The 237510-nt window shown below is 39.9% G+C and overlaps 12 protein-coding genes across 23 annotated transcripts; 9 read left to right on the plus strand and 3 right to left on the minus strand.

Moving 5' to 3' along the window:
* The first annotated feature begins 8927 nt into the window (after positions 1-8927).
* On the plus strand, positions 8928-50395 carry usp43b (ubiquitin specific peptidase 43b). The gene is made up of 15 exons (XM_057014356.1): positions 8928-9758; positions 12849-12992; positions 20619-20722; positions 35154-35246; positions 35729-35864; positions 38221-38365; positions 40830-40992; positions 41932-42043; positions 43306-43409; positions 44400-44477; positions 44576-44702; positions 45317-45656; positions 45811-45969; positions 46915-47085; positions 47680-50395. Exons 1-15 carry the CDS (start codon positions 9174-9176, stop codon positions 48771-48773), a joined length of 3555 nt encoding a protein of 1184 aa, XP_056870336.1. The 5' UTR covers positions 8928-9173; the 3' UTR covers positions 48774-50395.
* Positions 50396-55547: 5152 nt separating this feature from the next.
* grb2b (growth factor receptor-bound protein 2b) lies at positions 55548-68126 on the plus strand. 2 transcript variants are annotated; one of them, XM_057014367.1, is made up of 6 exons: positions 55548-55767; positions 57212-57457; positions 61980-62077; positions 62519-62641; positions 63132-63300; positions 65467-68126. In XM_057014367.1, exons 2-6 carry the CDS (start codon positions 57380-57382, stop codon positions 65659-65661), a joined length of 663 nt encoding a protein of 220 aa, XP_056870347.1. In that variant the 5' UTR covers positions 55548-55767; positions 57212-57379; the 3' UTR covers positions 65662-68126. The 2 variants fall into 2 exon arrangements, with proteins under 2 accessions (XP_056870347.1, XP_056870348.1); XM_057014368.1 differs by having other exon boundaries at positions 55762-55966.
* A 3466-nt stretch (positions 68127-71592) lies between these two features.
* Positions 71593-100466, plus strand: LOC130514652 (nucleosome-remodeling factor subunit BPTF-like). Of its 6 annotated transcripts, none has more exons than XM_057014349.1 (31): positions 71593-72308; positions 73214-74036; positions 74819-75039; positions 75493-75672; positions 76106-76276; positions 78679-78858; positions 79241-79323; positions 79902-80254; positions 80666-80797; positions 80927-81056; positions 81135-81270; positions 81361-81648; positions 82953-84321; positions 88574-88698; positions 88908-89036; positions 89113-89263; positions 89345-89468; positions 89570-89825; positions 90061-90194; positions 90358-90466; positions 90554-90786; positions 92180-93143; positions 93838-95120; positions 95348-95430; positions 95549-95774; positions 96686-97140; positions 97495-97671; positions 98052-98244; positions 98531-98615; positions 98686-98872; positions 99772-100466. In XM_057014349.1, the coding sequence occupies exons 1-31, from the start codon at positions 71810-71812 to the stop codon at positions 99809-99811; spliced, it is 9519 nt and encodes a 3172-aa protein (XP_056870329.1). In that variant the 5' UTR covers positions 71593-71809; the 3' UTR covers positions 99812-100466. The 6 variants fall into 6 exon arrangements, with proteins under 6 accessions (XP_056870329.1, XP_056870331.1, XP_056870330.1 ...); XM_057014351.1 differs by having other exon boundaries at positions 89570-89816; XM_057014350.1 differs by having other exon boundaries at positions 81364-81648.
* Positions 100467-101274: 808 nt separating this feature from the next.
* Positions 101275-104766, plus strand: kpna2 (karyopherin alpha 2 (RAG cohort 1, importin alpha 1)). 2 transcript variants are annotated; one of them, XM_057014365.1, is made up of 11 exons: positions 101275-101335; positions 101566-101663; positions 101753-101893; positions 101988-102064; positions 102300-102568; positions 102639-102733; positions 102819-103082; positions 103275-103508; positions 103582-103764; positions 104347-104496; positions 104567-104766. In XM_057014365.1, exons 2-11 carry the CDS (start codon positions 101607-101609, stop codon positions 104648-104650), a joined length of 1554 nt encoding a protein of 517 aa, XP_056870345.1. In that variant the 5' UTR covers positions 101275-101335; positions 101566-101606; the 3' UTR covers positions 104651-104766. The 2 variants fall into 2 exon arrangements, with proteins under 2 accessions (XP_056870345.1, XP_056870344.1); XM_057014364.1 differs by having other exon boundaries at positions 101276-101335; positions 101976-102064.
* A 2618-nt stretch (positions 104767-107384) lies between these two features.
* smurf2 (SMAD specific E3 ubiquitin protein ligase 2) lies at positions 107385-133179 on the plus strand. Of its 2 annotated transcripts, XM_057014357.1 has the most exons (19): positions 107387-107900; positions 114881-114919; positions 115484-115592; positions 117411-117544; positions 118894-118959; positions 120685-120769; positions 120906-120989; positions 121318-121532; positions 122817-122901; positions 123995-124153; positions 124232-124279; positions 124467-124668; positions 124808-124911; positions 126293-126407; positions 126972-127150; positions 128750-129008; positions 129114-129315; positions 130804-130879; positions 131044-133179. In XM_057014357.1, the coding sequence occupies exons 1-19, from the start codon at positions 107849-107851 to the stop codon at positions 131141-131143; spliced, it is 2313 nt and encodes a 770-aa protein (XP_056870337.1). In that variant the 5' UTR covers positions 107387-107848; the 3' UTR covers positions 131144-133179. The 2 variants fall into 2 exon arrangements, with proteins under 2 accessions (XP_056870338.1, XP_056870337.1); XM_057014358.1 differs by lacking the exon at positions 114881-114919 and having other exon boundaries at positions 107385-107900.
* A 1318-nt stretch (positions 133180-134497) lies between these two features.
* Positions 134498-139588, plus strand: ddx5 (DEAD (Asp-Glu-Ala-Asp) box helicase 5). The gene is made up of 13 exons (XM_057014359.1): positions 134498-134717; positions 135320-135491; positions 135597-135693; positions 135772-135905; positions 135995-136060; positions 136139-136280; positions 136355-136515; positions 136604-136776; positions 136908-137018; positions 137085-137146; positions 137213-137272; positions 138465-138683; positions 138879-139588. Exons 1-13 carry the CDS (start codon positions 134671-134673, stop codon positions 139265-139267), a joined length of 1833 nt encoding a protein of 610 aa, XP_056870339.1. The 5' UTR covers positions 134498-134670; the 3' UTR covers positions 139268-139588.
* Positions 139589-141916: 2328 nt separating this feature from the next.
* On the plus strand, positions 141917-154729 carry evplb (envoplakin b). The gene is made up of 22 exons (XM_057015071.1): positions 141917-142069; positions 143471-143570; positions 143943-144097; positions 144204-144327; positions 144424-144555; positions 144831-144872; positions 144968-145129; positions 145506-145616; positions 145712-145807; positions 145892-146002; positions 146676-146822; positions 146903-147057; positions 148117-148214; positions 148320-148492; positions 148576-148754; positions 148925-149063; positions 149467-149660; positions 149754-149904; positions 150044-150127; positions 150206-150349; positions 150608-150700; positions 150826-154729. Exons 1-22 carry the CDS (start codon positions 142035-142037, stop codon positions 154309-154311), a joined length of 6111 nt encoding a protein of 2036 aa, XP_056871051.1. The 5' UTR covers positions 141917-142034; the 3' UTR covers positions 154312-154729.
* Positions 154730-157621: 2892 nt separating this feature from the next.
* Positions 157622-160625, minus strand: LOC130515355 (serotonin N-acetyltransferase-like). Its single transcript, XM_057015520.1, has 4 exons — positions 160548-160625; positions 159972-160206; positions 159160-159314; positions 157622-159082 (listed from the first exon to the last, which is right to left on the minus strand). The coding sequence occupies exons 1-4, from the start codon at positions 160608-160610 to the stop codon at positions 158714-158716; spliced, it is 822 nt and encodes a 273-aa protein (XP_056871500.1). The 5' UTR covers positions 160611-160625; the 3' UTR covers positions 157622-158713.
* Positions 160626-161411: 786 nt separating this feature from the next.
* On the minus strand, positions 161412-205737 carry LOC130515585 (myosin-10). 2 transcript variants are annotated; one of them, XM_057015928.1, is made up of 42 exons: positions 205383-205737; positions 203256-203634; positions 195354-195510; positions 184949-184976; positions 184048-184150; positions 182662-182754; positions 181017-181080; positions 180245-180343; positions 179897-180040; positions 179085-179180; positions 178788-178906; positions 178098-178250; positions 177808-177981; positions 177475-177648; positions 175138-175252; positions 174139-174201; positions 173025-173218; positions 172166-172287; positions 172020-172089; positions 171269-171429; positions 171049-171157; positions 170839-170970; positions 170549-170755; positions 170329-170466; positions 170021-170144; positions 169763-169934; positions 168733-168945; positions 168326-168470; positions 167522-167728; positions 167122-167226; positions 166893-167045; positions 166555-166803; positions 165887-166099; positions 165589-165801; positions 165353-165514; positions 164978-165106; positions 164563-164651; positions 164252-164375; positions 163956-164164; positions 163706-163814; positions 163200-163372; positions 161412-162934 (listed from the first exon to the last, which is right to left on the minus strand). In XM_057015928.1, exons 2-42 carry the CDS (start codon positions 203598-203600, stop codon positions 162781-162783), a joined length of 6003 nt encoding a protein of 2000 aa, XP_056871908.1. In that variant the 5' UTR covers positions 203601-203634; positions 205383-205737; the 3' UTR covers positions 161412-162780. The 2 variants fall into 2 exon arrangements, with proteins under 2 accessions (XP_056871908.1, XP_056871909.1); XM_057015929.1 differs by lacking the exon at positions 174139-174201.
* A 164-nt stretch (positions 205738-205901) lies between these two features.
* On the minus strand, positions 205902-216525 carry LOC130515240 (WW domain-binding protein 11-like). The gene is made up of 24 exons (XM_057015394.1): positions 216331-216525; positions 215811-215896; positions 215662-215693; positions 215495-215588; positions 214960-215156; positions 214741-214874; positions 213560-213726; positions 213202-213426; positions 212903-213028; positions 212543-212818; positions 212135-212320; positions 211238-211901; positions 210193-210322; positions 209918-210011; positions 209359-209547; positions 209211-209282; positions 208851-208969; positions 207853-207924; positions 207658-207774; positions 207415-207561; positions 207002-207139; positions 206842-206912; positions 206630-206759; positions 205902-206349 (listed from the first exon to the last, which is right to left on the minus strand). Exons 2-24 carry the CDS (start codon positions 215872-215874, stop codon positions 206179-206181), a joined length of 3615 nt encoding a protein of 1204 aa, XP_056871374.1. The 5' UTR covers positions 215875-215896; positions 216331-216525; the 3' UTR covers positions 205902-206178.
* Positions 216526-218010: 1485 nt separating this feature from the next.
* On the plus strand, positions 218011-223800 carry zgc:86896 (uncharacterized protein LOC415190 homolog). Of its 2 annotated transcripts, none has more exons than XM_057015933.1 (10): positions 218011-218126; positions 218640-218742; positions 219139-219243; positions 219682-219904; positions 220012-220119; positions 220401-220607; positions 220691-220766; positions 221351-221541; positions 221793-221883; positions 223667-223800. In XM_057015933.1, exons 2-10 carry the CDS (start codon positions 218679-218681, stop codon positions 223670-223672), a joined length of 1071 nt encoding a protein of 356 aa, XP_056871913.1. In that variant the 5' UTR covers positions 218011-218126; positions 218640-218678; the 3' UTR covers positions 223673-223800. The 2 variants fall into 2 exon arrangements, with proteins under 2 accessions (XP_056871913.1, XP_056871914.1); XM_057015934.1 differs by having other exon boundaries at positions 218044-218126; positions 218606-218742.
* A 1210-nt stretch (positions 223801-225010) lies between these two features.
* wipi1 (WD repeat domain, phosphoinositide interacting 1) lies at positions 225011-237140 on the plus strand. 2 transcript variants are annotated; one of them, XM_057015931.1, is made up of 13 exons: positions 225011-225376; positions 227269-227351; positions 229264-229430; positions 229962-230058; positions 230820-230917; positions 231203-231295; positions 231867-231937; positions 232119-232226; positions 232975-233139; positions 233365-233472; positions 233779-233918; positions 234956-235056; positions 236488-237140. In XM_057015931.1, exons 1-13 carry the CDS (start codon positions 225288-225290, stop codon positions 236536-236538), a joined length of 1371 nt encoding a protein of 456 aa, XP_056871911.1. In that variant the 5' UTR covers positions 225011-225287; the 3' UTR covers positions 236539-237140. The 2 variants fall into 2 exon arrangements, with proteins under 2 accessions (XP_056871911.1, XP_056871910.1); XM_057015930.1 differs by having other exon boundaries at positions 225012-225376; positions 229261-229430.
* The last annotated feature ends 370 nt before the right edge of the window (positions 237141-237510 follow it).

Raw genomic sequence — 237510 nt, forward strand, 5'->3', positions numbered from 1 at the left:
ACACACAGTTAAAATGTATAAAAGGTGTTGGATGGATAGTCCAAAGAAAGAGGACAAAATGTTAATTTCTGCATAGAAATCAAGAAAAAAGTGTATATCCTTGCTTTGACTTAAAGCAACAGGTTACTTAAAATATAAAGAAATCAATAAAAATCTTTTTTACACTGTGACTTTAAATAGGGGAGAATTACAAGAATAAAAATATTTCCAAATGATCTCTGAGTCTGGTGGCACCAGATTACATCAGAGCATCAAACCAGGTTTATAGACCCTTGGAGATTCAGTCCTGTTATCATGATGTCCAAATAATTCTTTAAGAGGCCTTTCACTGATCCAAATGCTGCAGCTAGTATTCTGACAGGAAATAGTCAACGGAATCACATGACTTCTGCTATGGTTTCGCGTCATTGGCAGCTCATAAAATCCAGAATAGATTTAAATATACTTCTGGCCAACAAGGTCCTTAGAGGTCTACAGCTTGGCCTATCTCCATCTCCTATCCTAGCTAACTGCTGAAGTAATAGTAATATAAATATTTAAGTTACATATACTGTATAAAATTAATATCTTATATGATCCAGTATCTAATCTTCAACAATTTTTAAAACCCATATAGAGCGTTTAAGTTCTGGGTTTCTCTAAAATACCTTGACTGTAATAGACACTAAATCAATCAATGATCACAGTCTCTTAGATACCAACTAAAGAAATACTTATTCAATGCATTTAAAACTACTGAAATAATCCAATCTTTGTCAGAAGTTGTAGTACGGTATCTAAGCATTGTGCTGGTATGGTCATCTGCGATTAAATGTGGCAGTGATGGTTCTAACCGGTTCCTATACTGGCTTTGTATTATGATGACTAAAAATCTCAAGCACACTCTAGTTTTTGAGAAAGCCATAGAGCTAAATTACAAAAATGTGCTCTGGAAAAGTAAGGAGGATTAGATATAAGTTAACGTAGCACGCCTGCCCTGTTGCCTGGTACCACTCTCACTTCCTGAGTTATTTAAGTGATTATCAAATTCAATATATAGGGCAGAAGTGTGTAGCAGTAGTTATCTCAGTCATCTCATGGGAGACCATAGAAAGTTCCTGTCTGGTTTGGGTCTTTTTGTGCAGAGCCTAAATTCCTATTTTTTTCACCCATAAGTTGTTTAGTTCACATACCAAAAACATGCACGTTACATTGATTGGACATTCCAAATGTCTCCCATTGACCAGTGGGATCTACAGTAAGATGATTAATAATATATGACAAAGTGTTTTTGTTTTGTTTTGTTTTGTTAACTGAAATGTTAGCAAATATGACACAACTTGGATACAGTATACACACACGTGTGTGTGTTTTTGTGTGTGTGTGTGTGGTGTGTGTGTGTGTGTGTGTGTGTATAGCTTTTTTAATTGAATAAAAACATATATGTTTTTATAAAAAGTGGAAAATAAATCAACTAAAAGCGTAATCCCTTACAAGTAGCATAACAGAGAGACAGCATTTTTCTTTCATTTCAACACAAATCATATTTAAGTGTCCATCTTGGACATTTTAGTGGCGGAATCTCAGTTCACACAAAACACATTTTCAAGGAAAAAGGTTGCCACCCAATGTGAGAATACTTTGGAAAGGATATCCTCTGTAGCTGTTCAGGATCAGAGCCAAGAACAATAGTGAGACAGACCCAGAACACGAGTTCCTAGTGGTTCTATTACAACAAGAAGTTTTCTATCCTATGAAAGCCAGGTCATACTGTACAGAATAGGTTCAAGCAGGGTTACCAAAAAGAATTAGTTCACGATCTTTCTTATCAGTTTTATACATTATTTGTCTAATCGCTATTGCTCCCACACAGACACGCAAGTGAACACACACACATATAATATTAAAACATGTTTTGCGGAAGAAGCAATATTTTTCTACCTATGCTTGTGGATTTTTCTGTCCCTTTGTATTTTTAAGTGATAATAGCGCAAAAGGGTGCAATTTTAAAAAACACATTATTGTGTAGTTTGCAGAAAAATATGTCAGGTATAAATCTCAATATTCAACACAAACGTATACGCTGTATCCATCAAGATTTCTTACGGACAATATTCAGCGCATGTAAGTGTGTTCAGAAATAAAATCGCTTAAAGTACCAAATCAAGGAACACATACATGAAAATAGATATTAGAAACACAATATTAATTTGAAGCATTTACAAAACTAAAACACAAAAAATTAAACAATGCACAAGAAGGTGCTGATACTGGATTGCAACATTTACTCCTGCATTATATTAATTTTTTTGTTATTGGTAATATTAGCAGTAGTAAAAGTAGTAGTATTTAGTGAGATACCTCATTTTGGGATGTGGTGACTTTAAATTCACATATTTTGTAGTTTTGTAGAGAGAAATGGAGAAGAAAAATCATTAAGTATCATCAACTTTTGTTTTTCCCAAGGCTGTTTTCACTTTACCACCAATTCTTTTGGAATTTAATTTTAAGTTAAGAGAAATTAATAAAAGAATGGTAATTACTGCTTCACGAGATGGCATATTTTGTTGCTTTCAGTATTTAAGTTGTAAAGATATGCTGTGGTAGTTTCCTTGTATGACAAATATAGATGTTGTACAGAGAAATGACACCTGCCAGTCTATAAATCTTTGTGCAGAATGAGAGGACCATTGTGCTGCACTGACTCTGAAATACCAGTGCCACAATGGAATTTGCCTGATGTCATTCACAGATAGGACATTAGCATTGCCCCCAACATGGTGAATGTGGGCCACCCCTGACGTTTTCACTCATAGTTCCATTGAGTTCTTTTTTCAGAGGGAACCTTCCATGGGTATAAATGTTCCATGATCATTCTTAATGGTGATGCAGTAGACACACTGTTCTTCATCTTAAAGTGTATCTTAAAACAAATTTGTGTTGATTAATCTTTCCACTTGAAGTAAATGAACGGCAATACTCAATACAATACATTACGTATTACAGAAAAAGTATTATGTATGATGCTTTTGTGCAGCGTAAATGTGCCCAGTGAGTCAACTCACGAACAAATAATATAACATAAAATTGCAGTTATTGCATTCATTTATTTTGTTTTAGTATTTGTAGTATTTTGAATTCACGTCATCTGTCAAGTACACAATTTTGAAATCAGCTCATAATAATCACAAAATAATTTGAATTAGATTCTGCTTGAAATGCTTTATTGAATTAAAGTTTGAAGTCAGTGTTTCTTTCAAGTGACGCTGGCAATAGAGTGAAAATTTGCCAAACACTGTCAGGTGTTGCCCCCTAATGGTTAAAAAAAAAGTCTTCTGGAGGGTTACAAGTTCAGCATTGTAAAATGATCAAATGACTTTTTTATATACATTTGTATCTTCTTACATAATTCATCCTGTACGCACGCAGACCAGAGGTCAGCTGGACGCCAGACTATTTCCCTGATGGTGTTACAAAAGATTCTTGTCAAAGTGAATTATGAGCACTTTTTTTTTTTAAATTCTCGTACGAATGCTTCCACTAATAAAACTGGGTGGTCCAAGAAGCCAAATTTGACCCCTCACACCTATAAAAGTCTTTTTGACAAGACACTGAATAGCATGAACCATAGAATATTCAGTTCTTTACATTATAATGTAAAGAAACACTGATTCACATAATATGTTAATTTCAAAGGATAAGAAAGATCATGTTTGCTACTGACCAATTGTAATCAATTTTATATTGAATAAAGTGAGAGTTTACCAGCAGAGGCAGACTTTACATTATTTGTGTAGTTCCTGCTGTGATCGTCAGTCTATTCAATCTGATTAGATTCTATTCTGCAAATCAGATCACCTAATTTGGTTTTTACTACCCTCAAACTAAAGATATAGTCTGCAGGTAAAGAACTTGGGGCTTGTTTCAGTTCAAATCTATTGTCAATCAATCAATCAATCAATCAATCAATCAATCAATCAATCAATCAATCAATCTTTTTTCATTCAATCATATTCATTCTTTATTAATCTTTATTACAATTCAATTTCCCCACGGGGATGAATAAAGTTCATCTTAATCTTAATCTTAATCTTATTTATATAGCGTCTGTTACAGTCAAAATTGTTTCAAGGCGCTTTCCAGAATCCCAGGGCCTGACCCCCAACAAGCAACAGTGGCAAGGAAAAACTCCCCTTTAACAGGAAGAAACCTTGAGCAGGACCAGGCTCATGTAGGGGGACCCTCCTGCTGATGGCCGGCTGGGTAAAGAGAGAGGAGAGGAGAGGAGAGGAGAGGAGAGGAGAGGAGAGGAGAGGAGGAGGAGAGGGGGAGAGAGAGGAGAAACTGTCGGCTTGCCTGCCTGTCCGTCCGTCTGTGTGTCTCTGTCTGTCAGATTAATGCAGCAGTCCATATAGTATTCTATACTTGCATATGAGGATATAAAGCAGAGTTTTTGCTACATCTTCCAGAATGGCATCCAGCATTCTCTTTTATTTGTGTTACAGCTTTATACACATCGATTTTCTAGAGGAAGATTTCTCAGTGTCTGTCTTCTGTTCAAGTGAATCAAATGTATCCTATTTACACAGCCAGTTATGATGGTACTAAGAGACCACAACAGACATTGGAGAACTACATTTTGGAAAAGATATATCAAAATATATTCTGCGCTCCTCCAATCATTCCAAAACCATTTTGGTTTTTGTGTCATGGTACCTTGTGCTGTTGAGAGAAGCCCCAACCATTATGAAAGATTGTCTCCATGTCAGGACCAGTAAGTGTCTGTTTCTTACAGGTTTTTGGCCCTGTCTTCACCACATTCTTTCTGTCAAGTTTCCCGCCTGTGTGACTGGATTGCCTGCTGTGATGTATCCTACCTGTTTGTTGTTGGTTCCCTCCACCTCATGAATAAAAGTTCTGTGGCAAATTTTCTTAACGGTGAGTGTTGCAGCATTTCCCCTCAACTACTGTCAAGTATTTGACTGAAATTCTGTTTTTCTGACCTTAATTTTGTATCTCTGCCCAATTTTGCAAATTTGTGACTGAATGAAAAGACTCAAAGGTTTTATTCGAATCCTGACTCTGAGTCCTTGTTGTCCAAGCTTACCGGTACTGAGCCTGATAAGGGTGTAGATTATCTGCAGCAATGTTTGGGGCAGTTGATATGTGTCACATAGCATCCACGTGGATGACCCCAGGTTTACCATCAGAATTTCGCCCAAAGTATCATCATACATGTCATGTGTACCCATAGTAAATGACACTAGCACCATGCACCTGATGTGGAAGAAAATGGGATTCATTAGAATAGGCCACCTTTTCCCTTCCTTTAGAGCTCATCACAGCACAGAAACAGCACTTCTTAAAGTTACTAACGATCTTCTCATAGCTTCAGATCATGGACTGGTTTCTATGCTGGTTCTGCTGGACCTCAGTGCTGCTTTTGATACAGTTGATCACAGCATCCTGTTACATAGACTGGAACATGTGATTGGGATTAAAGGGACAGCACTAGACTGGTTTAGATCATATTTATCTGATAGATACCAGTTTGCTCATGTCCATGGTGTTCCCTCCTCATACAGTAGGGTTAGCCATGGAGTTCCACAAGGTTCTGTACTTGGACCAATCCTCTTCACCTTGTACATGCTTCCCTTAGGGAACATTATTCGGCAGCATGGGATAAATTTTCATTGTTATGCTGATGACACTCAGCTTTATTTATCCATGAAACCAGAGGAGACAGAGAAGTTAGTGAAGCTCCAGACCTGTCTTAAAGACATAAAGTCCTGGATGTCTTCAAATTTCCTCCTCCTTAACCCAGGAAAAACTGAGGTCATGGTGTTTGGTCCTGAACCTCTCATGGATAGATTAGATCACAGGATCACTCTAGATGGTATCTCATTAACATCTAGTCTTTCTGTGAGGAATCTAGGAGTAACTTTTGATCAAAATCTCTCCTTCAACTCACACATTAAATTAGTCTCTAGAAGTGCCTTTTTTCACTTGAGGAACATCACAAAGATCAGGAAACTGCTGACGCGGCATGATGCTGAAAAGTTAGTCCATGCATTTGTTACTTCCAGGCTGGACTACTGTAACTCTTTATTATCAGGGTGTCCAAACTCCTCTTTAAGAAGCCTCCAGTTGATCCAAAATGCTGCAGCCAGAGTTCTGACAGGTATTGACAAAAGAGATCACATTACTCCTGTACTGGCATTGCTTCATTGGCTGCCCGTTGAATTTAGAATAATTTTTAAAACCCTTCTTTTGACCTACAAGGTCCTCAGAGGCCTAGCTCCATCCTACCTGGAGGAGCTAGTGATACCTTATCAGCCCAATAGACCGCTCCGCTCTCAGATTGCTGGTCTACTTGTGGTTCCCAGAGTCTCTAGGAGTAGAATGGGGGGCCGAGCATTTAGCTATCAGGCCCCCCTGCTATGGAACCAGCTCCCTGTCCAGGTACGGGAGGCTGACTCCATCGCCACTTTTAAGATTAGGCTTAAAAAATTATCATACTTAGGGGGTTGTCTAATCATTAGGTTAACATCTTAGCTATGCTGTTATAGGCCAAGGCTGCCGGGGTCCAGAAACATGATCACCTGACAGGCTTCTGTCACCCCACTGGGTCATGGTTTCCTCTCCTCTCCTCTCCTCTCTCTCCTCTCCTCTCTCCTCTCCTCTCCTCTCCTCTCCTCTCCTCTCCTCTCCTCTCCTCTCCTCTCCTCTCTCTCTACCCAGCCGGCCATCAGCAGGAGGGTCCCCCTACATGAGCCTGGTCCTGCTCAAGGTTTCTTCCTGTTAAAGGGGAGTTTTTCCTTGCCACTGTTGCTTGTCTGGGGTCAGGCCCTGGGATTCTGGAAAGCACCTTGAAACAATTTTGATTGTATAAGACGCTATATAAATAAAGATTGATTTGATTTGATTTGACTTCCCTCATTGGTCCACTTCTGATGCTAATATGCTGATTGTTGGTGCTTTTAGCAGTGGACAGAGGATGGCACAGACACAGTGGCTGGTCTGTAGTTACACAGCTGAATATGCAACAAACCTGTCAGTTGTCATAATGTTCCAGTTGGTCAGTGTATGTTGAGATTAAGAAACTTCTGTGAAGTCGCATACACTAAATGTAGACCTATGACATATTAGAAAATATTGCCTATGTGTACTAATCATTTGAATAATACATTATTATTGTGGATTTGTTAAAAATAACGAAGTTACAATCACATAACAATAGCAGTTCAATTCAAAACAAAACAGCTGCTTGAGCTGTAACGTAATGGGCCAAATGCTGTGAAGTTCTTTCACAAGCGGTAGGGGGCGCACTCTTCTTTGAAGAGCTAATGTTCTCCTGAAGCGCTTTCTGTTTCACAGCAGTGCACACACACACACACTCACACACACTCACACACACACACAGAGGAATATTTCAGAGGATTTTTTTATTATCAGGATATAATTCTGTAAATTCATAACTGCCACCTGACACAAAATGTAATAGAATTTAAAAAAAAATAAAAAAAATAGCACCAGTGGGTAGAGCCTGAGTAAAGGTTTGCTCAGAGTTTGGCCTTATGGAGGACCGTTAAAGTTTTTTAACCCCACTCTCTTGAATCTGAATGTTCTTAGACTTACTAAGACAGTGCTGCATATCTATTGTGAAAAGAAGAGACACGTTTTACTGCTTCTCCTACAACTTAGAGTCAAGGAATGATATTAATAACTTCAGAACACTGAAATCTGTGATAAATGTACACCTCAGCTAATGAAAGTGTGTTTCTTCTTTCATTCATATAGCTCATACTGTAAATCCAAATCTCTTCCATTCTAACTGTCTTCATCCCTTCGGTGTACAGGCTGTTTCTCCTTCACTATTGGTGTAATCTTCATACTGAGTTTTGTGTATGATTCTTTACATTGTGGATTGACTGTTGTGTTCTGACCTTTAAACTTGAACAATTGTGCAAATCTACTCAGAAAATGTGAAAACAATTACTGTCTTTAGCAGCATCAGCCATCTTTTCAATGGTGTATATTTGTGAGCAATGTGATAAAATTAGAACAAAGAAAATCTCTGAATTGAGAACATTTCTTCCTCCACCATTAGTGAAGAGAAACAGAGGCTTTAGAGCTCATAAAATCAGAATCAGGAACAGGTTTGGCGCAATAGCACTGGCCTCCATCATTCCCCTATAGACTGAGTCAAATGTCCAAATGCAATAAACAGTCTATAAATATTGAGATATTGACCCAGTTCTCATCGTTTTGGCTCTATCCACCACCACAATGGATTTGAAATAAAATAAACAGGATGTCCTTTAACTGCAGACTGTCAGCTTTAAATTGAGGGTATTTACACATCACCATCACCAAATCAGGTGAGCTAATGGGAATAACAAAAGTTTCTTGGTCAGAAGTGGACTATTCCCTCATTATTTCAGCATCAATTAAGTGGGTAAAAGGCATTTATATTTGGAAGTTGTTGCTCTCAGCTGTCAATGAGAGCCAAAGAGATGTCACTATCAGTTCCTGTACAGTATGTATTGTGCAATCTCATTTTGTGCAATATATGGAATGGAATGTTTCATTGTTACTATATACAATGTACAGTTATATTAAAAGCCATGTCCCGTTTTTCTTAATCAGTGAATCTGTAATCGACCTTGTGGACTAGTTACATAAAACTGTGTCCACAACGTTTTCTCAGGCTTGACTTGGGACAGATATCCTTTGTCCTGGCGTTGCCTTGGTGAAACCAGTCATCCAGGGAGCGTTCAGAGAGAAATGTCCAGTCCTCTCTGATTTTAACGTATCCGTGGCCATTTTTCGGACTTCTGAAATGCCTCTTTAGTTTCTGCTGTGCAAATACAGTTTGACACTTTTCCCTCATCTTCCTCATGTGCTGGAAAAGTGGGCGGGATCAGTCCCACAATCACGAGCCTTTCTCCAAGTGTGAGACGTAGGAGGGAAGAGCTCAGTGCTGGAGCTGCTCTCTGAAGCCATGTGCACTATAATAAAGAAGGCGTTCAGTAAGTGCCAGCAATGGATAACGAAGGTTCCTCTGGTAGATTAACAGTGCTTCGTTGTGCCCCTTGGCACCGCGATGTTGTCACCTCCCTGAGCAAGAGGGACACGCATGTGTCAGAATTCCACATCATCAGCAGGCTGGGAGCACTCAAACCAGGGCTGCCATGGAGAAGCAGAGCGGGGAAATAATGCAGAAGGAGGAGAAGCGCAGAGAGAAAAAGCCAAAACCGGGGAATCTTTTGCGAAAGAAGTCGCTGAAGACCGTGGGGAGCTTTATGAACAGAATCGTCAAAACTTTAGTCACTTTAACCCAATTTGTGACGCGTGAGCGTGACGGGGAGGAGGACGATGGGGGCTTTGGGAAGGTCGCTGCTTGCAGCCAGAGTGCTGAGCCGGCAATCAGCCGAGAGGAGGCGAAAGACCTTCTGACATGCTCCCCCCTATGCGCCGGAAGAGACAGGCTGCTTTATCAATACGGAGACCAAGTTCCGGGTGTCATGGGACTCAAAAACCATGGCAACACCTGTTTCATGAACGCCGTGGTCCAGTGCTTGAGCAACACCAACGTCCTGGCAGAGTACCTGGGTTTAAAGCGGTACAAACACGACCTGGTTCAAACCGGACTAAACGGTGTTCTAAGAAGCGATGGGACGCGCCATGTAAAGGGGGAGGTGACGGAACAGCTTGCGACTTTAGTCCGGGCTCTGTGGACTCTGGAGTACACCCCACAGCTGTCGGTGGACTTCAAGGTACCCTGAACTCAGCTACATCCAGTAGACTCAGAAAAGGGACGTTTAAAATGCATCAGGAGCTGGATAAATGAACGGTTCATTCTTTTGCTTGGTCAACCGACTCACGTTATCATGTTTTTAAATGGTCAGATCTCCAATCCGACCTCAGAGTATAATTATCTAGTGCTACAGGCTACCGGATCACAGCAGTATATCATTGTCTCCTGACAGTCTCCTGATTGGATGTAATCTTTTTTTGTGTTTACCCTTGTTTATATCCACATATCTCACAGAACAGTAAACGGTTTACGACAGACAGACAGACCGACCACTTGACACTTTCTCTCTTGCACTTCATGTGTTGAGATTCTTTGTGTGTTCATGCACACAAACTCTCTCTCTCTCTCTCTCTCTCTCCTCTCTCTCTCTCTCTCTCTCTCTCTCTCTCTCTCTCACACACACACACACACACACCACACACACACACACACACACACACACAGAGTGTGTAACACATTGTGGTTAGTGATGATGAGAGGTTCACAGTTCATAGTTTATACCATCAAAAATTGCCTGTTGAGTAATACCACAGCTGCTTGCACTCTAAGGTTGTTTTTTGACAGACAGAAATTACCTCTTTAACACAACCAAAAAGGACACTTGACTTTTTATTTGGAAAGAGCATTCAATTATTGATGCCTGTGAGATGAACAAGAAATACTTCAACAGAGGACCCATTCCATCACCAACTGATATAAAGAAAGAGCTAAGGATGTGAGAAGAGGAGAAAAGATTTAGTGTCCACTGAGTTTAATGAGATTACACAGATATCACAGTAGAACAATGTGACTGCCTAAAACCTTTGTGCAGATGTGTGCTTTTGATCTGGATAGTTCTTGTTTCTTTCATCCCTCCTGGTTGGGCAGCATGTTTATACTGTGAGGCCTAGGCAGGGTCAGAGTCCGAAACTCAAACAGTCAGGTTGATGGTTTCTCCAACACAGAGCCTTGAGAAACAGAGAAAAGTTGTGTGTAGACTTGAGCAAACAGGAATGACATCCTTTCTACTGGTTTGATAGGACTAAATATCTGGTTTAATGGATAAGACCTACTCAGATATGGGTCTTGAAATCTTCTAGTTTCTGTTGCTGCTGCAATGATTCAGACATCTTACTTAAGGTTTACTGTAAATCAGACATTTCTAAATAGGGCTGAGTTAAAGTAACTGATACCACACAGGAAGTTAAAAGTGGAGATTTTAGTATTTTGACCCTGACCAAACTGCAACACTAAGGCTTTAAATTAAAATGAAAGTCCTAATCTTTTTTTTCCACCTGACCTGAATTTTCATAAGCATATATCCTCATAGGCCACAAGATACCACAATTATGACCATTACTTAGCAATACAGATGAGAACAGATAAAAGCATCACATTTGACACTATACCACTCAAAATAATGCAAAGAAACATTGTGGTGGCTGTTTCCAGCATTTTATGTAACCGGAGGTTATTATGATTACGTTTATAAACAAAATGTATTTTTACTATAATTTTTGTCCCCTTACCTGGTGTAGTTAGGCACTGCACCTGAGGTGGAACTTACTTTTTTCCATGTACCCCTACGTTCTCAGATATGCCCCCACCTCTGTGGGAGAAGTAAGAGTTTTTTTGGCTTTTCTTGTTCCACTGTCTTCTATATTTAGCAGGGTTACACTTAATGTAAATTCATATAAACACATTAATTTGATGATATTTTTTGTAAGGGTTCGGATGTAGTTGAAGATGATTGTACATTTACACTTTTCTATGCTAATCAGGATCCTTGAAATAAAAATGAATGGGAAAACAGTGGTGTGACCTTTTTTAGGAAACACAACATGAAAGAATTACATTGTACAAATGTTTTTCTCAAATGTAATTGACTACCTCATTCTTATCAAACCAGTAATGTGTCAAATACTTTACACATTAAAAGTCTCATTTTGATAGCAAAAACATTCATCCTATTTGTCTCACTGTTGAACAACCTTGCAAATAAAGTAAATCTTATCTTAAATAACTGGGCAGAATCATTTTTGGGAAGGGCTTCAATACTATTTTTTGTGGCATCTCCTTTCTGCAGTGGATGGTGTTATCCATTTTTATTTATGACAGCTGTATAGCTAAAGTCAAATCTGTCTAATATTTAAGTCTCAATTGATACTATCAACTTGAATAAGCTGAAAATGAAATGTTTGAAACATTTTTTTTTAGGTATGTGATGCAGATGTAAATAGGAGGGTAGTTTTTTCTTTCTTAGATTTAGATGATTATACACTTTACAGAGTGGCAATTATGCCATAGAGAACAATAAAACCAAAACAACATTTTCTGCAACCTCAATTATATTACCGAGACAATTACCACCTTTAAGCAGTTTAAGATAATTACTGTTATTACTGAACTGCCCAACAGCTGTAGGCCAGTGTGTGCCCATGGTTCCCATGGTTAATGTTACACCACTCTGTATTGCAAAGAATGATTTGTAGTGCCACACACTATTTACACACATCAAAAAGTTGCACTAATGGTCGGGCAAGACAAATTTAAATTTAACACTATAATGATACATATAATATAAATGTAGCACTATAAATCAGTGTATTTGAACAGATTGAATTGCAATTAAATTTGTTAGTTTCTATGGCTGTTTGTTCATTTTTTTTAAACATATCTCAATTGTTAAATTTGCTTTTTTTTTTCTCGCATCCACATGGTCAGTAGTAAAATAGAACTGAGTTTTAAGATTGAATGTGTATCAGGGTTACTTGGTGAATTGCAGCATTGCCTCTTGCCAGTCCTTTCTAAATTTTACCACGCAGCAGATCACAAGCATTTAGCCATTCTTAACATTCAGAAAAGGGAAACGTAATTAGGGGTTTCATCGTGAACTCACAACTCACAATGTTTCAAGGTGTAATAACCTACAAATTCAAATATTTCAGTACAATTTGTTGTTACACTATTGAACCATTCCTTGATCCTGATGCCTACTTAGTACAGTAGTAATTTAGTACAACAGTTGAACTAATTTATTTAATACAATTTATGTTTTTATTCCCTCCAGCTCATTGTATCAAAATATGGATCACAGTTTCGTGGTAACTCTCAACATGATGCACTTGAGTTCCTTTTGTGGTTGCTGGACCGTGTTCACGAAGATGTTAACCCGGCTACCCAGAATAACAACACAATGAACGTTTTTGGAGAGGTAAGATGGCAGGTGGCTTTATATTATTGATGTCTATGGCAGTTTTGTATGATTGGATGATGATGATGATGATTATTGTTGGAATTGTTTCTGCTGCACATCACATCCGATATACTGATCTACTGTATGGTGTTTTGAACTTTGAACCTTTGAACTTTGCTACCATTCATTTTTGGTCACTTTTAAAGTAAATATACTTTATTTTTGTAGCTTTACAGGTTCAATAAATTATAGTGGCATTATTTATGATTATTTTTATTGGCAATAGGCTTCAATTCTTTGGAAACTAATGTCTGCAGAACAGGAGAGCCAAGGTCAGTTAGAACGATGTGTCTCCTCTTGCAATCTTGGTTGACCTGTCTTTTATTTTTTCTAAATAATTTTTAAAGGCAATTCCACAGTAGTTAGACCTTTTCCCTGACAAACTGGACAAACAGATGGATAAGTAAGCAAATGTCTTTTTATACCTGTCAATTTTTAGTTTTAAGGCACTGATGAAAGCAGTTATGCTTTAGGCAGCATGAGAACACATTGCAACAGTGCTTAAAAAGGAATGGTTTAAATACAGTAGTACATAGCTTTTTTATATAATGACTGTACACCCAAAGCAATGGCACTGAACAGAGATTCAGTTGAGAATGTGGCAACACACAACAAACATTTGGTTCATCAGTTATACCGCCAAATTTAACTTGGCAAAAGTAAAATTCTTTCTGTCTATGTAAAAGAGCTTTGTATAAGAAAATATTTCTAAATCAAATTCTTTAAATTAAGTGTCAGTATTCTGACGTTAAGTTTCCTGTGTTGTGTTTACACCAAAGCGTCAGGAACTCAAAAGCAACATGTGTTATTGTTGGTTTTTAAGTTCATTAATGATTTACTGTAGCTGATTATTTTCTCTGCTAGCACCTAGGCATAGCCGATTTATTCAGGATCACAGAGAAGACTTAATCCAAACCATTTTATTACCGTAGTCTGTGCATGTCCTCACCACACAGCGCTTGAGTTGGGCAGCTTATCCTCTGCTCCCTGAAGGGAGTAAATTTCATTGTTCAGTGCTTTGGTAGTTGGTAGTTGATGAGTTATGAATGCATGGTGCAAATGTGAAGCCTTCTCACTCTCTGTCTGGTTATTCAATGTGGCCCATTGTGAGGTGAGGCAGCGAAAAAAGAAGCACTTGTGCTGCTACTGAGAGAGGAGTTAAAGCTCTCTGCAGATATGTAGTGAACGATCAGTCATATATTTGCCTGATAAGATCAAAGTTTTTATATTTACAAATATGTATAATTAATTAAAATATTGCTAAAATGTAATACACTCACTATATCGCCTTTCAAGGACTCAAGGACATTTATTGTCCTACCAGTATGCATTTACACACGAGATGGTATGAAATTTGCACTCAGGTTAAATGGTATGAAATTTGCACCCAGTTATACTCCACTTAAAGGGCTTATTAGAAGGATAAAGGTTAATAAGATAGTTAAGATATATTATAAATAAAAGCATTTTTTAAATATAAACTGTATTTATTGACAGTGTCATATTGGTAGGTAAGTCATCTAATGCTGCATTTCTTTTGCTTGGTTATATAAATTATGTTTAGGAACCACAGCCAAAGATATTGCCATGTTTTACCATGATTATATTTAGTTCAGAGCAGCCCAAATTCACAGAGTGAACAAATCATTAAAGGAAGCCAATTTATAATCCAAACATTATAGGCCACTAAGAAAATAGGAAATAGTAAAATAAAAACAAAAAAAAAACATTAATGTTAGAACTTTTTAACAATAATTCACATGTTGCAGATACAGAGTATAAATAGAATTATGAGAGGTCAAACACACTTTACTCAGAGACTTTCTTTTTAATGAATAAAGTGGAATGAAGATCATTTACTGGTGATCCCTCATCACTGATACAATTAAACTAATTAATCAGTAACCATTAAAATTATTGGGTGTTTAATCCATACATTAGAGTTCAGTTGCAGTTATTTTCTTACCAGACAGTGACTTCTTTAATAGAACATTGAATTTATAATCAGTAAGCGGTAGTAGCTAATTTTATGAGAGATGAGGAGGGTTTAAACAGTTGATCCTTAGATTAAGTCAGTGCACAGCTGTACGTGTTATTCCACCCAGAAAGATCCAGGCATAGACTGCTGAAAGGTTGGAGAGAAACCTCCATAGCCATTATCTTGGGGGATATTTGTTGACAGGGACCATCATTAAGGAACATGCACGTTATTCATCAATGCCCTGTGTCAGTGTGTACTATTTTCAGTTGTTCCATTACTCAGTAGCACCATTTCTGTGTGTGTGTGTGTGTGTGGTACAACCATGGGGATTGGAGATTCAGGCTTGCTGGGTCTGGTATTCAGACCATCATAGTGCTTTCTCCAGCACCATAACTCAATATTTTGTGTATTTCTAAGGCCTTTTTAAATTATTCATATCAACTCTACTGGGAATAACCCTGAACTTTTCTTTACAATCCTTCCGCTGTCCCATCCCATAACCCATCATTATTAGGCAAGTCTATTAAGGAGATTTTAAATTTATATTTCTAAAATTCCCTTTATAATTGAGAAATAGATCACTCTACTAACATGTCTGGAAAAGTCTGGGAAGTAGTGCAAGGTTTGTGATATTGAAACCTGCTCATATAAACATTGTCAAGTTATCTGCCTTATTTCAACACCTGCCCAACTTGAAATGGCCTGGTTCCATAAAACCCCAAAGGACGCTAGATCAACTCTTCCGTTTCTTCAATCTTTATTTTATTTTCAAGATTGTTTGGCTTGCATTGGCATTATATCAGACTTAGGATTAAGAGTAGGTTGAAAACCTTTAAAACAAAAAGAAACAATTTAGCAAACAATTCAAACAAAAACAAATATCTCCATCAAATCAAAGTTTCTTTCATACCAATGACGTCTTTGGGAGGAACCCTGTGTTGAAATCGTCTTCTCTTTGTCAATTGTCTTCTCTTTTGTTCCTCAGTGATCTTCTTTCCCAGAATGAGTACCTTTTAGTGCGGAATGAGGCCCTAAGTGCTGCCTCCAGTGCAGCTTTCAGGTGTCCCCACTTTGTGATTAAGATTAAGATTAAGATTAAGATGAACTTTATTCATCCCCGTGGGGAAATTGAATTCTAGTAGCAGCGTATGCAGAGTAAAGAGACAGAAAAAAAAATAAAAAATACAGATAAGATTAGAATGTTATAAGCATATATATATAATATATGGAAAGGAAGTGGCATTCTTGTAAAATAGACAGCTACCATGTAGCCTGGAAAGACTGTCTATTAGTTTACAAAAAGGCCCTTCGCAAGGCTAGAACATCTTATTTTTCTTCTTTGATTGAGGAAAATAAGAGCAACCCCAGGTTTCTTTTCAGCACTGTGGCCAAATTAACTAAGAGTCACAGTGTTTTAGATCCACGTATCCCTTCTTCCCTGAGTGGTGAAGACTTCATGAGCTTCTTCACTGATAAAGTTCTAGCTATCAGAGAGAAAACTAACCAGGCCATCCCAACAACTGGACCATCACCAGATGTGCCGACTGTGGGAACATACAGGGTCTCCAACGAGCCCTTAAGCTCCTTCAGCCCTATATATTTTTCTGAGGCGTCATCGCTAATTCAGAAATCCAAGACCACCACGTGTCTTTTAGATCCCATCCCAACACACCTGTTGAAGGATGTTTTACCATTGATAGGCAGTTCTATCCTGGACCAGATCAATGGTTCTTTAGTGTCAGGTTATGTACAGGTTATGTCCTACAAGGTGGCAGTGATTAGGCCGTTGCTTAAAAAAACCATCACTGGATCCTGATGTTTTAGCAAATTATAGGCCAATATCCAACCTTCCTTTTATCTCTAAAGTTCTAGAGAAGGTTGTGGTGACTCAGTTACTGGAGCACCTGCAGCCAGTTTGAGATGTTTCAGTCAGGCTTTAGAGCTCATCGCAGCACAGAAACAGCACTTCTTAAAGTCACTAATGATCTTCTCATAGCTTCCGATCATGGACTGGTCTCTATGCTGGTTCTGCTGGACCTCAGTGCTGCTTTTGATACAGTTGATCACAGCATCCTGTTACAGAGACTGGAACATGTGATTGGGATTAAAGGGACAGCACTAGACTGGTTTAGATCATACTTATCTGATAGATACCAGTTTGCCCATGTCCATGGTGTTCCCTCCTCATACAGTAGGGTTAGCCATGGAGTTCCTCAAGGTTCTGTACTCGGACCAATCCTCTTCACATTGTACATGCTTCCCTTAGGGAACATTATTCGGCAGCATGGGATAAATTTTCATTGTTATGCTGATGACACTCAGCTCTATTTATCCATGAAACCCGAAGAGACAGAGAAGTTAGTGAAGCTCCAGACCTGTCTTAAAGACATAAAGTCCTGGATGTCTTCAAATTTCCTCCTCCTTAACCCAGGAAAAACTGAGGTCATGGTGTTTGGTCCTGAACCTCTCAGGGATAGATTAGATCACAGGATCACTCTAGATGGTATCTCATTAACATCTAGTCTCTCTGTGAGGAATCTAGGAGTAACTTTTGATCAAAATCTCTCCTTCAACTCACACATTAAATTAGTCTCTAGAAGTGCCTTTTTTCACTTGAGGAACATCACAAAGATCAGGAAACTGCTGACGTGGCATGATGCTGAAAAGTTAGTCCATGCATTTGTTACTTCCAGGCTGGACTACTGTAACTCTTTATTATCAGGGTGTCCAAACTCCTCTTTAAGAAGCCTCCAGTTGATCCAAAATGCTGCAGCCAGAGTTCTGACAGGTATTGACAAAAGAGATCACATTACTCCTGTACTGGCATTGCTTCATTGGCTGCCCGTTAAATTTAGAATAATTTTTAAAACCCTTCTTTTGACCTACAAGGTCCTCAGAGGCCTAGCTCCATCCTACCTGGAGGAGCTAGTGATACCTTATCAGCCCAATAGACCGCTCCGCTCTCAGATTGCTGGTCTACTTGTGGTTCCCAGAGTCTCTAGGAGTAGAATGGGGGGCCGAGCATTTAGCTATCAGGCCCCCCTGCTATGGAACCAGCTCCCTGTCCAGGTACGGGAGGCTGACTCCATCGCCACTTTTAAGATTAGGCTTAAAAAATTATCATACTTAGGGGGTCGTCTAATCATTAGGTTAACATCTTAGCTATGCTGTTATAGGCCAAGGCTGCCGGGGTCCAGAAACATGATCACCTGACAGGCTTCTGTCACCCCACTGGGTCATGGTTTCCTCTCCTCTCCTCTCCTCTCTCCTCTCCTCTCCTCTCTCCTCTCCTCTCCTCTCCTCTCCTCTCCTCTCTCTCCTCTCCTCTCCTCTCCTCTCCTCTCCTCTCCTCTCCTCTCTCTCTACCCAGCCGGCCATCAGCAGGAGGGTCCCCCTACATGAGCCTGGTCCTGCTCAAGGTTTCTTCCTGTTAAAGGGGAGTTTTTCCTTGCCACTGTTGCTTGTCTGGGGTCAGGCCCTGGGATTCTGGAAAGCGCCTTGAAACAATTTTGATTGTATAAGACGCTATATAAATAAAGATTGATTGATTGATTGATATATACATAATATAATATATACATATTATAGGCATTATAAGCATATATACATAAATATAGAATAAATTAGAAATAAAATTACAACACGAACATTACACAGTTATTGTTATTGGCTGGGTTTGGATGAGTTATATAGTCTGATGGCAGACGGCAGGAATGACTTCCTGTACCGTTCCTTAGAGCAGCGAGGCTGCAGGAGTCTGTTGCTGAAGCTGCTCCTCAGTTTGTCCACTGTGTTATGGAGGGGGTGGGAGGAACTGTCCATGATTGTCCGCAGTTTCAACACCATCCTGTCCCTCACCACCTCGTCCAAGTTATCAAGTCTACAGCCAACAACAGACCCTGCCTTTTTGATGAGTTTGTTAAGTCTGTTGGCATCCTTTGCTTTAATGCCTGTACCCCATTAGCGCCTGCTCTGCTCAATAATGCCTTCTGGGATTTGTAGTTGGGGTGTGAAGAACTCCAGGATAAATGTCTGAGATTTATCTCAACAAACATGCATAGATGCTGCACAAAAACAAAGAAAAAGAAACATTTTCTAGAGAAGTATCACTCACTCCTAACTCCAGTCACCATTAGGATTTGCTCTATGAAGCAAAGTAATTAAGATAAAGAATAGACTGTAAGTGTTTTTATAGTGCTAATTATCGGTGGGTGTAAAAATACTGTTTAGACTGTTAAATTATTTTTTTGTGATATAAAAACACATACTGTTTGTCTGTACTTTCACAGACCAAATGAATTCTTGCCTTAAAGCTTACTTTGGTTTAAACCATATGTTTAGAAGTTATCAATCAATCAATCAATCTTTATTTATATAGCATCTGTTACAATCAAAATTGTTTCTAGGTGCTTTCCAGAATCCCAAGGCCTGGCCCCCAACAAGCAACAGTGGCAAGGAAAAACTCCCCTTTAACAGGAAGAAACCTTGAGCAGGACCAGGCTCATGTAGCCTCCTGCTGATGGCCGGCTGGGTAGAGAGGGAGGAGAAGGGGGAGGACAGGTAGAAGAGTGAATAGGTAGAGAGCATAGAAATAAATTGTATTATTTAAAATAAGCTGCAGGTTATGGACATTATTATTCACCATCTCAATAAATCCATTTCATGTCTGCCGTGGCTGCTGTACTTCATCAGGGTTTTATTTATTCATTTAATGGAATCATGTCATTTCATGTTAACTTTCTGAAATACTACCTAAACTATAACTCTTTTTGATGTTCAAATTGGATATAGTGATTAAAATCAGTTGTCTCTCTTAGTAAGAAATAACTCTGAAAAGCATGATCTATCAGAAGTATGTATTAAATGCTATTCCAGTTAAACTCCAGCAGTATTCTCTGCTCTCAGTTAGCAGTAGCCAGCTACTTATCATGCACAGCTCTATGCATTGCTTTGGCACTCTGCTCTAGTTATCTACTGTTGGCCCAGATCTCACAGTCTGTGTTGTTTGGTCTCCTGTTGACACTGCCAATCCACTGCTCAGTTCTCCACCCACCAACAACACAGTTGAGTGCCGTATCATTCTTTACTCTCCTTAGTTCATGTGCATTGGCACATACCTCTGTACTGTCAACAGGCTTGTGGATTAGACTTATGATGTTTGTTAGTAATCTTTGGGACGTTTGTCCATTTCTCTGTCTCACTTCAGTTTCTTGCCTTCCACTTCCTTGTGTTTAAAAATTCAAAGCTTTCTATTTAGCCTGCTATAAGCCAAAGTCATGGACATGGCCTGGGAATGGGTTAGCTAAAGGTTAATGCTGGAGAGGGAAGGAATAGTTAACAGACATTCAATAGAAAGGGAATAGTGCACTTACAGCTGCCATAGCCAACAAGGGTAAATAGTTCGATAACATACCTGCAGCCACTTAACATAGCTTTCAGGAAACTGAAATCTGAAGATGCTTTCTGTTCAATTTTATAATATTTTGGAATGATATTGAACATCCATGTAGTCAGTATAGTCACTGACAACCAGTAATGGATTTGCAAGAATTATATATTATTAATATAATTAATGTTAATGACCTTCCTTCTCTGTGTTGCAGGGTAATGATGGAAGTAAGGAAATACAATATTCTGACCAGTCTCAGCCCGAGCAAGAAGGTCTCCAGCATAGCTTTGTTAAGGAACATTTTCAGGCACAGTACAAGTAAGTCTACATTTGTGATGAGCAACAAGTCTATTATAAGTGATGAGCCTAACAATGTTATTATCCAAACTGTATGTAGCTAATACCACTTTTTTAAATGCTGTGGGTATTTTTTTGTTTTGCTTTGATTTTTTTTTTTTTTTTGGGGGGGGGGGGGGTTAATGCTCTTAACCCTGAATCTTTTCATTTAAGCTTTTCAAAAGTCTTTTCAAATTGAATTTTCAATCATTTTCCGGTGTAATCCTCCATTGGCTTATTAATTATAGTGGGTGCTTGCTTGATTATCACTGTTTTCTACTATAACTGCACTTGCTCATTTTTTAAAATCAAACACCTGGTCCATCCCAAACAGAGGTGAAACAGCAACAAACCTGATACCCTCTGGCCATCTCAATTTGGTAAATCAGGGGTGTTCACACTTTTCAGCATGCAAGCTACTTATGAAACGACCAAGTCAAAATTATCGACCCATTATATTTCTTTAGGAAAGTATTGAGGATTCTTATAATTTATGTTGATGTACGTTGCATAACCGCACATGCTGCACAACACAACATAATTAACTATGTACATTTTTTGCCATTGTGAAAAACAACTGGGACTTTAGTTTATTTCCCTTCCTCTTCCTCAGCTTGCTTTCCACAGGAATTTGGTGTCGTATTTTCCATGAACAATCCGAAAATGCCACTCCACACATTTCCCTTATTTGGTATTGCGCTGGTAGACTGGCAGATGAGGCAAACGCACTTTGAAAATGTCATCCTGAAAAAAGTCCTTCTCCCATTACGTATGAAAGTTTTATTGTTCTTTCTTGGTCCAGCTCCCCCACTCATTTTAATACCCTTTCTTAAGTTTAAGAGAAAAAAACTAAAGCGAAAAAAACGCAGTAATAAACTGACGAGCTTGTTAGCTTTGCTGCACTTATAGCTGTTGTTTGCACATGCACAGTAAGTTAAGTGTCAAAAAGTTCAGATTTCATCTGACTGACTGCCCTGTATATCAATCAAGTGACGGGACGGATGATAGGCTGACGTCTATTTTTTTATTGTCATGCGATCTACCAATAGTACCTTGGCGATCAACCTATTGAGCATCCCTGAGGTAAATGATATTCAAAATACCTCCAAAGGTTCATTGAACCTTTAAATGGACTCTCCCTGGACAAGTAGAATGAATGAATGGAAGGGAATAAAATATCGTAGACAAAGGTGCAAAAGTAACAAGGATAAGCACATGGAATACAGCTGGAGTCAGTGTTTCAGGAGCTGGCACACGCAGACTTATTGAGAAGAAAGGCTGCAACCATAGCATTCCGTTTGTCAAGCCATTCTTGAAACAACATAAGAGGGCTCCTACGTGGGCTAAGGGCAGAAAGCACTCAGATTAAAGTACATGTTTCATGTCAGTTACAAATCAAGGCCCTAGATTTTGCATAAAGAGTAGTGATGAACAGAATACAAGCAATTTATCATCTTGTGTAAAGTTTCCACTGTCAGTGATGGTTTGGTGAGCCATTTCATCTGCTGGTGTTAGTGCACTATGTTTTATCAGGTCCATGGTCAATGCAGCCGTTGACTAGGAGATTTTAGAGCATGTCATACTTCCTTCTGCTTACCAGCTTTATGGACACTGCCAAAACTACCAATACATGACCAAAACCCCACACAGACTATATTGTAAAGATGTAGATGTGTGATGCACAATTGGGCAACATTGATGATTCAACAATCATCATAGTGAAAGCCAGTTCACTATCATTACATCTTTCCCTTTTGAGAGCACACTCTTTTCTAGACTGAAGGCTAAACTACATACAATTTGCAATACAGTGTCTGATGTGATGCAACTAAGGTTGATGGAGCGAAGAATTGCGCTTGTAGTGGCCCAGTTTGTCACTGTGCACTCATCACAGCCATTAAACATGTTCAAACAATTTAAATCCAACAAACCAAACTTGGACTTTTATTAATTCATTTTACCTATCATCACATTTTATGTGTCATTATCATCTTTGTTTCATCTTCATTTACACAGAATTACACTACAGTTCTCTGGCTCAATTTTATTTATCATGGAAAAACAATTCCATGGTGCTCTGAACTCTTCCCCTCTTTATAGAGGGGATGGGGACATTCAAAAATTCTGACAATGCCATTTGGATCTGGTGAAAGTTAGTGCCAGCAATGTAGGCAATCCTGTCACAGTTCTGTAATTCTGCTCACCTCATGCAGTATTTTTCCATTCACCCCACCATTGCTCTAATCTGACTGTGAGCTACACCCATCTTATCAAGGCATCACCACTCACCTACTTTCATTCAGGCTGGCTCAGAAGGAACACTCCTGTTCTCCACACACTTTCTACCAGATTGTTTTATGAATGCAAGACTCTGCAAGACACACTCCAGGACTGATTTCCTCTTGCCAGCCATTCTTTAATCCCTGTAATTTCCTCAGCCTTCTGTCCCCCACCAAAAGTTCTGTCCTTCTCCCTTGGCCTGTTCCTGTAGCTGTGTAGAGATTACCTGCTTTGTGAAAGTAGTGTGAGTTTCTATGACCTATCCTGTTACTGCCTGTTGAACAGTGACTTTTGTATTGCCACACTGGTTTCACTATGTACGCTGTCAGGATATTCACCTGCTGGACAATTCCTTTGCATTTCCCTTTGTCTGTGGCAAACTTCATTGAAGTTACTATGTGCCTCTGTGATGATCTGCTGTGCTTAAACACACCCATTTCATATAAGGGTAAAAAAAACTATCAAAACCTGCCTGCTTCAATTGAAGAGGGTTGTCACCCTTAGGATGAAATTTAGCACGGGTGGGGGCTGTTAATTCCCACCATCCCCCAACAAATCACACCAAGCTGAACCCGGTCTTTCTCTTTGTAAGCTGGTTTAATTCTTCCTCACATGCTCAAAACATTGAGTTTAGAAACTCAGAAACTCAAAATACATAAAGAGTGAAATGGAACAGGACAGGATACAATGGGTTCATGAGAAATCCCGGTACGCAAGAGGCTAAAACAGAGAAATGCCAGTACTCCATACTCCTCCATACCAGCCCATTAAAATCTCTACTTGGGTAGCCACATGCTACACAGAGTGGGTTTGGGGCATGGAAATTACCTATGTAGTACTCTTAATATGTTATTTTTAGTGCAGCTTTCTTTAATTTGTTGCCTTCAATCCCACAGCTGTCTCAGCATGTTGTCTTCACTCCTATATAAAGAAGCATTTCAGCAGTGTTTGTTTTTTACTCACTTTGTTAGGATTGGCTTGTGCTTTTAATTATCAATAGAAAAGAGAATGAAAAGGGCAGCAGATGCTAGTGCTATAAAGAGGCACAGACAGAAGTCATTATTTAAATAAAAATATTCATGCATTCTGCTGTAGTTTTTAATCATTCTTTGTGACCTAGTATTAAACGATCAATGGCTCACTCTTATGAAAACTTTCTTTGTTTAGCAAACTATTAAGGAGGATTTTTCATTAAGATTATAAATCTGTGCACAACATGGAGTCAGCCCTTGCCCATGCCAAGATTTTTATGTGATATGATAGTGGCATCTGTGTTGTTCTTGTCCTGCTCATCTAAACCACAGCCTTTCACACTGTAGACCCGGAATGTCAACTCAGATTCATTCCAGGTTTTGTGTCCTACCAGGCAGAAACTTGGCTTAACCTTGCTCGTAAAAGGTTGGACCCATGTTTGCCTTTGGAACTGCTTTGATTCTTCATGGCTTACTCTTAACAAGTTGGAAACATTCCTCAAAGATTCTGATCCATATTGACATAATAGCATCACACAGTTGCTGCAGAGGTGTCCACCACATCCTGAAGGTGCTCTATTGGATGTAGATCTGGTGACTGTGGAGGCCATTGGAGTACAGTCAACTCATTGTCATGTTCCAGAAACCTGTTTGCAATGATATGAGCTTTTTGATATGGTGACTTATCCTGCTGAAACTATCAGAAGAAGGTACAGTGTGGTTATAGAGAGATGAGTATGGTCAGCAACAACACAGGCTGTGGCATCTAAATGATGCTCCTTGGTATTAAGAGGCCATAAGTGTCCTAAAAAACTATCCCCCACACCAATCCACAACCACCATCGGCCTGAACTGTTGATACAAGGCAGAATGTACCTATAGTTTTTTGTTATTTACCATATTCTGACACTACCATCTGAATGTCAGAGCTGAAATTGAGATTGTCAGACCACGCAACATTTCTCCAATCTTTTATTATCCAATTTTGGTGAGTCTGCATGAAATTGTAGCCTCGCTTTCCTGGAGCTGACAGGAGTGACAGGTGGTCTTCTGCTGCTGTAGCACATCTTCTTATAGTATCAACGTGTTGAGCATTTGGAAATGGTATTCTGCATTCCTTGGTTGTAACGAGTGGTTATTTAAGTGACTGTTATTACTTACTGTTACTGTTTTCTATCACCTCAAACCAGTCTGCACATTCTCATCTGACCTCTCACATCGACATTGTGTTTTCATCGACAAAACTGCCACTCACTGGAAATTTTCTCTTTTTTGCACCATATGCCGTAAACATATGAGATGGTTGATCAGCAGTTTCTGAGATACTCAGACCAGCCCATCGGTCACTGACATGCGTCAAAGTCACTTATATCCCCTTTCTTCCCTAGTCTGATGCACGGTGGCCCCATGATTGGCTGACAGCGTACAATTAAAGAAGTGGACCTAATAAAGTGGATGTTGATGTCCCCCTGAAACTTCCAAACTCTCTTGTCATAGGAATTAAACGATCTGCTGCCATTGGGTGCAGATCATTTAATTCCTTTGGTTTATTATTTTTCAGAACTGGCACTGGCATAATTTTAACTACTTTCCACACATTTGGTATTATCCCAGTGTCTAACAACCCTTGGAAAAACTTCAGAAATGCTGCCATCTGTTTTCCTCATGCCTGTCGTACCCCACAACTGATCTTGTCCAGGAGCCTTACGGGAGAGGGGTTAGCAACTGGTTCAATAAATAAAGGCCACGCTTCTCACTGATGTCGTTTATTGGTCCACTTCCCTACAGATATAAGACACCGTTTTAGACACTGTGAAAACAGAAAAGTACAGAAAACAGAAAGACCTATTGAGGCTTATTCTATTAGAATGGATGATTTTAACACTATGCACTTATACATATTAACAAAATAAATACAAGTAAAACAAATTACCGTATTTTCACGACTATAAGGCGCACCTAAAACACTGAGATTTTCTCAAAAATCGACGGTGCGCCTTATAACATGGTGCGCCTTGTATGTGGACTGAGTTCCAAAATCTGCTGTGTGCCTTTGGTGGGTGCACTATGGTAAACGCTCCGCCAATCGATTAGCGGCACACCTACGCATAAGGATCCCCTAAAATGGCGCCGGTCAAGCGAGACGCATATGAGGCTTTCTTTAAACTACAGGCCATCGAATATGCGGCTGAAAATGGCAATTGAGCAATCTTAGTGTTTTCGCTTTATGAGGAGGCGGCATCTCTCCATACGCGCAAGGACAACCTTTGCGCAGTGGCTGTCCGCGGATTACCAGGAGAGGGTGGCCATTTTCCGCACCTACTGCCGCGACAAGATAACTGCGCCCAGCCACATCACCAACATGGATGAGATCCCTCTGACTTTTGACATCCCTTCGACCCACACAGTGGAGAAAAAAAGGGGCCAGCACGGTGGCGAGACGCACAACAGGGCACAAGAACTCGTCTTTCACTGTGGTTCTCGGCTGCCACGGAAACGGACAGAGCGCTGGATGATGGAAGGCGAACACTCCTTCATAAAGACTATGAGGCAGCAGCGGGCAGGTTATGCCACCATATGTGGGTGGATTGTAGACGCATGGGCTATGATACCGCCTTCATGTATAGTAAGAGCTTTCACAAAAGCCGGCATCAACACTGAAGCGGAACCGGTTGGTGAGTCTGATTCAGATGATGAAGAAGAGGAATTCAGGATGTTGGACATTGAAATAGTGCAGCTGTTTAATTCAGATACAGCAGATGAAAACTTGATGGTTTTGTGGCGGAAGAATGAATATTTTGTTCAATAAATGTGTCGAAACTCACTGTTTTACTTCCGTTGTCATTTTTTACTGTATGTTTCAGCATGGACCTAATAATACGGTGCGCCTTATGTATGTTTTAAATACAGGTATACCACCCATAACTGAGACTGCACCTTTTAATACAGTGCACCTTATGGTCGTGAAAATACGGTACCATGTGTGCCTGTTGAACACAGTGTAGATTATCTATGCTCATGCACCATAGTCCTTCCCTCAAAAAAAATCCCCCGCTATTACACAGAATGCACATCAAACAGTTCACATGACCGTAATTTCAACATAAAATTCCAAACATAATTTTTGTTAGCTATCAAATTTACACAATGACAACTGTGGAATCTGTGGAATCTGTCTCACTGACAGTTACATTCCCACCAAATTACTATGGTTTATGATGACATTGAATAAATCTTGTTATTTCTTTACTGATAAACAATATTTATCAGAAAGAAACTAGAACTGTGAGTTACAGAAAATGTGGAGTTCCATTTGGTTGTTTTCCACTAACACGACAAGTTTGTGAATTGGCTGCTCAATAATGGAAGGATTGCTAAGCCTTTGACCTTCTTTCCCTGATTGCTTATTTCCTATTTATGTGGTAGCTTTCCGCACCAGACCATCATCAAACGTCTGTAAGACTGGCTACATCTCCAATTCTAATATTTCGTCATGGTGAATGCCATCATTGTCTTATTAATTCCTCCATCTACTCCAGAGTTGCACTGTTGTGTATTGCACTCTGCACCGTCCTTTCTTAGTGTACAGATCTGTTGCTATAAATTTTCTGTGGGGAGGTAGAAGGACAGAGGTTTTCATGGTCAGTAGATGATTGGGGGTGAGTGGATATTGACATTTTGGAGCAGTAATATAGTCCATGGAGAGTGGGCAGCTGTTTACTATGGACATGACTTCATAGAAAAATGTTCTCAAGGAAGCTTCATCCAGTCTTAATGCACTCTTTGATAGGACATAGTTCATAACACTCCTCACTATCCTGCTCTGCTGTTCCCATACTCTTCCCATATGGCTAGTATTAGATACAGTCATAATAAAATCACACTGCTTCTCTGATAGATAGCCAGCCACTCTTCTTTGATAGCCTTCATGAGTTCATTCTTAGCTCCCACAAAATTGGTCCTTTGATCTGATCTGATTTCTCTTACAGGACCTTTAATAGCTGTGAAATATCACAAGCCATTAATGAAGGCATTATTACGTGCTTTGTGGTCTGCAACAATGCCAACCATGCCATAGAAAGAGATTGGTGGTGAGGGGGTCATCAAGACTCAGAGGTCGATTGACCATTTTTGTGTATCTGTTTGCCGACGAGTCCTTCTGCATGGGACACTTTGTTTGATGAGACTTGCCACAACTTTGCTGCTAATAACAATCCAGTAGCCATTTTTTCTCAATTCATTGAGTGTCTGACCTCGGCCATGATGCTTTTCATGGCAGTAATCCAAGATCAGGTGTGTGATTACTCCATCTTTTGGTAAGATGATAGTTTAGTGTCCAAAGGTAAGGAAGCTGCTTTTCATCTCCCTCTTACCTTGAGGACAACTTCCTCCAGGACTGGGTCAAGATTGAACAAATAATTGTTATGTGTTAGTTTGTATCTTTGAAAGCATTTCTCTGAGCTATCTTCACAAGAACCAAACAAGCCATTCTTTTTTCATCAACTGTCATGAGCTCTCCTGATTTAACCGTACAGTGGGACCTCTACTTACGAACGTCTCTATATACGAATTTTTCAGGTTACAACGCGTCTCAACTGGAAAATATTTCCTCTTGTTACGAGGGAAATTTCAGGATACGAAGGTCAAAAATATGCTACCGCTGCTACTCGCAGCTCGCGGAGTTTAGCGAACATAAACTTGCTTGTAGCTGCTCTGCCATTGGCTATCACCTAGCGTTTTCCTGTCATCCCATTGGCTAGGAGGGACGTCAATATGTACAAGTCTGTGTGTATCCCAGCGTCGCCTTTGGTTCACTTTTATTTATTGTGGGTGTTCGTATGTTTGTCCATTAGATGGTGGTGTTACCACAAGTGTTAACGTTCGTTGCTAGTAATGACGGCTAATGTAAGATTAGCCTGTAATAAAGTTCATTTTGTTCCTGAAAAAGCCTTGCACTGAATTCCTACATTTATTGTGCGGTAATCTAATTGTAATATGTATTTGTTGCATTTTTATGATTTATTAAAAAAATTATGTCCGAATTTTTGGGGGCTTGGAACGGATTAGGGCATTTACATGGAAAACGCGTCTCTACTTACGTAAGATGCCTGTGTAGATTCTCAATCATCCAGGTCATTGTATCTGGGGAAGAGAAATTGTAACCTCAGTAAAAATAACTCCAGAGCTTATGGTTGGAGATCCTGAGGTAAAGACAACACAGGCACTGCAGATTAGTGTAATCAAAGATGGGAATTTCCTGGAGTGAATGACACTGCTTTATACGTAATGGTTTGTATCCTAAGGTTAACGAGTACAGTGTGACCTCTACTTATGAATTTAATTCTTTCCAGAAGTTGCTTCATAACCTGAAAACTACTGGCAGTGATTAAGCCGTTGCTTAAAAAAACATCACTAGATCCTGATGTATTAGCAAATTATAGGCCAATATCCAACCTTCCTTTTATTTCTAAAGTTCTAGAGAAGGTTGTGGTGACTCAGTTACTGGAGCACCTGCAGCCTGTTTGAGATGTTTCAGTCAGGCTTTAGAGCTCATCACAGCACAGAAACAGCACTTCTTAAAGTTACTAATGATCTTCTCATAGCTTCAGATCATGGACTGGTCTCTATGCTGGTTCTGCTGGATCTCAGTGCTGCTTTTAATACAGTTGATCACAGCATCCTGTTACATAGAGTGGAACATGTGATTGGGATTAAAGGGACAGCACTAGACTGGTTTAGATCATATTTATCTGATAGATACCAGTTTGCTCATGTCCATGGTATTCCCTCCTCATACAGTAGGGTTAGCCATGGAGTTCCTCAAGGTTCTGTACTTGGACCAATCCTCTTCACCTTGTACATGGTTCCCTTAGGGAACATTATTCGGCAGCATGGGATAATTTTCATTGTTATGCTGATGACACTCAGCTTTATTTATCCATGAAACCAGAGGAGACAGAGAAGTTAGTGAAGCTCCAGACCTGTCTTAAAGACATAAAGTCCTGGATGTCTTCAAATTTCCTCCTCCTTAACTCAGGAAAAACTGAGGTCATGGTGTTTGGTCCTGAACCTCTCAGGGATAGATTAGATCACATGATCACTCTAGATGGTATCTCATTAACATCTAGTCTCTCTGTGAGGAATCTTGGAGTAACTTTTGATCAAAATCTCTCCTTCAACTTACACATTAAATGAATCTCTAGAAGTGCCTTTTTTCACCTGAGGAACATCACAAAGATCAGGAAACTACTGACCCACCATGATGCTGAAAAGTTAATCCATGCATTTGTTACTTCCAGGCTGGATTATTGTAATTCTTTATTATCAGGGTGTCCAAACAACTCTTTAAGAAGCCTCCAGCTGATCCAAAATGCTGCAGCCAGAGTTCTGACAGGTATTGACAAAAGAGATCACATAACTCCTGTAATGGCGTCTCTTCATTGGCTGCCCGTTAAATTTAGAATAATTTTCAAAACCCTTCTTTTGACCTACAAGGTCCTCAGAGGCCTAGCTCCATCCTACCTGGAGGAGCTAGTGATACCTTACCAGCCCTATAGACCGCTCCGCTCTCAGAATGCTGGTCTACTTGTGGTTCCCAGAGTTTCTAGGAGTAGAATGGGGGGGCGAGCATTTAACTACCAGGCCCCCCTGCTATGGAACCAGCTCCCTGTCCAGGTATGGGAGGCTGACTCCATCGCTACTTTTAAGATTAGGCTTAAAACCTACCTCTTTGAAAAAGCTTATTGTTACTAATTCTGTAGTTCCAGTTACTATTATAGACAGACAAATTATCATACTTAGGGGGTTGTCTAATCATTAGGTTAACATCTTAGCTGTGCTGTTATAGACCAAGGCTGCCGGGGTCCGGAAACATGATCACCTGACAGGCCTCTGTCACCCCACTGGGTCATGGTTTCCTCTCCTCTCCTCTCCTTTCTTCCTCCTCATCAAGCAGACTAGTTATGCTGATTCTTGTGTAGTTTTTCTTCCATGAGTTTGCCGCTCAGGAGAAATCTGGGGACCTGGAGGTGTTAATCAGCCTGGCGGCTGGACAACCGTCTGCGGGAGGGACGCCGGCAGAGGGTTAGCGAACGCCCGCTGAGGAGTCTTGGCCATGCAAGCCCGAAACCCCATCGAGACTCTGCCCGAGTCAAGACCGATCCTTGGTCTCAACGGGGAAGTCCTGGCAAATGTGACACACCAGACCCAATCTTTCACCCTCATCGTCTCCAGGAACCATCAATCCACCTGTTCCTCATCCCGGTGTCCTCTTCCCCGGGGGTGTTCGGGGCTCCTTGGCTGGCGTGCTACAACCCCCAGATCGATTGGTCGACCAGGAGACTGGTGAGCTGGAGCGTACCCTGTCAAATCAACTGCCTTTGCTCTGCTCTCACCCCCACGCCTGGTGGCTCGGACCATGCCAGGAGAGTCGTTAAGGAGGTGGGGTGTTTCCCACAGTTCAGGTGCCCAAAGTCAGTGGTAGACTCTGCAGCGGGAAGAGAGCTGCTACCCCCTTCTTGCATCCTGGGGGCCGCGTCCTGGCAGGTGGAGGAGAGAGTCCTAGAGGCCCAGCGATCAGCCCCGGATCCAGGTGGACTCCCTCCAAACCGGCTGTTTGTCCCGGAGGCGGTGCGTTCTGACGTTCTGCAGTGGGCCCACACCTGCCACCCGGGAGTCAACCGCACACTACAGTTCCTCCGGCAGTGGTTTTGGTTGGCCTCCTTGACCCGAGACACCAGGGACTACATAGCGGCCTGCCCCGTGTGTGCCTGAAGAAAGTCCTCCCACCAGCCGCCTGCTGGACTCCTCCATATCCTGGAGATTCCTTGACGCCCATGGTCGCACATCGCAGTGGACTTCCTCACTGGCCTTCCTCCCTCAAGGGTCATCAGGTCATCCTGACCGTGGTCGATTGTTTTTCCAAAGCAGTCAACTTCATTCCCCTCCCAAAGCTCCCATCGGCGGCGGAGACCAGGGAGCTCCCACTTTCCCGGGATCCCGAGAGACATCGTGTCCAACCGAGGTCCACAGTTCTGCTCTTAAGTGTGGAAGGCCTTCTCTTCAGCACTGGGAGCTTCGGCCAGCCTCACGTCGGGGTACCATCCACAGGCCAACATGACAGGCGGAGAGGACCAACACAGTGGTGTGGCGCTGAGGTGTGTGGCGGCCCGGAACCCATCTGCCTGGTGCACCTACCTGCTGTGGGTGGAGTACGCCCACAACTCCTTGGTCTCGGCGTCCACTGGACTGTTCGCCTTCATTATTTCTCTGGGGTACCAGCCCCCGTTGTTCGAGGTCCAGGAGGACGAGGTGCCCTCAGTACAGGCCAACATACAGCGGTGCAGGAGGGTGTGTAGGCAGGTCCGCGCTGCACTCCTGTGGGCCTCCCGTCACTCACAACGGCAGGCCAATCGGCGCCAGACTCCAGCCCCGTCCTATCAGCCAGGTCAGAAGGTCTGGCTGTCTACAAAGGACCTCCCACTCCAGGTGGAGTCTCAGAAGCTGGCTCCGCACTTTGTTGGCCCCTGCAAGGTGGAGCAGGTGGTAAACCTCGCAGCTGTCCGCCTGAAGCTTCCCCCGGCATTCAAGGATACCCCCACGTTCCTTGTGTCCAAGGTCAAGCCAGTCGCTGAGTTGGATCTGGTCCTTCCATCCAAGCCCCCACCTCCCCCCTGTATGGTGGATGCGGGGGGGCGCGTACACAGTCCTGGACGTCCACCTACGAGGACGAGGGTATCAGTTCCTGGTCGATTGGGAGGGATACAGTCAATAGGAGTGCTCGTGGGTCCCCCGCCGTTTCATCGTGGACAACAGTCTCCTCTGCAACTTCTACCATGCCCACCCAGATAAGCCTGGTAGGGTAAATGGAGGCACCCGTTGAGGGGGAGGTAATGTTGGGGTCCAGGGTTCCGGGGCGTGTGTTGCTTGCTTTTCCCTACAGGGGGCGTTGAGGAGCCGGTAATTGGTTACAGCTGGCGCTGCAGGCGGATGCACCTGTCAGCAATCTCCATCAGCCCCGTATTTAAGGACGGCGCGCCTGTCTGCCAGCGTCAGAGAGTTATCATGCTTCCATGGTTGACCTTACTCCTGTTTATTCATGTGTGTTAGTACTCATGTAACGTTTCTCCCTGCCTGTTCAAGGTCTCCACGCCACCCTGCTGGAGGCAAGAATGCGCAGGACCAGACTCTTGTGTTTGCTCCGCGTTGGAGCTCTCTGTGCTCTCTAAATGCTCACACGCTGCCACCCTTACTTTTCCCTGAGTTCTGGTTCTTGTAAATCCCTCCAAGGTAAAGCCTTTCAAATCAACAGCTGAGTCAGTGTCCGTTGCAATGAGCTTGGTCTCGTTCAGATAGATGAAGCGGAAATGTCAGTAAACAGAAGGATAATCAATGAGCATAATCAATAGTCCTTTAATCCTCTCACCACCTTTCCTGCCATGTGTCCTTTCCTTAATTGTATTGTCTTTAATATGACACAGTCCTGTGGCAACAGGTCATGTCTTTGTTGCATGCAAACTGCGTGGGGTAAAAGCATAACATTACTCAGCGCTACTTCACAGTAGGGCAAAACGGGTTAAGCCAAAGCTGTTTGCTAGTTAATTTACCCAGAAAATTCTGGTGTCAACCAAACAAGAACACTCTGGTCCACCTAAAAATGTTGGTCTTGTTGCATTCACATAGAGCGTGAATTCAGGCGAACCAGTGAGTCAAAAAGAAGAAATGAGTGAGCTGAAGATATGATGTAGCACAGCATCAGCCCATGTAATGCTCCAAAGAATCAGACTAGCGGAGGTAGAAAAAGTTGGAAAATCCCTCAATGGGAGACGGACCCAAAAGCAGTGCACCAATTCGGTAACACTTTATAAGGAACTTTAATGGTTGACTCACGGACAACAGCACAATAGTTCATCATAGAGGGCTCACAGGATGGATGGCAGATACACCACACAGCCACAAAAAGGTATAGGACCAAACACTCATGGGCAATACTCTTAGTTGGGGATGGAAGCTGTCTTGTATACCAGAGCTGAGACAAGGATGGAAGGTCTGAGGCAGGAAGGCAGGCAGGGCCGAAACCAGTAAATCCGTGCAAAAGAAAGTGCTGGAAAGTCAGGCATGAAGCAATGAACAATCTGGCAACATGTGACTGAACTGCAGTGGGTTATATCCAGGTTTTCTAAGAGCAACAGGTGAGATGGGGTGGACACCGAGGGCCGTATCCAAGCCAGACGTTCGGTTCTACGGGTAAACACTTTCACCTGGGGTTTTTATTTACCTTGGTGAAAGCATTTCCTGCCTGGTAGGATGTAAACTTCAACCCTCGAGGAATGGATTTGACCTTCTCTGATGGGCAAGTCCAATCCATCAAGGCTGGAATCCAGCCAGGTTTTGCATCCTACCAGGGAAGCTTTCACCAAGGTCAATGGAACCCCAGATGAGAAGTATTTACCTGTAGGACAGAAAGTCTGGCTTGAATACAGCCCTCGAGGACTGGATTTGCCCACCCCTGGGTGTGGAGTAGAGGCGCAGCAGAGTGAGTGAAATTTTCCACTACAGTAGGAGAGCAGAAGAGCAGGCAGTGTGTGTGCACCATCGTCATCACCATCGAGTGTGTGCACCATCATTTGTTTTTGGCTGAAGGGGCTTGATTTCTTTTATGGTCCTGGCCAATTGATGATCCCAGTTTTCTTCTCCTTCATGCTTTTTCCCCTTTTTGTTCAGTGCAGCTTTTTTAATTGCATGAAGCAACATTACTGCATTATTTTGGTTCACTTTCAAAAGGGCAGTGTGAAAGTGAAACATTTCCACTCCATATGACATTTTTCAGCATTCTCCACCCGATTGAACAAGTCCCTGGCACTATCCTGGTGTGAAAGCACCAGCATGTCCAATAGGAAAAAGAATAGGTTTAGACTCGCTGTCTCTGACTTGTTGTTTGGGAGTTTAGTGGAGAAACATTCTTTTTACTTGCCATAGCAATCACAGTGGAAAACTAAGCTGAGGGACACCACGCTGACAGTACAATTATTTTCTTTAACTCAATTAAGCCATCACCTTTCCTATCAGTTCCTAGCAGAAACTCTTTGAAAACAATCTGTAAGCCTGTGTGAAGTCAATACAACTGATTTCTTTTTATTAACAGTATCCTTTCTGTTCCTCAGATCTTCACTGACATGCCCTCACTGTCGAAAACAGAGCAACACCTTTGACCCTTTCCTCTGCATCTCTCTTCCAATTCCACTTTGCCAGACCAGGTGAGCTTTTCTGGCTTTGGACATTCAGACAATTAGATTGAGACAATAAGATTTGATAGACTTCCTAATGTTACCTCTCTCTCTTTGAGGTGAATATGATTTTAACAAATGAAACAACCAAGCCAATCTGTTCCTGTAAAATTACATATACTGACTGTCAGGACTAGGGTCAGAACAAGGTTTCTCTTCAGTTCCTCACTCTGCTGTTCTTTAGAGAAGCCATTAATGTCCTTGCATTCTGTGTCATCTCCCTCTGGAGAGGTCATAGCCAAGAGCTCTCTGTTGTTAAAAATGCATCAGAGAGCCCATTATTTGGGCCATATAAAACTAAGTCCTAATGATCTATTATTAATGTTAAGATGTTTTGATTTATTCATGAAAGTCTTCTTTTGTCCCTTCTTGGCTTTGGAGTCAACTGCAGTCAGAAAGGGCAGTTAAATGAAAATACACACCTATCATATGTTTCTTTTCATTTGATTCAGGCTGCTGCATGTGATTCTGGTGTTTAGCAATAAAGGACAGAGGTACCTGAGGGTCAAAGTGGCTGTGCCTCTGTTTGGGTCTGTGGCTTGTCTGAGGAGGATGGTTGCTGACGAAGGGAAGCTTTCCCCGGACCAGGTAAGCAGTAATGCATACCCAGAGGAGAGTCAAGGGCATTGAATCACTGTGTGTGGGCTCTTCTGGATAGAGCTCCCCATGGAATCAGATAGAGCCTCTCACCATGTCTACACATCTGCTGTCTTAGCCACCCCCACATTTTTTCTGGGCCATGGTATTCATGGCCCATTATGGTTTATTCTTTCATTATTCCTTTTTTTTAAATCAGAAAATCCAAAGAATGGTTTGTTTCTTCTCTTTTAAAACAGGAAAAATGAAGAATTAAATGAAAAACAAAATGATATTGAACAGGAATCCCAAAAAACCGTGTAATTTGTTAAAATCAAATAACTAGTTTCTAGCATAGGTTTAAGTAAAAATAAATTTATTCAGAGAAATTTTGAAATACAAATCTCATGCTGAAAGCAGCGCTGGTCTGCGAGGTTGCAGTGTCACAATTTGTGACCTGTCAGACTTTGTGTGTCCAGGGAGGCGATGTTGCCATGGGACTTTAGAGCATAGTATGAGAGCTAGGTAGAAAAATTGAAATTTGGAATAGAGTGGTCACAACTTATAATTGGGATGCAGGATTATTTGTTTGTTTGTGCATTGGGATTGCCCATAAGGAAATATAGAGAGGTCATGCGTGATTAATGATTACAAATTGTGACCATCGTATTCCAAATGTTAATCGAACATTTAACAGAAAGTAAAGTGAATGTCTTGATAGTTTACCTTATTAATGTAAGTATTCTTCACCTCTTCTACTTGGCTCTCAAACGATCAAATGCACACATGGCAACATTGCCCCCTGGGGTCGCAGATGGGCAGAACGTTCAATTTAAACGTTCAATATCAGAATATCACAAAACATCACAAATACCATATCTCAATTTTTCTTTTCCAAAACAAAAAAAACCCATTTCTTTTACTATAATTCTGTGTTGATTCCATTTTTCTGTTTTGAGAACTAAAGCCATTTTCAAAGTTTCTGATTTGTTTTGAAACAGAATTATTGAAAGAATGAACCATGGAAAAATGGAAATGTTACATTCAGTATCAAAATATCACAAAATAAAACTAACCTGTAAACATTTTTTTCCTCAATTCGTATTTCCATAACAAAGTTTTTGGTTTGTTTTTTCTGTAATTCTGTTTTGTTACATAGTTCTCTTCTGGTTTCCAAATAGAATGTTGTGCTTTTTTTGAGTTTGTTCCAGAACAGAATAATGAAAGAACAAACCATACACGGATTCTCAGGGTAATGATTTTGGTTTGAAACAGATTCTGCTTGTGAGACCACTAAACTGCATGAAATTGCACCATCAAAGATTTGGATTCCAATGGTGTGGCTCACTGAGTTAAAGTAACCCATGTAGAGGTGGTTGATGGTTCCCTTCAAAACCAATTTCCTAAAACCACTTTTTGAAGATTGAGGTGGTTCAGGTTTATGCAGAAAAGCCAGTGCAATGAGGATTCTCCTTGGTATTTCATTTGGCCAGGTTACTTCCTGCATGCCCATGGAGCTCTTAATTGAGGCTACTAGTGTCCTGGTTTTGCATAGCTCTCCACTGTTGAATTGTGGACTTTCTCTCAGTAAACCTAGACAGTCCCCAAAAAAGGTCCTTCTGCTCATGCAGTCCCATGATTTTTTTCTGAGGTGGCTACAAGCAATTTTGGGAGCCCTATTCATGCATTAGGCCATGTCTTGCATTGATTTTCTTTTACTATTAACAAGACCAATCTAGAGGTCCTGACATGGAGCCAAAAGATCTACAAGGACTGAAGTCTATAACCCTTTAACCCTAAACTGTATGGCAGTCACAGAGGTGGCCAACTGCTACAAAAGTTTCAAGATTTCAAAGCATGATGGTACTCTAAATGTACTTAACGTAGATGCTGGTGGTTTCAGACCATACCACATTGTTTTTCAGTTTGGAATGAAAATTCCTGCCATTTGCACCGGACATTGTACTATTTTGCAAATGCTCATTTCATAAAGCTCATTCTGATTCTGATCTCTTTCTTTGATATCTGTCATCGTCATGGTTACTGATACATCTCTTTAGGCAAATAGGCAGTGCATTGAGTCACTGCCTACAGACTGCCTACAGACTGCCTACAACCAGTCTGTTTATTATATTCTGTTGTAGAGCTGTATTAAAATGTGTAAATTCTAAAATATCAAAAAATAGCACACATGTATGCTGTGTATACAATTTTTACTGTGTGGAATATCTACCACCAGACGTTGTTGACTCACATTGTATACACAGAAATTCCCCAGCTGTAATTATCCTGAGTTGTATGATATTATATTCAACTGGTTGTTATTATTTAAATAATGATGCAAAGATTTGTACTTATGTGTCTACAGGTGATTTTGACAGAAGTTTATTCCAAAGGCTTCTGTCGTTCATTTTTTGATGAAGAGGATCTGGCCAGCATTGCTGAGCATGATGTCATCTATGCTTTCCAGGCCCCAGCAATTTACATCAGAGGAGGCTCTGCAAGAATCTCTGGTGGGTAAAACTAAACAGATTTCAGAGAGAGACTAATTTTATAGAGGCTGACTTTAGAAGAGACATTGAATTTGATCATTTTGATAACTAACCAACATTATGGTCGGTCACCAGGTGATGTTTTTTTAAGCCATTACTTCGTTATTGTGAGCCAAGTCCTCACCAAGCACCTGCATGGATTTTGGACCTATTTATGTATTTCATGATGTGTTAATAATTTTGTGTGTCATTTTTAAATGTGCGTCAACACTTCTTGCATCCAGTAGCCATGGCAACATTTTTCCCATAAAGAGGCAACAAAAGTTTGTAAAGTTGTGCCATACTAAAACAGAACAACATCTGAAATGTTAGAAATCTTAACTAAAATCACATCATTAATGTGGTTGGGCATTAAAAGAGCATCTTAGAAAGTCTTACTGGCATAAAAATCAGGATATTTAAAGGACTACACAAATGATGCCAAAAAAGTCCACATAATCATGCGGACTTGTCTTGTCTGTTCCTTTCAAGAACATAATAAAATCTGCTTAGAGTGAATAAAAAAAAAAAAATCATTGTGAGATTTACATTTGAAGCCACCTGCTAAAGAAAACCTGGGATTAGATTTTGACTTGCTAATAATTCCTTTTGTTTTAAAATGACATTATCAAGGGAATAGATGCTTTTTAGCATTAAAATTAGACCAATAGAAATTGCAGAAACTGCCCAAAAAACTACAATGCATCCTGTCCCCATTTGCCATTCCAGGGGTATTCTGTGTTAAAGGCAAATGCTGAGACAGCATATTCAGAATGCACATGCCCAAGCTTAAGGTTTTGCACATCAATGGGCTAAACCATAAAAATTCCCAGAATATTAATGTACATTAACAAATATGACAAATAACAAATTTGAGGATAGTTAAAGCACAATGTAAACGCGAGTTTTAAAAAACGCTTACCGTAAAGTAGTTGCCATTTGTGAATGTTAGAACTGTGGGTTGTTTCATTGTTGGCCAAAATAATGTGTTGGAAAAAATCCATTGTCGCCATTACATTGAATAGCCTTCTCACATTACTCTGGGAATAGCATTCCAACAATTATCTGTTATGGGCTCATATTCATTTATATCTTGTCTATGTTCCAGTAGCCTCTTCTCATCAGGTTGCCACTATTACTTAACACTGTATACTGACATAGGAAAATAACAGTAATTAAAATTTATTTAGAAAGATTTTTTTTTTCAGATTCCTGGAAAACAAAGTGAACACATGTGTTGCAGACTGTAGGATAGCCTTTGGCTTGAGTTTCAGAGGGCATGCTATAACATTATTGCTGTGTTTTTCAGGAAACACTATGTAAGAGACACATTCTAAGTAGGAAGGCTTAAGAGTGGTGCTATTTGGCACCCAAACAGGAAATGATGTGCAGCTGAAACTGCATCGGATAATACCTCCTGCTGAGAGTGCAGGCAACCATTGGTCCATCTGTTCACTCCTGTGAATCACTGTTCCCCAAATAGAAAGCTGCAGCCTCACCACATTATACACAGTATCTCAGCTCTCATTTGACTTTGTTTGGAAGTTTTTTACTTACTTATCTTTTTGTGTTTCTGCATTAGGTTGTTTGAGGATTATACATAAGAATACATTTAACAGTCTGCATCAGATTTCAGTGGTCTTCAACTAAGTTGATTTATTACAAAACTGCTAATATTAAATGTATCAATTGTTTGTAATAAAAGAAATATTCTCAAGTTTTTCATAAACATTATGTCAACCCTCAACTTAAATTTCAGTACCCTCTAACTTTTAAAGCCAGTTTAGATTGACCTGTTTAAAAGGAACACATATTTTAGGTAAAAAATATACTGTATATCTCAGGACAGCAAGTTGTGCACAGACACAAAATAAAATGTTTATTTTCAAAACAGTTGGTTCACGGTGGATCATATTTCACACATCACACCTCAAAAATGTAATCAGCGAGCAGAGACAAGGTCAAAGGTTTTTTAGACGTCAATTTCAGGCAGTAATCGATTTCCTTCTAGTCCTCTGGACTTATGCAAGGTTTTGTGATTCTGTTTGTAGACACTACAACCAGGTATATTACTGAAATACTTACAGCTCTACATGTACAGTTTTCCCTAAAGAAATTTTCCCGTGTCCATATTTCTTCTTTTTTAATTCACTCATTGTTTTGTCAATGTCGAGGATGATTCAAACCAACTTCTAATCGCCATGTGTTTTTTAGAAAGCTTTACACATTTTTAGGAATATGTTACATAGAAGGTACATTTGACCTTCTTCCATAGTTACTGGATAACCAGAATTAACTGTACTATCTGTCAATTGTAACATTTCACATTCCTCCACACTGGCTCATATTTATAGAATCTTCTAAAAAGTCCTAAAATGTCCATTTTTACCATCTCTTTCCACCTTACCCCCACACATTATTTCTCCTGTCATTCCTCTCCTGCCAGGTTTCCATCATAGCCTCCCATCATCCCCATACTCCACTGGACCAATGGGTCAGAGGTTACTTCCATCTGGGACATTGTCATCTGACTTCCTCAACCAGGGTGTCTCTGTGAAGATCCTGCTATTGGTTTGCAATGCTGCAGGGGCAGGCCAACATGTTGTTAGGTAATATCATTTGACAATTTGATAGATACCCCAAAATAGACAAATCAAATAATAATACTAGTAGTGGATATTACCAGACTGGAAATGATTATTTAAAATGGTGGCATTGATCTAATGCTTAGTGGAACCATCTTTCAAAAACACAGTAATTGCCCAGATGCCTTTTCCCCCCAAAGCTGTTTAACTCAGAAACAACACACTCAGAGAATCTAGCGGTACACAGGCAACACACTCACACACTCTTCCACATGTTTGCTGTTCTTGATTTCAAAGGGTCTGTTCACACCAGCTTTGATTATATGAGGTGATATTCACCTTTATCTCTTAAGTCCTTAGGTGATATTGTTTATACAAATTTATAAGCATTACACCTCACACGTAGCATTATATTTTACTTTATGTTAAATGTTGATGCACGCATTTCATGACTGGTAGTGTGTGGGGAAAGTGGCTTACGTTGCTATGAGTATATTAGATTAATTGTAAGCATCACTATAAAGAAAACTTTCACTTCAGATTTAATCACAGCTACACAATGTTTTCTCTAAAAGCAACTAGCTAAAATGTGTGGTGTTTTTGATGCAGCTTGATATTTTTTCTGCAGGTGCTACATACAAGTGACTTACATAATTATGATCACTGCCCTCTTATTCATCATTTTTCTTTTGTCATCACTTATTGTATCTGTTTTCCTTATGAATGTTCACATGACCATACATTTATTATTTTATAGCAAGCAATGGATTATCCCAACAAATAATGTGGATACCAATACAGTATTGTTATCTGCATTTTCAGAGTTCTCACTCTTGTAAAGTTTTTTACTTTGGTCTGGTCTATGTTCCTTTATGTCAGTCTTTACAAAAATGTATTAATAAAAGGTGAATTTTGGTGCAAGGTATATGTATGGTCATGTTTTTTTTGTTCTATTTTGTAAAGGTTTGGACCTCCATTCCTAATGAGGGAGGACATGTCTATTTCCTGGGACCAGCTGCAACAGAGCATCTTGAGCAAGCTGTATTACCTGATGCTTAGTGGAACTCAGGCACAGGTTCTGGATATCTATCTGCCCATCTTTCCTTTCTCACTCTCTCTCTCTGTCTTTCTCTCTCACTGTTTTTTTCTCTCTCTTTTCTATGCATGGGCACTGGAAGTATCAATAGAGCGGTAGCCCTTTATTAAAATAAGGGGGTTAATAAAAGTTTGCAATGTGAATACCTGGATATAACCAAGATATTCTTGAAGAAGACTAATTCGAAGAGAAAATCCAGAGAATTAAAATAATAGCCCATGACTGTTTTTTTTACCTAATTTGCAACAATTACTTCACTGTGATTAGAGATTCATATGTCACTGGAAAAATGATGGCAGAATTAACTCACCACTGCACATAATTGCTAGCCCAAAATCTTAACCCAGTCTGACCATTTGCTATCATGCTGGCAAAAATTATACTTTATGGTTTTTATTGGGTCTGAAATAGGACTTGAAATTTCTTTATGGAATCATATACTTATATAATTGTTGTCAACTCATGAGTAGGAAGACAAAAATATGTTTACAACCAAATACAACAAACTCCATTTTACATTTTTGTGCCCCATCCTACTTACTGAAAATCGCTCTTCAGTTGGGCATTCCAGTGCCTGGCAAATTAAACTTTGAGTAAGTAAAATTCACTGTAATACTTTCCCTGAAAATAATGCCCGCCACTGGGACTGCAAGCTCAGAGTAGCAATATAAAGTTTGCTTTGGTACTCTCCAAGACACGAGAAGAATCTTTTCTGATGTTTGCGTACAGGTCTCTGCACTAATGTTCTTGTTTGAGCTCAGCCAGAGGCTACAGAAAACACTAAGGAGGAGAGCATTTCTCCTCTATTCGTAAACCAGATGCAATCACAGCCAGCTTCAGAGTAATATAAGAAGAAATTGTCTTCTTCCCCTCTCAACCTTCTGGTGGCATGAGAAAATAAGACTTTGTTTTTCCATGGAGTGAAACTTTGAGCGCAAACTTCATCTTTCAAAGTAGCACTTTTTTATTTAGACTGTCAGTTAAAGGCATAGAATTTCCTATTTATCCCTGGTAAATTTTATGTTGCTTAAGTAGCCCTATGTACGATTATAGCGAGTTATGAGTTCAAAAACTTGAAATTGCGATTTTAATCATGGATTTGTTTTAAAGATATTAAGATGTACATTTGTACAATTTTGTATTGCTGTTTACAGTCTTTTTAAAAAAAATGATTTGCAATAACATCACTGCTGTGTGCTTCATTGATCATGTTAATGAACCTTGTTGTGCTTCACTTTCAGAACACTGGTGTCCTGTTCAATATCCGAGTAGTGGGAGGGTTAGGGTTTTACAACTACCTGTCACCTGAGGATAAGCTGCCACTTTACCACCCAGCCGTTGAAGGGTGAGACTTGATTTTTTTTCATAGAGGCACAGACGGAAGGACAGACAGGAAGGCAGACAGACAGACAGATGAATAAGTTTAGACATCTGTGAATGTAAGCCAGTCCAGGTGGTTTACAACTATAACACAGCAGTTCCACTGAAAATCTGAAATTTAAAGTATTAGCTATAGCCATTGATGTGGGACAAGGGTTAGACTCTGGGCTAACAACATTTTTCACAAGCTTTTGAAATGAATTGTGAAGCTCACAGTATTCTAAAAACTATAATGATAAAGAACATGCTCTTCTTCATTCACTATTCCAAAATAAAATAACCATAAACTCTAAGAAAGCTAACAGTCCAGAGGGAGAGCATACAGTGTTTGCAGTGTTCATATCAGTGCAATTCTCTGTCCCCCATATACGTAGTTCACCCATGTAACTCTTCTATCCTACAAAATGTAAATAAATAGAAGCAATCTTTTTGGGGGGGATTTTTCAACTCCATAATCAACTAATGTTTTAATGTCTTAAATAGCAGTGTAATAAGTGTTTTACAAAATACTGAAGACTGTTGCTGGTTTACAATTCATCCCTATTATTCAGTACATATGGTAATTTTCCCTTCTACCAACTATTTATTGTGGAATTTGGGAACCTTGGTTTTAGGTTTTATTGGGTTAGTTGAGTTTATATATTATATATCATAATTAATCCATGCAATGTTAATAATCTACTGCATATTTCATATGTTTGTTGATTTATATTCATACTAAATTTACAGACACATACTACCGGTATGCATTTGTTAAAATGAAATCATTGATTAAAAATCAGTTCATTCCATTTACAGAGTACTTCTCTAGTAATACAAAACAACTCAAACTGCGTTTTCCTATCATCCATTGTCAGTAAAGAAACTTTGATCCAATGACCTTCATAGTACTGGAACTACTACTGTACCTCCTGAGGTATAGCCCTTTATCCTCACTTTTAACTTTGTTATTTAGGGCTCTAAAACGCTGTGGCCCTGGAGGACCTCCACATGTGAAGCTGATTATTGAGTGGGAACATAGAATCAAAGACTGGTCAGGTTTTATTTTCTTGTTCAATCCTACACATATGGTTCTTTTTTTGAGAGAATGTTTTATGTAATAACATGCCTTGGGGACTTTTGCTTTTTCAGTCTCTTTGGTAATATTCAGGAGGAGGTGGTAAAGGATGCAGAGAATGTGAGAAATCAACACCAGTACATTCATCAGTACAGCTGCACCTTGGATGAATGTTTCTATCTTTACACCAAAGAGGAGCAGGTAATGAGTCTGTTATGCTGACACTGTGGGCTTCTGTCCTATTTAAAACCATAGCCATGCTTCTCTGGGTACACCGAATAGTGAATGAGAGGGTTTAACATTGTAACATAAAGAATATATTATTTTAGGGAGAGCATTGTCAATTTACGTAAGGAAAACATTTGGTGCTGTCAACTATTACAACCATGTTTAATAAATCAGTTTTGTGCAACATCACACAATGAAGAGTTGCTAGGAGCATAGATTAAAACTGAATTGTTGTCTTGGCTAAGTTAAAAAGGAAACACCTATAGTGTACCCCCTTTATGGGTGGTGTATAGCTTCTATGTGCAGAAAAAACATGGACTCTACAGCAAGTCATTCTAAGAGTAAATGAGATTTTAAAAAATCACCTAAATAGGTAGTCAGGCATAAGTTTTGTAGATAGTCAGACATAATGTAGATGGTTAGAGATGCAAAGTCATCACTTCAGATTAGATTTGTTTTTTGACATTTCACAATTTTATTAAAAATGTACTCACAAAGATGAATTTACAGCAACACAAAGATTAGATATTGAACAATCAAACTACTGTACAAGAGATTTCTGTTCAGTCCCATTTCTTTTTTCCTAGCTTGCCCCAGATGACGCTTGGAAGTGTCCTCACTGTAAACAACTAGAGCAAGGCATGGTGAAGATGAGCTTGTGGACGCTCCCAGACATCCTCATTCTCCACCTGAAACGCTTTATGCAGGACGGCGAGCACAGGACCAAGCTTACCACGTTTGTTCATTTCCCCCTAAATGGCCTGGACATGGCGCCTCACATGGTTAACCACAACCATGGTGTCCACCCGCCACCTCTCACTTCCTGGAAGCAGTGTCAACGACGGGAGCTGATACCCCCAGAATTCCTCTATGATTTGTATGCTGTTTGCAACCACCATGGAGGAATGCACGGTGGACATTATACAGGTTGGATTAGAATAATCAATTGGATAAAGCATTACCAATTCACAAAATTCATAATTTATTTGTAACTTTTTAATACGTTTTAGGGAAGGAGTACCAGATAATGCTAGAGATTGACATTACTAACAAATCAATTAAATAGATTTCAATTGTGTAGCCTTCTGTAGGAACTCTGTGGATGGCCAGTGGTATAGCTATGACGACAGTAGTGCTGAGGCAGTTCCTGAGGCTGAAGTATGCACACGGGGAGCCTACATCCTCTTCTATCAGAGGAGGAATACCATTCCTTCCTGGTCTGCCAGCTCTTCTGTCACCGGTTAGTCCTTTAAAAGTCACTCTAACTAGAGTATCTAAGTAAATCTTTAACAGGAAGAAACCTTGAGCAGGACCAGGGGGACCCTCCTGCTGATGGCCGGCTGGGTAGAATCCAGGATACTGTGTGGACTCACAAAAACACATATATTGTGTGTGTACAATTTTTGTTTTGTTCAACAACTTATCCAAGCTTATTATCATTAATTCTGTAGTCCCAGTTACTATCACAGACAGACAAATTATCATACTTAGGGGGTCGTCTAATCATTAGGTTAACATCTTAGTTATGCTGCTATAGGCCAAGGCTGCCGGGGTCCAGAAACACGATCACCTGACAGGCCTCTGTCACCCCACTGGGTCATGGTATGGTATGGTATGGTATGGTATGGTATGGTATGGTATGGTATGGTATGGTATGGTCTCCTCTCCTCTCCTCTCCTCTCCTCTCCTCTCCTCTCCTCTCTCCTCTCCTCTCCTCTCCTCTCCCTTTACCCAGCCGGCCATCAGCAGGAGGGTCCCCCTACATGAGCCTGGTGCTGCTCATGGTTTCTTCCTGTTAAAGAAGTCTTCCTAACCCTTTTCCTGCAAATGTTGCTTGTTGGGGGCCAGGCCCTGGGATTCTGGAAAGCGCCTAGAAACAATTTTGATTGTAACAGATGCAGATATAAATAAAGATTGATTGATTGGTTGATTGGTTGGTTGATTGATTGATTGATTGATTGATTGATTGATTGATTGATTGATTGATTGATTGATTGATTGAAATGACAGAAAATCCAGTTATGAAAATAATTGGGGTCAGCGCTTGAATACAGAGATCTTTTCATGAATGAACAACAAAGTGTTTCATGCTGATATTCAGAGGAGATTGTCAGTTTTTTTCTTTTTTCTGACCCTGACAATGCAGCTGTAACTGCCTCTGGTTTGAATGTTTATAACCCTGTAGGGTCGACCAGTTCCTCCACCTCTGACCACTGGTTGGTCCGTCTGGCCGAGGGCAGTGAAAGAGGCAGTGTTGCGTTAGGAGAGCCCGATCTTGGACCACTGATTATAGAAGCCCCAGATTCTACTGAGCTTCCAGTGTTTGGAGACGAAACCCCCAAAGCAACTGCAACAAGTAGGTATCCTTGGTTTTATATTGTAGTATATTGTGCTGCCTATGGATCACTTTGATTGGCAATTTTAATTTAAATTCCATATTAGCAGCTGTCTGTACTTAAATGTTATAGATCTAGTAGTAATGACTGAAAGTGTTACACTTTGTAACTCATTAAGCAAAAGGTTTAATTCTATCATTTAAACATATCCCATCACCCCTCAGATAAGAAATTAAATCTGCATCCTCCCATGGTGGTGACTTACCTTATTTAATACTCTGTGGACATATTTGCTTCTAATAGGGCATGATGACTAAAGAAATTAGCAATAAAATTGCATTTAAGTGCAGTAAAATTGGTATTGTAGCTGCAGCGTTTCTAATTTCTCATTTTAAAAGTACCCTCTCTTTATATGCTAAAATTCAGATGGTGCCAAATTTCTGATGTTTACCATAGTTAGTGGAAGTATTGCATAATTCAACAATGTGCGCAGTTAGTTGTACAGTTATACTCCTGAGAATAATGATGTCATTCTATAATTATGTACTACAAAAAAAGTACCCGTCAGTCCTTTGATATAACTATATCACAGTAAATTACTGGTACTTTTTCAGAAATTCCAGATGACTTTGAAACCAGGCTGATTGTCCGCACCCAAGCCAGAAATATGAGATCACTGAAAAAGCCCAAGGAAGCTCTGAGCAAGGTTGCGCCACTGCGGTGGTCTTTTAGTTCCAAGAACCTGCTAAACACTCAACCTGGAGAACTTGTGAAGTATCTTGAGTCTGGGCGCCGACCACGATGTACCAAAGACCCGATCACAAAGGTGGTGGCCTCCCAACCACAAATGATGTTGCAGCTAAAAGGCCAGGAAGTGCACAACTCACAAAGCAATGGAAGACCAGTCTCTAAAACACATGCTTCACTAAAAATCCCATCTGTACAAATAAACAACAGCCTGTCCAACAGCAACCATGTTAAAGCTAAGAACGGTGATTCTTTGACGCAGAGACCATCAAAAAGAACAAAGAATCACCAAAGCAGGACCCCAGACTGTCAGCATGAGCTTCAGAGAGGAACAGTTGTGAACAACCATTATAGCCACAGTGCACCCTCAAGTAGGGATTCCACATTGAGAAATACCCAGTCAGGGAGCAGTTATATGGCACAAAAAGACATGCTACAGTTGTTCCTTCATTCTGAGGACAGGAGGCAACTGAAACGACATGGGGATTCCAACCACGCCAACATACTTCCTTTTTTCAACCCGTTTTTTATGAAGAAAGACATATTTGGATCTACTGAGGAACAATACATTCTGAAGAAATGTCAGGGACAATTAGGACAAATAGAAAATGTCAACCAAGCCAAGCAGTCACTCTCGAATGGGATGGTACCCAATGTGGTATTAGAGGACAAAAAGGTCAGTGTTGTGTCAAGATGCAACCACAATAACTGTAGAGTACAGCTTCTAATTGGGCAGGCTGGTAGCCACGAAGCTGCAGACATCAAGCGGGCATCCAGCTCCACTAATGTCCACTTCAAGTTCGATGAGACATTTAAGAAGTATGCCTCCCTTCAAAGGAACTGTGAAAGCACTCCTACCCATATCAGCCTGCTGTTGGAAAAACCCAGCTCTACCAGTTTGCAGCAGATTAGACACAGTACAACTTCCCATGGTAGGCCTGTTACCGAGTCTTCTTTCTGAGCCGAAAACAGAAACTATTTAGGTTTCTTGTAAACTATCTAAGTTACTAAGCTCTTTCACACTCAAGTTTGCACCCAGTAGTTGCAGGAATGTAGGGGGGGAGCTCTTTTTCCCTAAGATCCTTTTGTTCGGCTGCATTTACATTGTCAGACCTGTGATGCAACCAAGGCCAACTAAAAAGAAAAACACAATCTGAACACCAAAGACAGACACACACCTGCGTGACTTAATCAGGTCTTGCTTCTTTAGTGAAGGTTGGTAACCAGCAATTCACAAAATGGAAGAAATCCACATCAAGACTGAAACAGGCTGGGCGAGAAGGGCAGGATGAGGAAACAATGGATGTGGGAGAGGGAAAAGACAACAACAATAAATAACAATAAACCTTTCTATTATTAGGATTTTTTCCCCCTCATTTAAGTTGGCAAAATTGCTCATTAATTTCTTTCAATTGCACAAAAATAAAATAACACATTCAAAGACACTAACTGCTGTTTAATACCGACATTTTTTTCAATGTAGTGGCAACAGTGGTAAACTTGTATACCTGCTGTGTACCTGCAGTTCTAAAGGAACCTGATGTACAGGCTCGATTTCTTTAGAAAATTCTGTGTTTGCAAGCATTTTTGCAGTCATCTTTTATGTTTGATTTCATAGCGAAGCAGAATTAAAGAGTTTAATTGTGTCATTTCTGCACACACCACTAAATGGGAAGTTACATTAACAATCAGTAATAATGATGATTACATGGAAAATATGACAAAATGATGGTGTTACATTTGTGATTTAGAGATTGATCATATTTTTTATTGTTTATTCAGGAAAAATGGGCAAAAGATTTATGCTTAATTTAAATGTTCAATTACATATTTGTTAACTCTAATGACAAAAATTGTGTACAAGTGTACAAATCAATATAGATTAATTTATTTGCATGATTTAAAAAAATAATCACATTAATTTATTTTCTATTTATTTTATTTAACCTTTATCAATTCTACCACTTTATTAAACCCCAATTTCAGTACTGTGGCCAAAATGATATTTCAGTTGCAAAATGTTAATTGATGGTATCCTCATGTCAACTTTAACCTGTCATTTTACATACTGTAGGCTCCACATTCTGACAGACTCAGTGGATGGAGTAGAACTGCTCATGGTTTTGGTATAATTACAATAGATTTAATACAGCCTTGCACATACGTAAATGTGACACTTTGCAGCTGTCACGGGTAGGAGTGGGAGCCTCAGGCAGCCTGAATTGGTACGGCCAGTGTTATCAGTGGAGAGTAACAGCCACAGAGAGCAGTAGCCTTAAGAAAATACAGTATGTGCTGCAGTAATTAAATTCCCTTATTTACTAACTTTTAAGTTAACCTCCAGTTTTGATTTTACCATGATGAAAATCTGGTCTTTTTAATTGAGAGTATTACATTATTGTTGTTTGTTGTGCAAAACAAGCCAAAGACCTTGTCATTTTTACCACAATGATTTAGGGCAAAATAAAGGAGGCTTGTAAGGCATTTAGAAAATATATTAACCCTTTTAAAGTATAGATTTTACCTGTTGTGAAGTTGTATTTACAATTGAATTTGTATTAATATTAAAGGTATAAATTCAGATCATACTGTAAGTACTATTGAATTGGACACAGCATTCTTTTACTCATCTTGTTTTTGATATTTTAGCCTCTTACAACAAACCAACACTAATAATATATATCAGTGATTTAAATCTATATCTAATAATTGCTTTATCTATACTGTGTACAGAAGCGAAGACATTCATTGAACAACTTACCTCTAGTTTCTACCAGCTTTGAGTATTTGCTTTCTCCCATATAAATGTTTGAAGAACAGCGCCATCTGCCGGTAGCATTCCGGAAACGGCTCGCGTTGCCCGCAATGATAAGGCTGGCCTTGCTGTTCGAAGAGCAGCGTGCTATAAGTTTGTACGTGTTTCTCTTCTATCCTCTCCTAACGAGTGGTCTTCCCAATTTTTCAGACAAGATGGGTAATGATAAAGATAAGTGAAGTCGAATACGCTGCCCAGGTCTACTGGCCCCATCTGCAAGCTGTCTAACCCCCTCCCAAGTGAGGGAAACACTGGTGAGCTTCCAGATTTATGAGGGATCTCAATGGTGAGAAACAGATTAAGTGTGTTGACCAGTTGAATCTGACCGCATCGCAAAAGGTCTGTGATGACAGTGTCACTATAAGGTAACGGCAGAAAAAGGTCAGTTAAAACGCAGCCCCTCGTTGAAACAGACGGACAGCTGCATAATATAGCTGTTTATTATTTGGGGGTTATATGTCTTGAACTGCATTATTTCATAGCTGATAACCAAATATTCCAGGTTTAAATAATCAGATTTGAGGTGTGCCATGTTGAAATATCTTGAGGGAAATTTCCCATTACATTCAAATCTGCATATTAAAAGGCACAAAGGTTTCCAAAACCCAATTTGCTGTAAGTTTAAATGTAGACAGTGTGGGAAAGAAGCCTCACTGTTTTGTTAGGGTTTGGTTTTTCCAGGACCCGAAGCAGGCAAAACACAGTGGGGAATTGAGTCCAAATAAGCGTCTTTAAGTAACACAAAAGGTCCTCCTGGACCGCAGGGGAATCTCTCATCCAGTCCACCGGGGTGCACCGGGAACTCCAGCGCAGAGCCAATGCGAGAGATGGGTCCAGCAAGCGGTTTGCGTCTGCAGGTTGTGGAGACCGTGAGGAATACTTAAATTCTCCTACACTGGCAGACAGACGCTCGGTCCTTAAATGGAAGGCTGATGGAAATTGCAGGCAGGTGCGTCTGCCTGCAGGGCCAGCTGTGGATAATCATTGGCTCCTCCACGTCCCCTGCAGGAAGAAACAGGCAACGAATGACCCAGAACCCTGGACCCCAACATTACCTCTTCCTCAATGGGTGCCTCCAGATGCCCTACCAGGCTTGTCCGGGTGGGCGCGGTAGAAGTCGCGGAGGAGGCTGTCGCCAAGGATGAATCGGCGGGAAACCCACGATCTCTCCTCTGGGCCGTACCCCTCACAGTTGACCAGGAACTGGAACCTTCGTCGGCAGACGTCCAGGATGCTAGACCATGTAGGCAGGCCCCCCATCCACAATATCGGGAGGAGGGGAGGATCAAATGGAGGAACCAGATATGACTCCGCGTCTTCACCTTGGAGACGTGGAATGTAGGGTGTATCTTGAACACTGGAGGAAGCTTCAGGTGGACGGCTGCAAGGTTCACCACCTGCTCCACCTCAAAGGGGCCCACAAAGATCTCCCGCTCCAGGTCGAGTCCCAACCTGGGATCCTTCGTGGACAGTCAGACGTTCTGGCCCGGCTGATAGGAAGGGGCCGATAGGAAGGGGCTGGAGTCCGGCGCTGGTTGCCTGCCGCTGAGACACGCTGGGAGGACTGCAGGAGTGCAGCGTGGACCTGCCTCCACACCCTCTTGCAGCAACGCATGTTAGAGTGTATCAAGAGTACAGCCACCTTGTCCTCATGGACCTCGAACAATGGAGGCTGGTACCCCAGGGACGCAATGAAGGGGGACAGTTTAGTAGACGCCGAGACCAAGGAATTGTGGCCATACTCCACCCACAGCAGGTAGGTGCTCCAGGCGGACGGGTTCCGAGCTTTCACACATCTCAGGGCGTCCTCCAGACTCTGGTTGGCCCTCTCCGCCTGCCCGTTGGCCTGTGGGTGGTACCCCAATGTGAGGCTAGCTGAAGCTCCCAGTGCCGAGCAGAAGGCCTTCCACACTTGACAGAAGAACTGTGAACCTCGGTCAGACACGATGTCCCTCGAGATCCCGTGGAAGCGCACCACGCGTTGGACCAGGACCTCACCGATCTCCGCCGCCGACAGGAACTTTAGAAGGGGAATGAAATGAGCAGCCTTGGAAAACCAATCAACTACATTCAGGATGACCTGGTGGCCCTCGGAGGGAAGAAGGCCAGTGACGAAGGCCACCGCGATGTGCGACCACGAGCGCCGAGGAATCTCCAGGGGCTGGAGGAGTCCTGCAGGTGGCTGGTGGGAAGACTTTTCCCTGGCATACACGAGGCAGGCTGCAACGTAATCCCTGGTGTCTCGGGTCATGGAAGGCCACGAGAACCGCTGTCGAAGGAACTGCAGCCTGCGGTTAACACCCGGGTGGTAGGTCAGCTTAGAAGCATGAGCCCACTGCAGCACATCGGATCGCACCCCCATTGGATTGAACAGCCGGTTCAGTGGACCCCACCTGGGTCTGGAGCACATTGCTGGGCCTCCCACACTCTCTCTACCAGCCAGGATGCAGCCCCCAGGATGCAGGAAGGGGTAAGATGGGGTCCGGAGCCGCCTCCACCAGATCGGAGGCGAACTGGCAGGACAGGGCGTCCGGCTTCAGGTTCTGCTTAACTGAAACCGACCCAGGAATAGCGCCCACCGAGCCTGCCGGGAGTTGAGCCTCTTAGCATTCCAAAGGTAGGTCAGGTTCTTGTGATTGGTCCATAAGATGAACGGCTGAGCTGCACCCTCTAGCCAGTGCCTCCACTCTTGGAGCGCCAACACCACAGCCAGGAGCTCCTTGTTCCCCACGTCATAGTTTCTTTCAGCCAGGGAAAGCCGGTGACTGAAGAATGCGCACGGATGGAGCTTCTGGTCTGTTGCACTCCGTTGAGACAGGACGGCCCCAACTCCCACATCCGAGGCATCCACATCCGCCATGAACTGCCGGCTGGGATCATTGTGCACAAGGATTGGTGCCAACAAGAACAGGCCTTTCAACTGACCGAAGGCGACTTTGGCACCAGGGGTCCAGCGGTAGGTCTATAGAGTGGAGGCGAGCTTGGAGAGCGGGGCAGCCACCTTTCTGTAGTCCCAGATGAAGCGACAGTAAAGATTGGTGAAGCCCAGGAACTGCTGCAGCTGCTTACGGGAGGAGGGAGTCGACCACTCCATCACTGCCCTCACTTTGGCCGGATCCGGGGAGCATTGTCCCTGTGCCACAACGAATCGATGGCACAGTCGTAGAGATGATGGGGCGGAAGGGGGAGTGCGCGCTGTTTGCTAAATGCCGCACCCAGGTTGTGGTACTCCATCGGGACCTGGGCTCTCCTGGGCGTTTGCCGAGCCCCCCAACGTGGGGATGACCGCAGAATGAAGACAGTTGGTGTGGCAGGCCACACTCCAGCTCACCAGTCTTCTGGTTGACCAATCAATCTGGGGGTTGTGGCGAGCCAGCCAAGGAGCCCCGAGAACCCTTGGAGAAGAGGATGCCAGGATGAGGAACAGGCGAATCTGCTCCCAGAGACAACGAGAGTGATCGTCTGGGTCAAGTGCGTGATCCTAGCCGGACCTCTCCATCAAGACCCAGAATGGTCTTTGGCTCGGGCAGAGTCTCGACGGGGATGCAGGCCTCCCTGGCCAGGTCCTGGCTGGTGAAGTTGTCATCTGCGCCCGAATCCAGGAGGAAGGCCGTCAAGACGGCCTCCTGCCCCGAGAGAAGCGTGCCCGGCAGGGTTAAGCGAGTTGGGGGGAGAAGGACGAGGAACCACTCAACACTCCTGCTGGTGTTGACGAGCCTAGTCTTTTGGGCGCACCGGGCAATCGGATAGGAAGTGGCCCGCAAGGCCGCAATATAAGCACACCCTCGTAGACAGCTGGCGCTTCCGCTTAGAGTGGGTGAGTCGGGTCTGCCCCAGCTGCATCGGTTCGTCAGTGAGGGCCTCCTGAATTTGAACGAGAACTGGGATTGATGGTTCCATGGGAGCTCTGCTCTGCCTGGACACATTCCCTGAACTCCTCACCGGGCATTCTCTCACCTTCTGCCGGTGTCTCTCCCATAACCGGCTGTCCAATTGAGTCACCAGGCTGATGAGGGCCTCAAAATCCCCAGATTCCTCCCACACAGCTAACTCATCCTTGAGATCCTCAGCGAGTGCCCGGATAAACACCCCCCGAAGCACCGCGTTGTTCCAGCCGCTCTTGGCCACGAGGATGTGGTACTGAATGGAATAATCCACAGCCGAGCTGGAGCCCTGATGCAGGGACAGGATCTGGGAGGCCGCCTCGCCGCTCTTGACCAGATGGTCCGATGGTCTCCGGTTCTCCAGAACCGCCGTGGCCCATTGCACCACTCTCCCGGACAATAGATTAACCACAAACGCGATCTTCACCCTGTCGCTGGGGTAGGTGAGGGGCTGGAGGTCGAATACTAAGGAGCAATGGAGCAAAAAACTGGCACACGTGCCCACCTCACCAGAATATCGCTCCAGGATAGGCACATGGGGCTCCGGTGGTGCAGCGGTAATCGGCGGAGGGACTGCCCTTGATGCCTCCGCAGGTGGGGAAGGCAGAGTCTGCTCCGTTCGTCCCTTAGTGAGCAGGGCCGTCACGCTGGCATTGAGGATCTGGAGTGAGGCCCAAATATTCGAGAGGAGCTGGTCGTGCTGTCCCAGCAGCCTCCCCTGAGCCTCCAACACTCAATATAAAGGTAATGTCTTAATGCAGAATAGTTTTGCTGCATCACTATAAATTGTTTTCTACCTTTTGATCATATCTTCTTGTTTCTCTGGTCGCCGATTTTTGCATGTCCTTCAACAGATTACTTTCTGCTCCTTTTTCTTATGATCGTTGTACGTATTCCAATGCGTTTGGCAAAAGTAGACTGGTGGGGGCTCCATCCGCAGCGGGAGGAGGACCAATCAGCAGCGGGAGGAGGACCAACCAGCAGCGTGAGGAGGACCAACCAGCAGCGTGAGGAGGACCAACCAGCAGCGTGAGGAGGACCAACCAGCAGCGGGAGGAGGACCAGCCTAGCAGCTGGAGGAGGAAGCGGAAATCAACGCAAGTTTATTTGAGGAGCTACGTTCGCTCAGCTTCTGAGGACGGGGGACATTAGACGTACATCGTTTGTTGAATACAAAGAGGAACTAGGGAGTGGAGTTTTACATAATATCGCCTGTTCTTATACGGTGGCAGTATCTAAATAGAATATATCGAGTGGTGAGTAATTTCAATGTTGCTCGTAATGTATAGGTTGTACCTCATTTCCTTGCGCGAGGAAGAGTGCGAAAATTCAGTGAAGGGTGCTAGGCTAATCATCCAACTATGTTAGCAGCTACAGCTAATAGCGCTATTAAAAAGTGTTATCTTCCCGTTCACATATGCCATCGTGAAGCTAGCGCAGAGGCCTCTGGCGTTGGTGAGCCACCCGTGTGCTTGAAAATATGACATGTTTTTAATTGTGTCACCGGGCAGTGTTTGCTGTTGGTTTATTAACATTTTAAGCTATGATAGCCGTACTGCATTAGCGTTATTGTTCTGTGCTCGTAAGCGGTTTATGCTAGAATTTGGCGTCGTTGATCGCTGGGAAGGCTGTTGTCTTTCAGAACAGACGCGATCCGCTCAGGTTCCCTCAGAGGGTTTTGGACAATAATGTGAAATTAATGTAAAATGTCTCAAACGAAGGTATTTTTTAAAAGCTGGATTATATTATTGAAGACTGCTTCCCTCCTTGGATCCTAGCTTTCCGTTCTTTTTATGGCTTCGTCGTATTTGTGTCGATGGTGCGTTTTGTTTGCGTGATCTACAGATATATTAGCAATCGGTTAACTCGATGTTTTGGTTTTGGGTTGTTGTTTTTGTTTTGTTTTGTTTTTTTACTGCAAATGGATAATGTCGTCCAGGTCAAGAGACTTCTAGAAAGGAGTTGTAAAAGAAGTTGAGGACACAAATTATGCGATTGTATGTTGGAACGACAGCAACCAATTCTCTCTCTCTCTCTCTCTCTCTGTCTATCTATATATATATATAGATATCTATATATATATATAGATATATATATGTGTGTGTGTGTGTGTATAAAATAACAATGTCCCGTAAATAACCGCTTTATTGGCCTTCTTCTGTGTAAAGGCGTGCAGTTTCAGTGTGATCCTTACGAGCTCCTACATGTTATACCAGCTAACAGCTTAATGAGATAACATGGGTTTATCTATTCAACTCAACAACTGTGGGCTTTAGTCAGTCTCTTTATCAGGCGATGTTTAAGTGACTTATTCTGTCAATCCAGGTTAATGGCTCTCAAGCAGAGTACAGGAAGGTCTCGGTGTGTCGCGTTTACAGGTTAGGAGGCGCATTAACATGTCTGTTCTGGACATTGCAACAGCACAAGTGAATAAATCATGTGATGTCTAGACAAAATGACTTCTTCAGAATTACAGTGTTGTTAAAGGAATAAGGTTTTAAAATGAGCACGTAAAAGAGTTGCAGAGGGAAGTAGACATTTTGCATGTATATTCAATGTATTCTTTCCAATACAAATTTTAATATTATACTTTACCAAATGTATATTTTTTGTATATTTATTGCTCACATTTTTTTTTATAAATGTTTTGTTTTTGTTGTGTCAGTGTTTACCTTTGATTGTCACTCTTTCTGTTTGCAGGTACCTCACCCTAACCTTTATGTGAGGCCCAAGCACTAAAGGAACGGGTCATAGATTGGGGGCGAGACTTAGAAAGACATCTAATCACCAAAGCCTGGATTCCTTTTTTAAGATTATTATTTAGCCCTTTAAAAGCCAGCCAAGCAGTTGCTAGTGCAAAGCAGGAACATGGAGGCCGTTGCCAAGTACGATTTTAAAGCTACTGCTGATGATGAGCTAAGTTTCAAACGTGGAGATATCCTTAAGGTAACTGACAATTTTATTGTTTTTAAGATACAGCTATTGTGTTGACCATATGAAGTTGATGTAAGAGCCATTTATGGTGCGGCAATGTGCATTAGGAGAACCTCATGTACAGTATACACATTTTTACTGAAAAAGAGCAAAAATTTCATTTGTATTTGGTGTTTACATGTATATTTGATTTGTGTTTTACACTATTGTATAAGGTGACAAATTGTCACTTGCTATTTTAGTGACGCTGAATGAGCCAGAACTGGCAAAAAGTCAGATTCAAATTACAGCTTTATCATGCCACAGTGTGCTAGTTAACGTCACCTACATTTAGGCATTCAAATGAGTGGTTTGCATGGTAACTTTACTGCAAGAATATTCTGTATTTGATTCAGGTTTGAGCCTATGTATGTATACTTTGCATGTTTTTATTCGGGTTTTCTATGAGTACTGTGATTCACAACCACAGCCCAGAAACATGCACACTTGGTAAGTTTCACCCTGTGTTTGTGAGAGTGATCCTTAAGTTGTTCCTTATGGGCTCTTTCCTGAGGCCTAAAGTCTCCTAAAGTGCTTTAAAAGGTTTTTCATGAAGTACGTTGGTAGCTTAGTCATATTTACTCATTTTCTCTGACGATTATCGCCATATTGAGTGAAATGTGGAAAGGAGAGTGCAATCTTTATCTGCGATCAGAGTGACGGCAGTAAGCAACGCATTTGAGAAATCCTCAGAATAGAGTAACTGTCAGTTTCCAGATACCAGTTCTATGGTAGATGGCTGACTGCTTGGTTACGTAACATTAGGGTGACCGTTCTTAACCTGATGGTCAGTGGGTTGGCTGTGGTGAACAGCCACTTTGCTTTTCTGCAGTAGTTGATGAAAAGAAATGATGTGATATATGGAAAATTATGAAAGGATTTTTACTTTCAGGGCACATATGACGTGGACAGCTTCGTTAAGTACAGACAGGTTAGATCAGTTGTTTTTAAATTGTAGATCTAGCCATTTAACCGTTACATTTAATCCAATCAAATATTTCCCTATTTCGGTGCTTAGCACAACAATGTCTAAGTGGTTACCACACTGTTACTTTCTTGCACTGAAGTAGATTATGGGAAACGTCTGATGTTTTCAATCGCATTTTGAATGTTTTCTTCTTTCAGCCCATTGAGGTAGTCATCCCCTCTGGTGAGGCGGGCGCGTGTGCCTAGTCGGACAGAATCAGCACCTGTTGTGAATCTGCCTGGAAATGTATCTGCTCACTTCATGTCGCAGTTGTTCTCCTTTCAGACTCATTTGCACATGCACAACAGATTAGATTTAGAATGGGTGGTGTGGTAATGAGCGCCGTTACCTCACATCAAGAGGGTTATGGGTTAAAATCTCCAGGGACTTCTCTGTGTGGCGTTCACCAGGTCTTCCTCTGTCTGCAAATGGTCGGTTGTCTTTGTATTATGGACCTGCAAAGAGCTGGCTACCAGAGTATATCCTCGCCTAAAGGCAGCTGGGATGTGAGAAAGGGTCTCTCTCATTGAGATAGCACCCAGATGAACACTTTATATGTATGTAATATCTGTGGAGTTGAGACATGACTTTTGTGATACAAATGTAAGGTTTTTTTCCCAGGGAACTTTAGTCCAAATGTTGAGCAGGATAGAGATGATGTGATTCAAAATTTAATTGTCATGCACATTAATTACAGCAACAGTCACTGGAAATGAAATATTAAAGCACCCATCTAAACATATAAGTAAAATAAAAGGAAGAACAAACAAAAGATGAGGAAACGGAAGAAACCTAAAATGTTTCTAAAAATGCTCCAGTGTGCTAATGTGACTGCTACAGTTCAACAGTCTTATGGCCTAAAAGTGTCTGTAGACAGCATTTCTTTTGATGAGAAGGTTAGTATCGGTAATAATTTAATTAAATAACAATTTAATGTGGTGGATATTGTAGAACGTTTAGCTATTGAGTGGAACTTGTTGATATATTAAAGTGTTTCTCACAAGAGTGCGGTGGTGAATTCCCAGGGGAAGGGAGGAGGGCACAAGCCCAACTGGCGGCAGCAGCTCAACATGCCTCGGGTGGTTAGCTTGTTGGCTAACAATGCTAACGTTTCTGCACATTTTGAGCTTCCAAAAATGTGGAAAAACATGTTCTAGTAGTAGGGGGGTTCCTGAACACCTTCAGAGCATTGCCAGAGTACCTTTGAATAAGGTACCAAACCCGAACCTCCAAAATCCTCACCTGGGCCCTGTCATGAGCTGTCGACCCATCCACAGGAGTACCCTGCCTTCGACCATGTGTGCACCCTTCCCGTGACAACAATAGGCGAAAAGCAGTTTAGAAAATGAAAGTTGAAGTTGGGACGGCAGTAGCCAAGACTGTAGGGGACGGGGCTGAGAAGGGGTTAAGAAAAAGAATGAATGTTAAACCTGTGCTGATGAGAAGCAAAGTAAAGGCACATTAATAGACAAAGCCATTATAATGCGTGTAAGAACAAGGTAAACCTAAAATATACCATACGTTTTATTTTATTGTAAATTTAATAATTGTTTTTGTTTGAGACAATCAGTTTAAGGTTTTTTAAAATTTGACTAAAACCATATTGAATAAGGAGCAATAGTCCGAATGTGGGAGCACATTTACAATTTACATATTGTGACAGTGCGTGCGTTGAAATAGGAGGAAGTGAGACTGTGGTATGAGAGTTTTTCTTAAAATAAACAGACTTTGGGGGCCGTTCAAGAGATCTATACAGATATCTTTCTGCCTAAATATTTTCCTTTGATCCTTGCTTGTAAGAAATGGTTGTAAGTCGATGCAGTAGTGTATCTAGTCATAGATTTAAGCTATGGCACTCAGCATCTGCACTTGTTCTCATCTTTTCCTTAAATAAATAGATTCACATCCTCTCAGCTGACGGTTAGTGTTGATCAGCAAATCTTTGATCATGTAGCCTTGTCTCAAATTTGACTTTTCTTGTCACCTGTTTTGTCTACTCCTTTGTTGTGCAGTTTAAAAATATTCAAAGTTACAGGAAATTGTGTTTACTATATCTCTTAGTATAAACATGAGCTCGGTTTTATCTCTTCCAGTTTAGTCTCACTTCATCAATGCCCAGGATAACATGTTCCATTTTTAATCTCATCTAAAAAAAAAATACTTCACCGGTCTTCTTCATGTTAGCATGAGTATGGAACAGGTGTACCGATGTCAAATTAGTTTACATTTTAATTTTTGGATTTAATGGGGCATTTATGAGTAGAATTTTCTGTTGATGTGAGCTTAGTTTGTATAGTGGTGCCATAGGTCAAATGTTGATGTATTTTCTTCATTCAATGTTGTCATAGTTGTCATCTGTCAGAATGAACTGAAGTTGCCTTGTTCGCCCTGGTTCTAAACCCAGACGCACTCAGAATGCTGGTGCGTTTATAAGGCTTTATCTTGTCTATCTGGCTGAGCTATTGAAGTCAGATTAAGTTGCACTCCACAGTAATCCCTGCTCTTACATTCACTACCGTACATCTCCATGTAGCAGCTTTTTCTTTTTGTGTCCTGCCCATTTCGTTTCTGCACACTCATTATCTCAGTATTGATTGGACACTTGTGCATGAATATTTCTGTCATCCTCATCCATAGTGCAGTAACAGTTTCATGCATTTATGCATTAGTTTTATCATTTGTAAGCAATTCTAGAATCTTTAAAAATGTTTTGTAAGCATTTTTATTATGTCTCAGTAATCTTTTTAGTTCCTCATTCCAAAAAAAATCTTTTTTTTTAAAGTATCTCAGTATTGTATTAACACAGTTATGCAATTTATTGTAATACAGTGATGTTTTCTGGGTTGAGGGTAAGTGATACATGTGTTTGGTGTCATGTGATGTTAAATGCTGAATGGTTTCTCAATGGTTCAGTCGGGAAGAATCCAGTGGCAGCTGTTGACAAGATGCATCTGCTGACAAGATACAACTGTTCCTACAACTATTGAGGCTCAGTTCGATTAAAAAGAAAAGAGAGAATTCAAAAGAGAATTCATATCAGTCACCACACATACATACACGTGGCTCGGTGTTGACTGGAAACAAAGAGACGGGGCTCAGACAGTTGCAGTAGTCTTCTCTGGGAATTTAGGATCCTGTCAAACAGGCATTTTATTCCTTCATGCTTCTTCCTCATGGGTTGCAAGCATCTATAGCCATCTATCTATCATGATCCAAATTGTCATTGTCAACAGAATAATTTATCATAAAAGAATAAATAAACCAAAACTTTGTGCTGATGCAGAGTGCAGGTTGTGTTTGAGAGTTTCTGGCAGCTATGACTGCCTTTTATCAATCTGTAGAACTCATTTTGAGACTCTGGCTAAACTACTTCTGCATTTGTTTTTATGTTTTGTAAAATGGTCACTGAAAAGTTTATAGCTGTTAAATTTCCTTTAGTTACAGGTTTTTGTTCAAAGCTAAATTTAGCAGATTGACAGTGGTTTTTGAAATGATTATGTCACTAACTTGATGCTTTCCCCCCTTAAGGTATTAAATGAAGAGTATGATCAAAACTGGTACAAAGCAGAGTTAAGAGGAAAAGATGGCTTTATCCCCAAGAACTACATTGAAATGAAAGCCCATCCGTAAGTATTAACCAAACTGCAACAAAACCCACACAGTATAGCTATCGTGTTGAACTGGTCTGGATTTTCAGTTAAGATTCTTCTTGAAAAACATTTGGAATATTGATGTGGATATAAATTGCTTGAATACCTACCCAGAAAACATTTGGTCATATGGGCATGACCTTTTCTTATATCAAGGAAACGGGAAACCATTCACTTACTTAATATTGTGTATTTCGCAATCTTTTCAGTATTTCGCAATTAACAGTAAAGCAGTTTCTGATCCATGGAAGTCTAAACTTTATTCAGAGAACTAATTTTTGCAACTGTTACTACACTATGTTAAATCAATTTTAATTTCTATTTAATGTCTGCAGAAATGGCACAAAACTAGAAAGGTTGTATGGACTACAAGTGTGTCAGCCTGGTAAATGTTCCCTTGTTTTCTGCCCGCTGCAGGTGGTTCTATGGAAAGATTCCTCGTGCCAAAGCTGAAGAGATACTCAACAAACAGAGGAGGGACGGAGCATTCCTCATCAGAGAGAGCGAGAGTGCGCCAGGTGACTTCTCACTCTCTGTGAAGTAAGTAGTTTTACAATCTACCACCAATGAAGAATAAAGTGTGATTCACATTTACATTGGTTTGAGTAACTGTATTTACAGTATACACACAGTATACACACGTGTGTTTGATATGGTTCACGTCTTCATCAGTACAGCTTCAGCCAATGTCTGCCAGGTGTAGGTGGTTGATTTCATACTCAAGTGGATTAAGACAGATTTGTCTCCCATGAAAATCAATTCTATTACTTACATTTGACATTCCCAGATTTACATTGAGATTGTTACACAGATTTGAAATTCAGCTTGAATGTCCTGATTTAGGTGCCTGGTGTTGAAGTTAAATGAATTTAATATGCTAATAATCAACAGAATGGATCAATCCCATTGGTAGTCCCCAATCCCAAGATCCTCATTCCCATTTTCACCACTCCAATATCTAGCTCTCTGGCTGAGGTCTGACTGACCAAGTATTATGTTCCTCATGGGTTTCTGTCCTAACCTTATACAGGTATGGAAATGATGTCCAGCACTTCAAAGTTCTTCGTGACGGTGCTGGAAAGTATTTTCTTTGGGTGGTGAAGTTCAACTCCCTCAACGAGCTTGTAGAGTACCACCGCACCACCTCAGTCTCCCGCAATCAGCAGATCTTTCTGCGAGAAATTGAGCAAGTCACTCAGGTAACATTATGCATTTGTACATAGTGACAGAACTACAATATTGTTACATCTTGCTTGATTAAAAATAAGTTTTCCTCTGTATATCCTTCTGGCATTTTCAACAGGGTTTAAACCAGTCAAATAGATTTCTACATAACCAAAACTGTTTGGGCCAATTCTTGCCCATGATATAATATGTCACTTCCTTTTCATTGCTTCCAAAATAGAAAATGTAGCATTCTTAGCAACAGACAAAGCAAGTTTGGCTTTTGTCACATCCCATCAAAAGACCTTTGAAGCATTTAGTGTGATGATATGATTTATGGGATAAAGAAAAAGGTTCCCAGAGACGGCAACATGCTTCAAACAAAAGTATGTAGAATATATATATTAATAAGGATATGTAAGTTGTAATGATGTTTTTAAAAATACAATTTAATGAAGACATCTGGAACCTTTGTGTGATGTAACTAAATCACAGCATCAAATCTAAAAACAGTTTTTTTTTTTTACTCTAAGCAAATGTAACAAACTAATATAACCCTAATTTTGATAAAAACCTTTTACTACTGAATAAATGTTGGATTAATGATCCAAATTAAGATTCATGGTGGTACCTGATTTAATTGTGGGAATGGGTAGGGAAAGTGCCGAGCTTGTAACTTTCCACAGCTGAAATTTCTGGCAAAATGTAAATTAAGATCTCTTATTGTGGAGACCCAGAGGAATAGACTCCCTTAAATACAGGTAAACGTTGGTGTAATTAATATGAACCTGTTGTTGATATGTTCTACTTACTGAGACAGACATTTAAAGCCAAGGTGGAACAGGATTTTTCTCCAAAACAACTTAATCTGCTTTTCAAGAGCTTATCATCCAGCACTGGTGAAGGGTTTCATTAAACTTTATGGTCCAGACTCATTGCCCAGGATTTATTTAAAACTAGGATGAAGGTTTCCAGAGTGTGAAGACCTCCAAGTCCTTTGCAGGACGTAACTTCTGTTTTCAAGCGTCATTGGTTCAGAGTCTTCAGGACTACAAAGTCCCAACCCTGGAGCCTGGGGACAGCTTCATAGACTCATTATATTAATGTTAGAACCTTATCTTGAGAGTCTGTGTCATCTGTTGAACACATTGACACACACCCATTGTTGTGGAGCTGTCCAGTGCTGAACTCACAGGCCTGGTGTGTTTCAGCATACACTGAGAATGTTATTAGTCTCATTCACCCATTCACCGACAATTAAATCATCCTGAAATACTCTCTATTGGTCATTCTGATCAAACCCACGAGGGTCATAGACAGGCTGTGCTTACCAGTTAAAATCAGAACTTAAATTAAGACACGATGCAATTGTATCTTTGCTTGAATGTCTTGAACATTGAGGTTTAAGTGCCTTCACAATAAATGCGTGATGGAGATTTTTCACAAATGTCGTCAAGACCATTGTTGTATGCAATAGAACATAAAAGAAAGATGATTTAGATCTCTTCTTTAGAAAATTATAAAAATATACACTTTGCAACCTATTGTCTGTTGGAAAAGTGCGTGTCTGTCAGGGTTAAAGAGGTATTGCTTTTTTTCTCTGTTGCCCTCTTTTCTTTTAGGTACATGTTTTATGGACGCTTTAAATGATCTATTCAAAAAATTGCAAGTAAGCTAAACATGCGCAGTGCTTTGTGTGACAGTTGGCGACAATAGATTGTCCTCCATGATGATGAAGTCATGACATAGGGGAAAAATCAGCAGGCAAATTCCCGTAAAAAGTAGAATATTTTGAACTTTATTAGGGGATATGGGGAATTTTGCTTCCATTGCATATTCGCCGCAGGATTTGCACTGCCCAACTTGAATTGGCATCCTCACTCTTGTATGTATTGACTATGTAAACTGGATGTGCTAATTGTATCACTCACATAGTGTGAATACAGCTTTAGATCTTCTAAATTAAAAGACTAATGCTCTCTGTCTTACATGTTGCAGTTAGCTGTGAATGGAGTTTCATAAAAGAAGGTTTTTGCCAAAAACTGTCAAAGTTTTTAAATTGTAGAGTTTTGTAGGTCGTTTGTTGAAACAAATGAAAGTATAGAGTAATTCAGGAAGAGGGATTGGTCGTATTCACCATTTATGTTTGCACCTTTATTTCATCACACCTTCAGTGAGCCTGTTTTGTTTTCCTCCTTCAGATGCCTCAGCACCCAACATATGTGCAGGCTCTCTTTGACTTTGACCCTCAGGAGGAAGGTGAGCTCGGTTTTCGTCGCGGTGAATTCATCCAGGTCCTGGACAACTCTGACCCCAACTGGTGGAAAGGAGGCTGCAATGGCCAAACAGGCATGTTCCCGCGCAACTACGTCAAGCCCATCAGTCGGAACATGTAAATGGTCAAGACCATATACACGGCAACCAGGCAACCCCACCACCACAACAGCAACCATCACCATTTTCATCATTATTGTTCTTGATACCATCAGCTCACCCTCCCCCAGTTCTCCCCTCGCCATCCAAACTCTCTCTCCTCTAGAATCCTATCCACCCCCTCCGGTGTTCTTGGTCAAACCACACAATAAAAGGAGCAGACAGAAAGAAATGCAGGAAAAAAACAGATTGTGAGAGTTGGAGGAACAAAGGAGAAGTAGTGCAGCATTACTGTGTGGCTGGACGCTGAGTATAATGTACTTCTGGATGTATTTAGGTGGTTTATTTCCTTGGTGAATACTTTGACCAGGATTTAACCATCTGTGAAACAGAAATTAGGGCTCCAAACTTCAAGATTACCAAATGATTGTTCCTCTCCCAAGTACTTATGTTCTCCTTCACTTCTTAACATTCTGCCTTTTCTTTTTTGCAGCATGCCTTTTTAATTACCCAAATGCAGATGAATCCTGTTTTAAAAAAAATGTTGAAAAAAGTTTTTAAAAAAAAGTTTTTAAAATGTACAAACGTGAAGAGGAAAAAAAAAATGCAATCTGCGTCTGAAGTTTCCATGTTTAAGATTGGCACATTTGCATTGTATATCAGCCATCGGCTGTATAAATAAATCAACTATAGAAGAGAATCCATTTTTTAAGAATATATATTATATATTTCTATGTGTTATGTCTGTTTTACCTTTATCACAAATTGTATTTTTTTTTTCCAATTTGTAAATTATGTTCAATCTGTTAGTCTGGATGAGACCTAGTAGCTAGAATGTGTTAGATTGTCAGTCAGGTTTTTTTTTTTCCAGATGCACTGTTTATCCAGGGTCATAAATTCCATTGAATAATGTCTCTTTACTGTGAGGCAAGAAAAGTAAAATGAATTCTCTTAAAGAGACCCTTTGCAGCAAGTCGAGCCATAAATTCAGTCAAGATTACCTGTACTCAACTTTTTCAAGTCCCAGTATACAAAGGTCAACCACCTTTTCATAAACAATGTATTTATTGCAGCCGCTGTGCTTGGGCAGTGAATGTAGCTGACTTGAGTCCATAGACATTAACATGAGGGAAGCAGGATCGGAGAACTGAACTACTCAATCATGCAAGGGATCTTTATTAAAGCTATGCTGAAACATTTCTAGATAGATTGATGTATGTGGACAGGGTACAGGCATTAAGAATGCATGAGCCGCCGCCATATGCATGCATCTGCAGGCGTGCTTCTTCTTGATTTATCTCCATGTACCAGAGAAACTGAGTCCAGACAGTCCCATTATGTAACCAGCAGTGCAGATTTGCAGCTGTACCACTTCAAAGACTAACGGTTGACAAAACTGAGAAATTGTCCTTTGTGCTAAAAGTTGAGAGATCCATATTGATGTCTTTTTTTTTTCTTTTTTTGATGTATGTTTAGTCCAATGTGTCATATGGTAGAGCACTTTTGCCGTACATTTAGATCTCCAGGCCCCTGTGTTTTGTTTACAGCGTTTGTTGGACTGTTTTCGTCGTTCTCTCTGGATAGTGCCTTTCTCTCTGGTGTTTCAGTGTCTCCGACCTGCTACTTTGAGTCTGCCCACCCCACCCCTACTACTTTATGGGGTCTGCCAATCCTTGAGTGAGAAAGAGTGTACATAATCCAGACTGTCCCATCTATCCTTGCTCCTCTCCTACATCAAACTGCTTCACCTTGATTGTCTCCAACATGAAACTCTTATTTAAATGTTTCTTGCCTTGTCTTATCTAATGATACTGTTTTGTTTTTGCGCTTTTTATTTGCATTTGTTTTTGTTTTGTTTTTTTTTAATTAATAAAATGCAATTATAAAAAGAGATTTTTCTTTCTGTGTGAGACGGCTCATTATATTGTCATTGTAACACACAAATACGTGACATGTTTACATGTCTCACTGACCACTTTCAACAAGGTATGGGTTGCATTCCTCAGATTTTGGTCCGTATTGAGATGATGGCATCATGCAGTTGCTGCAGAATTGTCAGCTGCACGTGAGCAGATTTGCATCTTGAATGTGCAGCTCAAAATTCTGCAGCAATTGCATGATGCCATCATGTCAGTATGGGTCAAAGTCTGCATTGAATTGAGATCTGGTGACTGGAGGCCATTGAAGTACAGTGAGCTCATTGTCATGTTCCAGAAACCAATTTGAGATGGTATGAGCTTTGTGACATGTGTATGATCCACCACAGTGCTCATAAAAGTATGGACATGGTCAGCAACAATACTTGGTTAGGCTACGACATTTAAACAATGCTCATCGGGATGATGGTGTGCCAAGAAAATAGCAGCAGCAGTAGCATGAACTGTTGATACAAGGCAAGATGGATCAATGCTGTCAAACTGTTTATTCCACATTCTGATGCTGCCATCTAAATGTTGCAGCTCAAATAAAAACTTTTCAGACCAAGGAATATTTTTCCAATCGTCTATTGTGCAATTTTGGTGTGAATTGTAGCATCATTTTCCTGTTTGCTGACAGAAGTGGCAACTGGTGTGGTCTTTTGATCCACAGAACTGCTGCTCACTGGCTATGTTGTTTGTTGGATCCGTTTCTGTGAACTATAGCGATGGTTGGGTGACAATCCCACTAGATCAGCAGTTTCTGCAATAGACAGACCAGCCCATCTGGCACTAACAATCATGGATGTTCAATGTCACTTAAATCCCCTTTCTTCCCCGTTAAGGTGCTCGATTTGAACTTCTGCTAGTTGTCTTGACAATGTCTACATGCCTAAATGCATTGACTTTCTGCCGTGTGATTGGCTGATCAGCTATTCATGTTAAAAAGCAAATGAACAGTTGTAATAAAGTGGCTGGTGCCTATTTTATTCAGAGACAACTTTAAAGAAACAAAAACAATGAATAGAATACCAGAAGAGACGATGACCAATGAAATTATCCCAGAAGCCTGTTTTTTTTAGTGTTTGATGCAAACTGGGCATTTAACAATGTAGGCGTTTGTACATTGAAGTTGATAATTATTCTGACCCAGATCAAGGTCTTTTTGAAGACGACTTTAGTGAATCAAAAGCATCATTCTGGAACAAAACATTAAATATTTACATGGGCATAGAAAATTGTGTAAGCTGAAGGAAGACTGAGAAAACTACATTGGAAAATTGTTAAGATAATAAAGCATAAAATATAGATATAACCACAAGCCACAATCTTTGTAATGTTGCAGGTACAGCCCAAAGATTAATTTGCTGAACACTCATATTAACATTTCAGAAAGTGAAAGTTACGGACAACTTGATAGACAACAGATTTTGTAGATGCCACGAAAATCAGATGACAATAAAATTCACGTAATGACAAAGTGGCAAAGCTGAAAATTGATATTAAAACATCTTAGATGTCTTTTTTATTAGTAATAATATAAATTATTAAAACTGTTTTAAAATCAGATCAACTTCTTTTTTGGAGTTTTTTTTCCCCCTCCAAATTCATTAAGTTTCTGCAACAGAGTTGCTTAATTTTAAAGAGAATGAGGTGTTTTGTAATTCTGTTTTAGGTTTTATCAGTAGACCAGAAGCAAGATTTTATGGTTGGGCTGATTTTTAAGCTACAGCTGCGAAAGCTGCTTAAATATATTCTGGTTGAACTCACATATCAACGCCTCCTCTTGGCTTACTCTAATCCCCAATACCGTGCTGTACATATGATTCGTGACTGAGATCTTACCAGCAGGGACCAGTGTGGTATACCTTAGGCTTTATCCACTATAAATGTTATCACACTTCCTTTATTAGACACAATCAAGCTGAAGACTCCAATTAAAGGGTTTTTTCCCCTTATATGATGCCAGATGTGTGGCTGTCTAAACATGGTATGCAGTAGCCTGAAAAGATTTCTTCCCCCAGGTCATTTTTAAAAATATATTTTAAGTTGAAAAATGGAAAACAATTGCAAACAGACATAGCAGGAACACAATATAATTTATAATACCAACTGACACGTGGAATACACCATTTTTCTTGATCTCAGGACATGAGACCATAATATACCGCTAATTAGAAAAGCCCCTAAGGAGTTGATATGTGTACCTGGAGTCTCTTATTTTCAAAACTAGTTCATCTCTGCCAACATTCCTTGCTTGTATTTCCCTAAGTAGACAGCGTTACATCATTGTCGCCTTTCTGACCCTCTCATCTGGAATAGATTGACTTTGGACAGATTTTACACTGCTCGGGTGCTTCTATTCATTTTGTTGTCACTTAGTCAGCCTATGGGATGTTTGTATTATCTTCTCCACTGACTGATTGCACTGTTATATAGGTCACATTTAAAAGACTTTGGATCAAAAGTTATATAACCAAATTGTGACTTATTTTTGGAGGCATTGTGATTAGTTGTACTTTGTAGACAGAAACAATTCAATCCAGAGTACAAAAACTTTTATAGTATGCATAAATTTGATCTAATTTAAAATCAATGCAATGTTTATGTAGGTCACTATGAAAGGAAGACCTTGACATTTTTGACTCTGAAGATTTGGTGGTGATGTTCTGCTAGTAGGGGAATGGTGCCAGAACACCTTCAGAGTACTGCTGAGGTAGCCTTGACCGAGGTACCAAAACCACAAATGCTCATACAGGGCCCTGTGATGAACTGGCCACTCAACTGAACTGGTGTCTTAAAATGTCAAAGGTTTCTCATATCAGGGGAGCTCAGTCTTAAGACGAACTCCATTGACCTGTATTCCTGTCTAGCCAGCAGATATTTCAGAATGTAACTACAAATACTGGATCAAACAAATTGAGTTGCTGAACTTTAGTATATGTAGCTATATTATGTATAATACTATACTATACCATATTTATCGAACTCGTGCTGCCTAATGTCGAAATCTATTATTCATTTAGACAACGTTTAGTTCCCCCTTTATGGAATATTACTGCCACCTCCTGGCGAATGTCTTCATTTCATGAAAACTTGGCCATTTTCTTTTCCAACTTTCTTTACTTTTCAATTACTGCAATCACAGTTTAATAGAAATAATTTATCAATGGCTTATACATTATATGGGTTATTTATGCCATTCAGCAAAAATAACTAGATACATTTGTACACGTTTTTTGTAATATGGTCGTTTCACCGTGTAAATAAATATGCTTTAAAATTCGATGCAAAAACACGTTAGTATTAAAAATCAATCACGTCGGCAGGATTCAAACCCAATGGAGCTTAAATAATACAGTTTCCTTACCGCACATCTCTCAGTCAACTCCCATGTCTTCTCTCCTTTCCTGGCTTTCCAACCAGGAGAAAGGTTCAAAACTAAAATTAGTATTTATTTTAGTAATTATTTTCTTCTGTGTTTCCAAAGTTCATAACTTTTTGAGTTATTTTGCTAACAACTACAAACACCTGCTGACATATAACCTCCTATATATAGGCGGAAATTATTAACCTCTTTTGCGGAGGAAATATTGAGCAGATGACGAAATTTTCGGTGATATTCCAGAAACTTTGGTCTGTAATTTGCTTTGATGTTATGTTATATGCAAATGCATATATGTATGAATATATATACACATTCTTGTACTATGTATTAACATACGTATGTGTGCGTTTATATATAGTCGATCTGCATTGTTTTGGCCAGTCTTGTGCCTTCAAACACTCATATACAGTGCAGATTTCTAAGACGTAGGTGTCACCGCCATTTCTGTGCGTGAGCTGAAAACATCTAACTGAATGCTCACTTAAATAGAAATTTGGACACGGAAGTTAAAGTCGTGTAAATGGAAGCATTATGTGTTCTGGGTTGATAGTTGCAGTGATGGAAACGCCAACAGTCTTTCGGCTCAGCGCGTCCACCACGCTGGGAACAGTGTAACCACGTGACAGGTCCACGAGCGCAGTGTATTTGTTCGGAGGCAGAGAAGAAGAAAAATGGCGGCGCTAGGCGAATCTAAACAGGACGCCGGGCTGAGAGTCTGAGGTTCCACTCCTGAAGATTCGCAGGATTTCTCAGTCTTATTGCATCATTTCAACATTAATAGGCTCGCTAGGGTGCTGCTTTCACTCACAGGTGTGTTTTTTCAACCAACGCAAAAACGGGGTGTACACATTAAAGTTGTCGCTTATCATGAGAGGGAAAAGGGGCAGGCCGCCCAAACCGCTACAAGCCGAGGAACCTTCTCCTTCCTCGGCGCGGGGTTTGCGACCCAGAAGGAATTTGAAACCCAGGTTGAGAGACAGTGGTGATGAGGACATCGAGAGTCCTACAAGGGAAAGTCCGAAGCCGTCTAGAAAGAGGAGAAAGACCTCCACCGCGTCAAAACGGGGCAGGGGACGAGGGAGAGGTGGCGGGACCAGAAGAGGCAGAGGAGACCGTGGAGGCAGGCGCGCCTCCGCGTCAAATGCAATTGTCTACGATGACCACGAGAGCGAGGACGATGCCGTCAGTTTGAGGTCTGAGGAGGATGAATATGTTGAGGAAGACCCCCAGTCCGATGAAGATGATGTTCTGAAAGAGGATTCTGAGTGCATGGAAGATGATGGACTTGGCGACGACGAGGAGGATGATGGCAGCTTCTGTACGGAAAGTAGCTTTCGGAGTCAGAGTACACACGCCAGCGCTTCAGGTAAAGAGTCACCGTAATAGAAATCTTACCTCACCCTGCCGGTCTTAAAACAACCACGAATTCTTCTCGAATGTGCTTTATTCAGAGTTGCCAGGACCTGTGGGGTTATTGTTCAAAATGGAGAATGCATAGTGTTTGAAGCTAGGCCGCAGTCAGGAGTGCTACCACAGGTGGATTGAATCGGTAACTCCATCATCCGCTTTGTTGCAGCTCTTTTAGTGTTGTCACGTCTCACAACAACGCAGTTCAAATAGCCAACGTTTATTTTAGCAACCATTGTGAGGGACGTGACATTTGGAATATTATCTCATTTATCAGGTTAGCTGCTAGCAGGCTAGCGTTAGCAATGGCAATTAGCTCATGTTGACATCTGTCAACATAAAGTCCAAGCCGGATAGTTTGTACTCTCTGACATAGTTCTACTATGGGATGCACTCAAGACCATATTTATAACAAAAATATTAACGTCTATTTTTCAACAGTCTAGTTTGCACACTAAATGTCATTCTAATAATTTTATAAACTATCATGTAATTTGCTTCAGAATGCATTATAACTAAAATCAAAAGAAATTTAAATATTTGCGCGCTGCTGCACCGTATTACCAAAAGGATGCTTGAATCTTGCTTTTTATCTACCTGAATAAGAGAGCACCAGTTAAATTGTGCATAAGTTTAGGATAATCATGCATTTTCTAAAGTTGTTTAGTTCATAATATATCATGTTTTGAGGCTCGGTAGCTCTGGCCATCCAAAACCTCCTATGGATTATAAAGTATTAATAATGGTTGCATAACAAGCAGAACATCATTGCATTTCTACAAAATAAGTTACAGAAGAGCTGCCCTAATATCATGTAATAGGCTTTGTATTTTTTTTAAAAATGACTTTGTCTGTCACCTCCAGGAAAGAAAAAAGCCAGGGCCTCAAGACCCCGCACCCCCATTCTTGAGGAGAAAGATATTCCTCCTCTTGTGCTTCCTGACTCCTCTGAAGATCTGCTTATTCCTAAAGAGGAGCTGCTTAATTCCTCCTCTATCTATGAGGTGCTCCGAAACTTCAGCACAGTACTGCGGCTCTCACCTTTCTGCTTTGAGGACTTCTGTGCGGCACTTGTGGGCCAGGAGCAGTCTACATTAATAGCTGAGACACACATTTCTCTTCTGAAGGCTGTCCTGCGTGAGGAAGATTCCTCTAACACTACCTTTGGACCTGCTGACCTCAAAGATAGCATCAATTCCACTCTGTACTTTATTGATGGCATGACATGGCTGGAGGTGCTGCGGGCTTACTGTGAGAGTGATCAAGAGTACCATCATGTTCTGCCATATATGGACAAGGATGACTATCCCTATACTTCACTTCGGAGTAAGATAAAAGTGCTGCAGTTTTTGGTGGACCAGTTTCTTACCACTAATATTGCGCGTGAGGAGCTGATGTCTGATGGCAGTATGCAGTATGATGACCACTGCCGTGTGTGCCACCGCCTGGGTGACTTGCTGTGCTGTGAAACCTGCTCAGCAGTATACCACCTGGAATGTGTGAAACCACCGTTGGAAGAGGTTCCAGAGGATGAATGGCAGTGTGAGATTTGTGTGGCACACAAGGTGCCTGGTGTCACAGACTGTGTGACAGAGGCCCAAAAGAACAGGCCATACATCCGCCAGGAACCCATCGGGTATGACCGCCACCAAAGGAAGTACTGGTTCCTGAACCGAAGAATAATTGTGTAAGTTTGGACCTTCCTGTGAGTGTCACAAACACTTTGAATACTCTAAACTTCACCTTATTTAGGTTTATGTTCCACCATAACTCATTGGATCTTCAAGTGACATACAGTATGTGAGCTCCTGGTGTGACAACGGGATTTTTTTTTCTAAAATGATGATATCGCCTCTATACAAAGGTGAAAGGAGCTAATTTCTGAAGGCTTATGTTTTTTTTCACACCACACGTAATTTCCTGTTCTATATGTTTTAATGAAGTGGATATAAATGCTTATTTTTGACTAAGAAATACTTATTCTACTATCATCCAATGTAACCTATATGTAAAATGATAAAAGAAATGTTATTTGAAAAACAAGAAACATTTTAAATTTGGTCTATAGTTTACCCCTCAAACTTTTTCTTTAATCGAATGGGTTACATTTGCTTCATTAGACTTGCATGTACTAGGAGATGGTTTGACCAAAAGCCACATTGCTACATTCTACTTGAGTTCTTTGGCTTTGCCTTTAATTCAACAATCTATGATTCAATACTGAACAATAGTTTTTAATGTCAGTTGAATAGATTGCATCAAAGTACATTACAGAGATACCTGTGTATGCAGATTAGTTACTACAATTCACAAATTACACATTATTGTTATTGTTTTAGAGCAAACAATGTTCAAAATGGTTTTAGCCCCTGCATCAACATCATACAAATAATATAAAAAGTGTTTTGCTGATTCTTGAATATGTTTAGTTGTAGTCTTAAACAGTCTTTCTCCATCTGGACTCAACAGGGAGGAGGATGGGGAGCATGATGATATTAGGATCTGGTACTTCAGCACCAGGGTTCAGCTAGAGGAACTAATGGAATGCCTGGATAAGAAGTACTGGGAAATGGACCTATGCGCCACACTGGGGGAGATGCTGGATGAAATCCATGCTCACATGGCCATCACAGAGGACCTTACCAACAAAGCTCGCGGAAGTAGCAAAGCATACCTCACTGCTTTCAATGGTACTTTTATTCATTTTTTTGGTAATTCTTTATAAATAGAGCTGCACTTGAAGCTTCGGTGTGACTGAATGCTTCTATCTTCATTATGAAGGTGAACAAAAAGATTGTTGGCTGATTTAATCCAAGCTTTTCTTTTACTGCTTCTCTAATCATGTTCAAATAGTTGCTATGGTGACCAGTGTGACCATCTACTCTGACTGTCCTGAATTTGGACCAGAAAGCAAATATTAAGAAGAAAAAAGTTGAAAATTAACATTTATGATAAATGCTAAATTTATCATCATAAGAATTGTTCACTACTGGAAATAGAAGTGCTACTCTATGAAGTTGCTGTCATCTTATCTGAAAAATGTCCTTGTTTGTTGAAAATCTGACTTCAGTTTTTATCATCTTGACCCTTTCCATGCGTAAACCAAATGCCTTGTTTTCATTTTTCTATCTTTTGTTTTGCAGATGTGATCACTGAGAGGTTGAAGGTCAGGCGAGAGGCTCAAGAATCCAAGAGGCAAGCAGAGGAAGCCAACCAGGAAGCAGAAGTGCTCCCTGTTACAATTGCAGCTGATGGACTCATTTCACAATTAAGTGACAGAACGCTTATTGACAAAGACCCAGTCGAGGATGCTAGTTCACAAGGCAAGAGCAAATGATGGCATGTAAAATGAATTTATTTAATAACTATGATTTTGGGTATGTGTACTTCATTTTAGAATTTGAGAACAATTTTCTTGTATTTTAAACCTCCAATTTTAAATGCCTTAGTCTGAAGTATTTGTTTTGTGATATATGTTTAAGAAATCCCAAAATTAGTCCCAGAGCTAAAGTAATCCTCTTGTTGTAATGTTAAATGTTGGGTTTGATAATGAATTTTACTATTCTAGAGGCTTGCTTTTAAAACTAGGACATTTTGTTTTTAGAAATTAGTAAATGCAACTTTAGTAAGTACACATTATTTACTTACCACAATGTGTAAGATGCTGTCTTATATAACTTGTGCTTTTTGCATGCTGTATAGAGTATGTTTTGGGTATTTTTAGATGATGCTGTTTATGTGTGTTTACACCTACAGGTCCTTGTGCTGCAGAGGAGAGTTCTCCATGTGATCTTATTTCCAGTTCTATTACGAAGGAAGCTGAGCCCAAAATGCTGTCCCATGACCCAAGCAAGGAAACACAACCATGTTGCTCTTTGACCGAGGAATGTACGGAGAGCCGACTGTTGGTAAACCAGGAACGAGAAGGTAAGGCAATGATGATATTGGCTAGAGCAGGGGTGGGCAAACATTTTGATTCGTGGGCCACAATGGGTTCTAACATTTGACAAAGGGGCCGGACCAGGAGCAGATGGATGGATGGAGTGCTTTGGTAACCTCACCTCATTGGAGAAAAAATACACATCTTGGGATATGGAGAAAACATGTGCTTTAATTTCAAATGAAAAAGAAGAGAAGCATTACAACAAAATATCTGACTTTGGAATGATTCTTAAAACACTTAAAATCAAATGAATAAAATGTGCCTTTTAAAAAAAAAATAACCATTTCTATTTTAAAGCACTGAAAGTTCTGTTATCCTTCAGGATATCACCATCACTCTCCTCCTGACTGTCTTTTTTCTAGTGGGAAAACACCAGAATTGCAGTGAAAATTTAACATTAACAAGGTTTATTCATTTAATTTTTCAAGTTTGGCGGGCCGGATTAAAACGTTTAACGGGCCGCGTGTGGCCCCCGGGCCTTAGTTTGCCCATGCCTGGGCTAGAGCTACACAAAAAATGTATTGTCATTGCGATATGAATATGTGCGATAATGAAACTGCAAAATATTCCTTGAAGTCCAATTATTTGCTCAGTGCAAATCTCTACTGCTCCCTTCGGTTTTTGCATCTTTACTTTCAGGAAAACACTTTCAAACTTTCCCGAGGAAATCACTGTAATTCTGCCCGAGACAGTCATACAACCATAAATTAAAAAATATATATATACCGGTATATATAGTTTTGTAGGTATCACCCTCTACTACCTCAAAACCTTAAATTAATTAGTGTTCTTTAAAACAAGTGGATGTGCTGATGTGTTCAATCAAAATAACACCCATGTTAAAGTAAAAAAAAAAAAAAATTAAATGGAAAAAGCGTTGTTTCTTCTACATTGTTCAAGATAATCTCACAGAAATTTGCACGTATATATATTAACGTTTCCTGGTTCTATCCATCCAGGCACATTAATGTTTCTAACTGCAGAGTGGTATAAATATAGCTGGATAAGACATGGCTGTTAGGTCTGCTCAGCTCATTTCTGTGTGTGTTAGTAAAATTTAAACTTGTTCTCTAACACCATTCCACAAATCTCACGAAACTTTACAAGAAATAACAGTCTGCTGGATCTAACAAACCTGCATAACGATATTGATCATCTCTGGTTGAAATAAACCTTTGAATGGGGGTGGATTCTGTGCTAATTAATGATCAGTGTCGGGGGGATTGTTCCTACAGTGTGGGCCTATAACAAAATGAGTTTTTGTCCCCAACACTTCAACTGGATCTTTTATTTTATTGTGTTTTAATTTTGATTTCTAATTTGGCACTTTTTTAATGTAAATTTCTTCATTTTATTGCAATAAACTATTGCATCTTATAATTGGTGGCAGCAAAAAGCCACTAAACTGATGTTATTTCTTTGTCAGCTTTGTTGCTCAAGTAAGATGCAATCACCCCAATAAAACTAGCATGTTAGAATGAAATCCTTTCCTTTTTTTGGCTCAGTGTTTATTCACTATTCACCTGTAAACAAAGAAAACCTAAAACAGAAAAATGTTTAAACATTTGTTGCACAATTTGCACAATACGTCTTTGCAGTCGCAGTATGTAACTATGTTGTCGCACGTTGTAAGTTTTCCTGATATTGTACAGCCTTAATATTGACTCTTGAATATTATGACATTCGTAACATTTAAGGCATTCCATTGTACTTTGTCACTTTATTACTGACCCATTTAGAGCTTCATCTCACTTGTGCTGATTTATTCCACTGGTTTTGGTAGAATTTTTCCTGTGTGTTCTAAACACCCTCGTTTGATAACGGTGGCAATACTGACCTTGCCACCTGTATGTATTCCATACTTTCATCCCAAACTAGCCATTACCATTTCTCTAAGGAAAGAAGAGGTTTGCCAAAAAAAACACCCCCTTCTCTTTTAAGACTTGCTCCACTAAAATTGGGTTTGTTTTTATGACAAGTATGTTGGCAATGGGGCAGATTTGTTGACACTTGACGGATAGATTGAATTTCCCAGTCAGTGGCTGGTGGATCAATAAAGTTGTCCCTTTGCACTACAGATAATTGTTTTCTATTCACACCTGTGGTCAAACACTTGTGACCTTCAACAGTTGTTATATAGATTCAAATAAATGGGCATCAACTTATCTGGGGTTCTTCATGCCAAAATTTGTTTTGATTTCAGGTTATGTTGACATGTGGCTTGAATTTCAATTCATGCAAATTTCAAATATGTTATGACATTCACCTTTGGCAGAAGTATCGTCAAATTTACATTTACTCACTTATTTTCTTACTCAAAATGTGTCATGCCAGTTGTTATCTATGTTGTTACTCTGTCCTAAGAAGCTATTTATTTATATTACAGATGTTACAACAGAGAATAATTGTGAGGAACAACAACCTGATGACTGGCAACTACAAACAGAGGATAAGCAACCGGCTACTAACTCAGAGGCAGGAAGTAGCAGCAGACAACTCAAACCGGAGGATCCAGAGCTGGCTGACCGTTCATCTCAGTCTTCATTTGTCAGTGTTGATGGGACAGGTAAATATACACACTGTTAGAATTGTTTGATTTGCAGAATTCTGTTTTCAAATATAACAGTTCCAGTTATTTTATATTAGACATATTTTGAAATACATTGTCATAACTATATTACCAGTAGCCTATGAGTCAAATCCCAAATCTTCAGAAACATTTTGTAAGAGGGGTAGGACGCATCTCCTAAATAGTTTAATGCTGTGAATTCTTCTGCACAAGATGGGGACTTTATTTTGATTTCTTATTTGTTATATCATCAATGTCGGATTTAAAAAAATTAGGTGTTGGGTTTATGTTTCCTATTCTTTGTATTATTTCATACTGAATTAATTTGGTGATGAGTTTGTGGATGGACCTATGGTATCATATGCTTTCTGGGTGACAGAGAGCTACAGTGAGAGGGTCCTGAATGATAGGAGACAAGACGGACGAGAATCTAACAGCCTAACACCCAGAAGCAGCACAGAGGTATGACGGTCAACACCCCAAACACTTGCTAGTACTAATACTAAAAGAGCATATTGCAAAGTTAGACTTATAATCTGGTCTAAAAGTTGCAATTTAAAATGTTAAGTAGGCATATAAAGTGTTTTACAAGACACTTTAGAGAACAGAAAAAAATACTCTTCAAAAGGTTTAATTTTTTTTCTCAGTACTGCTTCATATTAGTTTATAATTTGAGGACTGATGGACCAGTGTGGAAAGTAGGAAGTTTGTCAGGGATGTTAATGCTTTTGTGGCAGTTGCACCAACTCATGCCTGGTTTAAACTCTCCTCTGAGCAATATTTCTCCTCCTGATCTTGTTTTGCTCTCAGGGATCATATCAGGCTCATAATTACACATTTAGAGTTTTCTCTATGCCAGAACTGGTACTGAGGTCCATTGTATTCCTATTCTTATTGTTCAAAATGACCAGACCTATTGTTCAAAATGACCAGACTCCCTCGCAATGCCTGCAAATGAGGAAGTTAAAGGCCCCCTTCTATAAAAAAAATCTTGCTAAAAATGCATCTAAGTTAAAGAAAAGTATTTCTTTATGTTTCAGTCTTCCCCTGTGTACCATGACTGTGAAATGTCACGTCTTGGATTCCAAAAAAGGGACCCGAGTGTAAATTTCAACAATATGTTCAAACTGGGCCAAGAGGGTAAATATAGGGGCTACCAAAACCAGCATAGTACCAATGTCCTGGCACTGAACAAGCATCAGCATCGCGAGGACCATGACAAGAGACGCCACCTCTCCCATAAGTTCAGCCTGACTACAGCATCAGAGTTCAAGTGGAACGGCTCAATATATGGATCACGAAGTCTCATTGTCTCCACTCTGCGCCTCACCATTGTCCAGCTGGAGACCAATATTCCGGGTCCATTCATGCATCCCAATTGGGCATCACATAGGTGATTAAATTAAATCAAGCTTTTAAAGTCATGTTGTGACTTGTACATTTGTCATGATGATTGTTTTGTAGAGATTGTTGAATTTATAGATTACATTGTATTGTACATGCATTAAATTAATTTTATAGTGCTGCCAAGTTCAGTCCCTGTGTAGGTTCCAAAGGTACCCATGAGGTTAATATGATGTTTTAAAAAACTAATTGGATTTTTAGGAAATGCTACATCTGGAGGGAGTGCAGTGTTTTTTCTTCCATTTAACAACTTCTGATGTATCAAAATTAAATGCACTCTAATCACTCTAAAATATTTTGGCGAATTTGAAATTACAGTACATTGATGTAAGTTTTTGCCTAATTTGCATGGTTTTATTTGTAAGCATAAAAATGAGTATTTTTTTTATTTATTATTTAGGTCTAACTGGAATAAGGCAGTACAGATGTGTAGCAAGGCTAGGGAGTTTGCTTTGGCCCTGGCTATTCTGGAGTGTGCAATCAAACCTGTTGTGATGCTGCCTGTGTGGAAGGAATCACTTGGACACACAAGGTGAGTAGAAAAGCTTGAGGCTTTTAATTAAGTGGGACAGTATCAATGACCAGTATTCAATGACCAGTACAATTCAGTATGCCACATTTACTAATACCGGCACACTTGTTATGTACTTCCTTTCTTCAGGCTACATCGAATGACTGCTATTGAGCGGGAAGAAAAAGAAAAGGTAAAAAAGCGAGAGAAGAAATTGGAGGATGAGGAGACATTGCAACAGGCTACTTGGGTCAAATACACCATCCCCATCAAGCACCAGGTAGATGCAAACGCTACAAGAATGATGATTAGCTAAAGATTATGTGAAAAATAACCCTTTTTGTGGTTCTCTATGAAGGTTTGGAAGCAGAAGGGTGAGGAGTATCGGGTGACAGGCTATGGTGGCTGGTGGTGGGTCAGTAAGACACGAGTCCACCGATTTGTCCCTAAGTTACCGGGGAACACAAATGTAAACTACCGCAAAGACTTGGAGGGTATATTTACAACTTTCTTAAATTGAATCAATGCCACCTCCTGCTGCTGTCATGCTTTGCTAATGTTCGGCATTTTTACCATATTTTTAGCAGCTAAAATGAGTAAAGAAAATCCAGCAGAAACTTGCACAAATGAACATAAAATATTGAAGGCCGAGCTACAGCCCGCCCAAGACGCAGTGGAGGATGGCAAACCAATGGTCATTGTCAAGACACCCCAGAGCACATCATCAGTGGAGGACTGCAAAACCCAAACCTTGAAAGAAGAAGGAAATCATCTCGATGGACCCCTGGAAACACCTGAAAAAATGAAGAAAGAAGATGAAAAAATGGAAAATGTACCATGTAAAGAAGATTCTGCTTTCAGTTCAGAGAAAGGTAAATGCTATTTATAATTTGTATTTCCCCAAGCTTTGATTTGTTGTAATTTTCATGTGTGATTCGTCAATGGACGACGGTGGCAAGAAAACCTTTTGAATCTTTTCAAATTTCATGCTTTTCCTAATTAATTTGTGATAAAATGTGATCTGATTGTCATCTACGTCAAATTTACTGACAAATATAATGTGTTTGAAATAACACATAGAAACTGTAAAAATAAGTGAACCCTAGTGATTAACTGGTTTATTTCCGTCCGACCAGGTAGGCAACTGCTTTTACCTGGGATCTCAGTTACCTTGGAGAAAGCAGTTTTCTCACTTGTAGCACACAAAACACTGATGTTTTGTAGCCTTCATAGGACTGGGTTGATCACTGTCACTGTTATATTTTTAGAGATGGGATGAACAGTATAGTGTAAGTCTCTCAGTATGGGCAAAATACATTCTTTAGAATTAAGAAAGATATACTTTGACTGCACTGTTTAGAAATAGATGGCAAATCCATTAAAACAAGTAGGTATACATTAATGAAAAACATGAATCTGTGTAGATTCTCAATGAACTAAATTCTGTTCTTCCATTTCAATGTTCAGCAGCATTCAGTTTTTAATTACATCTGGTAAATATGGATTATGATCATGATCCACTCTGGTAACATATAATGATACCATGGTTTTTCTCAAGCAATTTGAAGTTTTAATTATTTGATTAGTTTCTGTGGAAATCAGAGGATTTGACTGAGCTCGGAAATGGTTCATAATTTCAATTGTTTAATGGTTTATTCCACCCTTTAACCCTCCAAATTGAGGGAGTAATAATGTTAAACTCACAGAGTAGTTCCAATTTGTATGACACATGATGTAAATAATACAGTAACTTGCTGATTAGTTGCTATTAGCAGTTGTTGGTGACCTTTGGTTTCCTTTTAAACACAGTACTGTTATTTTTATATTCAAACATAATACTACTCTCAACTTGAGGGTGCTGGAGTCCAGCTTCATACGGACAATTGCAGGGTACACCCCAGGATGAGTCGCTAGCATTTTAGGGGTTCGGCGCCGTACTCAGTGATACCTTGGCAGTGTTCTCAAGATATCTTTGCACCTTCTCCTGCTACTACACACCTTCCAAAATTTGATGAACATTATTACACTACAGTGCTTTAAATCCTTGAAGATGCTTATATTTGAATGTGTAGATAAATTACATTTCTTAAGATGTTGTAATTGTAATGATGTAGAAATGTAGAAATTGTATTGTATTTCTCTGGTGGTAAAATGTCCTATATTTTCCTTTTCCTAGATAAAACTGAAAATGGAAACAAGTCCTTACTATGTACGACAAAGGATGAAGTATTTAATATGTCTGAAGAAACGAAGGAGGAGACAATAACATCAGAGATCTATGACGATGTTGTGAATGTCAGTGAGGGTTTTCAGCTTCGAACAGCTTACAAGAAAAAGGTGAAACAATCCAAGTTAGATGGGTTGTTGGAGCGCCGGGTCAAACAGTTCACAATGGAGGAGAAACAGAGGCTTGACCGAATGAGACAAGCTGCCTTGCTAACCAAAACGGCTGTTTCAAAGGCCACTGTTAAATTGGAGGGGTCTGGCACGCAACAGACTGATGTGCCACCATGTTTAAAACAAGCTGAGGCAGCGAGCGCTGAAGTTAAGGACCCTGTAGTAAAAAAGCTGGACTTTGAGCAGGAGCAAATGGAGAAGGCAGATAACTTGGAAGTGAGAGCAAATTCTACAATGTCCAAACAAACGGACAAAATGACTTTGGAAATCATGGAGGAAGCCTGCAAGGAGGTGAATGGAGGACCGCTCATGAATACTGAGCTCAGAAGTAAATACAATTGTGTATCAGATCCAATAGAAAACAAAGAAATAGGAGTTGGAATGAATGCTAAAAAGCGTGGGTATGAGGATATTCTGCAAATAGGAAAAGAGGGTGGACCAGAAAGTATAGAACAAAGCTCAAACAGCTTAATACAAATGAATGGGTGTATTGGAGGGACCACTGCTGCAGGTTCATACACCGACCCAATCAGTCAGATTTGTGGTGATAATAAAGAACCTGCTCTGATGAATGGTAATCTACACAATGACTCCTCAAACAGTTGCCATCCTCCACCCATGAAAGTCTTGAAATTGGAGAGTCACACAACCAAGAAACTTGCATCAATGAAAAGCGATAATGCTGCTACAAACAGTGAATTATTCTGCCCAAATACTGGCAGTTGCAATTTGAAGACCGCCGAGGAGCAGCCCCATCGATCTTTAGATGGTAATGTCACTAATAGTCAGTCTAGCTCTAGTGCAGTGGTTCCTCAGAAGGTCAAAGCTCCTGTTACTGATTCCAAGACAGTTTTGACAAAAAACAGCTCCATGATGATCAGCAAGGAATATTCTACCAGAGATCGAGTTAGCCTTCTGAAGTTCTCCAAATCAAAAAAGACACGCTCTGGGACTGCCTTGCCATCATACCGGAAGTTTGTGACGAAAAGCAGCAAGAAAAGTATCTTCATTCTCCCAAATGATGACCTGAAGAGGCTGGCGAGGAGAGGGAGCATCAGGGAGGTGCCAATCTTCAGTTATGGTGCCAAGCCTGCCCTTGATATCTGGCCTTATCCTTCACCTCGGCCTACATTTGGGATCACATGGAGGTTAGTTGATTATTTTAACAAGAAGAATGATCAAGCTTATAAAGGTAGGTAGGTAATATCATACTTATTGTTGGTATTCATATTATTGTTACTACTATTCATTTTAGTTCCTTCCAGATGTCCATGGATAACTGAACTTTGATTAATTGAACTTTGTAGGAATTACATGTGGGATTGTGTGATAAAGAATTAGCTTTCACCACATAGCTCCATCCCTCAAGAGTTCCACGGCATCAAACAACCCTTTCCCCCTACTAGCTATAGATGCACTCATTGACCACTTGTGCCAATGAGTAGAATAAGTTAATTGGCTTATTAACACAAATAACTAGTCAGCCAATCACAGCGCATTAACTCAGTGCATTTAGGCATGTACCGGTAGATGTTGTCAAGATAACTTGCTGAATTTCAAACTGAGCATCAGACTTCAGTGATTTTGAGGGTGGCATGGGTGTTGATGCCAGATGCACTAGGGTGAGTATTTCAGACACTGCTGATCTACTGGGATTTTGACGCGAGGCCATCTCTGGAAAGCGAGGCTACAATTCACATGGGGGAGGGTGTGTCTGGGTACCTTCAGAGTACTGCCAAGGTACCCTTGAGCAAGGAACTGAACTCCCAAATGCTCACATGATGGGCTGGAGACTCATTCAGGGGTGTACCCTGGCTTTGCCCATGTGCAGTTGGGATAGACTCCAGCACCCTCCCCGTAATTAAGAAAAGAAGAAAGGAAAAAAATTAAGGCAGTTCTGAAGGGAAAAAAGGGGGCTGAGATTTCACTAGGAAACTACTTATTTAAAGGGGCCAGTCAGTGTACACATCATTGGTGCTGTCAACAGGTGATGGCAATTTCCAGGAGCCACGTAGCCTCCATGACAAAATGGTTATACATATACTAAACTAATATAATCAAACTAATGAATCCAAGCTAAAACAAAGACAAAAATTCATGCATTATTTAATTTGAATAATTTCTATAACCCCCTTGGGCCCTTAGGAAGGTGACTGATCAACAGTTTTTTCTTCCTCATATGAAGTGAGTGAACTCCACCAAGGAGAGTGGGAGAGCAAAATGATGGCTGCCAAAAAACACAAATCTGGATACCAGAAAAGACTTGAGTGGGAGCAGCAGAGCAGGTGCCCAGGACATTAAACATTTTTCTCTAAGAATTGTGAGAATAAAAATACAGAGGGTGGCTGAAACTTTACTTGATTACTTAGCATGTTCGTTCATTCATTGTAAGTGGTTACAGGAAGCCGAGGTAGACTACACTCTGGGCATTTTGCCAGTTCATTGGAGAACAATAATTCCAAGTGTAGCTCACTGAATGAGGCTATCTACAGTGGACTTTGTGTATTACACATATTATCACTGTTACCCATTGAAATGTATTATGATGCAGTCAAGTTCTATTTAGTAATTTTGAGCATTAAGTGAAGGAGAATTACATCATCATGATGTGTTCAAATGAAGCTTTGTAAAATTTTGTTACTTGAGGGTCATTTGAATAGCCAGCAATATAAAATAAGACACCATAATGTTTTTATCAAAGTTAAAAGACAATTTAGAATTTTGGATAGTTTATGCTGTTTTCGGGATGTTTAAAATATACATTATGTGCCTGATGAGGTTGACGCTACTCAGAAATGCCTGCCCTCCATATACAATGGCAAACTGAAGCTGTCTTCCTATCCTGAGAAGCCCATTTAGTTTTTGTGTATCCGAAGACTAGGTTAGGTCTTCAGTTTTTTAATGAAACCTAACATTTAATCTTTACAAAAAGCAATAATAAACCTTTATGCTCTGCTGCTCCAGAATCAGCAGTGGCTGCTTATTCTGAGTTTGACCCAGTAGCAGACCCTCACCCCTCAGTAATATAGACACTGGTTGGCTGTTTTTGTTTATTAGTGAGTTTCTGAACCACTGGCAATCACTAAGACATTAATTAACCCCTTGCATAGTTTAGTTATAGGCTATTATTATAACTCAATTTAAGTCCTTGTTTCTGTTGACAGAGCCAGGCCCATGTCCCTAAAGCAAGCCTACTGCAGATAGTGAAGGGAATTGTGAAGTAGATTGAAACAGTCATGAAACAGCTGAAGACTGTAGTGTTTGACTGTATGAAAATGTATTTGTGATCAGAGGTCTAATGTGGTTTTAAGTAGCCCGTTGTGGTATTCTAGCATATGGTTTAGAGAAATGTGAATAAGAATTGTCTTATTGGCATTTATCTATAATGGTACTGAGAAAACAAATCGGGTGTTTTACATAAAAATGCACAGTTGTAATACAGCAGCAAATGACAATTCCAGGGGGAAAGGGGTCGATGCTAATATTCATCCAGGGGGCCCAGAAATCCGAGCAACTGCCCTGTATACAATACTATAGAAATTATGAAGTAGAACTTATTAATAGAACTGATGATGTGTATATAGGGTCGGTGGTAGCTCAGCCTACGGGGGCCTGGGCTGAGAGGTTGCAGGTTCTCAGTTCAAGCCCCTTTGCAGACAATAATTGGAAAGGTCTGCTGGTAGAAGGGGTGCCAACACACCTTCAGAGCACTGCCAAGCTGCCCTTCAGCAAGGTACCAAACCCCAAAATGCCCAGGTAGGTATTGCAGTAAGCTGGAGACTCATCTAGGGGTGTATCCTGTCATTTCCCCTATACAGCTGGGATAGGCTCCTGCACCCTCCCCACAAGCTGAAATAGCGGTCAAGAAAAAATGCAAGAATAATAGTACCGTATTTTCACAACCATAAGGCGCGCCATATTATAGGGCGCACCTTCAATTAACAGCCTATTTTAGAAATATTTTCATACACAGGGCGCACCGTGTTATAAGGCGCATAGCATAGAAACTGCGTAGTGCCTGTGGTTTCATGACGCGTTCACTAGATCGAGCTGCGCTAAAAGGAATGTCAATAAAACAGCCAGATAAGTCAGTCAAACTTTATTAATAGAATACAAACCGTCGTTCTCACAACTCTATTCACTCCCAAAACGAATAAACAGCTGTTTTATTATTTTTCTTCCTCGAGTGACGTAGTGTTTTCGCATAACACAGTTCGTTTAATAACAGCGAGTTATAACAGGCAGTGCAACAATTTTATCACAAGTGGATAGTGGAGTTTAATAAATCTTCGATTTAGTGCAACATTTTTATCACGTAGTACCGTTGCGGTAAATCAAACGTTAGTGCAAACACAATATACGGTAACTCGAACTCTCGAAGTAGTGCAAAGCGATAGCAATAGCAATATAACAATAGCAATATAACAACGTTGTTCAAACGGTAATTTCCATATTCACAGTATGACCAGCCTTGTAAGTTGTAAACACACAAAAGAAACACGTAATGATCACTTTATCAGTTCATTCCTCATCCAGGAATCCCTCGAATTCTTCTTCTTCGGTGTCCGAATTGAACAGTTGTGCGAATACGGCATCCAACATGGCCGGCTCCGTCTCGTCAAAGTCGTCATCAGGGTCGGTGTCGCTGGTGTTGTCTGGCATTTCAGTGGATCAGTGGAAATCCCAGCCTTCCCGAAATCAGACCACGGTCGATGCCCAGGCATTTACGATCCACTGGCAGATAGTGATGTATGACGCTCGGCGCCGTCTCCCCGTCTTGGTGAACGTGTGTTCGCCGTTCGCCGTCGTCATCCACCGCTCCCACGCAGTTCGCAGTCTAGCTTTGAATGCCCCGTTGACACCAATATTTAGCGGCTGGAGTTCCTTTGTTAATCCACTTCTTGCTTTGTTTCCTCGGAAGCTCCGTTGAGTCTTCTTTACCTGGCGCAGGTCGTCTTGTTGTGTCCTCCACTTCCGCACCATTGATTCGTTCACGTTAAATTCTCTTGCCGCTGCTCTATTTCCATGTTCAACTGCGTGACTGATAGCCTTCAGTTTGAACTCTGCGTCAAAAGCGCGTCTCTTGCAAGGAGCCATTTTGGGGTCTTTACAGACAGAAATGGTTTGGGACTGAATTTACTGCTGTTACCTCGGCCACGCCTACTGACTACGGTAGCCGCGATTAACCAATATTACCGTAATCCATACAAAAGGCGCTCCGGGTTAAAAGGCGCACCGTAGATTTTTTAGAAAATTCTAGGCTTTTAGGTGCGCCTTATAGTCGTGAAAATACGGTATTATGTTTGAAGGAAACTCACCAAAAAGTGTTAACTGTAACTTATCAGTCATCTATCATTTTCATCATACGTCCTGCCATACCTTATTGTTTTTTCTTTCTAGGTACCGTCTCCAGACCGTGAGGTCACTGGCAGGTGTCAGTCTGATGTTGAGGTTGCTATGGGCCTCTCTGAGGTGGGATGACATGGCTGTGAAACCCTCGGCTCTGGTTGCAATGACTCGGAAAGGTAAGGAAACAGGTTCCAACTGGCATTGGAAATAGTAAATAATTATATACTACTAATAATAAAACATTTAGCCAACAACATTTTCTGCAACGTACTGGAACTGATGGTTCAATTCACCATATTTAGACATTCCTGTGTGCTGTCAAACTTTAGATATTGTCTAAAAATGTTGAATGTTTTTAAGTAACCAAACATATTTATTTCTTCAGAAACAACTGACACTGATGTCATAACAACAGAAATTATAAAGCGTAGGGAAGTGGGTCCTTATGGCATCCGATCTGAATACTGTATCAGGAAGATTACGTGCCCCCTTGAGAATAGAGATGCCCCAAAAGGTAAAAGCCATGAATTGTTAAGAGGAAAAAAAACACCTTATAGGGATAACAAATAGATTGTCTATTTTGGGATTAGAAACCCCGACTCCACAGAGAAAAGGCCTGCGATCAAGTGCGTTGAGGCCTAAGAAGAAGGAGCCTGCCAAGCTAACTGGACCCATTGCTGTAGAAACCTGGGTGCCCGAAGAGGAACTGGAGCTCTGGGAGATCAGGGGCTTTGCTGAAAGGTAAGAAACTAATTGCAGGCTTCATGCTAAATACCTTTATAGCGGGAATGGCTCTTTAAGACATACTTTCTGAAATTACAGGTTGGAGAGGGAGAAGTCCCAGGGCCTTGATCCCTTGAAGTCTGTCAGTAGCCTGAAGACAGCAGAGGATGTAAAAGCCCATTTGGAGAATCAATTGAGGCAGGCCAGGCTGGCAGCCCAGCAGGTTGTAATATTGGCTTCGATTCTTAAATGGGGGTTCACTTGGCCAGCATCATATAGGGAGGTTAACCAGCTTCGCAGCTTCATTGAATATTTCTATTTTAGAAACGGCTGGAGCAACACAGACCAAGTGGAGCTTCTACCCCTCCCACAACAACAATAACGACCACTGCCACCTCAGTTGGTGGTCCTATTTCCCCTGTGTCTACGGGCTTGAGAATGGGTCAGGTTACAACTGGAACGAAAATGGTCCTGGCTTCCAAATTGGGCTCTCAAGTGTCCTTTCAACCAGACAAAAATTTTCAGCAGTCATTTGCCTCCTGGGTGAAGCAGGGTCAGAGCAACACTTCTGGTAAGCCAGGTAAGGATTGCAGAATTTTGACTTTGTCTACATGCACTGTATACTGTACCCACAGTGAAGTACATATACCTGTATGTGGAGAGCAACGCGCTTTTTCTATTTTTGCCTTTGCACACCCAGGAAATCCACCAAAAATTATTAAAACGTTTTGTGAAGTATTTCTTAAATGCACCTGAATACAGATGTATGTATGCTTGCTTTCTGAATTTATTTTATTTTTTTATTTTTTTTATAGATCCAATCCAGCCAAAGGTGCTGGGTATATTCCCTTCTGGGCCTCCAGCTAACCTGAGAACATACAGTACGCTACACCCCACAACCGGCAACTTAAACATCAGAGCCACCTCTGCCTCAAACACCCAACAAAAGGTTTTTTGGTGTTAATTTCTGCTCTGTCAAATTAAATGTAAATTGTTGGAAAATCGTTGTGTATGCTAGTTTAGCATCTGGGTCAAGGTTAACAGAAATGGCAGGCTTGTTAATAATTCTCATAATTAGACCTTGATTTTTACAGAGTGCATCTGTTTTCCAGACCATTGGTGCAGGAGGGCAAATGCAATCTACCATGATGATGAGCCAGACACTTGCTTCAACTTCCTCTCTGAGCACAGCAGGAGTCAGGACAGCTTCAGTGTCTCAAGGTCTGCTGTCCAGCTGGTCATTTTGAGAAATGAAGTGCTTATTTTTGCTCTTCATGGTAAGAGAGAAAAAAAATGATCTCTTTGCAGGACAATCTCAGCAGGCTTTAAGCCCAATTGGGAACAGCAAGTCTGGATCTACACCTGCTTCTGCATCAGTGCAGGCAAGTGCAGCACATAGAGCAGTTGCTGCACCATCATCTCAGTCCAACACCATATCTCCAGGACAATCACCTGTAGCATCCTCGCAGCCCACTAGACCACAGCAGGGTCAAGTGAAACTAACTATGGGCCAGCTCATGCAGTTAACACAGGGACCTCAGGTGAGGCTATATTCCTTCTTTCTTACCAAATATGAATAATAATTACTTAATACACCCAATATATTCCACAGCACATGTACAGTAAAATACAGGAATATTTGGACAGGGGTAATTACATAATTGTGTCTTTCTAAGGAGAGGTGTTTTACACACTGACAAAAAAGTCAGGGCAAATGTGTTTAATTCTGGGAGAACAAAGTTTTCCATGCAAAAACACCATAAATTTCCTTTTAAATGCCTTGGCTGTGCCACACTCCATGCCATGTTTTATGATGATAATGTACAAAGCTCCACAGTTAATTCTTAAACCATTATTTAAATATTTATAAGGCAAAAAACTGGATTAAATAAAGAACAACATAAACAGATGCTTCCAGTGTCTTTCAAGCTTTCAAGTACGGTAACAAAAGGAATGCGCCTCAGGGTGGAAACTATATTTTAAATGCAGAACAAAGTTTGAGGTCAGTATGAATCAGGAAAATCCACAGTTCTGTTTTAATGTATAAAATAAATAAATTTTATCTGAATTTCTCATGGCAGCCTGATAGTGTTGGCACATTGTCCTGTGTTTCTTCAATACCTTTTCTTCTTTGTCATTCTTTGATATGGAGATGTGTGGAGATTGAAATGTTTCCACAGGTCCGATTACAACGTTGTAGGAGCAACGGAGATTTCAGCGTCCTCACCTGTCTCCATGTTGTCATACATCTTCTCACTGCTGTCTTTGGTCTCTGTAATTTTTACAGCATAAGATGTGCAGTGAGGAGTGCAAAACATCATGGGCAAGCCCAAACGATTATGGATTTTGTAGTTTTTTTATGTTATTCTCACACTCCCCAGCAGCTGTGATTTTTTTTTTTTGTTTGTTTTTGGCCTGGAGCCCTACCTTTTTTTATGTTGCATACCTGCTATAATACAGAGGAATTTACTATCACAATATTGCTGATACTGTTATGCCTCCAATTACTGTTGTAATTAATTTACACTGGGGGGGGGGCTGATAGGGTATTGAGCACTGGAATTCTGCATAATTTTGCATTTTTGCTGTGGGTTTTTTTGTAAATAAAGTAATTTCTGTATTTTGTTTAATTAGCCTTAAGCCATTATCATCAAAGTCTAAAGAAAAAAACACTGGAAATATGCTAGTCTATGTAATGAATCTATATAAGATTGTATGGTGAAATAAACCATGTTGGTCTAAATATTCTAATTTAAGATGACATGCACCAGTATTCCACGACTAATGTTTATGGCAGTTTTTTTTTTTTTTTTTTTTTTTTCCCAAAAAAATCCATATAAACATAAAATTGTACACTATAATCACAATGGAATTTGTTTTTATCCTGTCATTTGAACACCAAGAAAAGACTAATTTATTTCGATGAATCTACAGGCTGGAAACCCAGGTCTAACTGTGGTGATCCAGGGTCAGGACCAGATCCAGGGGCAATTGCAGATCATCCCACAGGGTGTAACAGTCATCCCCAGTCCCGGTCAGCAGCTGATGCAAGCAGCCATGCCCAATGGCCAGGTTCAACGCTTTCTCTTCACTCCCATGCCTCCCTCCTCATCAACCACAAATTCAACACTGGCTAACACCACATCTGTAAAGCCTACTATTTGTCAGACCACTCCAAGCCAAGGTCAAACCCAAGTTCAAACAACTCCCTCAGTCCTTGCCCAAACTCAGATGGCTGCTCCAATACCCACTCCAACATGTGTCCCAGACCTAGTTCAAACACTGAAGTCCCCATTGGCCTCTATCCCAGCCTCGGTCCCTGTGCAAACTCGGCTTTCCACTCCTGTGCCTGCTTTGCCAACAGAGGCTTTGACACAGTCTTTACCCTGCACCCGTCCTGCACCATCCCAACATGTAGTCACACCTGCACACCCCCAAGTTCAAACTACAGAGCAAAACCAAGTATCATCTCTTATCCCGGATGTGGTAACAACACAAACCCTACCTAGTGGTTCAGTGTTGCAATCCATTCCAACACAAACTGCTTCAACACATGCTGTTAACTCTGTCTCAGTCCCTGCCCAGATAAATGTTAATACCCCAACCCCTACTATAACACATGTTTCTGCGATTGATCCGGCTTCAGCCCCAACTCCTTCTATCTATTCAGTCCCAAATCCTCTTTCTGCCTCCCTCCCCGTGCCTGTTCAAGTCCCTACTGGTGCTCTTGCTCCCATCTCAGCTCCTGTCGTAGCAGTTGTGTCTACACACATTGATGTGTCATCCCAAATTGGAGTTCTCAACCAGATCCAAGTTGCTGCACCAGTTCATCATTCTACTGTGGCTGGTGCTGTTGTCACACCAGTTACAGCCACTTCTACAACACCTTCAGTGCCAGGTAAAGAATCATGTTCTACTCATTTACAATTTCCAATGAGAGCTATATTTTTTTGAACTGTTGATACATAGCTTGTCTGTTTTTACATCAGATTGTATTAAATAGATTTTGCTTTAGTATATGACTACTATAAATTTTTATATGGTAAAAAGTATATAAAATCAAATTGTTTGCTGTGGAATGTAAATGTAAACATCTATTCAGCACAGCTGCTTGTTGCCATGTTATAAAGCGGGAAGAAGTAATATATTATGTCTGCTTCGCGTCCACTGTACCTTTTAAGAAGACAAAAACATGGGGGTGGGGGGCTAATTCAACAGAAAGTAAAAAAAGAAGTTGAAAGGTGCCAAGTTTGCCAAAGGAAAATTCTCAAGGGGGGAGTTCAAGAATATTCTGTCCTAGCATAAATTCTGTTCTTCATTTTTATTTTTATTTCCTCCTTCCTTCCTCTTCTTCTTGTTCTAATTGGCACCACCCAGCTTCCTCCTTCCCCTTTCTCCCACCACCATCACTGGCTCTTCCCCCTCCTGCTCATTATTATCATCATCATCAGATTCACAGATCTCAGACCTAATTTTAAGGGTGTGGTGATCATTTTTCCACTTCAGGAGAAAAAAAGACATAAAGTGATAGTTCAAACTAATTTGCAGCTGCTTAGAGAAAATGATCCTTGATATGTTTTTCTTCCCCCTAGCTCTGGTAGAACAGAAGGCAGCTCTCTCACAGGTCTGGACTCCTGTCTCATCTCAACCTCAAAGTCCTGTTCAGCTTGCTCAGGTAGCGGCATCTCCCATTTATTCCAAGGACCAGGCCATTATGCCAGCATCTACCCCAGCATTAATCTCTACACATCCAGCTACTTCTTTCCACCATGCAACTGTGGTATCCACACAGGTGACTCACATTCCATCCTCAGTGCAGGTTAATGTGACAGGGTTGCCACTCAGCACTGTAAAACCAACACAGGCTCAGCTTCAACCCCAAATCTGTGCACAAATTCAAGTCCAGCCCTGCCATGCCCAGCAGATGTCCCAAATTCAGGCACAAGCTCCGAATCATCCCCAGGTCCAAGCTTCTCTTCAGCCGCAATCCCAAAAGACATCATCAACCCAAATACAACAGTTTGCTCAAAATCAGGCTCAGGTACAGTTTCAGTCCACAAATCAATCCTCTTCCCAAGCCCAGCTTCAACCCAGAGTACAACCTCAATACCTTCCACAGCTTCAACCTCTATTTCAAACACAGACTCAGAGCCTGCAACCAGTCCAATCTCAAACCCAGGTTCAGTCTAAGGCTGCAAATCTTCTACAACCCCAAATCCAGACCCAGCTTCATCCCCAGGTTCAGGTCCAGTTCCACCATCAGAGCCAAATTCAGGCACAAGCCCATGTCCCACAGCAAGCCCAGGTCCTTACTCAGTCACCTGTTCAAGCTCAACCCCAGTTTCAAACACAGTCACCACAGCTGGTCCAGCAACAGCTTCATCAACCCCAGGTCCAAACCAAACTTCAAGTGCAGTTCCAGCCTCAGACTCAAAACCAAGTTCAAGCGCAACCACAGCTTCAGATCAAGTCTCCAGTGAGACATCAGCTCATCACTGTGTCTGGCCTTCAGCAACCAGTCCAGTTGGTGTCAGCTCTTCCACCACATGTTGCCGCTCAGATTCAAGCACAGATCCAAGCCCAGCAGCAGGGTGGCACGGTTGCCCAGCAGATCAAATTACAGTTGCCCATTCAGATCCAGCAGACTGGTGGTCAAATTCAGTCCCATCAAATCCAAAATATGGTGACCATACAGACATCACCAAGTGTGCAGGAGCAGCTTCAGAGGATCCAGCAGCAGCAGCAGCAGCAGCAGCAACAACAACAATCACCACATCCACAACAAAAACCAAAGAAGAAGAAACACAACGAGGCTAAAAGAGAACAGAAAGAACAGAATGTGATTCCTGCCTCCGGAGATGACGTCCACAAACAGGTTTTTACTACACAAGACAAAATTCAGACACTTCAGTTCAGGGCAGTGCATGGCAATTTCATAGCATATAGGCTATTATATGGCATCTTAAAATGACTAAAAAAAGCCAGTGAAGCAAGGCCAATTGTACAATTCTCTCAGCAACACTGTTAGTATGTTACACAGGCATCAATCATTTCTGGATAAAATATAACTTACACATTCTTTGCTTCTTGCTGCTTCTTCAGGTGGCAGCTAAGCAGAATATGTCATCTGAACAGCTGAAACAGAAGAAGAGCCTTGCTGCAACTGAGCGAGAAGAGAATCAGAGGTTTTTCTTTATACTTGGCTTATTTTTTTCCATATATTTTTGTTGTTTTCCATGACTTAAATTCATTTACTTTTACTCTCTTCCTTTAAACTCACAAACTGCTCTCCTCCATCTTCAGAATGATTGTGTGCAACCAGGTGATGAAGTTCATCCTCGACAAAATCGAGAAGGACGAGAAACAGGCGGCCAAAAAGCGTAAAAAAGAGGAAGTGGTGGAACAAAAGCGCTCCAAGCAGAATGCCACTAAGCTGACCGCACTGCTTTATAAGCATAAGGAACATCTGAAGGCTGAGATTCTGAAGAAGAGGGCTTTACTGGACAAGGAGCTGCAGCTTCAAGTACAGGTCAACACATTTGACTGTGTTTCTCATGATGGTTGGGAGAAATTAGAATAGAATAGATTAGAATATAAGCAAGGATACTGGATTAAATATAATACAATGATTTATACTGAAATGAAATATTTACTTAACAGCGCATGCAAATATATCAAGAAATGTCAGTGTTCAAATGTAATCCTCGTGTTGAATTTGAGGTCAGCTATAGGTTTAAGTTTAGTCCATTTAGCCTTGCTTATGGTTGCTCCTCTTGATACATATGTGCTTTTATTGACACTGAAATGGTTAATGAACTGAAGAGATCAAATGCTGAAAATTGTGTGCTTACCAGAGTATTTTTTTTGAAAAGCTTTGTTTATTCATTAACCATAGTATGTGGTTTACATGAAGATGTCTCTGTTAAATCAAACCACAAGCAGTCACTTCAGCTTAGCCCATCTTGACGGCACTCAGGCACAGGGAAATAGTTGTCTTTCCAGTGCTGGCCTATATAATACAATTGCATTGTGTGGTTTCGCTAAACAAGTTTGGATATAGATATAAAGATTTGGCTGTAGAAGCCTGGCCTGTCTTATGATGTCTCTTCAAAATCATTGAATTCTAAATTCCAAAGCAATGTTGTCCAAAAGTTGGAAAAGCATGACTATCAAAAATTGCTTTTACAATCCAGATTGAAATGTGGCACTATTGTATCTTCTACTGCAAACTTTCCAACTGAATTTCTTGATACAATTACTTCAGAAACTTCCCACTCTGGGATGCACGTTTTGTAATGAACCTCCTGCCACTTAATTTCTTTTTTTTTTTCTATTTTGGTATTTTAAAGTGTATTTCACAGCTGATTCTCTTCTAGCTTTTTAATTGGGGATTCATGTCAGTATTGTTTTAAATGTTATTTACATGTTCTTTCTTCTCAGGAGGAGCTAAGGCGTGATATAGCCAGGCTCCAAAAAGAAAAGGAAAAAGCAAGAGCTGCCATTACTCAAGCTGCTGCAGCGACAGTTAAAACTACTGCCTCTCTCTCCTCACATTCTTCGTACTTTACGCATTCCTCTCACAGTTTACACATCAGACCCTCAACCTGCTTAACTCACAAACCTAAGAGAGATGAGGAGCGGGACAAAAACAAAACCAGAGAAAGGCATCATCACAAAGACAGGAAGTGGGAGAGGGATAAGGAAAGAGATAGATATCGAGACAGTGAGCGAGAGAGGGAGAAAGAGCGGGATAGACATCGAAACAGAGATAAGGACAGAGAATCTAGTGCATCAAAACACAAGAAAAAGAAAAAGAAGCTGTCATCAACTGAGAAGGATCACAAGAAGGATAACAAGTTGTACTGTATTTGTAAAACGCCCTATGATGAGTCCAAGTAAGTACTGTAGCAAAGCTTTAACCATCTCGCCTTGTGTAATCCTGTTATTTTTGTTCAAAAATGTCACTTATTACTGAAGTGGTCAGCTACTTTTTACACACATTATGAGGCGCACTATTTTTGATTGTTCTCAATAATGACATAAATGAGCAGAAGTTTCCCTGTCAAATTTATGCAGGAAGCAATGAAATTCCTAAAGGTTCTCCTACTGTTTTTGCCTCTGTATACCAAAGTGTTAAATCCACAACCACATTTAATTCATTGAAAAATATTGAACATGGAAAAATTGGAGAATAAAATTATTTGACTGTACCCGAGATATAATAGACATTTTATTTGTGTTTCCCTCAGGTTTTACATAGGGTGTGACCTGTGTTCCAACTGGTTCCATGGTGCATGTGTTGGCATCACAGAGAAAGAGGCTCAAAAGTTAGAAGCATTTGTGTGTAATGACTGTAAACGAGGCCAAGAGGGAACGAGTGCTGAAGAACTATACTGCATTTGCCGGACACCTTATGATGAATCACAGTATGATTATTTTTAAATAAATATCTGTTAATGTTTTTTGTTTAAACTGTTCAAATTACGTTGAGATGAAAATTATTTTTAACCATTACCAGAAGAGAGTTATCAGTGCTTGGTCCAACCATGATTTTGTGGTACAAATATTTCAGATGCGTGATGTACCCTTTATTCATGTTTGAAAGAAGTTCAGATAGTCCAAATTAAGCTATGACGCCATGAGTGTATACAAATATGTTTCTAACAATGCCTGAATCAGTCCTATAGTTTTTTGCATTGATTAATAGTTATTTCCTTACACTTCATATTATTTGGTTTGTCTGTATATAACATTGTTATCAGCAGAAACTTTACAATGCTTGTTTTTGTCCTGTCATCATCCACAGGTTTTATATTGGTTGTGACCGCTGCCAGAACTGGTACCACGGGCGTTGTGTTGGCATCTTACAGAGCGAGGCCAATCACATTGATGTTTATGTCTGTCCGCAATGTCAGTCAACAGAAGATGCCATGACAGTTCTCACACCACTTACAGAAAAAGACTATGATGGATTGAAAAGAATATTACGCTCATTACAAGTATGTTATACTATTATAAATATTTTCATAATACGTTTCTTGTTTACTTCAATTTGGCTATTAATGGTTTATTGGATCATTTCAGTTATTATATGTATAAGTTATTATGTGTGTCTGCTTTATTGTTGTACAAAGGACATCTTAACAGCTATTCATATAGCTCATTAGGTTAACTGCTTATAACCCTCTACCATGCTCTACATATAAGCAACTAAGGTTTATTTCCCTGGTATTTGAACTACACTACCAAATTAAATTCTCATATTTTTTTTATTTTTTTTTACAGTCTCACAAAATGGCATGGCCTTTCCTTGAACCTGTTGATCCCCATGATGCACCGGATTATTATCGCGTTATCAAGGAGCCAATGGGTAAGAATTAATTTTTCCTAAAGAAAATGGCAGACTACTATCCATATTCACATATTTCTATCCCTTGTAGATTTTTCCACAATGGAAACCCGCTTGCAGAAGCGACATTACCATAAACTGACAGAGTTTGTGGCTGACGTGACCAAAATCTTTGACAACTGCCGCTATTACAACCCCAATGACACACCATTCTTTCAGTGTGCAGAATTGCTTGAAGCTTTTTTTGTGCAGAAGCTGAAAGGTTTCAAAGCAAGCAGGTGAGACAGGTAGTTAGTCTAAATAGTGCACGAGTCCTAAAAGTATCCTTACCATTCCCACTGCTTTGTCTAATTTAATACTAGTCAGTCAGTCATCTGTCTCCTTTGTCGATTTATGCTTGCTTGTCTGTCATACATTTTGTTTGCATATGTTGTTCTGTGGGTGTGTGTGTGTATGCATTTATATGTATATATGTTTCTTCTTGCGTTTGTCTTTTCATCTTTGTTGCATGTCTTTGATTTATGCCATTCCATTTTCTTGTCTTTCAGATTGTCAGATTCTTAGGTGGGCCAGTCTGGATGGACTGAATGCGTAGATGTTTAATATTAACTATTACAACAAAAAAAGGATGCATATGATTAAAGAAAAAAATAAAATGTCAATTGTGCTTCCATTATGTAAATGTCACAGTTGTAATATTGTTTCATCACAAAATGGCAGCCATGTTGAGGTGTGTTCATCAAGTTGTTTAATTTTTTAATCAGACAACACATCACAAACTATTTCTGACTTATTATATACTTATTATTTATATAATATACATAATTATATTGTAATACTAGCTATTTTTGTTCAGCTGATATAGTACGCACACAGATTTTGTATGATGCAACCTTTTTAAGTTAAACTGGTTAACATTTTATCTGTAAGTAATTGTAAGAAATGTAACTGTATTTGAATGTTTTAAATAATTAGGGAACAAATCATTTTAGTGATTTTGTTAAATGATGAGGTACTCTCCAAAACTGAGGATTTAGACTTCATCAATTACCTGACTGCAAAATAATGAGCTGAAATAAAGGCATCTCTGGTGAACAACTCCAACATGACTGATTATTCACATTTTACAATAACCAAAAAATTAAGTCTCAATACCCCCTCTTTTTATATCTTATAGGTCTCATAACAACAAGCAACAGTGTTCTTCAACTTCTTAGAAAAACAGTCTATGTTGCTCAGACATTGTGTGCTTGCCAAGAAATGTGGCTTTTCTCAACTATAACCTTGTGACAAACTGGGTTGCTAACCCAGTTTAGACTCCAGCATTGCTGCAAGATTGACAGATCATCTGCTCAGCCAGCGCTGCTTTTAAGGGACCCATTTTTGGACCTGAATGTACTGGAGCACAACTCCTGAGGCATTTCAGATGAAACTTTACCTCAGAGAAAAGACTGTAAAAGCTTTCAAATTTAATTTTTTTTAAAAAAAAATCTTTTGTCTTTAGAAGCTCCATCATTATGTTCATGTCCAGTCAGAAAAGAATTTGGATACGATACTCTAAGACAATTTACAGACATTTTACATGAAATGATGTATGGACAGTTTGGCAAAGTTAAACATTTTTTCACTCTGTAGTCAAAAATGACAAACATTTAATAGTAATCTTAAAAAAAACAGTGGTTTTCTTGGTTAATATCAATGCCTCACTGAAAATAAGGTACTGTTATCAATGACAGACTCCTCTAGTGACTGAAAAGTATCAAACTGTATAAGAGTGTAATTGCCTTGTTTATGAAATGACTGGATTTTGGTTTTGTATTTTTTTTTAAAAGATGTATATCAGATTTAATATAATTAAAGTCATTTCCTCCAGATTTGTCTTGTGATTTTAAAGTCTTAATATTTATGAATGGTTTTAGGAAAAGGCAATGCAGTTTTAAAAGATTTATTTCAACTTAGGTAAATTTAATGCAGTTTTATCGATTCCATAAACAAAAAAATGTCATGTACTCACTTCAACCTATTTTTTTTATCTTCCAAGACACTTTACAGTTATAAATATCAAATCAATCTTTATTTATATAGCGTCTTATACAATCAAAATTGTTTCAAGGCGCTTTCCAGAATCCCAGGGCCTAACCCAAGACAAGCAACAGTGGCCTGGACCTTGAGCAGGACCAGGCTCATGTAGGGGGACCCTCCTGCTGATGGCCGGCTGGGTAGAGAGAGAGGAGAAGGGGGAGGACAGGTAGAGGATAGGTAGGAGGGGAGAGGAGAGGAGAAGTAGAGTGAAGGGGAGGTAGAGGAGAGGAGAAGGAGGAGGAGGGGAAAGAGGAGAAGGAGGGGGAAGAGGAGAGGGAGAAGAGGGGAGAAGGAGAGGTACAGAGCACAGAAACACACACAAAAATACACTATACAACGGGTAAATATTTACTGATATTTTACTTTGTTATGCAACGTGTTAGCCATAGTTCTTGGAAAGCTTGTAAAACGAGTGAAGTGTAATTTCAAGGTAAATCCGTCCCATTTTTGTTGACCAGATTCAAATTATGTTCAGATCTCGCGATGTTACGCCCTTGGGAGAGCGCTTCCTTTTCCGACAGTGTGTTTTTTTTAAACTGGCCAATGAGGAGAAGCGCTGGATGCTTTCGCTCGAATCAGCCAATCAGTGGGTTCTCCAAGAGGAATTTAAAGATCTGCGCCGCAGATTCAATACGCCACAAAGCCTTTTCAACCATCAGGTAAGAGCGCGGTATCTAGTTTTACTGGTTTTAGAATAGAAATTGCAACTCAAATACAGAATTTGACATTGGAATGTTTAATTGTGTGAGGTGCTAACTGATATCACGATCTTTACTTCACCGGTAGTTTACGCTACTTCGCCTGTACTCGAATCACACTGGCGACCAACCCAGCTTGTCACGAGGAATTTTTAAATGGCTTATTCCAACTCATTTGTATTTTTATGCAGATAAAACATACATTTGCTGCTGCTGCTGCTGACCTTTAAAGATGTCGGAGAACACCGTACGTTTGAACCGCTTTAAAAATAAAGGCAAAGACGCTAATGTGAGTGTTTTTCTTCCATAACATATTTATTATCAATGAACTGGGATAGAAATAGTGTGGCTTGGATTTACATTTCCTCGTTGTCGCAGGAGCTTCGCCGCCGGAGAGTGGAGGTCAACGTGGAGCTCCGCAAGGCCAAGAAAGATGACCAAATGTTCAAAAGGAGAAACGTGGCTGCGTTTCCGGAAGAGGCGACTTCTCCGCTTCAAGAACGATCTCAAAACCAGCAGGTAATCACTTAAATTGGATAAAAGAAGCCCATGTTGTCATCCAAAGCATTGATGAAACTTTGACTGGTCGCCTTCTCTTAAGGCCACCAAGCAGTGGACTGTGGAAGAGATTGTGGCCGGGGTCACCAGTGACAGTCCCGAGCTGCAGCTGCAGGCCACGCAGGCAGCCAGGTAATCCACGAAAACTGGACATTGTCCACGGATCTTTTTTGAATACATCTTTTTACACACACATAGATGTTTCAAAGTCCAATGTGCGTATATGGGGGGGTTGTTTCCAACATTCAACCTATGTTTCATTGAAGTGAAGCCACCAAGCCTAAAACGTGATTAAATGGACGTACGCCCACAATAGTTCATTCAAGTTACAACTTTAAACATTTTGAATTATCTCTCTTATCCACAGAAAGCTACTGTCGCGGGATAAACATCCTCCAATCGACCAGATGATCCATGCGGGTCTCATCCCCAAGTTTGTTGCCTTTCTGGGCCTGACAAACAGTCCTCCAATCCAGTTTGAGGCCTCCTGGGCTCTAACTAACATTGCATCTGGGACTTCTGATCAGACTGCTTCTGTTGTTCAGGGTGGCGCCATCCCTGCCTTCATTGGTCTGGTCACGTCCCCTCACCAGCACATTAGTGAACAGGCCATATGGGCCCTTGGAAATATTGCTGGTACGTGACAACATAGCTTTCAGTTTTTAGTATTTAATTGAAACTAATTGTTAGTATTTTTACTTTTTAGGTGATGGATCAGCTCTTAGAGATAAAGTTATTAAACATGGAGCTGTGACCCCTCTGCTCAGCCTGCTAGCAGTCCCTGACCTATCCGTATTTAACGTGAGTAATTGGATGTTAAAGTAGCAAATCATGTCATTGTCCTCAAGTTTGTTTTTTGATGATTTGCATTTTCATTTAATTGCAGACCAGCTACCTGAGAAATGTCACCTGGACACTGTCAAACTTGTGCCGCAACAAGAACCCCTCACCCCCTTTAGCTGCCATTCAACAAATCCTGCCCACACTCGTACGTCTACTGCATTGTGATGATATCGAGGTGCTTGCTGATGCCTGTTGGGCTATTTCATACTTGACGGACGGTGCTAATGAGCGTATTGAAGTGGTGGTCCAAACTGGGATAATTCCTCGTCTGGTGAAGCTGCTCGGGTTTAATGAGCTATCTGTTGTTGTGAGTATTCAGTTTTTCCACAGTATATTCAACCTTGTCACTTTGTGTGGAAGAGATGATTCCAAAATTTACCTTAAACATATTATAGAACCACTATCAATATATTTATATTAGGAATTGTACATTGTTACCAATGTAACAAAGTACAAAAACACTTGAGACTTTTAAATTGATGCGCCTTTCTGCTTGTAGACACCTTCACTGCGAGCCATCGGTAACATTGTGACTGGTACAGATGAACAGACGCAGGCCGTGCTGGATTCAGGCACCCTTGCCATGTTCCCCCAACTGCTGTGCCATAAAAAATCCAATGTTCAGAAGGAAGCAGCCTGGACTCTGTCAAATATCACTGCAGGGAAGGACTCTCAGATCCAGGAGGTCATCAATGCTGGCCTTGTTCCATATTTGATTGACTTGCTTGTGAAAGTATGTACTTTACTCAACTGTTCAAAAGTTGGGTGTCATCATATAGTTCATCACTCCATTTGTTTTCCTGCAGGGTGATTATAAAACACAGAAAGAGGCTGTGTGGGCCGTTACCAATTTTACCAGTGGGGGCACCATTCAGCAGGTGGTTCATCTTGTTCAAGCCAATGTCCTGGAACCACTCTTGAATCTGCTTTCCTCTAAAGATGCCAAAACAATCCTTGTCATTTTGGACGCCATTACAAACATCTTCATGGTGAGAACTTATGTCAAGTGTAACCCCAGAAAATCTCAAGTTGATGGAAATAGTCAGGAATAATATTGGTCACATTTTTGCAAGATTGAGCCTCAAATAAAGACTTGGCTTTTTTGGAGGAGGGGAAGTAAATTACAACAAACCTGTTGTCTGTGGGATGAGGAAAGTTGTCATTATTGCTTGACTGTATTTTAATGGCATGTAAATTGGATTCGCAGTGATTCTGTCTGCCATTGGTCAAATTCTTTCCAATGCTTTTCAATTTAAAATTCATAGACAATGCTAATAAGGGAATTAACTTTTAACACCAGAATTTGAGGATAAATAATGATCTATATAAATGTTGAGGTAGAGGTTTAAAAATGAACTGCACTCTGCTATCTGCAAAGTAACTAAAGCCCTGAAATGTTGGTGCCATGAGACTACACTTATCACAGTACACTTGTGGGTTTTAATTTTTGCTTCATAAATTTACATTTCTCTATTGATGGTAGACAATATGTTGGTTATTTTGCTATGTGTAATGAGTCATGGTGTACTACAGGAAATTAAACATTGTTTTATTTATTTTTTTATTCTCAGGCTGGGGATAAAATTGGTGAATCAGACAAGCTGAGCCTGATGATTGAAGAGTGTGGTGGACTAGACAAAATTGAGACTTTGCAAGGTCATGAGAATGACACTGTCTACAAAGCAGCCCTCAAACTGATAGAGAAATACTTTTCTGAGGAGGTAGGATCTTGAAAGTTGGGTCTGATGAACTTGGTTTTTCAAGATAATCAATGTTTTGTTGTTTTAAAAGGAGGACGTGAAAAGTGTGGCCCCAACAGAGACGGAAGACGGTTATGAATTTCAAGTCAGCGAGAGTGCCAACTTCAATTTCTAGATATTTTTCTAATGCCTTTTCACTGTGTTTGTCATTTTCTTCCCCTAATTCTTTCTGTATGTACTGTACATTCTCTTAATCTGATGAAATGTTGTAAATAAAGCTATCGGATGATATCTGGGTTTATGCTTAATTTACTTTTGATTTGCTTGGTGAATCGTGATCTATGTATTTACTGAAATTTGCTCTGTCTAGTAGTGAACTATTTTTGGCTTCACTGCATGAACCAGTTAGATGGTTAAAAGGTTGGAATACATCAGCGTTTTAACATTAAGCAGCTTCAATTTACATGGTGTACGTTTTCAGTCTGTTATCATTTGCCCTAAATATATATGTGTGTGTGTGTATATGTATACATATATGTGTGTGTGTATATGTGTGTATATATATATACTGTATATATGTGTGTGTTTTCTCGAAACATACCAGTGGCTGACAAAGGCCGGACTGAATGACAGCACAGAGGCACTAATCATGGCTGCACAAGAACAGGCCCTGAGCACCAGATCAATAGAGGCCAGGGTCTACCATACCAGACAAGACCCCAGATGTAGGCTGTGTGGAGGCGCGAGATGTTAGCAGGCAAGGCATACATGGAGCGGCATAACCAGGTGGCTGGTATAGTGTACAGGAACATCTGCACTGAGTATGGGCTGGAGGTCCCAGGGTCCAGGTGGGAGACACCTCCGAAAGTGGTGGAGAACAAGCAGGCCAAGATCCTGTGGGACTTCCAGATCCAGACTGTCAAGATGGTGGTGGTGGATAAACACCGGAAGACAGTGGTGGTGATAGATGTAGCAATCCCGAATGATAGCAACATCAGGAAGAAGGAACACAAGAAGCTGGAGAAGTACCAAGGGCTGAAGGAGGAGATGGAGAGAATGTGGGGGATGAAGGCAATAGTGGTCCCAGTGGTGATCGGGACACTAGGGTCAGTAACACCCAACCTGAGTAGATGCTCCAACAGATACCGGGAACCACATCAGAGATCTCTGTCCAGAAGAGTGCAGTCCTAGGAATAGCCAAGATCCTGCGCAGAACCCTCAGACTCCCAGGCCTCTGGTAGAGGACCCGAGTCTGAAGGAAGGAGGCACCGCCCAGGAGGGCGAGGAAGAGATTTTTTTTTAATATATATATCTATCTACAGTATATATATAGATAGATAGATATATTAGTATATGCTTATAATGTTCAAATCTTATTTGTATTTATTCTATTTCTATACTTTGTAAATACAAAACCTAGACAGTTATATAAATCCATGTGAGGCTGCTACTACAATTCAATTTCCCTGAATCTTAATTGTTCTTTCCTATATGTTCTTTCCCACAACAACCTGCAGCTGAACGCTCAGAAAACAGTGGAGATGATTGTGGACTTCAGGAAAGTCACAGCCCCTTTGCCCCTCCTTGCCCTCATGGACTCCCCCATCACCATTGTGGACTCCTTCCGCTTCCTGGGCACCACCATCACCTTAAGTGGGAGCCAACCATCAGCTCCCTCATCAAGAAGGCCCAGCAAAGGATGTTCTTCCTACGGCAGCTGAGGAAGCTCAAACTGCCTCCCAGGATGTTGGCGCAGTTTTATACGGCCATCATCGAGTCCATCCTCACCTCCTCCATCACCGTGTGGTATGCTGGCGCCACCGTCAGGGACAGACTGAGGCTGCAGTGCGTCGTGCGCGCTGCCGAGAAAGTGATCGGCTGCAGGCTTCCATCCATCCAGGACCTGTATATCTCCAGGACCCGGAGGCGTGCAGGTCGGATCACGGCCGACCCTTCCCACCCTGGTCACGGACTGTTTCCCCCCCTCCCCTCAGGCAGGAGACTACGGTCCATTCGGACCAAAACCTCCCGCTACACGAACAGCTTCTTCCCCTCTGCCATCAGGCTGCTGAACACCAAGTGACTTATCACTTAAGCACCATGTACAGCAGCCAGTCGGACTCATGAACAATACACTGCTTTTGCATTGACCTGCACTGTGGACTTCTAACCTTAACTTAACTGCTGCTCTTGCACATTATAGGAATACACATTACCTATTCCTTACTATTTATATATATATATGTCTTATTTTATTTATCTTATTCTAGTGTTTATTGTCTTCTCTATGTTGAATGTTGCAGCGTCACACCGAGACAAATTCCTAGCTTGTGTAATACTGTGTACTACATGAACAATGGCAATAAATCAATCTAAAATCTAAATCTAAATCTAGTTATTCTTGATTCTCTCATCACATAAGAGATAGGACTGGAAGTGAGGTTTGGACCAGCAATGTAACAGCCCATGGTCCAATGTCGGCCACATCAAGTGGAGTGGGAAAAGGATTATTTTGCTGTCAAACAAATGCAAGTCACTTAATGTCAAATGGTCCTAGTTATATATGTATATATAATGGGTACAATTAAAACACATTGTGAAATTGATGCTCTCTTCATGACAAGGTCAGAACAAAACTTCAACTGCATCTTGATTGATGATTAATGGATTTTCAAATATGCTGATGTGGTAGATCTGAAACTTTAACCGGCATTGGCACGTTGGAAGTTTCATTGAGGTATTTACTGGGTATGAAAAGAGTAATGGCTTTTAAATTTGTTGAATTTACAATTCTCAGATAGAAGACTGCAGAGCCCTTGCAGAGAACAGCCCAAATCCATCCCAAATCCTAAACAGGAACATTTAAAACCGAGTAGACGACACACTAATCTGCATGTGCGTGTGAACCACAGCGAGGTGCCACATGCAGGAGTGGTTCCCTGCCCCAGACTGCTGCCGTTCCCGCTCAACTCCCGCCGGCAGCGCGCTGAGCTCAGGTGGATCCGGTCCGGCCGAGGCCGCAGCCAGCGACGCGACTCCCGACGAGCGCAGACAGAACGAGGCAGACACAACCCGCAAAGACGCGTTCCGGTTGCAGCCAATTTACCATTCTTTTTGATGGAGAAGGCGTTTTAGCTAATAGGGTTTTCTCTAGGGCTACACTAGGAATTATCTTTCCCCTCTTTTTTGGTTTTATTTTTTCGCATTCGTGCACGGCCGCTATGGCAGCGGACTTCACATCCGGGCTACGATGCCTTGACTCCATTATCGTCTAAAAACTGGCGGAGAGGCTGAAGGATCTCGTATAAAGGTTTTTTCCCACAGTCGCTGACACATTTCTGTTTAGTACAGTAAAGGCTGGAACCAAGAGGAGATGTCCAACCAAGGAGTTCGGAGGAATGGCCCTGTGAAGTTGCGGTTAACAGGTTCGATTGCCATGATTTTTAAATCCCTATATGCATCTCTCCCTACTCTAGCTAGAAAGGCTCGGTGTATTTGCTGGGTTTGCAAGGAGCGGACTTAACACTCATTGAGACCAGTGCTTTTGGTGTGACTACAATTCCCAGCATTTAAATTCCCAGTGAGCTTCCATGTTTACATGGCTTGAAATATGCTCGACTTTGATGGCTGTGGTGCGGAGCCAACACCAGCCCGACCCAGAGCCCCGGTGCTGTAGCTAGCGGCTGCGCCGCATGATGATGAATGGGTCGGTTAACGTTTCAAACCTACCAGACATTTAGGAATTGGCCGCGAGTCTTTACGACGATTTACAATAGCCTTTGATTACAAACTGCAATTTCTCAGTTTTACGAGCCGAATTGTTCCAATCTATGTTGGCTAGCTAATGTTAGCCGAGTTAAACAACTCTTCTTTGAGCTCAAATCACACTAGAACAAGATTCCGTCCAGTTTCCTGACGTCTCATTTGGTCTTAAAGTTCTTGAACTGATCCTGACAGGGAGGGTCATCATCTGTCTGCTACAATCGCGATTAAGTGGTGTCTGGAACAATCAGTAGCCCATAATCGACCAAGCTACTCTTCCGGATGGAGGTTTTACCACAGTTTGTCTCACGACACAATTATTAGTAGGTTTTGACTTGCTGATTGCTGCGCAGTTATCAAAATAAGTTCTCAAAGTTGTGTGTTATATGGTGAAACATGTTAATCTTTGCAATTATTCGACACCAGAGTCAGTGTAACCTAGAGTTGGAGCAATGTAAGTTCTGTTTTTGGTGCGCAAAGCACAGCAACAATTAAACTAACAATAATAGCTGTTGGGAAAGTGGCATGTTGCTTAAAAATGCATGTTGAAAATGTGCCAGTTGCAGCTGAAAGGAAGCAATAGTAAGCACTTGTGAGGGAAGGATGGCCCTGAGCACATGTTCAGAAATGTTGCTGGACACCATCTCAGACATGAACCTGTGCCAATGACATCACCCAGTGAAATGTCTTTGCTCATTCAGGAACTGGAAAACAAGTGTGTCTTCATGATTTCCAGGAAACATTTTCCAGTACTTCTAGTAATCACCTCTTTCCAAATTACATAATATTGCTGCATGTCATCCAAGTAGTCAAATATGTATGATAGTTGAGTTCAGTGCTTTCCATATAGGTTAGAACCAGGGATGCTTCTACACCTTCATTACACTTCTATTGTCATTGTACAGCTGAGTGTAGATCATTAGCTCATTACATGTATGCTTATGAGCCTTGACATTATTATGCTAAATGTTTTGACTTTTAGATGATTAATTTGTTTGTAGTCCAGTCATAAATCAATACATTTTAATCAGGCCATGGTTATTTGTGCTGAATGCACCCCCGTCAGTTTAAACCAGATGTTGTAGATGTTTGCCAGCTATAAACCTGTGAAGCAATGGCAACCAAGCTGCTAAAATAAACACTTGAGTGAGAACTGCACCTTTACTTCATGGAAGAGTTTCCTTTATTCCCTACAGCTCAAATGATTAGGCTCATAAAATGCAGTACAGGCAAGATTCACAACGTTATTCATGATTCGTTCTGAAGCGATCCCAGCGACAAAGCTGCCTCAAGGCCTCACAATCTGCCTTACAATAAGATCAAGCAAATGTTAACACGGTGCCGCGTCACCTGACTTAAACTTTTCTTGATCTGTAAGTTACATTCAAATTCCGGATCTTTACGTCCTTATAGCTTCTCTGTTGAGCACAGGTTTAACTTATGGCAGTTCTTTAACTAACGAAGAGGCCTATTTCCATAAGATTCCCTACAGTACTCTTATTTTGTTCCGACTTCTGCTTCTTTGTTATTTTTCCTTTCCAATTCTCTCTGCAGTCTTTAAACTGGGGATGCCAAATGAAGAGGAATCAGGTACAGTTGGCTACCAATGAGCCTGTGGCAGCACAGGATCTCAAGGCCAAGTCTATTTTAATGAGGGTTTGAACGTTTACACATTTATGTGGGCTCAGAATCATTTTTGAGTGGCTGCATGGAGATTAGGCTCATATGTTGTTCATGCAGGATCCATCGTAATATAGAGTGACTGTCCATGTGGTCAATCTTTGAAGTTACTAGCCCCATTTTGGACACGCATTTAAGTAATGTTTCATCATTCTGCTTTAGTGAAATGAGCAGAACTTACACCCAAAAGGGAAACAATCATTTAAAGCATTCAACCTGTCTGCTTAAAACTGTAGAATTTGTATTAACTTGTTTATTAATAAATAAACAGGGTATTCCTGGATATTCTATTGGTTTAGCTGTTTTTACTTGGTATGATTGCTTTTTTTCTCACTGAACAAAGCCTGACTGTCAGTGGGGGAAAAAAAGAAGCTATTTCTCAGAAGGATGACCTGCCAGGGCTTTGATTATTGTCCGGAATGATCAAAATATTAAAGCAGTAATGATGGAGCTGAGTGGTCTTGTTTGATGGTTTTACCTGCGATTGACAGGGCCTCATGGGTTCAGCTCTTAGTTAACATCATGTATTTAGTGCCTGCATTGGGATTCTCTTGAGCCTCAGATTTTGGCAGCAGGCTGCAGACATCTTTCTAGGATGCTCCTTGATGGTTTGAGTCCTCTCCAGTCCTCTGAAGAGAGAAGAGGACAGATTTATAGTTTCACACCAGATCACATTACAGATTAACAAAAGCAGTCGGTAGATTCCTTAGAAAGTGTATTCATGTTTAGAAACTTCAGCTTGCCAATTACTCTTACAAACATAATTTTTTTTACAGGCAAAGCCCCCCATGTACTAATTTACATTCTTCAAAATGCACATATCAAGTGTGAAAGCTGTGGTCATGTTTCTGTGAGTAAAAAAGTGACACAATGGCACATGTCGTGTAGATGTGTGATTGTACATGACTGACAACACATGAATCAATGTGCTTATGGCATACCAGCAAGTCACTAATGATATCAGCTTAAGAATCATTTTTCAGTATTTAAGGAAGGTAGTTACTACTCACAAACCATCACACATCATTGAGCCAGAGGCTTTTGCACATAAAGGGAAAATATTCCAATTAAGTGTGTAGTGAACTAATCATCCATAAGTTAAAGGATGCTAAAGCTGGGGTTGAATAACACTGCACATCCATATGTGATAAGAGGCAGATTCTCTTCATTTTAATGTCATTGTTAAACCTACTTAAAAAAGTAATACAAATATGGATCACTAAGTATTTTTGGTTATTAATACATTTTTGTCATTTGGAGGTACCTTTCATCCACCAGTGACATCTACAAGTCTGGTATTTCAGGGTGCGTTCTGTCAGATGTTGCACTCTTTTGCTGAAATGAACCATTACTCTTAATTGTTTAGTGACATAAAGCCTCAATTGTTCAAATGAGAAACCCAGTTCTAGCTAGACAAGAACTACAAACCTGGTCCCACCATTATAATCAGCGGAAATCCAAAATCATATTCATTTCTTTAATTTAAACAAAAGGTTCTACAGCAGTGTGCAGAAGATAGCAACCTTTTTCTGATGCTTGTACACCAGGGTGTTTTAATTAGTAAGATTAATATATTCACAGCTAATCAACCTAGATTGATGAGTACTCAAGGTGCTATTGATTATATCTTTAATAGAAAGCTAATGTTTAAAAAAAAAAAAAAGTCATGGCAAAAACAAGCATATGTACAAATTAATGTAATGTATCCATTTGGAAATGCATCGGCAAGATTTCACCAATAGTTGATCTCAGTCCCTGTTGTGACACGTTTCAAGGAGACAAGGAGCATGTTATTGAATTCCTCTCTACCCTCTTTCCCTTTCTGTTTTCCTCTCAGTGTAAAAAGTTGCACATGGACATTGGTGCATTTTTTCCTTCCTAATGTTCTGAAACTTGGAAATTGTTCTATTTAGGAGCAGTGGAAGATTTTCCGTGGAGTTAAAAAGTTCCAATATCCTTTTGCCAATGATGACTCAAAAAGCTTTATGTCACCAGAACGAGTCTTATCAGTTTTTCTTATTACATAATAGAACTTTCTGCTAACATAAAAATTTCCATGAAGAGGATATTTCTCAGTGATTTTTCCCAGCATTCCAAAGCACGAGTCCATGTTTAAATGTAATCTGAGAAGCTGGACGTGTACGTATGTATACCTGTACGTGTGCTCAGTGGATGAAGACTCCTCAACACACGTGTGACTGATGGCATGGTTAGCGAGGTCAGAATAATAGCAGACTGCGTCCACATTCCTGTTTCTTTACTTATTTCTGCATCCAGTGGGATGGTTGACTGAATGTAAATAGTTTTTCCTGAGTCTATGGGTTCTTTTTTGCTTTTTTTTGTGTATGAGGGCAACAATTAAAAAGACTGTGTATATTCCTCTCTAGATTCCCAGTTTTATCATGTCTCAACTGCTTCCATGGTGATGCCACATCCCCCTAAGTGTCACATGACCCTTCCCATTCCCAGGTGTTTGGCTTGCATCTGGTGGACTTCATTGATTCCCGTGCACAGTAGAGCTCTTTGTGTGGTAGCCTGTGAGAAAGAAGGCCCATCCTCTCAGCCCACAGGTGGACCTTTATCTTGATTTCAAAGTCTCTGTGTGGTCGTTGCCATTTGGATACACGGATATTGGAATATTTAGATTAATTTTGAATTCCATTTGATTGACTGTTGACAGTGAGCACTTTTGAAGAGGCCTCCTGTTTGGGCTTTTTTACTTTTTAGATATCACATAAACACACTTTATATCTAATCACACTAGTTACGACACCAGTAACTGGCCTACATATTGAGGTGTCTTAAACAGAACCCTAGATTAGTGTCTTTGCTTTATTAAATTTGTGTGACTGAATGTCCCTTCTGATTCTAAAAAGGCACTATAAATACAGTCCGTTTACAGATGACTGTGAATCACAATGTTGCCAATCTCCTCAGGTCAAGAGTTCATTTAATATATTATTTAAATAGTAAGTAGGAAATTTTGACTTTTATTAATCTCTGTATTGCTTTTTAAAATACCATTTCAAAAGTGTTTGCATTGTTTTATGCATTAATAGTGTTGCACATTAAGTATTTGTGCTAATGAAAAATGTTTGACAGCATCTCTGGTGCATCACTGCAGACTACAGTCGACCTTTCTCAAGTGGTGTGCCTGGAATGAGACACAGGCAACACAGAGAATCCTTTCTCTGCTCTGCCTCCATGCTCAATGCCTATGCGCTAGGATTTGAAACAGGTCAAGGTCCACAGGAGGCAGGCTGGGCAGTTTTATGGCTGAAGATGCTTAGTAACTGGCAAAAGCGACCAAAATATTTTAATTACCGGTATTTAAATTCATGCAATGTAAGAGCCCTCATATTAGCTGGGGTTGGTTATTTTGCCATAACTGCAAATGGCATTTTACCATAGTAGCTGTTTCTGTCTCAATATTTATACTAAATTAGATTAGATCTTCATACTTAGTGAAAACAATGTGACCAAGACATCAGCAACATACTGATAATGACTCTGTTTATTAACTTCAACCTGCTACAAATGGCTTGACATTATACAAGGCAGGAGTGTGCTAGAGCAACAGAATCATTTATATACTGAATTTTTATATCTAAATATCTATATTTATCCACCTAACCTTTTTTTCAGAATGTAGTATAGCTTAATGTTCCTGCTCCAATCAAACAAACGTTTAAATCAAGCAATAAAGCTGAACAAAACATATGGTGCCGCCATATATTTTGTTCAGCTTTTGTATTGGCAGAGATATTTAAATGGTTAGGTGAGATTTGGGTGATTTTGTCTGTCGCAAAATGTCTCTGGTTGTTTTAGGTCATTGTGTCCAGTCACAAATGACTTAGGAGTGTAAAAGAGTGCCAGAGGGTCATTAGAAACATAAAATCAAGGATCACAGATTTGAAAGACCAGGATATCTTTATATTGCTGGCCCCTTTTTACCTCTTCCAATGATTCTGTCTGAAGCTAGTGTTTGTGCTACCCAATGAAAGTATTCTGAAGGGCATTGAGCATAGTTGTGGAGACACTCGTCATAGGATGTTGAATCACAGGCACATATAACATTATAGCTGATCTAAAGATTAACGTAAAACATGAAATCTCTGGACAAGAATAATGTGAAGTTTACTCATATATTTACAGAATGATCCATTCAGAAATAAGTGGAATAATGTTTCCTATCTCTAATGGTGTAGTTCTTGGATTTTCCTTCCCAAAGTCCATATTATTTCATCAACTATGATCCCCCTCTGTGGTTCATATTCTTGTGTTTCATTTTCTCAGAACAACTATTGAACTATTTATTTTTAAAATTTTAAAAAATATTCCTTATTCCTTATATAAACCAGAAAGTCCGTGTCTCCTTGTTGAAGTGAGCCACCTAAATAAATCAATAATTTATTGAGATAAACTAGTCTATCCAAGTTTCCCTTCACGGCCAGCACATCCTCCTCACTGCTTCCTGGTTAGGTCTTCCTGTGAAGACCTTCCGTCTTTTATTTAATGTTTAGCTGAACTTATTTGTCTTGAAGCTTTTTTTTTTGTAAATTGCAATGTAATGCATTATTTCAGTGTATATATAAGGCTCCAGAGAAAGCCAGGTATCCCATTATTGTGATTTGCATTATCAAAATAGACATGGCATAGTTATCTCTGTATTATGGGGCACAGAAAAGGTCTGGATGGAAGAAAAGTCTTTTAAACACATATTTTATGTTATTAGGTGTTGTAATGCAGTGACTTATCAGACTAGAAGCCAGAACATATCAATAATGATATGATTTATGCACAAAAGCAGTATTTCATGCAGTATAACTTTAAACCATCAGTAAATTACATAAATTACTTGGCAGATATTGCTGGTGTCTTCTGTCACTCTGTAAATATTGTGTGAATATTGTAAGAATGGTCTTGTGCGTTTAGCTCAAACCTTTATATTTCTTCTCTGCAGTACTTTGTGCCAAAAACCTAGCGAAGAAAGACTTCTTTCGTAAGTATCTTCTGGTCACATCAGTGTAAAATTGCTTATAAAATGTACCCTTTCTTTATTCAAGTGTAATTTCCAACATGCTATCTTAACAAGACTCTTTGACTAAGATTTTCTATGTAATTATTTTAGGATATTTTCACAAAATGCATACAGTATTCTGTCCACTGTAATCAACATATAACTTCCTCTCATATTAACTGTTTGGGTGTGTTTGGGTCGGACTGTCATGGTGAGTGAGCATGTTAAAGGCTTTTGCTCACTCAGGTGGTTTCTGTGGTACCCATTCCTGCAATTCCGATGCCCAGGAACTGAGCAAACATTCACGGAGGGAATTAGTTCTGGTTTGTGTCTGTGTGAGTGACTGAGTATATGAGTGATAAATTCTGCTCGTTACACTTCAGGTATAGGTTGGAGTAACTCTAAGTTTAAAAAAAAGGATTTAAGTCTCAAACATGTAAAAATCATTTTTTTAAATAATCAAAAAATCTATTCACTTAATGTTTTATTTTTCCATCTTGTTTCCTTACAGTTATCTAAAGTTGGGTGCTTTTTCTCCTCTCTCAGGCCTCCCAGACCCATTTGCCAAGGTTGTTGTGGATGGTTCAGGGCAATGCCACTCTACAGACACTGTGAGGAACACACTTGACCCTAAGTGGAATCAACACTATGACCTGTGAGTCTCAGACACTTTTTGAATTCTCATTTAACTTTGACATGTGTGTGTCTGTTTTCCCACCTTACTAATTAAAAGCAGCAGGTTAATTCCCTGCTTGGAATGTTAGAATTCCTTGAAATGTCATGTCCTTCTCTTTTAATTTTAGTACCGGTAAGCACATTCACAAGTCTCAGGTTGTGCAGGTGGTATGGCCTAAACTTTAACACTAAGCAGCCATTGCAACTCTTATTTGGCGAACCTGGAATGACATCATGCTTCTGCACCAGCAAAGAGTCTAAACATATCTCTGTGTGTTATTTCAAGAAAAAGAAAAAGGAGGGGTATTTTTTCCCCTTCCACGGACTCCAACACGTGTTGTCAAGCAACCTGGAAAAAAGGATGTAGACAGGGTCGCGTGAGTGAAAATGTGAGAGTGAAAGTTTCCAGTGTCCATCTCTGTGTTTATCCAACCCGTGTACATAGTAGCACAGGAAGCACATGCCTCCGTTTGTTTAGTTTCTCATAATACAGAGTCCTTCGTCTGTGTGGCTGCTAAGTTGTCCAAAAAAAGTCACTTTCTTGCTGTTTTCATAGAGTCCTCATTGCACTGATTGCGATGAGGAAGCTGTAGAACTTATTAGCGTTTGAATTGACTGACGCTCTATAAATGATCACTGTCTTTTTTCCATTTCATATATTTGCTTATATGAATATCGACTTTGGCACTTTCTACAGCCTTTCAGGCATTGGTCAGCAGCATTGTTAGACAATGTGGTCACCATGCCAAGGATCTATCTGGCTGCATATTTTTTGGAACCAATCAACTACTAAGTCCAGGTCATGTGTGGAATATATACTATATACTTATATATATATATACTATATATACTATACTACTATATATACTATTAGATATTCTAAATATAACCTAATGATATTAAAACAAGCGTTATAGAGCCATTAATGTGAGTATGGTTCACAATAACAAAATGCAAATTGATGAGGTCACTATATTTGCACAGATACCACCTGACTATACATATAGAAAATCTTGAGGAATTGATGTATGGTGCTAGAGTGGGCTTGGTGTTTTTAAAATTATGACTTAATAAAGGGAATAACCACCCTTCTGAAGTTATATAAGACAAGGAGTCAAAATAAACCCCAGGTCTTATGGTTCATTAACTTTCTGTTTCATCCCATATTGTTTTTGCACTAATTTGAAATTTGAACCCTGTGACAACAGTCTGCCCAAAAACCTAGCAAGAACAACCAGCAATGGAAATGTAAGGCAAAAACAAGATTTAGATTGTTTGATATTGCATATTACTGCTATTAAACATCTCATCTTTAATAAGAATTTTCATTATGGTGAAGATGATCCAAATAATTGGGGTTTGCTTGTGAATTTTTTCCACCTTCCTGTCTGTCTGAGAGAGTAACTCATTCCCATTGTTCCCCAGAGAGTCTCTTGGCATTGATTCAAAATATCCAGACATCTTACTCACAGCCCCATTGTTTCCTGCCATATTCTTTGTAGGAATCAGCATGATAATACAGCGGGATTCATGAGATAGAGAAGCAATATTTAATTTCTTTCTAAATATGAACCATACATAGTCCATAATTGTAAACATATGGATTTTATGATAGGTGAAATAAGAGAACAGTAATTCTACAGAATGGAAACAGCAAAGTGCATGCCGGTATCAGCAAAATCAAAACTAGTTCATCACAAAAGTATTGATATTTTCTTTAAATTTTTAACTTTGAAAGGGTCTCTAAGGTTTTCTAAGCTTTCTATATGTTGCCTCTGCTTCTCTCTTCCTTCCTCAGATATATAGGGAAATCTGACTCCATCACTATCAGTGTTTGGAACCACAAGAAGATTCACAAGAAACAGGGAGCTGGGTTCCTTGGCTGTGTTCGCCTCCTGTCAAATGCTATCAACCGCCTTAAAGACACAGGCTGTAAGTGTTACAGTTCAAATGTATGAACCTGCACTTTTCACAGAAAAAAAGCTTTTGCACGTCAAAGGTAATGTGTAGAGAGTTTGAACAGTGTTAGGACTACTATTAATCAAATAGGTGCCCACTTTGTTTATGGTCAGTAAGGTATATGAATAAGATGTTTCAGTTCAAATTCAGTTCAAAGAATCATACATTTTCATCAAATATTCTCATTAATATCTTCCAATGAAATCTACTGGCTGGGGTTAACATTTATATTACATCCTACTTTCCTTTTTGCATGACCTGCCAAGTGAAATCTTTTATTAAACATACAGTAGTGTTGTTGGGTTGTGATAACTGGCATTGTTATATAGTATATGATACAGATATGTCAATAATCCCCCCTCACACCCACACAGTGAGGGAATACCAAGTCCCTATTCCTGCCTCTTGATCTGGAAAACTGGTCATTTTATACAGAACTGCATAATGTGCTGAACTTTAAAGGTAATCTTAGATTTGTTGTGGCTTGTCTCCCTCACCAGTCAGTTGTTATTGTGTGTGTGTGCGTGTGTGCGCGTGCGCGCGTGCGTGCGTATTTAAATGTACAAAAGCACTTGTAAGTAGTGCTGTGATAAGTTTTCTCTGAGGTTACGGCCTCATCCAGCTTTAAAATGCTTTGACTGTGGTCTGTTTTGGTCCCGCTCATTCTAGACAGAAATCCTGGGCTGATCTGCATGATATCCAGACAACAGAGAAGATAATGGCATTTTTTTATGTCTGCGGGCAACTTGGACTGTTTTTGTCTGTTCTTTTTACTCCATTGCCGTGTCTCGTTCGCTCTCATGGTTACATTTCACAGACTAAGCAGATCAGAATGTGCTACGTTTGGCAGTCCATGCTAAGACTGTCCAATAGTCCATGATTTGTGTTGAAAATGGTTTGACCTCTGTATTTAAGCAAAAAAATTATAGGTTATAACCAAAAGCTGTTTTAAAAAAAACATAGAATATAGAATTTGTTCTGTGGTTTATTATAGAAACATTCTGAACTAAATCAGTTTAATTTTACTTAATGTTTTTGACACGTTTTAGATCATTTAAAGTCACCAGCATCTATGACAGTTCATAGACCTGTCTTCACAGCTGTGGAAGTGCCCTTGTAAATGTGTGAATGCGCATGTTGCTTTGAAACTTGTAAAACTGGTTAAAGTTAAATAAATCCACATAAGTACATAAGGAGTACTTCCAAATTTTACAATGATTCCAAAAGACGCCCCCAATAATTTTGCTATATGACTGGAATTAAATGTAAAATAATGAATATATTATTCCCTGTTTTGTAATTCTGTCTCTCCCTTTCCACAGATCAGAGACTAGACTTGAACAAGCTAAGCCCCAATGACAGTGATACAGTTAGAGGCCAAATAGTGGGTGAGTGCTGGTGAACGGGTCCTGGGATTCACATGCAATGTCTTTCCCACTTTTGCGTTGTCATGGTACTGAAAAGTTATTATTGATATAAAAGAATGTTTACCAAACTGGAAAATTAGGTAGGGGCTTACAGTTAATATTTTCTTTTGATGACACATACTCATGTATAAGAAAGAATTTTATTCAGTAAATGCATCACTCTTGATTCAAAAATTCAAATGGTTCTTTTAGCTTCACAGGCCATTGCATTGGTATAAGAATTCAAACACTTTGCTTGAGCTTTTCACTTGGGGGAAATTGAATTTGGATTGTTTTACACTCTTGATTCGAGTCCACCTCAGCTAAATTCAATTGCTTGTGGCACAGTGACCTCTGTCTGACTGAAATGGCCACTGGCCATCTGACCAGACGGAACAATTAAGCGAAAGGGATCTTGGTAAGAGATGCAAACAAAAGCCCAATAAGCACTCCGACTGAGCTTTAGAGATCCTGTCAGCACAAGGGGATAAGAATGTCAGCTGTCTCTGAGGGAATCTGGGCTTTATGGCAGAGTGGCTAGAGAGAGGCCTTTCCTCATTAAAAGACACTTAAATAACTATCAAATATCTCTGGAGAGGCCTGAAAATACACCTGTCCATCAACGTGTCCCATCCAGCCTGATAGGTCGTAGGAGGATCTGGAGAACTGCAGAATATCTCTATATCATTTATTCTCAAGACGACAGAGAGGAAGCAGTAATTCTTCTAAAGCTTTGTCAGAATATGTATGCCAATTCAGTATTTCTTTTTTTTTTTTTTTTTTTTTTAAAGAATACATTTGCAAAAAACATTATGTTATCATGAGCGTAGATCAGAGAATATTTGTTTTGGGGGGGTTTTTGGCATAAGGCTCCAACATAGCATTAAAACTCTGAACATTCCAAATTCACCAAAGACCAAACAAGAACTTTATGAAGCCTAATAATGATCCATGGATACTAGAAGGTGACTAAGCTTTGGAAAGGCATAGGTAAGCTGTTCTATGTTCACATGTTTGGACCCATTATATTTATCAACTTATTACAATTGTAACAATCCTAACTTTGTGAGTTTTGGTATCTTGGCTGTAACTCAGCTAAAAGGGCTCCCAATGTTAACTAAATAAAAGAAAAAAATCTATTATATTCTTAATCTTTAAGAAGTACAGTATATAATGTGAAACTGCTTCAGGACTGTAATGATTTATACTTACCATGGCCCATTTGTTGACCACCTTTATTGAGGTTTCCTCGACAGAGGATCACATTGGATCCTCTAATACACTTCTTTTATTGATATATTTTTTGTGACAGTGAGGACTAACAGGGGTATAATTTTTCTTCCTTAAAATACTTCTCTGTAAGTGTCTCTCCACATTCCCTCAAAGCATTGCAATATAGTTCCCATTTCAGCATCCACAAAATTCACCTATTCAAATCCTAGGACAGTTCTCCAAACAACAGTAATTGACTTGAATTTTTCAATTCCTTTTTCTAGACATTCTGATGCATGATGTCATCACCACAGCCAGAACTCTTGTGTGCATTGTTTGTCAGGAAATTATGAAAAAATACAATTGCGGTTGCATGTTTACCAATTTGATAGTTTCTTATTGTTTTCCTTGTTGAAATATGAAGTATCAAATGCTAACACTGTAATCTGCAGTCTACTTTATCTGGTTCATGCATGTGCCTGTTTGTTGCTTCAGTGAGTTTGCAGTCAAGGGACCGGATAGGCACAGGAGGCCCTGTGGTGGATTGCAGTCGGCTCTTTGACAATGACCTTCCAGATGGGTGGGTTTGGTTTTTTGCAAGGCCTAAATAATCAATAGGGTAATGTGACTTATGCTGTTTGCATGGAGAGTGGCTGAATCATTGCTGCTTATCTCTGACTGCGCAATGGACATTCTGTGTATGCTTCTCCTGCCAGGTGGGAGGAGAGGAGAACAGCATCTGGAAGAATACAGTACTTGAACCATATTACACGCACCACACAGTGGGACAGGCCTACAAGGTGAGACATACATAACAAAGCATTCCTAAATTAAGCATTAACCAATGTTAGGAATAACTTTAAACATCTTTGCCCGGCTCCATTTAAAATGTGCTTATATCTTTCATTTTAATCAGTGTGCACATCATTTCAGAGCCATTGATGTTATGATGTCATACATATATCTGTGGTGTTTTTTAAAACTAAATGTTTCCACTTTTATTGCCACATCTGATCAATTTTAACTCCGCTTTATACTGTCATCTTTACACACAAATGTTTATTTAAATGTAAAAGACATTCATGTAAAGAGATTTCCTTTCCCCTTAACCTCCGATTCTGCTGCCAGACCTGCATCAGAATACTCCAGTCCTGGCAGGCCTCTCAGCTGCATTGTAGATGAAAATACGCCCATTACAACCAATGGCGCCACGCCCACGACAGCATTACCAGTCACTGCCGATGACCAGCGGGCTCAGGAGAGACGGGCTCGTTCCCAGAGGCATCGTAACTACATGAGTAGAACCCACCTGCACACACCCCCAGACCTTCCAGAGGGATATGGTTAGTAAAGTTGTTTTTTGTTAGTAAAAATTAAAAGCTCCAGCATCACTCATTATCAATAAGTGTTTGGACGCTAAAGAGGTCAGAGTCTGAAAGGATTATATGTAAATTATACAACTGAACTCATTTATGCAACCATTTATGTAATGCTTTTCAAATAATCTTTAAACGCACAGACCAAATCACCCAATAACTCACAGGAGTCTACAGAGGCTTGGAATCAAGAATCATGAATAAGAACTATCGCCATCCCATATAGACTTTACACTTTAACTCTCCCAGGAGTCATTTTGAATTTATTAAAATATTTAAAAAAAATTAGCAATAACAATTCTGTTGTTCCTTTTTTCTGTCTGTTCAGAGTAGAGTTGATTACAGTGATTAATCTGCCATTAATATCATTCAGTCTACCCTGAAGACAATGGAAACCTATTCACAAGTTTTCACTTGATCCCAAATGCCATCAGTTTACCCATCCTCATCGTAAATATTGTAGATGTGCTCTGCTACACCGTCATTCTGGCAGCGTTGGGTGATGGATTCTCTACCAGGGAAATAATTCAAGCTCCAGAATGGACCTGGCTGTTTTTAATGGCTGCATTCAGCAGCCTGTGCTGTATATGGGTGCCCAATATTCCCAACGTGTTTAGATATCTTTCCCTCTTGGCTGCTGACAGATGATATAAACAACTGACTGTCTAAAGAGAATCTGCTTTTCAGAATGATGTTTTTGCCCTCCAGGTCAAATGACTGAAACCTATGAATATTATAGATCAACTGAATTTTAAGACAATCTATCTCTTTAAATGTCTGTATGCACATCCAGTCTTATAAAACAAGCACACATACTGCAGTTTAAGGTTTGTTTGCCCTGCCAAGGAAAAGATCCACTGCATAGCACATGCTAATTTTATTTTAGGTTCCATCTAAGAGTTTCCCTTGTAGTTCACAATCTCTGTCTTTCATTTGCCAAATGCTTTGCTAAATGCAAGACTGAGGTGTAAACTTTTATGTGAAACAGGTAAGGTAGTCAAATGCAGGCAAGAACAATTAAATGTTTCTTGGCAGACCACTGTCCACTAGTTCATGAAAAAGGACCATGTCAACTCAAAAGTCAGATGATCCCTCTCTTCTCTCTCTTTGCAATGTTTGTAACAACAGGTAAAAATCAGACCAAAATTTAGGGAACATTTTCTAGTACCTTGAAATTGTTATTGGAAAATTGTCTGTCTCAGTATTTACAAAACGAGCTCATATTCGTTTCATGTTTTTATCTTTCTACAGAGCAGAGGACAACACAGCAAGGTCAAGTGTATTTTCTTCATACACAGACAGGTGTAAGCACATGGCATGACCCTAGAGTACCAAGGTATGTCTATGATATGTGTTGACATTTCTATGGTAAACCAGCTGTCATTGGCATGAGAGGCATTGAACAGCTAATGTTATCATTTTACCACTTTATTTTGAGGATATTTTGAATCTGACTGTATTCTCTCCTCAGTTGGATATGGATTTGTTTTTTGTTCTGTGCGTTTATATGTGCAGTTTAATGGAACTATTTGTTTGGCTGTATAGCTGTCATGGCCATGACTATACTGACTCCTGTTCATTACAAAAAGCACAGGCGAGTGAGCATCAGAACTGGACCACTGAGAAATGAAAGAAGGTTGCCTGTTCTGATAATTCCATTTTATTATTTGTTTTTACATTACCTGAATGGCCAAGTGCATGGTCATCACTTACCTGGGGAACACATTGTACAGTACCACGATGCAAATATTGGAAGTTGTTCGAGTAAATGTGAACTTTGGGCAGTGTTCTGCCAGGAAACTTTGGGTCCTGCCATCCTTGTGGATATTTCAACATGTATCACCTCCGTAAGCAGTCAGTACATTTACATGACACTGCAAGAAGCAAATGACACTTTAACAGGAGTTAAAGCGGGTGTGTGTATACACCACAACCCCTGTACTGGCATAAGACCCTGAAAGAAAAACATCCAAGAAAGCCATCGTTGGCACACACCGCTCAAAATCACCATGGTCATGAGGGATAGCGTATTATTACCACCAAGTGTTGAAGAGGACATCTCCCTGTCAGTTGAACTTAAACAAAGAGGACAAAGAATAAATTTTGAGGAGACACCAAAGTCCAATTCTGAGCAGGTCTCTTTTGGCTGGATAATGCACCATGACACAAAGCCAAAATGGTTCAGGAATGGTTTGACAAACACAACAAGTCTGAGGTGTTGATAGTCCCCAAAGCTCAATACACTCAGGCATCTGTCAGCTTTCGTAGTCAAACGAACCCTTGCCAGGGATTTTTATGACTTGTAGGACTTGATGCATGTAGCTGTGTGTACATTGAAGTACTAATAAATATCTGTACATTTGCCCAAAACCAGTACTGCATTTATTAATATTAATAATATCTAATTTGCTTTCAAATTTACATTTCAGAGATCTTAGTAATATTAACTGTGAGGAACTAGGTCCTTTACCCCCTGGCTGGGAAATTCGGAATACAGCTACTGGAAGAGTATATTTTGTTGACCACAACAACCGGACCACACAATTTACAGACCCACGTCTCTCTGCCAATCTGCATTTAGTTTTAAAGTAAGTACTACAGCACCTTTGGGGTGGGGGGACAGGTTTTTTAGGGGGGGTTTAAATAGTTTTTCTGCCAATTTGCAGTCCAAGCACCAATGCTTCTCGGCCAGGTGTTGAAAGTCAGAATATCAGGTAAGCTCTGGGTCTTCAATTTGACCCACAACCCCCAAGAAAATGCAATAGTGTGTCAGAGTTATGATTATGTATTGTTAGAAATCAATCATAATATACTTTACACATAAATGCTCATTAGTGTAGTATTCAGGAATAATATTTGAACAAATATTGACATAAGTCTCACAATCTGACTTTTTCACAGTCGTCAGTCGCAGTCGAAGGATCAGGCCCAGCAGGCACTGGTTTCCCCCAGTCAGCTTCCAGAAGAGGGAGAATGTCTCACAGTGCCCAAATACAAGAGAGATCTAGTCCAGAAGCTAAAGATTCTCCGCCAGGAACTGTCACAGCACCAGCCTCAGGCAGGCCACTGCCGTATTGAGGTGTCCCGTGAGGAGATCTTTGAGGTGAGGAAAAATGAAAAGCTTTTTGTCTGGTTCAAGCATGGGACTAAATGGGGGCTGCATATTTTCAGTTTTAAAGGATCCTAGTCGTGAAAAATAAAAATTCTCAATAGCTGATGTGTTTGGTGTGTTGGTATTGCAGGAATCATACAGACAGGTGATGAAAATGAGACCTAAGGACTTATGGAAGAGGTTAATGGTGAAGTTCAGGGGAGAGGAGGGACTTGATTATGGAGGAGTGGCCAGGTAAGATGTCTGGAGCACACAAGGCATTTTACATTTGCCTTATTTCTATTTCCTGTAATTGCTTTTGATTTGTCATCCTGCACTTGTTTAAATTCAGAACTATCTCTTAGCGACAGGATAGCAACAACCTTGAAATGATCATCTGTTCAGTTTTAGTTTTTTCAGCTAGTCATTTTTGTCAAAACAAATAATATATTATATTGGTTATGGAATATTTCTTCACTGCAAATCATCGTTGTTCCTCGACCATCCACCATTTTTCAGACATTTGTTTTGACAATGTTTCTGTCATTTATTTAATTGACATATTTGCACTTTTTTTTTTTTGTAATAAAACAATCACCATGTTTTCATCATCCATGCAAACACGCTGACGCCTCCATGATGTTCATGAAATCCAATAACTGAAATAGTCAATTAAGGTGACGCAAAGGGTCAACTGGACTGTTGAAAAGCTTGAGGATGTTTTGTCTCTCATCTGAATGCTGCTAATAGTGTATGACAGGTCCCTCTCTGTGTAGTTCCATTTGTTGGGGGGTGTGTGGTATGTCTCCGCTGTGGGTAGATGACACAATCCCTACACAGACCTCCATAAGCAACGCAGATAGGGAAGCATAAACTAGGTTTTAGGCCTCCTCCACTGTTTGGTGGTGGTTGTTCTAGCCTGACACAGATGGCTTCTTTGACCCTCTTGCAAACCATCTGTCTTTCAGATTCAGATTCAGATCCTTTATTGTCCCACACGGGGAAATTTACAGTGCAACAACAGCAGCAAGAGCACTCAGAGAAAAATAAGATAAAATCAAATAGAACAGGATTTGGAATATACAAAGCAAAATTAGTTTGAGAAGAGCTTATTCTTGTTTGTCCCGGAAACAACCATTCACTCAAATCTTGGTTTTCTCAAAATATCACAAAATGTTTGGGGTCCAAAAATGTACATAAATCAGTACAGGGTATCAATCAATACCCTGCCTAAATTTAAGACCAATGTCCTGTTTTACCTTCTTGCACAAGATTATTTTCAAGCAATCCATTTATGTGGAACTTATGTTGAGACTTAAACCATTTCTGCAATATTAGCTTGTAATTGCCAACATGTCATCAAGTACCCTGCCTTTGCCCAAATAAAGCTGGGATAGGCTCCATCGCCCTCTCCGTGACCCCAAAAGGGATATAGTGGTCAAGAATAATAAAAGAAAAAGTAGGATTATCTCTGAGTTTATAAACAGGATGAAAATGTCTTCAAGTTGATGTGAACATTTTTGAGGCTGCGTGAAAGCTAGCAATCTTTGTTTTATAAGCATGACAATTTCTTTGGTTCGTTGGTTGTAGTTGTGATTGTGATCACTTCTTACTTTGCCTGATCTGTCTTGTACAGGGAATGGCTCTATCTGCTGTCACATGAGATGCTGAACCCATATTATGGCCTGTTCCAGTACTCGCGTGACGACATTTACACTCTGCAGATAAACCCTGACTCAGCTGTCAACCCTGTGAGTCAACCTGTTTGTTTCTCAAACATGTTCTCTAGCTCTTGAATTGCTCATTTTATTTGCTTTTCAGTCTTGTTTCTTGTTGCCTTTGGTCTCTGCAATGACACACACTGCAAAGAGAGGTTTACCTGAAGTCAATATGGGCATTTCTTTCAGCTACAGTAGTTATGATTATATAAATTATAGTACAGATAAGAATGGGAAATGGGCATCATTAATCATTTAGGATTAGAGTAATCACCTTGAGCCATTTTTAATACTGGTGTTTATACTTTTGTCTTGTTTGGCAATAATAGTGATATAATAACTTCATTTGTTTAAAACATGAACATTTTTTTCATCTTTCATACATATTAAAAAAAGATTTACTGTCTTTAACTTCCAATAGATCAGTAGTACAGGCCAAATAAGGGTCTTTCTCTGGGATCCAAGAAGCACTTGGTTTAGATCATGCACTTTATACATGCATGCAATCCTTTACGTGTTTACTGTTTTGCCTCAAATTTGACTGTTATATTGTCTGTCTGTTTGTGTGAATACTGAGGATTTTTTATCTCCCCACAGGAACATTTATCATATTTTCACTTTGTGGGACGTATAATGGGGATGGCGGTGTTCCATGGCCACTACATAGATGGTGGTTTTACCCTTCCCTTCTATAAGCAACTGCTGGGTAAATCCATCACCCTTGATGACATGGAGTCTGTGGACCCTGATCTGCACAACAGCCTTGTGTGGATTCTGTATGTACAACACATGTTTTAAAACTTTTGTATGTTTTAAGTCTGCTGATGTTTTAAATCAGTCATATCATATTTGATTTGTGGGGGATATTTTTCTCAATTAGTTTTATTTTGAATAATAACACTGGGGAACAATAAAAAAAAAAATTCTGAGTTAGTTTTTATTCTGAATTAAACTAAACTTGGCAGCTGATTCCGAAACTGCGGTCAGTTTTTTTTCTAGCACATCAAGTTTTTGCTCCACAGCTTCCCCTCCAGATACCGTAAGCCACTGGTTAGCTTTAGTAAGACTTGCCAGCTGATTACGATTGGACTCATCTTCAGCTACGTGGCAGCGTGTCTGTGCAGTCACAGTTGAGTGTGGTGAGAGGTGTGCAGCTCCCAATAGGTCAGTACTGTCAGAGTCCTATAGGGGATGCTTTGAACTACCTATAGGGGATCCTATAGGTCAAAAACTTGATGTGATAGAGAAAAACTGAGACCAGCTTTGGATTCTGCACCCAAAAATTTGTTAAATACAGCTGTCAGAGAACACAAAAATTGTGTTTCCCAGTGTAATCGGAGCGCAAACTTGTATTAGCTTATTGTTAACTACATGTTATTGTCTTTTGATTTCACACTGCAAATAAAAGATTTATAATTCGTACTAAATGTCTGCACACCCACGTCACCCATTATGTCAGAACGTTTTGTTTCCCAATTACATTGAAAAATTAATATCAATCACAATGTAGGCAATGTTGAACAGAAGTCAGTAAAAACTGCAATCTTTAAATTTTCCTGTCATTTTGTTGCATCTCACAGCAAACGCCATGGTGCGGGTGAGCTTTCCTAGCATCAGAAAATATCATTATTTAGAGGTATCAGTTAGCAGAAGGTCACAAAAGAATTTACAAGCCATTGTTTTTCATTAAAATGGAAAATCAAAACAGGATTAAAAAAAAAAAAGGCAAATACAAATCTGCTCAGTGGGACTTCTGAAGGGCCCTGCTGGGACAGAGGAGCCTGCAAGCCTTCTCTTTAACAGAAAAATGTCCGAGTCTGGGAACATTTAGTACAAACATTCAAGAAGTCTTTCAAATGCTTGTGGAGGAAACGTTTTACGGTTTGATGAGACAAGGTTGAACCTTTTTTGGCCAGAACTCCAAATGGTATGTTTGGTCCAAAAATAATGCATGTCACCTAAATACTGCCATACCCTCAGTGAAGCCTGCTGATGGCAGCGTCACACTGTAGTCGTGTCTGTCTTTCCTTCAGGTGGAACCAAACCAATTGAAGAGCTGTGAGACAGAGGATGCTCTCACAATCTTTAAAGGGCATCCTCTGAAAGGGTTCAAGGCTATGAATAATAGATTATTACGTTTTTCCCAAAAGGAGTTTAATTTTCAATATGATTACGCACATTATAGGTCAAATAAGAAGTGGAATAAGTTCTGATATGATTTCTCTTGGTCTCATTTTTCTAAAGTCTCATAAAGCTTACATTTTAACAGGGTGTGGAGACTTTTTTTTACCAGTGTTTATGTTGAAAGGTAAATAAATTGATTTAGTTGAGGGTTTTATAAATGATTTTGCATGTAACATTTGCTTTCTCCTTAGGGACAATGACATCACAGGTGTGCTGGACCACACCTTTTGTGTTGAACACAATGCTTACGGAGAGATTGTGCAGCATGAGTTGAAGCCCAATGGAAAGAGCATCCCTGTCACACAGGACACTAAGAAGGAGTATGTCCGGCTTTATGTCAACTGGCGTTTCCTGCGTGGTATTGAGGCACAGTTTCTTGCCCTGCAGAAGGGGTTCAATGAAGTCATCCCCCAACACTTGCTAAAGGCTTTTGATGAAAAGGAGCTTGAGGTAGTTGGATGATTGCATGCACTGCATCTATGACTTTCTTCCATGTATTATTTTATATACATATGCAACATGCGTCTCACATTGTCCTCTCTTCTCAACATGCAGCTTATCGTGTGTGGCTTGGGTAAAATTGACATAAACGACTGGAAGACCAACACTCGACTCAAACATTGCACACCAGACAGCAACATTGTGAAGTGGTTTTGGAAAGCTGTGGAATCGTTTGATGAGGAGCGTAGAGCCCGACTTTTGCAGTTTGTCACAGGATCGTCCAGGGTTCCACTGCAAGGCTTCAAGGCTCTCCAAGGTGATTACCAGAAAAACAGCTCTCATCTGAACAACAACTGCATGATACTTTATCCTTGAACTAGGTGTATCTTTAAAGACTCATTTTTTTCAACTCCCAATCACAGTTCGAGTCATTTGATTTTGAGTATTCGACACTTTGGCAATGCAGTCAAAGCCTATGTACAAATTTTGTGCTTAGGTCGAAAAAGGTGAAAAATTCAATACTATTGGATTGGTGACTGAAATAGCTGATATTCTAACTCTGCCACAGCCCAATATGCCTGTGAGTTACCGCTCAATGCTGCTCGCAGTTTTAATTATTATTGAAACAACAGTATTGCAGAATTACCGTATGCTGCTTGTTTCCCAGGTGGCGAATCATGTTCCTCGTGTTGCAGGTGAATGTTTCCTTCCCACCCATCGAATTCCCTATTTGGCAGCCCGTGCATGTTGCTCTGGTACTGCCTTAGTGTTCCACTTTAAAGTATTTCCAAACGGCAGACATGTGATGTTGCCAGCTTCTCATATGCACTTTCCTAGTCTATCAGTGACCAGCTCACAGCTCCGCTCACGGCCATTCACATCACCTGAACACTTATAGAAATATACATTACTAGATGCCTCATTGCCTACTTGTTGACATTGAATATGCACATTAATTCATATAAGAAATGTCTGTAGTAGGTAATCCCATTACTTCTGTTCTGGCTTTTTTTCATTGGCTACTCTTCCAGAATAGATTTAAGAATCTTCTCAAGAGATACAAAGTCCTTCAAAATCATGCTTCATCCTATCTGGAGAAGCTAATAGCACATATCATCCTAATTTAATATGTTGCTACTAAGTTTAATGGTTGGCTGAGCCTGTTGCTTACGATTTCTTCTTTAAGAAAGCTTGTAGTCAGTAATTCTGGATTCTTATTCCGCTCCCTCTCCTGGCCAGCTGTCAGCAGAAAGGTCTTTACAAACGAGACTGGTGCTGCTCGAGGTTTCTACCTGTTAAAAAGGAGTTTAACCTTGCCGCTGTTGCTTATCAATGGTCATGCTCTGGGTTTCTGTGACTGCTAAAGACTTTTTAGATTGTAACAGATGCTATATACTGGACATACTGTAAAGTTGAATTAAACTCCAGTCTATTGCTGGATTGTACCCTGATCAAAATGTATTTTTGTAGTACATGTTTGTTTTGTGATATGTTTGTCAGGGCCTGTAATTGAAAAATACAGGAGCCTGCATCTATATCCACAAGACTGGATGTCCCCTATGTTTTGATGGCTGTCATTATTTCTCCTTCTCAGGAAGGGAGTTGAATTAATCCTGAACCAAAATGTATATTTCTTAATTTTAAAGTGTTAATCAATGGGTATACAATTGCTTTCCAACATTCTGTCTTTTTAAAAACTATGAGGAAGTTATCCTGCATAGCTTTTCTCTGCTGTGGGATGTTATAGTAGAATGCGAGTACATAAGTGAAGGTGCTTTTTCAAGAAGATGTTGTCTTTACACAGGTGCTGCTGGCCCACGGCTTTTTACCATCCACCAGATTGATGCCAGCACCAACAACCTACCCAAAGCCCACACCTGGTAATTTAACTGTCGCCATTGTCAACTGGATTTAATCCATTAAACTTGTATAATCAATGTCAGGACTTAAGCTCAAGTTTGATTCTTTTAGGACTTGGTGGCAGTGTTGACATTCTACTTTTAAGTTTGTGACTAAAATGATCCACATCTCTGTTTTTCCCCAGTTTTAATCGCATCGACATTCCTCCCTACGAGCACTATGACAAACTATATGATAAGTTACTGACCGCCATTGAGGAGACGTGCGGTTTCGCTGTAGAGTGAGTCACTGATGCAAGTTGAGGCCGAGCAACAACCAGTGAAACTATGGCTTCCAATCAAATGGTTTCTGCACCCACGGGTGCCTATCAGTGCTGCAAAAATCATCAGATCATGTGATCTGACTTCCACCCCTCCTTTATCATGAAAAATATTCTTCAGCTGCTACTAAATGAAGACTATTTACTAACGTCTTGAACATTTTTTGTTCCACACTTTCTTGTCTGAAGTTTATCAAAGCATAAAAAACAGACTGCATTCCATGTAGCAAGCAGAATGTAAGGTCAGTCCTCCCTAAAAATGACACCAACTGCAAAAAGGTTTGACTTTGTCCATAAACACTAAGTCTGGATGTGTGCATGAGCCCGGCTGTTTGGTACTTGGAGAGACATCGCAGTGTGGCCCCAGTGCCAAGGCTGGGAAGATAAGGGAAAGTGAGTAGGCGACAAAGCCTGAATTCCATACAGCCCAGCAGTTTACATCCCTTTTTCCAAGCACTGCCCAACAACCTGTGCTGCATTGCCAGAAAACTACTTTCCTTTTTTTTGAACAGCATTTTTGTTTGAAAATGAACAAATGAATATCTTGAACTGTGTTATTTTTATATAACAAGGAAAACAAAAAAGCAACAATAAAATCCTATACTAGACATAATTTATTGCTGTTATTTCACAAAACCATTTTCATCATTGTGGAAAAATATATTTTTTAAATGTTTAGTGTTATTGTTCAAACTATAAACAACCAGTTGTGAAAACCAATTTATTACTTGACTGAATTTTACTCATGAATGCTGTGGGTTTTATTTCTTTTTTCATGGCCTTTCTAATGTTCAGAGAAAGGCTAGTTTTTAAGAGCAAAGGCACAAAAATAGTAATCCTGGTGCCGTATTTCCACAATTATGTTAAAAGAATTAAAGCACTGACAATGCTGAAGGTTCCTTTGAAGTCTACAAGTATTTTTTACATGGCAACGATATTTTCAATTGAACTATCATGAAACCAAACATACAATTTCAATGTTGTTCTGTCCAGATAAATACACAGTCCATAACATGTATTTTGTACTGCCCCCACGTTTTAGGTAAAACGCTTTGCATTATGTGCTGAATTCCATTAATATTGGCATCATGTATATACTACAACTTCACATGCACAATAAACTACTTGTGCACATGCCTGTTGGTGGCCAGAAAAATGACTACCGAGCTGCATTCTCAGGAGATGACATGTAGTCTGTAATATCTTTGATTGGATGCTAACAAGACACTAATTCTGATTAGCTGCCTCTTCCTGAATGTCATAGGGGTGATAAACAGACATGAAATATTTTGCTTGGAGAGAACCATTAAGGTAGCGTATTCAGTGCATTTTACTTTATGTGTTTGCAGCTGAAAGGGAATTGAATGAGATCTTACCCTGCTACAGTCCCATGTTTGAATGTTTTGGGTGTTTTTAATGCCAGTCTAGCAATCTTAATGACCGTAGACTGTTCTTAATATTTGCATACTCTACATAAAAAAAACTTTTTTTTTTAATGTGGACTAATGTGTATGAAAAGTGAAACCTCTCACAAGATGGTGCTTTTTGTATAGTAACAAGATGTGTTCTTATGTGTGCATCCAATGAGTTGTAATTTAATGAGTTTAAGTTAAGTAGAATTTAAAATGAAAATAGCGCACGCACACACACACGCAAAATAAGCTGGGTATGTTTTTAATAGGGGTGGATTTCCTGTATTTAAAAAAATCCATTTACTTTTAAAGCCTAGTGTGCAGGCCTGTAGTCAGTTTGTGCACCACAATATGACCCTGCTGCCTCCTGAGGAAGAGCTGACCTTTTTATTCAACACCTGAGAGATTCTGCCCTTTCTTTTTAAATAGCATGATCACTAGCAGGATTATTTCTCTCATAGCTGACTGATGCAATTTGTTTTATGTTAACTATCATTTTGTGATAGTTAAGAGTATTTTATTTTTGTGTGTAATTAGTTTTGATTAAACTGGTCTTTGTCGAACAACATAAGACCTTGTTCAAAGATGAGTTGTCTTGTTTTGTTTTAGTGCTAGTTTGTGTCATTAATAACTGCTAAATTTAAACATGCAACTAACTGAGCACAAAAATACCATGTAAAATGTCATTTAAAAATTAAGTACAAATTATTTACATTTAGATTTTAAGTCTTTTAATGCAGAGTGCCTCTATTCTTAGACTAAATATCGCATGTTTTAAAATGTAGCTGAAAGTCTTGCTCTCAGTCACGTCATTTAAGATCCAAACAGCTGTCACATGTCAATTCAGTATCTGAAATACAGCAGAACTTAGTTGAAGCTGTTTCTCAATAGTTCACATACCTATGAGTCTGGAAGAAAGAGGTCATTTGCATCTTCAACAATAAATGTCAGGGTTTTCCTCTTTAAGTCTTCACATCAGTGATTTGGTGATTGGTTTATTTGAACTCTACAGTATTGTGGAGTTGAAAAAGGCATAAAGACAAATATTTATCTGTCCAAATAGAGATGGATCTCGGTAAGAAATTCTCCGGAAGGATTTTTCCCAATATAGAAGTTTGCACATATATGTGTGTGTTATTAAAATATGTCATCTGAGGGTAAATTATTAGATTTGGGTGTCAAAGGTTTCTGTTCAGGTTTGTTTGGATCAGGATCTTAAAAGTGTATTATTTGGAACTCCATAGAAAATATGGAGTAAAATCACAGCAGAAAAATATGTCTTATTTAAGATTTTACTCAAAGTATCTTAAAATGCATCAGACTAGAATGCTTAAATTTTCATTCACCGTTATGTTGTTTGATGTTGACGTCACTAACGCTGATAACCCTGTTTCAGTAACAAAGTGTTAAACCCAAGTACCTTTGGCTAAGTGTTTCAATCTAGAATTATTGGACTTATGTTATCGTTGGATGAGGAATTAAACGTTTAAAAAAAATCTTAGACGTGACCTTTATTAAAACTACGACCTGTGATTGAGACTGTGTACCAAAGTAGTCCCAAGACGTCATTGGCCACAACACACCCGGGCGTTTTGTAAGTGTCCATCCGCCGATTTCCATGAACAATACAATAAAATGTAACACCATCGGAAAAAAGAGTTGTGGCCTTAAAATATGCTATAGAAATGCCTGTTTTTGAGTGATTTTAAAATACAAGTTGAAAATAATTATATATGGTGTTAGAGAGGCTAATTATTTTGATACATTTATCGAGTTCTCTTTAGTACGTGACTTGTATTGCATACGTACCACATAATATAAGCAATAAATGTTGTGGAACTACGCAATTGCCCGGTTCTCTCTCAGCAGTTATGCAAATAGATTAAGAGTCTGGTCGCTTGAAGTCAAAGTTTACGTATGGCGGAAGAATACACCGGAAGGTGAACTCTCACTATAAAGACCGGACCTTGTTTTTTCTTTACCGGCATTTCGTCAGTCCTACCGACCGGTAAATATTTTTTCGGGAATCAAAGCAAAGTTTGGGTTATTTAATTTTTAATTTATAAAAGCGAACTACAAAATGCCTGGGTATTCCGATAGAGATCGCGGCAGAGACAGGGATAGGGGGTAAGTACCTTCTTTATTCGGTTTCCTCTGTGTGTTAATAGAACTTCCAAACGTTTATCAATTCCGGTGAAAATGTGTTATTGTTAGCTGAAGTAATTTTAATCTAATCGTTTTACATGGCGAAGATACCTGCTAACCCCCAAACTGCCTTTGTTGTAGGCCTAATCCGGTCAGTATAGCCTGTTGTCTTGTTCTGAGGCCCTCTATGGCCTCGTGCTCACCAGCCTTGTTCCACTAGCTTAATGCTAACTAAATGCTTAATGCTAACTTTACGTGGGCTCCCTTTGTGTTGTTAATTTTTTAGACGCTCTACATTTTACACCGAGTCGACCTTTATGTGAAATGTAATGTAGGGTTTTGCTCACATGTTTGTTTTACTGGATGTCCCTTTCGCTATTCGGAGTAACAGCCGATGCTATTAACGTCCGCCGGTTTGCCATGTGGCGACACAAATTCGGATGCAAAATGCCGGCCTTGGATTTTTTTTTTAGCGGTATAGTAATTGTGTAGGTATTCGGTCCTTAGCGGTTTACATGTTGTATTAAAGTTGGATTTTACGGGCAACAAATAATTCTGACGAGACGTCAAATTGTGAATCGCAGCTATGGCGGTGGGCCTCCCCGCTTTGGTGGCAACCGTGGTGGAGGCGGTGGTGGAAACAAATACGGCAATCCTGGAGACCGTCTGCGGAAGAAACACTGGAACCTGGACGAGCTCCCCAAGTTTGAGAAAAACTTTTATCAACAGCATCCCGATGCCGCTAGAAGATCGTTGGTATGTAGCCGGTTCCGGCAGATTTCATTATAATATCACGTAAGCTCCACCTTACACGTGTTGCTGTTACACAACCGCTAATGGAGGCACTTTTTTTTTTTACAGCAAGAAGTTGAGCAATATAGACGATCTAAAACCATTACATTTAAGGGAAGAGAATGTCCCAATCCTATTCTAAAATTCGAGGAGGCAAGCTTTCCATGTACGTGTTAAACAAACGCAATATTATCTCAGAAATGAAAAGTTTGTCCATTTTAATGCTTTTCTCCCATATTCTCAGCTTATGTGATGGATGTGATCAACAAACAGAATTTCACAGAACCGACCCCTATTCAGGCTCAGGGCTGGCCTCTTGCGCTCAGTGGCAAGGACATGGTTGGCATTGCACAGACTGGCTCTGGCAAAACACTTTCTGTAAGTTACTTCCTGTTTAGTGATTAATCTATACTTGCACATTGATATGTTTAGCTCACAAAGAACTTTATCCATTTGGTGCTTTGCAGTATCTGTTGCCTGCTATTGTGCACATTAACCATCAAGCATTCCTGGAACGTGGAGATGGTCCCATTGTGAGTACGCTTGTACTGCCCAGTTGTGTTGATTTGCACTTCTTACACCTGTACTGAATTCTGATTTCTCCTGTCCAGTGTCTGGTGCTCGCACCAACTCGTGAGCTGGCACAACAGGTGCAGCAAGTGGCTCAGGAATATGGCAGAGCTTCTCGCCTTAAGTCCACCTGCATCTATGGTGGTGCTCCCAAAGGGCCCCAGATCCGTGACCTGGAAAGAGGTTTGATGGTTTATAGTTTTGGATTTTTGTCAATTTGGAGGATGTAGAGTTTTCACAAAGCTGTTCTCTTTAAGGTGTGGAGATCTGTATTGCCACTCCAGGAAGGCTCATTGACTTCCTTGAATCAGGAAAGACAAATCTCCGCAGATGCACTTACCTTGTGCTGGATGAGGCAGACAGAATGTTGGACATGGGTTTTGAGCCACAGATCCGGAAAATTGTCGACCAAATTAGAGTATGTTTTCAACGTGGTAAAATGTTATGCGTTTGAAATGGGACGCTCTTGCAGTACGATGGGGCCACACTAACTTTTCATTTCTTAGCCGGACCGTCAAACTTTGATGTGGAGTGCCACTTGGCCAAAAGAGGTTCGTCAGTTGGCCGAAGATTTTCTAAAGGAATATGTACAGATCAACATCGGTGCACTGCAGCTTAGTGCCAACCACAACATTCTGCAGATTGTGGATGTGTGCAGTGATGGAGAGAAGGAAAACAAGTGAGTTTATGCAGCCATAATAGTAAAACTACACGAACCCATTTGCCAAAAGTTAATAAAGTTAAACATCTTCAGAATGCAACCTTTTCCATTGCATAATTTAATCCCCCCCCCCCCCCCTTCCCCCAAAGACTTATTCGCTTGCTTGAAGAAATTATGAGTGAAAAGGAGAACAAGACCATCATATTTGTGGAAACGAAGAGGCGGTGTGATGATCTCACCAGAAGAATGAGAAGGGATGGGTAAGTGACATTCTTGTTTGCTTTTCAAAACTGATGTTGCAAATCTAACTTCCACTATTCATGTAGGTGGCCAGCTATGGGCATCCATGGAGATAAAAGCCAGCAGGAAAGAGACTGGGTTCTCAATGGTATGTTCACAGATTCATCACAGGTTATTCGGAGGTTTTAGTTATTAATTCCTTTTGTCATTTCAGAGTTCAAATATGGCAAAGCCCCGATCCTCATTGCCACTGATGTTGCTTCCAGGGGTCTAGGTCAGTATCTTCCCACATAATTGACTTTTACTATATTTAAAAAGAAAGTATATTTGCTTTCTTTAACTCTTCTGCTTCTTTCTGAGTTTCTCCCCTGGCCTGAAGGAGCAGTCTGTGTGGCAGGGCCTTGGCATGACAAGCCCAGGTTCTCCAGAGGGGGAAGGAGGATTCTTGGAGGTGTCCTGACTGGTGAGGCATGGGTCTCCCTGTCATGCAGATATACAGAGGTGACGAGGCCTGAGTGCAGCAGAACGCACCGGCCTGCTCAAAAATGGGGGGAACACGTTGAGTGCTGGGCTCAGTTCCTTCCTCATGTTCTTCTGTTTTCTGGCAATGGACTGCTTTCTACACCCAGGCTAAGTGTTCCAGCTCAAAGCACGGTTACATGTACCTATTGTCTTGCTTGTACATTTGAAACATGCCATGAAAACCTCAGAATTTTTTTTTTGAGAGGGCGGGGGTCCTCTATTCTTTTTTTTGTTGCAAGTCTTGCTGTGAAGCATGGGTGGCTTTAACATTGCAGTTCTCTAAATGAAGCAGTCCCAGTTGAATCATTCTTCACCTCTGTAAAGGCATGGCTACTGGCGCATTTGTGACAGTGGGACATGGCTAGTCGGACAGAATCCAAGCTCGCACTCCTCCCTCACCTGCGTTTCAAAGTCATGTCGAGACCTGCCAACAAGAGACATTATGGTCAAGTGAACACTGGCTCTGGGAAAAATCTTGCCATGACAAGTGGGTTGTGCCTCTTGGAGGCATCCCGCATATTGTCAGAGATAACTGCAGCGTGAGCTTAAGTAATTCTGCACACTAAGGGGCAGTACATGCATAGAAACTGTTTGGGGAACATCTGTTGGTCAATGTGTTGCAATGGGAATGAACTAGTGAGTGCATACTCCTGAGATGGGTAAGACTTCCTGATGTTGGTTTTAAGCCAGGAGGATGTTTTTGTTTTAACTGGATTGAAAATTGTGCATTGTTTCTTTTCCTGCAGTAGTTTCCCCAGGGACAAAATGTCTAATTGTATTTTTGAAGACTAATCGGTTATATCTTTTTGAGCTGAGTTTTTCGAGCTGCTTGTTTCACAGCAGTACTAACTTGTGTTCTTTGATCTGGTTGTTGTTGTGGCTCTGGCACACCTTTTGTGCTATCATCCATTTCTACTGTGCCACACTTCAACATAATCTTGCAGATGTTGAAGACGTGAAATTTGTCATCAACTTTGACTACCCAAACAACTCTGAGGACTATATTCATCGTATTGGCCGAACAGCTCGTAGCCAAAAGACGGGGACTGCTTATACCTTCTTCACCCATAACAATGTGAGACAGGCAGGCGACCTTGTCTCTGTGCTCCGTGAAGCCAACCAGGCAATCAACCCCAAGCTCCTACAAATGGTGGAAGACAGAGGTGTGTATCACAGAAACTCCTGTAGTTATTGCTGTCTTTTGTGTCCATTCTAAAGGGTTAAATCTCTGGATAGTTGGATCAAATACAGTCTAATTTGTAGAAGTATTTGTGCTTATCTGAACTGAACCAGTGAGTCTGCCAATACTATCAGTTTAGCAAGCAGTGACTACAATAATGGCATTGTTTTGATTGCAGGGCGGAGAGGAGGCAGGGGTGGCGACTTCAGAGATGACCGGCGGGATCGATTCTCTGGAAGGCGTGACTTTGGTGGTTATAGGGACCGCGATAACAATCGGGGTTATGACAAATCTTTTGGCGCAAATTCTCAAAATGGTGGTTATGGCGGCAGTAATGGCACCAGCAATGGTTTCACTGGCTATGGCAATGGACAGTCAACTTTTACCAACCAGACAGGAGCGTTTCCAGGCCAGAACAACTTCCAGGCCCAGCAGTTTCCACCAAGTAAGAATGGTGCTCAGCCTGCTGCTACCCACACCCCATTTCCTTTCTCTCAGACACAAGCGCTACCACAGCACCCTACACCGCTGGTGCCCTATGCGATGCCACCTCAGTTCACTCAGTAAAAGCCCATACACTTGGAAAAAATATTTATTCCTTTTGTCTTGATGTAGGTTTGACATTTAATCTAGATTTTTTTTATGCCACAGGGGTACAATAGATTCAATCCTATGAAATGTAAGGTCTGCAGTGCAGCATTAATGATGCACATTTTTCATCCTTTATTGCATATTTGTTACATTCCTCCGTAATATTTGTACTAGGTAATTGAAAATGTTTTTTTTTTTTTTTTCTTTTTTTTTTTTCTTCCTTGATGTCTAAAAGTTGCATAAGGCTTCTCTTAAAAGTGCACTGCATGGTCTTCAAAATAAAACCGAAACAAATTATATTGGCCTGGTCTGTTTTGTGTTGGTGTGGCGCAAGGACGTTACCTTGGCAACACTCGGTACTAATCTCAACCAGTAGGTGTCGGTGTTGGCCTTCATTATCTTCAAGACTGGTTCGGTGCATCTCGTCATTTTTAACACTCCCCCATAGATGGGTCCTATCAGGTATGCATAGATTTGTACACCGGGTGTTGGCAGCTCAGTCTGGACTGGGCTGAGAAGCGGAGGGTTCCCTGGTCAAGCCCCACTGCAGACAAAACATGAAAGGGGTTGCTGTCAGAAACTGTTTGTCTATGAAAATGGTCACTCTTGAGGATTGAAAAGCTCTTTTTCACACGGAATGAATCTAAATTAAACAATTGGTGACCTTGCTGGGCTATTTTAATTTTTAAAATACCAAGTTCCTTTTTTTATTTCTTGGAATAAGAACATAGAATACCAAAAACATACCAAAATCACTAGTTCCAGTGTTTGGAAATGGCTCAGTACATAGATGCAGATTGGAGATGTTGCACGGCAGGGTTATGGGTGTGACTCTTTTTTTTTTTACATATTTACAGAGCGTTACTCTAGAAGCATGTGTGGAACTCACTGTAAATAAGTGCCATGAAAAGAACTGCCTTTTGTTTTCAGTTGAATATGTGACAACCACACCCTGGTACTATACTGACGATTGTTAAACATTTCTGATATGGTTTAATGTAACATTTGGGTGGAGAAAATTTACCCAAACACAACAAACTGTGACACTAAACTACAGTTGAATATGGCTCCTGGACAAACCATGCTTATCCTTGACTGATTGCACAATGTGGAATTTAAACAGGTGGGCTATGCACTATGACACCTTTGTAACATTAAACAAGATCACTGACACTGTTTAGTTTACAATTTCATTTGAATAATTAATTTGTTTTTTGCCAGTTTGGATCAAATAACATTTGTTTTTTTGTAAATGTAGGATTGGATTGAAACAAGAGCCTTATCTCAAATAGTGTGCTTGTATATATGAAGCTTATGGACTAAAACTTAGCCCTGTGTTACTGTCACCAGTCCATATGCACACCCATCCATCCTTCCATCCATCCATTGACCTTTACTACTACTATGAATAATATAACATCAATTGTCTAATTGATTCCTTTATCAGTAGCTTTCAACTCTTTTCTGTTATTTCAATTATAGCTCATATCTAAACTAACAAAAAAAAATCCATCCCATTACCTTCCACCTCTGCAAAACAGTAGCATGATTGAACACTTGATCATATCTGATTGATAAAGAAAATCCCTAATTACATGTTGATTTCCCCAGAATGAAGGAGATTCCAACGCTAACCTGTCCTTTGTTCTTCACTGTGCATCATTTGGTATGTGGTTACAGTGGACTGTTAAAGTGCTGCATTTTGCAATAGCCCATGTTGTATCTGCACCCTGGCAGTATATGGTGTGGGTCAGAGTTACTAAGGTGGGTGCACACCAAACACGCCCACTGCCATCAACCACAATGTTAAAGTAACTTCTTACCAGTCACATTAACTTCTTACCAGTCATTTTATTTCTGAAGCCGAGGTGAGCCAACACGTTCACATGCTTTCCTGTCAAATACATGACTGAGCAAGACAAATGCTGTTTGTGCACTGGTTTTGCATACTTTCTTCCCCCTCAACATGCTTGTATCTTTTTTCTTCAGACCTTGACTCCCGACAGAGATAACTTTCCAGGGTGTGTGTTGATTACATGTGATAAATGAACATAGTCTGACACGTCCCTTTCAAGTTGAACAATCATGTAAATATTAAACCGATCACATGCATTACCAGGGTTTGGCTGTTTAACAACTGATTTGTTTTCAGGATTAAACCAGCATTTTGTTTTCTTTTAACTTTAGCTGCTGCATCAGTTGTGATCCCTGTTTGTTATATAATGTGTTTTATATGCAGATGTGTGTTCAGACCTCTCCACAAAAAAGTTCTTCTAGTTATTGTAAGCAAATGAGTTTAGTCTATTGGCAGTCTGAAGTTAAAAGAAAACAAAATGCTGGTTTAATCCTGAAAACAAACCTTCCAAAGTTAGCAGGAGAGATGCCAGGATGCTTTCAGCCCACCCCAGATACCCTTCAACAAAATATCAAACCCCCAAATGTTCAGATAGGTCCTTGTGATGGGTTGGCAACTCGTCCATTATTTTAGTTTTTTGCTCTTTAGATAACAAAGTCAAACAGAGCCGCAGGATCATGAAACAGGTCGTTCCGGTCCGCTCCACTGGTGTTTGACACACCTGCATATGTGGGAGGAGCTGAGACAGGTGGACTTTCCTTGTACACAGGGAGGAGTGGAAGCAGTGATAGTGACACCACAAAGGACAAGAAAGTAAGGAGAGAGTGAGTTGCTGGAAAGAACACATTCAGATTCAATTTACAGGAGCAGGCCTGATTGCTCTCCAACATGTCTAAGGAACAAAGCCCTGTCAAGATTAGCAGGTATGTTGTGCCACCTTCTACTCTGCGCAGGCAAGCTTATTCTTCCTGCATTTTTGCTCTTATTAAACGGCCCAAAACTGTTCCCACTCGTTTTCTAGATTCCGAGCATTTCATTTCCAGTTTAAGACAATAAAGTGTTTCATAACTGCATCCAATCAGCTGCACTCTAATTCTGATGTGACAGAATCTAAAGCTGCTTAGTGCTGTGTGGTAGAACCAGTGGTTGTTTGTGCAGTGAAATGTTGACTCAGGGAGTCATTAATCATGTTTTTATAAAGTGAAGCATTGAGCTCAAATTGTCGTCAGAGGGGTTTATTTCCAAACAAGGTGGAATGGTTGGTAACTTCTACAGAGTTGCTCCATCAAAATTCTGGGGAGTGGTCGGGCAGGTTCACTTTATTGCTAATTACGCTGGCACTTGAGTGAGTGAACCAGTCACTCAGTCCACAATAAAGTGCTGCCTAACCTGTAGTTGTGGTTTCAGTTGTGTGGGTGTAAAGTGACTCCAGTGGTCAATGTTCCCACTCATTAGACCATAGATAAATGCCTGGAACCTGTGCTGTGATGAAGCCATACCTGTTTGTAGAAACTTAACTGGATAAATACCAGCCCTGCAGGTGTGTAGTAATAACTATGGAATGTCACAACCTCATCAATGGCAGCATCAATCTGATAAGAGGAAGTAGTGGGGCAACATTCCTGACAGGAACGCCTCCCAACCTCACCCCATAACATACCAGTGCTCCTCTGACCAGGGTGTGTGCGCAGTCTAAATAGCTGCCATTCATATTGCAGAAAAGGAGCAATGGCAGAAAATAGGCGTGCAGAAAATGAAGCAACATACCAGTAAAAGAATGGAATGCCTTCATGTTCACCTCTGACACAGTAGCTGTAAATGCAATAATTTGTTTACAACAAAAGGTTAAAAAACACAATTACTATTAAACCTGTGTTTATCAAAATCAGTTCACCTAACTTTTAATCATTTATCCAGACTGATACTCAGCAACAGCATTAGTTGTAATTCCCTCAAGGGTGTTGGTTTGAGTTTCGTACCTGTAGAACTACTTTCACAGAGGAACACACATTTCTTCCCCCAGCACAAGGACATGATAACTGCAGTGCAATCATTCTTTTCTGACAGTAGAAAAAAAGTTGTCACTTTACAACAGTGCAGCTATTATTTGAAATGGCTTCTAATCCCAAACCAACAAACAATGAGTTTGCAAAAAAATACACCGCTGAAAATGAGTTTCTTCCTTTATTTCATCCACTTTAATGGGCTCTCCTCATAAGAGGGCACCTACTTTAACCTACTTTGTTCTCATAGTTCCTGTATTTAGGAATTGTGGTTTTTTAAAAGTTTGACTTGTGCTGACAGTGACTTGTGTTTCTATTCAGAACTCAGGCCAATGAATTGGCTCTGCTGATCTCTCGCATGCAGTTGAATGCAGACCAAGTAGAGAAGAACATCCTGCAGTCAGAAGAGAGGCTCGCTCTGGTAGGAACTCCAGGCTGCAGAGTCCCATTGTCATGATTACCTCCTCTTCTCTTACTTCCCTTCTTTACTGGTTATTGCATTATTGGCCACACTTTTGCCCCCCCCCCCCCCCCCCCCCCCCTCAACCTTATCAAATACAGCAATATTTGGCAATTAAGGATAATGGGTGTGTGATATTGATAATACATATATTTTGTATTTTATTTTATTTTTGCAAGTCAAATTTATTCTGATTAAATACATTCAGTATTGTGAAAACAAGATCTAACTAAAAGATAATGAAATCCTGGCAACAATAATCAGCAGTTGTGTTGATTTGTACTTTAGTGCTTTAAAATTATAAGTGTGAGTCTATATTTGCTGTTTCGACAGGACGCTGAGCGTGATGACAAGAACCTGCCACTGATGCACCAGAAGGTGAATGCAGACAGCCTGGTGGAAGCTGAGGTTTTGTTGAAGGAGCTTTTCATGGATGTGGACAAGGCCAAGAAGCTGCAGCACCCACAGGCTACTGAGATTGAAAGAGAGTGAGTCTATACTACATAGGGTGTGCAGAAGCTCCTAAAACTTGATGTGCTCTTTCCACATTCCATCTTTCAGCAAGTAGAAATATTCAGTCTGATTTTTTTAAAGTGTGAAAAACCTGCATGAACGGTGGGCAAAGGACTGTGGCACTTTCAGAGAGCTGTACAATCAGTTACCAGATTTGGAGTTGAAGCAAAAGATTGACTGGGGTCCTCTGCTAGATGAAAAGCAGGTCAGGCAGAACCTCAGTTCATTCATTCATGTTTTTTACCTTACATCCTCATAGTCATTTTATAGATGTATGCTTCTTTGGTGCTGTCACTTACAGAAACAGTTAGATGTGGAGCCATTTGGCCCCAACCTGGCTGATGTGGAGAAGCAGATTGCAGCACATAACATTCTCCATCAGGCAATCCAGTCCTACAGTGCCCAGTTGACCCCAGACAGCATCACATCACAGGTACTTGTATACATCAACACCACTGATGGATTTGGCTCTGATATAGTTCAGGTGGCTCTGTATCTGAGGCAGGTTAGTAAGATACACATAATATTGGATCATTTTTATTCAAGAAATATTTATATTGGAGACCTTTTATTAAGGAATTACAAATCATTTAAAAAATGTGACATCTTCACTATTATGAGTTGCTACAACATCTAACTCAAGCATTGTTAATGTTTCAAGAGCTGTTTACATGCCTGTGTGACATTGTCAGTTCTCTTTTTTTAAAGGAGCAGTACACTACCCTCAAGGACAAATATGCTAAACTTTATGTGAGTTCAGCTTTTGAATTTAGAGTTAAAAGACCGCACTTCATTAATGCTCACAGGAAAATGATGGTGGTATATCTGGCATGTCTGGTCTGTAGGAGAGCTCCCAGCAGAGGCGAAGCAACCTGGCCTCTTTGTATGAATACATGCAGAGCTGCAGTAAAGAGCTGGTGTATCTGTCAGGGCAGCAGGAGAGGATCCTGCAGAGAGACTGGAGCGACCTCATGTCTGACCCCCCCAGCGTTCGCATGGAGTATGAAGTGAGCAGCTCCTGATGATGAGCTAACTGCTGGTGGCTTTATTTAAAACTGGTTAACATGTTAAAGATAAAGATTTGCTTCAATACTTACACCAAATTCCTCATCATTTCACATCATCAGCAGGTCATATAAATAGAATTTTGTCATGGTTTTAAAATGGCAAAAAAATATTATAGAAAGCCCAAAAGTAATGCCAATAAAGAAGTGTGCTGTTGTGCTGACTTGTAATGAAGCTATTTTATCATTCTTTGAATAAAATCTATGCTATATCAAATTGTTCAGCACATTAATTGGTTCTATTATATTGATTAATTAATCTAATTTATTAATTAAATGACTGAACATTTTTATATTTCATATTTATGTGTACTTTCAGAAATTCAAAAATAATGGGCTGCTTGCCCACGAGAGTGAGGTGAATAAGTTACAAGATGAAGGAGATCGGCTTGTTGAAATCATCAAACACCCTGGCAGCCCAGCGATCACAGTACGTCTGTCTCACACGATTGTCAACATGATCAGTGTGACAAATTCTATTTAAACTCAAATGCTTGAGCCTGCTTCTTTTTCTTCCTAAACCAGGTCCACAGAAACGCAATGCAAAATGAGTGGCAGGCATTTCTCAACTTGTGTTTGGCTCAAGAAACACACCTGGACAACATTGAAGATTACAAGAAGGTAAAGAGCCGTGTTGTCTTACCATGTCACCCCATTCAACAAATCCATTAAATATTTACCAAAGCTTTTTGTTCTTCAAACCAGTTCCAACTTGATTCAGATATGTTGTCCGACTCCCTGACCAGACTCAAAGCAAATATGGACCCTAAATCTCTGAACACTAAGAGCAACTCTGAGGTGCTGTTGGAGCTCGAGGTATAATTGATTCATTCTCACTCATTTATGCAGCTATGCAAATGTTGAATTTCCATTCATCTGGCTTACATTGTTGTTTACAGTTATATAACAAAAACTACAATAGTAATATAACATTATTATTGTTATATTAATATTATAATAATGCTGTTATATTGTTAATATGTTACATTTGGGGTTTAGCGACTTTGAAATATCTGTCTGAAGACAATTAGTTCTCTTGACATTGTAAACATGTAAGTTCAACTATTTACCCTAGTTCTATTTATCTTTCCAGTACGGTTTAAACTTTTTCCTCCCAAATGGTAGGGTTTTTTTAGGATATTTTGAGAACAAACTGCAGAGCAGTCAGACTGTAGGTTAATAGTCTTAATTGCAAGCCTTATTGTAATATCAAAATAATCGTCATTGTAAAAAAAAAATTAAAAAAAATTCACATTTAAAATTGAACTCTAGTAAAATTTAAGCCAATATGAATTTGCCCCAGGTTATTTAGTAAAAAATGAACTTTATAGGCTGGATTGTCTGCATCTGTTTGTTAAAAAAAATACAATTTGTCTAATTATGCATTTTCATTAGTGCATTGCACAGTCATCCTGAAAAATCAGTTAAAGCATCTCTGATAACTGCAGATGTCCTTTCAGTTCATGTGTTTTCTCATCTTTAACTTTAGGGAGATGAGCCAGCAATGAAGAGGAATGAGCAGCGTCTGTCTGCCCTGAAGGAGCTGGGCAGCCGCATCCCACCTCTGAAGCAGCGTCGAATCCATCCCACCAAACTCACCACTGCAGTATCATTGTGTGACTGGGTGGATGGAGAGGTGTGATTGGAAGCCACGTACACTATTAAACCTAAGCTGTCCTTCATATCAATAGAATCACATTCTCTTTTCCATCATAGGAAATGGTGAGGCGTGGTGAGAGACTGACCCTGAAGTCCAACGCTGATTCTAAAAACTGGGAACTTGAGACACTCAGTGGGGTGGTTAAAACCCTTCCAGGGGCATGCTTTATGATTCCACCACCAGATGTGGAGGCCCTGGATAAAGTAGCCAGGTAACGGTCACAAATCAGTAATAAGACCTGTAGTGTGTTCTAACAAACTTTTATCAAGTTTAGTCTGTGAATGCACTGCTGAAATGAATTGATTTTTCACTCTGACTTTCATTATCATATTTCCAAAGCTTAATGCAGCTTGTATACCACACCCCAAACCCACCATTGGCCTTTTAAGTAATTTAAAAGCATAACTATAAATGATTTAATTTAAAATAAATTAAAAATTGCTCCTCCCTGAGGTCATTCCTGGATAGTCTGTGCCGTCCATCCACATGCCTGCTAGGTCTGCCCAGCTACAGCCACAGTTGGATGATACCCTCCTAACACTGTGTATCAAACTCAGAGCTGCAGAGTGAAAATGGCACAAATCCCCTTCACCTGAAGATCTTGAGAGCTACCAGTCTCTGTTGTCCTCCTTGTCTTCTGGCATCACTCCTGCAAAGTAGTTGTTTTACAACTCCTTTAAAACCCTGCTTAACCCTCCTCCTCCTCGTCCTGCAGCTAACCTCACAGCTGACTCTTTTGCTTCATTCATCACTGCTTCACAGCGTTCTCCACAACTCCACACCATCTCTCCACTGGGGTCTCCCAAGCCTTGGTGCTGGAGCTGCTGCTCTTTGCCATGTATATAAGCCCTCTGGGGCCACATGGTTTTTCATAACACTGCTATGCAGATGACACCCAGCTGTACCTGCCGTTTCCCCCAGATAAACTCTCAGTCTCAAATAAGATCTCAAACTGCCTCTCACACATATGTGCATAGATGTAGGACCACCACCTCCAACATAATCTTGGTAAAACCGAACTCTTGGTTTCTCCAGCACAACCAATCCCTTCATCACAACAGTGAAAAAATTGGCACCTTGTCCCAAAATCTCCAGCTTGCATTTTTACTTTGGGAGGCAAAGTCCTCATTTCACTTTTACTGTATGCTTGGTGTTTACCATTTCAACATGAAATCTTTATTTTTTATCTTGTCCTTTTAATCGCGATGTATTAACAAGATATGCGATTACAGAGCTTATAATGGATTTTGAAGAAATTATCTGTGTTCAGTTTGGACAGAGAATTTAGGGAGCTGCAGAACAATAGATCTAAACTACTGGTGTCTTTGAAGAACCCAACTACAGAGGTACTTCATGTTAAAAGGACAGGTAAGACGAAATAGTAATAAAATCCACAATTCTGTTATGAATTGGATGAAGCATCTGGGTTTGTTTAAGCTTCACTCTATAATTGTTTTAACTGATCATTCTCAGTCCCAGTACAAAGTGTTCCGGAGGATCCTAAAGCTACAGAACTTTCCAGGGAAATTGATGACATAAACAAAACCTTGGATCAGTGCAACATCAAAATCCTGAGTCAGCTCAGAGTGCCACTGGACAACCAGAATCCTGTACAAGACCTGGAGAGAAGGCTGCAAGAGTATGAGGTCATCCTGTGTACATTGCGCACACTTATACCTGCCTGTTTATTATGTTTCTGACTCTTGTTTTATAAAATTGTTCTCTTTAGAAATCTGCACGGACTATAAAAAGACTGGATTCAGAAATGTCTTCCATCCAAAGAGATGTGGGACCTGTTTTGGCAAAGAATCCTTCAGGACCAATAACTTCATCCCTTCTTCCTAAGATGAGAGCCACCAATGATAAGATTGATGACATCAACAACCTTATCAATTTGTCTAATAAAAAGTAAGAAAGTCAGAAAAAATACATCACGTTTATATGTCAGCTTCATCATAAAGGGATTGATTTTTGTCCTTAGTCAGATTTTCCTCAATGAAAACTTCATTCAATGGTTTGCTTTAAAATATTAATTGTGGAAAAATATACTGAAAGGTTTTGTTGTTGTGGTTCAACAGAGTATCAGCCTCGATGTTCCTCGAGAAGCAAATACACAAAGTGGATAGCATTGTTTCTGGCTTTGAGGAGCAGCTTGCAAAAGATGGCGTCATTCATGACAAACCCAACACACTCCAGACTTGCAACCAGCAGCTGCAGGTGTTGTAACAATTTGACCATTAAATTCAGATGTAGAACAATTTTAGGAAAAGGCGATATCCCAGTTTAAACAAATTTTTGCCATTTTCCCCTATTTAAACTAATAAATGAATACAAAAAATTAATATAAAAACTATTGCAAATACTATTTTACATTATAATTTAACAGTGACTAATGAGGTACAGCCGCTATGTAGCAATTGAAATATGAAATATGTTTTTGTTTGCTAAGTAATCAGTTAGCAGTTTGTCGAATGTGGCATTTTTAGGACCTACCTGAATCTCATGCACCCATCCTCATTTAGAAATGATAATGGTATCCAAAAATTGATTAAAATTGTAATATTTCTCTTGATTTTTATTCTTCTAAATTTTAAATATTTTTTCTCTACATGCAAAGTAGAGTCTACAGACGGATGTTGCTTCAAAGAAGAATGAGTTGGTTCTGTTGGGCAGAGATCTGGAGATGGCAGAGCAGGCATGTAACCCCCTGGAACGGAGTTTTACTGAATACTGTCCTGACATCTGCCACCAACAAAATAAGGTGAAGAGGCTGAAGAACCGATACACAATGATCAATAATCAGCTTCAGGAAAGGTGAGTCATGGTGGCATCCTGACATACATGATGTACTTTACCATGGACACATTTGATTAGTGATGACAAATATTCTTTTGTTTTATTCATCAGAATTGCTCTGGTAAAGGAAGCAGCCAATAAAAATCAAGATTTCCAGAATGCACTCCAATCATTGGATTTTTTCTTGATGAATTTGCCCAATAACACAATCAAGCCAGCTGATAATACAGCACAGATAACAGCCAAACTGAACTCTCAAGAGGTTTGTAGGAAAACAATTATACTGATCGTCTTTTTTCACTAATTCCCTAATTCTCAGGAATTACATTCACACTAATGATTGCGTAGATGCCCTTCTTGGTCTTATGTGTTATGGTTTGGGCATTTCATGTCTCACATAGAAAATAGTGATGGATATCAAGAAGAAGTCAAGTGACTTGGATCGTGTTAAAGGTCTTTCCCGTGATCTCCAGAACATCCTTAATGTGAGTTTAAAGACTATACTCCTTTTTCCATCTTAAATATTACCCATTCTCATCCATGATCAATATACTTTCTCTTAGGAATATGAAGTAAAGTCAAACACTTATCAAAGCACTCTAAATGAGGATGAGGATGGTGAAGATGATGATGATGATGATGATGACTATGAGCCAATTCCAAGGAAATTTAAAAGTTTGACCTTGACTCAAGCTGTACAGCAGAAGGTACATTATAAACAATCATTTGTAATGTTTAGTGTCCTTAATGGTTGTGCAGATGACTGATGTATATTGCAGCCTATATTTGATTGAAAAAAAGCTCTGGGTACGTTTGACTAGGATTCAAAATGTCAATCAAACCCAAGTACAAAACTTTTTTGGGCGAATTGGACTTGCATTTAGACTCCAATGCTGGCAATTTGAGCCTGGGATCAGCTGTGACATTGGTCTCACATTGGATGCTTCTTTTTGTTGGTGATGCAGGAAAAAGATCTACTGAACCTGTACTCTGAAGTCAGTGGAGAGAATGACCAACTCCTCAGTCAGCTGGAAATAGCAAAGGACATCAAGGCTAGGGTATGATGTTTTGAAATTAATTTAAAAAAAATAGTACGGGCAGGACAGCATTGTTTTCTGTTCATTTTCTCTTTGGTTGGTTTAAATAGTGTTTTTTCTATGTCCTTTATTCAACTAATTCACAGAATGAAGATACAATTCATCATGTTGTCATCAGTCAACAGCTGCAGCTACAGAGCCAGAAGAAGGACCAGGAGGCGAGTGAAAGCCTGAAAAATGAACTAAGTGAAGAAATTTCTAGGCGTATCCATGCTGAAAAAGACCTTGAAACATATCGAAGGAGACTCGTCTCTCTAAAAAACAGAAGAGGTGTGGAGAGAACAGAGGAAAAGGAAGTGGTACATTACTACCGTGATCCAAAACTGGAGATGGAATTACAGTCCCTGAAAAATCGGATCAAGGATGATGCTGTGAAAAGGTCAAAAGCCCATGGTGAGATTGACATTTATAAAGAGAAGGTTGTTCTGTTGGAAAAGCAGCTGCAGAAAATCGAACCCAAGCTTGTGACTAAGGTATTGACAGAATATGAGAGAGACCCTCAGCTTGATAAAGAAGCTGCCAAGATGAGAGATGAGATACTGCAAATAAAAAAGGAGCTTCAAACTAAAGACACTCATGTAGTTAGAGTAAAAAATGAGATGTCAGTTCTTTATCAACAGAAACCCAAAATCAGGGAGAAAGTAGTAAAAAAGGAGGTTTTGAAGACTGAAAAGGATCCTGAAATGCTGAAAGCTGTCCTTAACCTCAAGGGATCTATTACAGAAGAGGAATCCCATTCTCATGCGATTAATGAAAACATTTTTAGCACAAGGGGACAAATAAATACACTAGAGAGAGTCATTTCCACTATTCAACCCAAGATAGTCACAAAGGTGATAAAAAAAGTGCAACAAGATCCAGAAACGCTTGAAGAGTCAAAGAAACTACGAATGGTTTTGGAAGAGGAGAAGGACGAGAATGTTATTTTGATGAAGGACCTGACCACACTTAAACTACGCTATGGGGAATTGGAGAGGCTGAAACCTAAAGTTGAGGTCAAGGAGATTATCAACGAGATCTACCGAGTTGATCCTGAGACAGAGGTTGAGCTAGTACGTCTGAAGAAAGAACTGCAGGAATTAAATAGAAATTGCACAAACTTGGAGAAGGAAATTAAGACAACCATGTCGACTCTGACATCCCTCCATGCTCAGAAGCCCAAAGTCGAATACAAGGAGGTCAACCGGGAAGTAATCAAAGAAGAGAAAAGCCCAGAAGTCATCAGAGAATTACAAAGGCTGAATAACCAAGTGTCCCGTTTGCAACTCAACTGTGAAACCACGTTAGAGTTGCTCACACGTCTACGAAAGGAAAGAGATCAGCTAAAAGCTGAAAAATCCAAGGTAGAGACTAATGTAGTCACTAGAGAGGTCATTAAATATGAGAATGACCCTCTTCTTGAGAAAGAGGCTGACAGACTGCGGAGGAATGTAAGAGAAGAAATTCAGCATCGCCGCAGTTTGGAGGAGTGTCTATTTGAGCTCCAAAATCAATACATTCTCCTTGAGAGGCAGAAACCAGAGGAGAAAGTCATAACGCAGGAAGTGGTGCGTCTTCAGAAGGATCCAAAGCAGATGCTGGAGCATGAGAAGCTAAACAAGAACCTGGATGATGAAACAAAATCCCGAAGAAAACTTGAGTTAGAAGTCAGGCAGTTTAGAGCCCTAATTCAAGAAAAAGAGGCTGCCCTAGCTCAGATGGATGATCACCAAAGGAAGATCCAAGTAGAGTCAGAACTTCGGCAACTAAAATCTCACATTCATGAACTGGAAAATGCTCCTCCACCTGTTGAGGAAAAGATTGTCATTGAGGAGGTTCTGAAAGTAGAGAGAGATCCTAAGCTGGAAAAACTTACCGATGACCTCCGGGCCAACGTGGAGGTTGAGGCCACCAATATTGCTCGCCTAGAAAGAGAAATACGCAACCTGAAAGTCAAATTGGAAATCCTTCTAAAGGAGAAATCAGTTGAGAAAGTTGTTCACAGAGAAATTGTTCGTGTTGAGAAAGATCCAGTGGTTGAGGCAGAAAGGGAACATCTAAGAGAGCTGGTTTCACAAGAGAGAAATCATAGGCGTGACCAGGAGGATGAAGTCCAAAACATCACCATCAAAATAAGCCAAATACAGTCAGTGAAATCTATGACTTCTCAGGAGGAGGCTGCACTCATCACCAACAGGGATGCTCTGCTAAGAGAGAAGGAGGACCTCCTAAAACAGATCAAAATCCTGGATGGTGAGAGACTCAACATTAGTGAAACCTTCCAGCAGCAGTCCAGGCGAATGAGTGAAAGAAAGCAAATGATACGTCAGAAGACCCTGAAAGCATCTTCTGAAGTCCAACACCTGGAGAAAGAAATTCTATCTCAAAAAGAGAAAATATTCCAGAGAGATGCAATTATCTTAGAGCTTCAAAACAACATTAAAAAAGAAGACCAATCTGAAACTCACACCAGAGAGACAAATCTGTCCACAAAGATCACCATCATGGATCCAGAAACGGGTAAAGACATGTCTCCGTATGAAGCATACATACAGGGTCTGATTGACCGTAACCACTACATTCAACTGTCAGAGTTGGAGTGTGATTGGGAGGAAATCACCTCAACTGGTCCTGATGGAGATGTTACGATTTTGCAGGATCGTAAAAGTGGGAAGCAATATTCTGTCAAGGATGCTTTGAGGGAGGGTCGTTTGTCACAGTATGATATGATGCGATACAAGGAAGGCAAACTTCATATTTCTGAGTTTGCCCTCCTCGTAGCAGGGGAAACCAAACAGCCCTACATCCCTGCAGTAGCTTCGCCAAAATCACCCAACAGATCCACTTCATTCTCTCCACTGAACTCTATGCATTCCTCGCTAAGGTCCTCCTACACAAAACTTAACTCTCAACAAAATGTAAGCAACCATAGTAGTTTAGGTCCTGATGATCATTTTCCCATCTCGGGAGTTGTGGACACCACCACTCACAGCCGGATGTCTGTGAGAAGCGCCGTGACCCGCAAACTCATTGATCCTGACACAGCTCTGAAGCTGCTGGAGGCCCAAGCAGCCTCTGGTGGGATTGTTGATCTCACCAAAAAGGACAAACTGTCTGTACACAAGGCAGTTGGACAAGGCTTAATTGACCAAGGCCAAATGTACAAGCTTTTGAATGCCCAGAAGGCCTTTACTGGAGTAGAGGATCCATCAACCAAAGAGCGACTGGCAGTAGCACAGGCAGCAAAAAAAGGGTATATGTCGGAAGAAAATGCCAGGAGGTACCTGCTGGCGCAATACTTGACCGGTGGGTTGGTGGATCCTTCCAGAGCGGGTCGCCTTTCTATTCAAGAAGCACTTGATGCGAGTCTGATTGACAGCACAACTGCTAGTGAGCTGCAAGATGAATCTTCTTACATAAAAGAGCTGGTCGACCCAATCACTGAAGAGAAGATATCATACAAGCAGGCCATAGATCGATGCAAGAAAGACATCACTACAGGTCTTCTGCTGCTTCCTGTAGCATCCACTGATGCTTCAAATACTCCATCATACTCAAACTATCAGTTTAGTGCTACATTTGGCCATATCTAGATGTTAGGTTTTGGTTTGCCTCGCTTTGTTGGCTGCAGGTGCTCAGTGTCATGATTGGATGTATATGATACAAAGTAATTACGCTCAAAAAAAGTACCTTCTTATTAAAAAGCACATGGGATTTCTTCCTAATATAATAGCATTAATTTTATCAATTACGCTAATGCAGTACATCCGAGTGTTACGTTTACAAGCTGTCATTTTTCTGTCATATTGTTTGAAATATTGAGTAAAGTTCATCCATAATCCAAGGTTTGTGTTATTGTTGTTAAACACGTCATTGCAGCATTAACAGGTTAATTAGAAGGGTTTAGGTTGTAATTCATTTAATGGCAATAATCCAGAGGATAGAACCTTGTATTTGAAGTACTGATTGTGGAATAATCCCTTTTATTATTAAAAAACAATCAATCCCCCAGCACTGACCAATTTTCCTGTGATCCCAGTTAAATATGCTCATATTTCTCAGTCACTTTTACCTGACTACAAATACTCGACTAGAACTGCAGTCGTCTAAAAAAAAGTCAAAATGTAATGTTCCATTTTAGATAACAATAACTCAGTTTAATTTCCTCTCAGCTGAGTATTCAAAGATCACTTAGTGGGTACTGCACTTGTTTTGGTGGGATATATTAAGAGTAAAATATAAATCCTAAACTATCAAGATTAACCATTTCATGTAAGTTTAGGGTAAGTTTAAATATAATTGAACACATTTTTATGATATTACGTTAGACGTTAGTGTACTTGTGTCTTTATCCAAGTTTAAAATTAAAACTGCTACTAAAACAAGTACAAGTCTTATTTTACTTATTATATTTATTATATCTTTAAATCCAATCAAAGCAGAAAGAGAGGAAATCAGCTTGATCCATTTCTTCACCTCATGTAACTGAACTTAATATGTATTGCCAGTAAAGCCTGAAAAGTCATGTCTAGGAATGATGGATTAAAGATAGAGATTAAATATGACTCACATCTTCCTGTACTGAGATTAACAAGGTCAAAGCAAAAGGACATGGACACTGACTGGAACAGAACTACACAAAGGTGCTTTAATATTACATGTCTTTATGTTATCATATCCTGCATTATGTAGAATTTGCACATTGATGTCTAATAATGTTGCTGTTATGATCAGAAGGAAACACACAGTCACTATTGCATTCTAATCTATGAATTTACAATCATATGTTCATATGAACAGAATGCCAGTGATCGATGTTCGCCGCACTTTGGTGTATTTTATTCTGCTCTGTTAGAGGGGGCACAAAGAACAGTGAAGAGTGGTATTTGTCTCAGATTTTATCCATATTTTTCATAATTATAGTATATTTTGGAAATTAATTCACAATTAAAAGACTGTAAACAATTTATGACAGTTGTTAATATAAGAATCAGACACAGATACATTTCCATTATCTTTCTTTTTTGAATATTCCACAGGAAAGGTAGATTAGTATTTCCTACAGCAAGCAGGCAATTTACTCAAAATAATGAAATAAATAGGAATAGTAGTAGTAATAACTTTTACTACAAAGCTGCTGTAGATATATTTGGTTCAAAGAAGGCAATCTATTACCGGAGATATTTTTAATACTCTGATATGTGTAGATTTCATTTTTACTTTTAAAACCAGCCATTACATCCTTGATAGTGAACTAATGGGGGTGTCTCTGAAGAATACCAGGCAAAAGACTGATGTGGGATCATGCAGCCTGTCTGCTGGCTCGTCTGTCTGACAGATTACACCAGACTGAAAGGACTTTGTGGGATTACATCATGCGACTGTCTGAAGGAGGCTGAAGTGGCCTTACTCTGCCTTGCAGTTGATGTGTGTGTGTGTGTGTGTGTGTGTGTGCGTGTGTGCGTGTGTGCGTGTGTGTGTGTGTGTGTGTGAGAGAGAGAGGGAGTTAGAGTGAGGCAGGCAGACAGACAGGCAGGCAGGCAGACAGACAGACAGACAGACAGACAGACAGACAGACAGACAGACAGACAGGCAGGCAGGCAGGCAGGCAGGCAGGCAGGCAGGCAGGCAGGCAGGCAGCTTACTCTCACAATGAAACAACACAAAATCATTAACAAAAGACCTTATAGTGCAGGTAATGCCCTTAAATTTCGGTGGCTTTCATTCCTAGTGATTACTAATGTGCACTGCTATTTGAGCCCCCTTTTCTTGGCCCATGCTTTTGTTGGCACAGTTACCTGTAAGTCAACACATAGGATGTTTGCTGCACTATTTTTTAACACTCAAAACAATCATTTCCAGAAGTGGAAATCAACAGAAACATTTGTTGCCTTGAAAGAAAACATAGCTAATGGAATAGCGATATCCTGACCTTAATATGGAGGAGAATACAACTGCCTACCTCACAGCTCAGAGGAAGCATATTTTATGTAGGTAAATTGGATTTAATTAACTGTATTGTCTGAAAGCTGCACACAGTTATTGGCATCTGTCTGATGGGTGTCATATTACCCTGCAGCACAGGAGGAAAAAGCTTTTTGTCCATTGCTCTTTTCACCTTTATTGACAAAAGCCTCCTGCACATCTGTTCTGCATTAATGCCGCTACTACCCCAAATGGTAATTATCACACTTTTATTCAGCAATAAAGTGGTGCACAACCAGCCATTTTTACAGCTGTTATGATCATCAGTCATGCAGCACTTAACACCAGAGCAGCTGGAAAAGTGACTGTCAGTATAAATAAATGCATAAACCATTATTATCTATTGCCAGGCTCCACTGACTAGGCAACCTATATACTAATATATATATGACAATAACAATGGGTGTGAACAAATTCTGCACATTGCTATGAACAAAAGATCTGAATATAAATAAATCTGGGATGCTTTTCATCAGCTGGGCTCCTAAAGGTAAAAAATAGAAGTCTTGATATTTCTCATTTATTTATTTCTCTTATAAAAAATATGCGCTGCCGTTAAACTGGAGTTCTGGGTCACTTTTCAGGTGACCAGTAAATGCCCAAGGTTGTCCTTTAGAGGAGCTGGAGCTGCTGGCATGTTTGTGGATTAGACACAAGTTTTAAATCTCCATTCAAGACAGTGAAATCTTCAGACGGGCTGGCATAAGCCTACTCCATGACTGCTGTAATTGTATAGAGACTCACTTGATCCTGTCTATATACTGCATGAATCTGTTGACTATTATTATCATGATTATTGATATTATTGTTGTTCCTGTCATTATTACTATTGATTGCAGTATCTCATGATCTGATAAATGTGGGGCCAGAGTTTTTCATTAGGAATTGTTCTTTGTTAGACGATTAAACAAAACAAAATTAAAACTAACAACTTTATTTTTTATAAGAAAGTTTGGTACATATTAAAGGCAATACATATTACATTTACATCACACTTTAGTCATTTAACAGATGCTTTTTTGCAAACCGTCTCACAGCGAGAATACGACATGTAAATTTCAATGCAGATAACAAAATATACGAACAGAAAAAGAAAAAACACATTATTCTTGTGTATTTTCAGGAGATTCTGCTGCATACAGCATTGGTGTGTTGTGTTAAAATAAACTTTAATGTTCCATTCAACACCCATACAAATCTAAATATGATACAAACATATAACATTTTTATTAAAATTCTATGTTGAAACAAGACCAAAATATAACAGTTCAACACACCTGACTATTAATGGTAATGACTCACTAGCTCTGCAGACTACAGATGACTGGATTCTAAATCCTGCTACGTTTACAACATCTAAACCCCTGCTAGAACTGGATAAGGTGAAGGCTGAGCAGCTAAACCTTGTCTCTGACGTCAGCCCGTAACAGGGGGAGGAGGGGGGGCTTCATCCAATACAATAACAAATACACACAGTAGAGCCACAGTCTGGTTTCGCTGAGTTATCAATGGCTGAATTCATCGCAGATATTTATGAATTTTGGTCACAATCACATTCATGGAGCATTAAAGTTACGTCAAACTGTGACTCACAGCATTTAAAAACTGTAGATGTTTTCACTTAACACCAATTAAGTCTTTTTGATTTTAAATGAAGTTCATTCACCCCCTGTTTGTAGTGGCTAGTTTTTTTCCCCCTCCTGATTAGTCACAATATCAGTGGAATATATATTAATTTTAAATTGGACCTATAATTGAATTGTAGGTATCTTAGAGCGATATTTTGACTAGTTATACCTTTTTATAGGTTAGGAGTTAAACAAGGTGGGTGTCTGATAAATACCAACAAATCTATTGACAGAGAAAATGTCATTCACATTAATGAAATTGTGGATCTGTTTACCTAGAAGAGTGAAGTTTAAATATGTAGTACAAGAAGAAACTCTGTCATATGTCATAGATTTTAGTCACTGTTATTAAGTGATCTTAACTCCATATTAGCCATATTAGTTATACATCAACTTGGTCATCATTGTTTGTTACCGGCAGCGTCAGGGGATGCTGCGGGAACCGGATTGCCTCGCTGTTGCGCCGCATGTACGCGTGCCCGCTGATGGGATACCACATTTCCGTGAAGGTCAAATTCCCCACGGTGATGGCACAGCGCCCCAGCACCTTGAAACCCGACTTGCAGTAGAAAGGGATGAGGAAATCCTCGCACATAAGCACTGCCCGGCGCACGTTTGGCTGACAGCGGAGGTACTGCAGGTAGCGCCACATCAGGATGGGCCCTTTGCCCTGCTGCCGGAACGTGCGGTGCACTGCCAGAACGTGGATGTGCACAGTGGAGCCGCGGGGTTTGTGGATGGTCAGCGCGTCCTGGAGGAAAGATAGGGCAGAGGGCCACGATTGGTCGTGTGTGCTGTTTCAGAGGCGTCTTGGATCACACCACTTACTGTGGACAGTCTGTCCTGGTCCCACAGGGAGCCGATGATAAACGCGACCAACCGACCCTCCTCGAACCAGCCCATGGACAGCTCCGGACACAACGTCAGGAAATGACGCACCTCGTCCAGGTAGAGAGGACACTCACCTGTGACCGAGGTAAATGCTGAGGGGGAAGAGGGAGAGACCCAGAGGGAGACAGACAGAGAGACAGGGGGACAGAGACAGTGATATTGAGATAGAAAGGGAGAGAAAGAAAGAACGAGAGATTGGTGTCGCTGTGCTCCTACATAGCATTTCGGTTCACTCCTTTTTATGGTAACGTTATTCTCTCTTTTCACATGTAGTGTATTCCATAGAGTTCCAGAGGCGTATGCGGGAATACAACCATTTATTTTTATTTCCGAAACACGGACAGCTGCAGAAATACGGGTAAAGGAAAATAGACATGAAAATATTCCTTCACCGTATATTTGACAGTTACATCCATTTTTAAACACAGACCGTCAGTCAGTTTTAGAAGTGCGAAAGACTTATATTTAACTGGCCGGCTCCTCATCGCTTCTCTCTTCTCTCTTCTTCTCTTCTCTTCTCTTCACTCACAACTTTTACTCTGCTTTTATCTTAGGTGGGGTTTTTTCCCCACATGTGCTGCTTTTACGCACAGACAGCAAATCAATGTAATTAATTGTAGGTTTTAACAAAGTATTGTTTCCTAAATAGCTACTAAAACAAAAAGCTTTCCAGCTGCCTTTTGGTCGATGCGTCTCTCCACTCCGCGCTTATTGCTCCGTCCTGCGTAAATTCCACACGTGTCACTCACCTTCTCGCTCGATCTCATACACGCTGATTGCATCCTGGGTGTTGAGCGGCCGTACCTCACTGGCCGGCAGCGTGTGTCTTCTCTGAATACCAGGGGACACAGAGTGAGACGACGGCTGCATGAGCTTGATGAACGGCTGCGCGCCTGCAACAGACATGGTGCTGCTGCACTCCTCCAGAACTTCTACTGCTCGCTCTCTGTCCACGCCCCTCACCAGAATCACTTTGGCCGGACCCTGACAACAAAAAATGTGGAGTGTGTATTTATAGAAGAGCTATTATTCAGCGGCTCATTTACATTTGACTATTGGCAGCCAGTGACTGAAGGGAGGTCGGAAGTAGGATGGATAATAAGAGGGAAGGCTCCAATTTCTGAAGGCTCTGAAAGATCCTGGTTTGATTTAACCTTCAAACGATGCCACTTATTTGAAAAGTCAATTCAAAGGTGCATTTCTCATAGGTAATGTAGATTAGTGATCAATGTGCACCGATTAGCTGCAAATCAATTACAACCACAAACGATACAAAGAATTCATCCTTTGGTTGGCTGGAGCAACTTTCCATGACACGAACTTACCTGAAGGTGGGGACGCGTGTGGCGTGACTGGCTCTGCTTACCCTCTGTCTCCCCAACACGCATGCATGTCTTCACTATTAAGTGATTTATCAGTCACATGATAGAGGATTACTCTAGTTGTTTCCACAACTCAGTGCATTATCTTCTCCAAGTGGTGTCCTAAGGCAGGGAGGAGTCGCAATACAAGCACGAGTGGGCACATTTGTGAACCAAATGGGTGAGAAGGAACTTGAATGGCAGCAGCATCGTCGTACTTTGATTGTGGACACACTATCTGATGCCATTCACTGGAATGGGGTCATGACTGGGTTTTTTTGTAGACATCAAATACACAAGTGTGTATTTTAGAGCCATCCAATAATAGAATATATATATATATATATATATATATATATATATATATATATATATATATATATATATATATATATATATATATATATATATCTGTGTGTGTGTGTGTGTGTGTGTCTATAGAAGCTATAGATACACCTGTATCTTTATACTTTGTAATTGGTTCAAGAGTAGAGCAACTCTATAAGCACAAGTAATAGAAACAGCCTTCGACTGTTTGAACTTACAAGCTGTTCAAGTTTAATCTTACTTGGGTAATATTAAAATTCCAATATCATCTACAGCAGCTGAAGGTCTCTTTCATACTGGGCAGCAGAGATTAGAGCTTTTTGTTTCTTATTATCAACAGAATTAGTAGATAGATGTTTGTAGAATTATGATTTGGTAACAGCAAAATACAAACTGTTCCCTTTGGAATAAACTCTCCAAACGATGGATTTGAATCTCATATTTAAACAAATAATAAAGTTATATCCCCAAAGGTCACCCACATTCAAATGAAAACATGCACTCAGCAAAAATCATATTTTTTATTTATTCAGTAACTTTTATTTTATATTCTGTCCAGTCAGGGAGTCACAAGTCATAATGAAGCACTTGTGAAAAGTTTTTCTTACAATACATCAGGGTGAAAAAATTAGATCATTGTTTTGATTTGAATATATTGGCTTTACTGTAATTCCAGTCATGGTGTGGAGATCTGTCTGAGCAGCCATCTGGTGGCCAATCCGGATGTTACAACATGCCAAAAAGGCAATCATTACCAGAGGGTACATCAGAGACGAAAATCAAACATTAAACTTATTTTACACAGATGCAGTGAGGAAAAAAAAAATCTGTGGTGGAATTAATACTTCCAAAATATGTGTGGTATAAAATATACTACTCGGGTACAATATAATGTGCCATATTTTATATTCCGAGCAAAGTTTTAAATATAGTGTGCAGGACTTAAATGTTTAACATTTTCATAGCTAAGATTACTTCAACTGTAGATGAATTCAAAATTAGAGTTAATGCAACTGATTGATGTGCAATACTGAGAATTGTGAAATATATATGGGAGTTTCTATAGTACACAAAAAGATATAAATACAGATAATGTCTCTAGGTTGTTTTAAAAACTTAGAAACTGAAAGAGTAGAAAAGTTATTAATAATAAAAATCAGAGCACCCATCTACAAAGATTCTCATACAATCTGACGTATTAATCATCGTGGTCAAAAGCGGAAAGCCAGAAATACAGGTAAAAAAGTATATTTTCCAATAGCTATATCTTAAGAAGCTTCAGCATCAATCTATTTATGAACAGTATATATGAAACAAATGTAATCTAAAGGTGAACAAAGGCACAGAATAATTAAGCAAACATATGTGAGTAATACAGTTCTCACATAAAATAGTTACCAGTCAGCAGTGACCTACTGTCAAATATGTGAAACTAACACTGTCATAAGAGCAAACAGCACTGGAAATACAACTGAGTTAAAACAAGCTGTTTATTGTAGACTCTTCAAAATCAGAGGAATAGCAACTATGACTAATTAAAGAAGATAATGAATGTGCACATGCGCTCACAGGATTGTGAGCTGAAGTCACTCAGAGGGGTTCTATATTTCTAAAGGGGTAGATTAAGGGCTTAGTTGACAACATATATATGTGTGTGATGCAGCTAATCTCCTTTACTGGAAATGACCTGTGCTGTGATGGGAGTTGCTGTTCATCAGCCCAAAGCTTAATAAGAGGTAAGACAGAGTCAATTTTCACACAGGAGGGTGCCATAGCAAGATCTGTCCAAATGAGGGTAGGGTGCGGGGGGTCCCAAAGGAAGTTGGAAGAGTCTGAAGAAATCGAGTTGGGCTGAGATGATTTGTCTGGTCTACTCTGGCTGTGGCCCGGGTGTCTCATTGGCATTGTTGTCAGTAATCTTGTTTTCCAGCTCATCGTCAGACAGGAGGTCCAAGGAACTTCCCTCCACCTGAACTGGGCGTCTGCCGGAACGACTGGAGGAGAAACTTATGGGGCCACCACGCCTGCAGGAGAGGGACAAGTTTGATTCTCTAACGCCAGATTTCAAGGCAACATCCATACAGCATTATAAATGTCAGTAAATAAGTCTGTAGTTTAACTTAAAGCTTTGTAACTGTTGCATGGGACAAAGGACATGCACAGGAAGAGAGAAACAAAGAAAACACATCTACGTGCAGCTTGAAATACTCGCCCACGGGTTCAAGATGATTTTGGTGTGAATCTAGCATTAGTGTGTGGCAAATTCACGCATCCATCATTGTCATGTACCTGAGGCGGTTCTTCAGCGTGTGAATCTCACGGCTCAGACCCTCACTGGCTTCCGTGGCATCATCAAGTTCCCTCTGCAGTTTCCTGCGTGAAGCGTTAGCTCGTGTGGCCTCCTCCTCTGCCTCCTCTAGCTGACGCTTCAGCTGCTTCATACGAGAGTTGGCCTTTTCCACCTGTACCCACACCAGAGTGTTTTTGGGGTTGGTCTTATGAGACGTGTGTAAGTGACTCCATTACTTACTATTATCATTACTACAGTGACTTCTTTATTAGGTATTGGATTCATTATACTTATTACAGTTAAACACAGTTAAGTGACTTCATATGTTCAAAGGTTTTTAATGGTAGCTCCTTAAGCCTGAACTATATCTAGAGGAATCTGTAGGGTAAGGTTCGCTCAGCATTTTTAGAAACATTGCATCACATGCAACTATTACAGGAGAGGGAACAGAGCTGCTCATCTCTTACATCCCTGTTAATAAACTGACAGGCATTGTCACACATACCTGCTCTTTGAATTGGTCAGCATGACGACGCTCATCCTCAACTTGCATGCAGACTTCTTTCATCTTTTTCTCTGTTCTTCTTGCAATCTTGTTGGCTGCTGCTCGCTCCCTTCAAATGGAGAACCACAGGAATTAAAATACCTATTAAAGCATTGGAAATTAAACATTCACAAGCCAAGCGCCAAGTCATTTTCTCTTTATAACGCTTAAACTTATTTGGATGAGGTTAGCCTGTAAAATGAAGTCTTACTTGGCCTCCTGCTCCAGCTGCTCCTCCAGTTGTGCTATCTTGGCTTCCAGAGCAGTGATGGAAGCCTTGAACCTGCTCTTCACAGAGCCCTCCAGCTCACCCAGTTTGGCTCTCAGCTCCTTGTTTTGGCGCTCCAGTTGTTGGCGAGCATTTTCACTCTTTTGTGCTGAGCTGCGCTCGGTACTCAAATCTGTGGTCAGAGTCTCCACCTGAGGGTCAGATAGGATGAGATTGTCAGAAAAGCAGTGGGAGAAGACCCTGTGGAAGGCATGTCATTTTTATTCCTTCCATCGCACCTGCATAGTGGTCTTTCTGAAGCGGTCATTCAGCAGCTCCATGTTGCCTTGCTCCTCTTCCAGCTCTTCTTCTAGCTGAGCAATGCGAGCCTCCAGCCTCCTCTTCTCATCCATCAGAGCTGACCTGACACATGAAGTAAGGGTTAAGAGATATGTAGAAATTAAACAGTAATGCAGCGCATTCGGGAATCAAAGCTGAAGAACAGGAACTGCGGAGCAAAATATCATTCATGTGACAAAAAAAATACAAGATATTTTTGTTTCTAATTATAACGCCCGATAGAAGTAATTTGACAGATGTATTTACTCACTTTCCAGAGGTGCTGTTAGAAATCTCATCCTGAAGCTCATCTCGTTCTTGTTCCGCATGGCGTCGGCCTCTCTCAGAGGCTGCTAGGTCCTGGGAAGGAGAAATTGAGACTAGTTATTTCTAAAGTATTGCAGTCAAGTGATGAAATTTATATATTTAATAGAATATACATTAATAGAGTATATATTATTTTTAAAAGCAGAGAAAAAAGACAGTTAAAGAATGACAGCTAATGAAGTATTAATCTAATAATACATATAATAAAAAATAATGAGAAACAAAATGAGAAATAAAGAGAAACTTCTTTTAGTTTCTTTATTTCTCATAATGATCATTCTAAAGTGAACTAAATATCTTTCAGAATGTTATTTCTTAGGGAAGCTTCAGCTCACGACACCACCATCAACAGTTGGTACCTCGTGCAACTGGACAATTTCTGCCTCCAGGCTCTTAAGTTTCTTTTCTGTTTCCTTGGATATGGCAAAAATATCATCTCTAGAAGCTCGGGTGTCTTCCAGCTCTCTTTGGTAGTCTTTCATTTGGGCCTGAAAAAAAGAGCACATTGCTGAAACCCAATATTGTGCATCCTTCAGGTGTGTCTAAAAGTGTGTTTACCATTATTTTTTTTTAAATATATATTTTTAGAAATATTTAAAAGTAAAATGTGCAATGACAGATCTGTAATGTAAAATTTGGGCTAAATTGGGGCTGTCTCAGACAGAGATGTTCATTATCAGTTCAACGTTTATTGTTGAACTTTACACTTTGCTTCCTATATTAGGTTTGCTCACCTGTAACTTGCGTAGCTGTTTGATGGCTTCATCTCTTGCCTTGTTGGCTCCCTCTATGTGACTTTCTATGTCTTTCAAATCCATCTCCAGCTTCTTTTTAGCAGCTACAGCCAGTGCTCTTTGCTTCCGCTCATCCTCTAGTTCTGCCTCCATCTCTCGGACCTGAATGGATACAAGTGCCGGTTAGGACAATGTTGTCACAAGGCACTGTAAACGAATGCTGTGGTCCTTCTTACTTGCTTCACCAAGGCTCTCTTCTTTTCGTCGTTCTGGTCATCTCGACCCTGAAGGTCTCTTTCATACTGGGCTTTCATGGCCTGCATGTTGACCTCCAGACGCAGCTTTGCATCTTCTGTGGCCTGAAGTTCATCCTCTAACTCCTCCAATTGGGTCTTCATCTCCTCCAGCTGCTGCTCCAGCGTACGCTTGGACTTTTCCAGCTCGTGGACCTACCAGGTAGGAAGACAAGTACAACATGGGTATAATATGTGACAAAGTTGACAAATCTTATGTGCTCTAGCGATCTTGACTCACGTTTTTGCCCACGTCATCCTTTGAGCTCATCAGATCTTCCATTTCTGTACGAAGCTGCTTGTTGATCCTCTCCAGCTCCTCTTTAGCTTCCAGTGCCTCATCCAAAGCTCTGGCCAGTGACAGAGCTTTGGTCTCCTTCTCTCTAGCTTCAGCTTCAGCACGGTCACGTTCTTCAGCGTAACGGGCTGAAACATTCTTCTCTTCAGCCAGCATCTAGATAGAAGGTGGGAGAGTGGGACAGTACAAGAATTTGTCAATGAATATAATGATAATAATATAATAATGCTCATGTGAAAAAATCAGGGTTACAGCCACAGCCGGGGTCTCTCACAGCTGTCACCTGGTAAGACAGGGAAAACACCCTACACACACAATTCTAACACACTTCTTTCAAGTCTCCAGTCAACCTAATGTGCATGTTTTATGGACTCTCAGAGGCGAATTAAATTTACAACAAATGACGAAATAACGTAAGCTACACTTATAGTCTACCTAGGAGTTTTCTATACATATACTACAAATGTATGTCGATTACATCCAATATCATCTTGTAAGAACGTAGGCAACTTAAGACTCCCAGGATCTACACACTTGATTTAGATATTTCTTGATAAATTTGCAGAACCTCAGGGTGTTTCACAGAAAAAACATTTCAAAGTGTCAGTCACCTGGTCAAATTTCTTCTGTTTCTTTTCCAGGTTGGAGACAATCTGTCTCTGGTGATCCAGGTCTACAGTGAGATCATCCAGCTCCTGTTGGAGACGTGTTTTTGTCTTCTCCATCTTTTCAAAGCCAATTGTTTTCTCCTCCAGGCGCTGTGTCGTCAACTCCAAGTCCTTCTGAAGTTTCTTCTTGATTTCCTCCAGGCTGTCTATTGTTCCAATATCATCTTCCAGTTTTTTCTTGCTCTCTGACAGCTTTAAAGCATAAATGAGAAAGAAAATCAAAAACAAAAACACAATAATTGGATCACGACTTGCTTTCTCAGAGAGCAAAAGTGTCCTACCTGAGCCTGGAGGGTCAGAATCTGCTTCTCTAGATTTTTGCGTGCTTCCTCATCCTCTTCCTGCTGTTCCTGAAGAGTGTTCTTCTCCTCCTCCAGCTGGCGAAGGCGGCTGCTGAGATTGAGTTTCTGACGCGTCTCCTCTTGAAGGAGCTCCTGAATGACAGAATGTTCATGCAGTTTATTTCATAGAGTAGATTGAGTTTGCTGCTTTAGAGATGCTGTGTTTCACCTGCTGGTCTTGTAGTTGACTTTCTAGTCCACTAATATCTTTGGTCGTCTTGATACACTTCCTCTCGGCATCTTCCAGTAAGGCAGACACATTGTCCAACTCCGTCTTTAAAAAATAACAAGAAAAAAGGTACATTTTGAAGGTTTTAATCTCATAAAGGCTGCTTAGTAATGAAGCATTTGATCATTTTAATTATGGAAATGAAACCCATTACGTGTCCTCACAAATACATGAAATTAAAATGCACAACACTTTTGAACATTTCTTCAAATCTAATGCCAATATTTGTTAGTGCATGATGTCAAGAAAAAGAAAGTCGATCTCTATGAACTCAATTTCTTTCTCTCTGTATATGAGTGTGTGTGTGTGTGTGTACATATAAGTGTTTTTTTCAACTCACCTGTAGTTTATGTGAGCGGTCTAACAGCTCTCCTTTGGCCCTCTCTCCCTCGGTTACTCTAGCTGTGAGCTCCTGCAGCTGAGCTTCCAGTTTCTTCCGTTTGTGTTCAGACTCCATCTTTCCCTGTTGCAGAGTCTTCACCTCACTGGCCATTTCCTTGTTGCTGTTCTCCAGACTCTGCTTCGTCTTTTCCAAATTACCCTTGAACTGCACATGGGCAACAATAAATATTAGTGTGGTTCAAATAGCATTACATATTTTAAATTAAGTTCTCAGAGCGTAAAAGTTAATGAAGAAAAAATACTCTGAGACTTGTTTTTTTTAAAAATTACTTTAAAGTAAGAAAATAAACAAAAGCGTTGTGGCAAAAGTGGCAAAATGACCAAAGGAAAGATGATGTTTGTTCCTCATAATTATGTAAAAAGGTGTATGATGAATAATATATGTATATTTTACTAATGACAGAATATGACTCAAAATAAGAAGTTAAAAAAGTCCTTTATTGACTTTCCCCTAAGATTTATGACTTTTTCAAAGAACCTGAATAAAAATACAAAAATCCGATAGGTAAAAACAATACAACTGCTTCCCAGGAGGAACTGAGGTCCTTTAAGATATTAAGTTATTTTTTTTACACAATAAGTCTGAATTTAAAGTCAGAGTTGAAGTGTTGTGCAACATGTGGATTCAAAATTGATTAGTTATTTTTGTTTTTTGGACCATTTCACCTTTTCTGGTAAAGGTAGCAGTGTGTCATTTTGCTTGGTTGTGTTTTGAATGATAAAGTGTGAAGAACTGTGTCACCCTCTTGGCCTGTTCCAGTTGTTCAGACAACTCCTCCAAGGCAGTGGCATGTCTCTGTCTCATCTCCTGAATCTGTGACTCGTGGTTTTTTGTTTCCTCGTCAATTGTCTTCTTCAGCTCTGCAACCTCCTGTTCACGCTTGGTCCTGCAGACAACAAGGATAGGCTCAATTCACCTTTACTTTATTTATAAAACGGTGAGGTGAATTCGCTCAAGGTTCTTTGCCCCGGCATGCGACGACTGCACCCAATATTACTCCCCACCTGAGCAACACAACAAACTTAGTTCAAGTATTGCTAACCTAACTGATGGTCTTTACAAGAGAGGAAATGAAATTAAGCACTGTGCTGATTGGAGAGAGAGTTGAATGGTCCCCTGTCATTTCTATACGTACAACTATACATCACCTCAGTTCCTGCTGGGCAGCAGTCGTATCAAGCGTGTCTTCTAACTCTGTCTTAAGGGCCTCCAGCTCTTCACTCAGATCCCTTTTAAGTTTCTCAGCTTTGTTCCTAGCCAGTTTCTCTGACTCAAGGTCCTCCTGCAGCTCAGACAGCTGAGCCTGTAGCTCCCTCGCCTGTTTCAGAGCATTGTTCTTCTGAGTGGCCTCATCCTCATTCCTGTAAACCAGTAAAAACACATAGGTGGAAAACAGACATGACAGATGGTGGAAAATCAAGAATCTGTCTCCAAATTTCTATAAAAATAAAACTACCAATTATTGTTTCTACAGCAAAATTGAAACTCACCTCTTAGTGAATAAAGAGAATAATGACACAGAGGCATTATCACATTATTTTCCTAATTCTACAGAATCATCTACAGTATTTTGTTTTTACAGACTACTTAAAAAATTACATATATTTAGGAAATATCTCCATATATTTTAGATTTTCAAATAAAGTATGTATTTATCCTTTGTTGGGGCATTACTGCCATTTGACATAGACTATATAAAATTTGATTTAATTAAGAAGTGCACCATATTATTAAATCGCAAATATCCTAAATTTATGCAAGTCTACCATTAGGTGGCCACAGGGTGGTAGGAGAGTCTGTGTTTGTAAAGTAACTACTTGCAGCAGTCTCAAGGACCGACATAAAAGGAACAGCAAGCTAAACAGGACAAAAAATACCATTCTGATGACACACACTCATAGCGTCATCTATCACAAACACATTCCAAAAGACTAAATACAGCCAACACAAACCAAAAAGGCCGCTGTTTTGTTCTGTATTATACAAGATGTGAGTGGGGGTAAATGAATGCAGTGCAGGTGTGAGGGTGTCTACAGTGTGATGACGATATTGTGAAGCTATGTAGCACTTAGCTCATTCTGACTCATAGCATTGGAGGTATACTTAGTTCCACACAACCTAATATAGCTCAAACCACACTGTGTGATGTGTTCTTAGGTGAGCGGGGTCCTCTCCCACCTCGCCTGCATCATCTGCTGCTCTTCTTCTTTCTTGCCTATCTGACTTTTAAATTCTTCAATCTGGGTCTGTAATTCAGCAATCTGGTCCTGAAAGTCAGAGGTCTCGCCATCTAGCTTTCTTTTAGCCTTTTCCAGCTCCTGGCGTGTTTTCTCTTCCTTTTTCAGTCTCTCTGAATTAGAAAAGATGTTAATTGGCAAACATGTAAGACAGCTAAGAAACAAAGTCTCATTGATGATAATTCATTGGGAAGTTTACCCTCAAGGTCAACCATCATGATCTCCTGCTTGTTTTTGTGTTTTCCCAGATTCTTAGCCTTTTCCTCCTCTTCAGCTAGCAACGAAGACATCTCATTAATCCGGTCCTCCATCAATTTTTTCTCCTTAAGAAAAGAAATGCCGAGAGGTTAAAATAGACCTCTAATCCATTTCTGATTCTGGTTCGGTCATTTTAGAAAATGGATTTTCAATCATTTAAAAATAAAAACTTTAGGAAAATGTTCATGATTAGGTTTGGCTTTGTGTCTTTCCAGTTTCATTGTAACGGTGAGGTCTTCTGCGTTTCACCTTGAGATATTTTGAGTTCTGGTCTTCTAAAAGTAAAACATCTTCTTCCAGTTTCTTCATTTTGGACTCAGTGGTCACTTTCTCCAGCTGCAGCTTCTGTCTTGTGGCTTCCTCCTCATCTAGCTGTTCTTCCAAGTCCTACACACAAAACCCCAAGATTGGAATTTAAAAAAAATCATATCAGGTTTATGTTAGAATGCAGAAGTATGTTATCACTCACCTGTATATGGCTCTGCATTTTTTTCTTCTCATTCTGAATGCTCTGGTTTCTCTCTTCCTCTTCTTCAAGTCTGGACTCCAGATCATGAAGAATCTCCTCCAGCTCTTGCTTTCTGGAAGCCAGGCGTGCCCTCATCTCCTCTGCCTCTGCAAACAGCTCTGTCTCTGCCTGAAGCTGCTCTGCAAGGATGTTCTTCTCCTCCAGCAGCTGCACATAAGTGATTTTCAGTCGTGACTCTCCAAATATATGTATAATCTGTTGTTAGACGTTTTCCTGTCTGATATGCTGACCTGCTGGTTTTTCGTCTCCATCTCCACCAGCTGTCCTTCCACCTTGGTTTGCTTCTCCTTCACCTTGACCAGCTCCTCATCCTTTGCCTGCATCTCTTCCTCTTGTCTGGTGACCTGCAGCAGAGGCTTCACCTAGAGAGATGGTTAATTGAAATCATTAGTGAGCTGTAAAAGTCAAATCCCTGGATTGGACATGCAACCAGGACTTACCTTGGTAAAGAGTCTCCACCACTGCCAGTGGCGCAGCTTTAAATAAGCAGCACAATTTCGCTGAAGCACCTTTAGAGCACTTAACTGCTGCTGCTTCTTAGCAAAGGCCCTGAAACAGTGCAGAAGAGGTTGACTGAGTGAGATAATATCATTGATATTTGCCTGTACTGTAAAAGTTCAATGTAATCACATATGAGCCTGGGAGTGATTAGAGCCTTACTTGCGTGCCAGATATCCCCGACAGACAGCCTGAAAGTAAATGATGATGTCAGTTATCTTGAGGTCCCGCTCTTCCTCTAAATGTGCAAGGACTCCAGCCCTGAAGAAGATCTTACTTTGGCCAATACGGAAGAGGTTTCCATCCAGCTCCAGAGCCTGAATCTACCAATGAGATGGGGAGGAATTCTAAATGTATTTGTAAACCGTTTAGTGCATTTGTCTCTGAAAATTTCTCCAATATACTAGTTATGACTAGATGAAAAGAAATGTAATGATCAAACAAATTTGTAAAATAAAATTCTTTTATTTTTCTTTATTTATATAGTGTGTGTCACAATAAGAATTGTTTCTAGGTGCTTTCCAGAATCCCAGGGCCTGACCCCCAGACAAGCAACAGTGGCAAGGAAAAACTCCCCTTTAACAGGAAGAAACCAGGCTCATATAGGGGGACCCTCCTGCTGAAATTAAAAATGACATTACAATAATTGCTATAAATACTAATAAGGATAATATTAACTGTAATAATTCTATAATAATAAAAGCAGTTGAAAGTCTAAGCATTAATTAAAACATTTTCTCTAGTTATACTCTTGACATATCTAGAAATATCTTTCTTTAAATATGTTCAAAGGTCACAGTTCAAGTAATACAAACAAAGTGAGTTTTTAGAAGGTGTCATGTGTCTCATTACAACACTTTAATGCCTTAAAATGATTTGTGAATCAGTCATATTTAGGATTCAGGCAACTTACCATCCTCTCACAGGCCTGCTTGCCATCCATGAAGCCTTTAGGAATGGCATTAGGTGTGAGGATCTCGTACCTGAATAAGGAGGGAGTGGGAAAATGACACTTCCATACTTAATAAAGTAGCATCGTAAAAAGTAGCACAGTATTACCTCTGTCTGAACTCCTGGAAAATAATGCGGTTCGGAAAGCCCTGTCTGCATATCCGAATCCCCTCCAGCACACCATTACACCTCAGCTGATCCAGAACTAGGTGGGAATCAAGTTTACCAGCCTGCAGGGGGAAAAGGGCCATATGATGGTGTGTTTGAGGATGTGTTGTATACAAAAATATTTCAGTTCCATAGCTGTAAAAAATGAAGAAATTACTAAATGTTTCTACACACCTACCTACGTCCAAAATCTTTGTATGCAACAAAAAATTAAAGATGCGTAAAGCAAATGTATCTGAATTTTAGTTAAAACTATCTCCCTTATGCTGTAAGACTTAAAATACTGTATATGGTAGCCTAAATTGCCTAATCCAAGAGAAAAACATGATTAACCACAAGTTTTATATACTTTGCTTTCCACTGTTGTCCTGAGCTATAACCCCATCTGCGGATGCTTCCCTTAAATGTTCCATTCACTAGAGCACTGTCTGCGACCACTGACCCTTTTTTCATGATTGGGGATGATGCAGCGAACAAAGTTGGGGTTGGTGTTCCTCAGGGTGGCCACAGAGGACAGTGCGGGCAAATTGAGCCGATCCAGCAGCCCAACTCAATCTTTATCAATCAATCTTTATTTATATAGCGTCTTTTACAATCCAAATTGTTTCTAGGCAACTATTGAGTCATACACTTTAACCCAGTCTAATCACCATGCATACATGATACATGATTATATGATTATATCGATACATGATTATGTATCGAGATGAATAGATTTAGATATCTTAGTGTCAGTCAGTCCGCTATAACCCCATCTGCTGATGCTTCCCTTAAATGTTCCATTCACTAGAGCACTGACCCTTTTTTCATGATTGGGGATGATGCAGCGAACAAAGTTGGGGTTGGTGTTCCTCAGGGTGGCCATGAGCTTGGACAGCTGTTCCTTATACAGCTGACCCACGGTGCGGAACATGCCCTTCTTAGTCTTGTAAGCAGCACCAAATGCTGTCTCGTTCATGCCTGCAACCTGGTCCAGACCCACAATTCGGTCAACTAGTCATACAGAATGAAACAAAGGGACGTCAATATTATTGGATTCAGAATTCCTCAGTTTACACGAATATGAGACAATGAAAACTGTAAAAATCAATTTCACTTTAATTCATTGGAGGGTTTTTTATAGATAATCTCAACCAATCTGGCACACTCAACCTTTAACTGATCAGGTATTGTTCTTATGTGAGAACCGATTCAAATACATGCTTTATATAATATAAGGCATGCCACAATAGCACAAACCTAAACTTGATTTATTGTTGTTCATATACTACAATAAAAACTGACCAACTAATTCAAATGCACTATTTTTATGTTGTCTGTTCTCCCAGTCACTGCAAATATAATGGTGCAGCAGTACCAATAAGGCAGTCAATGAAGGATTTTAATGACAGAGGATAGTGCGGGCAAATTGAGCCGATCCAGCAGCCCAACTCAATCTTTATCAATCAATCTTTATTTATATAGCGTCTTTTACAATCCAAATTGTTTCTAGGCAACTATTGAGTCATACACTTTAACCCAGTCTAATCACCATGCATACATGATACATGATTATATGATTATATCGATACATGATTATGTATCGAGATGAATAGATTAAGATATCTTAGTGTCAGTCGGTCCGTCCATCCGTCTGTCCGTCCGTCTATCCATCCATCCATCCATCTCTCATTTATATATTAGTTATAACAAGATTAAAAAATAACCTTGCCTTCATTGATATATTTTCACAAGAATCAGAAGGGTGAAAAATGGAGTATCAGAGGTTTACACAACAGCCATGCAAAGCTAAGCATTTATATTAATGCATAGTTTTAGCTGTCTGGAAGGACAGGGAGCTTGTAAAGCCTCCACTGAATGAGGGTGAAGAAAATCCTCCGATGAAAAACGATGACATTATTATTGTCATTCACCTGGAACTTCATCGAGCCCAGACACATTTTCATAGAAAGAGGCTCTCTGAAATGTCTGTATGTCTACAACAGACAGAGACAAGAAAACACACTCCAATCATTCATACAGCAAACAATGTTAATTAGCATTAATCAGGTATTAAAAGAGTCCTAAAGAGGGTCAGTTTGTCAGTTAGGTGATTAAAAACGATTCACTAGTGGTTAGTCTGAGAAGTGTTAGTATAAAATAGTTTACTTTCACCACACATTTACTTTGGACTCCATCCCGAGGGAGAATGCTAAGCTTTAAAGATTTTAAAGAAACATTCCCAACCTGCTGTACTCACACAGAACATTAACCGTATCAGCTCTGGAGCTCAAACACACCAAAAAAGAGAAAATGTCATATTCTTTGTGCTTAGAAACCAAATTCTGCTGGCAGTGTTGGCATCCGCAGCCACAACAGCTCTGTAATGTTTCATTTGGAGATTTTCACCCATTTTATAATTTGCAACAAATAATATTGTTAGTATGCATTCTTGTGTTCACACTGCAAACAATAAATCTTTACACAAAGAGCTGAAAATTATATACATTTCCAGATGCAAACAGATGCCAGAAACATCTGAAGTATTCTTAACTTGACTGAAACATCAGATACTGAATCACTTGTTGCCTGCTCTTCAAAATTTCATTTTAATTTATTTGTGTAACATCTTAAGTACAAATAATGCATGACACCAACAATCACACCACTATGAGTTATAAACCATCAAGCTATTTTCTCTAAAACTACTAATCAGTTTAAATGCTTATACTACTTAATCTTATTTTTATTCTTATTTCACCTCATTCTTTCTGCACCAGCTGAATTAAAAAACATGGAATCTTGGTGAATTAGTGCTGAAAGCCAATGAGGACAAATGTTTTTTCATCTGTGTTTTAAAATGCTCCATTACCCCTTGACTTGAAAGTGATAGCTTAATTGTTATCAAAGACTGTTTTGTTTAAGAAACTCACCATCTTTCCAGAGCTCAGCCACAAATTTGTCTGTTGACTGATGCAGTAACGTGGCCACATTGTCATTCAAGGGGTCCATGTTCTTCATTAGCCACTCATCTGCTTTATAATCCACCTGGGAAACAAAACAAATGCTAAAAAAGACCCTTGTTTTCTTTATTTCAACACCATGAATATTTGCATCCTGACAACAATAAGTAATAAAACAACACTTTTCAGACAGTAACCAGCTACAATGACCACAGATCAGTTTTGAAGAAAATAAAAATAGCGAAATGATTGTTGAGACCATGTACCTTGTTGCTTTATTCTCAGTCTCGCTCCTTTTCAAGAGGGAATATCAATCTTTCCTTGCACTGATACCATGAACACCTTGCTGACCCTGACCGTTTTGGTTTGTGTTGGACACTTGCTAATTTTCATTTTTCTTTCTAAGCTTGGAGCTTAACAAAACAACATGTATATTTAACAAGCCAGCCTTCAAGATTGTTCCATTCTTGAGGTTTGCTTCTAAGAAGAATATGGCTGAATATCCACAATACAGGTTGCCAACTGTGTCTTCTGAGAAGACACAAAATAGGTGCTATTTTGAAGTAGTTGGGCCTGTTGTAGCTTCCACATGGCTCACACTCTCAACAGATGCCCAAAAGCCTTTATTTATGGCTGTGTGGCATCTGTCTGGCTGTGAATATGTCCTGTGAGTTCTCTGGGATGGGGCCAGCAGCTGCAGCTCTTCATGTCTGAGCTGATCAGTCTTGGAAAAACACACACATACATCTGCCTCCTTATCCAGCCAAGATAAAGGAGCTGGTAGATGTTCCGTACATAAGCCATGAGCACCCTGTGGACCAGCCAAATGCCAGTTTCAGGATGGATAAGTGTTACACTTGTGACTGTGTGAATCCTGAAAATTGTTACCTCTGTTTTACCAGATGTCTATGCAAATCTGGTAAAGACATGACACACTCCAAAATTAGATAATCCCTGGTGACACTGGGTTATTCAATTATGGTGGGGTGGTCAGAAGAAAGTTATGAGGAGCCTTTGTGGGTGGAGAAACCACAAGCTCACCCTCATCTCCTTCATCATAGCAGAATTTGAAATTGCAAGCTAAGTGATGTTTAAAGGAGAGGCCAGTGTGTGTCTCAGTTTTTGAATGGTGCCAGATGTGACCGACTACTTTTCATCTGCAAAAAAAGGATGTGGTGGTAAACTCCGGAAAAATCATGTTTTTTTGTCCAAGTCAATTACAACTTGCCTCTAGCTGTAATGACTGATACCTTCACAGTGCATGGGACTGTACTGTACATATATTTCTATAAATAGACACCAATGCATTGTCCTTATGCTCCTGCCCACAGTGAAAAAACAGCCAACTATAATAAATGTTATTTAGCAGGTTCAAGATGACTTGAGTGATGTGCCTTATATGAGACAAGCAAAATACTGTTCCATCTGTAAACTATCAACTTTATGAATTTTGATGACTTTAGAAATCTTTATTCAGCCTCTAAAATAATGGAGGACCAGTTTTGTACTTACTTTTGTTCATTAAAAATTGTTTTACTTTGTTGTTTTTAGAGGACATGATGTTGGGTAACCTGAAATTAGGAATGCAGTACCTCTTTATGGTTTTCATTAGAGGCCTGAAAAAGCAAATTCTCAGTGTCTCTGCTTATTTTTTCACTAGAGGAAAATGCTGAATTTATTTAATAAAGTTCGAATTTATTGCTGGCTTCTGCACTGACTATTTCAATAATCTTTTCAATAATCTTTTTTCCCCCGTAACGCTCAGGTTCTTGGGTGATGTTTCGCTAAACACTGTCTATAACAGTAAAAAAGACACATACTCTTGAAACTAACACTCAGGAGAGGATATCAGCTTTCCCGCTACAACTGACTGACAAGAACCCTCTCTGGAATGCTGTGAAATATCCTTCTCTCTTTACAGATGGGAGACCTCTGCTGAAAGGTGAATTTTTTAAACCCCTGTTATATAATCAGCAGGCAACAAAAATTCAGAACCCCACCAATGAGAACCAGATGTGGTTCTCATACAGCAGCAGCAGTGCGATAACTGGCCTATTGTTAGTAGGGAATGTCCTGTTCTGCCTTTAGAAGTGTCTCTACTGCCAAGATGTGCTGCAAAATAGGTCAAAATGTAGTAGTGGCATAAGAAAATGTGCACAGGGCTCAATGGGACTACAACAGTGACTTTATACATTCTTTGTGGCTAATCAAGAGTTTTAGCCTTAATACATTCTTTGTGGCTAATCAAGAGTTTAACCACACAGCATGAACTTAAACAGGATGTGAGATAAAACCACTGAAACATACTCGGCCTGCGTAGTGAATGATGGAAAAGTCCGCTTTGTCCTTTAGTTGCCGTGGCTTCTGAAATTTGGAATGGGTTCCCTGTTCCTGGAGCACTTTGTCTATGAAAGTCTTATCTGTAGCCTTGGGGAACCAGCATTCTTCATCCAGCAGAGCAAGGATACCAGGTGGGTTATTCTAAGTGGGAGACAACAGATCATATAAACAGGGCTGTTAAAACATCAGATAGTCACTCCATGGCAATTAAAGAAATGTTTAAAAACCATCACACCTATGAAGAAAACTCATAATAATAAGTCGTATGTCCCAACTCCCCAAAATACAAAGGCGACTGACCGGCCTCTCAATGAGGTCAATGCAGGGCTGCAGATCCAGGCCAAAGTCAATGAAGCTCCACTCAATTCCCTCCCTCTGGTACTCTTCCTGCTCCAGGATGAACATGGTGTGGTTGAAGAGCTGCTGCAGCTTCTCATTGGTGTAGTTGATGCACAGCTGTTCAAATGAATTCAGCTGAAAGGAAGCACATCTGTCTGTTAAATCCACATTGCCTTGAAGACAAAGGTGTACAACCTTCAACATGTGATGCATTTTATTTGAATGTGTATTTTAAACATAAATATCAGCACCTGAAAAATCTCAAAGCCTGCGATATCGAGGATGCCGATGAAGGACGCCCCTTGGCGCTTGGTCCTGTCCAGAGCTTTGTTGATGCGGTGGACAAGCCAACGAAACAAGCGTTCATATGTTGCCTTGGCTAAAGCCTCAACAGCAAAGTCAGCCTGCAGAATAAACAGAAATTTGTTGCACGCCCTGACTAAGAAAATGCCACACGAGACTGATTGTAAACTCCATTATCCTTGGTGGGAGGGTGTGAATGTGAGTGAATAATGTAAGCACCCACCAATGAGCTGGTGAACGGGTTTCCAGGTTGTATTCCTGCTTTGGTAGAGTTGGGCTGACTAAAATTTACCATACATTGAAACATTAAAGCTGTTGACATGTATGCCAATGTATGCAATCTCAGACTTTCTAAATGTTGGGGATGCTGGCAACCCTGCTATTATAGAGTGTCTGGCATCATGGCGACTGTGTTTAAACTGTGTTAAAAACAGTAGACCTTCTCTTAAATGTAAAACGAGCAGACGTTCTGAGTGGTTACTGTCATGTTCGACTGGATCCATACGCGCTTGGGGAGAAGGTGAAATTAGCATTTTGAGACTGTAATCTGTGCCTCACATTTAAAAGGTCCTGGGTTAAAAAACAAAGATAAATCTTAAACCTTACTTATAATTTGTAAGTTATGGTTTAGAATTTACCTGTTCTTTGGTCTGTGCCTTCTGTACATAATCTCGTCCAACTTTGATTCTGGGGGTCAGGATTGCTCTGGTGAACTCCATTACATTCATCCCAAGAAGGTGGCAGAGCTTCTGTGCCGCTGAAAATACACAAATACAAGGGGAGCAAGTCAATTTCTGGGTTGATACAATGTCCTTTTTAAAAAAAAAAAAAAAAAAAGATTGATACATTTGTATGACTTGATTTGAATTTCTTTTTCTATTACAACCAGATTAATGAATGCTAAAGGACAGCGAGTGTGTGTATTTAGTGGTAACCTGTGTTTTCCGGCATGGAGGCCTGATCAGTATTTCTCTCCTTCTTGAATACAATGTTCCCAAACTGAAGCACTGCTGAAACCACCTTCAACATTGCTAGAAAGGAACAGACAACACATAGCAATTACTGTATTACATTTGAAATATGGCAGACCAATAAATGTTTGATCTTAACAATTCACAATTAGTAACAGCTGGGTTCATCTGATTGTTTCTGTGGGGAAGATATAATATACAAGAGAGCAAAGATTTATGCCTTATTTTACGCTGTATCAAGGAGCACTGACGTTAGATAACTGTCAAAACAAACCAAAACCATTTATCTTGTGGAAATTTGGACAAACAGTTCTAAAAATTCCTCACAGAATATTGTTTCCATATTTTATCTTTTCTACAAAATCTTTTCCCAATAATGCAGACAAACAAACTATTCAGTTACCATTGTCTGCCTCACCCTTTCCCCCCCTTCTTGGGTTTTATGCATATGTTGTTTGGTGGTACCTTATTTTTGTCTTTGCTTATTTTTAGCCCTTTCTTGTGCTGTGCAAATTGTGTTGTTATTTCAGTGAATAAATACAACATGGAACAAACAGCTTTTGTTCCAGCTTCTTTTCTCCTCTGAAGTATCTGCATCTTCTTTTTTTTGGCAGGACACAACTGAATATTTTATGGCAGATAATTCACTTCAGGCCTGCATTGTTTTCTGAGAGAAATAAATATTCCAGTTCCATTTCTATGCCACACTGTGGAAAAAGGATTTAGGACAGGAAAGGAAAATATTCTGTATTACATGTTAGACATTTATGACTCACAGACAATCTCTTCATGAGAGAAGCTCATGATGCGCATGGCATCTAGTGTCTCCTGGAAATTGTCCTTGTCCTGCTGGCCAGGGATGGGAATGTTACCATTTGACAGGAAACGGTAGCTGTTGAATCCTTCAAGAAGCAGGTCCGCTGGCAGAAGACAGAAATATTATTGTTCATTTTGTATCACCTTACCAACAACCTACTCCGTTAACTGAGCAGATGTGAACAGAAATAGCAAAAGTAGCCAAAACTGAAAATTTTCTCCCAGAAAATGATGCCATTTCTTTGCAGTGAAATAGCAAACAGGAAAACTCACAATCACTGTGACTATCACAACACTTAGACACTCACTTCGAAGATGCTCTCCAGCTCCAGCCAACAGGCGATAGAAGATGTGGAAGGTCCGTTCATCTTTGGCCTGTCTGATGGCCCTTGACTTTTCCAGAAGATCTGGAAGCAAATGTTGAGGACTGACAAAGTAATTACGTGGAATAGATAAAATAGGGTGGTGGTAGTTCTGTCTAGGTTCTGGGTTCAAGCCCTGGGTGTGTATAAATGGTGAGCTAGCAGGGGGGAGTGCCAAGACACCTTCAGACACTGCTGGGGTACTCTTGAGGCAGGTACAAACCCCCAATGTGCTCAGATGTGGGTACCCTTCCTTCACCTGTAGGCAGCTGGGATGGGCTCCAGCACCCTCCCCATCTACCAGCAGGACAAAAAGCAGTCAACACAAAACAAAAAGACTACAAAACTCACTGGGTTCCCTTTCTTACATGACAGCAATGTTAAAGGACAAAAAAAAATCAAATAATTGTAACTGCACTTTCAGGTTTGGGTGGCAAAAACAAGAGAGCATTTCCCCACTTTGACTTTTTCAGCAACCATACCAACTATTTTAGACTATAAAAGAGAATAAATGCATAAAAGATTATTTCTTTTATGGTTTCTACTGATGTTGGAACAAAAGAATGTCAGGATAAGGAGCTTTCTCTACTGTATAAATAAACTAACCAGAATAAAAAGAACAACAACTACAGCATACTTGTGTTCAGGTTTCAGACATGCTGAGCCACACAGACTACGTGCAGTATTCAAAGCACCTTCAGCCTAGTAGTGAGGATACAAGTTTCAATATTGGCGCCAACAATGTAGCCCGCAACATCAAAGTTGATCCGGATGAACTTCCCCTGCAGGAAACAAAACACACCCACCATGAAGAAGCACAACTGAGATTAAACACATTAAAGTGGATTAAAACATCAGACAGAATGCCGGGCATGACGCTGGGCACATTAAATTAGTCTCTAGAAGTGCCTTTTTTCACCTGAGGAACATCACAAAGATCAGGAAACTACTGACGCGGCATGATGCTGGAAAGTTAGTCCATGCATTTGTTACTTCCAAGCTGGACTATTGTAACTCTTTATTATCAGGGTGTTCAAACAACTCTTTAAGAAGCCTCCAGCTGATCCAAAATGCTGCAGCCAGAGTTCTGACAGGTATTGACAAAAGAGATCACACGACTCCTCTATTGGCGTCTCTTCATTGGCTGCCCATTAAATTTAGAATAATTTTTAAAATCCTTCTTTTGACCTACAAGGTCCTCAGAGGCCTAGCTCCATCCTACCTGGAGGAGCTAGTGACACCTTACCAGCCCAATAGACCGCTCTGCTCTCAGAATGCTGGTCTACTTGTGGTTCCCAGAGTTTCTAGGAGTCGAATGGGGGGCCGAGCATTTAGCTACCAGGCCCCCCTGCTATGGAACCAGCTCCCTGTCCAGGTACGGGAGGCTGACGCCTTCGCTACTTTTAAGATTAGACTTAAAACCTACCTCTTTGAAAAAGCTTATTGTTACTAATTCTGTAGTTCCAGTTACTATCATAGACAGACAAATTATCATACTTAGGGGGTCGTCTAATCATTAGGTTAACATCTTAGTTATGCTGTTATAGGCCAAGGCTGCCGGGGTCCGGAAACATGATCACCTGACAGGCCTCTGTCACCCCCCCACTGGGTCATGGTTTCCTCTCCTCTCCTCCTCCTCATCAAGCAGACTAGTTATGCTGATTCCTGTGTAGTTTTTCTGCCCCCCCTTCTCTATTCATTTACAGGTATCGCCGCCTTCGGAGCGGCCATCAGCAGGAGGGTCCCCCTACATGAGCCTGGTCCTGCTCAAGGTTTCTTCCTGTTAAAGGGGAGTTTTTCCTTGCCACTGTTGCTTGTCTGGGGTTAGGTCCTGGGATTATGGAAAGCGCCTTGAAACAATTTTGGTTGACGCTATATAAATAAAGATTGATTTGATTTGATTTGATTTGATTTGGGCCTTCCTGACGATATGAGATATCTGCCTACTGCTCATCTTCAGTGTTTCTCACATCACACAGCGGGCGACCATTTTCAACTACAGTGTTTGTTGTTTTAAAGTCACAACAGAAAAAGAACACCGGCATGATAACACTAGTCAGCCCCATTGGTCACCTCACTCCTCTCCTTTGGTATGATCCTTTCAAATGCTAAGATAATAACTAGTTGTAGGTGTCCGTATTTCATAAAAGCATAAAAGGAATTATCAGCTGACTCTAGCATCATAATTTTACAGATGAACTTTACCTTCAGTTTACTGAAAGAAGAGCAGACATTAGATGAAGGAAAATGAGTGTTAGCAGTTGACTGTGAACATTATTGTAGATGCAACCAAATGCAAAATGTGTTTTCTTTACAGATGTTTTCCCACACATATTCAACTAAAGAAAAAAACTGAAACTCACAAAGCGTGACGAATTGTCATTTTTCACTGTTTTGGCGTTGCCAAAAGATTCGAGGATGGGGTTGGCTTGGAGCAGCTGGCGTTCTAACTCCCCCTGAGGAGAGAGACAAAGAGATTAAAAGGCTACTGACTCTATAACATCTAGATGTGTGGAAGTATCATTGCATTCTACTTTATCTGCCAAAAGCTACATGTGTTGATGGTAAATAATCTTTTTCTAGAGAAAATCATGTGGTCAAGGAACTACAGCGCATCAATCTTTCAGATGGTCAGCAGTTCATCATGTATCTGTTGGCTCTGCTTTACTGAGTAGCAGCACAATGTGATTTTGTCAAGCAAACTCAATATGTTAACAGCCCAAGACAAACCAAATAGTTTGAGGGAACTTGGGAAACCACAAAAGCAATGGAATGTCTATGTTTTCACACATGCTCTACTGTTGCTGGCAAGATTCTGTGATCCTGACGTTTCCTATAGATTCCCATGGTTTTCCAGCATTGCCAGAAAGCAACAAATTACAAGCATAAAAATGCCTTTTCTTACGTTTGAGGATGGGTCTTTTCAGCATTTTGTAAATTTTAGAGTGTTGTTTTTATTACTTGGATAAAAGGCAGGTTATTCTAGTGCATGTTGGACCATTTTACTCTGCACTTTTCTCAAATTTCCCCTTCTTTCAAAACCACTTTTCTTCTGCAGATCTCAAATCTTCCCTGCTTTTACCTTCTCTAAACCTGTTCCCAGGCACTAGTGTGACACAGAATTAAACTAGTTTGAAGGCAAACAGTGCAACAAACACATAGCTAACTCTGTTATAGTGGTTATAGCGTAGTGCATGATTGATTGTGTCCCCACCTTCATTTCTGAACACTGTTTAGCTTAATTTAATGCACAGCGCTAAAGAACTTAACTGAAGGGAACAATACAAAATCATCCCCAAATCATTTTTCTTTTTTTCCTCCTAATTTTCCTACTATAATTCCAGCATAAAACATTAAGAGGACCAGGGTACAAGTCCCATTTCCACTCATATTGCTGCATATCATAGTGCTGCCTAAATTCATTTAACACAACAGTTGTATATGTAAATAATTGCAGCTTATGAATTATAATTTGTTATTTTAATTAATTTGCTGTTTTATGGGAGGCAATACATGTTCTAGGATGATCCAAAGGGATATCTTCATAAACCGATGTTCATATGTATGATGTTAATTTGGTGAAGGTAAATTTGGCAGGATTTATGTTTTGTTAGTTTGAGATAGACTATTGGCTCAATTACTTTATTATTCTGTTGATATTCACCAGACAGTAAGCACTAATACAGCCTGGTTATGTTTTCGAGAACAGCAGGAAAAAAACGAGAAAATGAGGACAGTCGTGCGCTCACAGGAATGCTGTGGTCCTTGCGGCCTTTGTGTGAGGAGGCAACATGCGCCAGGTACTGGATAACCTTCTTAGTGTTTTCTGTCTTGCCAGCTCCTGATTCCCCTCTAAAAACAAGCAAGAGCCACAACACGAGAACACATACATGACAACTCTGTGACCGGAGTTAAAATAAACAGACTTCATTTTTAATTAACTGCCTTACTCTTCACTCCTGAAAAAATAATGACGACAGCCTCTCTATGCAGACATGGATTAGATTCACTGGCCTATCGACCGTAACCTCAATCAAGCAAGTTTCAGTCTAGCGAAGTACAAAAAGAAACTAAAAGTAAAATCTTAACGACAGAACTACCACCACCCTATTTTATCGATTCAACATAATTACTTTGTCTTAAGGTTGTGGTCAGAAGTGTGTGGCTGAATGAAGCCCACAAAAGAAACTAAGAAAAAAAGATTTTGGACCATTGGCTGCTGCTATCTAAATTCATTTTTTCTTTGGTCAGTCTGTTTTACAGCAGAATTTGATGGTTTGGTGGGTAATTTTTTCCAGGCTTTGGGTTCTTCTTTAATGATAGAGCTGTGCACAGGCAGAGGCCTAAAACACTGGGGCTGATGCTGAAACCAAGCCAACAATACTGCATACCAGTGGCTTTTTCCTAGCGTACTATTAGCTCCACTGCACCTACGACATAGCAAACACTTTCTGCACAAGAATTGACAGGCAGATCATTGACACACAGGGGCCGTTGTCACTATACTGGTTAGCAAAAACTGAATACTAGTGTTAAATTGTAGGGGAAACATTCATTTCTAGTTTCAGTCTATTTAGAATATATGAAAGGTAAACAGGTTTTACTTAAGCAAAAGAAAGTGCAGAAACAAAAGGGATGGAGAGTACTTACGTGCAAAGTATTGATTGGTCCTCACGATCTGTTAAAAAAGGAAACATTTCTTTCTTTATGCTTTTACTTATCAACTTAAATTTAAAAGATTGGTGAACTCAGCATTTGTCAGACATTTTGTAAATGCACCCCTGATCTAACCAACATTTATTATATACTCTGAACTATTTCTTTAGTTTCAAGCAAAATAACAATAAAAACAGAACAATTAGCTTCACACAAAAAAATTAAATCACCCCAAGAGACATTTATAACATTAAATTCAGTTTGTTTTCAAAGCCAATTCAAGACAACATCTCTAGAATGAAAAGAACTGCAAAATCTTTACAGGAGGGATTATATATATATGTGTATGTACAGTATATTCATGTATGTATATTTGGCACAAAATCAACTTTAATAGGTTAAGACAGGATGATGTTGCCATCCATTTCCGACACATTTTGTAAACAATTTTACCATTTGAATTACATTCCACACAGCAGTTTCAGTTGATAAGAAGTCATGACTGCAGAGAAGCTAGTTTAGCCTCATCAGTTTACGAATACCATTATAAGGATGGCCAGTTTAGCAAGTCATGGAGAAATATATTTGTTTCCCACTTTAAAATCATCTGCAAGATTGGCATCAACAAGCAGGTACAACTGCTCCACAATAATGGGTAAAATTATCATGAGCAAATACAATTAATGGAATGTGAATAATGTTCCTGAGAAAAACTAGAAATGCGAAAAATGCGAAAATTACTTAATGACAAGAGACTTCAAAATGAAACAGGATGTGGGGAAGACAAGGACAAAAACCTGTCTAAGGAGCAGGTACTACACTAACTGGTCCTGACAAGCTGGCATTTGTTTGTTTGTCTTGAGAAAATAACTCAAAAAGTTATGAATGGATTTTAAATTTAATTTTCAGGAAACATTAATGATGGGCTAAGGAAGATCCCAGTAAACCCTGATGTTGTGGATTCTTGAGGGACTTTGAGATTTGTATCTTCCAAAGATAATATGTAAAGATCAAGGCCAAGGGACTTACACCCTAGCATGTTACTGCCTATATACTGCTTATACTGCCTATATAGCTTATACTATGGGTGTAAGGCGCAATATGTGGGAAAATGGGCTTGTTAACTAATCCTGGCAAATGCACAGGATACCAGCCTAGTGTTAGAGTTTCTATTTTAATTATGCTCTTGATATCCTGGCATTAACACTCTTAAAGTAACTTGTGTTTTTCTTCCCTGTAACTCAGAGGGGTTTTCTTTGCCATTTTTTAGTAGCTTGTCATTCTTTAGTCAACTCATCTTTATAAAGCACTTTACAACAACAGTGTGCTAAAGTGCTGTAAAGGAATAAAAAGACAAGAAAAACAAATAAATCAATAAAAGACAATAAAACTCACAAACAATAAAATGCAGCTCCATGTAAGGGGTTAAAAAACCAAAGAAGTTAGATTGTAGGAAGCTTTAAAAACAGCAAGTGTAACTTTGTATTCTGCCCAATGGGTAACTACATATACATACTCAGTCTAATTAATAATCATAATTTAATCTATGTATTGTTCTCAGTAAAATGTATCCCACACATATTTGGAATTCAGGAAAACTTAAAGACAACTGGCCTCAATATTAAAGTGGACTGTGAGTTTATGTCTGAGCTGCTATAGGAGAGATGAGGATATCAGTCCGAATAAAATGGTGAAAAGGTAAAAAAAAAAAAATCAACAAAACCAAGAAATGAAGACAACAAGGATACAGGCCACAGTGAAAAGGGGGCAGAGTTATGAGTGAGTCAGACCAGAGGGTACAGGGGAAATGCAAAGTCTAATTAAGTCACAGTCTAATTAAGTCACAGTCATTTATTTCTTACCACCAGCTCATTTCCGAATACTTTTGTGTAGACTTCCCTGCAGAGCCATGCTGTGTAATGCTAATAAACTCACACCTTGTAACCTGAACTAGAACACCTATCATCTAAGGAATTCGGACTCAAATCCAGATGACAGGATTAGATGTGCTTACTGAAGTATGGAATCTAAACCCCTGAAAGTCCTTAAGTCCTTCCTTAGCATTCTAAACAACAATAGGATAAGAGTCAACATCAAACCTATTCTAAAAGCAATGCTTGAGATATTAGTTACTATTTTAAACTTTTGAAACATGCACTCTCGCATGCATGCACACACACTCACACACACCCTTAAGAGCCTCTTTTAGATGCACAAAGTTTTGTTTTGTTTTTTACAAAAACTTGCATTTCTCAACACTGTGTGATTATTCAAACACTACATAAGCTTCCATTAATGTGAAAAACAAAAATTTAACAGGTCCAGAGGTAGAACCAGTTTGCACACGACATTATGTGTCTTCAGTAAACACTTGACTATTCTGCAACAATTACAACAAAACCGTCAACTAGTGTGCAAAAAGAGACGGACATGCCTATAAAACCTTTGAGTTTTTTCCAAATATGAAAACCGAACTGGAATCAGATCAGCTTTTTCTTAACTTATCCTTAAATTACACAAAAAAACAACAACACACATGCGAAATAATAACAGAATTGACACCACCAAAATCACGCCGAAGTTGAATACCATGTTATATAATTATTCATTTATTAATATCAATATGTACCATGTATAACTATTAAGATTAGGGTTTTCTCCAGGTCCTTTGGGTTACTCTCAAAATTCAAATTCATGCACATTACATTGATTGGAGACTCTAATTGGAGTGTGTGTGTTTGTGTGTGTCCTCTGATGAACTGAAGATCAGACAGGGTGTGAGTAAGTGGCTCTTAACAGAGAAAGGATGATATCCATATATGGTTTGTCAATACAAAAAACTTTTGAATTTAAAAAAGGTGGTTTCACAGTGATATTAGTAATTATATTCTGTATAATGGTTGGCTAATAATTCCTCGTGGCTTAAAGCCACTTACATGTAATGTGATTTGCATGCGTAGAAAAAGTCCCCCTAAAAAAATGAAGTACAATATTGTAATTTTACTTGCAAAAGCAAAAAGACTTTAATCTACAGATACCGGAAGCTGTGCAGTAAAATGTTTGCTGTCTTGGTCATGAAAACATGTAAATTGACACAGAATGTTCGCATTTATGTTCCACATTACTTCAACACAACCAAACATTTTCAAAGAACACTTAAAAATGATGCCAAGAGAGAAAAGGAGGCTTATACACAATAACACAATAGCTCAAACACTCACAACTGTTTTTATTAAAACTAATAAAATTTAACTGAATCCAATGAAGTTCTTGTGCCACAGCAACTACTGAACATGGCTGGAAATCCAAAGAGAAATAAAGTTCGGTAAACAGCTCTCAGCAGGTACCCAGTCGTAAACACATTAAAATGCATATTGTATCCAGGGAAATATGTCTGTATTACAAGAGAATAAAGAATAAACTGTGTTGAAGAAACATGTTAATTGCTTCTTCTACACTTGATGAACAAAGAAAGTGTGTGTGTGTGCGCGTGCGTGTGAGTGTGAGTGTGTGTGAGGCAGAGAGCAACAGAAACATAAACAATGTGAACGAGAACAAGGGAAGGCTTTTGGGGGTGGGGGCTCATTCACATTCCCAGACAGTGAAAGTAACGATCAGCTCTCTCTGGAAAGTGTTCTGCAGTATCTAACTGTCACTTTGAGGCCTCTGAAGCTAATCACAACAGCGTCCAGGCAATAGAGGAGGTCATTCACGCGCTACATCCAGCAACAGCCACACTGAAACAGCAGAAATCTATCACCTGTGTCTCTTCCTCGCTCGTGTTCACCTTTTGTCCTTTCACTTAAGCAGTTTTAGTTCAGCACGTTCAAAATCTCAGTGGGGTTGGTATTCTGTCCACCAGCCCTGTTAAGTCATGTTCTCTTCCAATTAACCACTTTAAAATCTATAGCTCCAAACATTTAGCTCAGCAAGGACACACAAGAGTTTAAGAGTTTTATGTTGCCACAAGAAATCTCAAGACCACCTCTTAAGCAACTCCATGAATTCATGATGATTTGAAATTAAACATTTGAATTACAGCACAAATGTCTACCTTTCAAATAAATATGATACTGTGGATCAATTTGTAGATATTAAAATCTCCCCTGAGTGTTTGAAGCTGTGCTATACGTGCATGCAATCACAAACACACTAATAATCCACAAGAAAAGAAAAATCAGCACTGACCTATTAAAAAGCTATACAGCATCTGCTATTGTGCATTATTTGAATGTAAGTACACTAGTATTAAACAGCAAGTACTGTGCAAAAACCTACAACAGTAAAGCTGTTTCATCACATCTTTAACAATCTTTTCATACATGAACTCGTGAAAACTGGTAAAATCCTGGAATTGGAAAATGAAAAACCCTGCATCTATGTTGCTAAATTGATGATCTCTTAATTTTGCAAATAATCGTGCGCAAAGCTTTTGGTTTAATCCAGAGTTGTCTGGCTGAACTGCAGTTTACCCTACATGAGGTAGTTGTAGCAATGTCTCACTAAAGGCTTTAAGAGCTCAGCTGTTATGTAATAAATATGCAATAAAGCAGCTGCCTGGCATTCATTCACAGGTCCCACACACAGGGCAGAAATCCTTAATGAGATGACTCACAATTTGTGCATCTCTCTCTCTCTCTCGCCTTCTTCTTTTGTATTACCTTGTGTACTTAATAAATAAGGGCCAACTAATCTATGAACTAGGCTTAAGGATAAATTAAGACTAGGCAACACTATGAATAAATTGGTTTTGCAAGGCTTTTCAAATAAATGGTAATTGTTTATTGTATACACGCACGCACGCACACACACGCATGCACGCACACATACACACACACACACACACACACACACCACACACACACACACGTGTGTGTGGTCCTGGAACTCAAATGCCCTAGTGTTTCTCTCTACCATTGCTGGGGCCTCTTGGGTGTGGACCACACGTTTCCTACCAGCATCTTGATGTTACACTTTAGCATTAAGAGGAAATGGGGATCAGCTATGGTGTTGTCAACAATGTGAATATTATATAATATTAAATATTAAATATTCTATATGTAATATTCAATATTTTACAGTAATTAGCTTGTTGGAGAATGGAATGGGTGATATAGTAAAGAACCTATAGCAGCATATGGTGTCTAGAGGAGTTATAAATAAGATTGTTCTGTCATTTGAGAATTTGACTACAAGTATTTTTGGTTTCAACTTGTTTGAATTGAAAGCACCATCTTAAAGCTGATTCACAATCAGTGTGCTGGCAGCTGATAACACAGAGATTGATATTATCAGAAATAATATTAGTCTGTTCTGGATCACAAGATTGTATCGTGATAAGTTTACAGAAGAAACAAACAGTACGGTAATCTATTTTGAATTCTCACAAGGCATATATGAAATGCTTTTGGTGAATGAGAAGGGTCTGCAAGGTATTAATTTGGGTTATCAAGTCAGAAAGAGGTGTTGAGTTCTCACATCGTTTTGTAAGGTGAACATCTAGACTGGTGGGTAATAAATCCCTGAGATATGAAAAAAAGCTCTGAAACATGATGCTTCTCTAGGCTTCATTCAATTTGGTTCATGTTTTCTGAACAGAAAATATGCACCCAGCTATATGAAAACATGGCAGGGACAAGATGTCAACAGTCTGGTGAAATGGTGGATGGTGGAACAGACATATGGCTCAAATTACCAGTGAATGAGAAGCTCACATCTGGTAAGAGGTGGGTTCAGGCTGCTTCATGAAGCTTAAATGGTTTCAGTACTACAGCTTGTGGCTTTTTTTGGGGAAACAAAAATGCACATAAATGGCAGGGAACAACAGAAAACACACGAGGAGATGAGTGGGACATGGAATGAGAGACGCATCGTTTGAGAGAACCAGCTGTTTCCAAAGAACAAAATCCATATTAGTGTGGATTTCCAACAGGAGGGCTGGCGGGTATTTAATTTGTATTTTAGGAACAGTGAACATATTCAGACCCTCATTTACAGGTTTTGTCCACATTCTCTAAGATCAATTTCAAGCACTTTGAAGAAATACACTTACGTTATTCCAACAGCTTTTGGCGCTGTTAAAAGACTTATTTATGCACAACTTAATTTACTACATGTGATGATATTACTATGTTTACACAGATTATGAAAAAAAATTCTACTATCAATTAAATTTCCTAAAAGACCAGAAAGGACATAATAAAAATGTAACAGTTAATATCTCATGTTGGTAACTGTCAGACAAAAATGTATCAACTCCTAAAATTTCCTAAACATTTAAAAATAAGTACAGAAAAACTTGAAAATGACATTTGCATCAGTTATGTCCTGTTTTTCAGGTCACATTATCAAATGTCTCATATTCTTCCAGGAAGTCAACGTGCAATCAATGTTACATTTTGTTAATTCTAATACTCACGACCCAAAAAATGAATGTGCTACAATGTCAGTAATGTTATTATCCAGCCTAAGACAAGAGAGATTTGTGAATTTCTATTGTTAAGTCAATAAAAATGAGGAAAAACAGTTGAAAGAGATAAGCCAAATGTAATTTGCCAAGTAATGGATTGCAGATGGTTGCCAATGGGGAGCTTGTTTTGTCCACAGTGCTTCTTTGTAATGGCTAGGTCCACCATGATCCAATTGGTCAAGACTTGTTCCGTGTGTGTTTATACTGGCACCTCTTATATCACAATGCAAAGCCTTGCTGCTCAGCAGAGATAAGTCATTCACACAACAGAAGCTACAAGTATAAGCACATTATGACCAAATTTAAGCACTCAAAGTGACACACTGAACAAAACCATTCTGAGTAAACCCACTTCCATCAAGTCTGAACCATGTGCCTAACTGAGAAAGAAGCCTAGAGAAAATCTTGAGTTGTGACTCTTCAAGAACACTTTCAAAGCCTATTTAGTATTTAGCCAAAAATAGCTAATGATAGCAAATAATTTGTCAGCATTGGTCTGACTTAACATTATCAATTCTGCAATTGCATTTGTAGTCACTTTGCCCTGTTTTGTGTGTTTCAGACTATTGCTTTGTTATCATTTTTTACATTTTTGTGCGCCCTACTGCTGTGCTACATGCCAGCTGTGATGCCATTTCCTCTATTGCCAAAGCCGATGAATTTTGATTCTAAAATTCTAAAAGTCCTGTCATTTGGGTTCAGGGTGTGCCTTGCACCACACCGTCTCTCCATGCCTCTCTGCCTAACAAGAGGCCTAATTTCCCGTGAAGACCTCTGGCTCCAAACCTCCCCATCTGCACCCACTCACTCACAAACACAGCACCCTGGCCCCAGCCCCCCTTTAGACTGTACAAAGCCACCATTGTGCAACACAATGGTGGCCACCCCCTTTGCATTTCCCCTGTACCCTCTGGTCTGACTCACTCATAACTCTGCCCCCTTTTCACTGTGGCCTGTATCCTTGTTGTCTTCATTTCTTGGTTTTGTTGATTTTTTTTTTTTTTACCTTTTCACCATTTTATTCGGACTGATATCCTCATCTCTCCTATAGCAGCTCAGACATAAACTCACAGTCCACTTTAATATTGAGGCCAGTTGTCTTTAAGTTTTCCTGAATTCCAAATATGTGTGGGATACATTTTACTGAGAACAATACATAGATTAAATTATGATTATTAATTAGACTGAGTATGTATATGTAGTTACCCATTGGGCAGAATACAAAGTTACACTTGCTGTTTTTAAAGCTTCCTACAATCTAACTTCTTTGGTTTTTTAACCCCTTACATGGAGCTGCATTTTATTGTTTGTGAGTTTTATTGTCTTTTATTGATTTATTTGTTTTTCTTGTCTTTTTATTCCTTTACAGCACTTTAGCACACTGTTGTTGTAAAGTGCTTTATAAAGATGAGTTGACTAAAGAATGACAAGCTACTAAAAAATGGCAAAAAAAACCCCTCTGAGTTACAGGGAAGAAAAACACAAGTTACTTTAAGAGTGTTAATGCCAGGATATCAAGAGCATAATTAAAATAGAAACTCTAACACTAGGCTGGTATCCTGTGCATTTGCCAGGATTAGTTAACAAGCCCATTTTCCCACATATTGCGCCTTACACCCATAGTATAAGCTATATAGGCAGTATAAGCAGTATATAGGCAGTAACATGCTAGGGTGCAAGTCCCTTGGCCTTGATCTTTACATATTATCTTTGGAAGATACAAATCTCAAAGTCCCTCAAGAATCCACAACATCAGGGTTTACTGGGATCTTCCTTAGCCCATCATTAATGTTTCCTGAAAATTAAATTTAAAATCCATTCATAACTTTTTGAGTTATTTTCTCAAGACAAACAAACAAATGCCAGCTTGTCAGGACCAGTTAGTGTAGTACCTGCTCCTTAGACAGGTTTTTGTCCTTGTCTTCCCCACATCCTGTTTCATTTTGAAGTCTCTTGTCATTCTCATCTTCCTGTCAAGGTTCCCGCCTGTGTGATTGGAATGCCCGCCCTAATGTTTTCCACCTGTGTCTCCACCTCTTGTATATAAGCAGTTTTCCCTTCCCTTCTGTGCCAGATGGTCTTGCAGCATTCTCCCTTGAGAAACTCCTAGCAGTTGAACCGAGTTCTTTACCCACCTCCGAGTCTAATTTTCTCCCTTCCTGGTTTATGTTTTTTTTGGACTGAGTAAACGGACTTTGCCTTACTTGAATCCTGACCCTGTACCTACGTGTCAACACGCAATGTAGCAGAGAAAAAACTAATATCACTAAAACATTAGCAGTGAAAATATGACTAATGATGACAATTGATATTTAATTTATATGCATTTTAATAATGCTACTTCCAGCAAAGAACTAAACTTTATATTTATGAGGGGATTGAATACAAGCTGCCTGTCACATGAAGGAAGCAATAGAACCTGGAGGATGGCAAGAGTCAAACTTATTAGTTTGACTCTCCTCTCCTCTCCTCCTCCTCTCCTCTCCTCTCCTCTCCTCTCCTCTCCTCTCCTCTCCTCTCCTCTCCTCTCTCCTCCTCTCTCTCTCTCCTCTCCTCTCCTCTCCTCTCCTCTCCTCTCCTCTCCTCTCCTCTCCTCTCTCTTTACCCAGCCGGCCATCAGCAGGAGGGTCCCCTACATGAGCCTGATCCTGCTCAAGGTTTCTTCCTGTTAAAGGGGAGTTTTTCCTTGCCACTGTTGCTTGTCTGGGGTTAGGCCCTGGGATTCTGGAAAGCGTCTTGAAACAATTTTGATTGTATAAGACGCTATATAAATAAAGATTTAGTTTATGCTGTTTTTTTTATTTTATTCCAAATTTATTCTCTGACAAATTTAAAAAAAATAAATTAATTGGGATCCACCACAAAACTAAAAAGCTGCAAGTAGAATGTTGAATCTCCAGTCAAGTAAAAAGGCTATGAAAATGTTCTTTAGAAATTGGTGAATATACAATACCTTTGGTATATAACACACCACTTACTCCTTCAGCAAGAACATCCAATGTGAGAAGACCAAAGAAAATATAACCCATAAAAAACACCAGTCTTGCAGTTCTATATTATTATTAGAAAAGCCCAAAACAACTGTCATTCAACAATTAACATCTCTACTTGTGATTCTAGAAGGTCATTTGAACCCCACACACAGGTATTCATTGTGATGCTTCCTTGCTTAAAAGATCAGATGATGGTAACGGTCATTTGAATGACCATTTAAAAAATAGACTGTGATTCATCTTCTAGAATTTAGCACAATGTGCTATGGAATGCTGGGATGGCAGTGACCTCATTCCATTGTCTGCTGTTTCACTCCTTTTTTGCAAGGGTTAGCAGAACAGATGGAAGATCTCCACTGATGAGCAATAGATGACAAAGAAAGCAATGCAAGTAAACGAGAGAGCTTTAGTAAAGAAATGGCCTAGGTGAATATGTCCATGTATGTGGACCCTACAGTAACTCTGATTGAATGATTCTTGAATGATTCTTTCCTCATCACAGCAGTTCAACATCAGACCTTCCAAAATAAATTTATCAGACACAAAGTGGATCTAATCTCAGCTCCTGACACTCATTATGAAAACAGCAGCATCTTAACAGGTGATTTACAACATAAGACATTTTCTCTGACCCTAATGACCGTTCACACGCTTAATACATGCACTAATTTCATGTGTTATCATGATATTCCTGTTGTGTTTGTTGTCAGCATGATCTGTTTGCTGTGATGCTCCATAAGCCTCAGACTAAAATCTTGAATCATTTGCTCTCACACTTCTCTTACCTTAGTAGGTACGAAGGTTGAAAGATAAGAATGAAAACCAATCCAATGATGTGCACTGTAAACCTGATGATTCCGCTCAACATGGACTCACAAAAAGAACCTGACGGTGTGGGAGTGAAAGCCATTTATGGTGGGAAAAATGTCTGTCATACCTTGAAGCATGCAGCGGTATGCTGACTCGGAGATGGCGTAGATGTGTGGAGGCATTTCGTGCCTCTTCTTCCCTCTATACATCTCAATGATGTTCTCCGAATAGATGGGTAGGTTCTTGTAGGGGTTAATTACCACACAGAAGAGACCCGAGTATGTCTGTGATATACACAAAAAAAACAGACATTTAAAAATTAAAAACATCTAAAAGTAGAAACAGAACCAGGCACAATTTACACAAATGAAAAGAATATCTATAGTATGTGATGTACTAAATCTATTAGCTTTTTTTTTTTTTTAAATTAAATGTACCTCCTCACTGATTTACAAAAAACATAATGTCCCTCCTCAATAGCTAGTGGATTAATTTATTTATGATCATTGTTTGTGTTTTAAAGTTCACACAGTGTTCATTCAGTCATTAAAAAGAATCAAAAAATTATAATCATTGAACTGCTTCTCATTGGTATACACATTACCCGGTTTGCATTAAAACAGATGACAGGCAGATAATGACAGACATATGTCTGTCATTACTGTATGCAGAGCAAATGTCTGCCAACTGTTCTGGGGATGTTAAGATGAACACATACTTCAAAACTTTACACATGGACACTCCCGTCCAGTTAATGTCTTCAATTTCTAAACAGTCTGTTTAATTGTACCTGACATAGGAAACATTAGATTGGGTGCTCCACGAGATTACAGACTGTACAACCGGATTTATCTACAGCAAATGGTCTTTGTGGATCATTACACTATATTCTTGCTGTTAATCTGGAAGAGGGAAACAACATCTGTAATGTCACCGGAGTAAACTCAAATCTGAAAAGTCTGTCACCATGCTGGTCAGTTTAACGAGCTTTGTAACGATCTACAGACCACACTTTTAATGACCCGACACCCTCCCAACACATTTATATTACAGAGAGTGTTCTCCAGATTGCTCTCCTGAGCAGGTTTTGAGGCAGCTCACATGAAACATGGAATGGATTCTCATGGTGTTAGAAAGGTTAAGTCCACAGGAAATGGGTAATGGGTACACTAAATAGAGCTTTGCCGATGTAGTTCCTCCAAGATGACCAGGTTCCTGACTAAGAGGACCTTACAATTATTTTTTAGAAAGAGAGAAGCTTGCGTTTACGTAGAAGAAGAGGTTTCAAAAAGATTTGTAAAAATTCAGAGCCAAGCCAACTTTAAAGAATAACTTAAGACTGAGCTTCCACTAATTCCAAAACAAAGAGGGGCCTCTGGAACAGCCTGTCAGCAGCCAGTTCCAGAGCCAGCCCCTCGGCAGCTAGCGGTGAAGAAGCGATGAAATGTGGATGTTAAAAAAATGAGGAACCTGAAGGTCCTTTTACAAAATAATGACCCCTCAGCATGGTTGTCAGTGTGAGAAGGGAGCCAGGGCATCGATGGCACACACTCACGTGCAGGACATCAAGAGTTCTATCCTGATTTTAATCTCAGATTCCATCCAGTTAATTATCACTGGTTGCACTAATTGAGGCACTGGTGGGATGTCAAATCCAGAGAACACAGCATGTTCCAAGACCCCCAGCCTCTGTAGCAGGAACAGGATACAGGAACAGAATGCTGATGCACCATCCATCTGACCACCAGAACCACCATTTGCAGCAAGCAGGACCCAAGATTACCAGAGAAACACAATATGCACACATCAAGTGCAAGAAGTAAATATATATATGCAGCACACAGTAAAGCCCTGGTGTCGTGTGCTGAACAGGCAACAGGTATGAATGTGTTGAAAGTGTGGTCCAGTACTGAATGTTTTCTGCTTGTATTGTGTAAACTGAAATGAATGAATTAAATCTCTAATAAAGATCAACTAAACACCAATAGTTATAGAAAACCTGGTTTCCAGTCACTGTGGGTGCTAATTTGCAACAAAACAAATGCCATATGAACTTTACACACAGTGCTTGACAATGAAATCTATTAAAAGTGGTCACAGGAGGCATTGGGGGCTCCTAGAATCTGTTAAGCAGTGCATGGTGTGATCATTAGTTTTTAATATTACAAAATACTGTAGTTTACTTTTCTTTATAACCAATTCATCTATTGCTAGTCACTTTTAATACAATAGATGCTGCTTTAAAAACTATGTTTTACCACATGCTAGAATAAGGAACCAGAAAAGAAGGTATGGAAAACAAAGCAAAACTGGTACTAACATAATCAGACACATACAATATCCCAGTAATATCAATGGCAAAACTAAGACCATGAGCAGGAAAAATAGATTTAAAATAATACATTTATCGATGATTAATAAAAGTATAATTCTTACTGATACTTGACAGCCAGCATGTGTAATAGGTTAGTATTATTTGTTATTAAAATATTTAACAATGTCATCATGCATTTTGACTGGCAGACAACCTTTTAGCTAAAGTAAAAATTTCAGAAGCCCTTTCTTCAATATTTTTATGATGTTCTCACTGTAAAGCAATGATTTATGAGGTGCACTCATATTTGATGTTCACATAGCTTTTGTGTTGGATGCACCAATGGTCCAAAAAAAATCCATCTTTCAAGTTGATCTTCCTGCTGCCGACCACATCACAGCAGCCAAAGCCAGACTTGTGAACTGGCTCTTCCTTTGAAAAACACATGCTTCCTTTAATGCAGACTAACAACATATCATGCTCTTGATCAACCATTTTTCAAAGCCAAGTCAAACTTCATCAATTTTTGTCCAGCAACTGTCAGGCTAGAACCATTTTTTATTAAGAATTCACACTGTTAAAATGAGGTTGATAAGGTTGCTTTATGAAAATCTATTTAACAAATGATGTAGAGATGTTACATATTTTATGAGAGAAAATGGCATGCTGACATCCTAACTCTCCACTCTCTCAACAGCAACTGGAAATCTTTTCAGTTTTTAATCCAAAAACTAGGTGTGCCATTAACAGATTTCAAATGTATAAAGTTTACATAAAGTAAAATAACTTGAGAACAACATGTGGCAATCTCACTACAGTGTAGCTCAAATATGGACATAGCTAACCACAGGAATAAGTGGGCTCATTACATTAATTAATGCTAAATATATATTAACTTGGACCATTAAGTTCCACTTTTTAATGGTGAAAATAATCCAAAATCCAATCCAAATCTTCAGTAATATTTCTAGAAAGAGAAAGTCTAGTAATGTAGGCACTCCCTCTACTCTGCTATGTTTAGTGCTGCAATTCCAAAACTTAGAAAACATTTTATTTTATTTTATTTTTTTTAAAAGCTGGCTCATTATTGAAATAGAGAGGAGAGGAACACTGACGGGAACACTGTTGGCAAGACAAGAAAGCGTATTGTTGATTTACAGTTATAGTGGTCTAACCAACATGTGCTCAGCCCAGAGGAAGACAAGGTGACATTTCTACTGTGAAATCAGATCCAGGGGATAGGAAGGTTGAGCCAAGAACAGCTGAGCTAGACGGTCAACACCATCTGCCATGTCTGATCAGTCAACCATTAGCCAGTGAGGATGGGCTCCTCTGAACAGTGGAGGCGTCATATCAAAACACACCAGCTACAGCAGATCTCTAGTCATCTACTTGGTGAAGCATGAAAACAAAGATCGGTGTATTACTGGGAAAATATGTGCATTATTCTGTATATATAATAAAAAATAATACATGTATTTGTTATTCATTTTGAGGTCAAATTGATCCATCCTACGTTAAGTCAGTTGGAACAAGACTGAGAACCAGCTTCAGTTTGTTTTGCATCATTAGTTAATGATTTCATTGATATGTACTATTTATGAGGTGGCCTGTAAGATTTAATCATTCAAGATTTGAGGATGTTTGGAACCAGATCACACTGCAAACATTCACAATATCACTTATAATAGCCATAAATGTTAAAAGCCAACTGAACCTTTTTGACTTTTAGAGTATGATGAGGGTGTCTGAGAGCTAAATGAATGAAGTAATTCATTTAGTTAAGGGATTGTGAGAAATCTGCTGTTAAATCATTGTAATAATGAAATAATGGAATATTTCTCCATTGAGTGAGCTAACATCCAGCTACCAGAGTGAGGCTTCGTCAGCACTAAGTTGGGAAGGAGCTCATGCTGTAACTCTAGACAAAGGGGCAATTGAGCTGGTGGCTGAACAGCTTTGCTCATAACTTATGCTTGGCATTGGTGGCAAATACCACAAGCAATGACAAGTATGAAGCATCATGCAGTCTGAGCAATGGCACTGTGTCATACATACACAGTAGGTGTGGGCTCAGAGGCTCAGTGCTGGCAAAATATCCTAATAAGGGAACAACGTATACTATACCTGAATCTACACTCACACTTGTTAAGTTGTCTGTCTGCCGACAGGCAGGCAGGCAGGCAGACAGACAGACAGACAGACAGACAGACAGACAGACAGACAGACAGACAGACAGACAGACAGACAGGCAGGCAGGCAGGCAGGAGGCAGGCAGGCAGGCAGGCAGGCAGACAGACAGACAGAAAGGCAGGCAGGACGCAGGCAGGCAGGCAGGCAGACAGACAGAGACAGATGTCTTTCCATTCTGTTTCCTGTTTTTATGTAAAGATAAGAAGATACGAGTGTGGGAGAAATTTATTGAACTCCAGTAGAGCAGCAGTGGGAGGCAGCAGGCAGACAGACAGAAAATCTTTCTGCCATGGAAGAATGCTGAGGATTTGTGACAGCTGAGGCTTATCAAACACAAAAGCCAGCTTGTAGCCAGGCTAGTATGTGTAGCACTGCAGTCCGCCTGTGACTCACCACTTTGCAGATAAACCATGGCATTAGATGAGTTGGCTAAAAAGCCTGAAAGGCTTCCTACGGATGGAGCTGTGAGGTTTGAAAACCAGAAATCTGTCAAATCTGTCAAATTGGTGTACCATACAAAAGGCCACAAGAATGGGAAACTAACCTAAAATAAAAACCTCCTTAAAGTATTTGGCAGGTGACAGATGAGTTACTGCCTCTAGCAATAGTGGGGCTGGTAGCTCATTCTGTAGGGATAGGGCTGAAAAATGAAGGGTTCAATCCCTGGGAAAAGGAAAATGCCAGGACATTTTCAGAGCACTGCTGATGTACACTTGAGCAAGGTAACAAACCTCCAAAAGGCTTCTATAGCGTAAGGCTCTGCTCCGAGCTGGCGATTTGTCTCGGGGTGCACCCTGCCTTCACCCATATGCAATTGGGATAGGCTCCAGCACCCTCCCAGTGACCTCATAATGGAAAAGAGCGGTCACACAGCAATTCAGAAAAGTGTGGAAGTTTTTCTATATGCCTAATTTAGATTATTGAACAAAATATGGAAACTTAAAAATCTACATTTAAACTTTTCTTTCTGATGGGTTTTATCACAGTTAAATTACAAAAACTTGTTTCACCCTCTAGCTGAAAAAAAAAAACTTGACTGGATTTCTTTGTGGTCCAGATGACCTACTTCTCGCTAAAGAGAAGAGTTCTGCATTGAGGATGACTGAGAACATAAATCAATGATAGAAGTTATAGAAGTTACCTCAGAAGTTACTGGTTTATAAACTTAACAGTTTAATGGAAATAAAATTGAAAATTTCTTTTAATTCTATCTCGAGATAGAACTGTAACAACGTGTTTCGATATTAGATTTCATTAAATATAAATAATCACCGAGAGAAAAATTAATAAAGATTTTGATTTGGAAATTAATGTATGTTAAATCACACATACATGATTGAGTCATCCTCCTGTATGACTGTTATACTGTTCACATAGCCGACACACTTAGGAAGAGCAACTGTAGGTGCCAACCTAAAATATGTATGAGCACTCTCGTATCAAATAGGCTGCCTGTGACTCCCAGATGCCATCATATTAACAAGAGGGTCTTTAAAATTGTAGAATAATCAATGATTACATTTCATTTTTCAACACTTCAGCTTGCTAACAACCATTGCAGCGATAACCTAGTATTACAACAACTGGCCCAAGAGATATAGGTGGTAGAAAAGTCAGATGCAGACAGCACCAGCTGGCTTCTTGGAGCATGACGCTTGCAAGAGCCTTCATAACAGTCAAAATCAATACAGAGCTCCATCTCTTTGGTTAAGAAGGGACAAAGAGCAGTTGACCAGGAAAAGGTCATGCTTGTGGGAGTCCCATGGAGCTGCAGGCTGAAACTGTAGTTTCCATGGTGATACTCTCCAACATTTACTGTACTGGTGATCGTAACATGACCTCTGGAGCTGTTGAAGGAGAAGCGTGTGTGATGCGGACAGTGAAATAAGCTCAAACCTGAAGAATTTACCTAATAAAGTACTTCTATGACCACGTTGATATTAGAGGCTGAAATCTCTGCAGATCTCAAACATGATAGTTTATCTGGTAGTACAGTGGTGCTACTATTTGACACAGATACAGAAAGAATGTTTTAAATGTTGATGCTTTTCATTTTTAGTTGTGTCTGAATGTTAATACTACTACTACTACTACTACTACTGATAATAATAATAATAATAATAATAATAATAATAATAATAATAATAATAATAATAATAATAATAATGGCAGGACATCACAGCAGCACACAGAGTGTAACATTTTTAACAAGCTAAGGATATATGTATATTTCTTGTCTTAAAATTTGGGAATCCCACTTATTGGGAATAATTAAAAAAAAAAAAGATAAGATAAAGAAGAATTTGGATAAAAACACTTTGATTTAAACACCTTAATTCTGACATTCAGCATTTGATTTTGATAATGTGGAGCAAACGTGCAACAGTTCAACTGCTACAACGCCCTCCAGCATTCTGTGTAGTCTCTTCGATAATTCCAGATCCACATTCTATTCCAGGAAAACATGTCATTAAATGGGTCAAGATGACAACTAGATCACCACAGAGAATCTCCATTAGTTATAAAGTAGATTGTGAGGACAGGAGAAATACAGTGATACAGGCAGATTCTGTGAGAGAAATTCTGAAATTATTGGTTATTTCAGCCTTTGGACTTTGGTATGACCCAAAAAAGCAGGCAGGAAAGGGGCCACTGTGGACTCTAGCCTGGACCACCTGACCAAAAGAAGACAGCATTATACAACAATAGATAAGTAAAATAAACCACTCTTGACAATGAGTGCACACGGAGACACCATTGTACTATGAGAAACACCTAAAAACTATTCCAAGGATATCCCACACTGACAACATGGTAAAAACACGTCAAACAAAGTGTTTCGTGCATGTCCTAAGTGGAAATGAGTAACCAAACCTAACTGGAACAAAGTATTCTAGAATGATGGTTTGAACCCTAATTTGGACTTTCAGATGTGAAAACACCTCCTGAGTACACACACAAAAAAGCTTAGAGACAATTCTATATGAAATATTAGGCCTATATAACCAAAACATTTACATGGTGGGAGAATGAAACCACACCAACTTCATGATCAGACAAGAGCAAACAGAGCTCAAGACGGGACAAAAAACTGAACACATCAGCGTCTGCCTTTGGCTGAGGTGAGCAAAGAGCCATGGGGAGCGGGGGTTACAGGTTATGACCCACAGGGATTCGGGAAAAGATTCAGCAAGGGGGAATGTCTGGCAATGGTTAGTGGGGTTTGTCACTCATGAGTGTGTGTGTGTGCGTGTGTGTGTGTGTGTGTTAACAGTAAAAGCTCAACGTATTCTCAGTCTCTAATGTCAGACGTGCATGTAAAAATAACAGATGTTAAGAAAATCATACATTCAAGAAGAAGTAGAGGCCAAAACTACTGAATGTCAACGTAGAGCAGTGAGAGCCAGGGATTATTGTGTTCACAGTTAATCATTTTAATAGGTGTAAAATTAGATTATATCTAGATCTAGCTTTGCAAAATGGAAAACATGTTTGAGTGGTCCAGCCCAGGAGGTCACTTACGTATATGAGACCTGAGTAGTAGCGATCCTTGAGGTTGTGCAGCACCGACGCCTCATTAAGGCAAGTGAGCTCAGCCATGTCTTCAACCTTGCTGAACTTCGGTGGGTTCATCTTTTGGATGTCATCCTTGTTGATGGGTACCTTCTTGCCATTTTCAGCAAGCTCCACCAACACTTCCTCGCCTCGCTCCTCACGGATGCTGGCCGCTTCAAAACCATGTCGCTCTGAAGGGACCCATACCATCTTCTTGGCTGTCCAGTCAGCCTGCGTGGCTGGATTGTAGACTACAGCTCTATCCACAAACAGGTACCGCTCTGGGTCCTCCTGCCCACTCCGATGAGACATTTTAGCTGGAGTTTAGCAGAGAAATGGAGGTCACCTACAACAAGAAATGGAAGAATGGATTTATAAAAATAATGTGAACATAAACCATTAGACAGAAAAAAACATACAAAAAGTTCTTCAAAACAAACTCATTATCATCAGTCCATCAATACACAGAATAGATATTAATATTGAGATAACAATAATGTGAGGGTGATCTCAAGCAGAAGGGACTGGTGCAAGTCCCACAATAGCATAGTGAAATATCAAGCAAAATCTTAATAAAAATCTTGTCCTTGATTGAATGAGTGATCATTTTATTGAAGCTGAATTTTCTCCTTAAATTTTACTCATTTGCCTAGATGAACTTCTTAATTGTTGCAAAATGCCAGAGCAGAGGGTGCTCTGGAAATCTCTCAGTATTCTGAATAACAACCCACTTCCTTCATGCCACACTGGCCTCCCACTCCCTCACCTGAGACTGAGACCTCCAAGCTGCCCACAGAAAGAAACAAGTATTTTCCTCCATGTCAATCAAACACTCTGCAAAGTCCTGTTATGATTTTAGCAGATTAGTTATTTGTTTTAGCACCTAATTTCTTTGCTTCTTTTATTGTTTTCCAATTGTAAATAGTCTCTGTGCTATGCAAATGGAACAATGATTTCTTGTTTTATGTTATTACCTAAAAGAAACATATTTTAAGTGGAATTTAAGGGAAAGGAGGGAAAGGAGGCCAGGAAACCTGACTCTGTTACACCAATTTGTCTTAGAGAATGGACCAAAAATTCCAAACTCTGATGAGAAGCTTCTGGAATTTGGACCAAAGTTAAGCAACTGAAAAGCAGTGCAGGCACATATTAACAGCATGGGAACTTCTGGTGACAGTGTTGAAGGCCAAAAAATAAAATAAATAAATAAAATAAATATTTAACCCACGTGACCATATTTGCTTGATTGACCCACACCCCGATTTTCAAGGCTCACAGGGAGATGGAGGACACGCAGATCAGGTTTAATGTAGGGAAAATGGTGAATTTAAAAGTCATATGTTGTAGGTGTGAAACTCCACAGAAAGGCGCATACTGCGTAGGCTGCATGACGTCACTGTGACAGGATCAACTGTTTTGGTTGTTTGTTAGTTTTTTTATTTTTTTAAAAAAATGGGAAGCATTAGAAGTAGCCGAGTCGTGACGTAGCCAGACGGAGTTCAGACAACACGTGTGATGTCGTGCAACAACTGGAGCCAACAAAGGGCAAGAGGGACAGACAGAAAGATAAAGAGGGACAGACAGAGAGGGGGACAGACAGAAAGATAAAGAGGGACAGACAGAAAGAGAGAGGGGGACAGACAGAAAGAGAGAGAGGGATAGACAGAGAGGGGGACAGACAGAAAGAGAGAGAGAGGGACAGACAGAAAGATAATTGAATGGGAGAATGCGGCTAATGCGCAGGCTAATGAACCTGAACAGTTGAATCTGAATGAAGATGTCACTGTAATGTGCAGAACTATCCCAAATAATGTTGAACTGGAAATTCCCGGAACAAAAGTTGGGGTAAACGCAAATACAGCCAGTGGCAGAGTGTTGTCAAGTTCCTCATTAATTAAACCCAATGTGCAATTGACCCAATTAGAACTCACTGAGCCTTGGCGATTTATCATGGAAACAAGAGCCATATTCAATTGCAAAGATGATATTTCCAAATAAGCTTCAAAGCGGCCTCCCGTACCCACATATCCGTACTAAGCCTAACCTACGCCGCATCTCCGTCACCGGTTCTCTCTGTGAATAAAGCACACTTACTTGATATACTCAGCGGGAAAATGCGTTCGCCAGGCAGGCCAATGGAATCCCCCTGACCGGTAAAAGTCGAGCAGCTGCGCACTGTAGAAATGCAGACATGAACCGGGGGCTCTGGCATGCAGCAGAGACTCCCACAATGCTGCCTCTCTGCTGGGGCCCCTCCTAAAGCGAGCAGAGCCGACCGCTGCTGCCCCGCCCCCGGCGGACTGTGGTCACTGTGACCGGACCCGAAATACCTCACTTCAACAGCCCGTAGCACCATTACGGGGGGAGGGGGGCACATCGAATTCTTATGTAAATGAACGCAGAAGCGCACATGAATAAGTAGTTTATGTTATTAGTACATTATTGTTCGGTGGGTTTGTTTTTATTATTATTTCAGCTCCATCCACGCAACTCAATGAAAGTCACACCTCCACTAAATAGAACCAGATTGTTGGAATCCCTATGCCCACTTTCCCCAATAAGAAATCCCCTCTTATTTATCGCAAATAATTCAATAACACAGAGGAAATCATCTTTGGCAAATCTTCTGTATATTGCTTTTTGTGCCAAAGCTGCAATTTCAGTTTTAAAAGAAATATCTTTTTAAAAAAATACCACCCTCTTGTGGCTGAAAGTAGCCTTGTGTATTAGGCACTCCAATCGGAAAACAAATTACCGGTAGAGCAGAAAAAACTTTCTGTAATCTAATTTGCTTTCCTTGGTCATGAAAACAATGTTGTCGCAATCAAAACATGGGACTAAACAGATAAGGTGATAGAGGTTGTTGCAGGAACAGTCTATAAATCCAGATTCAGCGTCGACCCCGCCAGGCTCCTCTGCCCGTCTTCATCCCTCCTCCTCCTCCTCCTCCTCCTCCTCCTCCTCTCACTTTTTTCCTCACTCCACTTGATTGTTCTGTGTCATCATCATCTCTATCTCCTCCTTTGGGCCTTTTTCTTTTCTCGCCTTGCTCTTTCATTTCCTGAAGAGTTCAAGAAATTTTCAGTAAATATACAAAATGCAAACATTAAAACAGTGGTTTATCTGAGTTTAGTCCTGACTATAGAACCTCAAACAAATGTGTAAAATAAACATGCCAAATATTTGGACTTAAGTATGGCTCACAGAATAATTTACATTTTTTTCCCCCAACATTTCTTCAGTTTTTCATATTGTATATTAGACCAGTTATTGATATATCATTTCTAAAAAGTTTTTTCTATGTCTTATATTTAATTTAGTCACCAGTAAAGATAACTTACCAGCCTAGCAAACCTCTGGGCCTCGCTTACCCTCTCCACAAGCATCATTACTTCCTCTTCCTGTGTGGGGAATGCAGGAAGTTTCTTCCCAATCAGGCTTTCAATTCGCTGGAATAGTTCCACATCGTATCTAAAAGATAACATTTTTTACTTCAGGGCATTTGGCACAATGATTCATTTTTAAAATAGAAAGATCAAGTCATGTAACCTACTGAGTGACAAATGTGATGGATTTCCCAGAGCGCCCGGCTCTGGCTGTTCGTCCTACTCTGTGGATGTAATCCTGTCAGCACAGACATGGCCAAAAAATTCAGTCAAAACAAACAAACCCAGAGCTCATTTTAAATTTAAAAAGAAAACAGCGTGCCTTACCTTAGAGTGAGTGGGGATGTCGTAGTTGATGACACAGTCAACATGGGGAATGTCCAGACCTCGGGAGGCCACGTCAGTTGCCAGCAGCACCGAACGAGACTTTGACTTAAACTTGTTGAGCGCTCCCAGACGTTTATTCTGAGCAGGGGATGAAGATCCCGATAGTAAATCAGTGTTTACACGCAGCTAGTCACTCGGTACAAGGGTGTATCCAATCTTTACTTTTAAAGACAACACGATGTGGATTTTGGATTGAACACCAAGAGGATAAATTGCTAATGCTTTTATTTTAGATGCTTTTTTTGGAGATGATTCAAAAATAGTTTTAAAAAGCTCACGTTAAACAGTAAATGTATAATTTTCATATAGTCTTCCAGAATCTGTAACACCCAAGATTTACTGTGAAGATTTACCTGACTCATCTGGCCATGAAGGGAAATTGCAGTGATGCCAAGGTTCCTTAACAACAAGGCCACCCGCTGAGCATTGTTGCATGTGCTGCAGAAAATGATAAAGGAGTTTCCAGCCAGATCATTCAGGATGGACACCAGGTAACAGTCCTGTCACAGAACAGTATATAAACAGCATTTGTTCAATTACTGTGGTATGCGACATTTAAATATTGAATAAAAATGTGCATTTCGTAATTATTGTACCTTGTACTTTGAAGGTATGAAGATGTAGTACTGTTGCAGTTTGTCTACTGTTGAGTACTTGGTGGATACTGCACACTTGACAGGGTCTTTAAGAGCTGCTCTTTGAAGTTTCTGCACCTGCAGTATGAAACAAAGTTGGAATGAGTTAAGAATTCATCAGTAAAACCAGGAGATACAAAAAAAGTGTATTATAACCTTTTTGGTCATGGTGGCCGAGAAAAGGAAGGTCCGTCTCTCTCTGGGAATCACCTTCAAGATTTTATCCACCTGGAAAAGATAAGTCACATTGATTTATGGAGTTGATTTATAGTTATTATGGAATCACTTCAAGCAAAATGACCAGTGCATTTGAAAATTAAAAGGTACACTTTCCTTTTGTCATCAACTTCTATTCCCATAATCCAGATGCTAGAGGCCCTTCTTTCTACTATGCATGCAACAATGACAAAATGTGCAAACTGTGCAAAAACTAGTTACTACCAATTGGCTTAGCCTTAATGTGCTCTTAACAATATAAAATAACAAAATACAAATGCAGGAAACAAAAAACCTGCAAGATCATTTACTGATTTTAGAATTTTGTAAGATCACATTTAAGGGGGCAGGCTGGCAATATTGTTCACTCTCACTCACTCACTTTCTACCCCTTGTTATTCCACTGAGGGTCACGGGGGGACTGGAGCCTATCCCAGCACAATGGGCGGAGGCAGGGTACACCCTGGACTGGATGCCAGTCAATCGCAGGGCTAATACATATAGACAAACAACCATTCTCTCTCACACTCACACCTACGGGCAATTTTTAGAGTTTCCAATTAGCCCAATCCCCAATCATGCATGTCTTTGGACTGTGGGAGGAAGCCGGAGTACCCGGAGAGAACTCACGCAGGCACAGGGAGAACATGCAAACTCCACACAGAAAGTCTCCAGCCCAACCGGGGATAGAACCCGGGCCATTCTTGCTGTGAGGCAACAGTGCTAACCACCACACCACCGTGCCGCCATATTGTTCACTATTGAGCCTATTATTGATCTGTCATTTGCACATTTCTTATACCTACATGCAGTCGTTTTATAGTTAGCTACATGTCCATCAGTTGAGGAAGAAAAACAACAGCCATTTGAATACCCCATTAAACATAAGAAAAAATATACTGAAGCCAACTGAGCAGACTGAATGCACGTAGACTCACCTCAGTTTCAAAGTCCATGTTAAGGATTCTATCAGCCTCATCCATCACTAGAAATTTCAAAGCTCGTAAAGTGAAGCCCTTTGTGTTCTCCAGGTGGTCTATCAATCGTCCAGGTGTAGCTGTGGATACAATTGATTCAATGCATCACTTCACCACAAAGCACATAACAGCTCAACAAAAGTGAGAGGCCTCCAGCGTGATGCCACTTCCAGAGTAGGCTCCAGCCTCGGAATGACAAACATTTTGTTCATTTTTAATGATTAAAGGATTAAAAAGCTTTTCAAAACCAAATAGAGTTTTGTATTAGCTTCTACACAAATGTCCACTGTTACAGCTGCATCTTCATTAGCGTAGTCTTACCAATAACAATGTGAGGTTTTTTAGCCAAAACCAAAGACTGTGACATCATATCGATACCTCCAACGATGACCGCTGCAAACAAGAGATGTTCATCAGGACGAAACTCAGAAAAGTCAGTTGCCCACAAGACAACAATTAGATCACCTACCACACTTAACCCCAATGCTGGAGCCAAGGGCCTCAAACTGCTCAGAGATCTGAAAGGCCAGCTCCCTGGTAGGAGTGAGCACGAGGGTGTGAAGCCTCTGTGGTGAGGCCAGCAAAGACTGTAGGATCGGCAGAGCAAAAGCACCAGTCTTTCCTGAACCAGTCTCTGCCAGTCCGATAACATCCTTCCCTGAAGAGGAAGAAAGCACAGGTCGACATTAATCAAAGTATGTAGAGTGTCCACTGGTGGAACAACTGGTGACATCTCACATGGTAATAAAATGTCAAAGTTATTAAGTTTACACAATTTGTAGAAGTCCTGTAATTTATGTAAAACATCAACCACATGTGCGTTGGTTTTTAAAGCCATTTTTTGCATGGCTCTGCGAGGTGAAGTGTCACTTTCGGAACACGCAGTAATTGAATACGTTCCCGTATGTTTCCATGTCGTAATAAAGACATATCCTTGAAGGAGTGCTCATTTTTCACAGTAACCAATCTATACCTTTTTGGCCGTGGCATCTGGCAAAGCTAGCATATATACTGTATATAAAACGTACCTTGCAGAGCAACGGGAACCGCTTCTATCTGAATTTTTGTCGGACTTTTCCATCCCAGCTGATCGCACGCCTCACAGAGAACCTCGGTGACACCCTGTGTGTCTCAAAAACACTTGGTAAGTTGTAAATTATTTCACGACATTAATCCAAAAAGCCATATAATCAATCAATTATTGTGTGTACTTGACACACAAGTATAATTTGGCTTATAGCGTTGTACGCTGATGCTACTTAGCTCTGCAAAGATGGGGCTTTTCTGCTTTAATTAAACCTACCAAATCCTTGAAGGTTTTTGGTGTGTCCTCATCTTGGTCAGCATCTAATGTACATTTCTTGTGTTCATCACTCGAATCTCCGATTTCTTCGTCGGCGTTAAGACTCACGTTATCCTCGAGATCCGCCATGCTTCAACACTGATGGTCGCGAGCTCAACGTGTCGTCATTTCCGCCCTACGAAACTGCGCTATGAGTGCCGGGATATGTGGTTTTGTGTGCGGGATAATGCGAAATATATTAGTAAAAAGCAGATGTGATCTTTCACATATTATTAAAAAAACATTCATATTTCTTTTACTTAACATGTCAAATACATCCACAAAACATCTTGAATGCAATCCTTTTGGTTGCTAGACCACATGCACCATTTAGTTGCCCCTTAGCATCTCTTTCATAGTGGCGTTCCAAACATTAGCGTAACAAAAATAAAATAACTTTTAATCAAATTGTGCTTTATTTCAGATAAATATCAAGGGATTTAAAATGTCTATATAATGTTTTGTATACTTCACTATGTTCTCTATTCTTTATACAGTATCACAAACTCACGCATTATTTTTATTTTTTTTAAATTTTATTTACGGTAGTTGTACAGTTTTTTTTTTAAAGCTTTAATCATGGCAGACCTTTAAAATTGATGTCCAACACAACCATGAACATTTGAAATAAAGAAATATTGAAGTGGGTCTTGACAAACTACATTAGAAAGGCAAAAAAAAAAAACCCACAAAAGAACAAACAAATCTTTACTTGTGATGAAGAAAGTAGTCTCATCTGTGCAGAAGATCTTATACTTTTGCAATTACAGTGTGATAAAAAAACACTCTAAAAGTTTCCAAATTTAAAAAATATGAAATTGTTCATGTCAAAACCACATCACTGATAGAACAGAGAACTGTTGTACTTGTCATGACCAGGACTGACACTGTAGCAGTGTCTTTGGTTTACTACTAAAAAACCAAACATTTTCAGATTGACTTATCTACCTTGACTGTTGCTACTCTGCAAAGACCACAACAGAAAACAAAACACAATGTTGACTGTTAGAGGAGTCCCTCCATCTCCCTCATAAAGGCTTCATACACCTGGTCCTTGGTCTTCATATTAGGCTGAGACACAGCTCCCATCTGGGCCGGGTTGACCAATCCCATCTGAGCAGCTGCCTGATGTTTATGCCCCTGACCTCCAGCCATAATATCATCTCCCCTTCTGCCTGCAACACCACTGCCGTGTTTCTCAAAGGCCCCAGTTGTGGTTCCACTCTTGTCCCTACGCACCCTGAGTGCCGTTGGCACAAATCGGGTGACCTCAGTTTTCGGATTGATAATCTGAGGTTTTGCAGATATGGTGGCCCCACCAGAGGAAGCCCCTGGAGGTAGACCACCTGCAGCTGCTGAGAGAGAGGTAATATTGGGCCGCTTTTCAATGGTGGCTGCATGATGGTGGCCCGATGGGTTACTGGCTCCACCTTGCGCTGCCGGGGTGCCAGGAGGAGGGGGCATCTGCATGACACCTGGCCGCAAGGACATTGTAGGGGGTGGTAGATTGTTCTGAGATCCATCCTGGCTTGTTGTGGAGCCTTTCTGTCGCTGGACAATGTTGGGAGGTGCACTAAGCACATTGGCAGTGAGAGGTGGAGGAAAAAGGGCCAATGGAGGAGCAAGTGGACGTGGAGGTGCTCCTGCTCTTGGTGGAGGAGGTGGGAGACCTGGAAGGACAATATATGAACTTGTAAAAACTGAAGACAAACAATTTACTCTTTCTTTAAATGACTCTTAGATTAATTTAAGAAGAATTTGGAAAGCAGCACATGAAGCAAAATTTGTCTATCATATGACTGGAGCAATTCTTTTAACAAGCACAATGAACACTGACTGATTACTTTATAAATCAACATATTGTATGTTCCCACATATCCACACCAACATACATCCAACAAACCTGGAGGTGCTGGGGGTGGAAGCCTTGGAGGGGGACCTCGTGGTGGTGGCCCCGGTGGGAGGCCAGGAGGGGGTCCAGGTGGAGGGCCAGGGGGACGCCCTGGTGGAGGTCCGGGAGGCAGAAGACGAGGCAGAGGACCCCTGATGGCTCCAGGCATAGTAGGAGGTCTCAAGAATGGCGGAGCACCTACACATAAGATAAAATCCACATACTCCATAGACAGGCAATATAATGGTATAAACTCCTGGATAACTTAAAGAGTCTGTGTGCTTTATTCAATTTCTCAGGACCGTATATTTACACTTCACATTCTTACAAGATACAAATGCCAATTTAATTGCAGAAACACTCTCTATATATATATACTGTATTTTATTATTATGATTTTAACTAAACATTTTTACAAACCTGGTGGTGGGCCTGGAGGTGGACCAGTGGGTGGACCAGGAGGACGCATTGGGGGAGCTGGAGGAGGACCCAGTGGAGGAGGACCGGTCATTGGTGGACCCTGCAAGTGTGGAGGTCCTGGTGGTGGCACTGGGCCCGCAGGGGGAGGCAGACGTGTGTTGTCCATAAGCGGTGGATTGTCCCCAGGTGGCTCCCTGTCCTCAATATCTGAGCTTTCAGATTCATCAGTATACTCTTCCTCTTCTTCTTCCTCCTCTTCTTCAGGAATCGACTGACCTAAAGAGTAAAATCATAAATGAATCAAAACGGCACTACCGTGTACAAGGTGTGCTTGTCTTGTAAAGCAGGATTGCAGCCTACCAGCCATCCTTAACATCATGGCCTGCAAGGGTGTTATGGCTTTTGTCTTCTTCACCAGCCTCTTTTTCTTACGCTTTCCTTTAAGCGCAGACTCTGGAGCCATGTCCGCAAAGCGCACGCTTCGACCTAAATAAGCACAATAAACACATTCATTCATTTTATATACTACTGCAAAAGTATTGCTTTTGCCAAACACCTCAGTTACATAAACTAATTGGGCAGCAATGGTTTGTTATTTTTGTCACGTCAAAGTACAGAAAGGGAAGCATTAATCAAATGAAGAGACCTCAAACTCTCACCAGACTGTCTTTCACTCCGGTCTCTTTCCTCTCTGTTTTTCTCATCGTCCTGCCTATCCAGACTCATTCTCTGGTTGCCATCTCCATCGTCTTCTTTACTGTCGGCATCAGAGTCACTTTTGTCATCCTCCACATTGTCCTGATCTCTGTCACTCTCGCTGCTGCTATCCAGATCTTGTCCAAAATCAGCACTGGAGTCTTTGTCAAATCCAGGAATAAAAGGCTCTAAAGAAGAAAAATAAAATAGGACAAGCTAAAACATAAGCAGCATTGTATGTTAGAATATGGTTCAAACATTTATCTCCAACTACCTACATTTGCTTAAAAAATAAATCAATAAAAAATAAGTATCTCATACCTGTATCTGCACCAAAACTACGTCGAGTAGGAATTCCATACAGAGCCAGAACTTGTGCAGGTGGGGGTCCAGGTGGGGGACCTGGGGGCTTCTTTCCAGGAGGTAAGCGCGGTACCCCTGGCACTGCTGCAAAAACTGATCCAGAGGATGATGATAGAGGTCCTTTACTGAGAGTGGTGAGAATAGAAAAGTTAGCATTATAATTTTCCTAAAAATGGTCTACCAGCATGTACAAAAATACAAAGGCAGAATGCACTGCATCACTGTGTTCCAATGACATTATAAATGGACTCTGATGAAACAGCAGCTATCAATGCCTGGAGGCAGTCTTTATATTAGTTTCATAGCAATACTAAAACATCATTTATGCAGCAGATGTGGATATAGAGTAAACCAAGAGGTACAGATGGGCCAGGAGTTATTTTTATTACAGAACTTGGGCGTGAACTTGATACAGAACCTAAGTGTTCCGTGTGTGAATTACAACCAGAACAATTAGTATTAATGTTTTTTTTTAAACTTTTGCAAAATGGAAATATTTGTGTTTAATATTATGCAACCAGATAAATGCGCTACTTCAGAGATTGTTAAACTAAGGCCTTTTATACCTAGCGAAGAGAAGTGTAAGAGTGCTGCAAGTCGATTTTTAATGTTGCAGATGCAAGAAGTGTGACATAGGCTTATTGGAGAGTGGATTGTCAAGTTATTAAATAAACATTTGGGACCAACACATTTTATCCTCTCATTTAACAGTGTCTATGTATTTGCTACATGTAGAGAAAAACTATATAAATAAAATAAAAATTGGATTTTTACAATTTTTGTACTGTAAATTTGAATAAAGTTATTTTTAAATAATGTTATGATTCATTCATCGTTTAAACGTGGGTACATCAGAATTTGTTGCAATTTCCTTTTTTGTTGTCCTTTTTATTTCTAAAGTTTCTGAAATAAATTAAATTCAAGGTCAAAATTAGACTTAACAATGTAACATTTAATTTTTACAATTCTTTTATTTGACTGAAAAATAAATGGGATAACGTGTCATAATATAAATAGATCGTTGAACACAGCATGCTCTGTCATGAAGGCCGATCTTGATTCTCCTTAGACCCCTAAAGTTAAGAGTTGTTGTGACTGTATTTGTGTGACAATTACATAAAAAACCGAGGAACACCTACCCAAAAGAGGTGGTCTTCTTCAGTATAGAGGGGGGCTGAGCCCCTGGAAGTGGGATGTCCTGAATATGGATATTTGATGGAGCATGAGGCATGTCGGGCAATGGGATACTGTCCACTTCTACAGACTCCGCGTTCTGAAAAAAACATGACACATCATGCTAGACTGCCACCAAAAAAACATCAGAGATAAATAAAAAGGCAATTTACAGTAAAACACACCTTGACAGAGTCATAATAGAGAGCAAGCTGCCCTCGTTTAGTCTCATAGTCCAGTTCCAATTTACGCAGCTCTTTGTAGGTTTCAGGATTCTCCCTTTCATACAAACGTATGATACGTTCAAACGTCTCACGCAGCTTTTTCCGCTTGTCCCTTAATACCTTCTCATTCAACAGAGGTTGTTGAACTGGGTTGAACTCTGGAAAAAGTGTTAAACAGATCTTTTATTCATTTTTGAACACGTCTGCATAAAAAGCCTACACAATTTTGTTGCAGAGCAATTAAAACCACAACCACAACAGAGACAACAGCAGCAACCGGAGCAAACCGTTTACTCATTTATCATGATTTTAATATAGGAAATGTATTAAGTAAATGTTTGTCTTTAAATATTAGCCAGTTGAAATATGAAAAGAAATTCCATCATTGATTAATGGGAATAGATTTCTATAAAACCCAAGGGCCACAAGACATACTCATGAATCACTTTTGCATCTAGTAAAACCCAGATGTCAACTTAGACCCTTGGGCTCTTACCCATCTCATCCAATTTTTCCATATCTCTGATGATCTGTCTGGGGTCTTTCATCTTCAGCACTGCTGCTCTCACCATCATTCTCTGCTTCTTGTTCTACAATCGAGGCAAAGTTATGAGCACAATGTTGCACTAGATGTTTTTATCTGAATACTGATATCAATGGTACCTTTTTTAACTCCCTTTTCCTAGCCTCTTTTCCTGCAAGAAACATGGAGATATTGTTAGCTTTCTTCCATCCAATGAGAAAAGAACATCTTTAGATATAAAAAAAACAAAACAAAAAAAACACTTTTGGTTCTACAGATAGGTACTTACTGGCCTGGTCGGTAGGGTTCATAAACTTTCCACTTTTAGTGGAGGAGGTTGAACGTCGCCCCATTTTGCCAATAAATCTCCTTCACCTTAGATATCATATTGTCAGTCAGAACCAACCATTCAGAAGAATTTACAACCCATGTGTATTCAGGATACCACAATTTCATTTCATTAGCTTAGCTGGTGGTGATAGGAAAGTATTGTTGATAAGGAAAATACAGCAAAATGTTATATAGACATAAAATATTCGAGTATGGAGGCAATCTACTCTTCGGTAACGAACTAACGCAGTTGCCAAACCGCTTACATTGCCAGACATTCAACATTATATTACAAGACGCGTTTAGTGTATTTGCTGTTTCACAAAACTAAGAATCATTGCAAACTCGCAACCAATAGATATCTTAGAAATACTGGGTGCAATCATCGCATGGAGCATGCTAATTTATCAAGTAGCATGCACTTATATCGAGGGCCATGCTAGCATTGAGCTGAGCACAATAAGAAAACGTAACTCTACCTTTTTTCGTGGGAGAAAAAAATTGCACAGCTTAGCGCCGCACACAAAAAACACAGCTCCGGACAGCGGAATGAAGCTGGATTCACACAAAACACAGAATCTCTAAACTCTTATGACAGCGGACCAACATTAGCCGTTCGCCATGTTTACGGCCGCCAGCAAGAGACGTTACGATTGTCCTGTTTTGATGATGTCATCAAAACGAGACCAAAGCTATGTATGAAATAGTCAATGGGTGACACTTTTTCGTCATCGCTTGAAAAATCATTGATCTGTAAATTTGTTTGGAATAATTATTTTACTATCAGTTAGTGTAGAATTCATGTTCATCACACTTCAATGCAGAGGGCTTTGTAGATGAGGTAGGAGCTGTGTATGTCCCCGAGAGAGGGGAGAGTGGCACTAATGATCTTTTCCCCTGTTCTCATGATGGACCAGAGGGCAGTACGGCAGGACATGGTGAAGTAACTGCATGACACAATGATGCAGACAGTCAGGATGCTTTCGATGGTGCCTCTGTAGAAAGTGCTGCTGAGCCCTCTTAGCTAGTGATGCAATGTTGCTGGATCAGAAGAGGTCCCCTGTGATGTGCACATCCAGAAACTTGGTGTTACTCACCTTCTCCACTGCTACATCAGTAACAGTAAGAGGCCCATGCTGCATGCGCTGTGTTGTATAGTCTACAACAAGCTTTTTTCGCCTTCTCGATGTTTATAGAGAGATTGCTGTTTTTGCGCCACGAGGCCACGCAACAATTTGGAACTTCAGAATGGAGTGAAGTCGTGTATCAGCAGAGTTAAGAAGAGGGGGTTTAGTACACCATGTTCACCAGGGCTGTCAGCCAGTTACAGTGAGGTGTTCCACCACAGCCGGTCCAGTTTTTGAACAAGCTGGTGGGGGAGTGATGGGTGTGAATGCTGAACTAAAGTCTTTTGCATCCAGGCGAGTGAGGGCTGAATGGAGGGCAGTGGAATTGGCACAATTAGTCAAGCGTTTTGACTGATAAGCAGAATGGAAGGGGTCCAGGGAGGAGGGGGAAAGGCTTCATGTGCTGCTTGACTAGCTCTTAATTGGGATGCAACCCAACAGTAGTCATTAAGAAAGGAGGGAGTCGACTTCTTTGGGCATGGGATGACCTTGAAGCACATGGAGGCCACAGCCTGCCTCAACAAGATGTTAAAAATTGTCAGTGAAGATAGCTGAAATTCCCCCACACAGTCACACGACCAGGTATATTGTCAGGACCAGGGGCTAAAGGCTCTGTGTGTCCCTGCTGTTCCCTGCCGTCTCTCTTAGCCTCTCAGATGCCACAGCAATGCCTGGTTTGTCATTGCTATTCTCCACATCTCCTGCTGTGATGGCAGCCTTCTTCGCCTTTAGGAGCCTGTACACCTCCCCTGTCATCCACAAACTCCATTATTTGGCAAGTTTTAAAAAAAAATATAATAAATAATAAATGCAATTTCCTGTTTATTGCCTGATTTAGAAACAAAATTATGTACAATCAGGCAATAATCAATAACTAAATAACTTAAGTAAACAAATAATTAAATTGTTTAAAACATGAAGGATATTGAAGTATTTATAAAAATGAGATACATTAGCAGCATTTCCTCATGTCTTGGAACAAATGCAGGTTACTTCCTTATCCTAAGACACACCCACATTTCTTTCAGTCCCTACAATAAAACAACAGCCTTTTTCTTCACAGACTCGTACTGCACAGCTCCATTCGTGTTGACTGTCCAGAGTCCACGGATACAGCCCTGCTGCACCACTACACCCACACAATTAACGTAAGTAATGGCTTCCACCCTCAATGCTTCAATTACATTAAACCAAGTTAGAAATAGGTCATTGTACTTGGCCCACCACTGTTGATATAAGCACTAATGATACTGTTGTATTTAGCCATTTAGATGCAGATTTCAATCCACCATTTATTTGCAAATATTTTTGTTTCAGAGTGAAAACTCAATGAATGTACATCTATAGAAATGTTTTAGGTATTATCAGCTCTGTTTCAACATTGTTTTTTATTGATCTTAGTAAAACTATAACAGATTGTTGCTCCAGTTAAATGGGTATGATTAGATTGAAGGGAAAAGCACAGGTAATAAAGCATTTTTTCCCACCTAGCTAGGAATGGTAGGTATGTTACTAATGTAGAACTAAAGTAGATTTACCAATTTCTTACATCAAACTGTCAAAGCATAATCATTTTCATAGTAAATGCAACAGAACATGCTTGCTTTATCTCAAAACTATACAAAAGGTATGTCTGACCCCCTCCAACATCTGTTGTGCAGCCGTGACAGCACCTACATTCCAGCAGCCTCTGTTCAGACATGTCGCTCCACAGTTTTGGCTTGGAGCCACTTTCCTGCCACGCCTGGAACAAAGACAGGACCCGTAAGTGAAACATCCACATCAATGTGTCAGCATATTCTTAGGAAGAGAAACATGATATCAATCAATGGTGTATATTCCACCATCCCCGTATTTTATGTAACATTTAGCTTTAATTTACAGTGGTTTAAGATATATGTATACATATATACATGCACACACATACATTTACTTCTTGTTGGTTTAATGCTGCCTGAAAAATCACAGGGAGTCACTTTAGCAATACAGGAAATTGACTCAAAGAGTCGTAGCCCATGTTCTGTCATGTTTACCATAACCATAACAGACTTATAGCCATGATGTTTACTGTGTTCATAGTTCTCATGTAAACAATAATCTATCAAAAATTCATGACTTATCTATCTCCTGTATCTAATGCTCCTGTGTATTTCTATGAAGAGATTGCAGTAAGTCCAAACAATAATGTGGTAATCATCTATGAGAAAAAAGGAAAAGACTGGACCAAGATTCATGAGCTGGCTGAACACAGTGGGCGGATTACAGGTATACAAACATGCATCAGCCAGTTTTTAAGCAAGATAAACATTAGTTAAATGACAATGCCAAATAAAAAAATACCCAAGTTTTTACATTTTAAATGAAAGGGTCATTCTTTACTCAACAGTACTGATGAAAACAGTGGTTTCTTTGTTCACAAAACTGAATCTGGACAATAAAATACTTAAACTCCATATATCAACAATTAAAATTTCTTTAAATTAAAATATTTGTATCATTTGTTCCATGAGCATGAATATGTGACTTAAAAATGACTACGATATTTCTAATTTCTGCCATTTTTTAGTTGACGCATGTCCAAGAAATTGCAATTAGTACACATGTGCAAATGGTATTTGCAGCAGTAAATCGTATCATTAATATAAACAGACATTTTGAATAAAAATATCCAAGCATGTGCTAATGATTACTATCTGTCAATAGGCATAGACTGGGCCCCGGAGTCCAACCGCATTGTGAGTTGTGCCTCTGACCGTAATGCCTACGTGTGGACATTAAAGGATGGCACGTGGAAGCCCACCCTGGTCCTGGTGCGAATCAACCGTGCAGCTACCTGTGTCAAGTGGTCACCGCTGGAGAACAAGTTTGCTCTGGGGAGTGGAGCTCGCCTCATATCTGTCTGCTACTTTGAGAAAGAGAATGACTGGTAAGCGCAGCTTTTTTCTTAGAATATGAAGTATATGTATTCGGGGGTTGTTGACCACCACAGTGCCTGAGGGGGCACAAGTTAGGTGATTTATCTCTGTCTTGCAGGTGGCTGAGTAAGCACATCAAGAAGTCCGTGTATTCCACTGTCCTGAGTCTGGACTGGCATCCAAACAACATTCTGCTGGCAGCTGGGTCTGCAGACTTTCACTGCAGGTGAAACACATCTGAAAATTGTAATGTGGAGGTGGGAAGGCTGACTGGAAGGATTCTGAAAATACAAACACTATTTTGAAGAAATGTATTCACTTGTGCTTCACTGTTGCAGTAAATACAAATGTCCCGAAAAATTCAGTAATAATAAAAATCCTAATGTTGAAGATAATTAACCTTGCAAGATGATGATGTAGGAATGTAATATAAAGTTATATATTATGATGAAATCGAAGACAGAAAACTCTCAAAGTTGTAAAATGGTTCTCTACTTTTGCTTAAAGGGTTTTCTCAGCCTATATCAAGGACATTGAAGATAAGCCTGGACCTACTGCCTGGGGGGCCAAAATGCCTTTTGGAGAGATGCTGCTGGAACACAAAGACTGTGGAGGCTGGGTGCATGATGTATCCTTTTCCCCCAGTGGAGACCAGTTGGCCTGGGTAGCTCACAACAGTGGCGTCTCTGTGGCTGATGCAGCCCAGGGCAAAGAGTAAGTAACACTGTTAATCCTGGGTTCTCTTTTTAAAAAAAATCCCCACTCTAATTAAACACTTTTATCCAACCTGTCAACAGGGTTACCCATTTGACCACAGATCATCTTCCTCTCTTGAGCATACTCTATGTCAGCCCTACTGAAATTGTTGCTGCGGTAACTATCAACTTACTTTTAGTTTGTTTGTACTCAGTCATCTTAATAAAAGTAACGATAGCCAACATGTCTGATTACACCGAAAAAAGTCTCTGCATTGATAACATTAAATTTTCCAGATTAATTAAAATAACTTTCACCAAGTATTGAATACTCTCCCATTTAGGTGTGTGACAAAACATTAAATTACTGTTTTCATAGTGTTATGTTTTGTTGTTCCTCCCAAAGAGTTTTTTGAAATACAGATTTCTTCTGTAAATAAAAAGCTGTCTTCCACTGCCGCCAAGCACACATCCCAAATAGTGGTTATAAATAACGATCTCTAATTGTCATATTCATTGTTCATTTGACTATAAATGTGTTCATGTGAAACTAAACATTCTCAAATAAACTAGACAGAACCATTACAATGTATGAATGTTATATATTCTTCATCACTTCATCACTCTTCCCTTCAGTTTTTCATTTAATCTTTTTGAATTGTTAAAAAATGTAAACATAGCATTTTGTCACCTATTAAAAGGGGTATTTGTTATTATAAAAAATTAAGTGCAACCACTATTCTAATTTCCTTTTTTTGACAGGGTCATGATTGCTGCCCCTACCAGTATAGCTATAAGGGACCAGGTACTCTGGAGTTTGTGAAGAAGCTGGACATACCCAAGCAGACATCAAAGGGTGGTTTATCAGCCATGCAACACTTCCGCAATCTTGATAAGAAGGCTACAGACGAGGCCGAAACTGAGATGGAAACCCTTCATAAGAACAGCATCACGTAAGAGTTAATCTTTTCCAGAAAGGTGGTTCTAACATGGCATGCATTGAGACATTTCAGCTTTTTTCCTTTTCTTCCTTGCAGTCTTAAAAAGTAATTTGTCAGGGATATGGCATAAATACACTTGTTTATTTCAAGACTAAAAACTGAATTTGGACTTTCCATATATGCATGGGCACTAATTGGATTTTGTTTTACTTACTGAGTATTCTTCTTGTGTTGTTTTGTGTCATGTTGTGGTGTCCCTGCAGGGAGCTGCGTGTTGTGACTGGGGATAAAACCAAAGTGGTGAAGTATAGTAGTCTGGGTTTGGATGGAGCCATGGTGATCTGGGAATTTAAGGTACACATAAATAAATAAAAACATTTATTATTGTATGTGTGTGTATGTGTGTGTGTGTGTGTGTGTATGTATGTGTGTGTGGGGGCAGGGTACTGTATGTGTGGGTATTTACAGGTAGATAGATTTAGTATTTGGAAATCTTTAGTATTTAGGTAGATATGTTACTGGTGATTGTTAATTTTGAGATCAAATTTATTACTTTAAGTCAGTTACAACAAAATTGAGACCCAGTTTCAGTTTGTTTTTCCATCATGGTGTCAACAGAGTTAATGATTTCATTGCTATGTACCATTAATGAGGTGTCCAGTTACCCTCCTGTAATAATAATAATATAATTTATTCAGTTAAGGGATGCTGTTAAATCATTGTAATAATGAAATAATTCGAATATTTCTCCACTGAGTGAGCTAACATCCAGCTACCAGAGTGAGGCTTCGTCAGCACTAAGTTGGGAAGCAGCTCGTGCTGTAACTCTAGACAAAGGGACAATTGAGCTGGTGGCTGAACAGCTTTGCTCATAACTTATGCTTGGCATTGGTGGCAAATACCACAAGCAATGACAAGTATGAAGCATCATGCAGTCTGAGCAATGGCACTGCGTCATACATACACAGTAGGTGTGGGCTCAGAGGCTCAGTGCTGGCAAAATATCCTAATAAGGGAACAACATATATACTCGGTGGTGGTAGCTCAGTCTTTTAGAGAGTGGGCCGAGAAGCGGAGGGATTCAACTCCAGTGTGGGTAAAACATGGAAGGTTGGGCAAAGTACTGAACACACAAATGCTCACACAGAGCCCTGCAAGGAACTGCCAACAAATCTAGGTGTGTACCCGGCCTTCGCAATATGTGCACCCTCCCTGTGACCCCAGAAGGGACAAAGCAGTCAAGAAGATGAGACATATACAGTATACCTGTATTGATAGATAGATAGATAGATAGATAGATAGATAGATAGAAGATAGATAGATAGTAGATAGATAGATAGATAGTAGATAGATAGATAGATAGATAGATAGATAATAGATAGATAGATAGATAGATAGATAGATAGATAGATAGATGGTTTTTAACATTGTTGAATGATGTGGAGTTGTGGAGTTTCACTTGGGTTTCTGTTTTCCCTGTGGCTGCCATTAGTTTTCAATAGTTATTCATTAATTTAATTAAAAATGTGGGCTGCTCTATCAAGACCCAGTCTTCTGTAGCAATATTCTGGAATAATATCACATTTGTACAATCAACATGATACTTCTGATGTAGCAGACAGATTTCCTGTTTGTATCTCACCCTGTCACAATTTGCCATCTGGTCCATGAAATAATGCATGAATGCACATGCGGTTAATCTATAAACAGGCAAAGATTCACTGTGTTGCAAAGACATCTGTGGAGTGTACTGATGGGTAATAGAAAGAAACAGTTATATTTTGCTGCTGAAGTCTCATATCTTTTCATATTATACTGGTAGAAGGCAAAACATTACAAAGGATTTAACCATTATTCATGGAATTTAACAATGTTAAAAAGAAATAAAGTTTTAATGTTTAAAATTTGGTGAATGAACATAAACCAAGTTCAGTAGAAGATTTTGGGGGACTAAACATGTAAGAGATCATTAAAGAGTTGGGGAGTTGTTTACTGACCGTGCTGCAAAATCAAGAAATGCCTTAATGCGATGTATAATATTTAACACTGCTCACAGCTTTACTTTATTGTAAACATAATGTTACATAAATGACCCCTGTATAATCAAATCTCACCTGTTTGTCCTTTTATTGTGCAGCACTGAAGACTCCATTTGTCCTTCATAGTCCTGGGAGGAGGAAGGCTGCATAAAGATGAAACTACTAATGGCGAAAACCAAAAGCAGATATTTGCTTCATTATTTTGGTCAATAAACATTTTTTTAAAAGCAAATGTTTACATGCATGACTGTGGGGTGCAACTTCCACTTCATCGTATCAGCACGTGTATTCCTTCGTTCTCATTGCCTGATTTGTTAGGCCTTTTGGTTTATGACATGCGTATCTAATCCTCTTTTATTGCAGTATTTTATGATAAAATACTGCATTTTGCTTTCAATATTACACAAAAAGTCTGACATGGAGGCTGTTTTTAAATGAGACACACATCAAATGATTGCAAAGGCAAATTGGGTTCCAGTTGTTTATCCAGCTGACCTAATAATGTGAACAGATTTTATGGTATTCAATACTTGTACCAATCATAGTTTTCTTCGAGGAGATTTTAAAATTTTGACTTTTATGTGATCAATTTCATTTTCATTATCCCACAATTGTATCACCCAGACAAGGTCTGAATTGACTCCAAAGCAAAGCCACAAATTGTTGAAGGATTGAATTAATAAGGTCAGCACAAGAATGAGCTGACACTAGCAATCAAGCCCAAATAACAAAACACAAAGTCTGAACTCACAAAAGCATGGCTATGCCATTGAAAAATAAAGTGGATTTATACAATGTGCCCAGGAAGAAAAGATAATAGCTCATATACATGAAACAATAAGGCAGAAGTGAAGGTCAGAGAGGTCATTTAGCAGTGGGAGAAGGAAGGACAGTGAAGTGGGAGGATACAACAGAGGACATGCAACTAAGCTAATAAACTAAACCAGTTCTACTACATAGCCTCTACCTCAGAAAACCTGTGGTAACCTGGCCAACACATCCTGACAGCCCTATTGTCTCAGGATATTCTTTAATACCAGGCAGATGCTACTACATGGTGATCCTAATATAACAACTTTGACTTTTTCTAATGAAGCCTACCTTTAATCTAGCGCTAATGTCAAACGTTTGAAGGACCCCAAAATATTTAATACAGTACTTGCACAGTGATGTGCATATTGCAAGAACTGCAACAAAAAGTACTTTAAGTGGCTGTGGTATTTATTTAAATATCAATACGTCCACCCCGTAGATATTGAATAAGAATGGAACAAAATCACGTGCACTTCCTGAGACGAAAATGTTCATACCGTCGATAAAGTAACCAAATTCCATTCCGTCCTGGGAACCAATGGAAATGCGCATTATGCGACTGGCCAATCACATTCTGAGCCGCGCGAGCGGGCGCCGACTCCCATCCAATCACAGGAGGCCCGTGTGTGACGCGTCGCTGTCAGCTGTTCTTGTTTTGCTTCTGTTTCCCCGTCTTTTCCTCCATTTCAGGGGTCGTCGCCCCCCCCTCGCCTGAAAACCCCACACTAAACCTAAACTTGACCGTGCTCCCTGCGGAGGGAACCGCCGACCCTGCCCCGAGCACCGACCCGGTCCACATTTCTCCGTATTGAAGCCGTCTTCCGCCGACATCGAGCGAAGAAGAGCAGCCGATCCCAGACCTCCAAAGCTGGGCGAAGGGTGGGAAGGAGGTCGCTGGAGATCGGGATGGAGACCGGAGAGGATACCGGAGGGCCTAGCGGACCGGGCGACTTGGGGCTTCGGTTTGGCTGCGCCTCATTTAACCAAGACTCCACGTACGTATAAAAGCAAAGACAGGGTCAACTAGTGGACTATCTCAAAGAAACAAGACTAGATATACCCTTAAATGATACATTCGGTCATTATTTATTATTATTATTGTTATTATTAATACACAGGGCACTAGTTGGCTCTTAATCATATAAGCTATACACAGTCCGTATTACACGCAAACATGTAAAGGGACAGGGCAGCGCAAACAGTTATTTCGTAAGCATTATAATTTCTTTTCTAACTACTAGTTACTGTAGACACGATGACGTCATTATACTGTAAGGCAAACAGTAAAATTTCGGTCCATCGGTACGCACTCAGTACTCAGCTCTAGCCCATCTTTTTACTCAATGTGGCATCTTTATACGTTTATGAGAAAGGGAAGCCTAGACGTGTGTTCGTGTTTCTAAAACCAATAGCCTTTAATAATATTGCTATGTTGCACCACATTATACCCTATGCGACATGAAGTACGTTATAAATACGACCCTGGATAATGCTTAGTGCTGTGAAGCTTATTAGTAGCTTTGTGGGGAAAGGATTTAGCTCAAAAGCAGAGGCGAGTGCAGATGTCAGCAAAAAAACATGTCCTCAGTACAATGGTGGTGTTATAAAGCATATTAGAGGTGTAAAATTAAAAGTATTGCTCAATACAAGTCAAGATGTAAATCATCAAAAAAGAAAGAAAAATCCATGGATCTTACACCCTGCAAAACCCATTAATAAGTGAATGGGTTGCAGTGGCAACCTTAAACAGTTTTGTGTGACTGATCTGTTTGAATAAATAGTTTTCTCTTGGCCAGTAGGTCCATTTTAGTGCCTTGCTTAAGGACAGTGCACAGGACATTCAAATTACAGGTTGTAACTGTGTTGCTTATTACAATGTAAGTACTCGGAGAACTGGACTAAAGAATAGGCGTAAAGGATAGATTGGGAAAAATACTGTAGAATATTCAGTTTATTGCACAATAATCAGGATGTCAGCTAGTAACTTGCCTAATTAAAGTGTTGAGAAATGTGAGATAAGGCTGTGACCCAATGTTCTCTGGCCTCCTGACAACAGCCTAGCAGTCTAAAGACAATACCCTGCCTCAAGTTTAAAATGAGGACATGGATCAAGACAGAAATTAGGTTTGACCTCGCAATCATATGAGCTTCTTGATGAAATCGAGCAGGTTTCCTCCTGCTCAGAAAACAGGATGAAACAGGACAGGAATGTACAGAACTCACCTTCTGGAGTAAAGACAGAAATTTCACAAACAAGCACCTGTCAAATATATAAACTGTTTGAAGGTTGTAAAGACTTTAAGGGCATTTTTTCCTCTGTTTTGACCCTCTATTCTGTTGAGCTAAAAATCTTAAACTTGCTCTATATCTTTATCCATCTATCTGTGTTTGTGTGTACCTGAGTGCATGTGCGTGTGCACATTAAGGGGAGTAAGTTGCAAAAAAATAAAAATAAATTCTAAAGATTTCAACAAACCAAGCAAACGTGGTGCATCCTTCTGGTAGAGTCCATAGCGGTGTGTATGAAAACCTTTCATTGTTCAAACCTTCAAAAACCTTTAACATCCATATCGTCCATGACACATCATATTCAAATACCGAAGATGCATGTACACTTCATGTCCTTGTCTTCTCTCCCTCTTACATAGATGTATGTACAGTTGAACCTCTATCACGCAATACAACGTTTTATCCACAAGGGGGCGTCTGTTCAACATAGTTAATTAAACACTGGAGGCGAACACGCCCTAAAAGTCAACAGGGTGTTACCTTAAATTTTCCTTGAATTTCAGCTCAGAGGATTAGTCAGACATTTATTTTAAGTTTGGTATCCAGTCCTGCTGATGGGAATATACTGTATTGATGCTTTTGTGTTTGTGTGTTGCAGGTCATTGGCTGTGGGAACGAAGACTGGTTATAAGCTGTTTTCTTTGACCACCGTGGAAAAACTGGACTGTATTCATGAGAGTGGTCAGTAGAGAGTCAGAATTGTCCACGTTTAATAAAATATTATATTTCATTTAAACAGATTTGTCAAGAGAACAAGGATATCCATACTGCTATACCTATAGATGCTACTGTAGAAATAGATGCTAGCAGCTGCCATTAGTGATCCATAAACAACAAAGGTCCATAAACGAGGAGAAAGAGTGCTCACACATATTAACACCTATCAAATCTCAACTACATTCGAATGATGTTGATAATGCTTTCCTTCCTTAATATATTGAGAAAAGAAAAGACAATGCAGTTTAAATCATTTAGTGTCACAAAAACACAAGTGCAACTACTGTTTTTTCTTTATCTCTTTTCTGGCACTGTTTTTAGGCTTGTCTTCAGGTGCTACAAAGCTGCTTAATTTTGAGCAGATTTTTGAGTTAGTTCTGAAATTTGAGTTGCAGGAATAGTTAGCGCAATTCAGTGTTATTTCAGATTTTGCTCTGTGTGCAGTGTAAGGCCAACAAAAGTTTTCCTTCAAATCAATCAGGACCTGGATTCATGTTCCTCCTGTATAACCTGATGCTTCTAATTTTATATTTTACATTGTACCTAAAGGAAAGTAAACAGAATGGTAAAGGCAATAGCACCACCCTTCTGAGACGTTCAAGTGACGCAAATTGTCAAATTTAGGAAGCCTAATGATGTCGACAGCTGATGACTATAAAATCCATTTTTGATATACATTTGGAGCTACAGTCACTGGTTTATGAAGGAGGATGAAAGCTTTACTCTAATTCAGCAAATGGCTTCATTACAAAATGAGATTTATCATCACGCTGTCTTATATTCCAGAAAAAAAACTTCACGAATCACTGGCTTACGAAATGAATTTCCATTGTACATAAAGACAGACACAACTGCACCAAGAACCACATCACCCAGCACAAAATTGCTCTGTTTTTTTGCTGGTTCAATGTCAGAAAATATGTAGCTGACTGTGATTATAACCTGTCCACTCTCAAATGTGCCAAAGAAGACAAGAGTTTTTTTTTAACTTTCTGGTGTGTTAGGCAACATACTGTGTCACCATTTGTTCTCATAAGAACAAAAGATTGTGTAAAGAGGCAGAGATGCTGTAACTGTGTCTCCAATGCTAAGCTGAGATGTCAATTAATGTATGTAATGTATTCCAACCTCAATTAAGTTGGAACAAATTGCAATAACTACAGTGTGTCAGCAATATGCTCTTGTTGGTCTGGCATTTTCCAATATTTAAGCTAAACTGCAGGGCTGTTTACATCACTTCTCAACATTAGACATGGGGCTGCATTCATCAGCCGGCCAGACAGTTTCTATTCACATAAATGTGGAAACCTATTTTAGTGTACCTACCGGTATTCTCTATTTTTACAGCTTCAAAAGGCATCATTTACATGCAATAGGACTATGTCCTTGAAGATTCTCACTGGACTGTTTAAAAAAACAGAAAGATGTTTCTTAGCTTCTGACTAGCTTGGTGGGAGGTGAGACTGTCCTACTGGATAGCTCTAATTGGGGAGTTCTTTCATCAATGTCTGTGGCAACCACTTGAAGGGGGTGTCCATCAGGCCACTCGGCTCTCTGGTAAAGCTCACTAAATTACAATCAACAACATGAATCACATTAATATATGAGCTGGATTAATGCGAACCTTAAATGGATACATGATGTGAGTTATTAGGATCACAGGCCATGGGAGACAGTGGTGTGTTTGCACCTGAGAACAACCTCTGAATCATTTAATAGTCAAGAGTGAAGACAAGCCACACCACTGTAGCTGGGTGGGACTGGTGCCTGGCGTACTGGCCGATGGAATATAACTGGCTATAGAATCTTGGTTTAAGACGTACCTATTTTAAAATGAAACCAAAGACTTTCATCACGTTCTCTCCTCTCCCAGCAGAGACTCCAGATGTGTACATCGTAGAGCGTCTGTTCTCAAGCAGTCTGGTTGTCGTGGTGAGCACAACCACACCAAAGCGTATGAACATTTACCACTTCAAGAAGGGCACAGAAATCTGTAACTACAGTTACCCCAGCAATATCCTGGCTGTCAAACTCAACAGACAGGTGAAGCACCTACTAACAGCACTGAGTACGCTTCAAGAGATGTATAAATGTGTCTTTTATCACAAAGTAGATACCTTTATGTCTACCTTTATGTCTTCCCTGTATCTGCAAGGATACTGATTGTACAGAGTGCACTCAACAGTCACATATTTGTATGTTTAGCAGCTTGAAAACTTTAGCTATTTAATAAGCCAAAAGCAATAAGCAAAATATGATAAGCATGATTCTTTTATATAACTGTTAATGCTCTATCCATGCATTAGCTGTTAATATGCAGCACGCTATTATTCAGTTGCAATAATTTACACGTTTTAATGAAAATGAATATCAGAGAGCCCATAATCTGTGTTTAATCAATTGTATGATAAGTAATGCTTTTCTACACATTTGAGCACTGTATTATAATTTTTATTGTTGAATGTGGTAAACATTTTTTCCCCATAATGTAATGAAGTTGCAAGCCCAATATTGTGTACGATACAACTATGTTTAACATAATGTTGTTGTTGTTCCTAATCTGCTGTTTTACAGAGGCTTGTTGTGTGCCTGGAAGAGTCCATATATATTCACAACATCAAAGACATGAAACTGATAAAGACTCTTCTCAACACTCCAGCTAACAATTCAGGTAACACACATGGGCTCAGCTGTCAGCATCCCCCACTTCAGGTGTGTGAAGGAGCTTCATCCATCCATCTATGTTTGCTTTCTATATTCCTTTTCTTTATACTGTTCATGGGAGCTGCTGAGGCCACTTACTCTGTTCCACACACCAGTCATACAGCAACCACACACCATTCACACACCAATCACACACCATTCACACATCAATCACACACCATTCACACATCAATCACACACATTTACTTTGAAAAACGAACAATAGACTCCATGTGAAGCAATGGCTAAAGGCCTCTTGGTAGACAATTCTGATACTGAAAGTACTGCTAATCTTCTTTTTTTATATTTTAAAACTGAAGAGGAAATCTAATTTTTCCTACTAACTCTTGGTAATTCTGTCACTGTGTTTTTTAACTCCTGTAGTTCCACATCATGCGTTGCCAAATATTTGTTTAGGCTTGCAAAGTGCAAGTGGGGCCACCTTCTAATTAACCCAAAGTACCACCCTCAGGATAGTTATTTTACTGCCCATCTGTTGTGCACAAACATTTATCCACTAGTGGGAGGTTGGGACACCAAGGCTCACTGCAAGTGCGTCAGCAAGAGATAGGGTGACGAGTCATGTGAACGCTTCAGGTCACCTGCTTCGGCTCTACCGTCTGTGAATTATTATCCTCATACAGTATGAGGGTGGATTAGTAGCTGGACAGCTAAATAAATAGCCGACTGGGACTCATCATGTTTCATTTGTTCTCTTTCCTCTCACAGGGCTCTTTGCTCTATCTATCAACCATTCCAACTCGTACCTAGCATACCCTGGGAGTGCCACCAATGGAGAGATCATTGTGTATGATGCCAACAGTTTGGTAAGAATAAATGATAACTGTAGTGCAGACGTTTATTAGTATAAACCCACTGTCATGCGGCTGTCTGTTATGATTGTTTTATCATTTTGTTGTACAGTCCTATAACAGTCGTACAACTGCAGGGGTATCTAAGCTTTTCTATGATTTGTGCTTTGTTTCTCTTCTATATTGTTTCTGTGGTTCAGACAAACATAAAGAAAATTGAAATTCAACCTGTTGTCCCAGCCAATCCTTTTGTCTTTGTGTCTCATGTGGATGTGGTTGTGTGTTTGACTTTAATTCCAGAGCACAGTGGCAGTGATCACTGCCCATGACAGCCCCCTGGCAGCACTGAGCTTCAACACCACAGCCAGCCAACTAGCCAGCGCCTCCGAAAGGGTTAGAGGAATCATCTTCCTTCCTTCCTTCCTCCTTCCTTCCTTCCTCCTTCCTTCCTTCCTTCCTTCCTTTCTTTCTTTCTTTCTTTCTTCTTTCTTTCTTTCTTTCTTTCTTTCTTTCTTTCTTTCTTTCTTTCTTTCTTTCTTTCTTTCTTTCTTTCTAGCAGTGAGCTAGACCCAGGGATGTTGAGAACAGTTGTGTTTTACTGCCTTTAACCAAACTTCTTGATGCACAGTAAAACTCACAGCTCTTTCACCAAGTCAGCCTGTAGAAATGCAGCACATACAACAATTAATCCTGCTATTATCGTCATCAATGATGTTTTAGAACTTACAGACATACTGTATACACATGCTTGATCCTTCGACAGAATTTTACATTGCTATTTAATATGCAATTTGACAAAGCAACTATAAGCCACTGCCTGAGGTATTATGGACTATAATGGAAACAACATAATGTTTTACTCACACCATCTTTTAAATGTTAAATTGTCATGGAATCATCTGCTAGAAGATGCTCTGCTACAGCGTTATACAGCTTCCACTTCCTTGGCCCTTTTTCTTCACAGGGTACCGTCATTCGAGTGTTCTCCATTCCAGAGGGCCTTCGTTTGTTTGAGTTCCGCCGAGGAATGAAGAGGTTCCTACCCACTATATTACATCAGCACCCAGTGGTGGACAGTAATGATCTGACATCAGACATATAAACCATGAAGCTGTTACTATGGCACTGCCATGCATGAGAATTGGTGATGATTTATTGGTGATAACTGCTTTATAGTCATGTAAATATTGTCTGTGCTGGTTTCATGTATCTGCAGGTATGTCAGTATCAGCTCTTTGTCCTTCAGTCCTGATGGGCAGTTCCTCTGTGCATCTAGTAACACGGAGACAGTACATATCTTCAAACTGGAGCAACTAGAGCCCAAGTAGGAAAACACACACACACACACACACACCCACCCACACACACACACACACTCACACGCACACACACACACTCACACGCACACACATATTCTGCAGCTGTTTCGATGAAAGATGGATGGTCTGACAAAGCAATGTGAACCCATTATCGCAAACTTTGCCAGTCAAAAGTCCAAAAAATACAATACGTTTATAAAAATATATCCATCATCTATCCATCTTTTGGGAAATACACTGAATTTTCTATAATCTGTTCTAAAAATATACAAAATCGGACACAACTACATTTGTGTCATAATTGAAAGTTATCACATATGCCTAAAACAATAATTATAATGCAAAATACTTAACTGTATAAAACACACTTTTTGAGGATTGTTTCAAATTTCTTCTTCAGTTAGGAATTTTGCCGGGTTCTGCAGAATTTCTGAATACTTTTGTGTACACTGACTTTTTTTTTTTTTTTCACTATTTCGTAAATCAAAACATTTGAATACAAGGAGTTTAGTTGTCTAAGCGACATTATATTTGTCCTGTATTACTTTGTAAAAAACAACATTTTAACAGTGACTATACTGACAACATTGTTTTGTTTTTTAAGAAATGTAAAAGTGCACCATTGACTTTGGGCAGGTATACTGGGATGTTTTAGTTTTTCTATATCACTAGCTGGTCTGTTCAGTGGTGTTTTTGCATGTAGAACAGATTTGAGGGGAACCTGCTCTAAAGGAGGTTTGTCACCATCTACAGTGCCGGGGATGACACTTCCACCTGGACAGCCTATGTGGGGAAGGTGCTCTCTGCAGCCACCAGCTATTTCCCTGCTCAGGTATCGGACATGATGAGCCAAGACCGGGCCTTTGCCACAGTCCACTTGCTGAAGACCAACCAGAGGAACATCTGTGCTTTGGCCATGTGAGTTCTGTTTGGGCCTTTTTAGAAGATCTTTCTCAGCATCTGAATAAGCTAAAGTTGAACCATTGAACATTCATCAAATGTAACATTTTTCAGATCCCAAAAGTCTGGAAAAATCCCAAGTAAACTTTGATACAGTGAATTTGCAGGGTGTGGAAGAGGATTAAAAGCATTTTTGATGAAGAATGCAAACCATTGGGGGCCGTGTTTTTACTGTTGTTATAGGATCCAGAAGCTTCCACGGCTGCTTGTGGCAACAGCTGAGGGCCAGTTCTTCATTTACAATGTGGATCCACTGGATGGAGGGGAGTGCATGCTTGTTTATAAGCACAGGTTTGTAAAATGTGATTATTTAATTGTATTTATTGTAGGCAAAATAAAGAGAAAGGGAACCAAAAAGCACAATCTACCATGTCCAAGAAATATCCCCATCCATTTTCTGCTCTCATTCCTAGAAACTTATGTCAAGCAGCAATTTAAGTGGTGCAGCTGTCTCCATTCAACATGCTGTTAATGAACCCAAGTTATCTGGAGAAAATACAAAATGCAAACTCTGTATAGAGAATCTCTCATTTGATCCTGTTTTAACAACTGTGCTGCACACATGAATGAAAATTATAAAATGATAATTTACCACAGGCTGTTTGGACCAGACGATGAGCAGACTCAAGAAACAGATTCAGTGGGGGCAGAGGTCACGATGCCAGTACAGCCTTTTCCGTCCTATGCTGCAACTGCTGCCTTACCAGCCTCTGGGCCTGTGACTGCAACCCTTACTGGTTAGTGAGCAGACAAACTCTTAGATGGATTTAATAAGCACTTTTGTTTTAGTAAGATATATGTGCTGCCTGAGGGGTATTGGGGGGTATATACACCTCAAAGTATTATTACAAAGTATTGGAATAATATTACCAGAAACAATAACAGTACAGTCCTCACAAACAAAATTAGAATTTTAAGTTGTTGCTAAAATGAATTTTACTATTTGCGAAAGCACCCTTTTCATCATAAAATATTCACAGAACATTTCAAATTAGGAAAGTTCGGACCATCTGGATAACACACACCCTGTGTGTAGGCCAGATAGGCTGAGCTTGGAAGCAAAGATTAGAGCAAGTGTCTCCATATGGCTGAGGCACAAAAGTTCCAAAGCAGATAATAACAATACAAAATAATAAAAATAGTAACAATAAAAAATAATAATAACAATATAATAAAATTATGACTCATCTGAAAGCTAAACCTTGCTGCAACATATAATATCTTTTCTCGTCGTGACCGCTTTAGCCCTTTCATGGTCATGGGGAAACTGCACATATGGGCGAAGGCAGGTCCACCCCTGGGTGAGTGGCCAGTTCATCGCAGGGTCCTATGTAAGCATTTGAGGGTTTGGTACCTTGCTCAAGGGTACCTCAGCAGTGCTCTGAAGGTGTTCTTGCACCTTCCCCTACTACTAGAACACCTTCCATGTGAACCCGCTGCTTTTCAGCCCAGTCACCAGAGCGACCATCGCCCACAGAATACCTTCATCTTTATCTTGGAGCATTATTCTTGCTTTTGTTATCATTATGGTTATCCAAGTAAAATTCTTGATTGCGCGTCAGATAAATTATTTTTGCTGATTTAAAACTGGAGATGGCTACAATAGTTTGAGTAAATGTTTGTTTTTCTTTCTGTTTAGATTTCTATTTTTTGGTTTGCTAAATTTCAAATTCAGATGAAACACCCTTGAATCCAAGCAGGTTTGTTTAGAGGAGAAATGTATTTGGTTTAATGTAAAATGCTGATCGTGGCTGCCTTACCTGTTTTCCTCCAGGTTACTCTGAAGATGGGGGAGCGAAGAAAGGTGAAGTCATTCCAGAACACGAGTTTGCTGCTGGACCAGTGTGTCTGGATGACGAGAACGAGTTTCCTCCAGTGAGCATCCAGTAGTGCTAACTGTTAATCTATAGCTAGCTGCCTCTGGCAGTGTAACTCAGTAATATCTGATATTAGCTACTGTTCAGGTAACAAAAAGAGTTTCACACAATTTTCACACCGACTGGCCTTAAATTTCAGGTTATAATCCATACCATGTGAATATTCAGCTCCACTCGTGGCTGCTCAATATATTACAAATATATAATGGGATTATGACAACTAATGAAATTAGTGAAGCTTTATTATATATTGCAAACTATAATGTCATTAAAAGCTTTATATTTAATCAGTGCTTGCAATTTAGTAAAATGTAATAACAAAAACCTAAAATCGTTTTTAACATGGCAACATCTGCACTTAAACACATCACAAAAAAATGTGTTTTCATGAACCCTTGTTTAACCATCAATGGTGCCTGTTGGGTTTAAAAAAACAAAAACAAAAAACAACAACTAGGAATTTACTGCTCAAATTCAGTTAAATATCCTGGTTTTTATCTAACCCATCTTGGGGGGTGATGTCAAAAACAGTTATTAACTCAAAAGCAGACAAATATACATGATTTTACATCAAAGATGACTTTGTTTAAATTGTGTAAAACTTCCAGCCTTAATCCAGCCTTAATCCATCTTTAGCAACGTTCCCAGCAAGTAACATTAAGTGCCTTTTTCTTACAAAGAAAATAAGTCCCAGTGCAACCTGTTTCATTTAATATGAATTTCTATACACATATAGGGCTTAAGATCGCCCAGTATGGCGGGATTCTCTGCCCAGGCACAATTCAGTGAAAAATAACTAATTAGTGGCAGAATTGTAAGAAAAGAGAGAGCTAAAACCTCAGTAATGTTTTACTTTTAAAAATAAATTTATTGTACAAATAATACCACAATGAGTTTGTAACTGTAAATAGAGAGTTGAGTTTCCACGGTGACAAAGAATGGAATCATTTCCATTTAGAATTTGCTTTAAATACAAAATACTGGTAAAGGTGAAATGTTTTGCAGAGCATTCACCTGACTTTTTTAAGACCTCTGTGTGAACGTCAGATGCTCCTTTAGATATCCTGGTTGTAACGCTCCACAGTATGAGTACCTGAACTTATTTATGATGCAGAGCCTTTTTTTCTAAACTATTAACTATGCTTGTAGTTGTTCTGTAGTCATTCCATAGCCACCACTTGGAAGTTGGAGAACTATTGACATTTTCAGATTTAGGTCCAGTGAAACATTTCTGCTCATTTGTAGATACAGTTCAGCTAATTAAATGGAAAGATGCCCCAGTAGCACAGTCAAAACTTGTGATAAAAGAACATTTTAACTTAATTTTCCTTAAATTTCCCATTAACTGTGTGGATCAATCTGCGATGATGAGTTGCATTTGACAAATCCTGCAGACAAAACTAATGGGTCTGTTCCTGTGTTTTGGTAGATTAATTGGTGCCACGATGGGACTGGAGGTGGTCAGGTGAGGCGCTCATGAGGGGTAGAAGGACAAACGGAGAAAGAGACAGAAAGGGTTCATTCCATGACCTTTATGTGGGGGGCATTTTTAGTCAGAGAGAAAATAACAATTTAACATTAAGATTGAAGTTGACATGGGAAGCAGAAAAAGGTACGTTGCTGAATTCATCACATCCAGATCAGGGCTGCTAAGCTCCCCTTAAATGAGTTCTCATACAGATGAGAAGCTCAGGGAGTTTATTCTCTTCGGGAGGGTTTCTTTCACTCAAGGTGAAAGCAGGGTCATAAAAACAACGCTTTAATACTTGACAAATATTTTATTGAATTACTTTATTGTAGCAGGACCTTTTTATTTACTTTAACTATGTTTTTATTTGTGCCCACGCAATAAAATTTGTTTTTCCTTTAATTTTGTATTTTATTTTGCCACATTGAAATGTGTTACATATTTGTGTTTGCCTCCTGGTTACATTCCAGAAGGTGCATATGTACTGTATTTTGTTGGTTGGTGCCTATTTGTGAGAGAGCAAAGTGTTTTGCTGATTGCACAAGACCAAAACAAGTTTAAAAAGAATAAAAGAATTGAACCTGGGTTGTGGAAGAAGAATCAACCTATGCAAAGGTATGACTCTTGTCTTGTTTGTGTGACTTTGTGTTTTTGCATGTTAAACAGCGTTACAGATTCGACCGATTGATTTTGGTGTATGAAGGTGAGTTTAGTTAATCATTCCACCTTTACCTGACGATTCCTTGCTGCAGATACCGGTAGTGGGAATGAGTTCATGCAATTGTTGTGTTATATCACACTGCCCATTGTGGCTTATTTGATACTCTGAGCTTCAAACGACCTCATGGAAAACTGCTCCACATATCTTAGAACTAATAAAACCAATGGTTATTTAGATTCAGCAAGAATATTTCAATGAGATATTAATGTGACACTGTTGTGATATCCTGTGGAGTGTAATTAATGCATGACACATTCCTGCGC

This window comes from Takifugu flavidus, chromosome 18, assembly GCF_003711565.1.
Source record: "Takifugu flavidus isolate HTHZ2018 chromosome 18, ASM371156v2, whole genome shotgun sequence".
NCBI classification, from domain to species: Eukaryota; Metazoa; Chordata; class Actinopteri; order Tetraodontiformes; family Tetraodontidae; genus Takifugu; species Takifugu flavidus.

Excerpts from the sequence above, each read along its gene's own strand:
- usp43b (XM_057014356.1), top strand. The coding sequence starts at position 9,174 with ATGGAGAAGCAGAGCGGGGAAATAATGCAGAAGGAGGAGAAGCGCAGA. Across the intron at positions 35,865-38,220 it reads GGAAGCTTTCCCCGGACCAG|GTGATTTTGACAGAAGTTTA; the intron begins GTAAGCAGTAAT and ends ATGTGTCTACAG. Across the intron at positions 44,703-45,316 it reads TTTACACCAAAGAGGAGCAG|CTTGCCCCAGATGACGCTTG; the intron begins GTAATGAGTCTG and ends CTTTTTTCCTAG.
- grb2b (XM_057014367.1), top strand. The coding sequence starts at position 57,380 with ATGGAGGCCGTTGCCAAGTACGATTTTAAAGCTACTGCTGATGATGAG. Across the intron at positions 57,458-61,979 it reads AACGTGGAGATATCCTTAAG|GTATTAAATGAAGAGTATGA; the intron begins GTAACTGACAAT and ends TCCCCCCTTAAG. Across the intron at positions 63,301-65,466 it reads AAATTGAGCAAGTCACTCAG|ATGCCTCAGCACCCAACATA; the intron begins GTAACATTATGC and ends TTCCTCCTTCAG.
- LOC130514652 (XM_057014349.1), top strand. The coding sequence starts at position 71,810 with ATGAGAGGGAAAAGGGGCAGGCCGCCCAAACCGCTACAAGCCGAGGAA. Across the intron at positions 80,798-80,926 it reads GAATCACTTGGACACACAAG|GCTACATCGAATGACTGCTA; the intron begins GTGAGTAGAAAA and ends TCCTTTCTTCAG. Across the intron at positions 88,699-88,907 it reads GGTTGCAATGACTCGGAAAG|AAACAACTGACACTGATGTC; the intron begins GTAAGGAAACAG and ends TTATTTCTTCAG.
- kpna2 (XM_057014364.1), top strand. The coding sequence starts at position 101,607 with ATGTCGGAGAACACCGTACGTTTGAACCGCTTTAAAAATAAAGGCAAA. Across the intron at positions 102,569-102,638 it reads GGCCCTTGGAAATATTGCTG|GTGATGGATCAGCTCTTAGA; the intron begins GTACGTGACAAC and ends TTTACTTTTTAG. Across the intron at positions 102,734-102,818 it reads CTGACCTATCCGTATTTAAC|ACCAGCTACCTGAGAAATGT; the intron begins GTGAGTAATTGG and ends ATTTAATTGCAG.
- smurf2 (XM_057014357.1), top strand. The coding sequence starts at position 107,849 with ATGTCCAACCAAGGAGTTCGGAGGAATGGCCCTGTGAAGTTGCGGTTA. Across the intron at positions 124,154-124,231 it reads AATCTGCATTTAGTTTTAAA|TCCAAGCACCAATGCTTCTC; the intron begins GTAAGTACTACA and ends GCCAATTTGCAG. Across the intron at positions 124,912-126,292 it reads GATTATGGAGGAGTGGCCAG|GGAATGGCTCTATCTGCTGT; the intron begins GTAAGATGTCTG and ends TGTCTTGTACAG.
- ddx5 (XM_057014359.1), top strand. The coding sequence starts at position 134,671 with ATGCCTGGGTATTCCGATAGAGATCGCGGCAGAGACAGGGATAGGGG. Across the intron at positions 135,694-135,771 it reads CGAGGAGGCAAGCTTTCCAT|CTTATGTGATGGATGTGATC; the intron begins GTACGTGTTAAA and ends CCATATTCTCAG. Across the intron at positions 136,777-136,907 it reads GATGGAGAGAAGGAAAACAA|ACTTATTCGCTTGCTTGAAG; the intron begins GTGAGTTTATGC and ends CTTCCCCCAAAG.
- evplb (XM_057015071.1), top strand. The coding sequence starts at position 142,035 with ATGTCTAAGGAACAAAGCCCTGTCAAGATTAGCAG. Across the intron at positions 145,130-145,505 it reads GCGTTCGCATGGAGTATGAA|AAATTCAAAAATAATGGGCT; the intron begins GTGAGCAGCTCC and ends GTGTACTTTCAG. Across the intron at positions 149,661-149,753 it reads AATAATCAGCTTCAGGAAAG|AATTGCTCTGGTAAAGGAAG; the intron begins GTGAGTCATGGT and ends TTTATTCATCAG.
- LOC130515355 (XM_057015520.1), bottom strand. The coding sequence starts at position 160,610 with ATGCGTGTTGGGGAGACAGAGGGTAAGCAGAGCCAGTCACGCCACACG. Across the intron at positions 160,207-160,547 it reads ACACGCGTCCCCACCTTCAG|GGTCCGGCCAAAGTGATTCT; the intron begins GTAAGTTCGTGT and ends TTTTGTTGTCAG. Across the intron at positions 159,083-159,159 it reads ACCAGGACAGACTGTCCACA|GACGCGCTGACCATCCACAA; the intron begins GTAAGTGGTGTG and ends TCTTTCCTCCAG.
- LOC130515585 (XM_057015928.1), bottom strand. The coding sequence starts at position 203,600 with ATGTCTCATCGGAGTGGGCAGGAGGACCCAGAGCGGTACCTGTTTGTG. Across the intron at positions 178,251-178,787 it reads AGGCACAGACCAAAGAACAG|GCTGACTTTGCTGTTGAGGC; the intron begins GTAAATTCTAAA and ends TTTATTCTGCAG. Across the intron at positions 163,815-163,955 it reads CAGCTGGAGCAGGAGGCCAA|GGAGCGAGCAGCAGCCAACA; the intron begins GTAAGACTTCAT and ends CTCCATTTGAAG.
- LOC130515240 (XM_057015394.1), bottom strand. The coding sequence starts at position 215,874 with ATGGGGCGACGTTCAACCTCCTCCACTAAAAGTGGAAAGTTTATGAAC. Across the intron at positions 211,902-212,134 it reads TCCACCCCCAGCACCTCCAG|GTCTCCCACCTCCTCCACCA; the intron begins GTTTGTTGGATG and ends TTGTCCTTCCAG. Across the intron at positions 206,913-207,001 it reads ACATCCCCACTCACTCTAAG|GATTACATCCACAGAGTAGG; the intron begins GTAAGGCACGCT and ends CTGTGCTGACAG.
- zgc:86896 (XM_057015933.1), top strand. The coding sequence starts at position 218,679 with ATGTCGCTCCACAGTTTTGGCTTGGAGCCACTTTCCTGCCACGCCTGG. Across the intron at positions 219,244-219,681 it reads ACACAGTGGGCGGATTACAG|GCATAGACTGGGCCCCGGAG; the intron begins GTATACAAACAT and ends ATCTGTCAATAG. Across the intron at positions 220,767-221,350 it reads CTACTGAAATTGTTGCTGCG|GGTCATGATTGCTGCCCCTA; the intron begins GTAACTATCAAC and ends TTTTTTTGACAG.
- wipi1 (XM_057015930.1), top strand. The coding sequence starts at position 225,288 with ATGGAGACCGGAGAGGATACCGGAGGGCCTAGCGGACCGGGCGACTTG. Across the intron at positions 227,352-229,260 it reads GGACTGTATTCATGAGAGTG|CAGAGACTCCAGATGTGTAC; the intron begins GTCAGTAGAGAG and ends CTCCTCTCCCAG. Across the intron at positions 232,227-232,974 it reads CTGGAGCAACTAGAGCCCAA|TGCCGGGGATGACACTTCCA; the intron begins GTAGGAAAACAC and ends CACCATCTACAG.